Below are 204,062 nucleotides of genomic sequence, written 5' to 3'. Positions count from 1 at the left end.
TCTATAGCATTCTGATTCACACAAGCCTGTCGGAATCAGAATAACTATGCAGCTCCTTTTAAACCAACTGCGCGAGGGAATTGAGTTTAAGTTTTAGGTGGAGTTGAGTCCACTACATTTGAATTGGATAGATGAATTTATTTATTGATACTACAGAATTATTAGTACAATAAATAAATCGTCAATAATTGACCTAGAAATTTATACATTCAAATAAATTTGTTTTGAATTTATTTAAAATGTTGAGGGATTTCTTGGAAATGTTTACAGGTCGTTGTGCGAAACATATCATCAATAAAAAAAATGACAATATACTTTGATTTAAAATAAGTAAGTGCAATTGCAATAATTCTTGTAGTATCATTGACTGATATGGGCTATACAGTTGACAAAAATGAATATAGAAATGAACGTATTTATTATGAATTTGTAGAAAGTCCTTATAAGCTAAATTAATTGAATTAAACAATTGATTCATTGTTTTTTGGATTTTGCTAAATATAACTGCAACCCACTCCATTGCAACAATGAATTTAGTCACTTAGTGTTCCGTATTTATTCTACTTTTGTTAACTATAATTTTAGTTTATTTAAATAAAAAGGGACTCATTTACGTACTTGATTCAGTATTTTTTCAGCTTTACGTTCGTTAAATGAGCAATACACCCATGATCCTAGATACAGAAAATAAAACATTTCGTTGTACTTATAAGGCGCCGGGGGTTTTATTGCACCCTATAGGGTTTTATTGCTGGAAATTCCCGGCGCCTATTTGGTTGTCTTGTCTGCTTGTTTCCTACCTGTGGCACAAGCAAATAACAAAATATGCATTCATCAACCGTATTCCTTAAGTTTTTCCGTGCAACATGTACCATTCTTTTCGAAAAAACTCATTCAGTCTTGTGCTGTTCCCCGAAACTCATTGAACTAGTGCTCGATAGTGTCGTCAAAATTAGTGAATATACATTCGGTCTTGTGCTGTTTCCCTAAACTCATTGGACTAGTGCTTGATAGTGTTGTGCAAAATAGTGGAAATACATTCAATTTTGTGTTTTTTTCCTAGACTCATTGAACTAGTACAGGATAGTGTTGTGCAATGGCGGATGAAGAAACGCGTGAGATTTTAATAAAGTGGAATTTTGAAGATCTAGTTGATACATTCAAAGGTAATGTATAGTGATGAATTTGATAATGAATAAAAATAAGAAGTAACTGAATCAATAATTATCTTTTAGCATCAAAAATAACAATCAATAGATTTAAACTTCTTGATGATGCATCCATCAAACAGCTTATTCCAATAATTGGTGACCAGCTGGAATTCACGTTCAAATGGAAAAATTTTTTGAAAAAAGATACATTTCATCAAGACTGTTCCACGCCATCAACTTCTTCTGAAATCCCGACCAGTGACAATGAAGAGTGTAGTGAAATTGTGAGTCGCAAAGTTTTATCATATCCTAAATATCAAGTAAGATATATATATGTGAATAATACACAATAATTTTTTTTAAGATATCTGGTGAAAGCAGTGACTCTCATAATAACGGAAACCGTACAATAAACGATCGGCCATATGGTCACGAAAGTGAATATAGGAAAAAGATTAAAAACGACACATCAAATTACGTTCAAACACTCTTACAGAACTCTGGTGCATTCGGCGAAGTTTTAACTGAAGAATACCGACTCAACGGTGAGTTATCTGATCTGTCCAGTCTGCAACTATGTGACATCATTGTTTCAGACTTAATTACGAGCTGTGACAGGTGCGTATATACTTACAATAAATGATGAAAATATTTACAATTAATTTCTACCGAGTAAATCATAATCTAGAAATGATTTACCATGTTTCAGTTATGTATCCAATGATGATTTGTCTGACATAACGGATGAAATCCTTCAAATTTTCCCGAACGAGCAACGGGATACGTATTACATTTCTCCTAAAAGAAAGCGGGATACCGAAAATAATATCCATACGAAAAGAAGAGGCAGACTTGGCGATAAATTCGCTAATAAATTACAGAGATACAGATCCATGAGCGGCTGGTCATCTAAACGGAAACAATCGAATGCAGTGAAGAAAATTCCAGTGGAGATATCAGGTAGTAATTTTTTAATCAATTATCAGATTTAACAATTGTAAATAGTTTTTGATTAAAACATAAAATAAATGTGTATGCGAATTAAATTTATTTTTTATTAATTGCAGATGAAATCAAACAATTGTTGTATTGGATAGAACATAACAACACTTTTCCGGAAATAATTGAATATTGGAGAAAAACTTGTCGGGCACGCTACCATCAATTAATTACTACTGATGGTACCGTCTCTGATTATTTTAAAAAATATTCGGCCCTTGCTAATGCTGAGCATGGGCATAAACTCCTCGATATAGATTTTGCAGAATTATATCCTACAGCAGTTTCTAATATTTTTTCGGCTTGGGACAGTTTCTTTGATAAACTATCCAAGTCGCAACCAAGCTGCGAGTTAGAAAAACATCTATGGGACACACTCGAGAAGGACGACGTCAATAAATGTAAGATTGAAAAATCTATTTTTTTATCAACTTATTTATCGATTATATTGTCTAATGGTATATCTGTTATTTATTATTTGATTGATTCTTTTTTTGGTTACGTACTTATTTTCCATGTTAATAATTAAAGGTACCAATTGTATTAATTTTTTTGATTTACTTCCAGACTCAAAACAATTCATACAAATCTCTTTATTAGCATATTTGCTCCCTCCAAAAGCAGGCGTTGTACGGAAAGGGAATGAGATTTGGAAACCAAGTTGTCCAGAGAGTCAACGTGGTATGGTTGCTTACGTCCGAGTAAGTACAAGACATGATTTTTATATTGATGAATTCAAATGAAATTTACTGAAATAAAATAACTAATGTATAAACATCTATATACTTTTCACAGACATCAGATGACATTCTATCCAGTCACGACCAATTAGTCGACCAAATGCATCAGTATGGATTAAAAGTTCAGCCGTACATCATTGGACAAGGAGCTACTTTGGAAAGTGTGAGCAATTTTTATGTAATAGTTGATAAAGTGCGTTACCAGTTCGACTCGCCGTTAAAGGCATTAGATATTTGTTTTAAGATTTTTTTTGCATGTCATGCAGAATACCCCCCACAATCACGACAAATTTGGTTTTTTTTGCAATTAGCATTATATAAATTCACAACCCCCTACGATACGAAATACCCCCATCTTGCCAGAATTTTGAAACACTTCAAGTGATTTGTTAATGTCGCAACATATAGTATTATCAATTATTAATTTTTAGCAGAAAAAGTGCGTTTCATTATATATTATATTCTTTATATTTTTGTTGGTATCTGACCCTTATGTATAAGATGGACTACCTATGCCCTTTTTGTCTAAATAGAAGCATAAATCAAAGTATCCTTTTTGCACATTTGAAACTAAAACATAGTTTACGTTTTGATGAGACAGTAACTTGTCGCCAATTATCATGCATGAAAATATGTACTAATATTTATAGTTACAAAAAACACATTCGTAGCAAGCATCAATTGATTTTTCCAAATAATGTAGAAACATTCCCTCAGATTGAAGCAGTTAATTGTGTAGATTGTAAGGATACAAGCCCATTAGTCGACAATATTTCTGTTAATACAGACTTCGATAATGATGTCAGTAATATCTCGTCTATCAAATTTGATATCAATGAAATAAAAAACATTGTCTCTTCGGCCGCTATCTCTTTTATTGCAAAGCTACACACTAATCCCCATGTGCCGAGATCAATCATACAAACAATTATTGAAAATACTAGTGAATTATTTAAAACGTGCGGATTAGATTTTCTGAAACAGACAATGACTGATGCAAATATTTTCGATACAAGGACAAAAAATGCATTAGACATCATTTCTAAACCTTTTAAGGGTTTAGAAACCGATTATTTACGACAATGCCACTTCCAAAAATTTGGGTATTTAATAGAACCGATTCCGTTTACCATTCAAACTGTTCTTCGTAAAAAAATTGTAAAAGATGAAAGTACGCTTGATTTAAAAAATTCCGAAGGTCAATTTATACCTATGAGAAAAATCTTAAAATCTTTCCTAGAATTACCGAACGTTTTCAAAGAAATAACATCGTACATGAAAGAAATTGAACAATCTAATCCCAATAAGATCGATAATTTCCTAAAAGCCAATCTATGGCAGAAAATTAAACTAGAATTCGCAAATAAATCAGTTCTCCCATTAACTGTTTACTTTGATGATCTAGAAATAAATAATCCACTTGGTTCGCACACGGGAGTTAATAAAATTGGATTGATATATTTTAAAATAACTTGTTTACCACCGGAATATTCTTCATTATTGGAAAATATTTTTTTAACCTTAATTCATAAATCTATTGATAGAAAAGACCTAACAGGTCACATAATAAAAGAAACATTTAATACTACTAAATGTTACTAATAAATGAATTAATATTTCTGAAAAACGAAGGAATAGTTATAAACACAGAAAATGGTGTTCAAAGAGTTTATTTCGCTTTAGCATTATTGAGTGGAGATAATTTAGGCTTAAACTGTTTATTCGGACTACATGAGTCATTTAATTCCAACCATTATTGTAGATTCTGTCGAGAACATAAAGATCAAATGGAAAAACAGTTAAAAGAAAATAATACAATGATTAGAAATAAGAAAAATTATGAAGCAGACTTATTAAATTTACAGAATGGTATCAAACAAGGATGCTTTTTTCATGACATACCAAATTTCCATTTAACAGTTAACCTTTATGGCGATCTCATGCATGACCTTTTTGAAGGAATTTGGAGATACGAACTGCCCTTAATTTTAAAACATATTGTTGAGAATAAAAATAACTTACTATCATTAGATATGTTAAATGATAGAATAAAATATTTTAATTTTGGCTCATGTTCTTCGAATAATACATTTCCTAAGTTTACTCAAGCAAATTTAGCGACTGGTTATTACACTTGTACGAGTTCTGAAATGCGTGTATTAGTTACTACCCTTAATCTCATAATTGGCGATATTGTTCCTGAAAGCAATAAATATTGGAATCTTTATTTGTCACTAAGAAAAATAACGTGTATTTTAACAAATAATGATTTCGACGAAGAATCGATAAAAAAATTAGAGACATTAATCTCTGAACACCATCAATCGTATTTAAATCTTTTCGTCGCTCAACATTTATTACCTAAATTTCATTTTATGATTCACTATCCGCGCATAATTAGAACTATTGGACCAATGTGGCCTGTATCATGTATTCGTTATGAAGGCAAACATAAAGATTTTAAATCATATGCAACAGTATGTAGATCAAGGATTAATGTTTGTTACAGTTTAGCATTGAAAAATCAATTGATGCTTTGTGAGCGATTTGTAGGTAGAAGAGGATTTAGCACCAGAATTTGTAAAAGTCCTTCAATAATCATAAAATTGGATGATATTAAAGAATACAATTTTTCGTCAACTGATACAGGGGAAAATTTGAGTAAAATAAATAGTTTTCAGAGTGCAAAATGGATAGAAATAAATGGTATTAAATATAATTTAAAAACGATTCTAAATATCAGCGATGTAACCGATCGCGATGAATTCGCCGAAGTTAAGTATATTCTTATAGGAGATGATGTTAAGGTTTTTTTTATTTGTCAAAAATTAAAAATTATAATGAACATTACCAAGCTTACGATATTGAATCAGACTTTGAATGGTGCTGTATAGAAGATGAAATGTTAATTTATAAAAAACCTCGAAATGTTTATAATTTAAGAACGTTATCATGTATACCATTTATTTAAATACAATGTCTAGAATAAGTAAATTTTTTTCTAATTGTATTGACGTTAATGATTATTTTCAAAAATATGTATTAACCTATAATTTTGTATGTGTATATTATGTAATAAAAAAAAGTTTATCTGAACATTCACGAATATTTATGTCAATAACCTAATCTACCAAAATAATTGTAAGAAATAATCAAATAAATTAAACATAGAACTGAGAGAGTGATGTTTATCATTCTTTCGATGAAATGATAGTATTCATTCAAATCGAAACTAATTTTGCATGGAATATTTTCGCGTTTAAACCTAAACGGCCAGCAATTGCCTGAAAATATTTTTTATATTGTAGCAAAGGCAAATAGTTTTTATTGAACCCCTTTTTTCATGTTGAACCACATAATTTTTTTTTAGAATCAATAATAATAAAAAGCAAATCAAAGTAAAAATTATTTTATTCAATAATAATGCTAATTATTTCAAAAGTAAACAGTTTCACTTGAACGCTTTATTTCAGTTGAACCAAATTCCTTTTTTTGGAATCAACAATAATAATAATTAAACCAAATTCATAGTTAACAGGACGAACTGCTGACGACGTATCTCAATTCCTTACGAAATTGACAATATTGACCTGCCGACTACGCCAGGGAATTGAGTAAACGCCTATACGGGCTTTGCCGTATCCAACTCCGCCGCGCAGTTGGGAAAACAGAAATTCATTTGACTCAAAATATCTTTTTTCTCAGTGCGGACATCACAATCATTGGCTGTCGATTCTACCTTCTTCAGGCTCGGTATCGCAAAATCGAACAAATTGGATTGTCTCGCGATTATCATTTGAATATTATTTTTCGTTATAAAATAACCAATATTTTTAAAAAAATTATCATTATCAAGAAACTTAGGTATTAATTATAATGCATTATAGTACTTTATCGTACTTTATATCGTATTTGACCAACTGGTGAAAGCGTGATTCATCAACATATTTTATATTAGTCAATGGATAGTGAAAAAAATTCTAATTTATAAATATTCCACTATAGTAGAATATTTTTTAAATCGTTACTATAATATTATAAGAATCATATAATTCTTACGAGCACCATGATTACAAATTTGATAATAATTGAATAAAAATAGGTCTGAGCACACTTTGTCTGTGCTAACACGACAAACTTCCCATTAGTAATTTTTTATAACAAATTTAAATAGTTATAATCAATGTTTGTTGAAAACATCCAAATTCATGTGATAAACACATTACTTAATCAATAAATACAATTTTTAATTACGCACTTTTAACAATTACGCATTGTTTATAACAATATAAATTTGTTATAAACAATGCGTAATTGTTGAAAGTCATATTTGGTTGTGAACAATGATGTACAATCAGTATCGACTCAATCTTCAAATGAAGCTGTTATTGTTTGACTTAAAAGTATTTTAAATAGCTAATCTTTTCATTTTTTTATTACTTCTTTTGTTATAAAAAAAAACGGCTCGATCGAATTTGTTCAAATTTCACTCAGATTTTCTCTATAATAATATCTCTCGAATTAATTTTAGTTGAAGTTGATATCTTAATCCGTTCTTGAGAATTCGAAAATGAAAAAAATGCTGACGTCCGTACATACATACATCATTCTAAAAATTGGTCAATATGCTTGCAAATACCATGAAACGTGAAGATATGATGAAAATTCAAATTTCACCAATCCTAATGGGAAGTTAAAAATTTTTAATTATAAATTCATGTAGTAAAAATGTTTAAATAAGTACAAAATTCATTCAATGTACTTTTAAAACATTTTTACTATATAAATGAACAATTAATAAATCTTTATTAGTTATTATTATTTTGAATTTTATTCCTGAGTATCAATTGAAAGTAAATAAATTTATATAGAATTATGTAGCTGAAGTTTCGAACGTTCATATAAACCAAAAAAAAAAAAAAATTGAAAAATAAAAAAAAAAATTAAACCAACGCACAGGGATCATATGGAGTACGTAAAAAAAGAATATAAGTCAAATCCAACCCTTAGAATTTAAAAGAAGGCAGTAAATCCGAAGAAAAAAGGGTTGTTTTTACAAAAAAAACAACTAGGGAACAACGATTTAGATCCACTAAAAAATTGGCAGAGATATTCTTTGCATTGTGCAAAAGATATCTGCCAATTTTTATTTTTCCACATTGACCGGAAGTCAGTCATTGGAATTTTTGAATGTTAGAAAATCGACGAAAATGTATTGTTGGTGAATAAAAAATACTGTAACTTCGGAACAACGAGTTAGATCCACTCAAAAATTGGCAGAGATATTTTTCGCATCGTGCAAAAGATATCTGCCAATTTTGAACTTCCCAGTGGGAAGTTATAGTAATGGGTCCGATTTTGCAAATCGCTAATTTTGACATATCTCCACGTTTTAAGGTCCCCAGAGTTGAATACGATAGTTTTTACGTGGACGTCTGTGTGTGTGTATGTACGTATGTGCGTTTGTGCGTATGTGCATATGTGCGTACGTACGTTCGGAATTATTTTTCGCCTCGATTATCTCGAGAACAAAAAATGATATCGACGTGGGACCAACTGCATTCGACGCGTAATTACGTAACTTAGAACTGATTAAATTTTCAGGAAAATCGGTAAAGCCATTTTTTTTGACAGAATCAAAAAACTGGAAAAAAGGAAATTACTTGAATTTTGCAATTTATAAATTATACCATTTTTTAGACAAAATTTCAAGATCATTGCAGAAATATGAATATTAAATGATTGGAATACTTGTATGGATATATGATGACAATATTTCATCGAAAAAAAAAAATTTAAAAAACAATATCAGCAATGAAAGAATTTTAAACTCGTGTCAGGATTGAGAAAACAGCATTAAAGACGCTATAATAGTTCATAATAATTGTCAATAATATGGAATTGTGTTCATAACAATTGAACATTGTTACTAACAAGTGATTATTGATCATAGTAATATTTAAATAATAAGTTTTAAATTGTTATAAACAATAAAAATAAGGACCCTTTCTATATATATGAGTACTTTTAACGCATAATTTTTCCGTTTACTAAAAAAATGTTACCAACCGTATGCCATAAATGAAAACATACTTTTTTCGTGTATAACAATGAAATTCGTTGTAAATAATGAAAAAAAGGATCTATGAGGTACATTCGAATTCTTCTAACGCACAATTTTTTCTTTCACTGAAATAAAGTAACTAACCATATCAAATGAATAAAAACAGACTCATTTCGTTTATAACAATTCCATTTGTTATAAAAAATGGAAACGGGTTCTATTCAAATTGTTTTTTCATTTTTTCCACTGAGAAGTTGGTCGTGTGGACCTTTCGGGTCGCACCCAGACCACTGCAAAGCACTGATATTTTTATTTTCATTATCTAAATTATCTTTTTATTTCATACGGAAAAAAAATGACCTCAACTTTATTTTTAAAAATATAAATAACCTGATTAGATAATTTTTCAAAAATACGTTGAAATATTATCAATTGATACGTTTTTATGTATGTAATAAATGAGTTGAATTTTTTTATCTGAGGGAAAAAAATTTTTTTAATTGAAAATGAGTTTCTTTAATATAATTGTATGAAGAAAATATGTTTTTAAAATTTGAAATAATAAAAATTAGCAGATATCTTTTGCACGATGCGAAAAATATCTCTGCCAATTTTTGAGTGGATCTAACTCGTTGTTCCGAAGTTATAGTATTTTTTATCCAGCTACAATGCATTTTCATGGATTTTCTAAAATTAAAAAATTCTAATGACTGACTTCCGGTCAATGTGGAAAAATAAAAATTGGCAGATATCTTTTGCACAATGCAAAGTGTAGGGGAAAGCGGGGCTGAAAGTGCCGATTTTAACGAATCCTTATATAATTTGGATAAAACAAGTACTATACCTAAAAGTAGTGGTTTATCCTAAGCGAAATTTTGTCTACAATACGAATTTACCTACAGATTTTGCACATTTTTTATAGTTTTTTAGAAAAAATGATTTTTTTATACAGCGGCGGCAAGGCACTACCAACCCCACTTTGGGGCAAGTTGTGCCGTAACTGAGGTCGGTTGTGCCTTTGATAATGCTAGGTGTTTTAAATGAATGAAAATTAATTAAAATTTAAAAGACATAAGTTTCATAATAATATATTTATTCGTTATACTTTTCATTATAAATCAACAGTTTTTAAAATTCAGTTGTTTATAATATATTTTATTAATAGTATTAATAATATATTTATAATAACATATTTTTAATTAATAGTTTGTACTTATTTTCATGCGAATGAGATCAATTATTAAAAATATCAGTTCCTAAGGACTATATCACAAAAAATAATAAAGATCTATCTCAAAGTATAAAGTAACAGAGTTATTATCTTATTTATCAGTCTTTTGAGTCCTTTTACGAAATCAAAAAAATATATCAAAACTAGTTATTCTTTGGATGACTGATCAGAATAGCAATTAGAACATACAAATGCTAGGCTTTCTTCATCTTCAATGCATTGCAAATGAGCCCAATTCTTACATTCTCTGCATTCAATCCATTTTTCTCCAGGGCAGAGTTAGAATAGGCATCACAACATATGATACAGTACCATTCTTGTTCATCATCAGAACTGTCATCATCTTGCAAAACTCTTTTCTTAGCGGGCTTCTTAGGCGGTTTTTTTGTTTGTTTACCTTTCCCCTTGCCCTTCCCCTTAACCTTCTTTGTAGTTTTACTTTCTTTCTTCTTCTTTTTAGTAGCCTGTTCTTCGGCCAAAGCATTTTTCTCTGGAGTGTCCGTAAGAACAACTGTCTTTCTTTTACGTCTTTTATTATGTTCAATTAATCGGGGAGGTGCTTTAGGCAGTGGTCTTATTAGCTCTGGTGAGAAAATTGCTGTATTTTTGTCTCCTGTGTTGTTATCAGCTGATTGAGGAAGCTGGAAGCTGCATCAAGGGATAGGCTCCTGAGAACACTGACGTGTCTCTTGTTCTTGATTACCTGATGGTTCACTTGTACAGTCAACGCTGCAGTCATTTTGCCCAGGAACATGCTTTAGTATTGTTTGACTAGTCTCAATCTCTACATTGCTGCCCACAGAATTTGATTCATCAAAATATTCAGGAGTCTTTTCTCGATTGTTTGGAGGGACAGGCAAGTTGCCGGTACCTTGTGAGGGTCGATTTTCGGGCATCGGGCGATCAATGACAAAAGACGGTGCGTAATCTTCGTCTGTAAATACGTTTGAATCATAGGGCCAAATGCCAGTCTTTTTGAATGCGTTGCATATATTCATAGGTGTTGCTGCTAACGGGAAAGCGTATTTTACTATACCTGGTATTTCATAAACGCTCATAACCTTCCCGGGATTAGTTCTCAGCCAGTTATTTTGAGCTTTAGAGCAGTATGTTTTAAAAGGGCCATTGACACCAACATCCAGAAGTTGCAGACGGTGGGTGCAGTGTGGTGGGAACGATAATAACATAACAGAATTTCTCTTGGCTTTTTCAATCACATCAATATCAATGTGAGATGAATGATTGTCTAGGAGTAATAGCACTGGCTCGTCAGGACTAGGCTTAGTGTGTTTTATGAAATGATCTATAAACACTAAGAACTCTGTGCTTGTCATCCAACCGGATTGATTACCAGCCCCAATACACTCAGGAGGACCGTCGCGGATAAATAGGTCTTTATATTTCAAACGTGGAAATACAAACATTGGTGGAATCGAGTTTCCCATAGCACTTACCGCTAGCTCAACAGTGACTAAAGTTCCACGCTCTGTTGAAACAATTGCTCCTACTTGCTTTGTTCCTTTTTCAGCCAAAATTTTCTTTGGTTTCAGCACAGTTTGGACACCAGTCTTGTCTACATTCCAGATACGTGAAGGAGTAAGATTATGCTTTGTGATCAAGTCGCCAAGTTTCTCGAAAAATTGATTCACGTTATGTCGGTTGAATGAGCTCGCGCGTCCTGCACTGGTAGCTTCGGGTGTTCTTATGGAAAGTGTAGAATTCCTCTTCAGAAAGTTTGTCAACCAATCCTTGCCAGCCTCACCATTTGTATGCCAAGATGGTGGGATGTTTTGTACATTAAACTTCACGGCACACTGGTACGCAAGTTGTCGTACTTCCTCCGGCAGAAGACTGAAGTAAATAGAAGCGCTTTTCAAGATGTACTTCGATAGTAGTGCCTCTTGTTTCTCATTAAACACTAGTCTTGGTTTGTATCCGACCGCAGGAGCAAGTCCACTTTTTATTTTTTTGACATAGCGTTGTAGTGTTGTGTGACAAATTTCTAATTCACGTGCAACAGTTTTTAATTTACGTCCATCCTTGATGACTGCATCAGCAGCCCTTTGTAAAAGATCTTGAGATGTAGTTCCCCTTTGAGTTTTTCGCTTGTATGTCCTCATTCTGTCAAAGACAATAAATGCAGTATAAAGTATCATGTCAAAAAGTTATTTCTTTTTTTTATAAGTGCTCGCGTAAACATGAACAATATTGAAACAATACACGGAGAAAAAATTCCAATAAAAATTACCGTGCTCAGCACAACAATCCACGCGCAAATGTCAATTCCCTAAAAAATTAAGACAACCTTCAAAGAAAAATTAGTAATCCTTTTAAAATTTTTATTATAGATTCAATATTTATTAAGAAGAGTAAAAGTAAAAATTCTTATGCAGCACGGTAATATTCGATAAATATTAATTTTTATTCAAACTTTAAACAAAAATTAGTAAGTGACTAGAAAAAAATGAGAATCTGTATATAATTTATTATGATCCGTGTGGTAGGAAAAATTCGGGTGCTCTCCTATAATTTTTTCTATTCTCGAGAGTTTCCGTGCTGGGTCGGGAATCTTCGAATTATCGGTCCAACACAATCTTTCTTTGTATTGTAAGACCGTTCACACAATCAAAAATATAAGCCGTAAAACGTACAATTTAAGACGTACGCGTGCATACTAACATCATAATAAGTTAAAAATTGGTTTGTACGCATGCGTACATCTTACGGCTTTTGTTTTTGATTGTGTGAACACCCTCAGTGCTATAGTTACTTTTTCCATATTGTAAACAAAGATGACATTCATATTTTTCGTTACGATTCAATATTGGCGGCAACACGTTATATCTTAACAATTTATGATAAGCTTAAACGGATTGACGCGGTGGACTCATGGGTAAGCGTCAGCTTGACACACGATGGGTCGCGGGTTCGAGTCCCGGCCGAGACAAAAGTCATTTATATGATTTTTCTCGGGCCACCGTGAGCGGGAGAGGAAGATCTCTTCGGAGAGCCGGGTGGTTGTATCGACGACACAGGTTTTCTGCGTAAGATCCCGATCGTAGGGATAGGGGGGGGCAGTATTGTAAAACGTGTGCCGTATTTCATTCCAACGAATTAATTAGTTAAGAAAGTTAATTATCAATGAACCTAATTTATTTATTTATTTGTTTATATAACCAAAAAAATTATCACTAAACTTAAATAAAATTGTTTGTCGGTTACGTAGTTATCACAGCTAACGTTACTAAATTTTCAGGTGCTGTGGAACACTAAATTTTCTGGTGCTGCCAAAGTAATTTTCAAAAAACTGAAGGATACATTTTCTTATGTAACTTATAATTTTTGTATGTTGATCATTACTTTTTACTTTTCAGTAAGTTTGAACTCACATTCTTGAGCAGCACGGTAATTTTTGTATGGATTTTTAAATAAAAATTAACGGAATTTTTTCTCCGTGTAAAAGTTGCTTAGAGGTTGGTTGTGCCGCGGCACAAGCAGCCCCACATGAACGGCACATTTTACCCCGCTTATGAGAGTGTGATATTTTGTCTCACGTACAAATATCACTCGGCTTAAAGCATTAAAATTACACTGCATAACAAACTAGAAAGAATAACAAACATTTTACTAAAACTCTCATATTAAAAGCACGAAAAATACTAGCTTGTGCCCAAAAAGTTTCGAAACGATAATATTTACTTACGTAGCGCTGGAAGATCCTCACATGCACTGCCACTCAGTCCGCGTCACTGATACAATTAAAATGGCAGCCGCGTGTGCCCAACTGTTAGGCATTACGCGACACACTACGATCGTGAATCTATCTCTCTCTGTTTTCAAGATATTCGCATCGGCACAATTTACCCCCGGCACTTTCAGCCCTGCTCTCCCCTATCTCTGCCAATTTTTGAGTGGACCTAAATCGGTGTTTCCAAGTTGATTTTTGTTTTGTAAAAACAACCCTTTTTTCTTCGGATTTACTGCTTTCTTTTAAATCCTAAGGGTTGGATTTGACTTATAATCTTTTTTTACGTACTCCATATGATCCCTGTGCGTTGGTTTAGTTTTTTTTTTTTTATTTTTTAATTTTTTTTTTTTTTTCGTTCATATGAACGTTCGAAACTTCAGCTACATTTCTATCCTTTTATCCTAATATTCATGTAACTTCATATAATAATGTGAATATTATTAAAGTATTTTTGTTCACAAGCCAAACAACCTTTACGCATATGATGATGATACAAACCATCAATTTTAAGTAATTATGATGTAAATTTGGCTATCGGGGTAATTACCAAGATGTTACATAACTTCACCACTTTCCCCGCCGACGTGCCTTAAAAACATTTTCGTTCAGTAAAAAAAATATGTTCGAAATTTAAAGCTTACATTTCATGACAAAAATAACTAAATATTATCAATTATATTGATTCAGCTATTCTAAAAAAGATTTTCATAAATTTCTGCTTGTAATTTACTCCACTGAAATTCACAATCAATAAATAATGATTAAAAAAAAATGAATTCATTGGTTTCAAGCCTTAGAAATACTTTTTTAGTCTCTGTAGGTTGTGCATAAACATCTAAACATTCACAGAGAAATTCTCATTTTTAGGAAAAAAGTCAGATGATATTGACCTTATCTCAACATTATTTATCTGATGTTAACCATTTATTCTCATAGTGTTTAAGAACGTACTCATCGTGTGCTTTCTCACGTCGACACATACATGTAGACACGTCTGCACATGACTTTGGAGTGAGCTATGTAGTACATATGTGGATGTTTATATGCATGATACATGATATGAGATATCCGAGTGTGTAGTTTTAGCTAACGTTTCTCTTATTCTTATTCCTCACTATACTACGTATTTCTATAACTTGATATAATGATGCATGAAGATCTCGTTCGTCCCGGTTTACATCGTACAGATGCGCTCTTTGTGGCCTCAGAAGATACGAAGGATTTATTGCCACCGCAAAATATATTTTCCCGCCTGGCCGACTTAAACAAAATTGTAGAGAGGACTATTCTGCCAAATGCAAGTCCTTAATTTAACCGCAATTACTTTTCTTGTCCAACTCAATGAACTATGAATATTCGTGGGTAATTGATTATTTATATGCATAACTTTCAAGTTGTTTGTTTTGTTCCTATTGTATTTGATGAAGTGTTGTAAGATTCTTCTATAATGAACGTAAATTACAAAGGTTCTCTTGCGTGTATGAGACGAAATTATATGGAAGGTTTTTCTGCGTGCAGATCAACACTTTTTTTCTTCTGAAATGAAATTTTTTTTTACTCTACCAGAATATACCTCTTAACTTATTTTATCTTCTCTCTCTCTCTCTCTTTCGTATGTCCAGCTTATAGTTTTGTTAATAGACAAATACACTTGCGTAATTGTAATTTCAGCAAAAATATAGCCACAAGCGCAACCACAGACTCAACTGCGACGCTAAGTCTGAATGTAATGAGTGTAATAAAGAAGGATAATAAAAATAAGGACATAACGAGGTAGAAGTGGTTATAGCTAAAGTGGTGCTTATGTTTCTGGAAATTTCAAAAATATCTTTTAATGCCGAAAAATATTTTCTTTCATGTTTCGTAGTATTTATTTAATGTCAAATAAATGATCGTGTATTTATATGCATATAATTATTTTTGTTATTGTCGTTATAAAAAATAAAATGCTAGTTTGCAAATCAAAGAAACTCAAGAACAATGTAAATACTTTGTAGATGGGATATAATAAAATTTGTCAGAATTATTGTGTATAAAGCAATCTTCCACCAGCTAAACAAACTCTTATGTTGTATGCTGAAATATTAGTAATTGTGTTACTTGACTGAACATTAATTATTTTTACCGCAATTATTCGCCTTTTAAAGGACTAATTATATTATAATAATTTTGTTGCCATCACTGAGTTGATCAAATGTTATTTTTTATTTTATTTTTTTTGTCTGTTATGCCTTGTAATTGCAGCAACTGGTAAAAGTCTTCCTCATTTTCTTCAATTCTTCATTGGACCATTTATTTTTTTCTTTATTTTTGATACATTTTTCTCGATAAGATTGATACCAAAAACAACATAGACGTCAGCAGAACTTTTGTAATATCCAAAAGACTTTGTCACTTCACTGAAAAAACTAATCCCCAACCCTCCAATTATAATTTCAATCACATATATATTTCTAGGGGATGAAAATTATTTCTCAAAAACTATTCGAAAATAAAATTTTAGCTCAAAACTGTACATTCCATTTTTTTTGCTGCAAAAAATGAGCAGTATATCTATTATTGAACTCTTATATTGATTAATAAAATTTTATTTCGTTTAAAAACTAAAAATATGTAAGATTTTCTCTAAATTTAATACAAATGACAACAATAATAGAATTAATCAATTTTCGTTTAATAAGTTGGGGCAATTAAGCTATTTATAATTATACATGTACACAGTAAGCTTAGATAGTTATATAGTATAGGGAAAGTCAAGGAAATGACGAGAGTAAAAAAAATTAGAGCTAATTCAATAAAGATGTTCTTAAATGTGTTTATCATTCAATTATAAGCTTTGTTTGATCTTTATAAGATATCGGTTTTTATGAATATATTTATTGGATCTCCAATGATATAGAAATCTTTTTATATCTCCAATGTCAATATTTACCTTGCGTTTATTTTAGCCTCCTAGGATCTTTTTTCTTATGTTTTTGTATACAGAGAGACTGTAAAATACTTTACCCTTTGTAGTTAGTGCACTTTATAAAAAAATAATATGTAATGATTTTATAAACGTTTAAAAAATCGCTTTTCAAATAACTGTTTATCTATTCAATGTAACAAAACACTTAACTATATTTTTTTATATTGTCATTTACCATTATATTGTTGGCTTGCCATTCAACACAAGTTAAAACTTCAAGGTAGCAAGAAAATACATATTGTATTGCCTAAATTTAGAAAAATATTTCAATTGAATTTATTTCTCATTTTCAAGTTAGTAATGTGATATTTTTTATGTTTGTTTCAGGTGTCTAGATCATCACAAGCACAAAGCACAAAAAAAAATTGCATAAAAATTACGTGCAAAATAAGGATTAGTACCACAAAGTCTACTAACATCATAAAATTACTTGAAGTCAGGTGAGTTAAAGTGAAATGCTTGTATTAGTAACACAGAAAAAAAGTTTTCAATATTTCTGAATATTATCTATGATTTTATTCCACGACAATCTATTTAGATATTTGAATATATGTAAGATAATAGATCATACATCACACTCAATATTCTAAAAAAATGGCACTTATATTCAAACGTGAGCATGAACATCTTCAATGAAGAATTATTGATTCACTAGTATCTCCAGACCTGGTACCATGTAATCTAGACACAATATAATGAATGTGTCATTTATGAAAATAGGTCGCCTTCTTCACTCCTACATTGATAAATAAACTGAAGCACTTATTACATGTATCTTCCACAAAATAGTCAAACTTTTGAAAGATATTGTTCTTAAGTTTTTGTTGAAGAATAAAAGGATATAAAAAAACTTACTGATATGCATTGAGAAGATTTATTGAATAAAAAATTGAAACGAGTTTTGTTTACAGACATGTACTTTTTTCGGATAATAAATCAATAGCAAAGTAGGTTATATGATGATATTCGGTAGAATTAATCAATACTCATTGCTTAAAATTGTACTGATTACTTGTAACAGATCTCTCATTGAACAATGAGATAGTTTAGATAAACATAGATGTTGCATTGTTAAATATTCAGTACAGTACGTAATGAAACAACATCATTGCTGAGTCAGTCTACCACAGCGAACATTTGTTTAGAAACACAGAAGATTTCCAAGTTTAATTTTTGAATACAATTTCACTGGATAGTTTCACCTGATATATAGACTATATGTATTGTTTACTGAATGTCTCACAAACCATTGACCCACTTCTCTTGACTAGATATAACTATTCTGCTTTACTCTTGTTACTGCTTCGTAGTAAATGGTACGATAGTGATCGTTAATGAAAATGATATACAGTTACATTAACTTCCAATGAAATGAGTAATCGACGAAGACAATATGCATTCTCTAGGATTCCTTTATTATCAAACTGCTGTCCAATATACTCGTCTTTTAACAGTTTCGGTAATTGCATTTATTAAGCTTCTGTAATGAATATTGTGGTTTAATGGATGTTATTCGATTAATAATACTTAATAAAACTAAGGCTTCCATAATATTTTCTTCATTTCAAATGGATTATTACATTAATAGTGGAAAAATTTTTAAATTTAATGAGAAACTTCAAATTATTGATTTCTTGAAATATTTTATTGTTTATTCAACAAGTATTTTGGTAGTAACTAATAATCATTATTGTCAAAATTATGGCTTTTAGTTTCAATTAATCAGTTGAATATCTTGATACTGTACACGGAGAAAAAATTCCGTTAATTTTTATTTAAAAATCCATACAAAAATTATCGTGCTGCTCAAGAATGAGAGTTCAAACTTACTGAAAAGTAAAAGTAATGATCAACATACAAAAATTATAAGTTACATAAGAAAATGTATCGTTCAGTTTTTTGAAAATTACTTTAGCAGCACCAGAAAATTTAGTGTTCCACAGCACCTCAAAATTTAGTAACGTTAGCTGTGATAACTAAATTACCGTCAAACAATTTTATTTAAGTTTAATGATAATTTTTTTGGTTATATAAATAAATAAATTAGCTTCATTGATAATTAACTTTTTTAATTAATTAATTCGTTGGAATGAATGCAGCACGTTTTACAATACTGTCCCCTCCTATCCCTACGATCGGGATTTACGCAGAAAACCTGTGTCGTCGATACAACTCTCTACCCGGCTCTCCGAAGAGATTTTCCTCCCACTTACAGTGGCCCGAGAAAAATCATAAAAATGACTTTTGTTTCGGCCGGGACTCGAACCCGCGACCCATCGTGCGTCAAACTGACACTTACCCATGAGTCCACCGCGTCAATCCATTTAAATTTATGATAAATTGTAATGATATAACGTGTTGCCGCCAATATTAAATCGTAACGAAAAATATGAATGGCATCTTTGTTTACAGTATGGAAAAAGTAACTATAGCACTGAGGGTGTTCCTTAATAAATATTGAATCTATAATAAAAATTTCAAAAGGATTACTAATTTTTCTTTGAAGGTTGTCTTAATTTTTTAGGGAATTAACATTCGCGCGTGGATTGTTGTGCTGAGCACGGTAATTTTTATTGGAATTTTTTCTCCGTGTACAGTTAAATTTTATTTTTTATTAAAAGTTATATTTTGTTAAAAAACGGAAAAAATACAATTTAATATTCATTCATTCTACCTTTATTTTTCTTTAGTCCATTTTAAAATTATTTATTTAAGTGTTTATCGATTAGTGTATATCATTATGAATTAAATTTAGAGATCATTTTAACAATTCAATTACTAGTTATAAATCTCACATGGTAATAATTAAATTGACATATATAGTTATAGCCTTTAGGTACTGTGTTAGTCCGCATGTACGCCACCAGGTGGCGACCGCAAAACCGTTTCGCGCACTTTGTGCGTGGGGAAAAGCCAATAAATTGGAATCTGTGGGCATGGGCAAATCAGCTTTTGGCTCACTTGTATCAGTATCTGTCAGTCAAGCCTGTGTGAGCATTTCACCTACTTGACCGAAATTAAGGTGTGTGAGCATTTCGCCACCTCAAGTCAAACCGTTTTTGCGTTCTGAAAAGGACAACGAAGGGTGTGAGCATTTCACCTCTCCGTCGTCTTACTGGGGTCTGTGTGGGTGTGATTACGCGACGTATTATTATTGTTACTATTGTTGATTAGTCATCAAATTAAAACCGCGAATTTCTTGTATTGAAATCCTTACGTTAAAATACTAGTTGACCGTATTTAAAAGACCGCTTATTTATAATAATTGTTATTATTTTCTGCTCCACCCTTTTAGTGCGGGTTTTTCTAAAACTGATTAACCTTACTGTTGCAAGGTTAGGTCTCGATAAAGTGACTTGTTATATTACCGACTCACTGGATAAGTCATTTATTATTTATACCGTCTGTTCAAAATCTGCATAAATAGCGACAAATTTAAAACCTGTATATATTACTTAAGCTTGTGTGAAATTCTTTTTATTGATAAAAAGATTCCGTTGCTACCGACATTAAAGCCGTCTCGGCGGCAGATTTAAATCCTGTACATAGGGTGATTGTTTGTTTGTTAAAATAAAGATTTATTACTGTAAATCTAATATGCTTGGTACCGTTCACTGTTTACTATTTGCTAATTACTTATCCTAATTACTTATCTGACTAATTGACCTGATTTTATTGTTTTAAGCCGCTGATCTGACTCAACTCTTATCTTATTTCCTAATGACGAATCCTGGACAACTGAGCTCAATAGCATAAAAGGGGACAAGAGTACTGTGTAGTGCAATTTAACTCTTCTATTACAATAATTAATAATACTTAATTAGTAGTTAAATTGGCCGATAATTAAATATTTCATTTCACCGTTAAACATTAGGAAGAAAAACCGTTACATGACAATTCATTAATTATGAGTAAATTACAATATTAGAGAATACAGGTCATATTCTAACCAAAAATACGGAGTAAATAAATCTAACTTAACTGTTTAACACTTAAATAGACGTTAAACATTCGATATTGTCAAAAAAAAACGAGCAAAGACATGGGTTTTTCCAAGAAAGTATTTAAAATCTGCTTTCATTTTAGAAATTCGTGCGTTATTTAAAATTTCCCGTGTTTTATTGTCCGTATAGTAGGCCTAGAGTGGTCGATCGGTGAGTTGCCGCCCGGAAATCTAGCAGTTACCCCGCACGTTTGATGAAAATTAAATATTAAAAAATTATTCCATAAATAATTTTATAACTTTTATTGATCCAATTAATTTTAAAGTTCTACAATAATTATATTTAATCATTTGCAATCATGAAGATGATTGGCACGTTTTATGGTAACAACATATGATATCATAATTATTATTAATTAAAACCATAATAATTGGAAGATGAATATAAAATAATTTCCATAACATCTCAACTGTTATTTATGTAAAAATATTTTTCAGTATGATCTGTGAATAGTTGCATATTCTCCTCATACGAAAGTTGAAGCACGTTTTGGAATCTAGGCATGTCAACGTAAATTAAACGTCATTAGAGCCCTGAGGTAAGGCACACGTTTGAAGTCGTGAACTCTTGGAACTGGTGTGGGCGTTTATAGATGATATCACAACACACCACGTACGTTCTGCCCACGTGCGAGTCATCTACTGTTGGTTCATGCTCCCTAGTGCTATGCAAAGTTCTCTTTGTCAATGAAGTTAATTTGGATATTAATACACTGAAAATTAGTATCGTAAAATATTGTATTTGTTTAGGGTATCTCATGAAATAGATATGTTTAAATTGAAATGCTATAGAGTTGTAAAAATACAATACTATTATACTTGTCTATAAAAATCTACAAGAGAGATATTTTATGTTGCAATTGTATGATAGAAGATACTTTTAAAATGCCCATGACTCTTTGCTCTCATTTCGACATTCTTTCTTCTTATCCGGGAAATTGTGCCAAGGCCACAGTATATGTTGAGCTGCAATCGGGTATATTCAGATGAGCACTGAGGTTTTAAACTATTTTCATGAGATTTCAAAAGATCTAGGTAAAATTTTCCTTGTATTTTGTATTAGAAAAAACTGTTTATTGTATTGTTTTTAAGATGAACCTTTTTTATTTTTATCGATGAGAATTCTGCATTGTGTTTTTCTACTATATTTTATAAAAGAGTTTTTAAATAATGACAGGTATTGTATTTTGTAGTCAATTATTTGAATACAGAAATAAAAATTTCAGATCTAGGCAATATATAAAAATTAAAGGATGACACACGTTTTTCATCGATTCAATTGATAAATATTTACAGGGAGTAAAAATGAGAACGTTGATTTTACTTCAAATATTATGAATTGTAATCGTCTTTAAAGGATTATTAATATTATGATAAAGTTATAAAACCTTTACAAATAACGAAAAAAAATTCTGGGGTTTATTATTTTCGTGGATTGAAGTGAAACTTTACAGTAATGGAATTTTTTGGTGTCATATTGAGTTCTAAGAATTTATTATCGGCGTGTAAATTTCTGAATATAGAAAGTGGACATTACTCGGCGTAAGTAAAAGCTGTGTACCGATAAATGAATTCGATCGTTTTTTTTTTTCTTCTTCGAATATTCATGTTTACAAGAGAAGTATTAAAATAGCTAAGCGGGTTAAAGCGTAGGTTTAAGTCATGTGCGTGCACGTAATTGTAGGTTCAAATCCCTAAGTAGAAGTAATTTGTTAGAACAAAAAAATTAAATTCAAATTTAAAATGCATCAAATGATAATGGAACATATGTAATTCTAATTAAATAAAGCCGTATAAATCATTGAGAAGAATTTTTGTTTTAATTGTTAGAAAAAGTTCATGTAATTATAATATTATAGACAAAATGTACGATTTGTATACTGTTAGTTTAATATATATGTATTATGTCAGAATTGTTTAATATCATTCAAATAAATACAGTATTATAGTATCATTATTATATTCACGCTAATAAATGTATAATATTGTCATAACAATAAAAAAATTGAAGAATATATTAATGTATAACTTCTAATCGGAATTAAATGAAAATGGACTTGGTGTGTAAGGAAATTTGTCCTTTACGGTGAAGTCAAACCGCATAAATATTTTGACTGGAAACGTAAAGTAAATTTTACTGTACAGGCCGACCGTCCCTATTTTTACTCGCTTACCTTAACAACTTTTATTGTGTTAGATAGAAAATTCAGAATCATAAAAGTACACGTATTCTAAAAGTTTTCATTTACTTTTTTTTCTTTGATGCTCATCATTTTCTTAAGGATGTTCTTATATGTAATGAAATTAAAGATTAATCTATAAAAATTTCAAAAGTGATAGCTCCTTGATAAAACAATCCAATAGAGTCTGTCGCATACTATTGAAACCCATAAACATTTTATAAGTTAACTTATAAGAGAATTTATAAGTTCTATCAGAAGGTAGCCCGGTTCTTAGAGGAAAATTATAAGAACGGTTCAGAACTTACAGGTGGTACAAAGATTCGGAACTATGATACGAGAATGATAGAGAGAATAAATGGGACAACCCTAAACGTCCTAATAGGAATGAATAGGAAAATAATATTATTTTTTTCAGTTGATACAATACTCAAATCAAAAGAAAGGGTATTTACTATTGGATGTTAGCGGAGTTCAACCTATTAAATAATGCTAAATTCTTTTGCGGCATTTGGAGATAAAGAGAAATGTTCTAAGTCGGATTATCTTATTGAATCGATCAATTTCTTGTTCGAATCTCTACTCTCATATCCTATAGAAACTCTTTTTTTTCTATAAAAATGCTAACTTTTTTTTTAGAATCATTATGATCCCATTCAGTTGTGTCGATAGGAAAGTTCGGAATTCTGCAAGTTTGGAATCACCATTTTAATTTCTATTCAGATTTCTATAATCGTATTAGACATTTTTTAGGTAGCAAAAATTTTTTTACTTTTTCTATTCAAATATGATGTTTCCTATCAAAGTTTCGAAAAAGCCCATAGGATTCAACCTTTTTCAATAGCAATGTTTAAGCCAATAAAATAATTTCTGAGTATTATTTGCCCTTTGAAGTTATCTAAATCCTATGGAAACTGTTTTCTTTTTTACCTATAGAATCAGACTGCATCCTATTTGACAAAGTCAAAATGAAAGCATAATTCATTACATACGATAAGAAGAAATTAGTAATTATTTAATTCCAAGTGAATATTTACTATTCATAGCATTGCTTAGTGACGCAATAGGAAATAGGAAAATTTCATTTGTTAAAGCAGGATCTTGTGAGTAATGGTCCCATAGTTTCTTATAAAAATAGTTGACTCGTGAATAAAAATTATTTAATGAGTTCTCATTCAATTTGATGTCATTTATTCCGATAGAATCAGACGAAAGATCAAATGGCGTCATTAACTGATAAATTCTTATAGCATCTTATGAGACACAGTCCCAGAGTTTCTCATAAAAATAGTTAATATGTTAATAAAAATTATTTGCCAATGAGATTTCATTGATTTTCTACAGTAATTGTTTTAATGTTTTCCTTTTGAATACAATAAAATCTTATCATGGAACATTGAAAGAAAGATACAATTTCTAAGTTGCATTTTAATTGCAACTTAGTAAAGTACGATATTTCTGATGCAACTTTCCGATTCATTCTTATAAAGTTATTTTTATAAGATTTTAAGACTTTATAAATTTATACATTCATTATTGCTAAATTAAACAGTGAAATCTATTGATGAAGCAAATTTGATTTCTTTTAATTATTAGTCCTTTAAAGGTGAGTTGAAAGTTAGGTTAAACACTAAACTCAATGGTACAAATAAATTCAGATTTCTGGTAAACAAAACGATCAAAAGTTTCATAATTTTGTTATTAATCAATTATAATTGTCAAGTTTTATTTAATATCAAATATTTTATTTATCTTTGAATAAAATTCTAACATAAATTTTCTCTATACTATACGAGTACTCGTGCAAGAACCTCCTCAACCCTTCGTTGATCGCGCTATGAGGGAATCGCCGCACTTTTTAGTAATTGTATAATTATCATGCAACTAAATGTCATCAATACAAATGCACCGCGGTATTCCTAAATTACACTTTTCAGAATCGAGTGGACCCGTCAAAATATTTTTAATCACTCATATTTATTAAATAATTCAATTTTTATTATCAAAAATGAGTCGATTGCGGTGATTCACTCATAGCACGACCAAACAAAACAGGAAAATTTTATGAGCACTGTTGCCAAATGTTGAATCCGGTAGGAGACGCTCCAATCATGTATGATAGTTTGAATAAACTAATTTAAAATAAGCGCCAAAATGTTGCTTATAATGTGGCACCATCGCATTAATTTTAACATTGCCGCGATTCCCCGCGGCGCGACCAAACTAGGAAGAAATTTTGACGCGACCAACGAAGGGTTAAGTGAAAAAATTCAACATCTCTTCTATTGTATGAAACAATTTTTATGTTTCTTTAAAACAAATTTCATTAATCTTTTTTTGATCAAAAAATTTTTTTCCTTTATTTAAACAAAATGTTTATTTTATTGAAATTAAATTCAAATTCTTTATAATACTAGTTCTTTAAAAACAAATTATAGTAATGATAAACTAATTACTTATTCTTGATTTCGAATTATTATTAATCTTCTTCAAATAAGTTTTAATCAAGGAATAATCATAAATAGAAATAAAAATGGTCAAAAATTGTTTCAATAAATAATTCATTAATATGAAATGTAATGAAAAGTAATAGAAAGAGAAAAGTTTTATTATTACTTCACTTGAAAATTTTACTTTATTTCTAACACTTGTCAGAGACATTAAATTAAAAAGAAACTCATAAATGTATAATTAAATGTGTTTTTGTTAGTTTTGAGTGATGGAAAGATTATCCAACTTCAGTATAAAAATGTAATTTTTGTAAATATGATATTTTTTTAAGAAAGCAGGCTGATGCAGTGAAAAATAGAATGTTATAAAAATTCAGGATACCCGAATGTGTAAGCAAGATAGTGCATTTATTAAGGAGAAAGAAGATAGTATTATGCATATTTATTCATTGAACACATACATGCATGTAGATATTTCTAAATATAAAAATTTATACAATTCACCCACGAGAAGTATAATGAGAATATCCACCAACCTCACTGCAGTATGTATGTATATATAACGTGTCTGCGAAAACCATATAATCGTAGAGGATGAATCAATAGAATGTTCACTACTTTACGTGCATTTTGAAATATGAATATATAATAAAAGCCAAAGGTCTCTACAAAGAGGAAAAAATATTTTTGTAGGTTTTAAACTAAGAAAAAAGGAAAAAAATAGAATCCATCATTAAATATAATTAATTTTTTTTTATTAAAATTGAAATAGTAGTATGTAACAGTGGTAATAAAAATAAGAATATTTTTTCAAAGTAAAATATAAGTATATTGAAATACATAAAATAATAAAAATACATTATTCACTAAGCCGCATATATTTAAAGATCAATCGCTTTTTGCGTTGTTCTCTTTATTATTCTTGACGGTAAATTGCTTCAAAGATACCCGGGGGTGATTTCCGGTACCCACGAATTTTACAAAAGAATTGTGAACCCGATTCCTCCGGCTCTGACTAAATTTGAATCAACACTAAGTGTGTTTGATTATATTTTAATACACAACCCGAAAATCTAGTCTACACATTTTTATAATAATAACAATAAAGACAGCACCGGACATAAATGTTGTGTGATTTTCTTTAAGGGGGTATAGGGAAATCGCATGTATAACCTTCAAAAAATTCAACAGCATTTATGTTCGGTACTATACTTCTAAATAATTAATATTATCATATGAAAGATTAAATCAAGATTGTTTAAAAACTATTAATTGCTTGAGTTAAATATTAGTTACAATATATTGACATTTTTGTTTATTAAATTCCGTCATTGTTTAGATCCATATATTACTATTATGAATTCGTTGTTTTTTTTATTCTTAAGAAAATTATATATTGAAGGAAGGATTTATTTATAATAAAGGGCATTATTGAGAATTGGAGCTCCAGGCAAAAATCGTTCTAAAAAAATTTTTATGCATTTGGGGTTATTTCTGAGGGTACAAATAGTGAATTTAAGGCGAGGGAGACATATTTTTGTCATTATTTCAGACATTAGATAGTAGAACTGACATATGATAAATCACTGAATGTCTCTAAAATTGTTGATCGTACATTTCAGAACGTAGCAAAAAGAGCACCTTTCATCCTCTTCGTCACTTTATTATTCGAATTCAAGCTATACCTATACCTAAAAATCCTGTTTTTTTCGATGAAACCTAAGGAAACATGTCTCCCCCACCTTCAATTGTCTAATTCTACCTCAGAAAATAGTTTCCAGGTAGTGAAAAATTTTTTGGAGCGATTTTTGCCTGGAGCTTCAATTCTAAACAATTACCGAAATATGTGTATATCTCTATCTATGATTTAATTAACTAGAGACAGTTTATTAGTTGATGACGTTTGCTTGACGATTAGATTGTTTATAACAACGAGAAGAGAGTTTGTTTATCTCCAGTTTAAGATTGAGACTTAAGCTGACCAGACATTTTTCAGAATCAGAATATCATACTTTGCTCCCTTGGTTAACAACACGGAAAAAAGAGCATGTAACTTCTACCAGTATACCCGATCAAATTTTACAATGTGACGCAACACGGTGTCGCTTGTAACGACTAAATTTTCTCAAGAAAATTCCCGCCTCAATTTAAAAGTTATCTAAATTTTTATGGCCCAGGATTCTATGGCGGATACGTTACAAAGTAATTTCTCTAGACACAAATTAAAATCCAATTCCAACTTTATTATATAAACAATTTACAACATATATTTATTCTATTCGAGATTTCCAATTGTACAGCTTTACAAATAAACTTTAACTTAGATGCCGTTATACTCGAGAGAAAGAGAGAGTTGATATAATAAAAAACCCACCCTAAAAATGTCTACCCCTAAACCTAACCCCTAATTGGTCGGGCTACAACCTAACCCCGGATACACTGAGGGCTAACAACTCTCAGAGGGAAGGCTACAACCTTACCTAGGTAATCAACGAGCTCCAACTCGTCGACAAAGAGCTACAACTCTTCTAGGGACACTGGTGTGAGCTACAACTCTCCACCTTCTAATCTAAAAGGGCCTAACTAAGTGTAGACGAGCTACAACTCGTGCCAGGGATACTCTAAGAGCTAACAACTCCTAGAGGGAAGGCTTCAACCTTGCCTAAGTAACTGACGAGCTACAACTCGTCAGTGAGGAGCTACAACTCCTACACGGTCAAAATCGTGAGCTACAACTCTCGATTGCTATCTAATACCAAGAGCACCAACTCTTGGCCGAAAGGCTACAACCCTCCAAGTCCTACTTTCGGAAAGTTACAACTCTCCGGGGAAACTAAAAGGCTACAACCTTTTAGCCAGAGCTACAACTCTGTATCTTACAACGTGAGCTACAACTCTCGTTGGTCTCGTCAGTCTAGTACCTCGGAGACAAGTGAAGTGACGATCTTCGCCAAATCCAGCTCTTTTATACTGTTTGACTCCGCCCACATTGCTATCCCCCACCACTATTGTGGTGAGTTGCGTGGGGAAGTCGTCATGGCAACAAAATCATCACAATATCTCTCTCTCTCTCTCAGATCTATTATGTTTTTTATGACCCTCTCTCTCTAATACATGGTTTTAATAGGCTTTGCCGATAATTTAAATTTCGCGCTACTTCTGAAGGGTCGATAAAACGATTTTACTGATTATCGATCTATTAGACCAATTAATTTTCCATAATATCGGCCTTAAAAATGTAACTTCGTTACACGCTTCGTTCATAAAATTATAATAATTACATCTTTAAAATATGCGGTAATTATTACAACGCGAATTGATAAATCTGTCAATATAAATGAGTAAATAGTATATAAAATCATGATAGTTTCGCGATTGTAAAACTGCCCTAACTATCAATTATTACCTAGCCACAATGTAATTTTTAAAGAAAACAGTAAAAAACATTACCGTCTAATGTTTTATTACTATCAAGTTTAAATGTAATATTTGTAAATATTATGCATAAAATCTATTTATATTTGATAAAAATTTTATATTAATTCAATGGAATTTATTTGGAGTTACGTGTCTAAAATTTTAATTAACAATTATAATTTTCGTCTTTTTATATAAGTAAATATACAAATTTATCTTTGTAAATTTTTCCAATTTTTTAAAAAGAAATAAATAAATTTCGTTGATACATATAATTTTGACAGAGACATAATATCAATTATTTTGTTAACTTATACTCTGTGAACGTGGACAATTGATAGATAGATTGATAAGATTAGAAAATTTTTTTCTTTCGGTTTTCTTATACCATTCATAAGAATTATTAACTAAAAAAAAGTACATACTTAGTTAATTAAACTATTTTCCTTTAAATCTTTAATCACAGAAGAATGAATACTCACTAATTGAATATCTAATGGCTGTCTTAAGCATGGGAATTTCTGAAAATAACTTTCAGCATCAGAACTATGCTTTAAGATTTGAGATCGTTCATCAAATGATTCATCCCATTTTTGAATTATTTCTTCCCATGGCTCAATATTAGTCATCAAAAATTGTATTTTTTCATTGGCATCGTCTAAATCAGGTATCACACCTGAAATAATCACCAATTAATACATAAAAAACATTAACATTTAGCACTGCTTAACTGAGTAAATATTTTATTTACGTGTTTGTTCGACGTTGATCTGCTGAGTAATTAATTTTCGTTTTGCTACTGCTGGAAATGTCTTGACAATTTCTTGAGCCAATTTCATATAAATATGAGGTTTTATTTCTGGTAGTTCCAGAAGTCCATCAGTTTCACGTTGAAGAATTAATGTCACTAATTTGTTTTTGGATAAGTCAAGTTGTTCAATTCCATAGGGGTACAAAAAATAGAATGCAGGAAACAACAGAAGTAAAAATACACACTTTCTGTAACGATGAAATAGGAACTATGGTTCTTTGAGATGGATCAGGTAAAGATGGAATAATAAGAACACTTCGAGATGGACTGGGTAAAGTAGGATCAAAATTGATAGATTGGTAAATAACAAAAACCTGTGATATCACAGATTGTAATTTATATGTTTTTAAAAGTACGAGTTATATATTCGTATTAAAGAAATAATGTCTCTTACCTGCAACAATTTTATTAATATATTCACGATAAACTTTGTTTTTTTAATTTATAAGTGTGAGCGGCACGAGTCACGAACTGTATTTCGAATAAACTGTAACGGTTTTCAGATATACTATATTACCTTAACAAACTGTACGCAATAAACCTTATTAGTTGGCATTGTAAAAATTACCAATATTCTTCGCAACTATCACTTAATTGTAATCTTTACCGCGTCACTCGGCAATAGCGAGCATGCGCCATCGTAAGAACAGTTGTATATATATTTATTGTAAAATAAAACCAAATAACAACTTCGGAACATAAATTAATGAAGGAAAGTTTATTTAAGAATGACAGCAATTAATTAAAATGATAGAATCCGTGCGGTCAACTCAAGTCTCAGTCAAAAACTGGAGATAAACAAACTCTCCCTTCGTTGCTATAAACAATCTAATCTTCAAGCAATCGTCGTTAACTAACAAACTGTCGTTAGTCTAATAGTTATTAGATGGCGACATACAGATATTTTACAATATATATATATATGTATAAGTTGTATTTTTAGTACGTAAATTTTCTTCACAAATAATGAAATCATCTGAGTCAATACCGTAAAAATTACAATTTCATGCTGCAATAACTACACTTTAACAAATTGTAATTTTTACTTTCTACGATTGTAATCAATGCATGTTTACAATAAAATAGTTGCAATGTACATTGCTATCGGATTTTTACAGTACAAACGTATACTTTATGTTAGACGAATTGTAAAAGTTCCTGTTTTATTAGAAAACTATAGAACTTATCATTTAAATAGTAAAAATTACAACGAATTTCGTTTGTATTACAATTATCGCTAACAAAATTTTTGTTTACTAGCGAAATTGTAATTGTTACTGTGCCCCTTTTTTCCGTGAATGTATTATTCCTTGACTTTCTTGCTTAATGTGAATCTATCAATTGCGAAGAGTGGAATATATGAGTATGAAGCCTGGAGATGTTGCTTCATTTACTGGCAATAGTGATGATAATAATATCAATAATACTGAAAAATTCAAAAAAGTTTTTACATCTGAAGTGTAATAAAATTGACAAAGTAAAGTCAGTTTATCTCAAGAGACATCTGACTTAATCCTGTTATAAAATCTCGATACTTGACTTAACAATGTTTTTGAAAGTGTGCACAAAGTTTTAAGTAATTTTCTTAACTTTTTCATTTCATATTTTTTTACGGTCTCTCATTATCTGGATGTCACCCTTGTCTATGATATCATTTTTAAAAAGTAAATTCAGATTAAATTTGAAAGTCACCGAACTTATTACTGGAGAAAGATTCATTTGATTTGATGATTAATCATCAACTTCGTCTATAAAAAGATTCAAATGACAATAAATGTAAGTAACAAAACTTTTATATAATAATTAAAAGTTATATAATAAAACCTGTTTTTTCGTGAATGTGTTATAAAGATACAGTAGGGAACTAAGGGAGAGTTTACATGATATAACTTAACGGTGAGTGAATATTAATTGCGAGAATCATGAAAGACTACTAACTGTTATATAACTTCACCCGTTCTTGACACTTTCGCATGGCCTAAACGGAAGTCCGTCTTGAATTAATATCCTTGCCGGGAGGGTTCGTAAATTTCATCCAGCTTGAAAGTAGATAGAAATGATTAAAGATGTAGTGCGAAAATTAGCACCGTGAGAATTAATTTAGTAGTGCAATACATAATCGATTAATTAGATCTAAAATTTTACAAATTATTTACCTAATAGTTTATAAAAAGTATCTATTGTTAATATTAAAGGATTTTGAAAAAGAAATGAAATAAAAAATTTTAAGCTGCAAACAGCCTCTTAATTAAATTTATTTCAAAAATTTCTGTAAGTCAAGAAATTTTTTTTTTAATTTTACGCATGAATTGAGAACACTCTTCAATTTTATTGGTAACTTCAGTAATTATTATATGAATTTCAGTGCCAATCGATTATCATAATTTTCAAGATTCAAAGAGATACATTGAACGATCCTACAGTATCAAATTTATCTCTACTTCTTTTTACCTCCTGGTAGCATACAAGATCAATATTGGTTGATCATTGAAAGCTTATTGTGGTCACCAGTACAGTTGAATTCTGTATCTTTGTTCGTCTCTCTATTGGTAAGACCAACCAGTTTTCCTGAAATTTGTGGTGGCCTTTAAATAAGCATCGAATATTGCGCTCTTCTCTGAGAGCAGAGAACCTTCTTGCAACATCTCGTCTACTTATGTGATTTTCATACTTTTTTGTACATGTAATGAAGAGCATCTGTTTATTCTTATAGTTCATTGCCATTTATTTTAAAATAAAAAAAAAGCAAAACATAAGCTCATTTTTGACAATTTAATTAAAGATATATATTTTAAATAATTATTTAGATATTGTACTTTTGTCTTCTATCTACAGAAGAAACAAAAATTGTCAGTAATAACACAGTTACATTATTTTTTTTTGTTACAAAAATTTTTTAAATTATCATAAAGATAATTTTTATGTAATAGTGGGGAAAAAATTATTTTACTACTTGATTAAAGAAATTTTTTTAATCAAAACAAAACACAAAAATATTACAAAAACTTTCCTAATTACCGAAACAGATAGTGGAAGAAATTTCAATTTAAAAATAGCCTTTCAAAGTTTTCAAATTATTCTTTTTTCTGATCAATTTATGTTTAATCTGTTATTTCAGCTCTCTACTGCAAGCTTTTTTATACTTCGTCTAATCTAAAAAAAACAATTTGAGAACTTTAATTAAATAATAACAATAATAATAAATCAAATGAAATAATTTATTATAATAATATAAACTAAAATTGTTACCAATATTAAATGAAATACCAAGCATATAATGGCATTTATTCAATCCCTATGCACATATATGTGTAAATGAACAGACATGAAAAGTTATTCTAATAGAAAAAATAGTGAAAGTAGAAATTGAAAACTAATTGAAACATGTATTGTTATTATCACACAGTAGTTTGACGTGGGCGGTTGACACATTAGTATCAAGATTCAATAGCTATAGCAATCATATGATCTCGTGCGCAATCTTTAATGTGTCTGGTTGCCTCAGGGCCATGTAACGAGAAGAGAATATAAACTTGCATAATAAGAAGCAAAGGATGTAAAATTGTAACGTGCTAAAGGTACAAAGTAACAAAAAGTTTAATGCAAACCAAAAACGATAATCTTTAAATCACAGGCAACAAAGTTAGATAATGATCAATTATTGATGTTCAAGTTCTTATGAAAGGATTATATATTTCTAATTTCAGCTTAGCTAATTAGTAATAGCATCCAATTACTATTTCATATACCTTTAAATTGTTAGGTCATCAGTTACAGTGTACTCCAACTATCATGGTAAAACTGTCAAACTTAATATGCAGTTCTAGGAAACGCACTAATCACGTAATCGTCATTAATTTATCCACTAAATTATTTAAATCAGTATTATTTAAATAATTACATTTTGAAAGACACTTAACATCAATATTTTTAAATATTGTGACAAGTATGTGACCGATTAATTAAGAACTCTGTAATAACGTAATAATTATTATTTTCAATTCCAGCAAATGTTAAGCTCATTATTGAAGATATTAATATTAATAAAAAAATTTTGGGTTTTCAAATAAGTAATTGATTGATTATACATATAAATTTATTACTATTCAATGATTTATTCTTATTATTTCAATTATTCCAGATTTTAGTTGTAAGAAAACTTATTTTCATAAACAATATATTTATGTACTGTTATGAAATCATCATTATAACTAACTGGTCATTCTTTATTTGAATTTTCTTTTGAAAATTTAATTCAAGCCGCGCATTAATTTAAGACATTTTTTTTACTTGTAGTAATAATTTTTTTGTTATCTTGAACTTTGTTGAAACTAATTTGAATTATTCATTGAAAGAACATCAATAAAAATTATTTCTGATCCAAAAATACATTTCTTATTGTTTTGATGAGAATTGAAGAGAAGTTTTTCTGACGACTCCACAGCTTGTTATTATCCAAGAGATGATTTGACTTTATCAAGTAGATGTGACTCAAGATTTAAGATGTTGCCAGTTGTCAACTGGGGATAATCCACCCATTTTTTTCTCAGTGCATTATAAATCCCACCAGCTCATCTACACTGGAGAAAATCATTCGATTAAAATGATAAATTGTTTTTTTCTTCGTGCATTATTTATCAAAATCATGGGCATTTCATTCTTGTCACGTACCGCCAATTTTTGATGTAAACCATTGGTTCTGTGCCATTTTTTATTGCTCTTAAATTCTTTGACTCTGAACAGAATAAAAAATAAACCGTTCCTTTTTATATGTATTTTTTTCTTATCAAATGGATTATCAACATCAATAATTTTCTTTTTTTCTGATTTTTTTTTTTTTGTCTGTAAAAATCGATAAGTTCTAAAATAATTCTGCATTGCAGACATGTTAGTCATCGAAACTTTTCTCAGTAATCGATATTAGCAGGATGATTTATAACAATAAAATAACTTTATGGAGAGTTTAAACTATTAACCAAGTTGAAGACCATTAATAAAATCACATTTTATATCGAAAATTCGCATCTTAAGTTATCAAAAGAAATTTTTTAAAATTACATATTATAATTAAGTCGTATACCCCATTTTATCTGACATGTTAATTTTTCTTAAAAATTTTTTTAGTATTGTTATAGTTACAACATTTGCATGATGTTATTTTCTTTTTCTTTCATTCAAATTACAGACTTAAGTTATTACTTCCATAATTTTGTTCTACAGATATTACTAAAATTAAGACAATTGAGGGAATAGAACTTTGGCGTCTCACGTCACTAGAATATTTTTTTTCATGTGTGAAAAGTAAAGTACATAAGTCAGGAAAAAGTTGTATGAAAGAATATGATATTCAACCGACAAAAGAACTGTATGAAACAGCATCAAAATATATCAAAGTTCCGGCCAAGTTTTCATTGTTACCATTGAGTTGACGAGTTTGTACACGTCAACCGCAGATTTCCCTTCTGTTCTCATTCTGTCTTTACTAGACATTTTCTCATGGTGAATTCATTGAACGTAATCTCGTAATTCTGTGGTTTTAATAACGCCGTGAACACTCTTTTCAGCTAAACTTGAACAAAGTAAAATTATATGTATTAGGAAAGTAATTACAATTATGACAGCATCAATAGAGAACGGTGGTTCAAGTGCTCAATATATCCGACAAGTTTAAATATCGGTCACTCAACCAGCAAGTTTTGGTGAATGAACGTTTTTATATCACTTTTAAAATCTATCATCCAATTGAAAATTTAATATTCATTAAATAATGAAGAAAAAAAATGAAATTAACTAAATTTCACTCAATTGTTAACAAACTTGATTATAATACACTATTGGTAGAAATATCATTGAATGAAAAAAAAACTGGAATAAATATTAATACCTGCTAGCAATTAAGAAAAGCATGCCTTTAACACTCGTATTTGCACTCATTCATCGAGTGACTCTTGCGATATGTTAGAAGTTCGTGCCCAGAGCTGAAGGTGCACGACTCTCGTTAAACTCATTAGGGAAATCAAGTGAATGCCTTGCAGATCTACCATACTCGTTTTATTATCCAAACGCGATGTTGATATGCGTTGTATACGTTTGCTACTCATTTTTTATGAATTCTCTTGCTAGTGACTCCAGTTACTAAGAATAATATACGGGCTACAGTGAATCCATGTGAATAAATATATATACGAAAATATGATGTTCATAATAATTTTACTATCTTTATATTCAATCATTTGCTGTGGTTATTCATTATAACGCTGGAGTCTTTTAATTTCCTGATTTTATCATGATTGATTAATGTTGATTTTTTGATAACATAAACCATAACGAAAATTATATGGTTAAAGACATTAATATAATGTAGAGATTTATTTAAACAATATACTTTGTTTGGAGAAGTCGTTTAAAAATAGGAATTAATTTGTAAAGATTAAAAACTTCAAGAAGAAATATTTAATTAACATTAATGAGAGTATTTCAAAATCAACATTGTTCAATTTTATCAATATATCACCACAGTATTATTTTTATCAACCAAGCTATCAATTGTTAAAGCAAGAAAATTGCTCTTTGATTTTAAGACACTTGTTTGTTATCGTCAATTAGTAGTTTTCCAATAGCTAACTAGATACCATCACCGAACAGCAAAACTGCTAAACTCAATTACTTGAAGAAGTTTTTTTAAGCGTTTTTTATTTAATCATGATTTGAATTCAAGTCAATAAATGGTTTATGTTATTCCAATGAAATACATTGACTAGTTGTTATACAAAGTTCAAATTGCTAAAAAAATATTATCAACCCATCAAACAACTTAAATTAATACTTTCAGACATTTTGACAGATAGTTCCTTTCAACAAAGTATAAAACTGGTTAAAATTCTTATCACCTACTTAAAAATGATTTTCCGTTAATGAATAAACCTTCTAGTTTTTTATATTTATCGTGAAATATTCCTTGATAATTAGAAATTCCAATCAGGCATTCATTTACTTCTTTCAAGAAATTCCAACGACTATGGAGTTGCCATTAGAATCACACATTATCTGATGCAGTGTGTGAATCATGTTGGAGGCACGTATATCCGAAATAGTTTAGCATCACAGATGAATGAAAAGAAGGATGCACACAAGATTATAAGAAGATAAGGTCGACACAGTATCTACATCTCTGCCTCTCATTAACAGAACTGGTTTATCGCTTGCTTCTCTACTGAATCAAGATTTGTAATTTTGGGTTTTCGTCCATTCCTCTGTCTACTCCTCCTCCACTACCATTTCTGCTTCATTTGAAAAGAGACTTCTAAGTTCTGTATTTTCAAGCAAGAATTTTGGCTCGTGCCCCGGGAACTTTATTAGAGATATTTATTTCACGAGATTACCAATCGTTTAGTTTTTGACTAGCCTTCTAGAGTTATTATCAAATTAAATCTTGCACAACTTTTATTGCCCTAACGATGTACACATATGTCCTATCTACATCAGTTTATCGACTACACGAAGATTAGAGAGCTTTTGTATCTTCACAATATAAATATTTTCACGTTTTGGTGTATACAAGCATCTACATTCTTGAGTTAACACCTTCAATCTCAGTATAGAGATATATAATGCTAGAGTTTCCGCAAGTTTGGTTTGTAGTCTCAAACATTATTCCAATATTGTATCACATTGGTATGTGAAGAAGCTTATAGTGGTTTTAGATAAACAAAAAAAGTACCAACGAATCTCATAGAAAGTTACTAAGTCCAATGTGTTTCGGTGGAAAAGCTATATAATACTGTTTTATGTTTCAGGATCTAGAATGTCGAGCTACGAATCACGGAGGATAAACGAAATGAGACGATGAGAGGCCTGAATGGAGGCCGAGGAAGCCACAGAGCCCCCTGGGGCTCCGATCAGCATCTTCAAGCTGTCAAACCTTAGTACGTTTGGTAGTAAGCAAGTCTCCCAGGGGAACTTTACCTTAAATTGACATTTTTTATAGTCTGAATCTATGGATATTATTCAAAGTTTAAAATACTTGAAAAAAATAAACATCTTTGGTGAATCATCAACTGAACCCGGATGTTTTTTTGGGCAAGTGTAAATAACTGAATAGAATGAGTAAAACTAAGTAAAGTTTTAATATATATGTATATATATACACACACATATTTTATGATATAAAAATGGCTGCGCCAGTAATAGAAAAAAAACGGTTTTTTTGCCGAGAATGGGCATTCATGAAACTCTCACACTGTTTGGAGCAACGACCAGCTTCAAAAACATGTGGCGCACTTATTGTTGGTGGTCCCGGAAGTGGAAAAACTGCTCTATGTGCTGAATTAGCATGGCCTTCTACGTCTGCAAGTTCCAGACACCAAAGATCCCTCAACAAACGACTTTTAGCAAGACATTTTTGTCAAGCGAGAAGCGAAGCCTCTTTGTCACCAGCTCAATTTGTTAGATCGCTTGTAGCACAAATTTTACAAGCAAGTACTGATGGTATCCATTTATCTTCGCCTACGTCACCGACAACCAGCACAACATCAGTAGTACCATCCACCTCCAAGGATGCTGTCGCTGAAGCTTATGCCGAGAGACTTAGAACTGATCCTGAAATTCATGCAGCCCTCCAGCACGATGTGTTAGATCGAGATCCAGATAATGCACTTAAGAAAGCTCTCCTGTTTCCATTATTGGAAGTGGAACCGCCAAAAAATTGTTTATTTCTTCTTGTTGATTCTATTGATGAAGGACAAGTGATAAACCCACCCTTAAATGGAACAAGAGATTCACGACATGAGAATGAGAACGTTAGTCGAACCATTGCAGAACTGTTGGCAAATCATCATCACCTATTTCCCCAATGGCTTTTACTTGTCTGTACGGCTAGACGACAAAGTAAGACTATTTCTCGGATGTTTACTGGTTTTCGAAAAATATCTTTAGATGATTTGAGGAAAAGTCAAGTTGTTAGAGACGTTCAACAGTATATTCTTGCAAGGTTAGACCAAGAGGATGCACTCAGACAACACATCTCTAGAGACACAGCCGAGATGCTCAATCAATTACACATCAAAAGTAATGGCTGCTTTCTCTACCTAGAAAAAGTTCTCGATGGAGTAGCAGAAAATTTTATTGTTTTAAGAGAAGTCAGGGAGATTCCAGGAACTCTTAATGGACTTTATCTATGGCTGTGTCAAAGGTTATTTAGTAGAAAACAATTTGCTAAAGTACAGCCACTGCTTAATGTTATACTCGCAGCAAAATTACCGATAACTCAAGAAATTTTGTATAAGTGTGTCAAAACAGCCAATACAACTATCACCATTGAAGATTTTAACCGTAGACTTCATTTATTGAGGAGGGTAATATCTGTATCTCGTGCTGGAGCACTCATGTTATTCCATCACAGCTTTGCTGAATGGCTCTTGGATGTTAAACATTGTACACAAAAATATCTCTGTTCTGCGACTGAAGGACATGCAATGTTAGCAGCTTATTACACTCAAAAGAGTCCTGATCTCAATCCTGATGAGATATGTATTTTAGGACAGCATCTTCAACGCGTTATTAATAATGTAAATAGTAATTCTTGTAACTTGGATTCCCACACACTTCAAGTTTTGTGGATGATCAGCACTGGTGCACCTATTGAGCAATGTTATTTAGACAATTCTGAATGTATTATGTGGCCAAGACAAGATACAAAATTACTGAGGTTGTTAGTAGATGCTGGAGCTAAACCATCGGAGAAAACAGTTGATAATGAGTCCATCAAGGATCCAATTTCTTCTAGTCAGGTAACTCACATTTTATTCAGTACATAAACTATTAAAATGTATAAGTGGTATAAGAAAATACTTTTTTACAGGTCTCACAAGACGTTAGTCCCGTAGATGAATCCCCTGGAGAACCATTAACAGAACTACTCGGTGACAGTGGAGACATAAATCAAGCTGATTCGTGTGGTCGTACAGTACTTCATACTCTAGCAGCCGATGGAAATGCATCGTTGCTGGAACTTGCGCTCGCAGCATGCCCTCATGTAAGAATTATTTTTAATTTAATTAAGCACTTGGTCAAGTGAACGATTAAAGTAATGTTTTTTTGAAAAATTACATTTTTTTAATAAGCATTCGTAGTTACTTTATTTGTAAGAAATATTTAAATATACTTACTAGTTCGACAATTTACCCCAAAAGCAATAAATATTTTTTCATCCTATTTACTACTGGTTATTGGAGTTCCATTTATTTATACTTTCAGGCAAAACTAGAGGCTACAGACCGTCATGGACAGACACCCTTAAATCTAGCAGCTAGACATGGATATGCAGATGTTGTAAGAGTCCTCTTGGCGGCTGGTGCTAGCGCCGACCATGCAGACTGTGATGGCTGGACCGCACTCAGAGCTGCAGCCTGGGGCGGACACACCCAGGTACATTCACAGCCAAGTCTTCTTCCACGAAACCACAAGCCTGTTAAAACAGACTCTGATGTAGTTAGTGTGATTTATTATTCTTGATTTACTTCATTGTGGCTAACAAACTCAAATGATTTCTGACTCATTGTCATCTCTTTTTTGTTATCAGTTTTTAATACATCATGTGAAATCACCCAACTACAACTTACCCACTAATTTTTTGTAAGGCTAAACTAAATGATAAATCAAACATTTAAAAAAATTATAATCATTTTCTAGGTTGTCGAAATGTTATTAGAACATGGTGCAATGGTAGATTGCGCTGATTGGGATCAAAGAACAGCCCTAAGAGCTGCAGCATGGGGAGGTCACGAAGACATAGTGAAAGCTTTATTGCAGCATGGTGCAGATGTCAATAGAACAGATGATGAAGGTCGAACAGCACTCATAGCCGCAGCTTACATGGGCCACAGCGAAATCGTGGAACATCTATTAGACTATGGAGCAAAAATTGATCATGCTGATAGTGATGGTAGAACAGCACTCAGCGTTGCAGCTCTATGCGTACCTTCTAATCACGGTTACGCAAAAGTGAGCATGAACATCGCTTGAACTTTGACATTAAAAAGGTTTATTCATTTAATACATGAGTTGATATCTTTTCAGGTGGTTACCATTCTTCTTGAACGAGGAGCTGCCGTTGATCATCAGGATAAAGATGGAATGACTCCTTTATTAGTAGCAGCATTTGAAGGCCATAGAGATGTTTGTGAATTGTTGCTTGAATATGAAGCTGATGTAGATCATTGTGATGCTACTGGTAGAACTCCTTTGTGGGCAGCAGCAAGTATGGGACATGGAAGTGTTGTTGCATTATTGTTGTTTTGGGGATGTTATGTTGATAGTATAGACAACGAAGGGAGAACAGTGTTGAGTGTAGCTGCCGCTCAGGGTGGTGTTGATGTTGTTAAACAGCTGCTTGATCGAGGTAAATAAAAAAAACTAATTAATCGATAGATGGTTATGGATAGATTATTTTTTTTTTTAAATTCTATTATTATAAATAGGACTTGATGAACAACATAGAGATAATTCTGGATGGACGCCACTGCATTATGCTGCGTTTGAAGGTCATCTAGATGTCTGTGAAGCTTTACTAGAAGCAGGGGCCAAAATCGATGAAGCTGATAACGATGGAAAGGGTGCACTCATGCTTGCGGCACAGGAGGGACATACTTCTTTAGTAGAGAGACTGTTGGAGCATCACGGCGCTCCCATCGACCAACACGCCCACGACGGAAAGACCGCATTAAGGTACTCCATTTGTCCACTATTCGTTTAACCATAGTGTTCATTCGTGTCACAGTAAAATCTGTTTTTCAGGCTCGCTGCAATTGAAGGTCATTTTGAAACAGTTCGTGTACTTCTTAAATATAATGCAGATGTGAATGCTAAGGATGCTGATGGTAGAAGTTCCTTGTACATCTTGGCTTTAGAAAACCGATTAACGATGGCTAAATTTTTACTGGATCATGCAAAAGCCGATGTAGAAAGTAGAGATTCTGAAGGAAGAACTGCTCTTCATGTTAGTGCTTGGCAAGGACATGGAGAAATGGTTCATTTGTTGTTGACGGAAGGAAATGCTAGTGTCAATGCCTGTGATAACGAAAATCGCACACCTCTTCATTCAGCTGCTTGGCAAGGCCATGCAGCAATAGTCAGGCTTCTCTTAGAACATGGAGCTACACCAGATCATACTTGTAATCAGGGGGCAACTGCATTAGGTGACTATTCTATTTATGGCGACAATTTATTCAACTTTACACTCAATTTGATATTAATTCTAATCAAGTACTAAATTTGTCAGGTATCGCTGCGCAAGAGGGTCATGAACACTGCGTTCGAGCTCTTCTAAATCACGGTGCTGATCCCAATCACTCTGATCACTGTGGTAGAAACGCAATAAAAGTTGCGGCCAAAAGTGGTCATGATACTGTTGTTCGACTGCTAGAAGAACATTCGGCAAGTCAACGAAGTTTACGTCCTGGAATGAATGGAGGTATACAACAAGAACAATGATCAATAATCTAAATAAGCTATCAAATAAACAAATACTATTATTCTTTTAAATTGTTTTTATACTCTAGGTGGTAGCAGTAGCGCAACGTCTGTAACATCGAATTCAACTGCAGAAACGAAACCCTCCTCTGCCATTTTAAATCCCCTTTCGACTCAATACAGCCCAGCAGAATCTCCTGATTCAACTAAACGACGAAGTTGTGTATCGCTGGGAAATGGATCAAGCAATAGTAAATCGAGTAGTAATCTGACTGGTAGCACAAAGAGTGATCAAGGGAAATTTAGTCAAAATCCTATGGTAAATCAAGTAATTAAAACTCCATTATCTTTCACACAACAACTTCAACAATGTTCAAGAGGTGCAAAGAGCCGACCGCTGAGTAAATTATTATCACCATTAAAAAGCGAACCACAGAGTCCAATTTATGCTTCGCCACCTCACTCGCCTTTGAGTGACAGCCTTATACCATATTCACCAACTAATATCAGTCCACCGAGCGCTCAAACTGCAGCAAGCGTTATACAGAGCCAATTGGGGGTTTCATTGCTCACTGGCAATCAAAGTATACAGTATAAACCTCAACGTGGAAATTTCATTACCCCAACTGCAATATATGAACCTATTGATATAAAAACTGAACTTATTGATAGGAACGAAGGTGTAAAACCCTTTGAGCTTACCAATGAAATGTTAGGTCTTAAAATCAATAAAGATAAAAAAAATGGCTATGATGAAAAACGGAATTCTGCTGACCCTCACTTTACCCGAGATACGCACATGAGAATTATTTTAGGAAATAGTGGAGCAGGCGTGGGACGAAATGTTAAACATACCACTGATCATATTACGCCAAGGTAATTGATTTATAAGTTTGAAATAATATTTTAAAAACTTTCAATGGTATTTTTTTGGGAATGTTTGTTTACGTTTGAGTATTTTTGTTTTCAGTGCGAATTCAAAACCAAAACGAAATGGCTTAGTATCAAATCCAGCGATGAGACTTGTAGCAGGTGTTCGGAATGGCTTCGAAAATGCCACTAACAGAAATAAACCAATTACTACTCGAGTTAATGGATTTCAGTGGAAAGCTGAAGCACGAAAAGAAACACCGTTGTAGAAATTAATTTTTAAATAATTTCTTAACAAGCAATGAGATCAAAAAAATAAAAAATGAATATGACAAAAAACGTACGACGTTTAAACTAACAATGAATCTTTTTATGAATGATGATATAATGATTGATAAAAACGTGGAAGTCAATAACAAATTTTACTAATTTTTTATTGATATTTTTTTTTCATTTGTTATCTGAATAAAATCAATTACCTCAATAAGTAAATGACACTGTGAATCGTGCAAAACATTATCAAGATTACACACGAGATAATACCAAATATTAAAATTTATAGGGAATATTTGTAGTAATAGTGAGGCAATTTTGTTTATGAAACTTTGTATAAATGGAACGTTAATAAAGAAATCGATCTCATTCATGCCCATAAAGATTCTTAAAAAAACGATATCATATAGGTGGGTCAATTATTTAAAATTTTATTATTAAGATACCAGAAAAGATGACCTGAAAATTGAGATTTTTTCATAAGACTGGATAACAGAAAAATTTTGATTTTGTCGATTACAAAATGCAAAAAATAAATGTAAAGTTATGTATAAAAAGTAATATAAAAATAAAAATTATTAGTGGATAAAGTTGTGGAAAAAGTGCTACGAAAGGTAAAAATAATGGCCTCAGAAACTTTATGTAAATACATTATTATCATTGTAGTTGGTATAATCATATTTATTGATAAATTGTAGTACGTGATGAATAAATGATAATAAAACATAAATTCTATGTATTATAATCCTTCTTTAATATTAATCGAATAATTTGAAATTTCTTTACTGAATCAGAAATTAAAGAAAACAAATTAAAAAAAAAAAAGTTTAGATTACACTCAAATCATTCTACTCAAAAAAGAATTAATTAAGCATTTTTTTAAACACGCAGAAATTTTATTTTATTTTACATAGAGACAATAATATTTAATAAATGTTGAATATGCAGTTATATTAACAATAACTTTTTATTAATAATTCTTTAAATTGCTCTTAATAAAAGAACTTTAAATTGATTTAAAAAATTCATTATAATAATTTAATATTCTCTTGCTTAAAGTCATTCCAACGGTACAATAGTCTTACATTTCAAAAACAATCTACAAAACATCATTATGGTCTTCAAAATTAAACATAAATATACGTAATAAAAAATCATAAAGGCAATAAATAAGTAATTTCATATACTTAAATGCATTAAAATAATATTAGGCCCATAGGCTGGAATGATATTAGTTCAAAATGAACAATGACAAGTATTTCCGGTATTATTTATAATTATTATCTAAATATTATTCTGCAAGTCCACATGTATTTCAGTAAATTTTTCTCTATTTTTTTATTTCTTTATGATTTACGTAAATCTGTCAACACCATTTGTCGTGCACCAATTTATTGCTTTTAGATATACAAACTATATAAACTTTTCAAACACAAAGTTTTTTGCTGATGGCAAACACTTGATTGTTTAATTAAATACACAAAAAAATTATTGCATTCAGTTTAGTTTACTAACGATGATTTCGGCTGAACTATTATTTTCTAATAATATTTCTAAAATTCCTTTATTGCACTTTAATCAACCACTAGAGATTCATTTTATAATATATCAGGTATCAGAACATTTTACAACAGCAATTAACATGTTAATTTATTATAGAATACGGTTTCAAATACTAGAAGGTAACCTTTCAATAATAAGGTTGTAATAAAATAGCAGACGTTAAACACGTCTTGGAATGAATTCTAATGGATATTTAGGTGCATTTAAAAAGTCCAAAATGCATTACTACAAACTGACAATTCTTCTCACAAGATGAAATATTTCTCAGTTGATTAATCAACATTCATTTTGTTCAATATACATCAAAACATTAATTACTATTTTCGAAAGTGCTAAATTATGTGATGTTTATAAACATAAATCCTATTTAAATTCAGTATATTATTATTTAAGGTTGTTTCATTAAATAAATAAATATGATGTATCACATAAATTGTTTATGTACCTTTTACTCCAAACCACCTTCTTCTTCAAGTTTTGACAAGAATTTTGGTATTCGATAAGATGGTTCGACTTGACGAGCCACATCTATCAGGCCCAGTAGTTTCTTGATACCAATAAATACTCTGAAAATGCAAAATAATGATATAAATGATATAGATTGTCAGATATATTTTATTTATGCCTACCGTTTTCCTTGGAGTTTTGCATGTAAAGACGATAACTCTTGTTTAGAAAATACATCTTGATCTTCTAATACTGCTAACAAATGATCAGGAGTTGACAAATTAGGTACGTGGAGTATTGTACTGAATGCTGATAGTAATTCCATGTCATCCAAAACTTGTCTGAAAAGTGAGTATAAATATTTATCTATCATTCTCTAAATAATTACAGTGTTAAATAATGAGTAATAAACTACCTGCGACTAGTAGTACATAAGACAAGCAATTTTTTCCCACGTGGAGGTTGTTTTGTGAGCAATACCAAGAGTGCTTGAAGTGTTAGATTGGAATATCTTGGACCAATAGGCCCGTAATCTAACAGCCGTTCAATATTGTCGACTAGAATACAACTGAGCTGCGAACGATAGGCATCATCAAAAATTTTACGTATTGAGAGACATTTAGCAGTCTCGGTATAGCCAACCATATCATCAGGTGTGCAAACTTTCACAAATGGAAAGTCTGAATTTTTAGCAATTTGAGCAGCCAATGCAGTTTTTCCGCTATTAGGTGGACCTTCCAATAAAACTGATACCAGACCAAAACCTTCAGCTGCTCGAGCTTCTTGAATGTATAGATTTCCATCAGCAATGATTTCTGCGACTGGTCTTCCCCAGTTAATAATGCCTCGAGTCAACAGATGATCCAAAACATCAGCAGCTGTACCGAATGCTGGTTTAATATCATTCTCCAGGGCAAGTAGAAAATCTGTTCTGCTGACCATGAGTTTTTCCATTGCTGCAGGATCCACTTCGACTTTGCTTGAGGCTTTAATGAGTTTATTCATGGCTGTACTCTGTGCTGCTCTCACTAAACCTTCTAATTCTGCTCCACTGAAATTTTTTGTGAGTGTTGCAAGCTCTTTTAGGTCAACATCTGGAGCTATTTTTTTATGGTCACGCATTCTTGATGTGTGAATATTAAGGATTTGGAATCTACCATGTTCATCGGGTAAACTAATTTCCATTTGTACTTCTAATCGGCCAGGTCGAAGCAAAGCTTCATCAATCATGTCTCTTCGATTAGTCATACCAATAACGAGAATATTATTAAGCTGTTCTACACCATCTATTTTTGCGAGTAACTGATTGACAACCGTGTCATGGACGCCAGTATTTCCGGCAACGCTACCTCGAGATTTACAAATAGCATCAATCTCATCAAAAATAATTATGTGCAAGCCACTATTTGGACCGAGCTTTTTTTCTTCTTCTTCTGCATCAGCAAATAATCTTCGAATGTTGGCCTCACTCTCACCAACGTACTTGTCAAGAATTTGAGGACCATTGACAATTTTTGGCTCTCTAGCGTTTAGCATAGTTCCGATTTGTCGGGCCATCAAAGTCTTTCCTGTTCCAGGAGGTCCATAAAGTAAAATACCTTTGACGTGCTTACATCCTAATTGCATAACAACCTCTGGAGGAAAAACTCGAGAAGCAAAAGCGCGTCTAAATATAGCACTAAACTCTTTATCAAGACCACCGATACCCATTTTTGCAAAATCCCAATCTGGATTAATAATTGATTGACGGACTATTTTTCCCTTCGCACTTCCAACTAGGTTTAAACTTGAATTCTCTGCTTTTTCGAATTGAATAACAGTATCGCCTAAGCAACGACCCATTCTGGTTTTTTTCGGCTTAGGTTTTTGTCCAGCTTCAATAGCAGTTATGTCAGGAGCTTCTAAATCTTTTACCACTAGCCCAAGCATCTTTTTATCTTGAAATTGGTAAGCCAACTGTTGTCCGACTGTAAATGCTTGTCCTGAAAATTTGAACAAGAAATCTTTCGCCATTTGTTCTGTGTCATAAGGCTCTAAAGTTGTCTTTGTTTTTTGAAGAAAATCTGCCTCTAATACAATGGTACATAAAATCTCGGAACATGATGAAGAGTCAAATTTGTATGGGCGAACATCAATTTCCTGATCAACAGAAAGTGCTGCCCATTTCCTTTGTGGTAAACTAAAACCGACGCAACCACGGGGAATATCCTCGTGAGGTTCCACAGTGAAAACGTAATTTTGGTTAGGTAATGTAGTAACTTCTATGTATCTAAAACCATACAAGTGTAAATATACAACAATTTAATTTCGCTAAAATCGATTATCAAATGTTCAATACTCACTTGACATCTTTCGGAAAATCATATGGATTAATAGCTGCGCAATTTCTTAGACTCAGCTCATCGGTAGGACATCTTATCGCTCTCATCCTCTGAAATTAATTTTATAAATATTACAATAGTTGAAATCGAAATTCCAAAGTATTGATGAAAATATATTTATAACACTCGTTTAAATATTCGCATTAACCTTGTAAAATATATATTTTAATTATAAATTATTAAAATATGTGAAACTATGTCACCGATAAATGAAGTTTAGTTTTAAATAAACGTTTATTTACTTTCCAAAAATTTTTAAACAAACTTACCATCATTTTAGTCTCCTACTATACTTTTTTGACAGAATATCACTCACACACAATCCACTTCACCTATGGACCTGCAATGCAGAAATTTTCTTTCGTCAGCTAAGCTTGTCTCCAGAACTTGTTTCTACCAATCTAACGCTCATTAAATTAAAACAAACATCTAATCATAGAATATCTATCCTAGAAATTAATTTTTTCATTGTTGGTCAAAAACATCGATTTTAGACAACACAAACGCTCCCTATAACTCGGTAAAAGAACTAATTTTAATGTTCGGGGTTGTCTACTCCAGATTTTTTAACATTGCTCCTATTGGTTTGTGCTTAAAATCTACATACACTCTGACAATCTACAAGTTTACGTAAGGAGATATCAACATTAAATAAAAAAAGAATTATTAAGTTATTTCAGTTATTGATTTTATTGGTATTTATAGCACAACACTATCGAAATGGTTTTATCAAAGTTGTACAATTTTTTATTTAAACGAACATCAACGATGGCATTAACTATCATAGCTGGAGCTTTTGTCTATGAACGTACAGTTGATTTAGGTTCAGATATGCTTTTTGAGAATTACAATAAAGGAGTAAGTTTAATTATAGATTTTATTTGAACAATAATATTTACATTATTTTCATAGAAATTATGATTGATTATTCTAATTTATTTTCATTATATTAATTGTTTAATCTATGTCTTAATAATTATTCATGGTTATTTCTTTTTCAGAAATTGTGGAAGGATATAGCACATAAATACGAAAAGAATTAAAAAATAGTTAAATGTTGATCCAGATTATTTGTACCATGCACATCTTTGTAAATAAATAAATAAGTATTGTGCATGTAAGAGAGATTATTAAAACTTGTATTCATCCTTGAATCAAATCATTTATTTCCATGTAATTAGAATTACTTCTATTTTTCATGTTTATAAAATTTTTAACTATTTAGATTTTATTAAATACTTTCAATGTAGATTATTCATTGAACTGAGTATCTTTATTATATTGTGAAAGAAACATATGAAATAATAATAATTAGTAGTATGATAAAATAAATTGTAATATGATTACTTGTGTCATGCGCAGTTGAATTCAACGACGCTTAAAGATGGGATAAGTTTTAAACGTCACCACTAGAAAGGTTAAAGAGGGGATACATGATCCATGTATTCTAGAGTTCTTGGCATAAGTAACATATTATTTGATTAAAATTTTAATTTTTCCTTTAAGTTAATTTTATAATAAATTATAAAATGTCTACTACACCGCCAATTAAACCTCCAAGAGGTATAAAAACTTCGAAAGAGACGGTAAGATTAATGACAATGGAAGAATTTTCTCTACTGTGTAGATTAAATGTTACATTGTTTATAATTATTTAATATTTAATAAAAAAAAATTATACTAATTAATAAATTATTTATTATCAGAGTGGGCTGTTGATATCTGTGATTCGTGCATTGTCAGCTAGTGAAACAAATGAACAGAGGGAAGTTGAAAAAGCCAAATTAGAAAAAGAATTTAAAAAAAGTGATCAAAAGTTGGATGATTTAGTTAAAGTCCATGATAAAAATTTAACTGAAGTTATGAAGGTATTTTTATAAAAATTATTTTAAGAAATTTATTGATAAAGACAAAATATAATTATAAGTTTTTTTCTTATTTTTTTCTTTTTTTCAAATATCAAGATTTTCAGTAATCTTTCTGAAAGAGTAACATCAGCTCGAGAGAAAATCCACACAGTTAAAGAAAATTTAAATGCCTGTAAACAACTACTTCGTTGTAGACGAGAAGAATTGATGAAACTCTGGTTGGAAGGTGTAGAACATAAACACGTATTAAAATTATTAAATGATATTGAACAATTAAAAGAAGTTCCATCAAAGTTTAGTAATTATTTGAACAAAAAATTATATTTACATGCTACACAATTACTTGTCTCAGCTTTAACGATGGGAGATGGTAGCCTAGAAGGCGTTGAAGCTTTAAGAGAATTAAAAATGGAATTAGAAATGAAAAAACAACAACTTAAACAAAAATTACTTGAAGAATTAAATAGGCATTTATACGTTGAGACAACTCGTGAAGTTTTATTAAAAAGACAGGGATCAGGTCGCGATTTCCAGCGAGGCAACGAAACAAGAGGATCAAGAGGGGCTAAAATTAAAAGAGCCTTATTAGAAGTTAATTATAGTAATAATCAATCAACAAGAAGCATAAACCATCATACTAATAATGAAGATATAACAATTATAATTGAAGATGAAGACTCTCTAAACCCCGAAGAAAACTCTGAACATTTCATTGCTATTATAATTGAGTGTCTGGCCTTATTAAATTGTATTCCAGAAGCCATTGAAGTAATTAAACTTCAAATGCAGACAGAACTCTTAAATATTATTGCAAGAACTTCGGGACAAATCATCAAAACAAATGCTGAAAAGTTCCTAATTTCTACAAAAATCATTCCTGAAGTTAGTCAAATTCGAATGTTAAGTGAAAATAATGTAGAAAACAAGACATTACTTTTGGAACTTCTTCAAACTATATTTGACCAGTTTAGATTAATAGCTGGGGTGCATTCAAATGCTTTGAAAAGTTTTTCTAATGTATGTAAAAAATATAATTTAGACGTGCGTTTATATGAAATGCCAGATGTATGGAGTCAAATTCAAACGGTATTACAATTACTTTTGACAGAATATTTGGATATTCAAAATATGGTTGATAAGCCTTTTCAGTCAGCAGCTTTTAATGAAGCTACAGTTGATATAAACACTTATTTTGCTAAGAAAAAACCTCAACGTTCAAAAAATTCAACTTTATTTAAATTTGATTTTACTTCCCATTCTAAAACACTCAACAGTTATTTAAAAGATCAGAAATTCAACAACCTTAATTTAGCAGATAATAACCACGTTCCAAAAAATATAGGAAAACTTGTTTGTCAACCAGATCCAAAAAATATAACATTTATTTTTTGTCCAATGATGCAATTTATTGAAGAGATTGAAAGAGCTTTAGATTTTAAACCTGGTTGCTCATGTACTTTAAATAGTTTTATAACAGATTATGTAAAAGAAGTATTTCTTGGAAGACATCATATCATGGTAGCAACGACAATAGATGCAGCTACAAAAAGCTCTGATGCTTGGCAAGCCGTTACACCACCAGAATTAATGAAAGAACTTGGAATACCTCGACCTTTACTCCAAAGTACTGTTAAAGTTGAGCATTGTTTAGCGGAGCTAAGGTCGTTGATGATTTCTTTGCCTCTTCAAGGTGAACATTTTTGTACTTTAGCATTAAATGTTTTACATAACTATCGCGAAACTTGTCAAGGAGCTTACCGAAATATAATTCAATTTGGAGATGAGGACAAAAAAATTTGTTCAGCTACATGGTTAAAAGATGATGATATAAGTAGGTTTATTAAATCACTGCCTAACTGGGATAATATGAAAAGTGAATTTACTGGAAAAAGAGGTAAAGGTCGGTGGTCTATGCAGAGGCAAGAGACTCAAGATGAAGAGAGCCCAGAAGATGTCCGACAAAGGAATTTAAGAGAAGCCGAAATTTTAGCTAGCAATTTGGGAGAGGGTGGAATAAATTCTAATGAAATTCTTTCTGATGTTGGACAACTTCGTAGTTTAGCTCTACTTCAAGAAAGTGTAGAATGGTTTGCTTTATCAATACGTTCATTAATTTTAGAACTGCAACGAGCGAGAAATAATGGAAAAGATGAACAAGTATTACTTCCTCGTGTTGATGACTCTTTTTTAGAGTTATTTGAGCAAGTAGCTGGTGAATTTGAAGAACTTGGCAATAACTGTATTTTACTTCTCCATCTTGAAGTGAGAGTTCAATGTTTTTATTATTTATTACCTCACGGAGAATACAGTCATTTATGTGATGGCGTTAAGGACCCTCAGGAAGCTGATCCAAGAGTTGAAGAACTTAGTCGAGTATTACAAAATATTGATGAAGCTTTACAATCTACTTTGCATCCAAAAAAAACAAAATATATTTTTGAAGGACTTGGACATTTGATAACAAAAATTTTAATTACTTCTGCACAGTATATTGAAAAGATTGAAAAAAGCAGTATTCAAAGAATGTGCAGAAATGTATTTACGCTTCAACAAACTCTTACAAATATTACTATGGCCCGTGAATTAGCCCTTGATTATGCTCGACAATATTTTGAACTTTTTTATGAAACGCCTGAAGATATTTTGAATTCGATTCTAGAAAATGGAGCGAAATTTTCAGAGCTGGAATATATCAATGCATTTCAGCTAATTGCGAGAAGTCATCAACAGCATGCTTCCATAAGTAAATATTTAGAGAAGTTATCCGAGATTTTAGGAGAAGTAGGTGTAACTGTTTAAGAAAAAATATATTTGTTGATTAGTCAATCAATTTATAATAAAATTGCTTTAACATTTTTTGTACTTTTCAATCAATAAAATTTGTCTGTCTCTATCATGAGCACTTCTAAATCAATTTGATTTTTTTTCAGAAAGATGCTAAAGTTTATCTTATAAAATCTCTATAAAAGATAAAAATATATTATAAAATCATGAAAAATTATTTTAATACCATGATAAAAAATACAGTCTTTTAATTTGACGTTGGTCTGTATCAATAATGGCGATAATATAATATAATAATATGAGCCTTAGGGCTCATTCACATTTGCATATGATGCATGTACTTTCTTTATTTGAAAAATAAAGATAAGATATTCATGGTTTTAACCCTTTGTAAAAATGAATAATAACCTTAAATGATAAAATTATTAATCATGCATTACTTTAAATTTTATAATTATTTTAAAATACCATATCATTTATTTTCCGCATACGATGAAAGCGATCATTTTTATATCTAGTCTAGAAAATAAATTACAATAATAAGGAAAAAAATAATAACAATGATAATAGTAATGGATAAAAGTGTACAGGAAATTCACGTCACTTGCCGCTTGCGTGCATTGGGCCAGAGTTAAACTATAGCGCAATTCGTATAGTATTTTGATGTGGCGCCTGAGTTTAGGCAGATTTAGAAATTTAGGCTTTGAGATTTCGGGGTGTGGCATTCATTTCATTAAAAAATAATTATGTCAAATTGTCCAAATATTATATTTCATAAAAAATATGTGATTGCAAAATGATTCATATGATAAATCCACGCGCTCTAAAATTTCTCATCGAAACTGTTTAATATCAACGATTGAAGTCCAATGTCATAAGCTCTTATGTTCAGTGCTGTGATGCCTACCAATTTCTTTCAAAGTTTATGTATTCATTTGTTTTCAATTATAAAATTGTTTTAATGATATCACCAGGTGTTAATGTTTTAAACAGAAATTATAAAAATGATTGTTTTACGTGAAAAGAAAAATACTTATTGCTATTTGGATTATTTGCAATACTAATAGCTAATTTATGAACAGAACGTTTTAATATTAAATACTGTAGAATGAAGATTCTTACTGTTATTCTACAATATTAAAGTTGTACCGATATGTCTCGATTAGCAGATTATTTTATTATTGTTGGATATGATCACAGTCGTGAAAGTAAGTTATTTATGTTTTTATAAAAAGTTCAATTTAAAATAAAAAAATTCGATATTTCAGGGGGTGGAATGAGCAGTGGCATTATTGTCCAGCGATTTCCAGAAATTGATTGGCCAGATACACCATTCATTGAAGGCATTGAATGGGTAAATAATGTATTTTAAAAACGATTTTCTTTTTAGTTTTGTTGCGAATATATTCATATTTTAACATATATTTATAGTTTTGTCAACCACAAGGATGGGCTTTGTCTACAGAAACCCAAGAACCACGGTTTTTCGTATCTATTCTTACCGACATAGACGCAAATCGTCATTATTGTGCGTGCATGTGTTTCAACGAAACAGTTTCTATAATGCCAAGTAAACCAGTAGATGAAGAAGAAGAACCTGTTGATGAAAATAGTCGCACATTAATGAGAACAGTTCCACCAATAGCACATCATAGTATCATGTATGCTCCCAAATGTTTAGTACTCGTATCAAGATTAGATTACATCGAAACTTTTCGGGTAAATTTTTAACATTTTATTATGACTCAAGATTATTCAAATCAAGTGCAGTATTAGTTAAAAATAAATAAAAAATTATTATTTATACTTTTCAGAACTGTCTTGGTATTATTTACACAGTTTATGTTGAAAATTCGAAATCTATTCCATTAGAAACATTGGTCGGAAATATTCTTGGATGTATTCAAGTACCTCCTCCAGGGGGACCTCAAGTTCGATTTAGTATAGGTGCTGGTGATAGGCAAGCGTTACAACCACCAACAAGTCCGTCGCTGCCAATAACTCATTCTAGTGTAAATTTATTATTTCAACAATTAGGTACTGACTATATTTTATCATTAGCTTTTTCATTTTTTTAATCTATTGATCTTGCCAATTGAGTTGAAATTATTAATAAATTTTTTTAGGAATTCGCAACGTTCTCGTATTATTTTGTGCAGTTATGACTGAACATAAAATTCTCTTCCATTCAGCTAGTTATTCCAGACTAACTGACAGTTGTCGAGCACTTACTGCTATTATGTATCCGTTTCGATACACTCATGTTTACATTCCACTTTTGCCAGCTGCACTTGTTGAAGTACTTAGCACACCTACACCATTTATTATGGGTGTACATAGCTCTCTAAAATTTGAAATTGCTGAACTTGTAAGTATTCACAATATTATATGTTTATTTTCTCGGTAACTGATCTATAAAATATTTATCTCCACAGATGGATGTAATAATAGCTGATTTAGATGGTGGTTCTCTAACAGTACCAGATGGAATTTCATTAGCTCTTCTACCAGAACCATTATTATCCCAAACTCAAGATGCTCTTTCGCTTATTCTTCAGCCAGAACTTACTTCAGCAGACTATGCATTTCCTCCTCTAAATACTAGAATGGTACAACCTTCTATGTTAGATAAAGAATTAAGAGCAGTATTTATGCGAACTTTTGCGCAATTACTTCAAGGGTATCGAAGCTGTTTAACCATGATTCGAATACATCCTAAACCAGTTATCACATTTCATAAGGTATCATTTTACTGCTATAAAATTAATTTTAAAATTTAAAAAAATATCCAAACATATCAAATTATTTTAAAGGCAGCATTCGTTGGAGAACGCGGTCTAACAGACTGTGATTTTACTCTGAGGGTCTTAGACTGCATGTTTTTCACATCGTTTATTGCTGAAAGGGGACCTCCTTGGCGGCCTTGTGATATTTGGGATGAATTATATAGTTCAATAAATGATCACCTCAAGCAAGAATTACAAAATCAACGTAAGCTGTTAACCAATTGATCAATTATTGTAAATAAATTATTAATAGTTCATTTCTAATATACCATTTTTTTTTGAACAGAATTAATACTTACTCATATACGAGACTTAGCAGAACAACTTTATAGAAACGAGAATCCAAATCCCCAACCTCATGTCCAAATAATTTTAAAACCACCAGAAGGGGCTTTCACAAGAATTCATCAGCCGGTTTTCCCGCATATTGACTCATCACAAGTGCAAGCAATAATTGATGAAGGTTTAAAGAAAAACGATTTAAAAGTTCGTTTATCTGCTCTAAAACCTGCTCAACCAAGAATTGTGCCATCAGGACCTCATATATCATTACTTCATGATACTCGACATTTAGTCAGTAATTCAGCTCGAAGATTAGAAGTTCTTCGAAGTTGTGTAAATTGCATTTTTGAAAATAAAATTTCAGACGCTCGAAAGACATTTCCAGCGGTATTACGTGCTTTGAAAAGTAAAACTGCACGTTTAGCTTTATGTATGGAACTATCTCAACATGTTATTGGTAATAGAGCTGTGTTAGAACATCAACAATTTGATTTGGTGGTTCGTTTAATGAATTGTGCTTTACAAGATGATTCAACAATGGATGAACATGGTGTTGCTGCTGCTTTACTTCCGCTTGCAACGGCTTTTTGTCGGAAATTATGTACTGGTGTAATACAGTTTGCATATACATGTATACAAGAACATGCTGTGTGGCAAAACCAACAATTTTGGGAAGATGCTTTTTATCAAGACGTACAAAGAGACATAAAACGTTTATATTTACCAGTTGATAATTTTTCATCAAAGTTAGCATGTGAAAGTTTTATAACACCATCTAGCCCAAGAGAATATGATGAGATTTCTTTGAGGGATCGAAATTCAATATATCGAACTCATGAACCTTCAGCTTTAGAAATTACAGCTGAACAAATGAGGCTTTGGTCATTAACTGATTCAGAAAAACAAAAAGAACTCATTGCGAGTGAAGAAAGTATTTTATACAGTCAAGCCATACACTATGCAAATCGAATGGTTTATCTACTTGTTCCTCCAGATATTGGCGCAAAAACTCATCGACAAGATCATGTTCTCGATGACGAACGAGCTAGTAATAGTATTACTAACAGTGTTCCTAGTGATAGTGGTGATGCAGAGTCTGGTTTTGAAGAGACTGATCCCGGTGAAACAGGTATTGCAGTGATAAGAATGGTTTCGCGGTTTGTTGATCGTGTCTGTACAGAAGGCGGTGTCAGTGTTGAACATGTGAGATGCTTACACCAAATGATTCCCGGTGTTGTTCATATGCATATCGAAACTTTAGAAGCTGTGCATCGAGAAAGTAAAACTCTACCTCCAATTCAAAAGGTATAAAAAAAATTTACATTTTATCATTCCAGCTCTATGATAGCAGATTTTAACAATTTATACTTTTTTAGCCTAAAATACTCACACCAAATTTATTGGCTGGGGAAGAAATAATTATGGATGGATTAAGAGTATATCTTCTTCCTGATGGACGGGAGGAAAATATAGGGCTTCCACGAACGCCACCATTTTTGCCTGCTGAGGGTGCAGTATTTCTTACAAATTATAGAATAGTATTTAAAGGCATTCCTTGTGATCCATTTGGTGAGTTTTTAAAAATTAATTTTACAATATTCAATATTTTCAATTTATATAAAAATTACTTTTTTTTCATTAGCATGTGAACAAATGATCGTTCGAGCCTTTCCAGTTGCTTCTTTAACAAAAGAAAAACGAGTTGCAGTGCAGCACTTAATCCATCTTGATCAGTATCTACAAGAAGGTCTTCAATTACGATCATGCACATTCCAACTTATTAAACTTGCGTTTGATGAAGAGGTTACTGCAGAAAATATCGATACGCTCAGAAAATTAATTCACAAAGCTAGATATCCACCTCATATTTTCCATCATTTTGCATTTAGTGGGCAAGTATGTGTAGCACCAACAACTCATCAAAAAGGAAAGGAAAAAAATGAAACACTAAAGTTTGTATTTATTTGATTACTCATAAATTATTTAGTTAATGTAAACAATTTATCAATCTCCTAATTTATCTTTTTTAGAGGATTCGCGAAAAAGACTCTTCTCAAAACTGCGAGAAAAGCAGGTTTTAAACCAAAACCATCATCAAAACGACAGAAATATGTTTTGCCTAACATGAATTTTATGAATACTAATAAATATATGACTTCACCAGGTAGAATGAGTTTTGCGATGACTGAAAACACTGATTTAAGTCATGACGATGATCTTAGTGGTAAGTATTTTTCTGTTTTAAAAAACTTGCAATATAAATCAAAATATTTATGTTCATTACTTATTTATTATTTTCTAGTTGATGAATTTGAAGTATCTGGTTTTACAACAGCACCTCCAACAGATGCAAAAACATTAGAACGTTTATCTGAACGGAGTTATGTGCGAGATTGGTGTCGACTAGGTTTATACGCAAACAATTTACAAAATAATCGCAAGAATGAACCATTTCGATTAACATCCGTTAATTGTGCGTACATGATCTGTAGAAGTTATCCAGCTTTATTATTAGTGCCAAGTTCAATAACGGATGATAGTATTAGAAGATTTTGTCGGATTTACAGACATAACCGGATGCCGATTCTAACATGGAGACATCCAAAAAACAAAAGCTTTATTAATTAGAGGAGCTGGTCATCACGGAAAAGGTAATAGGAATGCTTAAACCTCATCCATCGTCTGCTTCAAATCTCAAAACAACATCTTCTGAAACTACTACTTCTACATTAGAACAGGAGAAATATTTAATGGCTCTGGTATCAGCAACCCCATCATCTGTTTTGCATCAAAATTCAGCATGGGAAATGTCAGATAGTTCGCTGAGTATCGATTCACTTTTATTGCAAGTAGATGATCGGAATATTGCTACGCCAGAACAATCCCGACGAAATCCATTCAACAAAGCAATAGGTGCACTGGGATCGTCCGCTGGAAAAGGGCCAAAGAATTTTGGACGATGGGGTTCTTTAAAAGATAAGAGACATAATTCTCAAACTTCTTTAACATCTTTTAACCATCGAAACGCAGTTCGACATTCTACGGATTCAGACAGCGGTACTGAATGTATACATACTCTTCAAAGAGCAGCGCTTTATATACTTGGCGAGAAATCAAATATGAGGGGAGGAAAAACAGAGTCAGCTTCAAAAATAGATTATATTCCTGTAGAGTATTATGATTCAAGACACACTAAAGCAGCATTTAAAAAATTAATGAGAGCGTGTATACCAAGTTCTCCCAATGTTGAACCAGATCAAACGTTTTATAAATTAATCGAAAACTCTGAATGGTTACTGCAGTTACAGAATCTCATGCAGTTATCTGGAGCGGTAATAGATCTAATGGATGTTCAAGGATCATCGGTTGCTGTTTGTTTAGAAGATGGATGGGACACAACTACGATAGTATGCTCTGTTGCTCAAGTATGTCTCGATCCACATTATCGTACTATTGAAGGCTTTCGAGTATTAATTGAAAAAGAATGGCTTGGTTTTGGTCATAGATTTAGTCATCGTAATAATTTAGCCGTACATTCACAAACTACGAATTTTACACCAACATTCCTTCAGTTTCTTGACATAGTTCATCAAATTCGTAAACAATTTCCATTGGCTTTTGAATTCAATGATTATTATTTACGATTTCTGGCTTATCATTCAGTATCTTGCCGCTTTAGAACATTTTTATTGGATTGTGAATTTGATCGAGTTGAATGCGGTATCGCCGCTGTAGAAGATAAAAGAGGCTCTTTAACAAGTCACCACAAAGGTGTAGATACTGGAAGTGATGATGAAGTAGTATATCCCGGTGGTAGACTAGTAGGAAATAATAATGGATCAAACTTAGGTCAAAGTATTTTTGATTATATTGAAAAACAACATACTAGATGTCCAATTTTTTTCAATTTTATGTACACGCCAAATTTTGAACATCCAATACTAAGACCTGTTTCACACTTATCTAGCTTAGATATTTGGCCATATTATTTTGAAGAAGAATTGGCACACGGTCCTGCATATGAATTAGAAATATTACAACAAGATTCTCAACAAGAAGAAGAGGCTGAAGCAGCTGATGGAACTATTAAAAAAAATAGAAAAATAGTTACTCAGGGATATGATGATATAAATACCATGATACCTGACCAATTTTCACACTTACTAGAAGAGATTCGTAGACTTGAAACGGAATTAGGACATTTACCACAAAAATGGAAAGTCATTTGGGATAAACTTGAACTCCCTAATACTGATACACTTGCTCGGCATGCATCTTTCAGTTCAGCTTTAGTTAGATATCATGGCAAATTAATTCACAAAAGATCAACATTAGAATTGCTTTTACGCGGAAAACTATCTGGTGGATATTCAAATGGAAATGAAAGCTCTATTTATGCACATCCACATAGATTTGAAAGGCTTGATTCAGCTACACCAACTCACTGTGATGCATGCTCTGGAGTATTGTGGGGACCAGTGAAGGCTGGCTTACGATGCGTCGATTGTGGACACATATGCCATGATAAATGTGCTGATGTAGTTCCAAAAAATTGTACTAAATATAAAACAGTAACTGATAGTTTACAATCACGTACATTAACTCGAAATGGTGGTGATAATGGTACTGTGAATTCAAGTGTAACTACAATTCAAACATTATCCCAACAATATTATGAACAATTCTCAAGTAATGTTGCGGAAAATCGTACTCATGAAGGATATTTGTATAAACGTGGAGCACTATTGAAAGGATGGAAACAAAGATGGTTTGTTCTTGATTGTATTAAACATCAGCTCAGGTATTACGATGCTATGGAAGATTCTCATTGTAAAGGATACATAGGTATAATTTGAATGTTATACAATTTAATTGTTATGTCTTTTAATTTTATTGTCTTTTAATGGAAATATTTTTTAGATTTAGCTGAAGTCGTTTCGGTTAACCCAGCTGCACCAACACCAGGACCTCCTAAAAAAACTGATGAAAAGTCCTTTTTTGATGTAAGTAATTTATAAATAAATGATTTATTATCATTATCGATGAATTCTAATTGTTTTTTTTTCTTTTCGATCAGCTACGTACAAATAGAAGAACATACAATTTCTGCGCCGGAGATGCCTCTACAGCACAAGAATGGATAGAAAAAATTCAAGCGTGCCTGCAGTAATTTTGTTCTATAAATTTCGCGTATTTCGTATATATCTAATTACCGTACACTTTTCGGAATCAAATGACTGATAGAATAATTAATACCACCTTCATATCGTTGTATAGTTTTTCTTTTTTATAATCTAATTATATACAATTTGACATTATATATAAAAATGTTTAAATTTTATCAGATTGTGAGCAATATATTCCATAATTTTAGATCTAAAGTTATTCATAACTGCATAATAGGCATTATGTATGTATTATAATTGTACTAAATATAAGTCATGTTACATGTCAAAACAGTAAAATACTTTCTATTTTTGGATCTCCGTAAAATCTATTGCTTCTGTAACTATCTAGAGTACTTGAGTAAACAATGACGGATTTCAAAAAGTAAAGAAAAATGAATCTAATATCTTAGACTATGATGTACGCATGATTCTCTACCAAAAATGGCGTTTAGATATGATCTTGTCTATTCAATTTTAAAAATTAAACGTATCGTTGATCAATATTTGTTAAAAAATCAAAAATTTAACTTAAATATAGAGTAAAAACAATAATATCTATTTATTATAATTTTATATAAAATGTAATTATGTTTATTAAGTTAATTATTAATAGAGAAGACAGTATTTAAATTTTTTTAAAGTAAACCTTAAAATAACTTAAAATTGATTAGAAATAAAGATTTTCTGATTTTTCAATACTGATTTTATTTAAGGACAAAGCCTCAAAAAAATTTTTTTTTTGTTTTATTACTACTAGGGTGTTATTTAGGATGTTACAAAAGTTAATGTGCATTAGCACAGGGTGGTAGAAAACATTGCTATCGATGAATAAGATTATATTAAATAACCTACTGACTTAATACTAAGTTTACAAACTAATATTATCTAATACTTTACTAATCGAAAAATTCATCTTAAAAAAGTTGTTACAAAAAAACCATATTATTTAACTAACAGAAAAATTTTGTATAATACATCGTAGTAAAATCGAATTAGCTAGATGAATTAATTTAAAGGAAACTTTGGCAGTGAAAAATATTTGATGAGGTCAAGTCTATAGATTGCTAAAAAGTTAAAAAAACATACATTTCTGGAAAATTAATTATTATTATTCCATTATATGCATTCATCTATATAATCTTATTTTTTACTTATATCCCCTATCACCCTATTTAGTTGAAATATCGCTTCTAAGAACAATCAACATTAAATTTGTTACATCCTATTAATATAATATTTTTAATTAATTTAAATGTTAAGACGATAATGTAAAAATCTCCCAATTGATTTGTCTTATTTCAATAATAATTAAAACAATTAAATTTAGATTATCATGAATAAGAGATGAATAATTTTATATCATCGATAATGAAAATCCTAAAACGACCAGAAATGTAATGATTTTCTTTTGAGTTCTAACATAATGAATTTATAAGGCCACCATAGTCATTATTTCTTATACTTATTGGAATCTAAATATTTATTTAAACATTTTCTTGATACGATTTTTAGAAAAGTATTTCGATAAATTTTGTTTTGATTGAATTTAGAAGCAATCATGTTGTGTTTTTTTCTTTACTACAACTATCAATTTAAATTAATTCTGAATTTCGTTCAGTATTGTTTCGTCAAAGACCACTAAAATATAAGAGTGAGGCACTTTTTGAAACTGAACCTGTTACTTCTACGTTTTCTTAATGTTTAGTTGAGATCAATATTTCAATAGTCTCAAAACACTTGTTTACATTTTATGTTATTTAAATTTCTAGATAAATGATATTAGTTTTCATTATACAATTATTTAAAAAATTCTGAAGCTAAGGAGTTTTAAAGCATCGAATTGCTATATAAATCCGTACTGGTATGTATAAACGTTCTTTGTTATTATATATACTATTACTATTATTTTCCTATTGGCTTTTTGTGTATATTACGTATTATATGTATAGAGATAATTAATATTTTCTATTACTTATTTCCAATCTCGAAAATTGATATGATTCATATTTTTTTCGTTGATACAAATACACATGTTTTTAAATTTACTTATAAATTTAAGGGACATTTATTTCTATTGAAAATTTTCGATTTTAACTATTTTATCTATAATATTCACTACAGATTTGTTAATAGTAAAATATATATAAACACTGATAATTATTATCGTAATTATTATCATGAAAACTTAGATGGTTTACGGCGTTGTTTTACTCTTGTTGGTGATGGGGTTCCACTTTGCATCGCTGGATATAATAACAGACTTATCTCGTCGATTGAAGTAGTTGCAGCCTTGCGAATTTTTATATGTTTCATACTTTGTACTTCGGATTCTAGAACCCATTCATCTGGCACTCTATTGTAATAAAGATAATCAGTATTGAATTATTTTGTTTTCAATAATCATTGCAAAACAACTATTAATTATTTCCTTACATGTTTTGTGGATACCATCGTAATAGCACTCGAATTTTTCCATCCATTTCGACTCGTTTAGCTAATACCTTATACAAAAAAATAATTATGTTGAAAATAACAAATTTTACTAATGAAATAATCGATCATTGCTCAAGTTATACGTACTTGACTAGTCAAAGCCATTGAATTTCCCGGTGTATCTACTAGAAACCCATGAGTTCTTGATTTCGCTAATTCTAATAACCTGTGTTGCAAGCCTTCCATAACTCCCGTATCGAAATAATCAAAAAGTCTCGCTAAAAAAAAATGATTTGCTATTGTATCCATTTTCAAAATTTTTTTAATGATATAATACTTTACCTGACCATGGTTGTCGCCTATATCGTAATTTCTTGCCATTTCTGCGAACCAACTTTCCACTATTTTCACAGCTTCTCTTACTGTTGTTATTACTTGTTTCTGGTTGATTGAAATGACTATTAACATGCCTCTCTAAAGTTATCTAAAACAACAGGAAGGTATAATGATAAACATGAGTTTACATGGAATTTCACAAATTAAAATCATTATCATTCATGAAAGTGAAGACTTCAAAATTCAGCCTTCATTGAACAAGTATTTGAAGAGCATTCAAGTGGGCTATCGTTCAGTTAAGCAGCCGTCATCTGGAGCAGTGACCGAACCTAACAACGCTCAAGTTGTCGCATTACCAATACTACACAATTTTTCTACAAATAGTGTTAATTTAATCGTGAAATGAGTAACAATTACGATCATTTCAGTTATTTTTATGTATGAATAATATTTTTGAACTATTTTTTAACTCTCTCTAAACTATTTAAATAGTGAAAAAAGTACGTAATATAAAGATTAAAAAAAAATATTTAAAAATAAACCAATATACCTGCGAACTAAATCTACTTCCGCAACCGTCAACGATACACCTAAATGGTTTGTTACCACCATGAGAAAGAACATGTCTTTCAAGCCACCGTCTGGAACATGATGTTCTGCCTTGGACTTTACAACCTAACCACTGGCATACAAAATTGTCTCCACCAGTTTGTGTATTAATATGCGCCGACTGAAATCATACAACTTATAGAAATAATAATAATGATACAAAAATATACTTAACTTTACCTGTAGATGCTCCAGCAATGCGCTACTACATTCAAAAATAGCTTCACATTTATCCCAACGACAAATGCCGTTTTCAGTTACTTGAACACCACTTTTTGTATCAATTCGAGCAGGAAATCGAATAGTAGTAGGCTCAGACAAGATTGGAGAATCTAACTCTTTAGATTCACTATTTCTAGGTGAGTCTTCATCATCTACTTCATCTTCCTCATCTTTTGCTGGAGTTAATGAGTCTTCCCTATCTTGGGATTTCGCTATACTGGTTGATAACCTGGTAATTGGACAATCTTGATTATTTGCTAAGTAAGGTTTGTTATTAGTGGTGCGAGTTATGTTTGCAGATGAATTCGTTAAATTTTTATTTTTGTTAATAAATTTTGTAATATTTTCAAAATCCGAAGCTACTAGTTTTGAAACTGAGGTGGTTGTAAGTGGTGATGGTTCTTGATTAACTTTAGAATGAACTTCATTTGTTGAATTTAAAGTAATTTTGCTTGTAGTAATATTTGGGAGTACATCATTTGATATTAATAAAGTTGGTAATGACCTAGCAACAAGCATTTTATCCAACTTTGTGACGTTGACTCGAGGAGTAATAGTTGACAATTTTTTTATCAATAATGCTGAATTTTCAGTCGCTTTTACATTCCAGTCATTGAGTCGATTATTCGAATCAACTTTATTCAATTTTTTAGTAAGTGTTCCTACGTTTCGATGAACTGTTAATGGTCTCCGAAACTCCAATGAATGTTTAGCCACGAGAACTGACATGTCTCCTAAATTCTTTTTTGTCTAATAACATACGAAAAAAAATGAACATTAAAATGTCTCAATATATTCAACAAAAAAAAAAATATTCGAATATACCTTGTGTCCTTGAGGTTTGATCTGAGTTTTAAAAAATTCAGTAATTTTCCCTTGTGATTCTTGTTGATGAAGCGGAGTTTTTGAAAAATTCTTAATTGTTTTAGTAGTTACATCAGTTGCATTTATTTTCGATATTAAATCTGTCTTCAATTCCTGATTCGGTTGCTTATGTGACGGAAACGGTGAAACCGCATCTGTTGAAGAATCCCAAGACCATTTAGATCTGGTCTCATTGAGTTCTGATGATATTGAAGGTGACAGTGTGGAAGATGATCGCGACGAACTTGATTCCTTACCGGAAACTGCAAGGCCTTCATCGCTACTTGTACTACAAGGCGATCCTGGTTCTGTTATGTCACTTGTTCCACTGCTGCTACATTCACCACAGGATACTACAACACCACTATAACAGAAAAAAATAATAATTGACATATCATATTATACATCAATCAATATTTTTTTAATTATTATAAGAAAATTTAATATCATATTTGAAGTATTTATAATTTAAATTCAAGTTAAAATAAATGAATAATATATCTGTTTATTGCATGAAATAAATTAATTATTTACTCTGAATTTAATAATCCATAAATTCATATATAATTTTGTTTCAATAATAATTTATCTTTATATGTATACATATAATTCTTTGATTTCCTTCATTCATTTCATTTTTAACTCACATACAGTAGCTACAAAACTTCTCTACATAGTCATCTATATTCTTTTCACTTCCTATCATTCCTATGCACCTCCCCACCATATGCTTCCATGTTTTTTTCTATATCTACACATGCTGTACACTCCTGTCTCTCTTTATTTTCCTAATACTTCGTTTCTTTAGCATTCAGTATCCTATTACTATACTCCGTTTGCTTGTCGTTTTCATACGCCTCTAATATTCTAACTTGTCCTTTCTTTTCTTCTTTATTTATACCACTTATTGTACTTGGAATCTGCAATTCCTTCCCATCTTTGTTTTAAATCTTTATAACTTATGCTTTTTAGATTTATTTTTTATTACCTTTCACATTCATACACTTTTTAATTCCTACTTTTACTTTTGTTGCTTTCGTTTATCGAGATTTCATTTTTTTTCCTTTTATTCATTCGAGGATGAATTTTAGCAAATAATCCCGTCTCATCCTTTTCATTATAAAATTTTCTTGTTGATAATCAGAAAAATTTATCATAGTATAATAAATTTGAATATATACATAAAACATTAAGTCGGAATTCATTTTAATATCATCAATTCTTACGTTTTTTCTATTTTTATTTCTTATTCTAAAAATAAACTAATGCTTAAACTTTTCTTTACAATCAAATTTAATGTTTTTATTCATAGAAATATTCTTAATAAATTACACGAATCAGTCATGCATACTAGAATAATCGGATTAACGGAAGTTCGCAAATTCAATTTTCCATTGTTTTTAGTTTATAAATTTATTGTCAAATTTAAATTGTAGGGTAAAAAAATATAATTTCTGTTAAAATAAAAAAAAAGTGATGATAACCTTGGAGAATAAGTAAGGATATAATTTTTCTTCTATTTATTTAGAATCAAGGTTCGTTATTATATGTTACTGCAGGCACAAAAAATTACTCCGGAAGTATTTGATATGTATCAATTACTATTAGAACCTAACTATTGATGATAATTATGTAGATATAAAGATACCCTATATAACATTATAAGCAATTAACATTTTCATGTGATCAAGTATACCATATATTTATTAAATTTGTAATTTAAAAAATTAACAGATTTTTCGGAGCAATTTATCTTAATTCTCATTAAAAATATAAATTAAAAATATTTTTTAGAAAGAGATTCAAAATTTATGATTACCTGTCAGAGCTTTCAGAACTGTCGTATCGATCGGAACATCGCTTTTTGCCACAAGGTCCAATGAGAGTCTCTTCGGCCATTCTTATCTGTCCCTTAAATGATTGTCCAAGATTGACAACAACATCATTGTTCAATTTTTGTTTATTCTGGCATGCTTCTTGTTCAGTTTGTATATGTGCAGAAGTATCAACAATTGCAGCCGTAGAATCTTCAATAGTTTTTATAGAATCTTTTACGTCTTCCATCTTGTCACTTCCATACTCAGATGCATTGAACTCCAATAAACCCATTATGTTATTATCTATTTGTTTTTCTGGTATACTATGCTTTAGAATGATTTTTTTACAATCAGTCATTTTGTTTTTCACATGTCCTGAAGAATGTGATGACGATAATGATTCACATTTTACCAAACAACTTGATATATCTGTTGATACATGAGGTTCATTTTTACAACTATTTGACTTTTGATCATCAAAATTAATTAATTCTTTAGAATCATCATTATACATATTGTTAATATTTTTTAATATATCGTTAGTTGTCTTGGTTTCAATCGTATTAATCTGCTTATTATCAGATTGTTTTGCGGAGTCAAAAATATTTAAATAGTTACTTTTACTATTTACATCTTTCGAAAAAGAATCAATCATTAATAATTGATTTTTTTCATTGCGTTTTCGACGTCTTTCTCGACGAAGACGATTATCACGCGATTCAGACTCTGTCGTTTCTACTGTAGACCACCAATCTGCCATTTTGATAAAATCCAGATGAATACAATTTCCGTGAAAATTTTTTTACGTAATCTTATAATATTCACAAATATAAGTATTATTATTATTTCAATTATAATAATAAATATTATGAATTATAGTAATTAATACGATTGTATAATTATACTATCGATTATTGATGAATTTTTATATTCATAACACACCACTATAGAACACGTACTCGAGTTAAACTACTAGTGTTTGGATACATTACACTTAATAAAACGCACGAACAAAGCTTGTAAATCTTTTATGTTATTTTTCCACACATCTTTCTTTATCTCTAATGAATCATATATATTTTTACACTAAATCACGTTTACTAACTACGACTGAACATCATTTTTTTACCCAAAAAAGCCAATGCTTGATACGGAATTTTCATCTACAACAAAAAGACATTTCTAAATATGTATATAGTACATCTGACAAAAGAGATATAGTTTCATTGGCCAAAAAATATACTTTGGAGTAGTTCTGAATCTAGCTCCCTCTATTATTATTTCATCCTGTTCGTTATTATGTAGTTTTAATTATGTATAAAGTAAGTCTGTACTTTCCATCCATTCGCTAAATTTAGAGTGTAAATAAATAAATATTTAATTCAATATTAAACAATTTATTATGAAATAATAAAAATATTTATTTGAATATAACTTCGTATTACAACATTTAAGAAATGTATTTTTTTAAAGTTTATGATTTTTGAAATAAAGTGAAGTTTTATCATAATATTATGATATAATTTTATCTTTTAGACAATAAAATTTTATTTATAAAAATGAGGAAACAAAATTATTTGTAAAAAAAGAAGAAATTTTATGAAATATTGTAATTAAACAAACATAAAATAATTATACAAATAAAAAGTTTTAATTAGATTCTTTCAGGTATCAAGTCTCCAAGTACTTCATTCCAAACCCAGTTGATTCCGTTAATCATCAACCTCATGGGTTTAGTTTTTACAGAATATCCGTTTAATCGTAACCAATCAGCTTCATCCCTCAACCACTTTTGTACCTCTTCTTCTCTACATGTAAAATCATTTATTATACTTATTCCACTATTATTAGGTTTTACTCTCTGAAGAATATTCCTTTTGTATATCATATCTTTCAATTGAACAATTATATCTTTACCAACTTTCATTACGTGTTTAACCTTCACTATTATTCCCATTTCTCGTTTCAAATATGTTTCTAAATCTTTTGGTCCCATCTCAGATTTCAAACCTTTAATCTTAAGATTGAGGTTCCTTTTATCTCTTTCTTTTTTTTCATTCTCCCACTCTTCATGAGACATTCGAGTGGGTCTACATTTTTCCCTTTCTGCTCTGTTCGTTAATAACTGAGTATTCCTACGTTCTTGTAATTCATTTAATTTCGGTACATACTTTATTTCTTCAGTGCTAGATTTGGATTTATTAGTGATTATGTCATCTATGCACTCACAATCTATGGATTTATTGTTGATTAAAACTTTATAATCTTCAATCGATATTCCTTGTTGACCCTCCTGGTTTAATTTTTCTTTATCTTCCCATTCTTTTATTTTCATTTTCAACAATTCTCGATTTTGTTGTCTTAGTAATTTTATTTCTAGTGTTTGTTGTACAAATTTTGATTCTATTAATTTTAATCTTTCTATTCGATTCCTCAATATTAATTCTTTCTCTTCTAAGTTTTTTTCAAATAAAATTGCTTGTACAAACTCATCTTTGTACTCCTCTTGTATTTCATTTTTTCTTTGTTTATCTTCTTTTTCATTTTTTTGTTTTTCTAATTCTAAAGCGTACTCTGTTTCTATCTTTCTATATTTATTCATTAAAATTCGTTCATGTTCCATCTGGGCTTTAGTCATACTTTCAAATGCTTCGACTTTTTCCTTTACTCTTTTTTTTACTTCTTCCTTTATGTAATTTTCCATAGATTTATCGCCAATTCCTGCCCAAACAACCTCACATTCTTCTTTATTATCACTTACTAGAGTATTGTTATAATTATTAAAATTTTGTGTATTATGGTTATTTTTTTTCTGAAAAGTTTCTTTATTTAGTATTTATTATTCTATGATAATAGAACATATATATATATATATATATATATATATACAATATATATATACATATTAATATGTTAATATATTTACGCGAAAATCAAATTTACCTGTCGATCATGGCTATTATGTTGAAGCTTTGATAGTTCAGTTTTATCCATTTTTCCTTCTGTATTACCACTCTTTTCTTTTACTTCGTCTTCTATTTCAATAATGTCATGATCTAATAGCTTATTACTCTCAATAATTGATTGTATGGGTCGTAATTCTTGGTGTACTTTTTTTGCACATTGTTCAATATCACTATTATTATGAGATTGATCTAAAAATCGTTTATTTGATATTTTCGATTTAAATTGTGCAAATGGATTTATTAAATGAATACTTTTTTCAGTATTTAATGTTGAATCTACTAATACTTCTATGTTATCACTGTCTGTTTCTCCGACGCTTATTTCAATCATATCTGAAAATAATGTATTGTTAATAAGAATTGTCATCCAAGGAATATATATTTTTTACAACAAATTTATAGATTAATAGTAAAAAAAATAAAAAGGTAGAAAAACATTAACAATATTAAACAGATAAGTGAAATAAACAAATGCCGATAAACTGCAATGTTAGGTTAGTAAAGATAAAAACTATCTCAAAACTCATTTGCACCGAGTATTTTATTTTTGTAATTAAAAATTTGTTCAATATAAAAAAGTTTAATGAGTAGCTTACTGATATGATTGTTGACTTTTCAATTATACTGGTCAATAAAAATAAAATTCATTACTGTAAAAATTTACGTGATATGAATTCACGGAAATGTATTCATTTCTCGTTCAGAGGAATAATATGTATTATAGTCAATTGACTATTATATGTATCCTTCCGAACGACAACAATCTAATCGTAATTTATACCGATCGATTGAGTAAGGGTATCTTGAACATTTAATTTTTGAAACTTTTTAAATTAAAAGCTACTTAATTATGTACATATTGAATAATGATAAGACGATATTTTACATTGTATATAAATTAGTTTAAATAATCTTGACTGAAATTAAAAAAAAATATAAATAAAAGAAATTTATTTCACTTCTTTATTAAAAAACATTATTCTTGGTATATTTTTTATTACTAAATGATAATTATTATTAGAATGAATTAAAATTTTAAAAAATTATAAATTAGGGAAATACAAATAAGAAATTAGATTTTATTCCATAACTATTATATTTAATTCTAATTTTTTGATTTCATGTATTTACAACATATATGTATTTATTTATTTATAAGTATATATTTTTTTATTCGGTCGAAAAAAATCTTAATTACAACTAACGACTCTGTAGCAATAACACACACTTAACTTATATTCATTGAATCTGAAGGATTTAATGCTAAAACCGGACTTCTTAATATACTTTTATTTAAAAAACTCAATTCTGCATCTTTGGATTCAATTTGTGATACAGGTGTCCATGATTGATCGCATTCTAATCGATAAGATCCTTTGAATATTTGAGGAGGACTATTTTCTCCCCATTCTTCGGGACTAAGCATGGAAAAATAATATTCTCCAGATTGTTTTTCGTACAAATGGTAAATATGACCGGGATGCTTAATAAAATTACAAGCAGCATGGTGTAATATGGCATTTTCTTTAGCTTCAAATAAGATTCTTTCAGTTTGCTTTTGCAAAAATCTTATATTTTCTGTAATTATCTGAAGTTTATTTATTGCGTTTGCTTTGACAAAAGTGTCAGCCTATAAACAATTCATTTTTGATCATTCAAATGATGTTATTACTTCTTAATAGTTGATTTAATCAATTTTAGAATTACCTTCTGTATTTCTGTTGCTAATGCAAGTAAATCTTCCGCAGGAGCCTTAGTTGGTGTCAAAGTGATCGGTGAAATTTCAATTGGATTTTTAGTTTCTAAAAGTTGTACTGAAAAGTCATAGTAAATAATGTATATAATAATTAATGAATATTATTTAAATAAACATGTATTTGCATGAAAATATTTACTTTTGTTTGGAACAGTACTATGCGAATTTGAAAAATCCATAGTATAAATCCTCTTCATAACAATAAACAAGATAAAAGTTGTTTGAAAAACCGCGTGGTTATCGTACCAAAATGAATTTTTATCTGAAGTAATTATGAGCTTTATTCATAAATATATAAATAATTAATTTGATGCTTTGCGAAAAACATTATTTCCATAATCAAGAAACACGTCCATTAAGTAGTATCTCGGGCGTCAAGCATAAATCACCACCATCACCGCCATTTTGCCCTTACGTCAAGCGAGGCTCTACTGTGTCAAGTTATAAGATGATTTTTGCAGGTTATGCTTCTTTAAATTAAAATACAGGGTGTCCTGTAACTTATAGCGAAGCCGGATATATGTTATGTAAAAAAATAAATAGAAACGATCTGATATGGAACCTTATATTCGCAAATCGATAGTTTTCGCGAACAAAATTATTATTAAGGCTGGGCTAAAGTCACGGAGGCGACTGATTCCTCCTACCCAAATACATAGGATCGTAGTTTTCTAATTTCTCCGCGAATTTAGGTTTTTACTTGGAAATTTTGGTCCCAAATTAAAGCTTGTTTTATGATGCAGTACGCTAGATAGCAATTTCGATTATCCAATTAATTTTTTTAATAAAAAAATTAAAAAGAAAATTGAATAATTATGAATTGATTTGCCGCGCTTCAATTCCAAAATGGCCGCTACAAGGTTATGAAAAGAAATCGTGAATTATTTATTTTCTATCTCATTTCAGCTCCTAAATGTTGTCTAGCGCACTTCTTGCAACATTTCTAAGCATAAAAAAAATTATTTCAGGTGGTAAAATTGGATAATTACGAAGAAATTAGAAAACTACGATTTGGGATGATTATCGTTAGACATTAATGAATGAATTCATTCAAAGAAGTCTAACAGATGCAGAACCAGAGAAGAGAGACCTATACTTTGTATGGTCTCTCTTCTCTGGCGGAACCATGATTACATTTGATCCCACTCATCCATATTGAAAAAATGCTCAATCCGTATCCAGAACTGATGGTGTCCTGCATTTTGGCGAGTAATTTGTGTATGTGTGTGTACGGGTATAGTTGTCCCGGAGAAAGAGTTTCCTTCGGGTTAATTCGGGTTAAATGAAAAGCGCATGCGCCGTACTATTTTACATATTACTACGCCGCGCGGTAAATACGAAACGCTGAATATTTTCACCGGTGCAACGTATTATGAACCAATGATTTTATTATGCAAATATTAATGAAAATAAAGGTTAATGATTAATAACTCCAATTGATCTATTTTAAATCATTTAATTTTATTTTTACATTATTTTAGGTAAAGCCAGCTTCTTACTTCTTAATTAACAAACATAACTTTGCTGTTGCATTGTTAAAGTAAAGTAAGGATTATTCTCATTTTTTTTCTTTTAAACTAACGCAAAAATTTGTTAGATTAACATAAACAGGCTACAGGTTCATTATCACGTATTAGAACAAATCCTCTTTTATAATTATTGCGCGTTTCTTGCAATATGGACATTAACAAGGCATGAGAGGATGTACAGATCTAATATGTGCTACAGCTAATTCTCGAAGGACAAATGATGTGATTGACAAACTCCACACCGGTATCTTGAAAAAGCACTTTGTTGGGTGCATACCTACATAAAAATAACAGTAATAATTTCAACTTAACAGGAAGTTTATAGAAAAAAGTCTAATAAATTAAAAAAAATAAATAAAATACCTTGTCACAAGTAGGACAAGTGAAAGATTGAGTATTATTCACGAAATATTCCCGCTTTATATCATTCGACCTTTCTTCTTCCATTAACAGTTCATCTTCATTCGGCTCTTCAACACTTGCATGAGCAAAGGCGACATCCTCATCATGCAGTTGATATGAGACATGAATATGAGAGAGCATTTTCCACAGCCATATTTCCTTGGACACAGTTGCAAATATTTCACAAGGCTTTCCTCACTTCTGCAAAAATAAAATAACTATTAAATAAAATGACTAGCGTTCTATTATTTATTGTAATTGAAAAAATTCATATTTACTTATAATAATAATTGCATGGCATCTGATTCAACTTCCTCCATTGAATATCCACTTCACTCAGTCCTTTATGATCAGTTTCTTTAGAGTTGATTTTATTATTATTATTATTATTATTATTATTATTATTATTACTATAATGGATTGATATTTAATCTGAAAATAATTCACGTAAATTAACCAATGTTTCAATGAAAGTGTTATACATTACCTTGACATTTTTCAATTAATGAACCAACGGTTACCAGACAAAACAGCTCTCATGTGTTTCCCTCAAAATAAAGACAATGAGGTGAAACAGCTACACAATATAAATCAGTTTGATAAGTCCATGGACGACCAGTCTGCATTTCAATGCACGTAAAGTCTTTTGTTGTTATACTTCGATTAAATTTAGTCAGGATAATCTGAAAATCGACAGACAGCTTTAATATACTATTCCAATATCAGCATTTCAGACAGATGTTATGTTTGAAAAAATACTTATCTTTTTTTTTTATTTCTCCGATCACGACAGGGTCCAAGGTTGCAGCAGAAGAAGGTAGTCGATCCAATGCCTGGAAATAAAACATTTTTGATTACACGGTACTTAATTATTATCTTTTGCATGCATGATACTTACTGATTAGTTTTCTCTCCTGTAGTGTTTTGTGTTCGAAGGGAAGTGTAACACATTGGATATTATTTCATCCAATATTTGTCCTCGAATGTTATACATATCCTTCGCTGAAAAATTGAGTGGCTCGCCTCTTGAAATGTGCTCAGCATAAGCACAGACAAACACTCCACAATCATACCCATTAAATTGCCTTGGAATACCCTGAAAAGAACAAATTGACAATATTATGGAACGAATGAAAACAATAGATTCGGAATTAGTTTTTTACTTACCTTGGCGTGATGTAGGGTCCATAAAGTTCGATCGAGGGGCTTCTTTTCCACGGCCAGGTGCTCTTCGCACAGGTAATCCAGCAAAGCCTGTTGAAAATAATTTGCACAGATGGTTATTTTTTGTCGCAATAAATATATACAATTTTAATCAACTACTTACTTGGAGGCATGGATCATTTTTTCCATACTGGCTATCATAATAAATGATCGATTGATCTTCAAAGTTTACCACCGCCAAACACCAATGAGCACCCAGATGAATTGGTACCATCATCATTCGCATGGAGAATATTCGAACCTGTTGAAGAGCACAATGCATACCATAAGAATCAATTTCTGCAAAGAATGTTAAATGAGGTGTATAGTTTAATAATGCCTACCTTTTTAGTCCATGATTTTACAGATGTGTATCCTCCACGTACCAGCTGTTGAAAGAAGAAGGTGTTGCAGGCGTAAATTGACGGTGCTCCCCTTTCTGCAATCATCTCGAAGTAGACATTGATGATCTGAAACAAGTTAATACATAGTGAATAGATATAATGTAAAGGTAGTAACACCCCCAGTAGACATAAAGCAGATTAAGAAGCAGACTGCTGTAAGTCTGATATAGTTCTGCTCTGTTCTGTCAAAACTGCGTCAGATTTACGACAGTCTGCTGCTTAATCTGCTCTCTGTCTACTAGAGAAAATTCATATCACTTACCTGATCATTCAGCCATGTTGGAGGGTACAATGTTTTTAAATCCCTCACATATATCGATATTTTTACCTTTGTTTTGATTAGTGTGTCATCCGGGCCCAAACAGTCCTAAAATTTTTATTAATAATATAAGCTTAGCGTTTGTTGTAATGCAATAAAAGTAAAATAATGACGAAGTACCTTATAATCATCTAGCAGCGATGTTACTTTTGGCTCAGAGTTATCCACAACATAGCTTACAGCCATATTAAGTTCCTCTTGAGAGATTTGGGGCAAAGGAGGCGAAAGTGATTGATCACTCTGAAACAAATATAAAATGAAAACGTTAATAAGCATTTTACTATAACTCGAAACTGCACTAAAATAAATCTTACCTTTTCTTGGTTGAAAGCCTCAAAAAGAGATCTTTTACATGAAGGGAGCCTTGGTAAGATTGACGATTGGCTATCAACTTTGGAGATTTCTTGACAAGGCACTTCCATCTCACGGAGCTCTGGCAAAAAATCTACTCCACTGACATTCAATAGGCCAATCTCTTCATCCGCTATGTCTTCCCATTCATCATCATCGTCATTTTCATCAGTGTCTACATCCATTGGTGTGATGCTTGTGTCATCGACTTCTTGTATGAGCTGAAAAAAGAAATTAGAGTAGTAAAAATAGGAAAAAGTCGGATACGACGAGATATAAATATACAAATATACATTTGGATTATCCAATTCACGAGCACAATCGTGTAAAATTTTCTCCTCCACCTTCTGACAGCATTTTCTCCAAATGCCGGCGTCGACCTGGTCCAGTGCCTCTTGCCAAATGTTCAACATGTTGGCCTCAGAAAAATCATTCCCTCGACCAACATGTTTGTCAAAATACCTTTTTGTTATCCCCCAAACCATCTCGATTGGGTTATAACAGCAATGGTATGGAGGCAGACGAAGTATTTTATGCTCAGTTTGGGCCACTATTTCGTCTATTTCATATTTTATATCCTCCTTATGAGCCTGGCACTTGTGAAGGAGATCCTTATTCTTCTCGTCGATCCTAAAAGAAATGCTGCGTTCTTCAAGCCACTTCATGAGTTGGGCTTTCGTCCAGTTCGATGAAGGTTGTGGATTTACCTGAAAGAATGATGATGGCGCTTATTAAGTAACTTATTGAGATGAATATACATAAATTAATTCATGTTAAAACTGTGATACATACCATTTTACTATGATAGGCAGCATTGTCCATGATAATTAGAGATGGTTTCTTCAGGTTGGGAAGAAGTTGCGTGGAAAACCATTTCTTAAATAAAGCTGCATCCATATCTCCATGATAATCGTCTCCATCTTTTGGTTTTTTCTTTGTGTTCAGCAGTAGTGAAGCACCTGAAATAAACCCATTTTCACCACCTGCGTGACAAACCAAATATCTACTCCCTGTTGCAGCACTCTTGATGGAACAGCTCCGGAAATCTCCAGACTGCCAATCGCGAGTTTTTCCGGTTCCTCTCTGAAATGTCCAAGTTTCATCTAAGAAGACGACGTCTCGTCTCTTGGAATCCAGCATGTTGTCCCTATATGCCTTCAGGAAATTTAATCTTTTTAAAAATGATATGTGGTTGTTCAACCACATAACGCTTGCCATCCCTTTTTTTGTAGGAAAATCCCTTATCATGCAGGATTTTCCGGAAAATCTCCTCTCCACCGTGAAATTCGATCTTCTTTTCTCTGATAGGAAGAAAAAGAACGAGAAAAGAAGAATAAACACAGGCAAAATTTTCCCCAAACAAAGCAAAGTAAAATGCCAGTTTATTTGCGTCCATGTAGTGGCCACACCATGCAAAATTATAATTTAAACAACCATAAAACAACATGCAAACTTACCTTATTATCTGCAATAACTCCTTTACTGTCACAGTCCTTCGCTGATTGTAAATGTCATAAATAACATGGTAAATGTCATCTTTTACCTTATCAGGAATACTCCGTTTTGGTGCAGGATGAGGTCGAACCTTCCCAGGAGTCTCAAATTGTTGCCCTGTGGCCCCAATCTCCACATATTTGGTCACACTAGGTAATGATATGTTCAAATATGTAGCAACTCTTTCTCTGAAAATAAAAAATATTATCTTTCATTACAATTCATTACCATTTATTTATGAAGATAATATTGAATATAAATACCTGACGTTTTCCAAAGGAACTAAAAGATCTCCAAGCTTTTTCTCCACTTCTAAGGCTTCGTGTAAATTACAAATCGCAGCTTGGAATTGCGAATTAAAGGATCTTCCTCTTTTATCGTTCGTATAAATTGACCATCTCTTCAGCTTCCTTGGTTTCTTGGGTGAATGTTGCTTCATTGTCATGGAAAAAAAAAATCCAATTAATAACGAACTTACAATAGATATAGATAGACAGAAACACAATCCAATAAATGAATATTAATATTAATATCAAAACCACAATGATATCACAATCACAAGCAACAAATTTTCACACACATGAACTCCAAAACCTTAACTATTTATAATTAAACTATTAAACTAATTATGCTATTTATGTAATCGTAGTGAAATTTGATGTTTATAACAATTAATTATAACGTATGAGTATTTTTGGTAATATTGTTCAATAATGAAGAGCTACGTTATCAATGTTATTCAAAACAATTGAAAGTAGAACCGCCAAAAGATCTTCATTTATATCTTAAGTCGGTAAAAACGGAACATTTCTTACCTATAAAAGTATTGTGCGCATGCGTCAAAGTTTTGGATGGACTACTTTTTTTTGCGGACTTGACTTCACGGAAACACCCGAAGAAAACTTTCTCCGGGACAACTATAATCATGTATGTGATGTAAATAGAGTGTGACACTTTACAATGCCCTACACTTTGATGACTATTGCAGCTAAAATAGATGAAAATGATGATACTTATTTACCATTAATTATTATAATACCTGAAAATAACTTAAAATACATATATTCATCCATTGTTATCATTTTTTTTACCCAGGTTTAAAAAATGCATGATTGGAAACTTTATTTAAAAAAATAATATATTTCAGTCGGTAATTGATCTTATGGTATAGAGAAAGCATTAATGAAGCCGAGTGTACACTCACAGGAGGTTTTAGCGGTACAAAAATATATAGCTTACTTGTTTTAAGTAAAAAATTGATCGGTAAAGAAGTATTGATGGAGATATAGATAATTTACTTGGAATGAGAAAACACAAATTTTGTGAATAAACAAAAAAGTATTTAATAAAAGTGCAGATTAAACAGCCCATTAGAAAACTAGAGTGGTAATAAATGTACCAAGGATATTAATATCAATTACATTAAAAACTTAGTCTGTAAAATCTAGAAACTTGATATGAGTACAATATACACTGATATTTGGTATAATTGACAACCTAAGATATCCAGGTATACTGTTTACCACATTTCGGTATATTGAAAAGAAATTTGTACTTTTCCTCATAGTATTCTGGCTGTAAATATACCAATGACTTGCATCTTGATTTTTTCTTGCTTGATGTCAATACAATCTTTACTTTTATAATAAAGAAGGTTTACTGTATCATTGTAAAAAATTTATTAATTTTGAATATAAAATTGACTTTTTATGAATATTAAATTTCCTTCTGTCGATAATGTAGCAATTCCATACCGTAAATATTATTTACTTATCTCAAGTAAAATATTAGGAAATTTTGGAATATTATAAATTTGATTACAGTAGACTATTTAATAATGTTATAAATAAATATTACTGACATAAAACATAATGTTTTCTATAAATGTAATTTATTTTTTTTTCATTAGAATAATTATTTTTACTTCTGTTAGGTATATTCTAAACTTTAATTATAGAGTTATACAATTTACTCGTTTCAAAAACATTGGCTCTCTACCAAAATATACTTTTTACTGAAAGTCAGTATACGAGTTACCCGCACGAAAAATAATCCTTTCTTCAGGTTTGAAACTGAATTACTTGCGTCAGGAATATATGTTAATTGAATAAAAAATATGTTTCACTCGTTTTAGATGCACTGATGTTTCACTAAGAGCATACTTTTTATTTAAATTTGACATGTAAATCACACATGCGATAAATTTTTTTTCTTAAAGTTACAAAAACTTCTACTTGTACCCAGAAGAATTGTTGGTATATGGAAAATGTGTTTTACTTGTTTCAACAAAACAATCTACTCAATAGAAACATAATGTTTAGTTGACTTCAGTACGTCGTAATACGAATATCTTTTCAGTATACTGGTTACCTGTATGAAGAGTGCTTTTCACTTGTTTTATACATATTACATTCTTCATTTCCCTGCCCGCCTTATTCCTATCCTTCACAGTCCCTGCTACATACTATCCAGACACTCTCCGTGTTGAAAGATTAAATTCTATTTACCGGGTATTGAAATCCTCCTGTCCAGATTTGGCCGATGCGACGTTTTTTCCTTGGGTCAGCTCGCATTCTCTTGTGAACCCATTTGCCGCTTTCTCTTCCGTCATCCGTTATTCTTTCATGAGGACTTGAGTAGGGACGCTGAGGCTCATTACTCTTGAGTAGTGGTGCTACACAGCAGACGGCGGTGCAATTTACTGTATCATCTTCCTTGTCCTCTCAGTCATCCTTCTCCTTTCTTTGAATACTCCTTTTTTTTTCACCCTCGATAGCTTGCCTAGACGCTACAGCGGACGCCCTTTTTCTTTGTCCCGCGTCCGACGTCTCGGGTAGTCGGATTTTCTCGCCTCCCCCTTCGCCAGTGAAATATTTTGACACTCGTTGCCCCACGTCTTGCCTTTTTTCGCTCCCCCTACTGTTCCCTCTTTGCCGCCGAGATGTTTCCTTGTATGACGCATGCTACGCAGCCTGGGCCCGGACCTGTGGTACGTACACTGACCCTTATGTGTTTTAACAAATCATCCGCGAAGTCCTGTTCCAAAGCTACTGGCTTTTCCATTGTGGTGTCAGCTCATCATTGTATTTTTTCCCATTATTCCTTTTTTTTTGGTGTAGGTAGTCATATTGTTGTCTTCGTGGGACCTTATAGCTGCAGATGGCGAAGAAGAGACCTCGTATCATTTACGCACGTCATCCTCTCATTAGGCATGTCCCTCGGACGTCCGCACCACGCCACCCATATCGGCTACTACCTGGGCCCACCCGTCCCTGCTACCCGGCTCAGGCATTCGTGAGGCTCCTACCCCCCCCGTCAAACCTCCACCATGTATGGCACCTGCTGTTATTTCTCTGGCGGTAAACTCATTCCCCTCCTTCGCTCTCCGTACACCCCTATTCGTCGCTCTTCCGCGCATACCAAGCGTCCTCTATGCTTTTTTTTTAGACAGATGAAGTAACATTCATTTTCTTTGTTTTTTTGTGCATTGAAATGTTTATTTTTTATTCTCTGTCGTTCTCCATCCCCATTAGGTCCGCTTCCATCCCTTCCCCTTACCTAACGTTATCCCATTTCCCTCAGCCGCTCCTCGTGCTACCATTTCACGTCTATATCATCTTCTGGTTTGATACCACGGGCCCGTTTTGTGTTTCTTCCCCCGTATCCTTGAGCCGGCCCTCGCTTCTCAGCTCGCCCCGTTGTCCCCTTCCTCTCCGTCCCTACTGCGCTATCTTCCTCATACTCATTCCTACCCTATTGTTGCTCCGGACGTCCCATCTTCCTCAGTAAGTTGATCAATATTATAAAATGAGAAATATAGAAATGAAAGTCTAATAATGTGATTCTTTCTTAAGAATTAACACTTGATAGAACTACAGATGTTTCATATTAATTGACAATAGAAATGAATCGTTCTATTAAAGTATATAATAATAACCAATCTTTTAGAAACGTATTTTATAAGTTTCATTTTTAAAAATAATGTGAAAAAAATTCATAAGGGGTTTAAATTATTTGCATAGAAAAGACGTACAAAAATTACATTTAGCTAGTAGATTATTTTTGAAATTTATACACTCAACCTTGCAGAGTAATTTTTCTAATTCGCTGATATTCCTTCCTTGCCATGTATTACGATTATTACTAATTAAAGTATCACTTGAAATATTATCTTCCGTAGTAAGCATAGCATGAAAATACACCTGTTAAAAAGAAATCATTAATAAGGCTTTAGAATGAACCAAAAAATATGATGGGATGAGTTTTGATATTTCAGTTGATTCTCTTTAATCTGATTAAATTTGATTCAAAGTTTTCAATTGGATTCTGTGATTTAAATTAGAATGTTTAACCAAAATAAGAATTCATTTTAATAGTTAATAGCTTTTGGTATAACGTTGATTATGACCCTATTATAATGAAATAAATTGTTATTAATCTTGATAACTACAAGTAATCTCATAGGTTTATTTTTATAAATTATTTATTCAATGCGACAATAAACTATACTTTTATACACTAAGAATTGTATTTTTGCCACAAATAAATAAAAAGTATTCTCATGATTATTGAGCTGATGATTAGTTAACTTTTTGTATTATAAATATTAATTAATATTATACAATTTAGATAATTTAACAATAATTTTTAGCATCAACCAACTTATATATAATCTATTATTAATAACTAAAATAATTTACTTTTTATTCGAAAATGAAATAAAGAAAACTGTCCCGTGTTATCAAAAATAATATTAATATACTTAAATTTATCACTATTATCGTATTATGTAAATGGGAAAAGTAATTTTAAGTTATTTAAGATTACAATTTTTATGTAGAAAGAAAGTATAATAAAAAATAAAAATTTCAATGCAGAATAATTGTAATGTAATATTTATAAAAAAAAATGTAATATAGTAAGATTTTTATGAGCTTAATATATACTAATAGTTTGTACTTATATCTAATGATTGTAATTATTTACATCATATAAATAACATCATGTCCATACATTGGATTGTTGAATTGTGGTGTATATATGTATACTAATAATCATTATATTTTAGCATTTTACTTTTTTGCCATTTATATAATTATTGTTGTCTTTTTGATGAATTCATATTTACATTCCTAATGAGATTAGACTTTATTAAATAACTATTTATCTTATTAGAAATATGAATCTATAATTTAACAATAAGACAACAATAATTACATAAATAACAAAAAAGTAAAATGTTAAAATACAATGATTAGCATACACCACAATTTAAAATCCATTATATATTGGAACAGTACTCAGCGTATTATTTTTTAAAAAACATAATTTTCAGTTTAAGTACAACATGTACTTGACAAGTATTATTAGCATTCTTAATACAATTAAACAATATTCTTCAAATAGGTAACAAGAGTGGTGGAGTAAAAAAGGCAATACTTTTTCAACGAGTAAAATATGTATTCTATAAGTGTTAGTATTATAATAATCCTAAAAAGATAATATACTCTGTACAAATAAAAATTTATACTTTGAGCGAATATTCAATAAAGACTGTTTAAAAAAATATATTATTAAAAAAAGTATAAGATGACTATATTACAAGTAAGAGATACATAAATTTCAACGAAGTTATATTTTTAGCACCAATAATAAATATAATAGAAAATAGTAATAATAAAGTCATTAATGAAAGAAAATTATACTTAATATAAATAGTAAAATGTTTTCACAAGATAATTCTATATACCCAATTAAAAAAAATATATAAGTCAAAAATATGTACATTATTATTTCAATACAAGTAAATAGTAAATTAATATTTCAACAATGATATTCTTTATATTATTTATCATTGTACTTGAATTAAGTAATATAATTGATGTCATGAAATTAATAATATTATAAAAACAAGTGAAAAGCACTCTTCATACAGGTAACCAGTATACTGAAAAGATATTCGTATTACGACGTACTGAAGTCAACTAAACATTATGTTTCTATTGAGTAGATTGTTTTGTTGAAACAAGTAAAACACATTTTCCATATACCAACAATTCTTCTGGGTACAAGTAGAAGTTTTTGTAACTTTAAGAAAAAAAATTTATCGCATGTGTGATTTACATGTCAAATTTAAATAAAAAGTATGCTCTTAGTGAAACATCAGTGCATCTAAAACGAGTGAAACATATTTTTTATTCAATTAACATATATTCCTGACGCAAGTAATTCAGTTTCAAACCTGAAGAAAGGATTATTTTTCGTGCGGGTAACTCGTATACTGACTTTCAGTAAAAAGTATATTTTGGTAGAGAGCCAATGTTTTTGAAACGAGTAAATTGTATAACTCTATAATTAAAGTTTAGAATATACCTAACAGAAGTAAAAATAATTATTCTAATGAAAAAAAAATAAATTACATTTATAGAAAACATTATGTTTTATGTCAGTAATATTTATTTATAACATTATTAAATAGTCTACTGTAATCAAATTTATAATATTCCAAAATTTCCTAATATTTTACTTGAGATAAGTAAATAATATTTACGGTATGGAATTGCTACATTATCGACAGAAGGAAATTTAATATTCATAAAAAGTCAATTTTATATTCAAAATTAATAAATTTTCTATAAAAAACAGCGTAAAAAGTGTTTTCAAGACAGGTAGTTTTTGTATTTTCTATGAGCAAAAAGTACATATGCTTTTAAGTAATCTTCTTTTTTCAAGAAGTAATAAATTTATTCTAAATGAATAATTAATGTACGTGGTACAAGTAAATAATGTAAGTATATTTAGTAAATGATGATTTTTATGTGAGTAAGTGATTCATTAGCATTGAGCAGCAAAAACTTTAGCTATAAACATTTTTTGACTGAAATTTTGTAGTTGGATTAGTATAACAAAATACCAAGTCTACTTCAATTTTCAAAATTTTTTAGTGACAAATGAGTATATGTTTGTACAGCCTTCTTGTAGAAAGAATACTTGTACTTAACAATAATTATACTTGATTTGAGTATACTTTGTATCCGTTGTTAGCATACATTGTAGGTATCACGTTTTTTTTTTCAGTGTACAGTACCGGACATGAATGCTGTTTAATTTTTTGAAGGATATACGTGCGATTTCCCTATACCCTCCTATAGAAAATCACACAGCATTTATGTCCAGCACTGTAGTAGGCTAGACTCCTTAGTTTATTTTACTGTAAATAACATGTGTTAACAGGGCTCCATGCCGCTTTCACAATATTAGTAGAGGTTATATAGTTCTTTTATTGTGAAAAATTTACTATTTTTAACAATAAAATTAGTTAAATTATCTACAAATAACAATAAAAAAATTTTAAAACACAGGTAAATATAATTTTCATTTATTTTTATATTTGATTTCATATAAAAAAAAATTTATTTACATTTTAGATATAATCAATACGTAAGCACTTTTTTAAATTTGTTATTACTTTATAAAATTCAAGTACATGCAATTTTTTTATTACTGAAAACTGTTGAACGATAATAATTATACTGGAATTCATTAATAAAGCAATTAATAGCTAATAATCTAATGACAATTGTGCATGTTTCATTTACATTCAATTAAAAAATTGTTTCTGAGAGATCTTATAGTTTCTACATCAAGTTTTATAACTATCAATCTTTTACAAAAAATTATAATAAAATTAGTAAAGTAATTAACTTGATCTATTCGAATTTGTGAATAAATTATTTTTCCACTAATCTCATTTTCACATAATTTCTCACATGATTGACTTAATTTTTCCATGCATATCTGAGATAAAATCTATAATCTATTGCAATGAATTACTTTGTTACAGAAAGGGAAATAATAAACAATGAAGCGTAAAGAAAATGTAACGATACCAAGCGGAGATGAAGAGATTTCGGAGAAGAAATTTAAATCTGAAGTATTGAGTAAAAACTCGATAAATAATCAGCCCAATAAAAAAAAATTTGAAAAACCTCTTAATTTTGATAAAAAATCAAAAGGGTTCCATACAAAAAATTATTCTCATACTCCACAAAATCTAACAAAGCCAAATTGGCGAGAAGTTAAAGAAGAAAGAAAGAAATTAAAAATATATCGCAAATCTAAAAAATTAAATGACATATTCGAGATAGCCGTTGAAGCTAAAAAAATAAGTGAAACAATGAGAAAAAAAACATGTGATGAAAAAGAACGAAAAGAATTAACCATTAAGTTACATCAATTATTACAAGGAAATTATCCAAAGTTCGTTTTTATGCACGATCTCTCTCGAGTTGTTCAATGGCTCCTAAAATTTTGTGACCCGGAAATAAGGCAATCTATTGCAAATGAATTGAAACCATCATTATTTGATATGATGCAATCAAAATATGCCAGGCATTGTATAAAAATGTTTTTAGAGTATGGCTCACAAGATGTCAAAAGCGCAATCATTTCTGTCTGTTATGGTCACGTAGTAAAATTAATTACACATATTGTTGCTTCTCCAATCATTGATACCATTTATAGCCATCATACATCGAATGAAGAAAAACTTTATTTCCAGCAAGAATTTTTCGGAGACATGTACAAAAATTCTAAAGATAAAAATATTAAATCATTAACAGACTTATTACAACAAGTACCAGATATGAAAACAGCTATATTATCAGCCATAAAAATAAACTTGATAAAAGTTTTAAGTAAAGATCTAGTATCATCACCTCTGATTCAAACTCTCTTAGCAGAGTATTTATCTGTATGCTCATCAGAAGATCGCAGTGAGATGATAATAATGTTAAGAAATTCAGTTTTGAGTTTATCAAAAACCAAAGAAGGCACAAAAGTAGCTATGACTTGTGTATGGCATGGAACTGCGAAAGATCGAAAAATGTTACTTAAATCAATAAAGGATCATATCAAAGATCTAGCTACATCTGAATACGGATATTTAATACTTCTATCTATATTTGATTCGATTGATGATACTGTGCTTGTCAAAAAAATATTGATTCCAGAATTTCTAGAAAATTTGAAAGAAATTATGGTTAATGAGTACGGTAAAAAAGTTATTTTATACTTAGTTGCAAGAAGAGATACACATCACTTTCATCCAAGTCTAATTGCCCAACTTCAAGAAGGTGATGGAAACGCAATTAGTAAAAAAGCTGCAGATATTCGAGAAAAAGAACTTCTCGAAGGCGTTATTGAACCTTTTTTAGAATCGATATCTACTCACACGAGTGAATGGCTTGCAAATAATTCTATTGCAATGGTTACTCTAGCTATTTTAAAAGTTGGATTTGATAATAAATTACAACAAGCTTTTGAAGCCATTGCCGACTTTCTTGTCAATCCTGATTCTACATCTAACGATAAAGGTAAAATCTTTAAAGCATTAGAACATCCTGGTCTCCATATGGTACTAAAAAAACTCATCATTTCGGATAAGAATCGTATTGAAAAGAATAATATAACTTTTGGGGAAATATTAGTTAATAAACTGGATAGCTCAATTTTAAAAAATTGGTTTGAATTTAATAGAGCTTGTTTTTTACTAATTTTATTAATCGAAAATGAAAAGACAGAAGTAATTGATACTCTTATATCAAAATTACAAACTGTTGATAAAATATTGAAAACTAAGACATTTTCTGCTGCTTCAATTTTACTAGGAAAAATAAATAAATTAAAATAAAGTTTTGGTTAAAACTACATCATATTATTTAATTTCATATTTTTTTAATAATAATTCACTAATGTGATTATATTGTAAACATACATAACTTTTGAATAAATCAATATTAAGTTTAATTAACAAACTCATTAAATATTTTTTTTCTTAGTATTAATAAATAAAATCAAATTTCCATTGACATGAATAGGTGAATCTACAAATAATCTAAAAATCTGAATCAACTTGATAATTAAGTGATTGACACAAAAAATATCAGATAAGTAGTGTTAAGATGGTGATTAACAAATAATTAAACAATAAATTATAAAAATGTAATTCACGATTGAATTTTTAGTATGGCTTTGATGTCAATTACTCGGCTACGAATTTCTGGTTGATTATCCTGAGTTAATTCTGGTAATAATTGATGGAATACATTTTTTAATGACTCAATTTCTTGTATATTTTCACTTTCAATTAAATTTTTGGCTAAAACTAATCCAATATTTAATGCTTCTTTTCGAATTTTAGTATATTTAGGAATATTTACAGCCATCGTTAATATTTGATAAAGCGTTTTACAAATTTGATTTAATTTCTCCTTATCTTCTTCAGTTAATTCCACATATTTTAACTGCAAAATTATGAGTTTTTCTACATAATATTTCAATGTCGTCATTATAGCAGATTGTATAGTCCTCGTGCTATTCGGTAATATTTTGCAACAATGTTCAACAATTTCTAAACAATATTTATCTTGTGTATCTTTGTTGGATGGAGAAGAAGGCCATGCTTTACCTAAAGCATCATAAACTGTTTCTTGTAATTTTATTTTATTTTCTCGAATACTTGCAACTTCTTCTGCTGATGGATTATCATCATCACTGTCACTGTCATTTTTGTTATTACTATCATCATTATTACCACTTTTTTTTGACATCTTAATTAAAATTTCTTGGGCTATTTCATATATTTGTGTAAATCGATCAATCTTAAATCCATGTAAAACATCAGCAAATGCTTTTAAAGCATGTCTTCGATACTCAATATTATTTTTTTTGCTTTCTTTATACAATGCATCAAGAATCATAGCAGTTAAACCATTGTCAACCATAACCAGAGCATCATTGTTATTACAAGCTAGAGCAGCTAGTGCATTAACAAGATATTCCTTACCATTCCAAATTTTTCCTTGTAATTGAGTAATCAAGATATTCAATAAAATAACTCGAGAGTTCTCATCCATTGGTGATCTTATCTTCTGAGCAATAGTAGAAATTGCGTTAGCTGCTTGTGCTTTTATCGTCCATGAAGGTGATTCAAGAGCAAGACGTAATTTTTCTGTAATAATAACTAAATTCTGTTTAATTGCTGATTCAGTATCATGAACTACTTCGGTCCAGAGTTCAGTCCATAATTCAATTGTATTTTTGTTTTCTGGTGTTTTAATTGTATGCATTGCAAAAAATATCAATGGTATTACAATATCCAAAAAATTATTAATAACATCATGATTATGATTGCTTATAGATTGTAGAGTTTGACCAATAGCAATACTTATGAAGTCGTCTTCTTTTTCCATATACCAATTGTTTAATGTATTAAACAATTTTTCAAGATTTGAATCTTTAGCTGATCCCACAATATGACCAATTGTATTAGCACTTGTCTTTCTAATCGTTCCATTTCTATCAAGTAAACCATTCATCAAGGCATTTAAAATTTTACCAGCATACGGTTGTAATTCTTGCTTGTGTTGGGAACTAAGTAAAACTAAGAAATATGAAATAGATACCTTAGATCCCAGACCAATACTTGATTTAAGTAATTCAATTATCTTCGGCATCATTTCTTTTAAAATCGATGCATCAATATACTGCGTACATTTTTTCATAGTGTCTGTAGCGTAGTGATTTTTAGCAACATTCATCCTCATATTATCAACTACTTCTTGAGCCTCTTGTCCTCCGTATTTGGTACTTAAATAAGTTAACTCTGTATTTTCTACATCTGTAGCCGTTAATAGCGCTGGAATAAGATTAACTAATGATGGTTTCAATAAAATTCCAGCACTTGATACCAATTGTGCTACTGTTTGTAATGAAAGTTGTCTTACATTATTAACTGTATGTAGAATGCCTACATCTAATAAAACAGGTAAAATGGCTTGTAAAACTTTTTCCCCGGATTTACCACGTTGAATATCACATTGTGAAACACATACTTTGCTAAACAACTTTGCAGTATTTATCGCAGTATTGCTTGTTTCTTCATGAATATCATCCATTACTCGGAATAATTGGTTCCACAGCTCTGGAGCACGTTTTTCATAATCAATTGCTGCACTAGATTTTAATAAATTTCCTAATGCATTACAACAACTAATTCTTACACGCCAATGACTGTGGACCAAATTAGATGTAAGATCATCAAGTATTTCATTATGATATTGCTCTAGTACTTTTTGTGTTGATGGAACAATCGCATGCCAAATACTTGCCATACTTTGTTGGATTTTAGGAGTTGGATCAAATTGATATCTATATAGCTTAGGTATTATTCTTGGTAGGTGCTTATTCAATTCATCTTTGGCAATTGATGCTATAGCTGAAAATCCATAAGCTGCACCTTTTTTCGATGTCCAGACAGCATTGTGATTAGCAAGATGTAAAAATTTATAAATTAAATCTGGTTTATTTAAATCTGATGCTAGCGAACAAATTTCTTTGTAAGTTGTTATATTACCACCACTTGGTGCTTTACCTAATTGTCCTTCTTCGAATAATTTAGTATCTGGAGTCACTTGTTGAACACTTCTACGACCATCTGACAGTTGATTAAGTAAATTTGATATTAATATATCACGATTATTTTCATCACTACTATCATACACCAAACATATACCTTTAGACGCTACATCTTGAACTAATTCATTATTTTCTGCTAAAAAGTCCATAAAAACACTTTGAATTTGGATTAGTCGTTCTACTACCTGTTTACGATTTGCGTTATGACGTAAAATTGCTATTAACCAAATACAAATGGCCTGTCTTGAATTGGGATGAGGATCAATTGCAAGTTTTAATAATCGATCAAGTAAAAATACTAAGAGATTATCACTTTCTTGTGAGAAATTTTGTTCATATTCATCAGGCAACGTTTTCCAAATGTCTCGAGCTTCTTTAGCTCCTGATTTTTGTATACAAAGTACTAAAGTCTCAGCAATGGTAAAATGCATCACAGAATTTTTAGTTTCTTTAGCGAAATCAATAAATTTTTCTACAATATATTTTGTATGTGCAAATGACTCTTGAATGCATAAAAATCCCAATGATTGCACGGCAATTTCTTTTATCTTATGATTTAATCTAGGATTATTCAAAATTTCAAAAAAATATTCAACTATTTGTTTCGTGCTCAATCCTTCATCCGTAGTTTCTGCTGGTAATGGCAAAGGAAAAACCTTACCAATAATACCAATACCTTGCACCACTGCTTCAGATAAAAGAATCGTATTGCTTTTTAAGAAATTACACATTGTCTTTATTGTTTCACTATAAATTGGCCAACTAAGAAGCATATCAGGATTTTCAGTATGTCTCAATTCAAATAATTTACGTTCCATCATGTATGAAAGTGCAAGTACAGCACCATGTTGTGTTTCAACATCTCGATTATTCGTTAAATTAATTAACTCACCAACTTGCAATTCAAATTCTTTCAAATCAAAATTATAAGTCGTAATTATTGCATGAATTTTTGCTGCTAATTCTCGGACATCAGCTTTTTTAGAACCAAGTAGCGTTCTAATCCAGGGTAAATCTTTAACAAAACGATTAGTCATTGGAGGTGGTATTGTGCCAACAAGTTCTAACAATGCTGTAAGAGGAATTACATCTGATGTCACATAAGCAGGTAATGTAACGAGTTCCAAATAATAATCTAGATATTCTGGATGCTGTTCAAGTAATTCTTTCCAATATCTAGTAATCATAGGAGTATATTCACAAGGATGATTTTCAATTAGGCCTTCATGTAATGGTAATTTTGCGCTTTTAGCCAGACACAGCCGTAGATAGTTAATTATTTCGTTCAAAGTGGCTATATTATATGGTAAAGTATGATTACCAATATTAACACATGTTTTAGCTGAGCTCAATCTCTTTTGAGCTTTTTCATTGAGATAAACAATTATTTCTGGGAAATCGGGGAAAAAATGTGCTTTGATGTCAGATTTATTACGTTCATTTCTATAAGCTGTTCCATACAATGCTTTAATAGCTTCTGATGAAACTTCATTTTTCTCATCACCACAAGATACAAGTAATAAATATCGTGATGGTATATGATTAGGTGGAAATATTGTTGCTACATAATGAACAGCAGTTGATCTCACACTTGGTTCTGCTTTTAATTTAATACAAATAGAAAGAAGTTCAATCATACTATTAATTGATACTTCGTCATCTGGATTTAATACCAATGCTGATGATAAAGTAACTAATGTTTCACGTATTATTCTTTTCGTCTCACCATCAGCATCTGCTAAAGCTTTAAAGAAATGTCCAATAAAACGAAAATCATTTTTTACTAAATCTGGAATACGACTTCCCAGTTGACCAACTATTATATAAGCTTTTATTTTATACTCAGGTTCACCATCCTTAATGAATTTTATCATTCCGTTATGAATGATCATAGCTACACGAGATAATGATTCGAGATTGCATTGCATGACCATTTTAAGAGTAAAGTCTAGAGCAAGAGATTTAAGTTTTTTGTTCGTATTGGTTCCATAGAGTGTATCAAAAATTAATGCTACACATGCTGATATAATAAATCCAGCGCCTGTAACACGACATAAGTAATGAAGAAGCTTCAAACGAATTCGTGTATTTGCTGATTGCCTTTTATGTTCTGGTTTAATGTTTTTGCTTGATTTTAAATTAGTATTTCCTAAATATAGTGTGTAAAGTGGAACAGCTAATTCCATTGATGACCAATCTAGACTGGTGACTACTTTTTTCAATTCTGCATCAGCTAAGTTAGCAACACTAAAACGAGTATCTGCTGCGGCTACGATTAGATGTACTAATATATCAGATTCTGGAAAGAAACCTCCAGATACGAATTTTACAATACCTAGTTTTATTTTTTCTAATTGCTCAGCAGTTGGAGGATTGTCACCAATAACTTTTTTAAATGAGTACTCGCTAAGACCAGGAGGAACTGGATATTGAGACCAGTCGATAGATTGTCCCGGTTCTCGATCATTCACTTGGCCTATTGAGCCGTAAGGTAATAGTAACATGTCCAACATAAAATTCAGTAGTTGTTTTGTTACGTAAGGTTTATCTTGGAGACCCAAAAGGGCAGCACGTTTTTCAGGATTCGATGGAATGTCTATGTAACCCAGGGCAGGCATTATCATTAGTAGTAGGCTAAAACATAAAATTTAATTATTAGAAATAAAATAATGAAATAGTTGTAAGACAACGTAAATTATATTCATTATATTCATTGTGAATAAAATTTGGAAAAGCCTACAGAAAAATCTTTAGACCATGGCCTTCAATGAAATGAAGTGAGATAAAGTTTATTACTGACTAATTGAAAATGACTTAACTTTTTTGGAATATAATATTTCAAATTTTTATTTCGATGGGATATTCATCTAAATTTTTGTCATTTGTTATTATTTATAATTACTGACAAAAGTTTTCTCTCGTTTCTATCCATAAATATTTATATATTAATACTTAAAATACCTTAAATTTCTTTCAATATTGTTAAAAAATTGTTTAAATAAATTATTTATATTTCTCATAAAATATAAAATGAAAGATTTTGTAACTTATTTGTTACTCATGTTATAATGTCTAATGTATATGCCTGCATATAGTTAACTCATTAACGAAAAATGATTAACAAATTTATTAGTTTATTGCCAGTTAAAGAATAATAAAGCTCATTTCACCTGTCTTGATGAGACAAAGGTTTCCCTTCTATGGCATTCAATACAATAGATAGTAATTCAGCTTGTTTTTTCATCTCCATTCGTGGATAACCCAACTTGATGTATATTATAGTGAAATTCTACAAAAATATATAATATTTTATCCAGAGAATAAATTCAATTAATTTAAAAATTTATAATAAATAATTATAATGATGCATAATATTTATTTACGTACAATAACGAATGAACTAGCTGCTGGATCTTGATATTGAAGCAACAAAGCTTCAACAGGAAGCTGAACTTTGGGACGGCTTTTAACTCTTTTATTTATATGTACTAATAAACCCATAACTTTTTTTCTTACACCCTCTTGAGGGCTCGACAGCTTTAATAACACTGGTGGTAAAAATTTGCATACTGATGCTTGGAGTTGTTCATCGGTATCGGCATTTCCAAGACATAGAAATACTCTTTCCAATAGCACTGTAATAATATTAATTACAATTTAGTTTTGAATTCACGTAAGTTGCTAAATATGCGAAAAAGTGACGAGTGAATTAAATTTTTTTTCTATATCTGTAATTATACTTATAATGATCCATGTATTAGTACATGAAATAATTTTTTCAACTTGATTCAAAGAATGTCGTGAAATAAATAAATAAATATAAATTAAATTTTAAATAAATGGAATTATTTACAGAACATACTTACTCAGCTCATCTGTGGCTGCTGCCATTTTGAAACTAAATGTATAATAACGAATGAGTGAGCAATAGGAAGTACCTAATAGAAAGAGTGTTTTGTATATACAATTACTATACGTTAGTTTATAAATAAATTTTGTTAATATAAACAATAATATTAAAAAAAAAATTTCTTAACGATATTTAACAGAATTTTTAATTCTAGAAACAAATAATTCAATATGAACAATGAATATTTAATACATTTATGAGTGAAGGAAACAGTCATAGTATTATTTTGAAGTTTTAGTTAAATATCAACACTTATTTAATCCATGTAAAATATTTTTTTCAACTTAAAATATAATAAAATAGTAATAATATTGATTAGTTGTTTATTATTATGTTAAAAACATTCCTTATTAATTTTGTGTCAATATTATAGGTTATATTCGAAATGAGTAAACTCGTAGAATGTTTAAATATAATTTTATTCACATCGATAATATTCTATATTGTTTAGTATTAAAAATTAAAGTTTAAAATACAATAAATTTAATATTTTCCTAAAACAGAAATCATCAATAGTCACATTACTCTTTTACTTTCCCTCGATGTCATATGTGTTTTAATACATATATAGACATGTGTATATGTATATAAAATTGTGTCCTTCACGATATTTTCTTAAACTCAGAGGTCAAATTCAAAAGTACAGACCGTTTACATTAGCTGAACGTATTTTAAAGAACGATTGAGAATTTAATATTACAATATAGGTAAAATAATTTTAAAATCCAATAAAAAGATTATATATTATTATTTAAAATTTTTATTTAACTGCTTTTTCACTAATAATACCAATTTCTTTTGTATATTGAACGATGAGCTTAACATCATTTGACATAAGAGCTAAATATTAGCCTAACATCAATATCTACATATCTTAACTGTCTTTATATATAATAATACATTTAATAATCAGTGTTTTTTATTAGACTTTGGTCCATTATTAAAGTGTCAACATTCTTTGTTCTTCACTACATTTTTTAATCTTTTTCATCATTGAACAATATTATTTTATTATTGCACAGCTTTATTTTGACTTAGCACTGTAATTGATAACATTATATTAAATGACTTTTCAAGTATAAATTTTAACATTGCTTTCATTGAGTACCTCAAGAATCGTTTATTAACATTGCATAGAAATAATAATTTGTGAAATTTCAAGATCGGTAAGTCATTATAAATAAGTTTAATTATTAAAATACTAATTGATTGATTGGATAATATATTGGTAGCAAGATTGACAAAAGTATTCAAAGCTTTCAATATTTAATAGCTTTGTTAATTTTGATGGGTTCCGTGCTTGGCTTTGTTTGGAAGTCCATGATGATGATATTAGAGAAGATTAAGAGTTTCTTTAACAGAATATTTCAATGGAGTTACCTGAGAATTATTTGGTCCTATGTAAGTTTATACAAACATCGTAATTGAACCCCCTTGCTCACTGAATAATATTTTACACTAATGTGTTGTACTTATGTAAGTAATTAAATAAAGTAGATTTACTTAAACGTATACATTAAATTCTATAGTAAAATAAGCTAGTCGTTTTGTCTGGAATCATTGTCTGAAACTCCAAGTAATATGGTATCTTATTCCAAGCATGACCCATACTCTTTTGTCATAATAACTTATATTAACCAACGGTTTTCTCATAAACTCGTTATATCAAATAGTTATTTGATTGCAGTCACTGACAAACAGTATGACAAATACACCAGTAATGAGTGATACCCCACATGAAAATGATTCTGATGTTCGTATTTTGACATTGAACAAAGGAGAACATCTAGATAGCATTTTATACAGAATTAAAAAAGGTATGTTTTTTATCAGCTACTAGTTATTCATTTAAAAATTAATATGTTAAGTATATGCTTGTAGATTACATGAAAATATAAACTTTTCTAGATCATAGACTATCAAAAAATCAACTCACAATCAATTTAAAATTATCTATTTACTTTTACTCAAAACAAAATTAAAATTTAAATATAATAACATAATAATTTATTTATTATGTAATAAATAATTAATTATGCATTGACAAACACTATTTATATTAGAAAAAAAGTCTAAATGTTTTCTAATCTATTTTTACTCATGAAATATGGTTGATTTACAAGTATTTTTTTCATTCTTTTAAAGGATGGACAGTAGAATTTCGTCTTGGACCTTCATTATTTGGGAAAACTATCAACATATTTACCAATCATCCATCATCTTCGGAGAATGTATTCGAACGAGACACGTATTATCAATTACCATGGTGTAACGAAGTAGCAGTTCTTAAAGTGAAAAGAGCTGGTTCATTCCACTATTACATTACAGATGCAAAGTAAATAAATTTGGTTAATCAGTGAAAGATAATAGTTAATATTATATGAATTTTTAATCAATTTTCTTTCAACTTGAATTTGCGAAAAATTTAATTATCTAATAACAAATAAAAATAAATCATCAAAAAGTTTTTTTTTGTTACATTTTCAGAGAGAAGAATGATTCAAAAGCTATATCATCAGGATATCTTCTGGTTGAACCGGAGTTACGTGTAGGTGTGCCCGAAATGATTTTACCGCTAGACTGCATTCAATGTCAAACAGTTTTATCGAAATGTTTGGGACCTTTTTCTACATGGGAAGAAAAATTACAAGTATCTCGTAATTCTGGATATAACATGATTCATTTTACGCCAATCCAAGAACTCGGTGGGTCTCAATCAGCCTACAGTTTGAGTGATCAGTTAAAAATAAATTCATCATTTTACGATGACAAACAGCAACCTGTTACGTTTACTGATGTAGAGAAACTGATAAAAAAACTACGACAAGAGTGGAATATGCTATCAATATGTGATATTGTTCTTAATCATACAGCTAATGAAAGCTCATTTTTGGTTTCACATCCTGAATGTACTTACAACTGTCTCAATTCTCCTCATCTTCGACCAGCTTATCTTTTAGATGCTACACTATTTGAGTTAACCTTAGAAATAGCTGCTGGTAAATGGGAGTTAAAAGGTATTCCATGTGTCGTGGAAACAGAAGATCATCTAAATGCTATACGGCATGCTCTTCATACTCATTTTCTACCTTTAGTTAAAATTCATGAACTTTACTCACTTGATGTCAATGAAGTGATTGGAGATTTCTTGAATTTGGCACGTACCCAAATGCCACAAGATGCAATACCAATTCAAGAAAAATCAATAGTTATAATACAAGATCCACAATTTCGTCGATTGAAATCAACAGTCGATATGAATCTGGCTTTACAATTATATAATATTTATCGGCCTGACTGTTTTGATGAAGAAACACGCTTAAAACGTTGTGCTGAAGAGTTTCGTAAATGTATTCAAGAGCTCAACGATTCAATTATAGGTACAGTTCAAAACCATTTAAATGCTGCAATTGAAAATACTATTGCTTCGATTCGTTATTTTAGAGTGCAATCTGATGGCCCTCAACTGAAAGAAGTTAGTGCACGAAATCCATTAGTTCCTAGATATTTTACAGATTATGGAACACCAGATTCACTTTTGGAAAGAGAATCAATTATCTACTCTAACTCTGGATGCTATTTGATGGCTCATAATGGCTGGGTAATTAATGGAGATCCTTTAAAAAATTTTGCTGATCCTGATTCGAATATTTATCTAAGAAGAGAATTGATTGCCTGGGGTGATAGCGTTAAATTACGGTACGGTAATAAACCTGAAGATAATCCATTTCTTTGGCAGCATATGACTGAATATGTGGAACAAACGGTTAAAATATTTGATGGAGTACGTTTAGATAATTGTCATTCAACACCAATACCTGTTGCTGAATACTTATTGGATGTTGCTCGACGTATTCGTCCTGATTTATATGTCGTTGCTGAGCTTTTTACTAATTCCGATCAAAAGGATAATATATTTGTTAATCGTCTAGGAATTACTTCACTTATTCGGGAAGCCATGTCAGCGTGGGATAGTCATGAAGAAGGACGACTTATATACCGATACGGCGGTGAACCAGTTGGAGCTTTCTTTCAACCACAAAAAAGACCACTTATGCCTAGCATTGCGCATGCTCTTTTTATGGACCAGACCCATGATAATCCAAGTCCAGTTGAAAAACGTAGTGTTTATGACTTACTTCCTTCAGCAGCATTAGTATCAATGGCTTGTTGTGCTAGTGGAAGTAATAGAGGATATGATGAATTAGTACCACATCATATTCACGTTGTTGATGAAACAAGGCAGTACACTGCATGGACTGATGATGTAAATTTACCAAATTCAAATTTTAAATTTGTGAGTAAGTCATCTGGAATAATTTCGGCAAAAAGAGCATTCAATGATTTACATAATACTCTAGGTAATCAAAACTTTAACCAGGTATTTGTTGATCAAATAGACTCTGATATAGTTGCAGTAACTAGACATTCGCCTAAAACACATGAAAGTGTTATATTAGTTGCATTCACTTCTTTTAATCATCCTGAATCAAATGTTCAAGATTCAAAAAGATATATTAAACCATTAAGAGTTGAAGGTGTTGTTGAAGAAATTATTTTTGAAGCTCGATTACTGCATAAAAATTCGGATAAAAATACATCTGGTAGTTCTATCAATAATCATCAAATGGATGCTGATTTTATTAACGGCTTAGCTAATTATATTGTTGATATTAAAGAACATATTCAAATTCCAGATTCTACAATGGTAGAAAAAGTTGATTCTGGAAACTTAAAAATCACTCAATTAAATTTCATCAATTTTCAACCAGGATCAGTTGTTGCACTCCGTGTTTCTCTTCATGCCAATATTAAACCTGCTTTTGAAAAATTAAATGATATTCTTCGTTCTATAACGGTTAATATTAATTCGTCAGACTTAAAATCCATTATATCACAAATGTCTCTATCAGATATGAATAAGGTATTATATCGTTGTGATCAAGAAGAACGCGATGAAAGTAATGGTCAAATAGGTGTTTATAATATTCCTGCTTACGGTCCACTTGTTTACGCTGGTCTTCAAGGTATTATGTCACTCCTTGCTGATATTCGTCCTAATAATGATTTAGGCCATCCCTTGTGTGTTAATTTAAGAGAAGGCAACTGGTTAATAGATTATATTTGGCAACGTTTGCAAAACTATCCAGAAACATTAGAACTCGGTAAATGGTTTGCTAAAATTTCTGAACCATTTACATTAATTCCAAGATATTTGGTACCCAGTTATTTTGACACCATTATTACCAATGTTTATATGGCTCTGATAGACCATTGTTATACAAAAATGTCTAAATTTGTTCAAGATGGATCATATTTTATTAAATTACTTTCATTAGCTTCTTTACAAGTCAATGGTGTTATAAAATCAGCCCAACTCCCTGAAATGTCACCAAATTTGGCACCGCCACGACCAAAAGTCATAATAAAAGATGGTGTTAAAGAGCAAATATGCACGACTATATCAGCTGGCTTACCCCATTTTGCTGTTGGATACATGAGAAATTGGGGAAGAGATACGTTTATTGCTCTTCGTGGTGTCCTATTGTTAACTGGAAGATATGAAGAAGCAAGATTCATTATTCTTGGATTCGCTGCTACTCTTAGACATGGATTAATTCCAAATCTCCTCGATAAAGGAGCCAATGCTCGATTTAATTGCCGAGATGCTGTTTGGTGGTGGTTATATACAATTCAATGTTATATTCAATATGTTCCCGATGGAATCAAAATATTGTCTGATAAAGTATCAAGACTCTTTCCTACTGACGATTCACCAGCATTATCACCTGGCAAAGTTGATCAACCTCTTCATGATGTTATTCAAGAGGCATTGAGTGTACATTTTCAAGGTTTATGTTTCCGAGAACGAAATGCTGGTAAACAGATTGATGAACACATGACAGATCGTGGTTTTAATAATCAAATAGGAGTAAATCCAGAAACCGGGTTTGTTTTTGGTGGAAATGATGCTAATTGTGGAACTTGGATGGACAAAATGGGATCATCGGAAAAAGCTGGAAATAAAGGAAAACCAGCGACACCACGAGATGGTTCAGCTATTGAAATAGTTGGTCTTAGTAAATCTATTTTAACTTTCTTGGCCGAATTATATAAACAAAATCTCTTTCCTTATGGAAGTGTAAAACGGCATAATCGTGATGGTACAATGGTAACGTGGAGTTATAAGCAGTGGGCAGATAAAATAACAGCTAATTTTGAAAGATGTTTTTATGTTAATCAAACACCAACAAAAGGTGAAATGAATCCTGAATTGATTCACAGACGAGGAATTTATAAAGATAGTTATGGAGCATCACAATCCTGGGCAGATTATCAACTTAGACCAAATTTTCCTATAGCTATGGTTGTAGCACCAGAGCTCTTCAATCCTAATCATGCTTGGTTAGCACTAAAACAAGCAGAAGAAATATTACTTGGCCCTTTAGGAATGAAAACTCTAGACCCAGCAGATTGGGCTTATAATGGTTATTATGATAACTCCAATGACTCAACAGATGTTAAAGTTGCTCATGGATGGAACTATCATCAAGGTCCTGAGTGGGTTTGGCCTATTGGATACTTTTTACGAGCACGTCTTTATTTTGCTAAGATATTAGATAATTCAAAAGAATTAGAACGTACTATTCAATCTACAGAGGCCATTATTTCTAAACATTTTGTAGAAGCATCAACAAATCACTGGCGAGGTCTTCCAGAGTTAACTAATAAAGATGGTGAATATTGTAAAGACAGTTGTCGTACTCAAGCTTGGAGTATATCTTCAATATTAGAGGTTCTACATGAACTTGAAACATTAAAATCTCAAATATTATCAAAAAATAGTGAACTTATTAACTGATACGATTTTGCGTGTGTTCATCACTCTCATTCAAACTTAACATATTCAAACATGAAACAAAAATATAGTGACAAGTATGACAATATATGGTTATATGATAAAAATTCGAAATTAAATGATGAAAAAGAACAAGCATCTAGGAAAACACACGCATTTGTTAGTTCTGTTGAAAATTATGATGAAATATTACCAGCAATAAATATTATATTTGACAAAAAAGAAAAAAATAAAAATATTACTCTAAATGCGGATGGAACCAATATCGATAAGGATAATTTTTCTGACTTTACACTCATAGAAATGAGTAATAATGAACAAGATGATAAGTTATTCAGTGAATTAGAACAAATTCATTCTCAAAACGATTTCACAAAGAAAGAAAATGAAACGGAATATCATACTAACAGTACTCTATTTTCACGTAATCAAAAAGATTGTTTATTCTGTAAGAAAAATAAAAATATTTCAATGGTATATAGCGATGCATTAATTTACAAAAAAAAGTTATGTAACGTACGTCAGATTGTTTTATATCATTTTCAAATACTAACTAATCAAATAATATTTTATTATTGCCAGTCAAATAATAAAGATTTTTTATCATCAATGTTCTTTAATAATGACTATATGCCTGTTGTTGATATCACTAAAACAAAAATGTTTCAATTTTTTCAATCAACAACAAATAATCAAAATACATCTATTGATAAAATTTCGATACATAATCTGTGTACAGATACTGATTTTTATTTGCGACATTCTATTAATGTACAATATCGTCTTCCAAACATGAGTATTTGGGAACCTAAAACATTTCAAAATAAAATCCATCATTCAATGCAAGATTATATTGATAAAGATAATATTCAATATTGGAGTTCAGACTCTGAAAAAAATAGTAGACTTTTAAATCTGAGAAATGATCGTAAGCTTAATTTATCACATTCACGATTATGCCAACATAGAACTAGTTTATTGATGCTCGAGCCACTTCTTTTAATGCCTGATTTTACGATATCAAAAAACAGTAATTCTAATAATAACCGTATAAGACAGTCAAAACATATTAAAATTGTACGAGTGGCAGTCGCATATTCAGTTTCGTTTATTTTTTTAACTTTTATTACATTTTATATTGTTTATTTTTTTTAAAATTGATTAATTGATTAAATTTTATCGAATGTTATCTGTTAATTATTTATTATACATAGAAATCTATATAAAATTTATAATAATTTATTTTGATAAAAAATTTGTGTCACTAGAATCAAATTTTCTTCTCTAAATAATTCAAGTAATTACGTAGCATACGTGACAACAATCATAAGTAATTTGATCTTTAATTATTAAAAGCTTTTTCTATCATTTTTCATACAATTTTAATACACGTAACTCTAAATTAAATTATGGTCTGTGTAACTGGATTTAAATAATAACGGCATTTCATTGAACCTATTAAAATTATTGTAACTCAATTTGAGAACTGAGTTAATGTTAATTTTAAAAATAATATTTATTGAATGTTAATTTATCTAATTAAAAGTTAAACTGAACTTGTTGAATGTTATCAATTTTATAAATCTGATCCGATCACATGTAAACTTTTTAAATTTAATATTAATTAATAAATTATTATTATGTTAATATCTAATACAATAAACAAAAAAAATAATATACTATATATACATATATTTTTAAAACATGTAATACATGATATTATATTACAAAGTGGAACAATAATAAATGGAAATAACTATAAAATATTTTTGGATTTCTAATAAATATTATTATGTGTAATAAACTCTAGTTCATTTTTGCCCATTGGTTCTTTGAAATAAATAGTACATTTATATAATAGAATTAATTCATTATCTATATTAATTTTGATTAAACATCGTCGAATATTCTTCTTGGTAGTGCGGAGTAATTAGACTCTGTAGATAATGAATCATTTAAATTATCAGCTTGATATCCACTGTGTCTGTAGGTAGTACCCAAATCATGAAAATTTGTTGATGTATTGAAGGTAGTGCCCATGGAGTAATCTGTAGAATCGATATCACGTAAAAGACTGGTTCTTACTGATTCACTTGAATCATTCCGCTTCAATGATTGTACTACGAGAAATTTCTGTTTGGATCATATGTAAATTTAGAATAATTTTTGTTATTTATTTACCAATATCTGTGTTTTGTCGTTGTACAGAATTTCTATTCCGGGATATTACTGAAGATTGGTTGTTAATTCTTCCTTGAAACTGTTGTCGACGGATTTTCGATTCTTCGATTCGTAATCTTCGTCGTTTTTCTGTATATGAAAAATGTAATTATTTTTAAAGTAATTTAATTAATTATTCATTAGAATGAGTTTTAAAAAATTATTTCGTAAATTAAAATGATAAGAAATTGAGTAATAAACACTAATACAATAATAAGTTGATCATGTGGGTACTTCTAATTGCATTCAAATCAATTTTTCTATACATTATAAGACTGATTTAATAAGGTAATATTTGGGATAAATTGGTCAAAATTTATACACAACTTCTTGAAAAGTCACCAATGATTTTTACGTTTTATAAATAAATTACCCTGCAAATCTCATAACACATGTTTGAAATTCACACAAATAATGTATAATACCATAGATAAACTGTAGTAATTGTGTAGGAACATTCTACACACATAAAAGTGTGTAAAAAAATACACATATAGTATAGTTTATTAATGATGTTATACACGTAAGGCACATTCAATGAATGAATTCCACACATATGTGAATCATCTTAGATATGCAGTGTAGATAAATAACTTCTAGATACCTCTCTGTATCAACTCCTTGCCATCATCAACATGATCCGTAGTAACTTGATCATCATCGAGAAATTGTTGGAATCCAAGTATAGATAGTAATCTACTTCCCAAACTGAAATATGTCGCTAAACAAAATGCTAAAATTGCCATAGGAAAATATACGTTAAAACCATCCGATATTATTGAAATTACATCCATGTGACCCATTACTTGAGTATAATGTGTTTCTAATATATGAGTTTTTATAATATGAGAATCCATATGAATCAAACCTAAGAAGTTAAGACACATGGGCGGTGTCAATCGACACAACATCATACCACTAAATATCAAACTATATTCATTTGTTTGATGGTGTGGAGCTAGATAATATAAATTTAAGAATCGAATTTTTAATATTGTTGAGTATGCACAGTAACATAGATAGGCTATTGTCATTGTTGATAAAATCTATAAGACAAAATAATTACTATTAAATTCTACTCGTTTAATAAAACAAAAATAAAATTCTCTAAAAATACCTCAATTGTAAAGTAATCATAGCTGATTTTTGCAAGATTCAAGAATAGTGCAAACAATGATAAAACGGGGCTTTTATTGAAAAAAGTAACTTCAGACCATACAACAGCAACAGAAAGACAAGCGGTAATAATAGCTGCAATTTTTTGCATGTAATTTTTGATTAAACAATTCCAATACCACTCTGTAACAAAATATTTTATTTTTAGTTTTTTGATTTTTATAATTAAAAAATGTTGTAATAATAACGAAAAAATGGTACCTATGGTTGGATTATAGACAAATCGCATAAATAATGATCGATTAACAGGAAAAGAGGAATTGAATTTTCTTTCAATATTCATTTGATTTTTGGCAATATCTTCTAAATGAAATATTTCTTCAACTAGAATTCCCCATTGAGTTTCTGTTCTTTGTAAAGTTTGTAACGCTTTGATAGTCTGAAAACAATTGTGTTGTATAAAATCGAAATAATATATTTCTAATCTAATCACTAAATTGATGAAAGGTCAAATAATTAAATTACTTGTTTGTGCAATCGAATTAAAGATTTTTCAGACGGTACTATAGCAGATGAATCTTCAGAAGACTGCCGTCTGTTCATACGATCTTTTAGCTCAGCTGGAACTTTTTGAAAAATTGTTTCTAAGTTTCGGTAAAATGGATGGTTTGCACCAATAGCCATTGAAGCCATATACAGTGACTGTAAACAATTAAAAAAATTATATACAAGTGACTCTCATATTTGAAAGAGATTAAACAACTTTTTTTTATGTATACAATCAAATAGAAATTTTGGTTATCACAAAACTATAACGATTTTTAATCAATATTGGAATTGAAATTTAGAACTTTAATATTCAGACTTATTATAAAAAGTTAACTAAATAATACAGAGATTATTATTGATAATTGAGCATAGATAAATACTCAATTATTAAAATAAAATGAATAACTACCTCCAGAATTCCATCAACTGTCTCTTCAGCTTCACATTTTTCCAAATATAATTTGGATGCTTTAAAATAGCTATATTGAAGTACAAATCCTGGTTTACTAGCATTCCATAACCCACGAGGCACTTCAACTAAAGCATAACCCAGAAGTAAAACTAGTAAAAAAAGACCCCATGTATTTGAAGCTGATGAAGCTATAGCTTTTAATTTTTGTCTAAAATGAAACAAAATTATTGTTAAAGTAATTTTTTTTCTTTTTTTTAAGATAGAAGATATTTAACAAACCCATCAAGATCTAAATCTGGCTTCAATGCTATGTATATCAATAAAATTCCACATATCGATAAATAACTTCCATAGTAAATAGCATTATCAATTAAAGCTGATTTTAATTTTCCTCTCATAGTGAAATCACCAGCTTTAATATAAGATTGCATTATTGGAAGAATTAACCAAGTTAAGCATTGTGAAGTCCAATACACTATTCTCCATAAATTAGGGAATATATCATCAGGCACACTTGACCAAGGTTTTTTACATTTTGTCGTAATATTACCAGTATCTATATGTGAATTTGATGAATTTACGTAATTGTTGTATTCTACACATTGTCTATATACAGTCTATAATAAAATAAGTCATTATTATTAAAATATCTCTATATAAAATAGTAATGAAATAGTAATACTTACTGATGATACGTCTAAAGGTAATACAAATATGATTAATAATGAAAAGTACCAAGCGATAAGTACTGAAATGGTGACAACAATATGATTTCGAAAAATATTTCCATATCGATACAGTAAGGTTGTTGCTAGACAAAATGCTACAACAATTTCGGTTATCAAAGGACCCACACTCATTATTTTGTATTATAAAGGCATAAAACTTTAATTATTAACATTATTCATTTGACGACTCTTTAGATTTTTGTATATCTTCTTTTTCTTCAATTTCTTGTTCACATTCTAGACTGGCTTTTATTTTTGCTTCAGCTTCATTTTGCATTTTTTCTAATTTTTCTAAAGTAATTGACTTCAATGGAAGTAATTTTGGTTTACACAGAGCATATTCTAATTCTTGCGTTTGATAAAGAAAGTCTTCCTCAAAAATAACAAAAGGATTTTCATTTAAAGTTTTTTTATTTTCTGTCATCTTGTGTGACAGTCATATGCAAAATACACGAAATTGAAGTATACATAGTTTGTAATAATACTTAATAAATTCAACTTTTTTTTTATTCAAGTATGTACTTAAAATGTGTTAATGATGTTTATCACTATATAAAAATTAATTGATTATTATTTTATTAAATACACTTTATTGTTCATTTGGTTAAACAATGTAAATGAAAAATTGTGTAATTAAACTATAGTCAGAGGTACTATGTGTATCCCTACTCCGTTTAATTAATGATAGAGACACGTGATTCAATATGATGAGGCTATTCCGAAATACGCCACTGTAGCCGCTTCGATATATGTATATCTTATCTGAGGTATACATAGTGTAGTCAAAACATTGAAAGAGTAGACTTGGAGGTTATACAAGGAAATTATTTATTATAATTTATAATTTTAATTTGTTAAAATTTATGTATAGATGTAGATAGTATCCTCCTAAGATCTAGATCCTACATAAGGATAGATTTAAGATTGAAGATGAGCAGCTCAGAAGAGACGTCATGGATCTCATCGTTTTGTAGACTGAAGGGTAATGAATTTTTCTGTGAGGTAATTATCCAATTTTTCTATTTAACAATCAGTATTTGTTTTATTTTAATCTTTTATTTAAATTTCAGGTCGATGAAGACTACATTCAAGACAAATTCAACCTTACTGGGTTGAGTGAACAAGTTTATCGTTATCGGCAGGCTTTAGACGTGATTCTAGATTTTGAGCCTGGTATCATATATACTTATGTATATATTTAAGTACGACGTAGTGTTTAAAACAATCATTTAATTATGAAATAAGCTTTATTGTTTTATTAAGTGCGTTTTTAATTAAATATCAATGAGTAGTTTACTTATAAAAATAGTAAAAAAAATTTTGTTACTTCAATAGAATATTTTGGAGTATGCTGTTTTGGAGTAACAATATTAAAAAAAACTAAAATCTTTTTTATGCTGGTAAAATTTTTTCTGAAAAAAAGTTTTCAATGGTGTTCATTATAATTTTACAGATGATATTTTCTACGATATTTCTGACAAGTCAGATTGGATCGACCTAGCAGCAGAAAGGCTCTATGGCCTCATCCATGCTCGCTACATCTTGACAAATCGTGGAATAGCTCAAATGATTAGAAAATATGAAGCTGCCGATTTTGGTTTTTGTCCTCGGGTATATTGTGAGTCACAGAAAATGTTGCCACTAGGATTAAGTGATGTTCCCGGTGAAGCTATGGTAAAAAGTTACTGTCCCAAATGCATGGATATCTATACACCAAAAAGCTCACGACATCATAACAATGACGGCGCCTACTTTGGCACTGGATTTCCGCATATGCTTTTCATGGTTCATCCTGAATATCGACCTAAGCAAGCTTCAAATCAATTTATTCCGAGGTATATTAATATTCAATTGATTTGATATAAAGTTGAATGAATATTTTAATGAAACTAACTAGAATATGAATTTCTTTGTGAATTACAGATTATATGGCTTTAAAATTCATCCACTAGCATATCAAATACAACAGCAATCGGCAGAAACATTTAAGGCACCTCTACATAGTATTATTTATAATAATGAAAAAAGTTGAAACTCCATATTACGATCCAAATTTATTGTTTAAAATAAAGTACTCAGTGAATATTTTTATATCATTATTATATACTTTATTGCAGTTATGTACCATAGAAGCTACATAGATGTTGCTATTTCCGCCTTAGTTATATACCATTGTTTTATAACTTTGTTATATTACAGTGATAGTATAGGTACATAACATTATTATCAACATTAATATTGTTCAATTTCAATTCAGTCTAAACAAAAAAAATCTAGATTGGAAACTCAATATGAATATAAATCATTTCCGTGGTCGGTAATTGCTCATAGGATACAGACCAGGCATTAATGTTCTCGAGTGTATGGACCAGACATTAATGCGTTTGGGTGTACGTTTGCGCAGTAGTAAAAAACGTGTTAGAAGGGGTAAGACATCAGTGGTAGAGAGCCCGAAAGCATTGAAGCAACGAGTTCTATTGAAACGCCACTTTTTATTGCTGCTATTTAGACCATTTTTCTATTAATAATGAACAAAGGTAGTTGGATATTTAATAAGCAAGAGAAAGGTATTATAAATATAAATATATTATATTGATATTAATTAACGTCTATAAGTGTACATGAAAAACTTTTTTTTTCTCTCAGTAAATCTTGATTTATTTGATTATTTAAAGAAACTAACAATAATTATTTTAGATGCGTTTTACATACGTTATTAATTTGTATTTATAATACTTTTAGCTCTATATATTGATATTGAAAAAGAAAATGACGATGATGATAAAAATAAATCATACAGTTCTTGGAATCATCTTCCTGATATTTTACTCGAAGAAATATTTTCCTATCTTACGATTAAAGAAAGATATTATGCATCTTTAGTATGTCGTGCTTGGTACAGAGCTTTCAAATTGCCAAAAGTATGGTCAACATTTACTTTGCAAGATACAACTTTAACAAGAGGAAAATTCAATTATTACAGTGGCTGGTGTTATGTCCTAGATCACATAAGAACGTCGGCATGTCTTAATAAAGTCGGAAAAAATTTTAAATCCCTTATTTTTGAGCCAGTGTATAATTTTTATAATTTATATGAATTCATGACTATGATATCGTGGTATTCTGAACAATCAAATATCGACGATTCATCAGAAATAGGAGGAATTGGCACTCAGATAAGGCATCTTAAATTTATATTTCCATGTAATATGGCAAATAAAAATGATCCAGAACAAATTAAAGTTTTTGGAACGGGTGGAAAACTCTTGGAAGCATTGAAAAGACTAACAAAAAATTTAAAAAACTTAAGATCTATTGAATTTATTGATCTTATGTTGGATAGTAGCGAAGCTCTTTATTTTTTAGATGTTATTTGTGAAAACTGTACTGAAACTTTGAAGCGTCTTGTACTTATTAATGCTACAAAACTGCATTGTCCGCTTTTACATGTAGGAGTTTTTTTAAATTTAAATGTAAGTTTAAGAGGAAAAGCAAATCAATGAATTAACATAAATTCATTAACGTTTGTTTATTCATTAGTCCATTGACTTCAATACTACTTTGTTTTTCTATAGAAATATTTTTTTTTTAAAAATGATAATGAATTATGTAAAATTTATTAGGTCCTAGTTATAAGTCCTCAAAACTTGGATGAAGACGTTTTAGAATTGATCGGATATACAAGATTAAGCCACATGCATATTTTTCAAAATCGTTATAGTCCGGTTGATACAACTGTTCAATTAGTAAGTTAACCAATATTTAAAAACAATTTTGAGAAGAGAAGGACAAAATAAAATTTTGAAAATTTAAAAACCATTATAATTTAACGATACTCAACGAATTCAATATCTATTCTTATAGCCTATGTCTACTCATTATGGAATAAATAATAAATTTACATAATATCAGCATTTAAAAAAATCTCGTATTCAGACATTTAACTAATAAAATTATAAAGTTTCTCTAACTCATTATGAGTGTAAAATAATAATTAACATACAAATTTTATTTTGTCTCTCTTATTTTTTGATGTACCTGAAAAATCTAATGATTAAAATAATATTTTTCAGCCTAAACATTTCAGCTGGGTGAAGTTAAGAAAAAATAATCCAAAATTGAAAGTTCATCTTGAAATTGAAAGTTGTAAACCAGAAATAATATTACCAATCGAATTTCCTGAGCATTCGTCAATTCCTTGTTATAGTATTGTCATAGATAATCCAATAGTACAAATTTCAACATCAAAAATGATCGCACAAGCAATCAATTTTCAATCAACATTAACATTATATGCATTAAAATGCATTCCAAAATATTACCAACATCGCAATTTTTCGAAACGTTTAGATGAAGTGTTTGTTCGATTATGTAAAACCTGTTCAAATATTCAAACACTGGTAGATATTCTTTATCATAAATTTTGGTGGTTGATGATTTCTTGAAAATTTTAAACCAACTATGACAGTTTAAAATATTCTAACTCTATGTTTGAGTTAATAAACACGTGTGTGTGTGCATTGTTTTGAACTTGACATTTAACAACTAATCAATAATTTAGTAAGTTATTTTATTTTTTATCATAATAATTTTTTGTTTCATTCTAATTTTTATAAGACTGCAAATAATTGAAATATTTTATCTATGCGCTCTGATTTGTTTTAAAAACAAAAACAAATAATAATGAAATATTTAAAAAAACATTCAAAAAGATTGATATCAGTTAATGCAAATTATCGACATAACATGAAGTAACAAGTAACTCCATATTGAATGGTTTTTTGATATTACAGAATTGTTTGTTTTTTTTTACTAGTATATTGTTATTTCACAAGACTGAAAAATATGATTGTCAGCAATAATAAAAATAATTATTCCAATTTTAGATGATTCATGATAAAATATCAACCGCAACAATCTTAGAGATCGTATCAATAGCTAAAAATTTGAAAAACTTATATGTTCGACGGAATGCGGTGTTGAAGAGATGTGATAAGACATTATCATTAATTAGCAATTGGACGCCTGAGCATGAAAAATGGATAAAAACTAATAGTAATTCTTATGAAAGTACTGAGAAAGAAGTATCAAAAAAACTAGGATACCGATGGCGAATGTTATCTGAAAAAGAATTTAAAAATCAGACTTTGTATTTATATAATTGAATTTCAAATATTCAAGGTAAGATAAAATATTTGTGAGTTACGAAAAAAATTTTAATAATGATCTATACCAATTTATTTACTGACTGACAAATTACTTTATACGTTCACCTCGGCTATTATTAGGTAAGAAATTATGGACACAAGAATTAAACCTGACTTTCAAGTGTTATGAAATAAAGGTAATATTATTAAAATAAAATAAGTAAACACAATATGCAGATTATAATAATAAATTCTAAAATTTTTATTATTAATTTATGATGTCACAACTGTCAATAAAGTTTACTATAATCTTTTTTATTTTATTAATTGAGTATAATGTACATCGATAAAAGTTAAATTTCCAGTAAAACAAAAACTTCCAAACTTTGAACTTCATTCAAGCAATCCATTTACTTGGAATGCTATTATAAAGTAATTCGCTATATTAAAAAAATAATCGTCTATGTAATTCACTATTTATCTTACTACACGTTAATGAAGATTCAATGATGATACTAATAATTTGGAATAAATGTAAAAAAAAAAATAATTCAATAGAAAATGTATCCATACAGTTCCACATTAAATTTTATGAAAATTTATGAATCTATTTTAATATCAAAACAACACCTCAATATTATTTACATCTATATGAATCACTGTTTATTTACGCTAGCAATCGACATCTATATATATATGTATAAAGCTAAGGTATGTAGATGAAACGTGTAGATAGATCAAATACTAAAATACTTATTAGAATAGTATAATCTGAACATAAAAGAAATAAATATATTAAAAAAAAAATTGTTTACATTCAAAATTTAATTATGTAGAGACAAAAGCATGATAAATTATTGTGACATTGCTACCGAGCGTTTATCGCGAGTTTTATTCCGTAATATCGTACGAGCTTTAAATGCTGCTGCATTCATCAAAGTTCGTTCCAGTTTACTTGTTTTTTGGAAAGCTGTTACGGGTACTGTATTACCAAGATGAAATATATCTCGTAAAAGTAAATTTTCAGCAAGATGAATATTTATACCAGAGCCTAATATTCTGCAACATGCATTATATTGTATACGTGGACACCATCCTTCAAGATACAATGTTTCTTTGCCAAAACGAATCTGCATTTCGGGTACAATGTCCTCCTATAAACGTAAAGTAATAATTAATAGTAAAATTCATGTATCGTCTTAAAGATATTTTACTTTGAATAAGCATAATGGTTATTTATAACAATTAATAATTGTCATCAACGTTACCTCGATATATCTTAAAATGTCTCGAAAACTCGCTCGTTGTTGTTTACGATCTTTTTTTGCTCTAGACTTATTGGAATCCGTAGCTAATTCTTTTAATACATCAACGAGTTCATCAGCAGCCCAATCATGTTCATAATCTTCAGAATATTCGCGACCAAGTTCGAAAATGACTGCTAGGGCTTCACCTGCTGACATGCGCACATCAAGATGCGGAGATTCCAGAAGCTGACGTAAACGATCAAGAGATCTAAAAGTTTTATTTACATGATTATATTAATAGTAAGATTACAAGGAAAATGATTTTTGACCATGTCTTTGTAAAAAATCAACATTAATATTTGGGACAAATTAAATTTTATATATAGATAAAGCTCATAATGTTTCAATTTTGTTCAAATAAACTTAATATAAATAAAAAAAATTACTTTATGTAATTGTTTTATCATAATTGATGCAACAATATAATTATATTTTATTTCCACAGAAAAAATTCATGGCAAAGTTTATTGAGCGAGAATTAGGACATTGTGACTTTACGATGGAAAATGAATTTTGTGGAAGACAATTAGACTGACTATGCTAAGGTGAAGGTTTGGATGATAATTTTATACATGGTTCGAGTTGTCCTACTTTTTTTCTTAAAATGTATTATTACTTGAATATTAATTCCAACTTACGGCATAAAGTTATTAATTCTGCTACTAGCAAGTAAATTATAAATATCCGAAGGAGTCATAATAGTTAAAAGAAGAGTCCAAGCTGATAGTGCAGCTGCATGAAGTGTGCCTAATTCGACAGAAACTGCAGCAGCAGCACCGTTACCTTTTAAATATGAACCGGCAAATATATTTGATAACAGTTGAACATTAACAACAGTATCAGCAGCATCATTACCAGATAAGAAATGATTCATACTTAAAGCCCAGCAACACTAAAAATAAATTAATTAATTACGTATCCAATAAATTATAAACATATTGATTTCATAATTATTTTGAGTTATACCTCAGCTCTAACTTGAGTTGAAACAGTATTATCATTAGCAATCAACATAAGAATGGATTTCAGATCTTTACAGACAATCTCAGCACTTTCAAATGCACCAAGTTGAACACATAAAAGAGTGCTTAACCTTGCAGCAACACATTTTTCATCATTTTTTCCTTTCTTTAATCCACGTTCAACGCAATCAGTGATTGTCATTTTTCTGTCTTCTACAAAATCTGGAACGTATTTAAGCGAAAACATTTTTTCAATCCCATTGAAACAAAATGTTCTGCCTTTAGCACTCTTTTGAGACAATCCATCAATAGCTTCTTTGAGTTTTTCCTCAAAAACTTCTTGTTGGCTAATCTCATCAATTTCATTGTTGTCATTTACATCATCTATTGCTAAACTTTTATTATCCGACTGTCCACTGGTCACACTAGCAGCGTCATTAGTACTTAAATCGTCATCGGACATTACTTCAGCACGTTTTCCATGTTGGCCTATGAAAGTTCACAAAAGTCATTTTATTTATTTATTGAAAATCGTATGTTCTCATAAAAAATTAACTATCATGGTTAATAAAAACTAACGTTTTTTCGTAAAACAAATTAATTACATTATATGAGTATAATTATTCGATCTTAAAGAATCACGTGACATACATATCGCATAATGAAGTATTGAGGTAATAAAAGCCAAATTGTGTGGCGTATGTATTTGAACAATTTATTATAGTAAATAATCATAAAACGAGAGTATTTCTTAAATTAATAGATTTTCTCGCATATGTTAATTAAATAAATTAACCTACCAGATTTGCCTTTTCTTCCTCTTTTTCCAGGCATGTTTCTTGATCACCTTATTGCACAATTTGAACTGATAATTTAAACAAACGATCAAGATGGCAAATGTCTTATATTAGTAGTTGTCGGTCGTATATTGAATCCACTGCACTGATTTTTAATTATTATAAGATAAAAACTCATTAACATGGTGTAATTATTCCAAATGCATACACGTTGAGACAGCCAACGGAGGGCTTTCTCGTATGTGCACCTGCTCTTATTGACCTTCTGCCTGCTGTTCATTTAGTATATATAGTCAATTGAGAGAAGGAGTTGGTTTCGGGTATCATCGGTTTCGATTCCGAATCTATCATTTGACATGCGCCATACTTTTTTGTGTTCGAAAAACACATGCGCACCAAAGTCATGCCCATGCAAAGAAACTCCGAAGACGTCTCTTTGGTTCATGTGCAGTCGTCTATCTCGTTTGTTGAAGGTTATATGCGATTGCTCTAGAATCTATACACTCCTATACCAAATTACGACAGCCATTTAGGGAAAATTTTGGCTATTTTTTGACTATACCAAAAGATTGTGGAAAATTTATACTCTGACTAGCAATTACATAATCGGGTAAATTTTTTGAATGTTATACTTTGTAAATATTTTTAACATATGTTTATAATTTTCAATATTTAAAATGTTGATAGTTCTGATAGAATCTTAATTATGTAGCAATTGACTAAAGAATATTTTTTCGTAAATTTTATGAATAAATGAAGATGGTTTTTCTCTGGACGAAATTTTTTTTAATAATTAAATTTATCAACTTAGAATATGAATGATTTAAATTAAAAAATATTTTGGTAAGATTCGAAAAAAAACAATAAATTGAAAACAATTGATGAAGTATATAGTTTAATGTAAATTCTTATGAAATTTTTTTTTACAAATTTATTCTTATTGATAAGTATAAACAAATAGGTTTTGCACCAAAATTAATTATTTGTAAAATATGATATTTGTAAAAATATGATATACTAGAATTACCTAAAGCCCTAAGAATAATCTTTGAAGGAATTTGTACAAACAAGAAAGTGTGATTTATTATTATGGAAAATTATAACAGATTTATAAGGTCCCGGTAACTATAGATTTTCAAGTTTAACATCAATTAATTTTAAATATTTTGAATAAAACGTATCAATGAATATATTTAGTTAATAAAAGCTCTTTGTAGTGCTAAATTGATTAAAAAATACATGTTAATATTTACGTGATTATGATAAAAGCTTTTATTTGCTAAATGTACCCATTATTTGCTGAAAAATGTTGGTCTCCACACCGTTTAACATAATTTAATATTATGATTTCTATCTCTACGTTGTAATGAGTATTTTGAAAGTTTAGTTGTATATAATCGAATATTTTACTTCAATTTTTAGTTTGTATTCTTATAAAAATTTAATTAATTATTAGAATTATTCTGTACTTGACGTTTTATTACTATATTGCCAAAATTCCATTTTAAGGAATTTTGAAAAAATATACTCATTAATTTGCTTACATAAATTTTCAGTCTTAATTCCAACATTTTTCATTTTGAAGTGAACGTACAATTCAAATATCTCTAGTTTTCTGTTTATAATTTTATATTTTAAAATTTTTTTCAAACCAAACATCAATCTCTTACGCGTAATCCCCAAATGCTTGTTCTTCGTACTCCCACTGTAGGTCTTGCTACTGAACTGTATAAAAATTTATTTATTTCTGTTCCTTTTGAATTAGTCTGAAGAGTTTTTAACATCGGTTCAGTCATCAAACCAAACACATCCAGAAACATTAGAGAAGGCATGTATGCTAATCTTAAATATGTCGAGGGTGGGATGCTATAACACCGATTTAATGACAGATGTTCCAGTTTTTTGAGATTTAAAATACTCTGAATTGAATTCATTGTTAATAAAGTACAATCACTTAAATCAAGTTCAATTAGATTTGGGCAAGAAGTAACTAATTCTTGGACATCTACGAACAAAAAAAAAATAAATTAGTAATAATAAAATGTACATATATTGAAAATAATAATTTAGAGATATTTACCTTCATCGGTAATAGTTTTTCGACATCCAGCAATATTCAGTCTAGTTATAGATCGAGATAATAATTTGCATATTAATGAAATTGATCGAGAATCCAAAGAACACCACGAAATATTAAATGTGGTTAGTCTAAATATGATAAATTATGAAACATATTAATTATTGAAAATTATTATAAAAGAATTTGAAAAATTTTTAGCAACATACTTTGTCAGCTTCATTAAATGTTGAATTCCGTGAACATTAATTCCTTCACACATAGTTAAATTGAGAACTGTTAGTTCAGTATTTTCACTTATGGCCTTACAACATTCTTCATTTAAATTTCCTTTTTCCAGTGATAATTTTTTCAATTTCTTACATTTGAATAGGAGTTCTGCTAAGCTTGTTGAAGATATTACTGCCATTGATAGATCTAAATACTGTAATTTACTATGATAATTATCAGCAAGTGCATCATTGCCTGTCAGAAAAACAGGATCAGCAAGTTCAGCTTGAGCTAATCTAAGCACTTGAACTCCACGAGGTAGAATATGGTTTAGTGTACCCGGATTTAATACTTTACTACCAAGGTCTAATCGATTCCATAATGCTTCATCACGAGCTATTTCACACCATCTTTTACAAACTAACATAGATTGAACAAGCCATTTTTTTGGAAGCCATTTCAATATCATCAATATAATTTCATCAGACAGTTTATTAAACTTATTTTCTTCGATCAAAGAACCACGCTTTTTTCTTCGATACAAACAGAATTGGCTTATATCATTCAAAGACTGTGAATTTAAATCAATCGAATTTTGTTTATCTGTAAATTTTTCACTCTCCATGTGGGATCCGTATCCAGATTCATTAACGATGCTAAAAAGAGAAAATTTTTCAAATAAAAATTCGTAAATTATCCTATCATAATTACCAATTACTATATTAAGTAAAAATTCATTTATATCAATGGAAAATTTTATATGGTTAATTTGTTATGAACTTAGATGTATTAGTAATATTATTTAATAATGAATAGTACATACTTATTTAGTCCCCATGGTTCAGAAGTAGATTTCTCATTTATTGACACGATTTCATTCGAAATATATTCACTGTTAGATGAATCCTCATTCGACTTTGAAATACAAGGGGATATACTTCTCGATTGTGTTTGTGATTTAATTAAACTATCACAGCTATGTTCTCCATCTTCCAACATACCGACCCCCAAATCTACCATAACGTCTGGCTCAACAAAATTCAAGTCTCCATGATATGGCCAAATGTTTTCATCTAAAGTTCCATTTTTCGTTGTATCATTCAGTTGATTCTTGTAATCACTATTTACTTTTATACGTTTGCTACATATAAGAAGAGTATAATTATTAACAAATAATGAAAATTTTTGTCATAAAAAATGTCTTATATAACAAAAATAAAAAATACATTAACCTCGATGAATTTATGAAAGTTGAACACATGTTTTATGTTTAATATATTATATAAATAAAATGTTTTTATTACTCGCCATTGTTTTACATTACTTACATTAAAAAACTTAGTTTTTTTATGTAATTATAAGAATCAATGGTCAAGAATATATTTCATTATTTAGGAAATCAAACCATAGATAAAAGATTGTTCAAATATACTTATAGCAACTACAGTTATAATAATAATCACTTAACTTTAAATAATCATCGTAGAATAATGTAAAAATCATTCTAATTCTTATTAAAATCTTTAAAATTTGTTTTCATCATAGAGATACCTAAAATCTTACGAGATTTCATTGTTGTAGAATAAGGTTATACATTATATTTGCAAACATAAATTCTAGTTTTTAGTACAGGAAAAAAATTAAAATCTATGTTTTTTAAAAAATAAAATTAAAATTATTAATAAAAATCGAATTTAAACGGAATAAATCTATTTTATAATATTTACAAAAAAAACGGTCTTCAACTCATAGTACACACAATTTTAACATGCAATTAAATAGATAAAACTTTTTGAAATCTTTTTAAAATTTAAAGTCTTTTAAATCAATCATACCTTTTAGGTGACCAATGTTGAATAGAATGTTGAGTTATTTGATTACTAAACCTTGTATTTTCTTCCAAGTTTATGTTCATGATGATCAGCACTTGAGGAAGAACATCAGATACTTACGGTATATAATCAAAAGTGTATACACATTTACCACATGCTATTGTGCTATCGTATTGTAAAAGGATATTATATGCTCGTTTCGCGCGCTCTGCTGTTTATGTCAGTAAGTGCTATACTACGTGACATAAATTGTGTCTCAATTTGGTATAGGATAGTATAGGAAATTGCATGTATAACCTCAAAAAACTAAAAAAAAATGAACAGCATTTGTTTCGTATAGTGCTTTATTTTCTACAATTTGGTATTTAAAAAAGAACGAAATAATTAGCCACACCTTATTACTCAAGAATTAAAAAATAAAGAAATTTACTTTACTCAAATCTGCGACTTTTCTATAAAGTTAGTACCACTATAAAGTTGTTACAAAATTAAGTTGGTAAGCGAGACATCAAGGTTATTAAGGCGCCAAAATATGAAATGAATGGGGAGAGTACAGTTTCCGTATGCGTTGTAACGCTACGATTTTTTTTTAACTTGCAAAATGACGAAAATGATAATTTTTGTCCTTAAATTCTTATTTTGTAAATATGTATAATTTGACAAATTACGAAAAGTTGTGAAATAATTATACGCCAAGTATTGCATTTAAATTAAATTAAAATATATTTACCAAAGTTAGATGATTGCATTTTATTTGAAATTTATATGTAATTTTTTTATAAAATCAAAGACAATTGAAAGATAATCGAAAAAATTAAGAAATTGACAAAAAAAAGGTAGAATGTGTTGCATTAAAAATTAAAACATTTAAAAAATAATCACATAAAAAAAAGACAACACACATAAAATAAATCTTAATTACAACATTATTTTTGCTATGATAAAATAAATTCAGATAAAGTGAAACATGATAATTCATGAAATAGTCTTTTAGATTTTTATACAATTTGCAATTATTTGTCCATTTTTTAGATTAATTATTTTAAATACACTTAAAATATTTATAGAAAGAAAAAAAGTTAAGGTTTATATGCATCGAGTATTTATTCATAACATGTACAATATTTTTATAAACTTGACAATCATTTGTATCTTGCGCTGAACATCAGAAAAAATTTGGAAGTTCTTTAGCGATAACTTCTACATCGTAAAATTTATTTAAATAGTCTTTGCAAACTTCGAAATTGAAATTAGCATTCTGCTCGATGTAATAACCCCGACCGAACAACTCTATGTCGATCGTCTCGTTTGCATATGCATTCAAACGATCGAACGATACAGAATCGGTCACGTTGTTTAATTTGATACTCCACATTACATAGGGACTAAGGAAGGTGTGGCTTTTAAGAATTGTCGTATATACCTTGTTAGGGTCGAGCCAATTTTTGTTTTCGTCTTGGGTAAGAGTATAGGAGATGGTAATATCGTCATTAAATGAAATAAAGTAGTAGCGCTCTGCACATCGATAGTAAAAATTGCCGATCATAGTCATGGTCAGCGCAAAGTTTTGAAGCAACGTATTCAGATTGTTTTGCAGGGTACTGTTTCTTAATTTTAAATTTACTCCAATATCGTTATATTTTATGGAATTGTAGAACGGTCCTTTTGATATATCTGCCTTCAGTAGAATCTCCGATCCGTTTAGCAATTGCTGAACTTCATTCTTGATTGTGTCATATTTCCACACATAAAATGGTGAAGAACCAGTAGTGTTGCTATTGAATATCTTCTTTTCGTGAATATATTTGCTGTATTCACCTACCATCGCCTCACTTTCGTCTATGTGATTCTTCATATCCCGGATTCTGTCAATGACATTAGATCGTACTGATTCAGTGTCATTGAGTTGCATAACAGTAGGCAATTCAAACTTTTGCAATACTCGAGCGGCAAATGGAAAATAATGTTGCTTGAATGCATGTAATGCAATTCCATATTTTTCTAGTAGTATATTTGATTGAATTATCAACCTCAGATTAGTTACAGCATTGCTCAGTTCGGAATTAGTTATATGAATGTCAGTCATTGATGCGGATACAATATTCGCCATATATTCAGCTTGTGCAACACTATCTGCGTAGGAATCAATGCGGTCGTAAATATCAATAAGTATGGAAACACCTTCGTCTATTTTATCAATATAACGCATTAAATCACTTTGAATTTCGAACGACATCTTCTGAGTGAATTTTTGCAGCAATGATTTGACATCCCTTAAAGTTGATCGAACAGTCCATTTGGAAATATCTAATTGGGCATGTGATGATCCGTTTGCTGAATTTCTAATTTCGTTTATTGTCTCTTCAATTTTACGAAAATCGGGTAGTATTATGTCGTAAACTTGCTGTTCCATTTCCTGCAAATCTTCTATTTGTTTGTAATATTTAGACATTTGTTTATCAAGAAGACTCATCATGGCTTCATCATTTTTGATTTGCGACGCAAAATCGACAATAACTTTTACGCTGTCTATAATTATTTTTACATTTTTTATCTGGCGGAGAGATTTCTCACGTGCTTTCTTTTCCTCATCTTTATCATCCTTACCCTCTTCTTCTTGTTTTTGTAGACTATCTTTTTCTGACTTTGTGAAATCAGCTAATTGTTCCCTAATCTTGTCAATATCGTTTTGTTTAGAAATTACGTCTGATATAGATTCTGCTTTTCTGAACATGGCTTCTTGAAGTTGTGTCCTCAGCTTGAATATAATTCGACGTTTTTTCATTTTCTCTTCCCTTGATACCGATAAATCATCCACGAATTCTTCTAAACTTCGTGTAACTCGAGTCAGCTGAACACCTGATTGTTTGTTTCTATCGTCCAAGATTTTAGTTACTCGAGACATGGCCTTTAAATGTGGATCTATGGAAGGTATCTCCGGTCGTTGACCGGGAACTTTGTCAACCACCAATCCTTCAGCGATTGATGCTGCACCTGTGACTACAGTACCTATCCCAGCTCCAATAGGTCCGAAAAAACTTAGAGCAACGCCGACGAGTTTCAGTGGTAGAAACATAGCACGCATTTGCATAATGTGATTAATTTTTGATTTATCTTTTTCGAGTAATTCCAGTGCATCTTTGGTAGAGTTTATATTTTTGTTTATTTCATCAATTATTGCCTGTATTTGACTGTCTGATTCATTCCATCGTTTATCAATTTCAGGTTCAATTTGGTTTTGTATAAAACCTTCGGCTTCTCGAATTTTATTATTGAGAATATCTTTGTATTCATCCCGGTACTGTTGAACAATTTGTAATTGCTGAGCTTCACGGATTTCCTTTACATGTGTTTCAATTGTGTTTAAATATCTGTACAAATCAACCACAGTCTGGCCTTTTCTTTTCTTCTTGAGTGTAAAGACTTCGGTTAAAGCTGCAGTATATATGTAATTAAGGACTTTCTTATTTTCCAAATTTAGTTCAGATTTAGCATATTCTTCAATACGAGTAAGTACAGAATTGTAGAATGGTATTAAATTAATCTTGTTTCTCAATTCTAGAAATTGACTTTCTAATCCTGCAAATTCTTTGACATAAGCGAGTGTAGAATACTGTGCTTTAGTGTTGTTATCATTTTCAAATTCGTATATAAAAGATTTTAATTTTGATTCCATGATATTTTCAAATAAATTCATCCTCACGAAATCTTTAAAATCATTAATAGCTGAATAGAAATTCGGTACAGATGTCTTAGTCGGAAATTTCTGGCCGTCATCATTGATTCCAGGAATTCCATCTTTACCTGATGGAACTTCGGCACCGTCAGACCATTCAATACTGCAAAACAAATAAAGAGTGTAAAGAAAAGTAAAATTCGATCTAATGGTTATATACTTTTTGAAATTACATGAAAAATAATTCTTACTCGTAATATTCCGCTTTCCACGGAAAAGGAGGAGTGAAAACTTGATAAAGGTACTTAAATTTTACCCGTTTACCTTCTGATGTTTTTTTTCCACCATGTCCACCTTGTCCTTCGCGTCCAATGTGACCTGAAATTGAACGTTACAAAATTAATATAATAATCAGTTTTTCACTTACATAAAATATGTAACGATAATATTTTGTGTACCTGAATCATTTGATAGTTTTATATTAACTGACTTTCCCAAGCTATTTATGATAATTTTACCCGGATATCCTCCTTTGCCACCAGTACCACCATTTCCTGAAGCATAAAAGCTTATGTCCTGATTTTTCGTGTTCAAAATTAATACGTAAATAAATAGACTGTCACCAGAAAAAAAAGACATAGGGAGTACATCTATATATTGACAATATACTAATCATGGAGTTTTTTGCCTTGTATCTTCAATTTTATGGTGACAGAAAAATTCTTTAACATTTTTACAAACCTCCATTACTCGGCTCAATTGCAAGTTTTCCTATAACATCTATAGCGTACCTAGATATTATATGATGAGGATTTGGTGTATACTCAATCCTAATCATCTTGTGCTCGAATTTATTGTTGATCAAGTAATTTTTTACATCGTTGGGTTGCCGCTTTATCTCAAAAAACAAGTCCGATAAAGCTTCACCAGGGATTCCATCTGCACCTGAAGGAAAGAAAGGAAAGAGATTGATCGAAAAATTGATTCAATCGTTGAATATTTTACCATTTCCACCGTGTTGCCCTGGTCCTCCTATCCCACCATTTGTATATATTTCCAAGTATTCTGAATTTATGAAATGTTTACCGACACCAAAAAAGTGTCCAGCGGGACCACCCGGATGACCAGGTAAGCCGTTCGCTCCATTTTCAGAGTTAAAAGAGGATGATTTTGCTGATTCTTTTTCATGAGGTTCTCCAGCTTTTCCGTCCAAAATTATCTTCGGTCCGCCGACAACTTCCCAAGTAGGTGCAATGAGAGATAGTTGCATTTCAGCACCTGTCTTATTTAATGTACTGTCTATGAAAACTTTGTTTAATGCAAAGATCTGTACGATTTTCGCGTTCGTCCAGCAATCCATTTTTACCACGTCACTTATTCTGATATTATACCCCTTGACGACCATTTGCTTTGATGATGACACACACGAGATATCTAGTTTGGTGGTAAAGGAACGAAATACATCTTTCAAATGCTTCAATTGGAACCGATTGAGTGTCAAAGTTTTAATTTTTTGATAAGTATTATTACTTCCTATTTCATTTACAATATTTTCCAAATCCATGATATTTTGTACGACTGAATTTGTTGAACTCGTACATGATGTTATAATATTAGTGATACGTGTATCATTTCTCAAATTTTGTGATTTGTAGGCAGCTAAGTTTTCATGCACGTTATTTAAAAAGTCGTAATAATCTTTCATTTGTTCTATTGAATCTACGATATTTTGCATGTCATTTTTCAACAATAACATGTGTGTATCTTCATTGCTATTCGATATAGTTGTGAAAAAATACAATTTTTCAATATCATCAGAAATAATATCTATGTTAGTTAATGATAAAGGTATATTTAGTATATTGGCGGCACTCAAATATTCTTTGAAAAATGCCAGTGGTTCATCAACGTCTACTTGTGAAAAAGTATTGTAAGCGCGTGTAACTCGTTCTTGTAACATTTCGATGTCGTTGTATTCTTCTTCCATTTGCAAATAGAATGTAAGAGTTTCATTGCCCATTGTTTTCAAGCGATTTGTTAGAGCATCTCTAAATATATCGTCAACAATTTCATCAACAGTGCTTTTCAATGATTTAGACAAGGCGAAACCGAAATCGCTTTTTTGCGATTTAACATAACAAAGATTATTTACTATCATGTTACCAATGTTATTAATTTGATTCCTACTCTCTGGAATATTTTCCAATAATCCTGTACGTGTTGGCTGTCTAAAAAGAGTAATTCTTGTGTATGAATCGTTTTTACTCTCCAACAAAACGTCAATTAAACCCGCAAACATTCTGTACTTTTCAGAATTTTCTGCTTTATCAATGTAAGTTTCTTTTTTCTTTTGTAAAAAATTGGCTATCCCTTTTAGAACCGACTGATCGTCATTCACCAAAATTAACGTCCCGTTATCAGTCATTTCGTACAAATTTTCTACTTTTGTCGCTACTATAGCTATACCATTATGAAACTTCGGAATGTCTTTGATAAACTCACCTATGTGCTCCATTAAATCGTCAAAATCATTTTTATTGCCATTTATCTTCAATGAATCATAATTAATTATTAACGTGAGTTTTATTCGCTTCACTTGATTCATGAGAATGTTTTGGAAATATACTGACGAAATTTCATGCTCGACATCTCGATTATCTCGAAATCCCGCACAATCAACGTATGTCACATTTCTTTTAAAGTCAGTCATTAATTCTGGGATCAGTGTTCGTGAGGATGTACCATTCCCAATTTTTCCATCTTCATCAACAATTACGAAATATCCATCTTGCCTGATTGATTTTAATTTGCGACCAACTAGAGCCGAGATTACAGTTGTTTTCCCTGCACCTGTATTCCCCATCACCAATACGACTTCTTCATGTTCATCATGTAAAATGAATTCATTTTTATGTTCCTCCCAGAAATTTATAATTTTCGTATAATTGATGTTGGAATTTCCTCTACCGATGCTATAATTGTTTCTCAAACTTAAATTATGATCAAAATCCCGTGTCATTGCCAATAATACCATTGATAGTAGAGCCCGCGCCATGATGATGGCATATAAAACTATGTATTTTACAGGACTCTGATACTGATCAAAATCGACTGAGCTAACAAACAATGAGTCGCAATTTGTACCCTGAAATAATAACAGATGAAATTATTATCTGAGATTTTAGCTCATTTAAGTGTTTGAAACTAAGAAATAGGTAAAAAAAAAATGAATAAACGTCAGTAAGTATTAATATTGCGATTCAAGCGGTAACAAGAGAAAAGACGATCGCTAGACGCGAATATACTTACGCGAATATATAAGATTCGTTCGAAGGCGGATGATTATTCGTAAATGATCAACTTGAATCAGACGCTGAATTTATATCAGGTTGGACTACCGGCACAACCTGTTTAATACACTGGCGACCAATGCCAGATTCCATCGGATGAAAAAAGAAAACACCTTGTGGTGCCTTGTCTAAAGCTTAAAAATACTTTGAGAACATATGTATTTATTATTGAATTGAATCCATTAATTGCTTGGAGAAAAAGAATATAATACGTAGATTTCTATCAGAAGTAATAAACAGTGTTCTATAATATTTTTTAAAACTTATTCTTTAGAATATTAATTACCAAAATCAATTCATGCAATAAGATAAGTTACGTTAAGTTTCAATGCGAATTATATAGTCGTTCTAAGGCCGTTTGTATTTATATTAATTTTTATTCGATTAATTATCGAGCAATGGAAAAATTTTTCAGTAAATTAAGAAACGATCATTTAAATTTCAATCAGGCTGTACGTCACGCCAAGTTTTTGTACATCAAATTACCAAATATTTTTTTGTGATTATTTATAGTACTACATACATTTCTGGTGTCTGTCTGTCCGCGCTAATCTCCAAGGTGGCTAATTCGATTGTGACCAATCTTTGCAGACATGAAGAGGGGGTTGTCTGGAAGATGATTATAAGCAGCTTTTTGTTTATTTGAATTGTTTATAGCAATTGAATTTGTTATGAACAATTGCAAAAAATCTATGCGAGATATTTAAGTTCTTTTTAGAGAATTTTTTTTTATTACTAAAAAGTTACCATTCATGTAACATGAAAAAAAGCGAAATTTTTTTGTTTATAACGATTTTTTGTATGAATTGTCTTTAATTTGTGTAAAAAAATACAAAACAATTTTAAATAAAAATGAATTTATCTGATGTTGATAAATACAATTGATTTTATTCAAATGCAATACTTAGGTATAAAATTATTTCATGACACATGATTTCTGTCGAGACCAGAGGCTGAATCCGGACTTTCCAGCTAAGCTGGCTACTCTATCAGGGAGAAACACGTCTAGCGTGTTGATCTTGGATCTACACCGTTCCTCATACAGCCTAAATAAATTTATCTATAATATTAGTGTAACCTAGAATAAATGATTCATTTTTGAAGGTGTCTTCTAATTAGAACTCTATCCAATTTTTCAATATTACAGGCGGACACTCTAATTTTATTTATATGAATTGTATCGATGAAAATAATAATTACTCGTCTTAATTATGAAATAGAAATACAGCTTTATTGACAGCTGTTGGAGAATAGGTTTCGATGTTATTTTTGATGTTTAATAATGTCTGTGAATGTTTAGATTGCCATCAGGACAGGTGGAAAGTACTTCAATATTGATATAAAAAACAATTATTTATGAAAAAAATACAGTAAAATATCGATAATATTCTTTGTTCAATCTTAATTGTTCCCCACGTGGTTTCACTATCTCCGAAGGTTATCATCATCTATAATTTCAATTTTTTATTCGATAAAAAAAGTCTGCGTCAAAATTTAATATAAAAATGGAAATAATGATATCTACAAGTCAAGGTTAATAAATACGAAAGTTAAAAACATCTCAATTGTTTTATTGTTTGAATTTGGAGAACAGCAAATCGTTTTAATACGACAGGGACTGTAACGATAGATCGCTCGGAAATTGATGAACTAACTCTTCGGCTTTGAGAGAAGGTAGAGGATGATGTGCTAGATCACTTTATAGAGCCCAAGAAAAATCATATAAATAACTCTGTCCTGGCTGGGAATCGAACCTGCTATCCATGGCTTGTCGAGCTGACGCTGTACCCATTATTAGACCGCAAGTCCTTTAATGAACATCCTGGTGTGCCTCATTCCTGAGGCCTCTACCCAGAAGCCGATGAACCTTTTGTGTATCTACTTGTCCCCCAGTGCCTTCACCAGCTCCCCAGGAGCACCTACCTCCACTGGGCCCTTGCTACCTCTACCGCCCGCTCCTTTTCGGGCCAGCCAAAAAGTATAATTTTCAGGTATTTCAAAGTTGTTTCATATTTTTGTTTTTTTTTTGTATTTTAATCAGTAAATATTTACTGATGGTAATAAATCAAATATTATCAACAGATGATTGTTGAGTCCACTAATGAAAATTCTGAATAGGTGGTACTTATCTTTGCTTTGAAAGTAACTAAGGGTGAATTTCACTAGGTTTTATTGCAATCAAGTAAGCCTGCCAACTACTACATGTTTGTTCACATTCACGATGGAAATTTGAGGCGGTTGGTAGGCTTACTTTTGGAGAAAAATATGTTATGAAATATTATGAAACAATTTTGAAATTCATGAAAATGGTGTTTTTTTTTAACACAAACCATTATATTCTCTTAATAATTAATAATTGATTATGATCATCTTTCAAGATAAATGACATAAATCTATAAAACTGTCAATAATTAAAATGAAATATATTCTAATCAATAAAGCAAATTTGTCATTTGTTTAATATCAAATTTTAAAAATGAATTATTATTAGAAAAGTGTTTTGTGATGTATTTGTGTATTTGATTGTTTTTATATTTATTATTTTTTATTGACATAATATTTTTAAAATACACTATATCAAGGAAAGAAAGAGTTGCGCATTATGTGACACCCAATCATGAAAACTATTCAATCATAATCATCATAATTATAGGAAAAAAAGTACAGCTTACCTCTGAACTAGGTATACATTGACATTGAAACCGATGAAGTCTATTGGATAAGCATCATCGTGATTGGTTAAAAAATGTCAGCTGATTAAATGTTAAGCGTAAGAAATGGAGTAGTATGGGTGCGTACATATAAGATAATATTTTCTGTGTAATAAACACGTCACAGTGACCACTTGTTGCAGTTCATTCAAGAATCATAATTATTACATTCTGTTAAAAATTAGGAATTTTGTTTATAACAATTGATATAAAAAACTATCAACATGAATACGGAGTAAGTATACATAATTTGAAATCAATTTTCTCTTACTTATAGCATTCCTTCTTGAAATTGTATAAACTGCTGAATAATTTGTTGAGTCACTACAATATTTTTCAACTATTTTCTTCCTAATATATAAATAAAAAACAATATCAGACCTAACCATGTTTAAATAATAGAAATTCTAATTGTACATATTTATTTGATGATTTTAGAGTAGCAGATATTGGTCTAATTGGACTGGCTGTAATGGGTCAAAATTTAATTTTAAACATGAATGATCATGGATTCAAAGTTTGTGCCTACAATCGTACAACAGAAAAAGTAAAATCATTTATTGAAAATGAAGCCAAGGGCACTCAAATAATTGGAGCCTTCAGTCTTGAAGAAATGGTGCGAACGTTGAAAAAACCCAAACGAGTTATGTTACTCGTAAAAGGTAGTTTGTTTTTTTCACAAAAAATAATTTTATTTAAAAAAAAATAACAAAAAATAGTATAAGTAATAACTTTACAGCTGGTTCTGCTGTTGATGAATTTATAAATAAACTCGTGCCTCATTTATCATCGGGAGATATAATCATTGATGGAGGCAATTCCGATTACCATGATACTACACGTAGAGTTGTAGAATTAGAAAAAAAAGGCATCCTATTTGTTGGTAGTGGTGTGAGTGGTGGAGAAGAAGGTGCAAGGTATGGACCATCTTTGATGCCTGGAGGAAATCCTCGAGCTTGGCCGCATATAAAAAATATTTTCCAAGCAATTAGTGCTAAAGCTGATGGAGAACCTTGCTGTGATTGGGTTGGAGAAACTGGTGCTGGTCATTTTGTTAAAATGGTTCATAATGGGATTGAATATGGCGATATGCAATTAATTTGTGAAGCTTATCATATAATGAGAGATGGTCTTGGTTTAAATCCTGAGGAAATGAGTAATGTTTTCGATGAATGGAATAAAGGAGATTTGAAATCATTTCTTATCGAGATTACGAGAGATATTCTGAGGTATAAAAATGATAAAGGATATTTACTTGAAAGAATACGAGACACTGCAGGTCAAAAAGGTACAGGTAAATGGACTGTTAATGCAGCCCTTGAATACGGTGTACCAGTGACTCTCATTGCAAATTCAGTATTTGCTAGATTTATGTCTGCACTAAAAAATCATCGTGTTGAAGCAAGTAAAATTCATAAGAAAAATATTAAACCATTTAGTGGAGATAAAAAACAAGCGTTAGAACACTTGCGGAAAGCACTTTATGCTGCTAAAATAATTTCTTATGCTCAGGGATTTATGCTTCTCAAGCAAGCTGCTCAAGAACATAATTGGAATCTTAATTATGGTGGAATAGCACTCATGTGGAGAGGTGGTTGCATAATTAGAAGGTAAGTTAATACATTAATGTCATACAACATCATACAATAAAGAAAAAATCAAAATTTTATATTAATTTCAGTGCATTCTTGGGAAATATTAAACAAGCTTTCGACAAAAATCCAAATTTATCTGATCTTCTACTTGATGATTTTTTCATCAAAGTAATGCATGATTGCCAGGACAGTTTAATAGCTACTCTACAAATGGCTCTTCAACAACGTATCTCTACACCAACTTTTTCATCAGCACGAGATTACTATGATGGTATTACTTGTAATTTATCACCTGCTAATTTATTGCAAGCAATGAGAGATTATTTCGGAGCACATACTTATGAATTGATGGGCCAAGAAGGTAAATTCGTACATACCAACTGGACAGGACGTGGTGGTAATGTTTCAGCTTCTACTTATGATGCATAAAAAAATGTAATTAAAGTATATAATAATGTATTTAATTACTCAGATAGAAACAAAATACCTCTTAATAACGTCATTATTTTTTATACGAGCAATTTGAAATGACAGGACATTTTCTGTAAAAATGAAATTTTAATAACTTGAATAAGTAAACTATAAAAGTGTATTTAAAGAAAAGGTTTAAAAATTTGTCTAAATATATTATTATACAAATAAATAAAATTATTATTTAATAGAATATTTTAGTAAACTTAGTAATATATTCAATAAATAAATAATGTACATATTAACTGCAAGATCTAAATGATACTGGAATTTTTTTATTTTGCTTGTTCTGATGTGCTCTTTGAAAATATCTTGGTATGACATCCTGAAAACTATCTAGTAATCCTGACAGCAGACTTACTTATGTCGACCTAAGTTTGTTTTTTACTCTTTTTCTGAAGCAGACAATCGTAAAATTTTCATCAGGGAATTTAACGTCAAACAGTGAATAGTAATCTGATGCAAAGTGGAAATAGACATACGTGAGTCTGACGAAAATTCTTACGTCAGGACTGGCTACTAGTGTATTAGGGTAGGTTGAAATATCTGAATATGCCGTCAGTCTTATATTGATTTATTTACAAGGAATTCAAATAACTGCATTGAATTTATATACTTTATTGTTATAGTGTTATTTCCTAATGAAGTGTTTTATTTGTAATCAGTCTACTAGCTCTGATGAAAAGATTACTTTATTTTCTAAGAAAAAAATCTTCCTTCCCAGAGGGAGGAATTTTGAAACAACAAAACATTTTCTTATTTGTTGATATTGTTAATATTATAAAGTTCTTCTAATCGAATTAGTAATGGAGCTTTGATTTCAATACTGTCGAAAAGTAGTCTACAAAATAGACGCAGAAATGGACCAAAATTCAGCAGAGTAATTCATTATTTCGTCATCTCAAAATGCCAACATCGAGAAGTTGCTTACACTCTTCGTAAATAAATATTAAATGTAACCACTAAAAAGCCAAACAAAATAAATTCTAAATATTTTTCAAAAGATGACTGTGATGTTCCCGATTCATTGGATACCTTTATCGCTAATCTAATCACTGGTCCAAGTTTATGTAAGATTATTGGATAAAGATTTTAGTAAATAGCTGCAGTGTTTCCAACACGATTCGCAATATTAATTTTAAAATTGATCGGCTGATGCAGAAGTAGTGCACAGGATTTGTGGAAGTTCTAGATTCGAATCCACCTCAATATCATTAAGTATTGAAAGAATTATTTTTATTATTAATTGAGTAAAAATTGTAAAACGAATGTTTTTAACTAAAAATTAACAAACTCTCAAGTATTAATCAAAAGAATCAAAAGCTATAGTCTTAATTTATAAATTACAATATCTTTTATTCCTTTAAAATGGTATATTTTTTTGATACCCAAATAAAACATTTTAAAAATCTTCTCAAACGACGCATAAGATATCTTCTAAAGTTTATTTTTTTATTAATGTTCTAATCATTTAGGTATTAAATTTATCCGACTTGATTCTATAAAAAAATTGAATAAATAATAATATATGACCATATATCAACGATTAACACATGATCGTACATTATTATATATAATCGTGTATAAAAGATCATTTTTGAAAACATGCATTATCATGTACAATAATACATGATACTAGAGATAAATGCTATAAACAAATTTGATACATGTACAAGCTTAGTCATACATAATCGAGTATGATCACATGTAGTTCTTTTTTTTCTGAGTATTGTAAAACAGCACTTAGGTGAAGAGGTGACTGTATAATTAGAAAGTAAGTTAATACATAAATATTAACAAAATTTCAGCCCATTTTTAAGAAATATTAAACGAGCTTTATATTCATAAAAAATCCTAATTCGTCTGATCTATTTTTAATTATTTTTAATAGATGAAAAAAGAAAATCCGTACATACTAATTGGATGGGACATGTTGGTAATGTTTTAATTTCTACTTATGATGCATGGAAAATTATTCTAAATGTATAGTTACATAAATAAATACAATAATTATTTGATAAAATATCTTAATAAATCCAAGAATGTGAACAACTTTTTTTTTCTAAATTTATTTTTTCATAATCAATTAATGTACGTATTAATTACAAGATCTAAATATTACTAAAATTTTTTTAAAAATCACAGTCTTAATTGAAGAATTGACAGCAAAAAATACTATCTGTTCTCTATCTATATATAATAATAATTTTTTTGTGTTGGTTTTGCAATATACATAGCATATCTCACTGTATGGTACTTGTTAACAAACGTGTTTATTTACTCACACGTTTAATTATCAAGTACCTATATGCTAACACTCTCACATATGTACATTTAAAAAAAGATTTTCATGCATTTCACATTTTTTGTCTAATCTATTATTACATCGTGTATATATACTCACGATATGCACTTTGTTTGTGCGTACTTCATTGATCTAAACTTATTTCTATTCATCACTATCTCAATACAATAATTAATGAATGATGTTCAATAATACCAAGTCCTTTAAAGAACAATTATTGGAACACTTTCTTCAATGGGTTACAATGTATCCAATGATTATATGAATTATCATAAATTGATCAAATTCTTTTATTAAATCATATGATTTAATAAAATAGTAGGTTTTAACACAATTGTAATTTTGATGAAGAAATGTTCTTTACATTTTCAGTTACATTATTATAAATGTAAATTATATAACATTTTATGATTGTTTTCTCAAACATTATATAAAACAAAATGATTGTGGAATGTATATTCATTTTTTGCCTTCAATACATTTCTCAGTAATGTAAGGTAAAAAATTAAATTAATTGTAATATTTTTTTATACATTGGTAAGTTCCAAAAATTATAAATGATATGGATTGTAACATAACAACATTGTAATGATAGATAATGTTAAAAGCACAATAGAATTTCTTACATCATAAATTATTTTTTTGTTTTTCTTATCCTTTTTCCATCACAACATATTTACAACTACAGTCAACTATTTGCATGAATAAAATAATATTACAACCTAGAAATAAGAGTAAACCATATTTATTGATATATCATTGAGATAATAATAGTTTATTGAATTGATGATATTATTCTCACGTAAGGAGTATCTTTAATTTATCATCAATTGAGGTTTTGTGATTATGAAAGATCATCAGTTATACTTTTTCCCCTTCCCCCCTCTTATTTAGAACTTGATAACTTTGGTTTACACGGAAATAGGTCCAAATAATAATTATCGAGTTGGAAAATGACATGGCACGTCATTTAATTTACATATTAAATAATCTAAATATTTTTCAATAGTAATAATAATCAAGTCTTCAGCACAATTAGATTAGAAAAAGAACATAATAATAATATAAAATTGGTAGAATATTTGTAATGTGTATTTATATATTTAAAGTTGCACATACGAATATGATAGACGTGAAACAAGATAATGTCTAACGTACCACACGTATATATGCAGCATGCGTAATGCAATACTGTACGTAGATAGGTGTTTTCGAGGCACCCGGAATGTAATAATCTAAGTATATTCATCTGTAAATGTTACACATAACAATAATTATGAGAATATTTTTGTTATTTATCTCAATGAATTGTTGTCAAACGGTAATACATGAGATTAATTGCTCACAAAGTTGACTATATTGCAATTGATCTCCACTAATTCGTCGCATTTTAATTCCTTTAACTTCCCTTTCTTCTGATTCACAAACTCTTAGTTCTATTTGTACACCACCTGGATATTCAAGACTAAGTCCACTACCTTCAACTTCTTCTCGCGAAAATATAAAACCCTTTGGAGGTGCTCGTGCATCAATAATCTGTTTAACTCGACCAAGTATAGTTTCTGAATTCAGTCGGCTTGATTCATTTGATAAAGTAACTTCCACTTCAGTAGGCACCGGTGAATTTAATGGCCGTCCAATCCCACGAGTGATGCTCGGCCGCGATGGATCACATGGTTCTGATATTATAAAACTCGGTAGAGGATTGTACTGCGAAATATTATCTTCAAGTGAGTCGAGTGATGGTGAAGGTGATAACGGACATCCCACCAGTGTTACTTGTTCCCCTAAAACGTCGGTTACGGATATTTGCGGTGGTACCTGTTTAACATTCATTATTATCCACTGCCTTATTTATTATTATACATCCATCTGACTGTAACAATAATAGTCACTCTACTAATAACTTTCATTACAACTAAAATAGAATAAAAAATTCTTACTCTGGTAATATCGACTGGATGCTCTTCTTGTATCATGTCCAAAGCGGGACTATTACTTGGGGAATAACTAACAGGAGTAGTTGCTGGAGATCTGTGATGTCTTAAAGGACTTAGATCTAAAGGTGTTGCTGGTGCCTGGGTTGGGGTTCCGTGTATAATGCTACCTGGTACTGTCGCCGTTGTTAAACCACTAAGTCCTGAATAATAAATGAACACAATTTAAAAAAATTAGAAAAAAAATGTCAAAGTATTAATTCATCTACTTCAAAAATTATACATTAGAAAATAATTATCACAAAAAATCGTCATCTACTTAAATTATTTTTCTTTTAATTATTATTTTATTAATAAAATTAATTCTTACCCTGAGTGATGGCCGCAACTCCTCTTTCGTGCACCGGAGATCCAGGTATACTTGCCGGACTGTGTGAAGGGGATGCCAGTCTTTGAAGTTGTTGGTACTCTTGTTGAAGCGCCTGGATGCCAGGACCTGGTGGGCATGACCCTTCCGATGCTCTCCGAACCGGGGAATATCGCTCCGTGGTGACGTGTGCGCTTGGTTCTTTGTACGAGTCTCTACCGCCTGCTATGAATTTTATCAAAGTCATAAACAGCGGCTAAAGACTTTCAATGTGATTGAAGAACATGTACCATGTTTATCCTGAGACCATAAACATTCATAAACAAGCATTGGTACTCAAGAATTTGCTAATAACTAAATCACAAAAGTGCTCAAATTACCAACTGCTGCAGGATATAGTGAGCTTTTCCTCAAGTGAAGGGAACGTGGTGGGAAATCCCGTAAGTGACAAGGCAGCAATCTTGATGGCACATATGCTCTATTCATCCTAGCTTCCACTTCCATCACCAATTCTGGGTTTATTACTACATGCAGTTGTTTACCAACCAACAGGGAATGGTAGTGCAGCCGGTACAACAAAACCATGCAAAATCAAATAAAATAAACAACAAAAAACAAAACAAAAACATAAATAAAAACACAACAAACTGAAAAATTCATTAGAACTCATATTTTAAAAAAATGTATCAACTGATCTAATTTAATAATAATCTTTCAGTAAATAATTCAAATGAAATATTTAAAAGATCAGAAAAAACATGAATTTAACTAATATGATTGTATTCTATAAAGGGTCAACCACGAGATTTATAATAAATGACTGCTTTATGTACATAAATTTAAAAAAAATTCGAAAAAATAATACAATACTAACAACAACCAAACAGTGAAAATATTTAAATGAACTCAATTTCATCCTTTCTCTGGATTCATTAAGGATTTTCGTGTTTTTTGTAACATAAATTTTAGTAAAACAATGTGACACAATTGGAATAGACAATAACAACAGTGCATTATTATACAAATATAACGAAGGGTTTACCTGGTCGTTGCATCACAGCTGTAAGACCAGAACGTCTTCTTCGATCACTTCCACTTGTTGAACTCGCACTACCTCCACCATTGCTATCAGGACTTCCACTAACACTTAATGTTTGAGAACACTGTCCAAGTGATGGGCTACCACTCTGTACAAAAATTAAATTATATTAACTATTTATTATCAATTATTGAAAGTCATTCATTCACTACTATGTAATTTTTTTTTACAGATTGTAGATGTTCTCTACTGCCAGGATGACTCCATCCACCTTCTTCTCCGTTCCCACTACTACTACCATGATGTTGTTGATAAAAAACATGGAGATTTGCACCACCATCTGATGCTCTTCTACCAAAACTACTTGCTGTAAAATTAATGTATTTTACAAATTTATTTTCATACTAACTATAATTAATTTCAAATTGATAATAAAAGATAATTACTGGCACCCATGACTGGTGGTGGTTTTAATAAATGTTGATCTTTAATTTGGAAATTTTGTGGTGGTTGATGTTGAACGAGTGGAAGATTTAACGGTAGATTTGTTTGTGGTAACACTTGACCATCAGTATTACACTGCATAATAGGTAACAATCCAAAAGTTGGATAACCAGGTGAATAATTACAAGCATACGGATATGGAGATGTTGGCTGATGAGCTGTATCACCTGGTCCAACGGTATGTCTTCTCGTCGCATGATATGATGTTCCCAAAGGTAAATAAAGTCCTTTTTCTGCTCTTTCAACATCAACATCTTGTTCTGTTTCGCCGAATTTTTCCAGTTGATGAGCACCATCAGGCATGTAATCTCCAGGGAAATTGTTTATACTTGGTAAACTAGACATTGTTGATTCGATACGGTCTGCAAGCAAGTGATATATCGCTGAAACATGATCGAAGGCATTTCCTTGAACAGACTTGAGTAGTGTTTCCGCACTAAGTCCTGGTAATCTCAACATGTTCTCTATAACTACTTGATTCAAAGGTGGCGGATGTGTTAATTCTGTACATCTAACAACAAATATTTACGTAAATTAATTTTTACGATTATTTACTAAATTATATTTTATGATTAATATTATTTTATACTAACCCTCCGGGTTCCAATTCCGTAACTCCATCTCCACCCATCCACGGATGTGCAAGAATTTGTGTTATACTAAGTCGTCGTTCTGGTTCCACGACTAACATATGCCTTATTAATTTCTCACACTCTGAAAAATGATATCAAATGATTTAATCAAATGAAAACTATTAAAGTGAAGAAATTTTGAAATATTTACCTGCAGACATAAAAAATGGTATCCGAAATTTTCCTGAAATTACAACTGAACGTAACAATTGCATTGTAGGGCCATCAAATGGCAATGCTCCACAAACTAAAACGTATAAAACAACTCCTAAACTCTGTAAGGAATACACATAAATATATATATATTAATTATCCATGTATCAGAAAATTATTAATATCAATATATTTACCCAAATATCAGAGCGTGGTCCATCGTAATGTTTTCCTTCAAATATTTCGGGTGCCGCGTAAGGTGGTGATCCACACCAAGTACTGAGAGGCATGCCAGGCGTGTATTCATTACTAAATCCAAAATCAGCAAGTTTAATATTATTGTCAGCATCAAGTAATAAATTCTCAGCCTAGAAGTATTCCAATCACATAAATAATTAATCATAAATTGTATACATTGATAGTAATAAAATTATTTTAAAAACCTTTAAATCTCTATGAACTACTCTTTGCTGGTGGAGATAATGCACTGCCTGTACAATTTGTTTAAAAATTCTTCTTGCTTCTGGTTCTGACATTCTACCATATCTAACAAGATGATCAAATATTTCACCTCCAGGGGCATACTCCGTCACTAAGTATATCATTTTTTCTGTTTCCATTACTTGATATAATCTGATAATGTGGGGATGTCTCAGCCTTTTCATTATGTGAACTTCTCTAAATATTTTAGCTAAATTTTCTTCACTCAATTTGGTTTTATCAATTATTTTAATGGCTACCTAAAACAGAAAAATTATTTATATAAATATAAGTAAATAGTTACATTTGTATTTATAGAGATGAAAAATTTTATTGCTAACTAAAATAAACAAGTATTCATGTCAAGAACGAATATCACTTTATTCATATAAAATAATTATGTGAAGTAAAAACCAAAATACCATTCAATAAATAAAATAGTACTATTTAATCAAGGAAAATAAAAAGTGATGAACATAAGTATCTTCTAATTATAATAAAGCTAACAATCATGTGACGCAGACAAATTGTCGCATCAAAATCTTTTAGCACTTCCGGTAATTTTTATAGAATTTTCAATAATGATAAAAAAATAATAATAAAAGTTAAAGTATTTATTGTTATTATTAATACTACTATTCTTAACATGATCATTATTATTATTATTATAGTTACAATATTTAATAAATAAGTATATTGAGAGTAATAGTAGTTTTGATGATGAACATAGGTAATAACGAGTAAATAAATAGTCAAATAATCAGCATAGTAGAAAAATCGTTTTAGTTAATGAAATATATAAGTGTAGAAATGATGAAAAATTAGTAAAATAATGATTAGAGTAGTTAAACTTGCAAAATCACCGTGACAGTTGATTGATAAGGAAAATAGTTCATTAAAAAAAATTGATAAATAAATTATGTAATAAATATATAGTATTGAAAAGTTGTAAATATGATATAAGAAAAAAACTAAAGAATGATAAATTGTGATGAGTTGAATTCATTGGTAGGTACGGATAAAGGAAAAATGAACCCATGAGAAAAAAGGCTGTGGTGTACCTTGGATTTAGTAACGACGTGAGTGGCCATTTTAACAACGGCAAAATTACCCTTGCCAATTGTCTTCTCCAATTTATAATATCCAACTCGTATAAGTTTGTTGACGGAAGATTGTTGCGAAACCTCATTGTGCGACGTTGTCGCGGATGCCATTTTTTAATCACTTGATTCACTACTCGACTCGTTGTCAATTACTTACTGATTAGTCCACACAAATGACCGTCAGAGGCGTTCATGTCAATTTTGATGCTACATATACATATGTACAATTGTACATGTTTATGTTTACTTATACAGTAAAGAAATTTCGAAAATTTTTTTATTTTATCATCTAAAAAATTATCATAATGTAAATGTTAAAATAATCTTTAGAAATTCCATGTAATATCCTGAATCTTGAATTCTTTAGATAAATTAAGTGTATTTACAAAAATAAGTTTAGATATCAAAAAAGAAAAATTCTAGACTGAAAAATTAATTTTTTGAAATTATCATTTAAAGGTATTATATGTAATTTATTCAATAATTACCAATAATTATTAATTACTTTTTTTATTTTTATAAATGTTACAAACAGGTACAAAAACTACTCAAACTGTTTTATTTGTACAAATAATTATCGTCATACAAATCTACATTGACTCATACGATTGCTTTTCTTTATATAGCATTATTTCATTTTTAGAAAATTATTTGGTTTTCAAAAATTAATTATAATATTGGCAAGAAAATAGTAAATAAAAATGAATTTTATGTAAATATTGTTATATGATAGCAGTAGAAAAACATGAATATACAGTCTTTTAATTTTATAAATTTTTTTTAGGAAATCGATCATTATAATGTTGATAAAATAGTTGATATCTATAGCAATCAATATTTAGACGTTCCTGTCAATTGATCAATTATCTACAACTATTTATCATATTTAGAAAATTTTTCTCAATTAATATCTATTAATATTTATTCGATACACAAAAGAATGAAAAATGCAATTAGCATATTTACAAAAGTATAAAAATTAAAACTATTTATACAGATTTATAAAACATATTGTTATAATAATCATTATCAGTGTTAGTATTATTTTTATAACTATTATTAATATTATAATAATTACCATTATTATTATTACAAGAATTAGTAGAAAGATGTATAAAAAAATACAATAACATTATTTAACATTATCAAAATAAATCAAAATTGGTCCCGCAATTTCTTATTGCTTAAATTTTGTACAATGAAATACAATTGCTGTTTTATAAGATAAGCAATATTCTTTACCAATCAACTTTGCTGAACCAAATACAATTTTTGTCGAATTAGCTATTTAGTTTACAATTATTTTATAAAATTTTGAAATTACATTTTAAATAATAAGTAATTTATAATAAAATTGTTATAAATACTTCCTTCAACATTTAATATAGTTCAATGAATGACTCATAAATCCTACTTATTTCTGTATCTCACTTATTCAACTATCAATATATACAATTATCATACAATAATTTGTCTTAACTTTAATAATACATTACGGTGCTTTACTAATAATTTATCATTGTTTTCTGTCTCTAACATGTATTAGTTTTTTTCCATAATTATTATTAATTAGTTAAGAAAGAGATGATCTCACTTTTTTTTTTTTTTGTTTTTTCAATGCTATTACCATGGATCACAAAATCGGTGGTTAACGAGAAACATTACTATTCTTATCAACTTTAATTATAATATTGTACTTACGATTGTGACGCAATAATAATGGTCAAATTTTTTGATTTTTTATTTATTTCAATTATTTCAAAGTATTATTATATCACTAATTCAATGGATACTAACCCAATAAATTATTTCAAAATAACAATTTAGTGACTTTGTTTACTTAAATTATTAGACAAAAAATATTTTCAAGCATTGAATCACTGTTAATTTTTTTTTTTTTTGTCCAAATATTTTTAAACAATTGATTATACTTTCTATAGACCTAAATTAAAATATTTCTTATTAAAATTATCAATATTCGATTGTTTTACATTTTTTTTTTTAATTAATTATTTTAAGCTTTTTTACAATTCAGAATCGCTGATTCTTGATTTTTTGTACTGTATATTTGTGAAACCTACATGTATAATATTGAAACTTTATAAAAGAAAATGATATAAAATAAAAAATGATTCCAAAAACAACCATTTTTTACCCTATTATCTAGTCTCAGTGAAATGTGAAGTATATTACATCAGTCTGGCCATTGCATCGGCCAAATATTACTTGAGCTTAGGTTTAATTAACTTATATGTCGTTTTACACGTTTTACATAATTTTCATGAAAAATAACCAATTACAAAGTGTGATTATCAATAGAAAAATGAATACTTAAACAATGTTATAGTATAAACCCAGTTTAAGTATGTAATAATTATAGATTTAATAATTTAAACGATACACTCTAGTTGGCAGATAAAGATAGAAAAATGGTATTGAATAAATAATTAATTTAACAAGAAAAATGATGATTATCTGGAAGAACATTTTGTGCGTAATTGTTAAACTGTTTTCTAGTCTATTATTCTCGACTTTCTCGACTGAATTGACTTTGTAAAATTAATTTATTATTACGGCAATTACGCTGAAGGACACATTAGTTAGCATCTCAACTTGCCGTTAAGTAACGCTTCAATCAGCCTATCATCATATTCAATTTTATTAAAACTACTCAATTATCGATACCTTTTTTTCATTCTATGTTTTCTATTATCATTATGTTACGATTTAATATTAATGTAAAATGCATGACAACTATGTACACAATTTTTTTGCTTTTTTTTTAAGTTACTTTCTGTATACATAAAATATACAGTTACGATGTATAAAAATAATACCAAGCAATACCAGATAAATGAATTCCTCTTTTATATAAAATTTGTATCCTTTTTCAGGATATTTTTTAATTTTAAGAGAAGTTTTGTATGAAAAAATGGTAAAAAGTAATATCAAACGAGAGATCTATTCAATTTTGAGAAATGCACCAGTAGAAGCGCTTGTTCTTACAAGCAGAGGTGTCTTCCGTCGAGATGCTGGTACTGACTGATAGACATAATTTCCCTGAATGGTACCAGCTACTGTTTTTTGTCGTTTTATACTAGGACTTAATTCATATGCAAATTGCTCTTGTTTTGTAATATTAAGTTGCATATGAAGTGCGTCTTTGTTGTCGTCAATGTCAACATCATCATATACATGCTCAGAAATATCTATATCACAATCTTGGCTACTTTCATCGTAACTGTCTGTTACAGAATTTGTAGCAGTATGTCCAAGCGACGGCTCATCATAAGTTACATTTTCTTCAGCAGTTTCATCACCAGAACTTTCAGTTTCTTCAGATACATCCCCGCCACTTCCTGCATATTTCATTTCACCACGTTCAAGTAACTCCAAATGATCTGGATATATCATAGCTTTCTTTATGGCTAATGGATCTTTTCTCGACCACTTTTGAACTTCTTCGTCCATTTTAGCGACTTTTTGAGGATTTATGGCCCACAGACAACCTTTCCTCTGGTTTCCATTACCCGCTGGTTTCTCTATTTTTTCAAAACATTTGTTCAAAGAAAGATTATGCCTCACAGAATTTTTCCATCCGTTTGGAGCAGTTTTAAAATACGGAAAATGTTCGCTATAAACAGAGAAAAATTTTTATTGAAAAAAAATTTACTTAGAAAAATCATAGTTGTAGTGAAAAAATATTCTTTTTGATTGAAAGAAAAAATCGATACATGTATATAATAATATTAGGGTTTCGTAAACAAAGAACCGGGTTTAACATTTCTCGACTGACTGTACTCCGCGTGTATAGCGTGCACCTGGTGTTGTTCATGGTCCCCTTTACACAAAATGGCAGCTTTACTATTCGATCTCAATTTAAGAATAAAAACAGGACAATACTTTTACTTTATTTCTAATATGTATAGTTTAGTATTTCGCGGGATAAAAATAGTATTTGATATAAAAATAATATTTTTCATTAATTGTTAAATTTTTCAGAATATTTTTTTTTTTTGAATAAAAAATAAAAAATTATGAATAAGACACTCACCACATAAAATTATATATCTCTGAAACTGGCAATGAGCCAGTTTGGCTATTTTTCAATGCCATGGCGATAAGACAAGAATAAGAGTAGGCTGGTTTTGGATAAGGTTTTTCGTCATATTCTGATAAATCAACAGTAAAATCTTTGTCCCTCTTCATGGTCATCGTACAGTTATTACTGGGTGACGTGTGAATATTGTTATTATAAATCTGTTTTTTTGCATGTTGCATAACTGTACCATTAGAATTTTGAACAAATTTAAAATTTCCCATTCGCAGATCTACTTTAGAGCTATTCATTTTACCCACTGTCTGAATAGGTGACAATGTTTTTACAGGCGTAATTGTTTTTGGATAAATTTTTTGGTGTTTAGGCTTTCCTGGCCTTGAATTTATTAATGCTGCTGCTTCATATTCTTGCACATCATCAAATTCTTTCACTATTTTTCTTTCTTGTATATCTTCCTCCTCATCTTCTTCATCCTCCTCATCATCCTCTTCTGCATCATTGTCATCATCTACATCCTGTTCGGCATCTTCATCATCTTCTTCATCCTCATCATCATCCTCTTCTCCTTCTGTCTCAGTTATGTCATTTTCATAAGATTGATTAACCATTTCATTGATAATTTCTGAATCACCACTATCTTCAGTTTTTTCTTCTTTTATATCATTTTTAGGGAACGAAAAATTTCTTCTCGCCGGAATCGCTTTGGTATTTGTCGTTGAAGTTCGACTGATTATATGTGGCATCACAGAATTTGGGTTTACCATTATTGTTGAAGCATCACCTCCACTGAGATCAAGGTTGAAATTACTACAAAATATAAATAAAAAATAAATTAAGTAAAAAAGAAAAAAAAAATGATGTTAAATTATTCTACATAAAAATAAAAATATTTTACCTCTGTGAGCTATTACTGTTGCCATTAAGTAAACTGGCAGATCCAAGCCAATTATTAAGATCTCCCTGACAGCCAACTGGATCGTCATCAAGCTCCAAGGGCGATAAATCCGTAAAATTGAATCCAAGCTCTGGATGACCACCGATTACACTTTCAATCTCGCATTTGATATCAACATCAAGCATCTCTTGAAGGGAAAGACTATCAGTTCCAAGGTAGTAATCCATGGTGAGCCAAGGGTCCCTTGTTGGTCCCTGATCCAGCCCAGTGCTGTGTCTGCTCTCGGTATCCAACATTCACACAACTAGAAAATAAAAATAGAAATGAACATTACTATTTCATTCATCTTCGGATAATTTTGATAATTATTATATTTATAAAAATGCTTTACATTTAATAAATAGATTCATAATAAATAAATTTTAGTTGATTTAAATGATATTTTTGGACATTCTATGTAATTCATCACGGATTATGCTGAAATTTCTATGGTAATATTTATTTTTAGTTGCATTTATGTTGTGATTGGATTTATTTGCAGTCTTAGTTTCTCTTTTGAAGCATCTACTTCCTCGGACAAGGGCAATAATAATAGATACGATACTACTACTACTACTACTGCTACTACTACCACTACCGCTACCATTTAATATACTCAGATACTCTTGGAGTACAGAGGGTCTTGAACCCACCGAGAAGCGCACCAACATTCTCGTGGGTGTGACTGACTCATAGTACTATAAGGCGATTTACTATAGAATGTATACAACGTAGTAGTAGTTGCCCCCTTTTCTTATAGTAGTAGTAAACGTGCTCTACGTATTCTTCAAGTCACCCGACAAGTCTTCCATCCGTTGAATTTGTTTCTTTTCTCTTTCTCATTATCATTTTGTATTTATTAACATTTAGCTCAGCTATTTCAGTACAAAAATATTTATCCCCAGGAATAATTATCTGCTACTGAATAATATACAAAAAATATCATAATATAGATAATAGAGAGTAAAAATCCTATTACTAGAATCAAATTAGAGTTATGAAATACCTCTGTATATACAATTTATGTCATATCAAGCTATTGATATGAAATCTTTCAATAATTTTCATGAATATGGTGTAAATGTCTCTGATTTTGATGAATTTATACAGAGCAAGTGGAGTTGAAGTCAGTCATAGTGGAAATAATAATACATCATGCCCAAGGCAAAAATTGATGAACAAAAGAGGTGATCTTTTATTATATTAGTCAGAAGCGTGTTAATTTTTGTTTCTTCTTTTTTGTTCAACATAATACACATGCGTGTATGTAGAGTGCATGGAGGAGAGATTTTTTTAACCAACAAAACTGTGGTAATGGACAAAAATAAGATTCACCATTCAAACAAGAGCTTCTTTTTCGTAAAGAGTATCAAGGTTACCGTTGCTTTCCCGAGTCTCATCATCTGTCTTATATTATCTTTCATTATTCTCACATGAATTTCATTTGTTCGGGTTGAAAGACCGCAAAGTATTAATACATATGAACACACAATCAACTAGCTTCCTCGTCTATACGTCATTGACCGTTTAATCGTTTTTTGATATTATTTTAGTTGGAGTTGTTTTATCAAATTTTTCAAATCTTCCAATTTATTACCTCCAAGTTTCTCGCAAAAATCATAAATAATCTTATCTGAAGGTAAAATCCAAAGTATTTCACGCTTTTGTGCACTTTACCTTCACAATTTTCCTCTGGCAATTTACTGGCGCGGCTTTGGTGATAGGGTTCGGGGTCACGCTAGTTGCACGAAAACATAACTACCACTCGAATTCTTTACATCTAAATATAATCGTGGAATCATGTTAATTATTTGAGACTTTAATTAAAATAAAGATTTAAAATGTAATTATACTAAAAATATGAAATTTTTTAATTTTAGTAATATCCAGTAGTCATAATGTAGTGTGTCTCTGGTAAAAAGTTTGAAGAATGTAACTCTAACATACAACCTTGAAAAAAATAACTCAACTGATGGGGAGAATTGAAGGCTAGCTAAGAGACCAAATATTAAACATGCGGGAGTCACTTAACTATCGCTTTCCTTTTACCATACTTGATATCAATTTTTTTCTTAAGTTTAATATGTTCTAAAATATTTTATCAAGTTAATTTAAAATAAAATATAAAGCTAAATAATTTGATGAATTTGATATAAATTTCAATTAGATAAAAAACATTTATATTTATTGACTAAAAAAGATAGAAATGTTACTTAAATATTTATAGTGATTGTAAAACTTTGTAACATACATGAACCAGTTGAGTTTGATTTCTTTTCCCGGTCTTTCTAACTTATACATACAGTTTCTCCTTCTCTTTCTGACTTGTAGTAATATAAGTATAAGCCATAAGGGATCACACAACGTAAACCGCCTGACTGTTTTCTTTGTGATCGCAGAGTGCCAAGACAGGAGAACCGGTTTCCATTTAGATCCATGCATGGGTTTACTTACGAGATATAGTAGATATATAACTCGAATCGCAAATTAGGTTTCTCTTGATGATAAATTTACCTTTATATTTTTGATATTAATCAAAATTAAATTTACTATAAATAATTACCAAATCAATATTAATTATAGTATAGATATTGATATCAATATTTATAATCAATGAATACCATTCGAGTAATAATTATCAACTTGAAGATTGCAGCAATCACATTATTTCTGTTATCTTTGAATTCATTCATAATTTAAAATCTCCAACAACTTTATCACTTTTGTCCTACTCTATTACACATTATTATGACTCCAGAATTAATTATAATAAAACTTATTCATGAATAAAATATTATTTAATTTTCAAGGTTAATGAAATAAAATGACTAAGTATTACGAGGAATTTTACTAATCTGGTATCATATTTATTCTAAACAATATGTAACTTGTGATGGATTTTTGCTGAGTCTAGGATTTTAACTGATGAAGAAACAGTTAAATGAATAAGCTTGTTTAGTAAAAGTATATAAGATTGAGTGGCTCTTTGTTCGTAAACCACCATTTGTCTGTCAGGTAAAAAAAAAGTCATCCTTTAGTACATAAATGAGTGCTTCTTCTGGTCGACAGGTGCTACGGAAGAAAATATTTTCCACTCTACCGAACACTGATATCAGGTTCCTGAAAGACTAGCACACTCATACGTTTGACTAAAATTTTTTTTTTTGCCAGTTGATAAATATTTTTTCTTTTTTTCTTGTTTATAAAAATTTTTCATCAGTGTTGGAATATTTAAAAGGAGAAAACATTTAAAAACATGATGAATATGAAATAGCCAAAAATTGATAAGTCATAAATATGAAAGCTGGGCAGGGACTTGAAAAGTTACAGTTGAAAAGAGGGCTGCTGAGGGTAAAGATATATCTACCATTAATTTTGCACAAAATTTTCCATTCGTCATGGAAAGAAAATGGTAGGTAAAATGTAAAATTAATTTCTCTTTTGACCTGGAGGTTTAAAAACTTCAAGCCTAAAATTAGAGATTTTGGCATTCAGGTATTTTGGGTGGTTTTCTTCCAAGAATTTATGGTCTCTAAGACGAGGCCTTTTAAGACCCGAACCCCTGACTAAGCTTTTAATGGCTATTTTACCTGAATAAGTTATTGTTCAGCATAAGTAACACGTTTAAAGGAAAATCAATTTTTCGTAGTCATGTTGGAGAATTATACACGCTTAGAAACATCATTCTAGTATTGATTGTAACTATGATTAATAACTAAATCATCATTTAACGAAATAAATCAATAGATTCTCTGTAGAATAATTAGCTGATGAAAAAAATAGAAAATAAAATGTTTAATTAAAGACTAAAGTAAATGAAAAAGGGATGAAAATATTAAAAGATAAGTTAAAAGCAAACGGGATGAATCTTTTTCTGGATGCAAAAGTTTTTGATAACTCTCTCCCCTCCAGTGTCTGGTTTAGTGAGTATCGATCTGATATTCCCCACCAGGAATAGAATACCCGGCAGTAAGAACGAGCAGAAGCAAAGAGGGGAAAAGATTGCAACCCCTGTGGCACCGCTTGCGCGAAACAGTCTGCACCCTTATATTCCACCTCGTTATACCTTCTCTTTTACTCTTACCCTCTATTCTCTCATCTCCGCTATTTCTTCTTAACTATTTTCAGGAACGGAAAAAGGGAAAAATGCATATACAATTCTTTAAAAGGGTTAAAATAAAGATTAAAGAGGATGAAAAATTAACGATTGTAAATACCATGTAGATATTTTAATCGACATATGGGAATACACTCATCATATAGGAAACTCATTTTTGCTTTTAATTTTTTTTTCAACCATTTATGACCACATGGTATTTTTATGACTTTTGTTTTTTTTTTGTTAATACAATATTTCTATTTACTCCACTAAAATCCATAATTTACATGGGATATTTTCAATGCCCTTGAAAATTAACTAAATCTTCTCCCGCCTTTTTTTGTTCGTGACCTCGACAAGATTTGGCCTGCTCCAAAGGTGAAAGTAAAATTTAGCTCTAAGTTTTTGCAAATAAATTATCTCCAGGTATGAAGTACGTAAGACCCAACAAAAAAAAATAACGATCTAAGGATATTTGTTTTAGAAATGTTTCTTTTAAAGCTTAACTAAGTTTTATGTTATCATTCAAGGTGTTTTGAAGGGAAAATTTTCATTTTAAACATTGAAATGTACAAATGTTAGTTCTTGGAAAAGCATGAAAAGCAGGTAAACTTGGATTGAGGGATTAGTACATAGGACTGTACCAGTGTACGGATAGTACCCATAAACTGTCAAGTTATTTTGGTCGAGGGGGCTCTGGCCCCGAAGGATATTTCCTGCGGTGTACATATGGCGTAGGGGTCTGGTTGTGCTCACAGGGCCGGGACCAAGAGCAGCAACAGAGATAGAAAGAAAAGAAGGGAAAGAGAGAGAGAGAAGGGGGAGAGTTTTAAGTTCTCAGAATGTTCTCACGGTCAAAAGTTTTCCCGCCTTCTCACTTTTGCAGCAGTAAATTAACAATAAATATCTACTTACATTCTAAATATTTAATTAGTCATGAACACTATTTAATTATATAAAATATGTTATTTTCATCAATAAAAATAATATTTTTATAAGTCAATAGTATTTTTAGGGATAATTCCACAAAATGGTCTTTTTTTCCAATTGTTAGACTGAGGATTAAAAATTTTAATGAATATTTCAAATTTAATTCTATTTCATAAAAAATAAAATATTATGCACAATAAAAATTCTCAATTTTAAAGAACTTTTCCCGCTTAAAAATTGATAGACTTACTCATCAATTTCATTTATACGACTTGATTAAATTCATTGAAAAAATTGTAATAAAATAAAAGAGAATGTATTAATGAATAATTGAAAAAAATGACGAATTGAAATTATGAAGTATTACTTTTCCCGCGTAAATTTTTAATCAACCTGCACGAACATGTATATTATACACCGAATAACTATGTGATGTGTATAAAATATGTAAATAAATATATTCTATTATCGATTAGTCGTTAAAATAAACATAAGATAAAATAGATGATATTTTTTTTCGTGCATTAAACGTGTTGGTTAAATTTCCTTATAAAAAAAAATATTCACGAGGTATTAATGATAATATATCAACAGAAAATATAATCAAGTAATGCCTCGGACACAAATATACGAAAATCAATATGAGAGAAAATAGATAAATAAAGTGTAATATTAAAAGACAAGTGACTTATTAATTAACTGGCAAAAATAGTCTACTGGTGTACCACGGACGAAGTAATAAGAACCGTGGAATAAGTCAGTAGCATGAGAATTGACGAGAGCACCCGCCTTTGATTAGTCTAGGATAAATGTAAACAAACACAAAAAATGACTTTAATATCTCACCTTATGTACAACAATTGAATAAAATAACTTTGTCCACGTATTTAGTGTTCACTTTCACTCATATATAAATATATATATATTGACGAGAAAATAAACGTGATTTTTGGCAGCGACCATGAATAAACGGATCACCAACACTGGGCCCCCTTCACACTGCTTCACACAGAACTGAACGTAACGTTGTCGGTAGACTTGTGAACAAAGACCACGCACAATTTCAAATCCCACGTCGCTGATTTGTTAAGTAGTGTCACGTGGCCTTCCCGCCTCTGCAGTATTGGCGGGTAAAAGAACAGGGTGCGGAGAAGCAGACAGTGTTTAAAATGATTACATTCAATTCACCAATTCCATTAGAAATAAATAAACCAATATTATTTTAACAATTAATATATCTCAAAATTTTAACATTTTTTTTATTCAATTTTTAACTTATTTTTAATGACTAAATATTTATTACTTTTTCTTAACTTATATGTTAACTAAATAAGCTGTCGTTCGCCGGGGTCGAGGCTCTATCCTCCTACCATCCCTCAACACAAAATGGCCGAGTCCAATTGAAACCGATGGATAATAATTTTTATTTTAGTTCATTTCTACTTTTTCTTGAATAATATTATGACAAGTGGATATTGATAGAGTTTATTATATATATGCAAACATGTATGTGAATATCAATATGATTTTTTTTTTATTATTAATAGATCTATCATCAGAATTTATTTGAAATTTTTTCATTTTCTAGGCATGTAGCAAATTAATGGACGAGTCCACTATTTGGAGGAGAGGGGAATGCCACAGACTAGTAAGAGTAACAAAGAAAGAGAAAAAAAGAAGAAGATAGAAATAGTAGATAGCAAGGGATGACCAACTCCAAGGGAATATGGATGGTATAATACATACATAAATATTCCCCGATTATAATTCTACTAAAATACAAAGAAAATTAATTTCCGTCATTTACATTTAGATTTTTGTGAAATTATTGCATTCAATATCCTCTTTATTTATAAAACTCTATTCTGCAAAATATTTTTTTTATTATATTATTTATAGTTTCAAACTAAAGTCTGCATACTTTGTAAAATATAATTATCAAATTAATGTTAAAATTAACATAATTAAATTCTTGCACTAATTTTTGTAATAACGTATGAATTTATTTTCAATTATTAAATAATTTTTCTGTATTATTTCGAAGCATTTTTCTTCTTCAGCAAATGCAAATTAATATATACATGCAAGAATTGTATATACTTTTTATTACATAATAAATAAATAACACACTAATTTCTGTTACTTTTAAAGACTTGCAATATATATATATCTATATATGTGTGTTATATATTGTATATAAACTTATAATTTATGTATAAAATTGCACTTTTACCTTATCTTTAATATTAATCCTTCACTGAATATGGCACGGAGTGTATCATTTTTCTCTATATATATTTTCGATTTTCATTGTAGATTAGACATTTGCAACTTCAGGAATAATGCTCATATAGATTTGAATTCCACGTAAAAATATATCTTTGTTCAAATATTCATCATGATCATGTAGTAATATTGGAGTATTGTTCATCGGTGAAAAACATATAGCCGGTAAACCAACCTAAAACAATCATTTTTAATATACAACAATGCTTGTATAACATAATTTTTATTTAAATTGATGTATCTACCCCACGAACGTAACGACTATCAGTTCCACCAGGAAAAATACCACTTTGTAGATGAAGATTGAGACTATCACAGGCTCTTTTGAAAGCTAACCAATACGGATTGGTTTCATCCAATTTGGTCACTTCAATCCTCGGATTTTTTTGTTCAAATTCAATTGATACTCCTTCCCCAGCTTCTCTACACCAACTCAAAATAGTTTGTTCAAACTCTTCATGGTCTACAGAAGGTGGAAGACGAACGTCAAATACAGCAGTGAGTTTTTCAGGTATCACATTGGTTTGTATACCACCCTATAATAATAATATTAAAAATAAAGAAAATTGATCATATAGCAAATTTTCAATTCAAAGTAATTAATAATTTATTAAATTTTAATTTAAAGTATGATATAGAAGACTTACTAATTATCCATTCTGAATAAGTTAGCATGAACATATTCAAACGAAAATAATTTATTATTTCATTCGATAATTGTATGGTTTTTTCTATAATTTTATCTATGTAATTACCTCAACTTTATTTAAATTCACAGATATAACATCTCCAATCATATAATTTCCTCGATCTAATTTATCCTTTTGCTCAGCTCGAAGGTCCATAAATCTATCAATAATGACTCGTAATTTTTCTCCAGCAGTATTTGCAAGAAGCAAAGAACCGTGTCCTGGTGGTCCAGTACAATTAACTCTAACATGCCAGATAGCTCTTTCACCATTGAATATATAAAAGTTTTCTCCTGGTGATGCAACACCTTCATCTAATGCAAATCCAACATTCAATGCTTTGAAATCTGCAGTAGTTACAAATGATTCCATTCCAAGGACGCCGCCAGTTTCTTCATCAGGCACAAAAGACATATGAATTGTTCTTTTCATTCGTTGTTCATTCAATTTTAATCGTCGTATCGCTTCAATATATTGAATACCAACACACTTCATGTCTTGTGAACCACGTGCATATATGTTTCCTTTTTCATCCATCTCAGCACTAAATGGTGGGTACGTCCATTTATCCTATTGATATAATTTTTTATCAGTTGTGATAGCATTACATATATAGGATAATATGATAAATAATAATACTTACAGCAAACACAGGAACAACGTCCATATGACTATTGAGTAAAATCGATGGCAAAGCTGGATCAGTTCCTATCCAGGTGATAATAACAATTGGCTTGCCTGGATGATGTTCATACACTTTGACCGGTAAATCCAAGCTTTGGGCTTGGCGTCGTAGAAATGCAACGCAATCATCTATAAAATTTCACATATTTTTTTAAATAAATACTGATTGAAATTTATTAATATAAGTTTTATCCTCAAATATCTATGAGGGAAAGCATCATACAATTAATTGTTGACTCTATTCATCAACAATTTCTTATTAATTATCATAATTATTAAAATACTGATATTATCATTGAATTAGGGCGACTATAAATGACGTAACAATAATTTTATCATAAACAAATTCACCTCACTGTGATTATTATAATTATAAAACAGACTCGATCTAAGCACAATTGAAAAAAAGGTAGAAATTCACACACTGATCAGCAAAATTAATTATTTAAAGATTTTAGATAATATTTTATCAATTTATTTAAAAGCACAATTAAAGATTGGAGTAATTAATCTAAATTTATAAAAAAAATTTAATAACAGGGCGGGGTTTATGTACTTAGATGATACAACTTCTTCACAATGAACCATACTGAATAAAACTTTGAACTAGACGCATTAGACGCTTAGATGCTGTATTATATTATATACTAACCGTTTTATATAGTCACAGGTAAATATGCCAGTTTGTATGAATAAAGACTTTTTATTCAAGAACTATTACTGATTTAAATGAATTTTATCAATCTAGAATAAATTATAAAAAATTAACAACTGAAACCTTCTAGAACATTTCGTCACGTTTATCATTGCTCCAAAATTTCTCGTATTTTTAGATAATTATTTTTTTGTGATGAAAATAATGTTATTTTTTGAATTCCAAATTAAAAAACATGAAATAAATAATGATCAGATGAAAATTAGAGATTACTTACCATAATTAACATTCGGATGAACTGATGGAATCCGTAAATACTCGCGAAAATTTTCAACAGCTGTTTTATCCAGCTGAGTTGAAAACGTTGGCGTTGCGGACATGATGGTGGTGTGTATGTATATGTTCTATCAATATCAATAGTAGTGAAAGTTTATATATGTATATGTGATGCTCAACCCGTAAATATGACTAAAAATAAATATATATAAATATTTTTTTTTTTAATAGTATTCACGCTTTGGTCTACTGTCACTGTACTGACAAGAAATTGTTAATTGCACTACTTATTATAAATACAAACACCAATGCATTTGCAATATATGGGCAAAAATTTATTGCTTCAATACAATTATGAGCAACTGATTGTAATTACGTGGATGTATTCATTTATTTGAAATAATTAATGAATATTTTTATCTGCAACGAATACGAGTACAGGAGAATGACTGAGCATTATCATGATGATCTCCAACTTCTCGTACTCAATTGCCTTAAACGTTTGCGATTATTAATATTAGTTTCTACATCCGATTTTTATTACACGTAACTTTTTGTGTCAATGTAATAATTTTATCTTTATAACAGTAGCTTGTTATGTAATAGAACTGGAATTGATGGATATCAAAGCATTCAGTTCATATTTATACTACTTATCATTCATCAAAGTCGTAATAGCAAATGATTCCAAGCATATCTTGGTAGATTCATTTTTTACCATAAATTGACTAATAAAGGGAAAACCATTTTTTAATTGCAATACTTGAATATTTCATGCATAATACTAATAATCTTACCACAATAAATATTTTCATCTTATTCTAATAATTTGAAAATTGTATTAATGATTGTAATAAATGAAATTTTTAGTACTATTTCAAGTCAGTATTGCGATAAAGATCTATCTATTATTTTAAGTAATTATTTACATGCATGTGTAATGATAAACATTGCTTTAAGATTTTTTTTATTTTGTGTTTATTTCAATATATTGAATTATCAGACATATTTTTTATTTTTTCATGAACATGTTTACTAAATGTATAATATTCACTAGTCTTGAATAATCAAAAGAAAATTATTTACAGATGATAGTTTGAAATATCCATAATTTAATACAACATTAAATTTATGAAATATTAATTATCATCAATTTACATTTATTGAATTTATCAAAATATTGTATGTTTATTGATATATTACTTATATTTAATTAAAATTATTATTAAAAAAAATGGAAATAATTGGTGTTACTTTTTTTATCTTGTTTGTTCATTTTACAAATGGAAATTTTTTATAAAAATAAGATAACTTTCTGACAAGAAGTAAATTAATATTAAACACTCATTCACGTGTTTTACGTGATACGTAGTGAGTAATTTTTAATTTTAAATTGTATTACGTTAAGTCAATAAAATGATAAGAAAATTTGATAAAAATACAAAAGAGATTCTGTCAAATGACAAATGTTGCAAAAGTAATCACTCCTTAGCCATATTGTAGGCCATTTTTTATATTTAGTTATAATAAACATAAAAAATAATGTTAATATTAGTGATAATATTATGTAGTTACATATTTATAATTATTAATTAGAATAAAAAAAATTAATCTACGAAAATTTATGTTATTTACATTTAATACTATGAAAAGATCGCTGATTTTTATTGAATCGTAATTTAATTCGTTGGACAAAATTATCAAAGTAAATATTACTCAGCAGACTTTTCATTTTATTTACACACACTATAATGCATATTCTATTCACATAGATGTACAGATACAGATATATTTTTATAATTCAGAATATTTTTATATTCAAGTTAATAATAATTATTATTTAATTAATTAACTTGCTACTTTTCGACATATATATTTGTATATTGTACGAATGCATTGAATATATTTATTAGATAATTATTTTTTATAAGTATATAATAATACTTATAATATTTTGCATCGTTGTTAATTTGAAAAATTTTTATAATTAAACATTAATGAATTAATTTTTATTTGAAGAAAAAGGAATAATTACATACAGGATGTGTGAGTGTATTATAATTATTCTTTTATTTATATAAATTTATATTCTATGAAAAATTCTTTATTATTTTATGGATTCTGTAAATTTATTATACATAGTACGATAGATAAATGTTTAATACTCTTATGTATTCGGTTTTTAATTCGCGCGACTAAATTATTTTCATAATATATATGTATGTACATTTTTACAGTTTTTTTTTTATAAATAATCATAACGATAATTATAATAAAGCTAATAAATGTATTGAGTAATGAAATAATAACAACTACAATAAAAATGTAAGTATAAGTACTATACATTACATTGTTTTATGTAGTTTTATTAATATATACTTTTCGTTCCGTTTATCTTCATTTACTTTTTGTAGCTTAGTTAATCAAAAATCTTATTATTTCTTTAAAAATTACTTACATTAAAATTCAATATATTCATTTTGTTTATGTACCACTTGTACTTTTATATCAGCATATTATTTAATTAGATTCTACATCTGATTGGTAATATTGATTGAATTATTTTTAGAATAGAAATAGAATCATTCCCTTTTGTCATAGCTACTCTTTTGGACCTTATTTCAATAAAAAAATTCAAAATTTTCATTAATTTTACTTTTATCAATTAATGTTGACTATTGTTTAACCATAAAAATAATATACTCAATGTTTTGCATAAAAATATCAAAAAAGATTCATTTTATCAATTAGTTATTAATTAATAATAATCACTGTAATAATTTGAATTGAGTAATTCTTTTTACTGTTTATATTTTTATATTATCCGTTCGAACAATAACCAATTTATTTTTATTAACGTGTACTCAGAATTTTTTTGTATTAATATAACTATAACATGAGTAATAGTCGGTATTTATCAACTTTTGCATATAAGAATTTGAAAAATACAACAAAAAAGAAAAAAATATCCAGCGGTCACGCATTTTTTATTATTAATTAATTAATAAAGAGTCATTGTTTACAATGATATACAAAATATAGATAACTCTGAGAGTAAATTACTAGTAGTTTTTTGTTTATTTAACATTTTTTTAAATAAATATTTTCTAACTAGAAGTATGAGAAACGACTTATTAGTAATAATTATAATAATAGTACTGAAGATTACTTTGTATAACAATATGTAAATCATATTTACATACTGTTAACAAATATACCACTTATATAGTATGGTACGTATTTTAATTATTTTTATTATCATTTATATAATATAATTAATTCATCTATAATTCTAATAAGCACGCCTTTTTACATTTCCTTTAAATCGAATTTTTACATTATATTTATTGAAATTTATCAAAATTTTTAAGCTTTATCCATTTTTATGATGTATTATTGTTTATATTTGCGTTAAATATTTCTATATATCATATTACACGCATATAGTATAAAAAAAATTGAACCGCGGTTAAAAATTATTTTAGTACTAACTCTAATATTTATTATATCATTTATATTATAGTAATAATAAATAAGTAATTCAATCCAATACATTAAACAAACATTAAATAAAATAAAAATATACTGTTTAAAAATAAAAAATTTATATATCGCCAAATGCACGTTGATAAATTTTTGTTTTTTTTTTTTTTTTAATTTTATCTGTTTTTTGAAAAAATAAATCCATTCAAAGAATTAGGCCCTAAATAAAGTGTTTTTTAAATGATCACATTTCGTTACATTCCCTTTCATTTTTTCTTACTAATTATTTGATATCTGTATAATATAACTAATTTTAACATAAAATAATTATTATCCTTTACATTAACTGATAAAAGTTATGACCTAGGTGTTGAATTAGGATGATTATAAAAAGGACTTTGAGTTTGTGTACAATTGTTAAAGCCTGATTGTGGAGGTGTTGTCACTGGAAATCTTGATGTAGTCGAAGGTGGACTTGTTGCTGGTACAAATTGTGGTGGATAAGGATTAGAGCCTGGTGGTGCTTGTGGTACAAGAAATTGTGGTATCGGCTTACTCACTGTTGGAGTTGATGATGTTGATGGTGGAACTGTATAAGTTGGTGGTGGAATTGGCTGTGGCACAGCAAAGTTATGAAATTGCCCTGTCAATGGTGGTTTTACTGGATACAGAGGATATTGAATTGGCATTGAACCTGGTGGTGGTATATAAGGTTGTGGTGGCAATTGTGGTAGAGGATATGCTGTAACCATTCCTGCCGCCATTTGCATGGGAATGGCTTCTTTGCGAGCTTTTAATATAGCTTCTGTTGATAAACCTAATAGCAAAAAAAGAATTTTTAGAAAAATGTTCTGCTCGAATGAAAAATAATCAACTTATTTACCTTGTTTACGTGCTCTTTCTTCTTCATCATCACTCAGAAAAAGTCCAAATTCACGTTTCAGTCTTTCAGTAAGGTTTTCTCGTTGACGTTCGACAAGAGTAGGTGCTGCAGACCAACCAATAGTTCCATCTTCTCCACCTGATACATTTAATTTTTTAAAACTTTTTAAAATTTTTATTGCACGTTACTTTGGCTTTTCTTATAAACTATTACTATTATTAAAGTTAGTAAAAAAGATGTTTTAATTTTGATTCATATAGATACCTTTACGTTCCTCATTTTCAGTACTATTAACAAAGAGTGGTAAAGTTGTTAAAGCCTGGGTGTTATCATGATTAACTTTATTATTATCTTCATCTGAACTAAGAGATGATGTACCACTACTTGCACTATCAGAACGTCCTCTTCCAGGACTCTTTTCCGAAGACGCTTCATTTGATGGTTCAGGTTCCGAAGGTGTGCCAGTGTTTTGTTGTTTTCGTTTCCGGTATTCAGATATTGATAACTAAAAAAAAGTTTTACTATTAATATTTATGTTTATTAATAAATCACAGGCCTACATTATTTTAAGTACGTGTGATCAATATATGTAGTGCAAGGATTTGAATAAACGGAAGAAATGAATGAAACAGTAAATTATTCTATAAAGAAAATATAGAAGATAATAAAGAAATAAGATAATCTACCCAACATAAACTTGTCACTACATTCCTACCGTTCTAACCTTGCGCTTCACTGGTGCTGGGGCCTCTTTTGGTGATTGAACCCTTAATTCATTAGGAATAGCTGTTCGAGGATCCTTTAATCTTCTAATTTCTTGTGGTGGTGGTGGCGGAGGAGGAGGAGGTGGTAATGGTGAAGGTGGAAGTAAGAGTGGAGATACTAGTGTTTTTTCATCAACAATCGGATGTATCGACTCACGAGTATGATCTACATTTGATGGAATTTGTGTAACTTCCTTAGTACATTGTTGTGATTCTGGTATTAATTCAAGTTCCTGATCAGGAGTGGGTGATGGATTAATATTTTCTTTAATTTTTTCTGGATTTATGAATGCGTCAGCAATTTCTTCTCTGTTAGTATTCAATAACTCACGTAATGCTGTTGAAAGTTGATTTTTTTCTCCATCATTCTCCGATATATCAACAGATTCCATATCAATAGTTGACTCTATATGGCTCAATGCTTCTAAGTCTAAAGATTTCTTTGTTGTTGAGTTATCCGGTTTTTTTCGTATTCTCTCACTTAACGGAGGAATCGATTGATAAATTTTTGGCGGTTCTTCGATTGGCTCACTATGCATATCTTCTGAAAGACCATCAAACATTGTTTTATTAAGAGATGCATCATCATTGTTAATTACTTGTGACGATTGTTTATCCAAAAGAGTATCTTCATTCATATTGTTTTTGATATCTTCTATTTCTGAGAGATCATTGAAATCCTGGAAAGATCTTTCTGGCATTTCTTTTAAACTAGATGTATCATCACTTGAACGTAGCTCTCTCAAATCACGGTCTTCTGATTCAGAATCTTCTTTTGAACTGTCCATTAAACCTTCGATTCCATCCATACTTTTATCTTTATCCAAATTTGGATCAATCTTTTCTTTATAATCATTACCATCATCACCGGTTATTTTTTTCATTTGAGCTTCAACATCAAATTCATCAATAGACATACCATCTTCTGACCTAACATCTTTATTGTACTTGTTTAGTTTATCATCATCTTCAAAGCTACGATTTTCTTCCAAACTTGTTTCATCCATTACTACTAGCGTACAACTATTATCACTGTTTTCACTTTTGATATTTGTTTTATCCTTTGTCACTGATTCTGAATCATTTAAATTTACATCTATATTAGTTGAATTATCAATAGTTTCAATATTTTCTGAATTTTCTGTAGTCATTGAATTTGATTCCTTCTTAATAGGACTGAGTAACATAAAATTAGATTCTACTTTAGTTGATTCGGGATAATCTGGTTCACATTTAATAGATGATTTATATTCAAGATCCAATAAATTTTTATCACCTTCATCTTCATTTTTTTGAATTACTGTATTAACTAATTCATCATTTATATGTTGCTTGTAGTCACTGATAGCTAATTTATCTTCAGGTTTAAAATCAGTTGGTTCTTCTGTATCTGAATTTTTGTAACTGTTTATTGGAAAATATTGAAACTTCTTATAATCATGAATGTTATTTTTATCATCATTGTTATCATAATCTTTATGTGACGACTCGTCTATTAACATAGGTGATTGTGGTTGTTGAATAAAATCATTTTCTCCAGAACAAAGAGTTAAATTATTAGGACCAGAATCGGCAAGCATCAGTGTGGGCGTGGTAGGCGGAGTATAATTATCAGATGAAATACTTTCACGTGCTATTCTGCGTTTCTTCGGTGGTGCTACCATTTCATTCGGCGGACTTTCAGGTCGACTGTTAGGAGAGTCGCATTCCTCAGAAATTGCTTGGCGTAGCCATCGCTTTTTTGCCGATCCTGTTGACATAGGACAAACCGTAGCGTTTGTTAACGTAATTGCAGCTTGTTTGCGTTGCGGTGGAGAATCACAGATACCAGAAACTGAATTAGCTGCTTGAACAAGAGTAGCTAAACTCTTAGCAGCATAACTCTGTGTAAGGAATTCACTTGAAGGATCTGATGTTGATCTTAAAAAATCCGTATTTCTATTATTTGATGAGTTGGGAGGACTCGAAGATGATGACGATGATGATACAGGTAGTGGTGTCATTGCAGTATTTTGCGGCAATTCATGTGGTATTTGAATATGCGTTTGTGTTGATGGATCTGGTGATTCACGAAGCCATTCATTCATCATAACTTTTTTGGTTTTAGGAAATTTAAACCCAGGTGCAAGTGGCCCTACAGCTGCTGCCACTAATAAACATGCTGATGACAATGGTGTTGACGGTGTTGAACTTTGCGAACTACTACTAGCCCCGCTATCACATGTAGGACTCTTACTTGGTGCTGGTTGTTGTAAAGGTGGTGAACTTGCACCAGAAACACTTGAATTAGCAAGAGCCAACAAAAGACCGGCTGCTGTTGGTATAGTTTGATTATTAACAGAAGATGGTTCTTGATTAATTAATCCTACTAAATTTTCTTCATTTTGTTTTTTGCTATTACTCTCATTGCCATCACTATTATTGTTGTTATTATTCGTACTGTTATCATTGTTATTATTTGAAGAAATTCGTGGCGAAAATGGTGTATCACGATTAGACTGTAGACATGAAGATTGAGGCGGTGATTGCATCATTATTAAATTATTCTCTTCACACGATGAAAGATCAGAATCAGCAGAATTAAGCCTTTTTCTACGATTATTCTGTAAGCTACTACCAGGTATTGTTCGAGAGCGACCTTTTCGTTTCTTACGTCTCACTGTACGTTCAATATGTGGTTGTTTTGGTTTTGTTGGTTGACTCATTGGTTCATCAGTATCACTATGCCCACCACCAGATTCTTTCCTCTGTGCATTTCTTGCTTGAACTTCTTGTTTTCTCAGTTCTGCTTTTTCTAGACGTTCAATGGCCTTAATAATGGCTTCCATTTTACGTTCTTCTCGTGTTAATTTTGTTTTATCTTTCTTTATATCCTGAACTGATGTTGTTGGTGTAGCTACGGATGGAACAACTTGAACTGATTGACATACTGAGGTATTGTTCTCTTCTTTTGATGATACTTTACTGGATACTGTTGTCATAGTAGTCTGTGAAACAGACGATGTTGGATTGTTCATTATTCTCTTTGCATTGGATGATAATGCAGTTGTAACTGTTGAATTTGATGACAGAGGTGTAGATGACTGTGTTGTCATTACGGGATTAGTAGGAATTGTCGAATTAATTGTATCATTATCATCACCTACAGTGTTCCTTCTATTTCGTCGTCTACGTTCTCTACTATCAGTCGTCGTATTTTCAACAATAGCACCATTACTACCCTTTCGTCCACCAAATTGTATCCCACTTATATTATTAGCAATTTGACATGTTTTAGGATTCCCACAGGCACATGCTAGCTGTGTAAGTGATGAATTTGAATTAGGTGATAATAAGAGATCATGTTGCTCGTGACGAATAGTAATTTCAGCATTTTTTTCAATAGCCGTTGTTGTAACAATATAAAGATGTAATGTACCCTTTTCAATGCAATGTTTTACTTCGGCATTTGGTTTACAACTTCGTCGCACAAATCTTGCATCATTGCCATACGTTCTAGTATCAACACAAACTTCAGTACCTTCACGTGGTAAACGATAAAAAAATACAAAAGGCCCAGGTCGTTGAGTGTGCTGTCTTCCATACTGTGACGGATGTGATGGCCTATGTTGTGTACTTAGCATGTATTTACCGCGTAATTCAACAACTGGTGTATTTGGCGCCAGGTACATAGTAGCTACTAAAAATCTTAAACTGTTACTGTGTACATTTAGTCGGCATTTTCCACTCACAATATTGCTTATATTGGTTTGCCTTAAATCATTGTACGAACCATTTACTTTTATACTTGATATTCTAGCTCTTAATTCTGGACTATAGTGATTTGTTACTGCCTCTTCATATCTCTCAATCCACTGTCGCAGAGGTGCCATATTTGGAGATCCCCAAGCATCTTGTGATTCATTTTCACCGTTTAAACTCATCCGTCGTTTAACTTTGCGTTTACCAGGACCACGTTTAACTGTTTCCTTTTTCCTATTCATATTAGCTTGTCTTGGATGCTGCTCACGTTTTTGACGTTTTGGAATATTGTTATTACTATTATTGCCACCGCCACTAGCATCATTGTCATTATCGTTAACATTATTACTATTGTTGTTACTGTTGTTATTGTTACTGTGGCTGTTACTATTATCATTATTATTAGTCAAATTATTATCACTATTATTATTGTTACTACTACTGTTGTTACTATTATTATCGTTTCCTTCAGCATTATTATTAATATTACTATTATTGTTATTACTTATACTATTGGTATTATTAGTACTGCTGTTAAGATTATGATGATTTATTTTCTTAAATTGCGCCGAATCTGATTTTCTACGTGATACTGGTAATTGTGGTTGATGCTGTTGTTGAATATTTCGTTTCTTTACAACTGTTGGATTACCACTAACATCAGTATCGGCAGAACTTGTTGATGATGTGTCTGATAATGTATCAGAATGTAAAAGCTCTTCGCGCTTTCGCATTTGTAATGTACGGGCTCGTTGACGATCAACACGTCGAGGTCGACAAATTTCACAAAGATATTCATCAGGAATGTTCGATCGATCAATACCCATACAATCGACATGTTGCCAAACTAGACATCGATCGCAGCAAATCATGTAACCATCGTCATGTTCAAATTCACAAATACAACGTGTAATACTGTCTTCATCGTCACCCTCACCCTCTGGTGCTGTTTCTGTTTCCTCACCCTCCGGTTCAGCTTCACGACCAGGTTCACTACTTATTGCACTAGCAGCATCATCTGCTGTATTAGCATTACTCGGGACTAAAATAAAAAAAAATTAAAAATTAAAAACTAATTAATGAATTTTTTTTTTTTAATTCTTGAATATGAACCTTGATTATATATAAACGTATGTTGAAGCGATGTATTCCCTGCACCATTTATGGTTTGTTGTTTCGTGTGAGATGGTGATGTAGTTGGTGGTGGTGTTCGAGGTGGTGGTGCTCCATAATTATGATCTTGTAGAACAAACTGAAGACACTGAAATTAAATAATATTTACAATATGGTATGACAAATATTTTATAATCATTACAAATAATTTATAGTAATATTTTAAACAATTTACTTAAATATAATTAATTTGAAAATTACCTCATAAGGAAGTGGCATTCTGCGAACTGGTGATTGAGATCTTTCTCCAGATTCTTCCTCTTTTAGTGTTGGTAATTCTGGTTCCATTCTATAATAAATAAAATAATAATCACGATTAATATAATAATTATAAATGATATTCTCTTTTACACTGATTAAAAATTATCTACTTACTTAGGCTGATGTTCCTTATGACTTTCCGCCGATACAACAGGTAAAATAGTTTTAATTTGCCCAGGTTGTGTTCGTATAACTTGTTGAGAAAATGGAGACGACGTCATTATTTGTTTTTGTTGAACATTAGGTGTTTGTATTTTCACCGTTTGGTGTTTGTGAATCATTACATTAGACGAAGTAGGTTGTTGTGATCCAATAGTTCGTACAGATGTTTTCTGATGAACCACAGTATTAGTTGTTTGATTTTTTATTGTGTTTACATTATTAATAGATGTTTTAACACTTTGAGTTTTGAATTGACTATTTTTCTGTGGCGATTTTAACGGTGGAATAGTTTTAATAGTCCCCGTTTGTTTTTGAACAGCTTGTGAATTTGAAATTACATTCGTTAATGGCTGCTGTGATTGTTGAATAATTTTAACCGGCTGGGCATTCACAGTATTTCGATTTAAAGTAGTCGGTTGTAAAGTAACTTGCTGATGAGAATTCATTTTCAACGCATTTGTAACCTTTTGACTAATACATTTTACACTATTACCAGATTGCGTATTCATTGGATTATTTTTTATCGGTCCTACTCGTAATACCATTTGCGATTGTTGTGGTTGTACTTTAGCATTGACAAGAACAGATCCTTTTTGATTTACCGGTAAACTAGTTAAAGTAGCATTTTGTTGAATAATATTTAATTTAGGCTGTTGTTGTTTTTGAGAAGTTTGTTGAGACTGTACACTATGTGGAATAACATGTTGAACTTGAACAGAATGTTGTACATTACTCTGAGATTGAGATGTCATCTGAGCTTTATTGATCATTGCCATTGTTGAATTCGTAGATATTTTTGATATATTAGGTACACTACTACTTTTACTAATATTACCTGCTGTGGTGGTCTTCAATGAATTATTCACAAGTACCGCTGTTTGAGATTTTTGAAGTGATGTGAATATTTGCGATTTAGCGGGTTGAAGTGAATTTTGATGCTGAGTATTTGCCGATTGATTTTGTCCAGCTATTACGTTTTTTTGGATTCCACATATACTACCTTTTTGTATATTATTCGAACTAATAATTGATTGTGATGTTTTCGGAAGCGGTTGCCTTTGAACAGTTAAAGTTTTTTGAAATAAATCTGCTACTTTACGAAGCGTTTGAATTTGCTCCGTCGATTGTGAAGGATTATTATTACTGGTATGTATTTTTGTATTAATTGTTTGTTGATTCTGTACATTCTGATTAGAAAAATTTTTTTGATTATCTTGTTGAGCTCGTTGAGCATTTGTTAAATTATTACTATTTATAATTTGTGTTACAGATGTAACAGAACTTGGTAATTTTCCAGAGAGTGCTTGAGATTTTGTCATACCTTGTACTTTTGAAATAAAATTTTTCGTAACTATACCTTGACTATTAACACCTGTTATTGTTTTGACTTTATGAATATTCGAAGTTTGCGACGGCATAGAATTAGCTGATGATTTTATAGACAATTTTTGAACATTGGCCATTGAAGTTGCCGGTGTTTTAGTTGTTGTATTAACCATTTTTTGAGCTACATCAGATTTTGTTTGATGTTGCGTTATATTATTTCCATTATTAACTTTATTATTATGCACTTTATTAGCATCCACCTGCTCATGTGTAGACAATAAATTTGTCTGTTGATTTGTATTAATAATATTATCCATTTTTGTCGTTGATACCTTTGTTAATGTTTGTTTAGGATCAGACGGACTAACAGAAGTAGTTATAATTAAAGAAGCTGTACAAGATACTGTATGGGGAGTACTTTTCTGCACTTGCGACTGCTGTTGTTGGTGTGTCGTTCCACAAGCCAATTCTTGATTACATTTTTCAATATTCTGGCTTGGATTTTCTACATCTTTATAAAACTTATCAACAATTTTACTCTTCGAGGTAACTAAAGTAATATTGTTTGTGTCAGTATTAACATTACTTGGATTCGAGACACAAACATTAGCATCGCTAGAGCTTTGCTGAGATTGAATTTTAAGTTGATTACTAGAATAAACAATATCCGGCTTATTAACCATCATCATTGTCATAGAATTTTCAGTATCTCTAGATTTATTATGAAATTCCGATACATTTGGCTTAAAAATAAAATTTACAGGTTCATTTTTAACTTTTTCATGAAAAACTGATGAATTAATATTTTTTTCATTTTCAAGTTGTTGTGAATTTCCAGGGGTGTCCAGTTTAAGGACAATACTCATGGTGGTTTCATTTGTTCCATTGTCGTTTGCGGAAGCAACGTTTTCCACACTAGTAGCAATTTCCGGTGGCGGATCAAGACCCGGTGACCGTTGATGTTCCCCGGGTCCACTTTCTTCAGTTGCGCCACCGGATATTTCTATTACCGATGGAGTCGACGTTTTGAAAGCTTTTATTAGTATCGTTGAACGCAAAAAATAAACGTTGTTTATTTGACAATTTTTACCAGCTAGTTGTAGTTAATTTTGTAATTCTCCCGTTATTCTCTCTTTTTTTCAAATTATTTGAGAATACTTGTCCATAAACTGCAAAGAAAAAAAAATAAAATAATTAAAATAGATTCACAGGTTGATTGAAATAGTTAGGCATCATCAACAAACCATCTTAATTGTTAATTAACAAAGAAGAGAAAAACAACTTAAACCTGAAATCATTCTAAAGCATAATGTTGGCAGCAATGAAGTCTGCAATGACCTACTTGGCGTACCTCGACCCTTAAATTGATTTGATGCGCAAACCTATTCTATTCTATATTATTATATTTGCCAAATCACCATACATTTTGCCATGTTTTTTTTCATCTCATTATATTATAATTGCATTGAATTTATGTTATATGATCCAAATAAGTTTGCATCTGTTAAAGAAGCAAGTACAAATTATTAGAATTATTTTTGTTACAAAAAGATAATATTAGATAAAATTCCAATAAATCATTGAGTATATTCATGGTGAATTTAGAGCGTACTTGAATCTGTAAAATAATATTGAACTCATCTCACCGTCTTTAGTTTACGGTCAATACTATTTCACTTTTTAACTATCTAATATGTAACAATAGCAATCTATAAAGATAATACATATTATTTTAGATTCATCATTTTTACTATACATAAATAATCATTAGTTCTTTTGTATCAAAAATCAGATTTTGCTTTGGTAACATCTTGAATGTAAAAAGAATATCCGAAGTTGGATTTACAAGTTTCGCGTCTGATTTTATTTTCATCGTATTTTTTTTTTCATTCCACTCTTTTCTTCTATGTGTATATGTATGTATCTTGCTACAATAAAAATAAAAGTATACTAGATTTATATTCCTATATTTTATCTTTATAATTTACATTATGATAAAACTTAATTTTATTACATAAAATAAATATAAATATCAGTTTTAAATGAATGAATTTACATAATATTTGTATATCATACAAAAATATTAACTCTCTGTACAATAAAGTAAAAGTTTGCGAAGTCAAGAGAGAAGACAATTGATAGTAACGCCATCTAAGATATTTGCTCAACATGCCATAAAAACTCGAAGCAAATTTTCCATCGGCAACATCACGCTAAATTTTTTTTTTAATATTTTTCTACATCAATAATACATTACTAACACTTTAAATAAACACAAAATATTATCCAAACATGCTGATATATCTAAGTAAGCTCAATAAATTATAATTTAAAAATCAAATTTACAATGTTTTAATTAGTAATAATTATTTCAATGTTTATTCTTTTATTTAAACTGATGTTCATAATGCTGAACTCAGTAAAATAAAATAATCTATGCGACACTATAATAAGTCAATGATAAATAAAATATACAAACAACGGAAAATAAAGACTATATGTATATCGAAAACAAGGGAAACATTGTTAAAACTTGTAACACATAAACTGTAACCTGATTACCATGAACTTTTCATGAAACAACTACTGATAGTTTATTTTAATGAGATTTATTCGCTACAAGTATTGTGAATCTATATGCATATAATTAAAATAAAAAAGAATATGTTAAAAAGAGTGTTAAAATTGTAAACAATAAAAATAATAGCATCATAATAATGAAAAGTTCATAAAAAATTGCAATTAAAAAAAAAAAGATAATATAATTAACTTGTCAATATATTTAGTTATCATAGTCTACCGATAGTGTCGTAACTTGCAACTTCTATACACAATCAACGTAATACTTTTTTTTAATTATCTCTATATGTCAACTCAAATGTTGAAAAATTAATAAAAACAATGACTAAATATTTAAACAATCACAAATAGTATTACTTGGCGTGAGGTATTTGCATCATGAAAAGATTGTAGAACATTTTTAACTTTATAATACACTATTAACGTTCATAATATTTTTTTTAATTCAATGTAAATTGACATATTTTACTTATACATCAATTCATTTGTAATTTAATACTTCAAATAATTGAAAGAACAATTAATGTGAAACTATCAAGAAATATGCTTTAGTAAAATCTATCATGATGTCGTCTTTGTACAAGTAACTTCAATATTAAACGTAACAATTTTGAATGCACTGATACACAAATTATTATCTACAACGTAATATTGTTATTCACAAATTAACAGTCGTTTGGTAAATTTTCAAAATTTTTCTGAAACAATACCCGCGTTTTTAGATTACTTGGTTAGGTACAACTGAATATCATACTTAACCTTAATTGAACATTAAACATTGAAATGCATCATAAATCACTTAAATTAGATTACATTCACACAAAAAAAAGTATTAAACATTCACAAATGTTTGATATTACAGCACTGATACGCAACAAATGTCTACTGAACGAGTAGGTGACCTGTACCTCAACAAAAGCGTCTGTAGATGATATGAATAATTATTATTTAACAGTTGATAAATAGTTGAATATACTCCTAAACATTGTCTTTCTTAACATAAATTAATGAATAAAAAATAAATAAATTCTTACCTTACTGTGACAGGAATACAGAGATTGATTGAAAACTTGAATGTAAACACAATCATTTTTTTAACCGATTTGCACCAAGGCAGCTTTTACTTTAATTACCAAATCATTCTCTACATTGCAATTAACATTTAAACACCTTTTAACGTTTAACTACGCTATTTTATATTGAGATAAATACAAGAAATCACGATCAATCTCTCCATAAAACATCCATCGAAAACTAAAGATGGCAGCCATTCTTCTCTACAAAACAAAGGTTCACATCCACGGACTCCAAGCAACGCAGCCTCGAACCAGACTACTTCCGGTACTACCATCAGCCCGCCAATTTCAATTGATTCAATGTTTTTTTAGATTTTTTTTTGTTTTATACATTTTTGAATAGTATACTTCTTTCGATTTAGTATACTTTCAAAAGTTTCAAATAGATAATATAATTGTTTCTAAAATCTTTAATTAATTTCTTTCTGTTTTATACATAAAATATAAATAATATTGATAAAATTATTTTATACATATAAATTTTCTGATGTACCTTTTGATTGTATTTAATAATGTATAGAATGTCAATATTCTATTGATTTATGTGAATACGTTTTAATGACTTAACATTATTGATATTCTAGTTCTATTTTTTTTATTTTTCATACCATTACAAATAACGGGTTGGAATATTTAAAAAAAAAATATGTAACGATACAAAGGATAATTTCGCATATTTATCTATATATATTTGCACACTTACACCCTCTGTATGCTTTAATAAATGCAACCAAACTATTGCAATTATATAACGACTTATAAAAATTACTGTAGGTAAAAGGGTTATTGACATCTGAATGCAACTTTGTGTATACTTGAATAATTTCTATTTTATATTTAACACATATTTATTACATCAGAAAGGTTGTGTCGATATCTTAATTTAATCCAATGCTGACGTAAAACGTTTTCTGCTATACGTAATGTGTGTACTTTAAACTAGAGATGAATAGTAGCAGTTGATTATAATTAGAATTCCTTGGTAATTATTGATGGTAAAATATTTGTACTACTTACTTTCATTGCAACATATTATCAAAATAAATAATAAATACTGTAGATTATTTTTTTTTCATTTTTGTTTATTTATATTTCATAAATAAAATTAATTTAAGTAATATATAGATATTTTTAAATGCTAAAAAATCTTATATGTTTAGCTTATGATTGTTTGAGTTTTCGAATTTTCCATGCACCTATTCGATATCGCAGCCAAATTAATCCCAGATCGCGTCCCATTTGCAACCAACTCCAAAATGGAACAATTTTAGAGCCTTCAATCTCCGTCCAGTTTACAGCAATCTCTGTTATAGGAATGTTCAAAGTTTGTGCTAAATAGAGCATTTCTACATCAAATGCCCAACGTTCAACATGAAGAGCTTGAAATAACACCCTTGCAGATTGACGAGTTAATAACTTAAAACCACATTGAGTATCACGGATATCACGTACACAAAGAGTCCATACTAAAATGTGGAACCCATGCATAAGAAATAATCGGAAGATAGATCTTTTGGCAGTTTCTTCTTTTTCTAAGTGAGCTCGAGAGCCACAAATAACTGCATGTGCATCAGCAACTTGCTGAGGATTGGTTAAATAATCACCTAAAAATATTCAATTAATAAACAAGTAAATTTTAAAAAGTTTGAAATAATAAAAATATTTACATCCAAGAACATTCTTCAAACTTTCTTCCAACTTTTCGAAATCACTGAACTTAGTTGCTCCATCAGCATCCGCAAATAAAAGCACACTTCCTCGAGCACTTTGCATCCCCTAAAAAGTATGAAATAATAAATATAAAAGAAAATATATTAATATGCTTTGATTGTACTTACAAGTCTTACAGCTCCTCCTTTTCCTCTGTTTTTTATTAATTCAAGTACTCGTATATTATCATATTTTTCAGCATAACTTTCTGCTACTTTTACAGTCTTATCTGTACTTCCATCACTTACGACTATTATTTCATATGTTAATCCTGACCGTTTTCGTTTTTCCAAATATTCTAAACTTTCATCAAGCATAGGCTGAACTAAAATAATATTGTAGAAATAATAATTATATTAAACAATTACATATGTAAATTACGTTAAAATAATTATTACTGAAGTTAAATAAATATGATCTTACGTCGTTCTTCTTCATTATAAGCAGGAATAATCACACTTAAATGCAAGCTTTGTTTATCATCAATAGAAGGAAAAACCTCTCTTTCTTTAGTCTTTGGATTCAAATATGATTTCTCTTGTTCATATCTAACTATTTTAGGATAAGGTGAGGTGATCATATATAAAACTGTACAAAACTGTAAAATATTATTGATATATTAGAGAAATTGTAAATATTCAGACTGTTGACATAACATAGATAACCTTAAAAAAAATAAAACTTACTGTAATAATAATAAATAATACAGAAATGAAGACGCTAATAGCAATATTTTCAAGCGAAATCATTTTGCTATCTATAGTGTTATAAAAACTATAAAATGTTAGTGGAAAATGATAAAAAATCAACGAAATTCATTCCACGTCACTTGCTAAACATTCGTTAATGACGCCATGTTTAAATATCTTCTTCTAACTTTATTTTTCAAGACATATCTTATTTTCACTTATAAATGATGTTATATATTTGTATGAACAACTGTTTTTTTATTATTCCACATGTGTTATCTATGAATAAAAATACTAAAAGATATATATTTTTCTTAAAATCTATTACAATATCTAGAAAATAATATTAAATAAAAATTTTTTATACAAAAAATATTAAACCAAATTAATTATTTAACTCAATTGTTTTCAAATTTCTATGGTAATTAGATACTCAATCGTCTGATAAAAAAAATTTCTAATAAAAAATTACATGTTGGAGATAGTTTGTAAATAAATATGGGTATAGAAATATCAAAAGATAATTTTATTCAAAAATATTTTTGTGATGATTGGCGTCCTTTTTGGCCAACTAGTGTTTCGAAAGAGTGTGCAGTACCAAAACCAACTCCACTGAAACCAGAAGATTTTCCTCCAGAAATGCGGAAGAATTTCAAACATACTCCTGGGGTTGACCCACGGTACAATGGAATACTTGAACTAAATATTATATTTTTACTTACTTTACTTTTCCGTCAAAAGGTTTCAACAAACGGATCAAACCCTTCGATGTTATGTCATGTACACAGATTTTTATCGTTGTCAGAAAATTTTAGGAGCAGACAACAAACCTTGTGAATGGTTTAAAGAAACTTATAAAGCTATATGTCCCAATGAATGGATTGAAAAATTTGATTACAGGCGTACTCGAAAACCTTCAATATTTCCTTGGCATAAAGGAATATCTCAAGGAGATTTACCAGGACATTGTTACGGAGATGATTATGTGGACAAGAAACAATTTATGTCAAAAAGAATAACACACAATTAAAAAAAAATAACTTTTTATTATACACAGGTACAGGACGTGTCATTTAACGAGGTATATTTGTTGGAGATTAAAAGTATTATATAAAAACGATAATTTCTCAACATCACGTTCTGAAACTAATTAATCGCGCCAAAATTATTCTAACTTTTTTTTTTGACATTTTAATTAAATTATGATTATGATAGTAATATTTTATAACACATAATATAGATATATTTATATAAATATGCATTATAAAAAAAAATTTATAACGCGTATTAAACTTAAAGAAAAAAATTGAGTAATATGGTAATCTTTTCGTGTGATGAATTATATTTTATATTTGTTTTTGTTTTTTTTTTCTTTAAAAAGACAACTTACCATCCGGAGAAATGAAGATAACATTCTCCTTGAATTGAAATTACCATTAAGTCATTCCAGAAAAATTGTTCAGTTTACATCTCAGTAACAATTGTTCAAACCACTAAATCTAAAATAAATACATTAAAAAAACACTATTTTAATATCATTCTCATTATGATATTAAAATTGAAATAATAAAAATTTATTAGTTAATGGAAAAACTAATAATTAATAAAGTTAAAGAAGGAATCAATGATTCCTGTTGATAGTTAGACTATAGAACCATCTTACGTATGAAAGAGTCCAAATCTCATAGACCAGGAACATTCGCCGCTACATTTTGCGGTCAGCATTGAGATGATTGTATGTACATGAGTCGTCTTTGCATGTTCCCATTAATTCAAAAGGACATAGAACTCCATTAGGATCCACGGGTCTGTATAAAAGCATTGAAAAGCACAAGACATGTCCTCAGACTAATTAATTATGGACTAAAATTATTTGTTATGTTGTTTGTAAATATTAAAAGTACAAATATAAACAGATGATTAAATTAGATATAACTAATGAATTAATAGAATTATTAACAAATGAATAAAAGATTGATTATAGATTTACCTTGTGGTATTGAAGGCAGTTAATACTGATTCATAAGACACTTCAGTCACAAGTGGTTTCTCTTCCTCAAAGTCAGCCCAAGTTTCTTGAACATTAGTAACTACAGCCTTTATACTTCTTTCTGAAGCTTGTCCAACAATATTTACATTACTTCCCGTTAAGTCAATACTTGATGAAGGATCTGTTTCAGTTTTTATTTCAGTATTTTGAATTTGTTCATTATCTAATCTATTAATTGGAAAAGTATCTGATACAGATTTCCCTTCAGTATTTTGAATTTTATCATCTAATCTCTTTTCAATTTCGGATGTTCCTTTTTTACAGACACCTGGATCCACAGTGAAACTTAACTCAACTGCTCTATCACTTACACCGGTAGAATTAGTTTGTTTTTTATCAGTAGCATCTGTATTTCCTTCTTTTGTTTTCTCTTCTTCTCTTCTTTGGCCAATTAAAAACTCACTAGGTAGTACCCGAATTGACATATTACTTGATATATTTCCACAACTCTCCTCAGGCTGAGTGTCATCTTTTTCTGTTTTCAGTACTGTATTATTACAGATTGAAATACTTTCATTAATTTCTTCATCATCCATTCTTTCTATTTTTATTTGAGCAATTGGTTCAGTTACTTGGATCGATTGAGTATCTTTCGTCGTTTCACTTTCAGTATCTACTTCCATAGGAGTATGCTCAAGACCTTCTGTTTCACTGGTATCAATAGGTTCTGTTTTTACTTTAGATAAAGAAAATTCATCTGATGTTTCTTGGTTGTGGCTGATATTGACACTCAAGTTAGGTTGAACTGATGGCGTTGGATTATTGTTGGATGTAGAATTAGTAATTGATGAAACATTAATGGTTGATTCAGAACTAACAACTGGTATACAATTAGCGTCTGATGTAGGAGTAGTAATGGTGGCAGAATTTAAATCTTGATTTTCAGGTTCTTCAGTTTTAACAGTTGGCAAATTTTCATTGACTTCAGGAGTTGGTTGGACACTTAAATTCAGAGGAGCTGATTGTTGTTTACTAGAATGAGATTTTTCAACACCATTAGATTCAGTAGGATTTTTATGAGCGGTTGGTGGTTTCAATCCTATGTCATCCTTTTGATTATTCAATGTTTCTTTTTTGTTGAATAATTGCTGTGTATAATTTGAGATGTCTTTTAATTTATTATATAACGCATCGGCTCCAAGAATTGGGGATCTAAATGAAATAAATAAATTAGTAATAAGATAATAATTTTTAAAAATATAATTATAAAAAATATTGAATACATTACTTGTATTCATGTCCGGAAATATTAGCACCAAGACCCTCGCAAAGTTTATTCAATTTTACACATTCAGATCTACCAACATTAATTACACTATGAGCTTTCTTAATTTTTGGTTCCATGTTATTGACTTTAAGTTTCTGTTCTTCTAAACGTTCTTCAGCCCGCTTCAACTCTAATCTTAGCCTTGCTACATCTCTTGCTAATTTTATTTTAGCATTTCTTTCAATCTCCCATTGTTGCAAACTTTCCATCATTTCTGATACGTCTGACAGTATTGTATACCTATAAATAAAAAAAGTATAATATAACGTAATAAATAATTAAGATAATTTACTTACCTTTTCTTAACTAAATCATTCTCAATCTTCAATAATTCCGTCTTCTGTTCTTCTAGCGGAAGCTTACTATAAGTTTTAAGGTCTTCTTCAACCTCAGATTTAATAATATTCATTGGGGTTATTGGGATTACTGTTGGCGTTTGAATAGGAGGTTCAACCTCTGGTTCTTCTTTAGGAGGAAGTAAAGGTGCTGATTCTTCTGAATTAACATTTGCTTGAACAGATACTGTTGGAATTGTTGTACTTGATTCTGTAACTGGTGTAACTTGAATACTTGGTATTGACATATGCTGCTCAGAAGAATCAGACACGGGTTCTGATTTAGGAACTACTGGAGGAACTTGACTAGCTAATTCATTAGTGGAATTATTATTTTCATTTGAAGGTTGGGTATCCTGTGTAATGACTTGTCCATTTTCATCAAGCCTGACTTTTTCTTCCATTTCTTCTTGATTAGTTGATAGTGGTTCTTGTCCAACTCTCATATTAAGTTGAGCTGTAGTCAAAATCTTTAATACTGGAGCAGCTGGAGTATTAGGAGTTGTTTCTTCAGCTGAAGGTGTTGGTTCTTCGGTTGCAGCAAGATCCTTAGCGAATAAAACTTTCCGTTGACTTTTTATATTATCATCTTGAATATTTGAAATTTGAATGATAAGATTTTCTCTCAGGCCCAAATTCTCTAATGCCATATCATAGTTTATTTCATTATAACCATTCTGAGAAACACTTTCAATAATCAAAGGATCAACTTTTGGCTCATCAGTAATAGTAAGGAAATCATCAGGATCAGGTTTGATTGAAAAGTCTAGAGGTAGTAATAATTGTTGCTCTTCATCGAGTGACGTATCCATCAAATTATTTGGATAAATATTAGTAATTGGTTGAAGATTTTCGGAAGCTGGAGTAAGTGATGATGATATTTTTGGTGGTTGTGGAATGTTTGTAAAAACTCCTTGATCATTTGATGGAGGTAATGTAGAAATGGAAGAATCTGCCGCTGGTTTCGAACTTCTTGTCGTCTTTTTGACTTGCGAATTGGTCGCAGTAACTTGTACACTTTCTTCTGTTGATGTTGATATCGCTTTTGTCGATTTTTGTGAACTCTTTTTAGAAGCTCTTATCAATTTCTGTTTTTCTTTCTCAGCCAATTGTTGTTTTAATCTTCTATACTCTTCTTGTTTCGAAACTGGTAAATGACGTACTGCCTGAAAATTAATAACAAAAAATGATTTATTTAATAATTCTAAATACAATCAAGTTTAAAAAAAAATATAAAGTCTTTATTAATAATCTTACCAGCGGTGTGGAACTAAGAGCTGATGTCTTTTGTGCTATTGAAGCCGCTGTTTTATTTCCTGTAGATGTAGAGAGAACTTTACTATTAATTTCTAATTTTTCTCTTTGAGATTTCAAGAATTCATCGAGTTTTTTATCGAAATCAGTCAATGGAGCAGCAACATTCGATCTCTTCGAAGGTAATAATGAAGAATAATCAGTGAAATCGGAATCACTATCAGAATCTTCTCCTAAATTAATTACGACTCTTGATACATTCTTTGACATCTTTGGACTTGCTGGCGCTCCCAAATTTTTAGTTAAATTATCAAGAGGGTTTTTGGAAGTTATTGTAGTCTTCTTCAAGACTTTTTCAGGTGGACCAAATACATCTGTCGTTCCTGGTCGTTTTCTAGCATTTACTAGTGTATTAGAAGCTACATTGCCAATTGTACTTTTTGTATTTGGAACTTTACTATTTACATTATTTATAATCATAGAGTTATTTTTTAAAGTAGAAATAGATTTTTCATTCACGGTACTACTTGTAATTAAGGATTTATCTCTAGTGCTATCAATTTTTGTTTTATCAGATGACTCATCTCGCGTTTTCTTCAGTCCCGATGTGTACATTGATGCAATGACTGATGCACGTAGAGCTTCTTCATCTTCATCAACACTAGATCTTCGTTTGTTATCATTTTCTTTTGAACTTGTTTCCGAAACCTTGGAAGTTTTTCCTTTTACTGTCCTGTGTAAACTATCTCTTCTTTTATTTTCTTCCTCATTTTTTTCAGCTCTATGAACACTTCTTGATCTTGGTCTTCCTCGTGGTCTTTTAGCATCACCGTCATCAACTTTTTCCCTTTCTTCTAATGGATTTTCAACTTCTTTATTATTTTCTTGAGATTTTTTTCCTATAATTTTATTTGAAGCTTTGCTACTATCTTTGACAGGAGATTTTTTCGCATTAGTTTTTCGAATTGTAGGTGTTTTAGGCCGTCTTCCTCTTTTCTTCACTTCAGCTTCTGTTGTCAATGTTTCAGTATTCTTACTCAAATCAACAGTACTAGTATTTTCTAAACCGTTATCAGTAGAAGTACTCGACTCATTGATAGGATTGAAACCTTTTACAGGCAGATCAATAAGTTGAATTTTCCGTGTTTTCGATGGTAATTTAATAGGTTTAAATGTCGAACTACTTTTGGATTGATTTACAATTTCAACAGGTTGCATTTCAGCATTTTTGAATGTTTTTTCAACAGTGTCATCTGGTTTTTTGGCAGGTAATTTCTGCTGGAGCTGTTTATTTGTCCTCAGAATAGGTGCAGGTACTAAAGTTCTATTTACTAAGGTAGGAATCTTATTAGCATCTTTGGTTATTTGAGGAACGCCCTGTAAATATGCAGGCTCCAACGTATACTCTTCTAAGCTCTTCATAATTTCTTCAAAACGATCATCATTTTTATGTTTACTAGCTGCAATAATTCCATATATTCTAGGATCAGCACTGGCCACTTCTTTAGGTTTTTCTACAAGTTTCACCGACGATTGTTCTAAAGGAGTAATTTTCTGAGGTTGAGTAGAAATTGGTATCACTCCTCGAGATAAAGCAGCAGCTCGACGAGGATCACGAGCCAAATGCGCTGTCGTGGACGGTGCAGCTTGTTTATTGAGCTCTGTTGGGAGTGGGATATAGTTAGGACCATTGTTGTGTGGTTGTAACATGGGATTATTCAAATAAGTATTCTTGGGATATGAAACACTAGTAGTATTGGTAACATTATCAACAAAAGAAAGTTCTGATGGACAGACTGGCAGTTCTGGATCAAAAGCTGGGGTGTCTGTAGGAGAATATGGTGTTTCGGCACGAGAACTTGTAGGAACAGCTCCTATTCTCGGTGGCATAGGTCTTATGTATGAAGCATTGTAATTAAATTGATCTGCTCCTAAGTATCTATCAATAGTTGGTGGTTGTATTGAATCTAAAGGTAGATAAGGAGATTCAGGATGTGCCATTTGATTTGGTTGCGGATAAAATGCTTGATTATATGTTGGAACTGGAGCATTGTATTCTGCACGTGGAATAGTAGAATAAGAATTAGGAGGTACTCTATTTGATGGTTCAACAGTTTCTGGTTCTGAATACTTATCGTCTGATAAGCCATCAGTAGGAGAATACGGTTGATTTTCTTTCTCCCTTTCTACATCTGAGTCTAAATCCATGTCTTCCACATCCACGCTTTCTGCAGTTGGTGATTCTTTACTAAGCTCTTTAAAATCGTTGAATAGATCATCAAGAAAACTGTCACTAGAAGGACTTTTATCTCTTCTATTAACATTTTTGTTTTTACCAACAACACCCCGCTGAACTCTATCACGATGCTTCTTTTGAAAAGCCGATTGCAATGCAATCATTCGTAATTTTAAATCTTCTACATCTTGATCGCCTGCATTATAATTTAGACTTGAATTATCTTCAGATTCTGTTTTTGAATCTTTAATTATTTCTATATCTTTTCTTTCACTTTTTTGCAGTTTTGTTTCTAAAGCTGCACGTCGTAATTTTTCAACGTCTTCTTCTTCTTCTACATCATAGTTTGCTGCTTTATAATTTTTCAAATCTCCATTTTCTTTTAGATAACTGTTAGAATCTGATTTAAGTATGTGCATTTTGTTAGATAATAATTGATCTTTTGCCGAAGTATCTTTATATCTATTATCAAATTGTCGTACTTTTTTCAATAACAATTGAGTTACATCACGACGAGATGAATGTTCTCTAGACGATTTATGTTGCGAATATCTATCTGATATTACTGTTGATCTTTCTGGTGATAATCTTCGTGGTGATCTTCGACGAGGTGATGGTGCACGAGGATGATGAGAGGTTGTTTTGAAATGATTAACTGGAGATCGGTAGAGTTTAGCAGATGGTGGAGAATATTTTCTATGTAGTTCACTTGACTCATAATGACTTGGTGGTGTAAGGATATCGTCTCCAGTGATACGAGTTGGTAAGGATGGAGGTTCGATGGCAGACTCAAGATCATCCAAAACCAATAATCTTTGTCCAGTTTTCTTTTTTTTCTTTTTCTTTCTTTTTCTTTTAGGCCCAACGATAACCATCGCTCGTTCAGAAGTATCTGGCCTACCTACTATCTCAACACCATTGTCCTCCTCACTAGATATTGGCAATAGACCATCTTTAGATAGATCGTTTAGAACTGGTGGTTTTGTCTTCGTATCATATACATGTAATTCATTGGAATATTGACGATTTTCTTTGCCGTAGACTGCATCTTGAGGAAGAATATCAACTTCTACTGGATTAGCAATACAATAGAAGAAAAAAAAAGTAACTAAGAATTTGTATAAAAAAGACGAATTTATACAGTATTAAAAAAAAGTTGAAATAAAAAGAATTTTTCTATTGTTATGCAACAGCTATCATAGAAATATTTCATTATAATTAAAACGTACCTCGTTTATCGTATTTTCTTTCCATATCTAGTTTTTTTTCTTTTTTTAGCCAATTATTATGATTTGTTTCCTCCGACGAACTGACATCATCTAATGAAATTTCGCCTTCTTCTTTAATATCCATAGTATAGACACCTTAAAAGTTACAAAACAATTATATTCAACTCATTCATACATGAATGAGTTGATCACATGTGTTTAAATAAAATGCAAATCTTTGCATGTTGAATATGAAACGAAACTCTAAGCAGATAATTCACCAGCTATGAATCATCAAAAATTTCCAAGAAAATATCAGTAAAAATAATCTGGAGTGTTACATTACGATGCATGGTCATTTGATAGTATTTATTATTATATTCAGAAGAATTGACTCATGACTAAGCCAAGGTTAATTGGAATATTTTTTGAATTATATTAGCACCAAACATTCTGCATAGTTAATTGTCTATGTTAATTAGAATATAATGCATTTTTGTAAAAAAATAATTAATGATAAATTTTGTTAAAATCTTACCAAATTATCAAAAGTAAATACTGTAGCCTGATAGCATCTTAATTCTAATCACTAGGCGCCATATTGACGTACATATGTATTCATGACGTACACATTCTAAAGGTGTTTCATTAACCTATGAGAATTCTATAATCTATTTTTGACAAAACAATAATAAAATAGTATTATATTAAATTATTATAAAGAACAAATTTAAAAATACTTGAAAAATTGAAGAAAATTCTAAAGATAATAAAAATCGAACCAACTCCGAGTGTAAAATGACGGACGTTGAACGTTTTATCCCAAAAAATTCTTCACACAAAGAGGGATTGTTATCTGCTTGTAAAGTTCAAATTCTTGATGATAGTTGGCGCTTAGTGTTAAGTACCAGTTGTGTTTGATTGTAAAGAACAAAGATGTGTATGTAATTTTATTGATTTATTATTTATAAAAATAAAAATATGTACATATACAGAATAAAGAGAATAAATAAAAATCATAAGTCAAAGAATATAAGAAGTATTATTCAGTGAATAAGAAAGTTCTTTGACAACTTTTCTTTAATTATTTTATTATGCACGTCACTAAACTAATTTTGTAATTATTAATTATTCTTAATTTTTATATTTTTTTCGAAATAACAGACACTAAAAACAAATAAGATCTTTGTTATATTGTATTTATAAATCATTTATCAAATAATAAAAAGAAAATGTTAATTTATTAATATCAATAAAGCAGAGAACATTTTACACAGTTATCATTTTTTATGGAAAGATGGCGTTTATAGTATCTTTTAAAATTTAAATTGGAAATATAATTATTTGCAATAAATAAACTGATAAATTGATTGAATTATAATTTAATTTTTTGTCTTTATTTCTTTACTTGCAATATTGAAAATGAAGTTTTACATTGAGAACTAGTGATCTGGATAAAATTCTTTTAAACCAAAAACAAATTTATTTAAAAATAATATCTATAAACATTAAATTATGCTTACATTTATATTATCTAAAAAAAATAGAAGACCTTTAACAATAAACAAAGTTAATGAAAAAATACAAGAATTGTATAATTTATGTTTTTTAAAAGTTTCTGAACGTCAAAAAAATTCAATGGCTGACAAATTGCCAAAGTTACTTAACCTTCTACTTGATATAACTTACAATTCCGAAGAAATACAATTGAAGTGCCTTGGACCACGTCAAATTCTCCCCTGTTCAATAAAAATTCTTTCCATGTGTGACGAAGAAATATATAAATCGAGTTCAAAACTTAAATCCACCAAAAGTTATGAATTAATAAAAAATTGTTACTATGATTTATTGTCTATATATACGATAGAAAAGTCTCCACAAAGAATTAAAATTATTATTAAAACGATAAATCAAGAAAATTTATGGCAATCACAAAAGTGTTGTTATGATGTGATAGTAGGCTTTTTACAATTAAATAGAAATGAAGAAAGCATTTTACATTATTTAATAAAATTTTCTGAAACTAAAAAAGTTAATGATGACAATGCCAAAGCCATTATCAACATTTTAATCAACATTTTTCAAGAATTTTTTTGGTTTGATGAAAAAAAAATATTATCAGTCATCAATAAGCTTTTAATTATGTACCATAGTGGAATAAATACAGTGAAAAAATCGAGAAACAAAAATTTAAAAGACTCTTTAGAAGTTTTATTGCGCATAATAATTGGTAAATTAAGTAATGATTCACTACTTTCAATTATTTCTAAAATATGTTCATGGATTCTTGAAACAAATGTATCTGAGAAATACATATGGGAACTAGGAAAGATCGTAGAACATGCAGCGTATCATTATGAAACGAACTTATTGGAAGAAACTTTTACAAAAGACGTGCTACACATTTTTATGCAGATGATTTATTCATCTGATCCATTAATTAATCTTTTAGGAAATCGAATATTTCAACACTTGATTGATAGAAATAAAAATAAAACATACTTTGAATCACCAGAAATATTTTTTCAAGATGTGAAATATAATGTTAAATGTAACAAAAATCATTATCAAAGAGACGTGGAGTTTCTAAGACAACATAGAGAACTTATTCATGATACTTTAGTTGAAAGTGTTATGAAACATTCATCAAAAAAACTCAATCTTGAGTCTACATATTGCACAATTTGTTTGCTGGTAGTAGAAATACCATTTGGTTTTACTGCTGCAGCTGTAGTTTGTTTGGTAATGAATATTCAAAAATTAGCTCTCGAGAATTTAGCCATAAACCGCGAAGTTTCTTATCATATTCATGCGACTGTTATGGCAGTTTTGAGTTTAATATGTTGGATTCATGATGCTAAAATTTTTTATGCTTATGTCAACAAAATAATGATGAAAAGAGCACAATGGGCACCTCAATTAAATCCTCCACTGAAAACTCATTATATTTTTGCTGTTCATTATATACGTTGGAATAAACCTGAATTATTCTTTATTAACTGGGAAGTACGTTTTGGCTTATGGAAATGCTTTCGCTCAATTGACAAAAATACAAATAATAATAATAGTGAAGAAAAAAAAACTATTAAAAGAATTATCTGAAATTTATAAAAAATATAATATAATTAAATAATAAATGTGAATTTATTCATTCACGTAATTTTACAATCTAAAAATTAGTCAATGTTAGAGTGAATAAATTTTCACCATAATATAAATCTACAATCTATAAAGAATTTAACATTTGTTTGTTTTTTTAACGTGAAAAATGTATACTTAACAATGTTATTTATAATAATTTATTTTACAAATATCTTACAATTGATTAAAACCAGAGATCACCATCTTCATCAGGTTGACTTTGAGGTTGATTTTCTTGCTTTATTGGCTCCTCTACAGTTTCTATTTCTTCATCACTTTCAGACACAGCCAAATCATCATGTATTTTATCAGTTTCAACTTTTTCTGCTCTTGGTGGTAAACCAGCCAAAAGGAAATCGGATGGGTCATAGTTAGGATCCACATCCATGCTTTCTTCTGCAAAAATATAATTTTTTTTAACTTTTATTAATATCTTCAGTTATTTAAATATATTTTTCAACATTTATTATTATCAATTAAACACAATAAAATCAATGTTATTGATTAAATAATTTTTTAAGTTACCTTGTTGAATAAGTTGTTGATCCCCTACATAGAAACCAACATTTCCTAGTTGAACCATTGCTTCAGCCGCTTGTTGACTGTCATCATCAGCTGGAACCTCTTCACAATCTCTCATTTCTCCTAACTCTAAAGCATCCAAATCTCCCGTTTCCCGTTGATCTTCTGATGCAAATGGAACTTCATCAAACTCATCTTCACTAGAAAATTGTAAGTCCTCCTCAAGAACGTCTTTTTTCTTTGTACTTTTTGCACTTCCTTCTGCTTCAACATCACCTTCGACATCAACGAAATCAAAATCTTCCATATTAGACTTTCTAAAGTTATTATCAGGAGAGTTTGTTTCACTTCTTCTAAACTCTGGTTCAGCAATCGTGTAGTTTTCTTCATCAGGTCCAAGCCAAGATGAATCCATGTCAGCTTGATCCATGGCTCTTTGTTGAACCAAAGAAATATTATTTTCAAGTTGTGTTAAATGATCACTGTATTCGTCTAATGTTTCTTTACAAACTCTTACAAGAGTTTCTGCCTTCTTTGTAAACGACGATTCTTTAGAATTATACAGAGCACAATTTTCCAATATTTGCTCAACATCATGGAGAAATTCATAACGACTGTGATACTTATGCGCTGCAACTTTCTTCGCAATTGTTTCCAAGTCCATAGGTCTCTTAATGATGTTATAGTAATCTTTGAATTTTTTCTTATCAACGGGTTTAAGGAATAGCCAAGCTTCAACCATAGATTTAAGTTTGTTATTAACAACATTATCAAGAATAAATGTAAGTGCAACTTGATCGTTGTCATCAAGAAGTGGATTAATTGCTTTTTCAAGCCTCATCAGTCTGTCCTCTTTCTCGCCAAGTCTTTCGACACAAGTTTCTAACATTCGTTTCGCAGCGACAGTTAATGAACTTTTAGATCCATTGTATAAAGTTGAATTCTCAACGATTTGATTTACGTCCGAGAGAAATTCTTCTCTATTCTGATATTTTTTCTGCCTTAAGTTCTCACGAATTGTTTGTAAATCCATTGGACGAGTTATTATTTTATAGTAATCCGGGACAACCTAATAAAAAATATTAAAAGTTTATTTCAACTTTTAGTTTCTATACTACTAGTTTAAACTTTGGTTTACTAAACATTTAGAGAAATTTGTGATAAATGAGATATAAAATCAACTTCTTTTATATAATTAAAAAAATCTTAATATACCTTTGCATTAACAGGGAACAAAAATGGTTGAACATCTGGAAGATCTCTCATTTCGTTAAGTATACTCTCTAAGATAGTTGACATTACAACGACAGGATCAGTACGTCTTCTGTTAACAGGCTTTTGATGTCTTTTGAGATAATCACAGTGATCATCTCCAGTAGCTCTACGTCGTTTCTTTGAATTTACTGCATCCTTAGGCACTTTGAGTAACAATGTACGTCTTTTCATTTCTTCGGCATGCTAGAATGAATTTTAAGTATGTTTTTTATTCATTATATTACAGATATAAAATTACTCGTGGCTAAACTATCATGTTTATTAAATGAAAATCATAAAATTGTGAATAAAATTTTGTTGTAAAAAAAAACATGAAGATTGATTTCCACTTTTTGAGAATTTAATTAAAAATGAATAATCAAATTATTCATTAAATTTTAAAACAAGAAACAAGTATATTCATGTTAGCAGAAAAAAAGCATTTAAAATTAATGACAAACATTGACTTACCTTAATGAGCTTAGATGAAAGTTTCACCTTAGTGCCATCAACATTAACAAGATCTTGATCGTCAGTGTTGAGTTGTTTTTCAATTTCTTCTTCTTGCTCCTCAGTCATGGCCACATTAACTGGCGCAGTAGTAGCCATGCTATTCTGATATAATGGACAAGCTTTATTAGTTCTCATATGCCCTACATTACCACAAGCACCACACTTGAGTTTAAGATCTGGTTTAAGTTTAGGTTTTTTACGTTTAGATGGAGAAGGTTCGGATTTAGAATGTTTAGAAGCTAAAGAAGTGGATGGGAAATTATTAAATGGAAGGATACTGGATGAGGTGGTAGTAGGAGTATTGGTGTTGCTCCTATCAAGCATATTAGACGAAGAGAAATTATTGGCAGAAGAGCCACCACCAAGCATTCTCTCGCGCTCTTGATTCCTTTTAATTCTTCTCAACTGCTCTTGAATTCTTCTCTTCTCTCGTTTCATTTCTTCTTTCTGGGCTTCATCCAAAGTTGCAAATTGTTTGATGAATGACTCATCCTTAGAGTTTCTGATTTTAATATAAGTGTCAATAACAGCCGGTTTACGTACAATTTCAACTCTTGTGAATTCTTTGCCTTCAGGATTACGGAACGTTCTATAAATCTTTAAAACACGTCCCTGCTGTGAATTGAAACCTTGACTTTGATCACGACTATCTTCTTCATCATCTTTTTTCTTTTCTTTTGGTTTTTTATTATCTTGATCCTGTGATTCTCCCATTAACATTTTTCTCAATTCTTGACGTTGCTGCTCTTCTCTCTCCAATGACAATTGCGAACTGGTTTTTTTATTCGACAACATGTTTTCAATATTTTTACCCATCTCTTCAATATCCGAGCTGTCTTCATCAGAACTTTCGCCTTCATCTGTACTTAAAACTTCAGCAGAAGATAGCACACGATTTTGAAGATCAAATATTCTCTGACATTCCTCTTTATATCGTTCTTGATGTTCAGCAATAGAAAATCGATTACCTCTCGAAAATTTAGTCATACCTTCTTCACCAGCTTTGGCCTTTTCTGTTGAAAGAGTTCGTACTACATCAATCACTTCCCAACGTGATAGTTTTTTTATCTCTTCTTCGGGAACTCCAAATTTACGAAGCAAAGCCTTAGCATTATTCAACGATAATCTTCTTAAATCAGCATCAGTTCCAGTGACTGTTCGTTTTGGTTGAGCTTCTTGTTCTTCTTTGCTAATAGTAGGCTTATTGGGAACTCTGACATACGAAAATCCTTCTCCACAGCCTGTAGGATCAGCTGGACCCGCTAGTTGTAACAGACATTTACCTTTCATTGCTTGAATATACGCTCTGGTAGTATTCCAAGGTGCTACTTTAACTTCATCATCCATTTTTAGCTGCATTTCTTCATCATCATCATCCTGAGGTGTAAAAAGAAATTTCTCTCCATATCCAGCATCTTTCAGTCTTTGCTCAGCAGCAATCATACTGAAGTAAGCACAACATTGTTCTGGAGATACCATAGCTCTGATTTCTTCTTCTGTTGGCAATCGAAAATCTGGTTTTATCACCCACCAATTAGAATCCATGCCTGTTCTTTTAAAGTCAGCACAAAGTTTTAAACGTTTTCTTATACTGCTTTCACTATGTGATGGAAAAGCTTTCTTGATATCATCCATTCTAATTCTTCTTGGAGTGTCAGGTGATTTCCAAAAAAGACGGTAAATAAAAACTTGAAGAAAGTCACGAACAAAATTATTTGCACGTTTAGAATTGGGTCCAGGTACTTCATAAAGAGGACATTCTTGACCAGCAACAAAAATTGCATCAATTTCTCTGATGTAATATTGTTGACGAGTTCTAATTACCAGAAAATCTGTTGATGGAATTTTATGCTCATAAATTGGAGCTCGATACATGTTATTTTCCACTGCTTGAATGCTCTGACCAGGCGTTAAAATACCAAGGAATGGACTTGTATGAGCATAAGCAGTTTCTCCATATTTATATTTAGGTGGTCCTGCATCTTTACCAGCTTTTCTTTTGTAATAATTTTTGACCTTAGAACACATACCAACTTGATTCATCAATGGTGGATGCTCTTCTGAGAACTCAACAAGTACTAGCTCACCGTCTTTTCCAGTTAAATCTTCTGGAGTTCTCATGAAAAATACATCTCCTCCTCCAGAAGCAATTCTTTCTTGTTCTCGCTGTTTTGCCTTCTTTTTAATGTGTTTTAGTAACGGCAAAACAGTATGTGGGCCAGGATGAGCAAGAGGACCATGGCTAAATCGTTTTATCGCTGGCCTATGGAAGTTTCTTAACTTCATTGGACCCATGTGTGTTTGAACAAAAGGTACTCGAAGTTCTACGACAGGTGTACTATGTTGGATTAAATTTCCACCACCAACTTTAAGTCGTAATGTTGTTTCCGAAGATCTTGGCATGTAATACGTATCATTGGATATATTGAAGGGATCACGATCAGGAGATTTAGGTGGTGGAGGTGGAGTATCTTCTTCTAGAACATTAATAACTCCAGCTTTACCTAGTAAAAGCTTGCTTTTCTTGACGTGAGGATGGGGGATCTTGACTTTAGGTTGTGGTCCATTTTCTTTATGAAGTAAGGCAGGATCAATATCATCAGGAATTCCAAGAACAATATTTTCGTCATTAGGATCTAATGTTAATATCTTTGGTTTAGGAATTTTCTTCATATTTTCAGCATCCCATATCACCTCTTCTTCCCACATTCCATAAACAAGTTCTTCATTTTCTACAGGAAATATTGAGTACCAGGTATCGTCGTAATTATCTTCTCGTTGTTGTTGAACTCCTTTTCCTTGTGGTAATTTATTCTTGGGTGTTTGCATATGAAGTGGTGTCACGATTTGTGATGTTGACAGTTTTACATTAAAAGCTACTGGTGCTTGAGCACTTTTACCAGGCTGACTAAATGCCTGCGCTGTTCTGTTTACACTTGATGGTACCCAACCTGCCGCATTAGCTTTACTTGTTGATTTCATTTTATGTTTAATTTCATCACCATTCCATATTACATCGTCTTCCCAATGTAACTGAGATACCATCAAAAATGCATCCTCTTGTAAGTCCTCGTCATTTTCACATGATTTTTTTTCGTTTTCATTATCACAAGAATCTTTTTTCTCAACTAATTTGAAACCATAATTAAAACCATCTCCAGTTTCAGGTACTTTTAACATGTCATACCAAATTTGTGCGGGCCCAAAACGCCAATCTGCTACTTTAGGACCTAAATCTCCATTTTCACCGTTCACCCCAGGTTTACCAGCTTGTTCTTTATCTTCAACAGGCCTCAATAATTTTGTTTCATCATCCGAAGCACATTCTTCAGGTTTTGGATCAGGTGCATAATTCATTACCCAGCCTTTGAATTTAGATTTCTTTTCGTCTTGATCTGAACCTGAATCAGAATCTTTGATGTCATGCTTCTTTTTCTTTCGTCGTTTTCTTACTCCTCGCCATATTTGTGGTAAACTACTTGGTTTACCAGGCCCAAATAATCTAGAAAATCGAAGTACTTTATTAGGACGAAAATCAGGGAATAATTCAGTTACATCAATATTTGCATATTTTGAAGGTAACATTGAAGCTAAAGGAGTTTCTAATTTGCGCTGTCGAACTGCTTCAATTTCTTCTGGTGTGAGATTTTCTTTTTCTTCAGGTACTGGGGGTGGTGGCATTAATTGTTTATCAGTTTTATTAATGTTTTCTTCATCATCTGCATCATAATCAGTGTTTTCTTTTTCAGTTTTTGGTTTAACTGCAGCCACGGTATTTCCTTCACTTACATCATCTGCTAATTCATTGATATCTGAAAAATCTAATGCTCCAGGTGATTTAGCATCATAGTCAGTGTCATCATCATTTTGATGATGGCTATAATCATCTCCATTAGTAATTGGTCCTGTGTCATGATTTTCACCATTATTTATATTAGTTTTTTCTTCTTTTACATCATTTGACATTAATTCATCAAGAATAGAACTTAATCCAAGACGACCAAGTGATCCTAAATGTTGTTTAGCATCGTCATCAAGAATGTCATCTTCCAACTGACCGTTTTCATCAATATTCCCGAATAAAAATCCAGTAATATTAATACCTCTATTATCCATCTCATTTTCTTCGTCTGATGAACCCATGATTATTTAATTTGAACTTTTATTTCGTAAAAAAATATTAAAACGATTGAACACTTGTAGGTTATAAACTCAATAACTTAGCTTATTGGTTTACTCTAAAATTTAATTTTCACAATAATTTATACACCACATTAGGCAGTATGAATTATCCATTTTTATTATCGTATTTACATTTTTTTTATTAAATAAATAAATCTATCGTACGTTTTGGCGGTACGCGTATTTACGAGATAAAAATACTCTGTACTGAATGCCACCATAACCCAAATGCGCAAAAATGATGCGCAAATGCCGCCGATAGGAAATGTTCAGTAGTGCCATCTAGTTGTCGAAATAAAAAAATTATCATTGACACATATCAGTCGTGAAATTACCGGCCGTGTTAGTAGACATTTTTTTTTTGTTGTGTATTTATAAATGTCCGAAAAGGTATTTTACTACTAATGATCACATTTCATCAGAGTTAATTAAACTTATCATCGACACACACCTTAAAAATAGGCAGATATTATTATCATATAGTCAGTAATTAGGCCATGTTATATTTATAAATTTTCTACTTTCTATAGAATGCTATGGATACAATAATTAATAACTATTTGACAGAATAACATAAACTAATCTTTTTATCTCCTTGATATCTTCTTATAGGAGGAAAATAAAAAAAATGCTTTATCGGTTTATCTTTTACACAAAAGTACTTCCAAGGAATTTACAAATCGTAAAAGATAAGAGAAAACAGTCTACAATGTTGAGTCTATCATTCAACAGTTGACATTATGATTACACTGAAGAAGTAATGCTATATAATTAAATGTGAAATAATATAAGTTTTTTGTGAATGATTAAACAAACTATTACCAATACAATTATTGTGCTATACCTGTGATAAGAAAAAAAGATGAAATATCAAGAATAATAACTATTGTTTGTAAAAATAATTGTTCGTAAATACGTTTAAGTATTTGAATAATCTTGTAGCAGTCAGCTGTGTTTACAGTTTTGTTAGAATGAAATGTTATTGAAGTGGTTAATTATTTTTCCACGTGTGTTGGTTATGCAGTGCATTATTCTTGCTAATGCTCGAATTATTAATTCATTGGTATTAAAAAGTATAAACGATGCGCCTCGCGATTTAAAAGTAGAAGTTTTTGAAGATTCTGAACACGTAGAGAATGTGGGTGATTTTCAATTGAAATTAAATATCTCTTGGTTACCTCCAGAGACCTGGATTCCAACGTCGTATAGGTAAATTAAAAATTCATTTCAATCTTTTATGTAAAATGCCTTTATTTTATGTCAAAAATTATTTTCATTTCAGTCTGTCAATAAATTCTTTAACTGAAAATATCGAAGATGAAACATGTCCTGAAGAAAGTTTATTTTTTACTATTTGGAATGAAACCCAATACAATTTCATTCTCCCGGAAGATCAGTTTTTGTCAGAGTTGACTATACGACCCGGTTGTTCCTACAGTGTTCAAGTTTTTGCTAATCCACGAATCAATGCCAATTTTCACACTGTCAAGGTTGATTTATAACTTAAAGTGTTTTTAAAAAAAAGAATGAAAGTTATAAAAATAACATAAACTTTTTTTTTAGATCAATATTACAATACCCACCTGTGTAAATCGATCATGTAACTGTCAGAATGCAGAAGAGTTACTTCCTTTAGTTGATGTCGATGTTTCAACTACCAATCAAGAAGATTTTCTGATAAAATGGAACACAACTTTTAATAGCTCAAAGGTTTCTTCGTTTATTATTGGGTAAAATAATATTTTTCAATAACATTTACGTATGGAAACGAAGTTACATCAAATCTTTGCAACGTTTTACTGATAGAATTTTTATGTTGATAGTTTTGTCAATATTATGTTAATATTAAATTAAAAAAATTATAGGTAACTACATTGATATTTTATTTTTGTTTTTCAAATATTGGACAAACTATTAGACTATTAATGGAGTCACAGTAAACAGTACTCATAATCTATCTTATTAAAAACATAAGTTAAAAAGAGCTGACCTTGATTATTTTTTTTGGATCTAACATATTTATTAACATATTTATTCAATCGATAAATCGTTGGATATTTACTTATTTAACTATAATTTATTATCTATTATAACTAATATACTTTTTTTTGTTAACAACGCGAAAAATTAATTTTTTTCTTAATATTCAACAAATAATATGTAAACATAAATGCCTGCATAGATGCTGCATTTAAAGGAAATTTTTTTTTATCATGAAGAAAAAAAATTATCAAACATATATGTTCAACTAGTGTAAATAGATAGGTAACAGTCGAATGAATGTGTGCAAACACTGTTCAATGTGAATGCAAAAGAAATAAAAACGCACAAATACAGTCGCGACCAAGAGTAATAAGCATTTTTTATAAGTATGAATATTCAAAAAGTTAGCTTTTTATTTAAAAAAGTCTTACAAATTACTTACATTATGTCAAATTTATTTTTATCCTTTGATCAATATTCTATCAATTACTAATATAAGTTTTACAAATTAGTTCTTATGATAAAATTAGAAGTAAAGAAGCCAGCTATTTAATATCACCAGTTTATATAATATTTAGTAACTATTCTTATGTAGTTTAGTACATTCAAGGAATTCGATTGACACTAGCATAATGGTGTTTTTTATTGGGATTTTATTTGCTTATAAAAAAGTTTGCGTGTGTAAGAGATCTTCTATAAATAATTTCTTAGTATTATTAAATGTTTAATTTTCTATTTCAAGAATACTTCATTCATTCCATCAATTAATGATTGAATTGTTATTGTTTGGAACAGTTATGCTACGCCAATTATGGTGTCTACCAGTGGATTGCCTGTCTATAATACTTCAGAAATAACTCGAGTTCCTGCCAATACTTCTTTCTTCAAGTGGCGGGGAAAATTAGTAGATTCTACTATTAATGCACCTAATAAAATATTTGTTGCTGCTGAAGATGCTGAGAAATGTCGAGGTATCAGCACTGATTTTTTTATTAAACGCCAACATAGTAATAAAGAATTAATGAAAATGGAAAATAAAGTAAGTTAATTTTAAACTAGATGTTAAAATTAGTAATGCTACATTGAAATTTATTTCATACTTGATAACAAATTGGTTTCAGTGGATTATCTGGTTTACCATAGTGAGTAGCGGAGTCATAGTAATTGGTATATTTATTTATTTATGGAAACAAAAATTTGGGAATTATAAATCGATACCTTTCCATTCCCGATCGATGTAATTATTTTTTTAATTTATTATTCAACATCGACACAGGCGTTTTCAGCAGACAGTATTTTCAAAAATCAATTCTCTCTATTTTTAGAGCACACACTATTCCGCAACCTCTAAATGGAACTCATTGGTTGAGTTCGATTTTGCGGAAACACAATATTCTTTATCCAACACAGGAGGTATTGGTATTTGATTTTATTACATAAAAGGATTTCTTATCATTATCATAAATAATCTAATCATTGAAAAATTATTCTCACTAAAATGAAAAATTTATGAGTTAAGTTACAAAATTTCAGTAACTAATAATTTTTTAATAAGTTCATTGTTCATATTACATTAACAGTTTCATAAGTAAAAAATAAATAAAATATACATATTAATTAAGTAAAATCGGTAGATATTCCTGATAATAACACAAAAAAGTTGAGATTGAAAATGAATATTAATAAGGGTAACATGAGTTAATCTGAATAAAGTAATATGAATGAATTATTACAAACGATTTAAGGGTCAACCAAAGGAATATTTAGGTAGTCAAAGTTCTGAATTAAAACAGGAAGAGAACATTAATAAGGATAAAACTAGTTAATAAGGTTAAAATTGAATCAATTATTGTAAATGATTTAACTTAGTAAAATCAATCTTCAGATTTAGTTAATTGTTCTAACATAAGTAGTCAATGTCTTTGAAAACAGATTATTCATAGGAATTTAAATATTTAATTCCATATTTTAAGTAATTTATTTTAGAAAATATAATGTTGAAAAAAATTTTTAATGTTTTGAAAATCTTATTTTATTATTCCTGGAAAATATGACTCTATTATCAACGATGAATGAATTAATAAAAAATACATTGAATGGTCTATGAGGTAAACAGGTAATAAAATAGAAGCCATCAGTACTACTCCATTATCTTCTATACGATATACCTAATATACTGTTATTTCCTCGCTATTAAATTAAGCTTTTTTGACTTTTTATCCGTCTATTCAAGATTTTTTCCCATTATTTTTAACCCAATTACTGAAGTTCCCCAAATATATCTATTATTTAAGAAAGAAAAAGGCTTTATGGATAAGGGAAAAAATTTATTCGAGCGAGAAAAATTTCATCAAAGAACAAAGTTAAGAAAAACTAAATTATTTTACTTTTTTGATTTCATTATTATTAAGGTTACAATAATAATGATATAAATATTACATGAGCAGTTGATCAACTGTGATTTTTATTACTTAAACCAGTAAATCAGCACAAATTTCTTGTATTAGTTGCCGAACTCAACTTTTATTTCTTTCGAACAATCTAATAATTTTTGAATTGTTCGAATCTTTCTCATGAAATTCAATTTTCTGCTAGGTTAAAGTAAAAAATAGATTATTGCTTCACAAAGAATGTTCCAAACGACTCTTGAATAGAAATCATCACTATTAAAATTTAAAAGATTCAATCTATATGTAATTCATAAAATTTTTAAACAAAAAAAAGTAATAATCTTGTATTTAATGTTACAGGTACCTACACTAAATGAAGCAGATAAACTTGAAATATCATATGATCGTCTGAATATAACGGTTGAACTTGGAAAAGGTCAATTTGGAAAAGTGTATTTAGGGTATTTGGATGGACCAAACAGTTTCCCAATAGCTATAAAAATGTCGAATCCATCAGGGTCAACCAATGAACCAGAAGCCCGACGTCAATTGCTTGAAGAAATAGGTACAATGAAACGTGCTGGGTGTCACCCACATCTTGTTAAACTTATTGGCTGTTGCACTGCACCTGAAACGCCTGTCTGTGCTATATTGGAATATGTAGATGGTGGTGATTTGCTTGCATACCTTCACTGGATCAGAAATGAATGTGTAGTGGACAAACACCAGCTGTCTGATGCTTCTTCAATTAACTCACGACCTAGCACCAGTGACAGTAAGACTTATATTTTTAAATGTTTTTATCTCACTTGCAAATTATATGCTAAAAAACAGAAACATTTTAGAAGCATATCTGAAATATTCTTTTCATGAATAAACGAGTATTTATCGATTGGAATTGGTTTTAGTGTTCGATAAAATCTAATTGAAAATAGCGTTGATAATGTATTTAACTAAAGTAAATAATTTATTAATTAACTATAAATTATTTAATTAACAGGACTTACTACTAAGTTCACATTAATGTCATCAAAAATAATTAACATCATGAAGAGCTAATTTTATGCTTTTTTCATTAAAATTCAAGCAGAAATTCATAGGTATTGATCGTTTGAGTACCCAAAATGTTAGTATAGGGGTTGAATATTTGGAGACAAGAAAAATTGAAAGCTGTAAATGAAAGAAAAAGATTAATCTGGACTGGTCTTTAACCCCACATTGCTCTTTGTGACACATTTGTTCATCAATCTATTTGGTGTGAAACTTGGTATTATGGTTAATAATAGGTCGACTGATCTTAAATACATAAACCCAACCTTTCTCTAGTTAGGAAAATTTTACTTTTATGTGAGAACAATAATATTCTAATAAAAATTAATTAAAAGTAAACTTGTTCTATATCAGGATAATATTTTTATTACTGAATAAATATATTTCTAGAACAATGAGATGATAAATAATTGAATATTGGTAAAAAACATAGTTAATTCGATTGAATTGCATCACATTATGAAAGAAAGGAAAATGTGTCTGAAATGGAAATATTCATTTATACATAACATAGAATGGAAAATATAATAGTCTCTTATAATTGAATATAAAAAATCATTTTAAGCTTTTTCAGTTTGCTGAAAGTCAGTAACTATCTATTGTACTGAACCAAAAAAAAAAAAAAAATTTTCTATGCTTCAAAAGGAACTAAGCTTTATTTCAATAATATATTTTCCTTTGCATTTAAATTTTATTCCTGAATACAAAACATTTTAATAATATACAAATAAATTTTAATTAAAATTAAATCTATTCTTCATTCATAGATATAAAACAAAATCTTAATCTATTATTACGCCGCATTTTTTTCCTTTTTTTGAGAGATATTCGTTTAATGGGAATATTTTGAAAGTATATTGATTAAATTTTTATCTTTAGATAGAAATGATCCCAGACCTTTTCTACTTTTATTTAGGATTTATTTGATTGAGTATTATTATTAAAATCTGAATTTAAGATTTCAGAAATCAAAAGAAAAAAGCTCCTCTAATCGAGGTTGACTGAGAATATTTACTGCATATCATGACATTTATAGGTCACATTTTAAGAGAAAAAATATATATTTCTTTTCTTAGAAATACTATTAAAATTTTATTATTTCTGGGCTTTATACTTAACATTTAACTGTGTAAAGTAAGTGTTTTTAGAGAAATACAAAAATCATACATTTTTGAGTTCAACAGTTCAATTATTCGTTTGTGTGAAATTATATTGTGAGAAACTAAACAGCCGCTAAAGCTTCCAACAAATTACATCTATATAGAGTTCTGCAATTTAACTAAGCTATCTTATGGCAACTTTGTAAGATATATTTATCAGATCCATATATTCAGAAATACTTGGTGCTAGAAAATATGAAAAATTACTCTTATTTTTATTCTATCAGATGATATTCTATTTATTTTACTTCAATAATGAATAGTTCGATAATGTAAACAAAACAGTCTATCACTATGACAAATTGCAAGTTTACTCTAACAAAATTTTTGATTTCTGTATAAATATTGTGTGTGTCATAAACCTTACATTCAAGTAAGTTAGGAAAATTGATAAAATGTAAAATTTTTAATTCTATTAACCATTGGCGATAAAAAATATTATTGCAAGGATTAAAATTCTATAGTGTTGTGAATATTGATTGACGGTATTATTTCCGTGTTTAAGAAAAATTATATGTGTAGACATATAAATATTGATTAAGTGTCTGAAAGTTTTCATCAATGTGAATCATGTCAATACTGTGAAACAACTGAATCAATAATGATAAAGTGTCTTTAATAAAACGTATTATTTCTATAAAATCAAAATGTCATGGTTTTGAATTAAAAAATATAATATCGTTATTGGAAACTAAAAATTCACACTAGGAATGTGAACAAAATATTTTTGTTTTTATAGTATGAAAAATCCAATTAAAATCGTGCAGATTGAATATCATAGAATTGAAAATTAAAAAAATACTTTCTATGCATGTGTAAGGAATAAAAGACTTGTAAAATAAACAAACATTGATAAAATGTTTAACAAAAATTTTGAAGATTTTGAGTAAAGTTTTGTTTCACTTAAAAATTATATTTTTAACGTTAAATGTTAAAGTAAAAGAATATTCATTAATTGTAATTAGATTTATTCGATAATATTAGTTAACGAAACATTTTGTCAAATACTATTAGATTAAATTGAAAGGTTAAAATAATTATTGAGTTTTTTTTTTTTTTTTAAATAAAATAACTTGTAAAAGAAATTGAACGAAATTTAATTACTGAATTTATATAGACTGTAAGTCCATTAACTCATTAATACTCGATTGGAATAAAATCAACACAAATAAGAGCTTTTTTATTTAAAGTATTTATTGAAATATTTATTTAATAAGTTCTTCTGTGATTAATTTTTATTTAAATTGTCTAGAACTTTAAATATTTTAATTGTTTATTAAGAAAATCAATATTTCCAAATGAAATAAAGGATTTTAAACATCCTTTTTATTTCTTTTTCAAATGAGACGAGAGATCTTTTAAAAAAGAAACTCAATTCTTTGATTGACTCGCTTAAAGTTCACCTCATCAACCATTCAAAATATTTTTCTGCTTCTCCTTTAATTCTGTTGTCTACAACCTCGAGTATCTTATCAGTGTTTAGTCTTCTGTCTCCCCAACACTATAAAAAGTACTCCGTGTCTCCGTTTACTCCGTAGCATCATCCATCTTCCAAACCCTTATATTAAAATCACTCTTCGGATATCACCTTGAATTTCCAGGATTCTGAGTCTTCTTTTTTCACAGCAGAGCTTTTTTCATGGACTCATACTTGAAAAAAAAACATGATATATCTTTTATAAGTATTTTTTTTAACTGTTATAAATCTTTCACTTTTTGTTCAAAGTAATAATTGATTGAGATATAATTAATGAAAAACGTTAATAAAAATTCCATCTCCTGATTCAAGTTAAAAAAGAATTCGAAATACTTGGTATATTTTACTACTAATTGGCTTTTATTCCAATTTCAAACTATTTGATATTGTACAATGATGACTGGAAAATAATTGATTTTTTCAAACGAATATTTCAGCATTATACACTATATTGGGAAGTGTATCTCCAATGAGTGGAAGCTTTTCAATTTTTTCTAATAACGAATCTACCACTACACCTACCACTGCCTTGACTATGTTCAAAGAGAACAATCACCTCCACAAGAATGTTAACTACATCAGTGACGTTGAAAAAAAATGGAATCATTCAACAGGTGGTAAGATTGATAACTATCGATTTATTAGCTTTGCCCTGGACATTGCTGCGGGGATGGAACATTTAGAGCGACAAGGAATTATACATCGAGACTTGGCAGCTAGAAATATTCTTGTCACATCAAGTTTATCTTTGAAGGTAGTAGCAACAATTAAACTTTCTTATTATTTTATGAATAAATGATTAATGTGAATTGATTCAGAAATAAAAATCAACAAACCTTGAAATAGATTTCAGATTTTGGCTTATCTCGCGATGGCATTTATGTCCTTGGCAAGAGTGGTGCTGGAGTTCGTCGACTACCAATTCGTTGGATGGCACCCGAAGCTCTTCGAGATCGTGCATTTACTTCGAAAAGTGACGTCTGGTCTTATGCTGTTGTGTTGTGGGAAATTGGAACACTTGGAGCATTTCCTTATTCTCAAGTTCAAGATGATGAATTGCTGCAGTATATTCTAAAAGATAATTGTCGTTTAAGTCAACCACCAACTATTTCAATAGAATTCTATAACTTTATGCAATGTTGTTGGTCATCAAGGCCAGATAGCAGGCCAAATTTCAAGGAAATTATTCAGAAAATTAATTCATTTAAAATGAATGAACATTTTGTGATTATTGAGAATCCTTCGTATAATATTTTCGCTGCTGATTAAAATTTCACCATTGTTTCTGTGAAAGTATTGATTGATAAATAAGTGAGTACAAATATATTATATCGATTCAATAAAATGTAAATATTAATTTTTACCAAATCATAAAAATTTATATTTGAAAAAATTGAATAATAATCGTATTTTTTTAACTCCACTGAAATAGTAATACTGTCCTAGAATTTATAATTGACCCCTTGAATTGGAGCAGACGAAAGAACATAAAATGTCAACTGATAAATACACTTCACGCACTAGTGAAATGTGTTCTATAATTACTCAACACGCTCTAACGAAGCTAATTTTTGTGCTCAACATTCGTGAAAAATCCATCCTTACGATATATATCTATATATATATATTCTAGGTAAAGATTAATTTCTGTAAGTCAATATCAGGTTATATTATCAAACATAAATTAAATTTAAAGCTTAACTTAAAGCGGATAATATGAAATTTTAGCACATATTTCAGTAAAAGAATGATTTTCACTTTCTATTTATAGTAAATGAATTTTGTGTTGTACCAAAAATAATAATTGAAAATAAATCTATTTTTATGCTAGTAAATGAAACTTAACATTAATCAAAAAGTTATCCATTGCACTAAGTTGGCTATTTCATGCCATATATCAAAATAGGAATTGATTGAAATTTGTCAAAGTCAGTTTAATAGTTTGATTGCAAATCTACCATATAGTAAGGGTTTATCCCTTAGTCACTAAGGTCTTGAGGCCGCAGTGCAGATTTGAATGTAGACTGCCATAAGTCTGACTCAAGTCTTACGTTTGGTGTATACGCTTGACGTCAGACTTACAGCAATCTGTCCCACATCTGCACAATGTACTACTAAGGGTGGATCTGTAATCTCTGAAACTGTAGCTAAATACAGGGTATTTATATTTTATTCAGTGGAAATAAGAATACAAAGGTAAAATAATTATCAGTGGAGCGAAAAATTTGACTAAAAATGGAAATATGATACTTGACATATATTTCTTCGTGAAAAGTTAATCACAATGATGTATTATGCAATTTATTATAATAATTTAATGATATATACTTCGTTATACTTTGTTATAATGCATTAGATCTTTTAATTTAAAATGTTGAGTATAATCAAATTATACGAAGAAAAATTCCTTTGAAAACGACCTCAAAGAAGATGCTCTTAAGTCCCAACAGGTAGTTTACGAATATTTCATTCAAAAAAAACTTTATAAATACTTTTAAGAGAGACATCAAAACATCTTTCATAAACATTTTAAGAAATGTTTTTTATAGTAGTTTTTTATTAAAGTAATAAATAGACCTCTCTTTGAATTGTTTAATTTAAAATTAATTAATTTAGTTCAATTTTTTTTGTAGGAAGTTGAGAAAGGTACAATGCACATTCTTTAGACCATCGTTTTTGTTATATTAATAAAAACAAAAAATGTAATTTTTAAACGTTTAACCTGACTGACGTCCTGTCAAGTGGTTTTTCTTTATGAAGGCAATACTTTTTGTGACTTTACTTAGAGTCTGACAAATTTTTTTACTACAGTTAATGATCGTTATTTTATCAATGTGTTAACCGTCATTTCAGAAAAGTTGAATAGAAAAATAAAGTTTAGCATATAAAAGATGTAATTAAATGCAAAAATAATTCATTTACTATCTAACTTGTACGTTTTGTCCATAGTTTTGTAGTAAAAAATTATTTTTCAACAAATGATGCAAGTTGAAAAACTTTTGACATGAAAATAAATTAGTACTCAATAAAAGAAGTTGAAATAGTCTTCCATTATTGCTTTTTTTCGCAAAAAAAAAAAATTCGGGAAAAATATCTCGACGTAAGAATCAATAATGAAACTGTAAAATTTAAACTACGATTCAAGTTAAATATTTGCTTTTTAAGTTTAGAGTTATGAGTTGATATTAATCAGAGATAACTTTTTTCATGATCAAGTTATTAAATTGTCCGTCAAATGTTAAATAGAAAAAAATTTTCAAATAATCATATCTATGATTCAAGATCTGTACAAAAAATTTGATTCAAGTTTTTTAAATTAATCAAAATCTTTTTGATAAAATTTATTTTAAATCAAAGCAAAAAATAATAACAACTGATAAAATTATTAAATAAAACAATGTCTCGATAATTAAAAGTTAATTTAAAAATTATTTCAACACTGGTTCGCAAAAGTTGGATAATTCTCAGCACGCATGCTAATTAGTTCTCAAAACTTGTTTCTTGTATGCATCTACATTGCATATCAGAAGTTTACTCAGTATTACTCCTACACAAAATAAATTAAAAGACATCAATTTTATGGTTCAGTTATCATTGTTGAAATATATAATTTGATTAAATAACTACCTGGTGCTAATAATATTTGAAAACAGTTGGGGATAAAAAAGTTCATGTTGAAATCCATAAACTATGAAGAACCATCTATAAATAACTCGTTTGTAACAATGAATTTTTAAATTTGTTCATTCCAACGAAATAAGATAATCAGTTTTTGTCCTGAAATATTACAGAGTCTAGAGAATTGAAATATTATGTTAAATTATTTATACTTCGAGAATTTTAAAACTGTCCTGAATTTTCTGTTGAATTTTGAAGGGAATTATTTTTTATAAAAATTCAAAAATCATCCTCGTTTTTAATAAAAATACCTATACAATTTTTTACTATTCAAATCAAAATAATATTCCATTGTTACAATGTTATTTTTACTAAACTAATATAAAAAGTAGTGAGTTTTATTATTTTTCATTTTTTCTCTCTGCTAACAAACTTTTTAATAAAGTTTTCGTTTCAGTAGTTATATCTTGATAGAAGTTTTATCTTGATATTATTTCTAAAAAAAAACGCTATGAAAGAGTAATTATTATTATTATTATAAACATTGCATGATGGTTGGAGAAATGATCTTTTTCGAAGAATTTCAAAGCCAAGAAGTTAATAACTTTACTAGAAGATAGTGTTAAGACACGCATCTCGACCCTACCTAATATTATCAACACATCAAATTTATTATTAATGTATTATTACATCAAAGTATTAAACTAGTTGATAATTATGCGGTTAATCTTGTAGCAAATGTGATTTAGCATACCTATAATATCAATTTATCAGTTTATTTTTCCTTCAGTATTTTGAAAAATAAATAAAAATGTACACAAAAAAAAACTACTAACTCTTTATGACAATAATATTCTGAAATATTAAAAATAATTAAAACACAAGCTTATGTAGTTAACGTAAATTTCCATAAATTAAAAATTATAAATAAAAATGTAAATACGTATTATCATCATGATTTATATCACATTTCCAACCACATTTTATTCCAACTTAAAAAATAATTTACAAAATATGTTTCATCACTATGTGACCCCTCAGATATGTTCAACAATTGTACGATAAAAAAAAAAAAGATTAATGAACACAGTGCACATGACAATTTGATTCAAGTGAAATTTCAATACAAAAAGCTCTTGTATATTTTTATAGAGATATCATCAATTTATAAGACAATGTAATCAAAAAGTTTATAATATATAAATTTAAAAAAATACCTATTGTTTACATTCGTGTGATATTTTGTGTGCAAAGGATTTTTCACCCACGCGACGGTAACTCGGCGCACTCCCACTCAATCTCCGCGTTTACGCCCTCCCAGTGTATAGAGGGGTGATCTGTTAAGGGTGTCGAGACGATCGAAAGCTCTTCCCAGCAGTTGTAGCGCCGACTCGGCATGAAGTTGTGTAGTTTAAAAGCACACTGTATAAAATAGTCGCACATTTATATTAATTACGTAGGGAATATTTAATTATAATCAAATAACAGCACCTATAAATTTAAGTAATAAAAAATTAAAATATTAATAAAAAACACAAAAAAAAACGTAAAAAAAAAATACTTACAAAATGTCACGTCAACAAGCTGAATGGAAAAAAATCGTATTTGTGTATATTTTACAATTATTTTCATGTAAGTCTTCAATATATTTTATACACTAGCTGTCAATGTTTGTCTGACTACGGCTTCACTTTCACCATGCCTTTTTTATAAATCTTCATGATCTCGTACTTTATCTTGATCTGCCTAAACACCAGGCCAAATTTATATATTTATTATGATGATTTAGTCTTATCTGTAGTTTAGTTTTTTATCATCCCCTTTAAATAATGGGCTAACCCTTGGTTGTTTATCTACTCATAAAAATAACATTAATTCAAAGAAAAAAAAAGCCTGGTAAACATCAAAAGCTTTCGGTAGTCTTTAAAAAAAATACTTTCAAACATTGTGTAGAACAATTGACTATTAAAGACACAGGCTAGAATAATCCGCAAAATGATTCTCAACGATTAAATAATGGGGTCATGCGGCTAGGTGCATCCATAAAGTGGGTAATTTGCAAGAATCCTAATATTATCTTTTCTCGTCATTTAGACAAAAATGTCAATTATATACCAATCTAGATGAACATTACATTGTGAAACTTGTAAAAATGTCATTACATGTATTTGATATACATTTGCATGTTAAATTAATTGCAATTTCGGGTTAATTAATTTGTATATGTCAAGTACAAATATTAGAGTATATGTTTAATTGATATAAAACATATAATGTAATTGTTTTGATGAAATATTTATACAATTACTGAAACTTCATATACAAAGATACATATCCTCCAATCGATACGATATTAAAGCTCCCAGCAACAGGAGTTACCTTTTACACTTATACCAATTTAAACTATAGCTTGCCTTTGAATTAATTAGCCCAATTAATTAACCCATAAATGGAATAAATTATTCTTTTTCTTTACTTGGTAATATACTTTAATATTTATTTCAACACACGTGCATGTTTTCGTTAGGAAATTTTGATGTTTTATTAACTCAGTAGTTTATTCCTATGGCGAATAATAAATTGGATAGAGAGTTCTGATAGAATTAACGTATAAAAACTACGTGGAATAATAAATAGTAATTAAAGCTTGGACGATTTCATTCACCAGCTTTCTATAAATCTTGATAAACTTTTTATTGACAGATGCAACACCTGAAGTGAGGCTTGTTGCTCCGAATTATGTTAAGTACAATACTACTGCGACATTAATATGTAATCATACTGTCGCAGATGATGACCTTCATAAGGTCGTTTTTGAGAAAGATGGTAAAAAGATATTGGAGTATATAAAAGATCGTATAAAAGATCCTTTTACATATTTACCGCCAGCTGGTGTGGATTTTGAGGTATTTTTTATGTATTCATTTACGTATCGTAAATTGTTTTGAATAACTCATGTATATGCCTGAAAATTTTCAATTAACAGTTAACAGTTTGGAATAATATACTCTGTAAATTTTTCGAGTATCATTCAGCTTCTTAAAGTTAAAATTGTTCTTGAGCATGTTCTAGAAAATTTCATTTTTTTTATTTTAATTATAATAATCTGTAGAAACCACCAAGCATTTTCTAATGTTTTAAATGTCATGTTAAGCTGTAAAATTTTTAATTGCTTTCGTCATTCTGTAACAGATAAAAATTTTAATAAGAAACATTTGAAACATTTTAACAATATCAATGTACAAGTAATACTTAATTTTTAAGTAGTTTTATAAAAAAAAATCCCATTGTTTGAAAAACATAAAAACTCATTCTATGAAAACTGTTTTTTTTTAGAGTAAGAATTATTATTATAACCTTTTTTTAATGGAATAAATTGGCTTCATTCAAACAATATCAAAATTGAAGTATAAATATGGTTTCATATGCTTATAAAGATTTTTTTAGTTATTTCGACGTTTAATTAAATTCTGAAGCAACTTCTTTCAATAGCGAAAAAATAAAAAATAAACTCACGAATTGATATGGATAAAATATGAGCTATAAAGTCCTTTCCAGCCATTTTACTTTCCTTCTCCACTTGCAGCATAATTCATGCACTAGAGAGCTAACGAGAAATGTTAATTATTTACCCATTATTACATCATTTGTATTCATTTTTAATTCGAATAAGAGAAT

The 204,062-nt window shown here is 29.9% G+C and overlaps 32 protein-coding genes and 1 long non-coding RNA gene across 53 annotated transcripts; 14 read left to right on the top strand and 19 right to left on the bottom strand.

Annotated features, from left to right (window-relative positions):
- The first annotated feature begins 814 nt into the window (after positions 1 to 814).
- Positions 815 to 3,275, top strand: LOC118074275 (uncharacterized). The gene is made up of 7 exons (XM_035095369.1): positions 815 to 1,166; positions 1,236 to 1,435; positions 1,516 to 1,769; positions 1,861 to 2,111; positions 2,219 to 2,551; positions 2,718 to 2,851; positions 2,946 to 3,275. Exons 1-7 carry the CDS (start codon positions 1,097 to 1,099, stop codon positions 3,273 to 3,275), a joined length of 1,572 nt encoding a protein of 523 aa, XP_034951260.1. The 5' UTR covers positions 815 to 1,096.
- On the top strand, positions 2,506 to 5,809 carry LOC118074263 (uncharacterized). Its single transcript, XM_035095351.1, has 3 exons — positions 2,506 to 2,551; positions 2,718 to 2,851; positions 2,946 to 5,809. Exon 3 carries the CDS (start codon positions 4,483 to 4,485, stop codon positions 5,782 to 5,784), a length of 1,302 nt encoding a protein of 433 aa, XP_034951242.1. The 5' UTR covers positions 2,506 to 2,551; positions 2,718 to 2,851; positions 2,946 to 4,482; the 3' UTR covers positions 5,785 to 5,809.
- A 4,570-nt stretch (positions 5,810 to 10,379) lies between these two features.
- LOC118074274 (jerky protein homolog-like) lies at positions 10,380 to 12,305 on the bottom strand. Its single transcript, XM_035095368.1, has 2 exons — positions 10,868 to 12,305; positions 10,380 to 10,768 (listed from the first exon to the last, which is right to left on the bottom strand). The coding sequence occupies exons 1-2, from the start codon at positions 12,303 to 12,305 to the stop codon at positions 10,380 to 10,382; spliced, it is 1,827 nt and encodes a 608-aa protein (XP_034951259.1).
- A 4,920-nt stretch (positions 12,306 to 17,225) lies between these two features.
- Positions 17,226 to 44,103, top strand: LOC118074253 (ankyrin repeat domain-containing protein 50). Of its 2 annotated transcripts, none has more exons than XM_035095337.1 (11): positions 17,226 to 17,341; positions 37,559 to 39,550; positions 39,622 to 39,795; positions 40,017 to 40,187; positions 40,452 to 40,763; positions 40,839 to 41,160; positions 41,240 to 41,486; positions 41,556 to 41,956; positions 42,040 to 42,231; positions 42,320 to 43,106; positions 43,201 to 44,103. In XM_035095337.1, the coding sequence occupies exons 2-11, from the start codon at positions 37,934 to 37,936 to the stop codon at positions 43,367 to 43,369; spliced, it is 4,392 nt and encodes a 1,463-aa protein (XP_034951228.1). In that variant the 5' UTR covers positions 17,226 to 17,341; positions 37,559 to 37,933; the 3' UTR covers positions 43,370 to 44,103. The 2 variants fall into 2 exon arrangements, with proteins under 2 accessions (XP_034951228.1, XP_034951227.1); XM_035095336.1 differs by having other exon boundaries at positions 40,017 to 40,250.
- A 250-nt stretch (positions 44,104 to 44,353) lies between these two features.
- Positions 44,354 to 48,148, bottom strand: LOC118074266 (vesicle-fusing ATPase 1-like). The gene is made up of 5 exons (XM_035095360.1): positions 48,034 to 48,148; positions 47,726 to 47,814; positions 45,799 to 47,652; positions 45,566 to 45,724; positions 44,354 to 45,502 (listed from the first exon to the last, which is right to left on the bottom strand). Exons 1-5 carry the CDS (start codon positions 48,037 to 48,039, stop codon positions 45,385 to 45,387), a joined length of 2,226 nt encoding a protein of 741 aa, XP_034951251.1. The 5' UTR covers positions 48,040 to 48,148; the 3' UTR covers positions 44,354 to 45,384.
- A 138-nt stretch (positions 48,149 to 48,286) lies between these two features.
- Positions 48,287 to 48,918, top strand: ox (ubiquinol-cytochrome C reductase complex subunit oxen). The gene is made up of 3 exons (XM_035095363.1): positions 48,287 to 48,394; positions 48,470 to 48,622; positions 48,766 to 48,918. The coding sequence occupies exons 2-3, from the start codon at positions 48,485 to 48,487 to the stop codon at positions 48,805 to 48,807; spliced, it is 180 nt and encodes a 59-aa protein (XP_034951254.1). The 5' UTR covers positions 48,287 to 48,394; positions 48,470 to 48,484; the 3' UTR covers positions 48,808 to 48,918.
- Sec8 (Secretory 8) lies at positions 48,814 to 52,536 on the top strand. Its single transcript, XM_035095362.1, has 4 exons — positions 48,814 to 48,937; positions 49,127 to 49,350; positions 49,471 to 49,632; positions 49,729 to 52,536. Exons 2-4 carry the CDS (start codon positions 49,294 to 49,296, stop codon positions 52,429 to 52,431), a joined length of 2,922 nt encoding a protein of 973 aa, XP_034951253.1. The 5' UTR covers positions 48,814 to 48,937; positions 49,127 to 49,293; the 3' UTR covers positions 52,432 to 52,536.
- Positions 52,537 to 53,036: 500 nt separating this feature from the next.
- Sbf (SET domain binding factor) lies at positions 53,037 to 60,941 on the top strand. Its single transcript, XM_035095335.1, is given in 16 exon segments — positions 53,037 to 53,624; positions 53,685 to 53,770; positions 53,848 to 54,135; positions 54,231 to 54,453; positions 54,543 to 54,784; positions 54,852 to 55,157; positions 55,230 to 55,407; positions 55,489 to 56,789; positions 56,861 to 57,053; positions 57,127 to 57,436; positions 57,515 to 57,708; positions 57,787 to 58,088; positions 58,090 to 58,136; positions 58,138 to 60,329; positions 60,405 to 60,487; positions 60,562 to 60,941. Coding segments are annotated over 16 exon segments (6,093 nt in total). The 5' UTR covers positions 53,037 to 53,569; the 3' UTR covers positions 60,655 to 60,941.
- Positions 60,942 to 61,332: 391 nt separating this feature from the next.
- On the bottom strand, positions 61,333 to 68,137 carry jing (AE binding protein 2 jing). 3 transcript variants are annotated; one of them, XM_035095358.1, is made up of 9 exons: positions 66,936 to 68,137; positions 65,374 to 65,480; positions 65,078 to 65,271; positions 64,211 to 65,002; positions 63,972 to 64,151; positions 63,428 to 63,569; positions 63,233 to 63,363; positions 63,086 to 63,153; positions 61,333 to 63,005 (listed from the first exon to the last, which is right to left on the bottom strand). In XM_035095358.1, the coding sequence occupies exons 1-9, from the start codon at positions 67,691 to 67,693 to the stop codon at positions 62,828 to 62,830; spliced, it is 2,550 nt and encodes an 849-aa protein (XP_034951249.1). In that variant the 5' UTR covers positions 67,694 to 68,137; the 3' UTR covers positions 61,333 to 62,827. The 3 variants fall into 3 exon arrangements, with proteins under 3 accessions (XP_034951249.1, XP_034951250.1, XP_034951248.1); XM_035095359.1 differs by having other exon boundaries at positions 64,211 to 64,481; positions 64,758 to 65,002; positions 65,078 to 65,480; positions 66,936 to 68,136; XM_035095357.1 differs by having other exon boundaries at positions 65,078 to 65,480.
- Positions 68,138 to 68,509: 372 nt separating this feature from the next.
- LOC118074272 (uncharacterized protein PFB0765w-like) lies at positions 68,510 to 70,652 on the bottom strand. Its single transcript, XM_035095365.1, has 3 exons — positions 70,496 to 70,652; positions 69,877 to 70,232; positions 68,510 to 69,745 (listed from the first exon to the last, which is right to left on the bottom strand). The coding sequence occupies exons 2-3, from the start codon at positions 70,228 to 70,230 to the stop codon at positions 68,588 to 68,590; spliced, it is 1,512 nt and encodes a 503-aa protein (XP_034951256.1). The 5' UTR covers positions 70,231 to 70,232; positions 70,496 to 70,652; the 3' UTR covers positions 68,510 to 68,587.
- A 337-nt stretch (positions 70,653 to 70,989) lies between these two features.
- LOC118074273 (uncharacterized protein C1orf50 homolog) lies at positions 70,990 to 72,290 on the bottom strand. The gene is made up of 3 exons (XM_035095367.1): positions 71,795 to 72,290; positions 71,607 to 71,713; positions 70,990 to 71,529 (listed from the first exon to the last, which is right to left on the bottom strand). Exons 1-3 carry the CDS (start codon positions 71,850 to 71,852, stop codon positions 71,128 to 71,130), a joined length of 567 nt encoding a protein of 188 aa, XP_034951258.1. The 5' UTR covers positions 71,853 to 72,290; the 3' UTR covers positions 70,990 to 71,127.
- Positions 72,291 to 73,279: 989 nt separating this feature from the next.
- Positions 73,280 to 73,968, bottom strand: LOC118074277 (uncharacterized). The gene is made up of 3 exons (XR_004691203.1): positions 73,865 to 73,968; positions 73,548 to 73,787; positions 73,280 to 73,461 (listed from the first exon to the last, which is right to left on the bottom strand). It is a non-coding gene; the product is annotated as an uncharacterized lncRNA (long non-coding RNA).
- A 113-nt stretch (positions 73,969 to 74,081) lies between these two features.
- LOC118074267 (ubiquitin-like-specific protease ESD4) lies at positions 74,082 to 78,284 on the bottom strand. Its single transcript, XM_035095361.1, has 13 exons — positions 78,173 to 78,284; positions 77,621 to 77,790; positions 77,321 to 77,545; positions 76,656 to 77,164; positions 76,157 to 76,570; positions 75,827 to 76,084; positions 75,633 to 75,752; positions 75,456 to 75,560; positions 75,134 to 75,259; positions 74,914 to 75,051; positions 74,754 to 74,840; positions 74,485 to 74,682; positions 74,082 to 74,419 (listed from the first exon to the last, which is right to left on the bottom strand). The coding sequence occupies exons 4-12, from the start codon at positions 77,109 to 77,111 to the stop codon at positions 74,488 to 74,490; spliced, it is 1,899 nt and encodes a 632-aa protein (XP_034951252.1). The 5' UTR covers positions 77,112 to 77,164; positions 77,321 to 77,545; positions 77,621 to 77,790; positions 78,173 to 78,284; the 3' UTR covers positions 74,082 to 74,419; positions 74,485 to 74,487.
- Positions 78,285 to 84,187: 5,903 nt separating this feature from the next.
- peng (Pumilio and CPL domain-containing protein penguin) lies at positions 84,188 to 87,063 on the top strand. Its single transcript, XM_035095388.1, has 2 exons — positions 84,188 to 84,718; positions 85,201 to 87,063. The coding sequence occupies exon 2, from the start codon at positions 85,219 to 85,221 to the stop codon at positions 87,046 to 87,048; it is 1,830 nt and encodes a 609-aa protein (XP_034951279.1). The 5' UTR covers positions 84,188 to 84,718; positions 85,201 to 85,218; the 3' UTR covers positions 87,049 to 87,063.
- A 132-nt stretch (positions 87,064 to 87,195) lies between these two features.
- LOC118074285 (proteasome adapter and scaffold protein ECM29) lies at positions 87,196 to 93,850 on the bottom strand. The gene is made up of 4 exons (XM_035095387.1): positions 93,701 to 93,850; positions 93,222 to 93,469; positions 93,005 to 93,123; positions 87,196 to 92,468 (listed from the first exon to the last, which is right to left on the bottom strand). Exons 1-4 carry the CDS (start codon positions 93,723 to 93,725, stop codon positions 87,365 to 87,367), a joined length of 5,496 nt encoding a protein of 1,831 aa, XP_034951278.1. The 5' UTR covers positions 93,726 to 93,850; the 3' UTR covers positions 87,196 to 87,364.
- A 402-nt stretch (positions 93,851 to 94,252) lies between these two features.
- On the top strand, positions 94,253 to 100,633 carry LOC118074260 (glycogen debranching enzyme). 5 transcript variants are annotated; one of them, XM_035095347.1, is made up of 5 exons: positions 94,253 to 94,451; positions 95,018 to 95,145; positions 95,432 to 95,561; positions 95,890 to 96,079; positions 96,232 to 100,633. In XM_035095347.1, exons 2-5 carry the CDS (start codon positions 95,032 to 95,034, stop codon positions 100,604 to 100,606), a joined length of 4,809 nt encoding a protein of 1,602 aa, XP_034951238.1. In that variant the 5' UTR covers positions 94,253 to 94,451; positions 95,018 to 95,031; the 3' UTR covers positions 100,607 to 100,633. The 5 variants fall into 5 exon arrangements, with proteins under 5 accessions (XP_034951238.1, XP_034951239.1, XP_034951237.1 ...); XM_035095346.1 differs by lacking the exon at positions 94,253 to 94,451 and adding an exon at positions 94,709 to 94,910 and having other exon boundaries at positions 94,977 to 95,145; XM_035095345.1 differs by lacking the exon at positions 94,253 to 94,451 and adding an exon at positions 94,710 to 94,910.
- Positions 100,634 to 102,303: 1,670 nt separating this feature from the next.
- On the bottom strand, positions 102,304 to 105,897 carry LOC118074276 (LMBR1 domain-containing protein 2 homolog). 3 transcript variants are annotated; one of them, XM_035095371.1, is made up of 9 exons: positions 105,587 to 105,897; positions 105,180 to 105,517; positions 104,898 to 105,108; positions 104,465 to 104,641; positions 104,201 to 104,378; positions 103,941 to 104,122; positions 103,428 to 103,869; positions 102,785 to 102,913; positions 102,304 to 102,651 (listed from the first exon to the last, which is right to left on the bottom strand). In XM_035095371.1, the coding sequence occupies exons 1-9, from the start codon at positions 105,758 to 105,760 to the stop codon at positions 102,494 to 102,496; spliced, it is 1,989 nt and encodes a 662-aa protein (XP_034951262.1). In that variant the 5' UTR covers positions 105,761 to 105,897; the 3' UTR covers positions 102,304 to 102,493. The 3 variants fall into 3 exon arrangements, with proteins under 3 accessions (XP_034951262.1, XP_034951261.1, XP_034951263.1); XM_035095370.1 differs by having other exon boundaries at positions 102,305 to 102,723; XM_035095372.1 differs by having other exon boundaries at positions 102,555 to 102,736.
- Positions 105,898 to 106,346: 449 nt separating this feature from the next.
- LOC118074257 (casein kinase II subunit beta-like) lies at positions 106,347 to 107,719 on the top strand. Of its 2 annotated transcripts, none has more exons than XM_035095340.1 (5): positions 106,347 to 106,395; positions 106,500 to 106,630; positions 106,699 to 106,801; positions 107,082 to 107,463; positions 107,552 to 107,719. In XM_035095340.1, exons 2-5 carry the CDS (start codon positions 106,559 to 106,561, stop codon positions 107,658 to 107,660), a joined length of 666 nt encoding a protein of 221 aa, XP_034951231.1. In that variant the 5' UTR covers positions 106,347 to 106,395; positions 106,500 to 106,558; the 3' UTR covers positions 107,661 to 107,719. The 2 variants fall into 2 exon arrangements, with proteins under 2 accessions (XP_034951231.1, XP_034951233.1); XM_035095342.1 differs by having other exon boundaries at positions 106,371 to 106,438.
- A 110-nt stretch (positions 107,720 to 107,829) lies between these two features.
- LOC118074255 (uncharacterized) lies at positions 107,830 to 111,337 on the top strand. Its single transcript, XM_035095338.1, has 6 exons — positions 107,830 to 108,195; positions 108,371 to 109,101; positions 109,252 to 109,374; positions 109,702 to 110,028; positions 110,515 to 110,809; positions 110,917 to 111,337. Exons 1-5 carry the CDS (start codon positions 108,156 to 108,158, stop codon positions 110,791 to 110,793), a joined length of 1,500 nt encoding a protein of 499 aa, XP_034951229.1. The 5' UTR covers positions 107,830 to 108,155; the 3' UTR covers positions 110,794 to 110,809; positions 110,917 to 111,337.
- Positions 111,338 to 111,542: 205 nt separating this feature from the next.
- On the bottom strand, positions 111,543 to 114,119 carry Ifrd1 (Interferon-related developmental regulator 1). The gene is made up of 5 exons (XM_035095339.1): positions 113,845 to 114,119; positions 113,049 to 113,533; positions 112,721 to 112,974; positions 112,044 to 112,290; positions 111,543 to 111,929 (listed from the first exon to the last, which is right to left on the bottom strand). Exons 1-5 carry the CDS (start codon positions 113,876 to 113,878, stop codon positions 111,630 to 111,632), a joined length of 1,320 nt encoding a protein of 439 aa, XP_034951230.1. The 5' UTR covers positions 113,879 to 114,119; the 3' UTR covers positions 111,543 to 111,629.
- A 715-nt stretch (positions 114,120 to 114,834) lies between these two features.
- LOC118074259 (S-phase kinase-associated protein 2) lies at positions 114,835 to 118,136 on the bottom strand. Its single transcript, XM_035095344.1, has 5 exons — positions 117,964 to 118,136; positions 116,952 to 117,269; positions 116,128 to 116,784; positions 115,922 to 116,049; positions 114,835 to 115,846 (listed from the first exon to the last, which is right to left on the bottom strand). The coding sequence occupies exons 1-5, from the start codon at positions 118,041 to 118,043 to the stop codon at positions 115,500 to 115,502; spliced, it is 1,530 nt and encodes a 509-aa protein (XP_034951235.1). The 5' UTR covers positions 118,044 to 118,136; the 3' UTR covers positions 114,835 to 115,499.
- Positions 118,137 to 119,045: 909 nt separating this feature from the next.
- LOC118074258 (uncharacterized) lies at positions 119,046 to 125,012 on the bottom strand. The gene is made up of 6 exons (XM_035095343.1): positions 124,946 to 125,012; positions 122,642 to 124,781; positions 122,378 to 122,581; positions 122,095 to 122,190; positions 121,888 to 122,014; positions 119,046 to 121,799 (listed from the first exon to the last, which is right to left on the bottom strand). Exons 2-6 carry the CDS (start codon positions 124,689 to 124,691, stop codon positions 119,126 to 119,128), a joined length of 5,151 nt encoding a protein of 1,716 aa, XP_034951234.1. The 5' UTR covers positions 124,692 to 124,781; positions 124,946 to 125,012; the 3' UTR covers positions 119,046 to 119,125.
- A 2,591-nt stretch (positions 125,013 to 127,603) lies between these two features.
- On the top strand, positions 127,604 to 129,786 carry Pgd (phosphogluconate dehydrogenase). Its single transcript, XM_035095389.1, has 4 exons — positions 127,604 to 127,932; positions 128,136 to 128,359; positions 128,437 to 129,307; positions 129,379 to 129,786. The coding sequence occupies exons 1-4, from the start codon at positions 127,922 to 127,924 to the stop codon at positions 129,719 to 129,721; spliced, it is 1,449 nt and encodes a 482-aa protein (XP_034951280.1). The 5' UTR covers positions 127,604 to 127,921; the 3' UTR covers positions 129,722 to 129,786.
- Positions 129,787 to 131,969: 2,183 nt separating this feature from the next.
- Positions 131,970 to 138,455, bottom strand: LOC118074264 (serine/threonine-protein kinase SIK3-like). 4 transcript variants are annotated; one of them, XM_035095352.1, is made up of 12 exons: positions 138,242 to 138,455; positions 137,144 to 137,440; positions 136,898 to 137,068; positions 136,699 to 136,822; positions 136,509 to 136,629; positions 135,858 to 136,426; positions 135,642 to 135,778; positions 135,415 to 135,559; positions 134,753 to 134,896; positions 134,376 to 134,597; positions 134,012 to 134,208; positions 131,970 to 133,889 (listed from the first exon to the last, which is right to left on the bottom strand). In XM_035095352.1, the coding sequence occupies exons 1-12, from the start codon at positions 138,392 to 138,394 to the stop codon at positions 133,383 to 133,385; spliced, it is 2,787 nt and encodes a 928-aa protein (XP_034951243.1). In that variant the 5' UTR covers positions 138,395 to 138,455; the 3' UTR covers positions 131,970 to 133,382. The 4 variants fall into 4 exon arrangements, with proteins under 4 accessions (XP_034951243.1, XP_034951244.1, XP_034951246.1 ...); XM_035095356.1 differs by having other exon boundaries at positions 133,808 to 133,944; XM_035095353.1 differs by lacking the exon at positions 134,753 to 134,896.
- Positions 138,456 to 139,892: 1,437 nt separating this feature from the next.
- Positions 139,893 to 149,331, bottom strand: jumu (jumeau). Its single transcript, XM_035095350.1, has 4 exons — positions 149,153 to 149,331; positions 143,239 to 143,542; positions 142,338 to 143,150; positions 139,893 to 141,917 (listed from the first exon to the last, which is right to left on the bottom strand). The coding sequence occupies exons 2-4, from the start codon at positions 143,532 to 143,534 to the stop codon at positions 141,245 to 141,247; spliced, it is 1,782 nt and encodes a 593-aa protein (XP_034951241.1). The 5' UTR covers positions 143,535 to 143,542; positions 149,153 to 149,331; the 3' UTR covers positions 139,893 to 141,244.
- A 1,063-nt stretch (positions 149,332 to 150,394) lies between these two features.
- LOC118074271 (aminoacylase-1-like) lies at positions 150,395 to 153,457 on the bottom strand. The gene is made up of 5 exons (XM_035095364.1): positions 152,898 to 153,457; positions 151,925 to 152,094; positions 151,348 to 151,851; positions 150,838 to 151,128; positions 150,395 to 150,767 (listed from the first exon to the last, which is right to left on the bottom strand). Exons 1-5 carry the CDS (start codon positions 152,998 to 153,000, stop codon positions 150,624 to 150,626), a joined length of 1,212 nt encoding a protein of 403 aa, XP_034951255.1. The 5' UTR covers positions 153,001 to 153,457; the 3' UTR covers positions 150,395 to 150,623.
- A 3,193-nt stretch (positions 153,458 to 156,650) lies between these two features.
- Positions 156,651 to 168,558, bottom strand: upSET. 5 transcript variants are annotated; one of them, XM_035095375.1, is made up of 9 exons: positions 168,304 to 168,557; positions 165,978 to 166,190; positions 163,316 to 165,858; positions 163,142 to 163,229; positions 162,881 to 163,028; positions 157,978 to 162,809; positions 157,527 to 157,767; positions 157,263 to 157,400; positions 156,651 to 157,196 (listed from the first exon to the last, which is right to left on the bottom strand). In XM_035095375.1, exons 3-9 carry the CDS (start codon positions 165,553 to 165,555, stop codon positions 156,736 to 156,738), a joined length of 8,148 nt encoding a protein of 2,715 aa, XP_034951266.1. In that variant the 5' UTR covers positions 165,556 to 165,858; positions 165,978 to 166,190; positions 168,304 to 168,557; the 3' UTR covers positions 156,651 to 156,735. The 5 variants fall into 5 exon arrangements, with proteins under 5 accessions (XP_034951266.1, XP_034951265.1, XP_034951264.1 ...); XM_035095374.1 differs by lacking the exon at positions 168,304 to 168,557 and adding an exon at positions 166,302 to 166,596; XM_035095373.1 differs by lacking the exon at positions 165,978 to 166,190.
- Positions 168,559 to 169,420: 862 nt separating this feature from the next.
- wol (Dolichyl-phosphate beta-glucosyltransferase wollknaeuel) lies at positions 169,421 to 171,578 on the bottom strand. The gene is made up of 6 exons (XM_035095382.1): positions 171,467 to 171,578; positions 170,742 to 171,023; positions 170,479 to 170,653; positions 170,184 to 170,380; positions 170,013 to 170,121; positions 169,421 to 169,949 (listed from the first exon to the last, which is right to left on the bottom strand). Exons 2-6 carry the CDS (start codon positions 170,802 to 170,804, stop codon positions 169,507 to 169,509), a joined length of 987 nt encoding a protein of 328 aa, XP_034951273.1. The 5' UTR covers positions 170,805 to 171,023; positions 171,467 to 171,578; the 3' UTR covers positions 169,421 to 169,506.
- On the top strand, positions 171,198 to 171,777 carry LOC118074282 (uncharacterized). Its single transcript, XM_035095383.1, has 2 exons — positions 171,198 to 171,424; positions 171,486 to 171,777. The coding sequence occupies exons 1-2, from the start codon at positions 171,243 to 171,245 to the stop codon at positions 171,772 to 171,774; spliced, it is 471 nt and encodes a 156-aa protein (XP_034951274.1). The 5' UTR covers positions 171,198 to 171,242; the 3' UTR covers positions 171,775 to 171,777.
- LOC118074280 (uncharacterized) lies at positions 171,771 to 179,949 on the bottom strand. Of its 3 annotated transcripts, XM_035095378.1 has the most exons (9): positions 179,881 to 179,949; positions 179,633 to 179,765; positions 179,116 to 179,250; positions 175,654 to 178,958; positions 174,358 to 175,562; positions 174,023 to 174,301; positions 172,735 to 173,946; positions 172,408 to 172,552; positions 171,771 to 172,243 (listed from the first exon to the last, which is right to left on the bottom strand). In XM_035095378.1, exons 3-8 carry the CDS (start codon positions 179,237 to 179,239, stop codon positions 172,450 to 172,452), a joined length of 6,228 nt encoding a protein of 2,075 aa, XP_034951269.1. In that variant the 5' UTR covers positions 179,240 to 179,250; positions 179,633 to 179,765; positions 179,881 to 179,949; the 3' UTR covers positions 171,771 to 172,243; positions 172,408 to 172,449. The 3 variants fall into 3 exon arrangements, with proteins under 3 accessions (XP_034951269.1, XP_034951271.1, XP_034951272.1); XM_035095380.1 differs by having other exon boundaries at positions 175,654 to 178,955; positions 179,633 to 179,936; XM_035095381.1 differs by having other exon boundaries at positions 175,654 to 178,934; positions 179,633 to 179,936.
- A 1,193-nt stretch (positions 179,950 to 181,142) lies between these two features.
- On the top strand, positions 181,143 to 182,306 carry LOC118074251 (uncharacterized). Its single transcript, XM_035095334.1, has 2 exons — positions 181,143 to 182,161; positions 182,275 to 182,306. The coding sequence occupies exons 1-2, from the start codon at positions 181,237 to 181,239 to the stop codon at positions 182,304 to 182,306; spliced, it is 957 nt and encodes a 318-aa protein (XP_034951225.1). The 5' UTR covers positions 181,143 to 181,236.
- Positions 182,307 to 182,353: 47 nt separating this feature from the next.
- Taf1 (TATA-box binding protein associated factor 1) lies at positions 182,354 to 189,108 on the bottom strand. The gene is made up of 4 exons (XM_035095384.1): positions 184,483 to 189,108; positions 183,973 to 184,215; positions 182,761 to 183,826; positions 182,354 to 182,631 (listed from the first exon to the last, which is right to left on the bottom strand). Exons 1-4 carry the CDS (start codon positions 188,665 to 188,667, stop codon positions 182,420 to 182,422), a joined length of 5,706 nt encoding a protein of 1,901 aa, XP_034951275.1. The 5' UTR covers positions 188,668 to 189,108; the 3' UTR covers positions 182,354 to 182,419.
- A 141-nt stretch (positions 189,109 to 189,249) lies between these two features.
- Positions 189,250 to 198,449, top strand: LOC118074284 (mast/stem cell growth factor receptor-related protein Kit-like). Of its 2 annotated transcripts, XM_035095386.1 has the most exons (10): positions 189,250 to 189,915; positions 189,989 to 190,196; positions 190,270 to 190,436; positions 191,485 to 191,728; positions 191,811 to 191,926; positions 192,015 to 192,102; positions 193,440 to 193,854; positions 197,204 to 197,520; positions 197,613 to 198,077; positions 198,213 to 198,448. In XM_035095386.1, exons 1-9 carry the CDS (start codon positions 189,683 to 189,685, stop codon positions 198,033 to 198,035), a joined length of 2,211 nt encoding a protein of 736 aa, XP_034951277.1. In that variant the 5' UTR covers positions 189,250 to 189,682; the 3' UTR covers positions 198,036 to 198,077; positions 198,213 to 198,448. The 2 variants fall into 2 exon arrangements, with proteins under 2 accessions (XP_034951277.1, XP_034951276.1); XM_035095385.1 differs by having other exon boundaries at positions 197,613 to 198,449.
- The last annotated feature ends 5,613 nt before the right edge of the window (positions 198,450 to 204,062 follow it).

The sequence above is a fragment of the Chelonus insularis genome, unplaced genomic scaffold, assembly GCF_013357705.1.
Source record: "Chelonus insularis isolate UGA/USDA-ARS -01 unplaced genomic scaffold, ASM1335770v1 contig_134_pilon, whole genome shotgun sequence".
NCBI classification, from domain to species: Eukaryota; Metazoa; Arthropoda; class Insecta; order Hymenoptera; family Braconidae; genus Chelonus; species Chelonus insularis.
The sequence above is the reverse complement of the archived record's forward strand: the minus strand, read 5'-3'. Positions and strand labels throughout refer to the sequence as shown.

Coding starts and splice junctions, on each gene's coding strand:
- LOC118074275 (XM_035095369.1), top strand. CDS start 1,097: ATGGCGGATGAAGAAACGCGTGAGATTTTAATAAAGTGGAATTTTGAA. Junction 1,167..1,235: donor TCTAGTTGATACATTCAAAG/GTAATGTATAGT, acceptor ATTATCTTTTAG/CATCAAAAATAACAATCAAT. Junction 2,112..2,218: donor AATTCCAGTGGAGATATCAG/GTAGTAATTTTT, acceptor TATTAATTGCAG/ATGAAATCAAACAATTGTTG.
- LOC118074263 (XM_035095351.1), top strand. CDS start 4,483: ATGTTACTAATAAATGAATTAATATTTCTGAAAAACGAAGGAATAGTT.
- LOC118074274 (XM_035095368.1), bottom strand. CDS start 12,305: ATGAGGACATACAAGCGAAAAACTCAAAGGGGAACTACATCTCAAGAT. Junction 10,769..10,867: donor TAATCAAGAACAAGAGACAC/GTCAGTGTTCTC, acceptor TTTTCTCACCAG/AGCTAATAAGACCACTGCCT.
- LOC118074253 (XM_035095336.1), top strand. CDS start 37,934: ATGGCTGCGCCAGTAATAGAAAAAAAACGGTTTTTTTGCCGAGAATGG. Junction 40,251..40,451: donor TTAAAACAGACTCTGATGTA/GTTAGTGTGATT, acceptor ATCATTTTCTAG/GTTGTCGAAATGTTATTAGA. Junction 41,487..41,555: donor GACGGAAAGACCGCATTAAG/GTACTCCATTTG, acceptor TCTGTTTTTCAG/GCTCGCTGCAATTGAAGGTC.
- LOC118074266 (XM_035095360.1), bottom strand. Junction 45,725..45,798: donor TTATGTACTACTAGTCGCAG/GTAGTTTATTAC, acceptor CTCACTTTTCAG/ACAAGTTTTGGATGACATGG. Junction 45,503..45,565: donor GCAAAACTCCAAGGAAAACG/GTAGGCATAAAT, acceptor TTGCATTTTCAG/AGTATTTATTGGTATCAAGA.
- ox (XM_035095363.1), top strand. CDS start 48,485: ATGGTTTTATCAAAGTTGTACAATTTTTTATTTAAACGAACATCAACG. Junction 48,623..48,765: donor TTGAGAATTACAATAAAGGA/GTAAGTTTAATT, acceptor TTTCTTTTTCAG/AAATTGTGGAAGGATATAGC.
- Sec8 (XM_035095362.1), top strand. CDS start 49,294: ATGTCTACTACACCGCCAATTAAACCTCCAAGAGGTATAAAAACTTCG. Junction 49,351..49,470: donor TAAAAACTTCGAAAGAGACG/GTAAGATTAATG, acceptor ATTTATTATCAG/AGTGGGCTGTTGATATCTGT. Junction 49,633..49,728: donor ATTTAACTGAAGTTATGAAG/GTATTTTTATAA, acceptor TCAAATATCAAG/ATTTTCAGTAATCTTTCTGA.
- jing (XM_035095357.1), bottom strand. CDS start 67,693: ATGGCAGATTGGTGGTCTACAGTAGAAACGACAGAGTCTGAATCGCGT. Junction 65,003..65,077: donor TCAAACCTCAAGGACACAAG/GTATATTCGAAT, acceptor GTATGTTATTAG/ACAAAAAAGAATTTAGGAGA. Junction 63,006..63,085: donor CGATGGTATCCACAAAACAT/GTAAGGAAATAA, acceptor TTATTACAATAG/AGTGCCAGATGAATGGGTTC.
- LOC118074272 (XM_035095365.1), bottom strand. CDS start 70,230: ATGATTGAAATAAGCGTCGGAGAAACAGACAGTGATAACATAGAAGTA. Junction 69,746..69,876: donor ATAATAGCCATGATCGACAG/GTAAATTTGATT, acceptor GAAACTTTTCAG/AAAAAAAATAACCATAATAC.
- LOC118074273 (XM_035095367.1), bottom strand. CDS start 71,852: ATGAAGAGGATTTATACTATGGATTTTTCAAATTCGCATAGTACTGTT. Junction 71,714..71,794: donor TAGTACTGTTCCAAACAAAA/GTAAATATTTTC, acceptor ATGACTTTTCAG/TACAACTTTTAGAAACTAAA. Junction 71,530..71,606: donor TAGCAACAGAAATACAGAAG/GTAATTCTAAAA, acceptor AATTGTTTATAG/GCTGACACTTTTGTCAAAGC.
- LOC118074267 (XM_035095361.1), bottom strand. CDS start 77,111: ATGATAAGGGATTTTCCTACAAAAAAAGGGATGGCAAGCGTTATGTGG. Junction 76,085..76,156: donor GTGAATTGGATAATCCAAAT/GTATATTTGTAT, acceptor TTCTTTTTTCAG/CTCATACAAGAAGTCGATGA. Junction 74,683..74,753: donor GGACCCTACATCACGCCAAG/GTAAGTAAAAAA, acceptor TGTTCTTTTCAG/GGTATTCCAAGGCAATTTAA.
- peng (XM_035095388.1), top strand. CDS start 85,219: ATGAAGCGTAAAGAAAATGTAACGATACCAAGCGGAGATGAAGAGATT.
- LOC118074285 (XM_035095387.1), bottom strand. CDS start 93,725: ATGGCAGCAGCCACAGATGAGCTGA. Junction 93,124..93,221: donor CAGCTAGTTCATTCGTTATT/GTACGTAAATAA, acceptor ATATTTTTGTAG/AATTTCACTATAATATACAT. Junction 92,469..93,004: donor CCTTTGTCTCATCAAGACAG/GTGAAATGAGCT, acceptor TTTATGTTTTAG/CCTACTACTAATGATAATGC.
- LOC118074260 (XM_035095347.1), top strand. CDS start 95,032: ATGGGTTCCGTGCTTGGCTTTGTTTGGAAGTCCATGATGATGATATTA. Junction 95,146..95,431: donor TGAGAATTATTTGGTCCTAT/GTAAGTTTATAC, acceptor ATTTGATTGCAG/TCACTGACAAACAGTATGAC. Junction 96,080..96,231: donor TATTACATTACAGATGCAAA/GTAAATAAATTT, acceptor TTACATTTTCAG/AGAGAAGAATGATTCAAAAG.
- LOC118074276 (XM_035095370.1), bottom strand. CDS start 105,760: ATGAGTGTGGGTCCTTTGATAACCGAAATTGTTGTAGCATTTTGTCTA. Junction 105,518..105,586: donor TACCTTTAGACGTATCATCA/GTAAGTATTACT, acceptor ATTTTATTATAG/ACTGTATATAGACAATGTGT. Junction 102,724..102,784: donor ACGACAAAACACAGATATTG/GTAAATAAATAA, acceptor AATTTCTCGTAG/TACAATCATTGAAGCGGAAT.
- LOC118074257 (XM_035095340.1), top strand. CDS start 106,559: ATGAGCAGCTCAGAAGAGACGTCATGGATCTCATCGTTTTGTAGACTG. Junction 106,631..106,698: donor GTAATGAATTTTTCTGTGAG/GTAATTATCCAA, acceptor TTTAAATTTCAG/GTCGATGAAGACTACATTCA. Junction 106,802..107,081: donor GATTCTAGATTTTGAGCCTG/GTATCATATATA, acceptor ATAATTTTACAG/ATGATATTTTCTACGATATT.
- LOC118074255 (XM_035095338.1), top strand. CDS start 108,156: ATGAACAAAGGTAGTTGGATATTTAATAAGCAAGAGAAAG. Junction 108,196..108,370: donor ATTTAATAAGCAAGAGAAAG/GTATTATAAATA, acceptor TAATACTTTTAG/CTCTATATATTGATATTGAA. Junction 110,029..110,514: donor GTTCAAATATTCAAACACTG/GTAGATATTCTT, acceptor TTCCAATTTTAG/ATGATTCATGATAAAATATC.
- Ifrd1 (XM_035095339.1), bottom strand. CDS start 113,878: ATGCCTGGAAAAAGAGGAAGAAAAGGCAAATCTG. Junction 113,534..113,844: donor AGGAAGAAAAGGCAAATCTG/GTAGGTTAATTT, acceptor GAACTTTCATAG/GCCAACATGGAAAACGTGCT. Junction 111,930..112,043: donor ACATTTTAAGATATATCGAG/GTAACGTTGATG, acceptor TTACGTTTATAG/GAGGACATTGTACCCGAAAT.
- LOC118074259 (XM_035095344.1), bottom strand. CDS start 118,043: ATGAACATAAACTTGGAAGAAAATACAAGGTTTAGTAATCAAATAACT. Junction 116,785..116,951: donor GAACCATGGGGACTAAATAA/GTATGTACTATT, acceptor TTCTCTTTTTAG/CATCGTTAATGAATCTGGAT. Junction 115,847..115,921: donor AAAAACTATTACCGATGAAG/GTAAATATCTCT, acceptor TTTTGTTCGTAG/ATGTCCAAGAATTAGTTACT.
- LOC118074258 (XM_035095343.1), bottom strand. CDS start 124,691: ATGGCGCGGGCTCTACTATCAATGGTATTATTGGCAATGACACGGGAT. Junction 122,582..122,641: donor AGGGCAACACGGTGGAAATG/GTAAAATATTCA, acceptor TCTTTCCTTCAG/GTGCAGATGGAATCCCTGGT. Junction 122,191..122,377: donor AATTGAGCCGAGTAATGGAG/GTTTGTAAAAAT, acceptor TTTATGCTTCAG/GAAATGGTGGTACTGGTGGC.
- Pgd (XM_035095389.1), top strand. Junction 128,360..128,436: donor AGTTATGTTACTCGTAAAAG/GTAGTTTGTTTT, acceptor ATAACTTTACAG/CTGGTTCTGCTGTTGATGAA. Junction 129,308..129,378: donor GGTGGTTGCATAATTAGAAG/GTAAGTTAATAC, acceptor TATTAATTTCAG/TGCATTCTTGGGAAATATTA.
- LOC118074264 (XM_035095352.1), bottom strand. CDS start 138,394: ATGGCATCCGCGACAACGTCGCACAATGAGGTTTCGCAACAATCTTCC. Junction 135,560..135,641: donor GTAGAGAACATCTACAATCT/GTAAAAAAAAAT, acceptor ATTTTTGTACAG/AGTGGTAGCCCATCACTTGG. Junction 133,890..134,011: donor ATCCAGTCGATATTACCAGA/GTAAGAATTTTT, acceptor AATGTTAAACAG/GTACCACCGCAAATATCCGT.
- jumu (XM_035095350.1), bottom strand. CDS start 143,534: ATGTTGGATACCGAGAGCAGACACAGCACTGGGCTGGATCAGGGACCA. Junction 143,151..143,238: donor AACAGTAATAGCTCACAGAG/GTAAAATATTTT, acceptor TATATTTTGTAG/TAATTTCAACCTTGATCTCA. Junction 141,918..142,337: donor GAGATATATAATTTTATGTG/GTGAGTGTCTTA, acceptor CTCTGTTTATAG/CGAACATTTTCCGTATTTTA.
- LOC118074271 (XM_035095364.1), bottom strand. CDS start 153,000: ATGTCCGCAACGCCAACGTTTTCAACTCAGCTGGATAAAACAGCTGTT. Junction 151,129..151,347: donor TGAATTTAAATAAAGTTGAG/GTAATTACATAG, acceptor TTATTATTATAG/GGTGGTATACAAACCAATGT. Junction 150,768..150,837: donor ATAGTCGTTACGTTCGTGGG/GTAGATACATCA, acceptor TGATTGTTTTAG/GTTGGTTTACCGGCTATATG.
- upSET (XM_035095375.1), bottom strand. CDS start 165,555: ATGAGTATTGTCCTTAAACTGGACACCCCTGGAAATTCACAACAACTT. Junction 163,029..163,141: donor GAATGCCACTTCCTTATGAG/GTAATTTTCAAA, acceptor ATTTAATTTCAG/TGTCTTCAGTTTGTTCTACA. Junction 162,810..162,880: donor TACGTTTATATATAATCAAG/GTTCATATTCAA, acceptor TTTTTATTTTAG/TCCCGAGTAATGCTAATACA.
- wol (XM_035095382.1), bottom strand. CDS start 170,804: ATGATTTCGCTTGAAAATATTGCTATTAGCGTCTTCATTTCTGTATTA. Junction 170,122..170,183: donor AAGGAGGAGCTGTAAGACTT/GTAAGTACAATC, acceptor CATACTTTTTAG/GGGATGCAAAGTGCTCGAGG. Junction 169,950..170,012: donor TTTGAAGAATGTTCTTGGAT/GTAAATATTTTT, acceptor GAATATTTTTAG/GTGATTATTTAACCAATCCT.
- LOC118074282 (XM_035095383.1), top strand. CDS start 171,243: ATGGGTATAGAAATATCAAAAGATAATTTTATTCAAAAATATTTTTGT. Junction 171,425..171,485: donor ACTCCTGGGGTTGACCCACG/GTACAATGGAAT, acceptor TTCCGTCAAAAG/GTTTCAACAAACGGATCAAA.
- LOC118074280 (XM_035095378.1), bottom strand. CDS start 179,239: ATGGATATTAAAGAAGAAGGCGAAATTTCATTAGATGATGTCAGTTCG. Junction 173,947..174,022: donor ATTTCCGGACATGAATACAA/GTAATGTATTCA, acceptor TATTTCATTTAG/ATCCCCAATTCTTGGAGCCG. Junction 172,553..172,734: donor ACTGCCTTCAATACCACAAG/GTAAATCTATAA, acceptor GCTTTTATACAG/ACCCGTGGATCCTAATGGAG.
- LOC118074251 (XM_035095334.1), top strand. CDS start 181,237: ATGTACCATAGTGGAATAAATACAGTGAAAAAATCGAGAAACAAAAAT. Junction 182,162..182,274: donor AAATACAAATAATAATAATA/GTGAAGAAAAAA, acceptor TCTAAAAATTAG/TCAATGTTAGAGTGAATAAA.
- Taf1 (XM_035095384.1), bottom strand. CDS start 188,667: ATGGGTTCATCAGACGAAGAAAATGAGATGGATAATAGAGGTATTAAT. Junction 183,827..183,972: donor TGTTCCCTGTTAATGCAAAG/GTATATTAAGAT, acceptor ATTTTTTATTAG/GTTGTCCCGGATTACTATAA. Junction 182,632..182,760: donor TCAACAACTTATTCAACAAG/GTAACTTAAAAA, acceptor ATATTTTTGCAG/AAGAAAGCATGGATGTGGAT.
- LOC118074284 (XM_035095385.1), top strand. CDS start 189,683: ATGTTATTGAAGTGGTTAATTATTTTTCCACGTGTGTTGGTTATGCAG. Junction 191,729..191,810: donor TAATGAAAATGGAAAATAAA/GTAAGTTAATTT, acceptor AATTGGTTTCAG/TGGATTATCTGGTTTACCAT. Junction 193,855..197,203: donor ACGACCTAGCACCAGTGACA/GTAAGACTTATA, acceptor CGAATATTTCAG/CATTATACACTATATTGGGA.